Source organism: Crocodylus siamensis, chromosome 6 (genome assembly GCF_052110815.1).
Source record: "Crocodylus siamensis isolate JL-2025a chromosome 6, ASM5211081v1, whole genome shotgun sequence".
Lineage (NCBI taxonomy): Eukaryota > Metazoa > Chordata > Crocodylia > Crocodylidae > Crocodylus > Crocodylus siamensis.
Window position 1 is genome coordinate 73,879,989 of NC_143400.1, and position 252,600 is coordinate 74,132,588.

Below are 252,600 nucleotides of genomic sequence, written 5' to 3' on the forward strand. Positions count from 1 at the left end.
AATTCTTCATTTCACAAAATATTCACATCCATAATGTGGTATCTTCATTCTACAGTGGTTCGTCGTGGACATACTCCCTTCATATCCTTAAACAGTTGAAATAATTGAGAAAGAGATCAGTGTTCCAAGCCTCATTACCTCAAGTTAAACACCTGCTAGGAAAAAAAGACTTTCCACTTATGCGAGTTTGTATTTGATAGTGAATAACAATTGGTCTCTAAGCCAGTGGTTTTCAACTTTTTAAGATTTAAGGCATCCCTTGATAAATTGAGGCACATCTTGATAGAGACAAGACACACCTGAGAAAATGCCAGCTTAGGTTTTGCTTGCATTTTTTGATACAGAACAAAATAGAGCAATTCTTCCATTGCAAAGAATTCAGAAAGACTACAAAAAGCCAGTATGCTTTGAACACTCAGGATTCCTATTTGAAATCTATGGGTTTAATCTTGTGAATTGTGTTTGTACACCTAACGGTATTAGCGTAGTGTACACCCCACATACCCTTGAAAGGATCTAAGGCACCCCAGGGTTGAGAATTATTGCTTTAAACTAAACTGAGACTCCAAATAGGGCATGTGTACACATGCTGTTATGCCAGCTTAAGTTTACTGCACAGTAAGCTACTGCATAATAAGCGGGAATAGGCCGGTGTCTACATGTGCAGGCCTTAAAGTGCATTAATGCTGTGTGTGGACTGACTTGGGACTAAAGTTAGTCCCAAGTCAGTCCGCACATACAGTGCTACTGTGCAGCAATGTGTCTACATGTGCATTACTGCACAGTAACTAATTGGGCATGAATTTGATACCTGCATGATGCAGGAATCAAATTTACACTCAAGTTGCATAAGTTGCATACTTACTGTGCAGTACAGGTATGCATGTGTAGATGTTTACCTATACTGTGCAGTAATTTCAGTTATTGCACACTAAATGAACATGTGTAGATGTGCCCACAGGGTAGATACCATTACCTCTAAAGCAGACAACTCCAGATCCACAAAAGGACTTAGACATCTTGAATGAGATTTCAGAAAAATGTATGCCCCTCGGTCCAAGACTATGGTTAACAAACCTCTGCAAAACTCCTTAGGGTGCAGACAAGAGTAGCTTTTGAAAGTTTCCAAGTGGAAGGCTTAGAAATGTTTTAAAAATGCATCATCTCAGCTGTGGAATGTATGTCTAGTCCCTCTGGCAACCCTCGGCTAGAGTGCTTCAAAACTCAAGCTGCAGGTCTCCAACCAGGAAATATTATAGGAGGCTACAGCAAACTGCAGCTCTGGTCCTCAGTCTTTCCACAGAGGGAAGGGGTGAAGTGGAACAGAAAGCACCTCAGAGATATCAGCAGGTGTTAGCAGGTTGTCAGGGGGCCTGTGGCAGTGGATCCTTGGCTTCCACAGTCAGGTTTCCAGCTCCCCTATTCCCCTGAATCTGTTCTCTCCCTGGTTACTGGAGTGAAGAGATAGAAGGGATTAGGGCTGGAGACCGAGGTGCTGACAGTGGTCACAGAGGGAGGTCCCAGGGTTAGCTGGGATTTGGCAGGATAGGGGAGGGACAGAGGGGGGATGAAGCGGGCTGTGGTAGCCGTATGGATTCTTACTGGGGCAGTGCCCAAGTGCCTTAGCTGCTAGGACCCAGGAGCAGAACTCAGCATCTGGGCAGTGTGGCAGGCTATCCACCCTCCTCTCCCTCATCCCCAATTCTATTTTGGAACATTTCAAAGGGCATGCATATTTGTACACCCTGTCCTTTAGAGTGTTTCAGTGATCTTGGAAGTGTTTCACACGTTACTTCTGTCTGTAGTGTTAGGTAACTGAGTTGTCACCAGTTTAGTTCTTTAGGGCCTAAAGCTTTGCTTCTGACTGTGACCAGAACTGCTTATCTCATGCCTAAACCCTATCAAAAGAGAACGTGGGTAAATCCTCTGACATGCTGGGCTCCCCACTTAGGCAATGGGCAGGCAGGAGTGCCAGTGCCCCTTGCTGCAGCCACTTCCGGGAGCACTGTGGTCGCTTCTTGGTTAGTGAGATTGGCCACCCCCCCCAAGTTGTTGATTGGTTGCTTGGGGGGGGGCATGTGCCCCCCTAACTAAAATGTCACCAGTTGCCCATGGGTAGGCATGCTCAAAACATACCCAACACACACCAGCAGGATTATGCTCCATGTACAGCACACTGACTATAGATACTTTTATTCAAAAAAGGGTAGGAAGAGGTGGTGATAACTCGCCCTGCTTGATATAGTGTTCAGAGTATTCATCTAAGATGTGGGAGGTCTGAATTCCATGCCTTCCTCAGGCCAATTGGCTTCAAATCTTCATCTCTTATTTCTAGCTATCTGTCCTCTAGGACAGGGACAATTTCCACCCCTCCTGTTGGTGTTGTAATGCTATATAAAAGGAGGACACCATTGTTACCACTCCTCCAGTGGTTAATTTTAAATAAAAAGGAATGAATTCAGCTGAACTTTGGAAAGAAACAATTCAGGAGACACTTTTGACCTGTGAATCCTGCTCTGATAGAGGCACCTTCTTGAAGCCCAGAATTAAGCGCACAAGTCCTGGTATGCGATTCAAGATCCACTGACCTTCTTAGCATTTCCTTTCAGCTCACTGGGGAGGCTCACTGCTTTGTGTGCTGGCTGCTCTGAATCCTGTTCTGGAGTTCCTAATTCACCTGATGCATTGAACAGAGCGTAGGTACCAAATTTAAGGCTATAGGTTGTGCTCCATGATCCAAGCACCTGAAAATTAGGCATCGCAATGCTCAGTGTTGCAATACTGAAGTCCCTTTGTGGTGGTTACTGTGGTGACAAGAGCATGTAAGAAGATAAACAGACTAATATCTGATAATTTTTCTCTGATTCTTAAGTAGAATAAAAATGATTTCTACAGAATGTCACCTTTCACTTTATAATATGAATGTACAGTATTTAATACAGAACCACAAGGAGAAAGAAAAATCCATGTTTTCAATTGTCCAGCAAAAGTAGTTGCTTCTCTCAATAGCAACAAAACCAGTTTGACCAGAGAGCTCTGACTTTCCCCAAGCTCTGGCTGCTAGAAGCACTGTACAAAATGCCATTTCCAAAATACAGAGTTAAATGCTAGTTATTCCTGAAAGATTAATCTGACATGAAACATTTCATCACTTCAGATTATATCAGTCATGTCACATAACCTCACTGCTCCTGAAATGCAATGTGACAGGTCAAATGGAAAAAAAAATGCTTGCAAAGGTAATATTGTTCAACATTTTCATTCCTGTGTCCCGCACTTATCAGTCTTTAAAAGTTCAGGTCTTTTCCATTGTGTTGCCTGAAAAATAAAATATTTGGGCAAATCTTCCTCCAATATAAAAGTTCTGAGCAGGCTCAGTGGCAATCACTGACTTTTCCTGAAGACACTAGACACCACTATGACAAATTTAGAAATATTAGGCCAAATCCAAGGCCTAGTGCCTCACCTGAACCTGTCTAGAGGCAGGAAGGAGTCTTATTATTCAGGCTGCCAGAAAAACAAAAAAAAGTTAAAAACAAAAACAAAAACAAAAAACCCTTAACTTCCCCACCCCCAAAACTATATGTATTCCTATTGTGTGACAACAGACTAATTGAATAATTCCATGGGATTACTCATATAAATAAATATTTACCAGCATGAGTAAAGGGGGCATAAGTGTCCCCTACCTAAATTAAAGATTCTCTTTCATCACTCCTGTTTAATCTGCTTAGGTAAAATCTGCAACAGTAAAAAATAAAGCTGAAAATGTAGCCCCTCCCAAAGTCAGTAAACCCTGAAAACCCTGTAGCATGTTCACGTCTAACCAGAAAAGCAATTTTAAGCATGCATTTAAGTGCTTTGCTGAATCTAGGCTCTGTAAGTGTGTGGAATGTTGTCAAGAAGATAGGGAGGATGTATTCCAAGTCCCAAGCTGTAAACTGGACACTCCTGTGGCATGAATTTTAATTTTCTCTTTAAATAAACTGGCACCTCTGATAGAAACAGCTAAAGTTGTTTCTGTCTGAAGGCAATAAACAGTTTAGCAAACTTGGATAAAAAGGGACCCAATACAAAAAAAATGACGTGTTGAGATTCTTGAGTTTCAAACCTGAGATAAATTAGTATGAGTACTTCAGACTTTAGACCTCAAGACCTCACACACAGTTAGACCACTACACTAGCCATAGGCTATGAAAGGCTTGTAGACTAATACTTCTAAATGGCTATGTACCAGTAAGGCAGAATTCTTGCCTCTAGTCTAGGACACCATTACCAGCATTGTGATGTGATACAAGTACTACTGAGGAAGGAGACAGTGACTGAAAGGAAAAATGCATCAGAAGAACGTGTGCCCCAAAGCTGCAGTTGAGTGTACATACCAAACAACTGATTGTCTAACCACTTGATCTGTGTGCATAAGTCCCTTCTGTGCCTGTAGCATTTGACACGTGCAAACATGACATGCAACCAATTTAAAAACAGTCCAAACTATTTGCAGCATCTATGCTAAAGCTGATCTCTCTGACCTCAGACTACAGAACAAAACCTGAAAGAATGCCCCATCTCTCCAGATACAAGAAAAAAGAAACAGAAACCAGACGGGAGATAATTTAACAGCTGAAGGAAGAGGAGATGCAGTTTTATATCTGATCATTTTTAAACATTTTTTTTTAAACAGTATGCTACAGATTGTTTTTTCTCTCTCCTTCCTTCAAAAGTGGAATTGTTCTTTCAAATTACCCTGACCCGAGATGGAAATCTGGTCCATGGATCTGGTCCATTCAAATCTGGTCCATGGATAGTCTGAGGTAAGCAGATAAGACAAGAAGATAATGTGTGTTCTTCAGTGCAATACACAGCACTTGCTAATATCCCTAGAAATGTCAAGGATAGCAGAATGTAAAACTGAAATATTATTATGTACAGAAAGGTTATTTTTTACAGGTATTTGTAATCAATTTTTAATCCTTTCAAGGCCTATACTGTGAGATTAATGTTAATGATAATTATATTATCACTGTATTTAAGAGTGAAGGTATACAAAATAAAGTGTCATATTTTTAAAAGATTTACTGTCAGTCATTTAGGGTGGCCAGTATATTTCTTTCATATTTGCAAATTCATAATCCTAAAGTCACGCCAATAAATCCTTAATATCACACTATCACGCATTTTATATCTGTATCTGTAGGGATTAATGTATGTGAACCTGTATATGCAGGCTACTTTGTCTTCACAGCCAGAGTGTAGTTAAAATGCCCTATTTTGAACTGAATATTTAGTGGTACTCTCTGTTGTAGTTTTGAGACTTAACTAAAGCACAATAAAAATGAAGTATATTTCATAAATGAATGAGTGGATTTCTCCTTTCTGGGTCTGCATTTCTATCAGAATGTGTTTTCTATGTCCAAACTTGAAATACCATAAACTATACAACTAGAATATTTCATATTGTTCAAATCAGTAACAACAAAAATTCCTGTACGATAAATAAGGCTTTATAGATATTTGGGGATGCTTTTGCTTCTGAATAAAAGGAGACTACAATGTACTAAAAGAAACATTTCTCCAATAATTTTGTTGTTGTTACCTGTGCTATAAATGGATTGGTAATACTGTGGTCAAACTATGTACTGCTTCCTACAGGAAAAACAAATTAATTTAGGACTGCTAACATGGCATGTAGACTGCAAGTCTTGCAGTGAACTACAGTAATTGCCTATTTCATTCTCTGATTTTAGCCATCAGGCAACAAATGCATCTATTAAATGAGAAATGGAAAAAACACCCTTAGGCATTCCCAACACATTTTTTCTTTTAAATATATTCGGCAAGACATAATAGAATACCAGAAATCTTTAATAAAGAGAATACACTACATTTGGTTCTCATCTCTTTCTCTGTACATTAAGGAAGGAAAATAACCAAACAGGAAATCTGGAAAAGAAAGGAGCTACTTGTGGTGCAGGCAACAGAATGTCCATCTCCTGATCAGAAGGAGACAGGAATCTTTGGCGACAAGCTTATTTTATTTCAAGGCAGAAAGGCTACTGACAGACAAATATCAGGGTTTGTTGTTGTTTTTGTATGAACACTTCTGCTGAAAGCTAGACTGTGAAATTACTGAAAGATCCAGTATCACCCATATCATCTTCAGTGCCCTGCCTTCCCATTTTCATAAAGATTGTTTATTTTCTGTACTACTTGTAAATCTCACCTTTTCCAATAATACAGAAATGACTTAGTCAAGTTTCATACTGTACTTCATTATTCATGGATTGTATTTGTAGTTTTTCCCACTGTGCCTGGCAAGAGCCTTTGGGCCTAGTCCCACAATGGACTGTGCAGTAGTGTGCCTGTACAAAACCCCACACATGTCAGCAAGACCTCCCCTGTAGCTGATTTTTTTTGGTTTGAATATGGGGGAAAGCCAATGATAAATAAATACTTTTTGCTCCAGCAGTATCTCAGCAAGGCATTAAGAAAAGATACTAAAGTTTAAAATCAACAGGATAACCTGCATTCAGGAGTTTTAAAAGTGTTGGCTAAGAAGCTTTTACTGCTATTAATGTTGATTTTCATTATGTCTTGGAACCTGCTATAAGTCTGAATAAATTCCAGAGGACAGCATGGCAGCTAATCCTGCAACAGTAAAAAAAAAAAAAAAAGGTAAATGTGATGACATGTAATTTAATGCTTATCAGAGTCACATCAGCTTTGGGAAAAATAATGGAATAGCTGATACAGGATTCAGTTAAAAAATTAAAGCTGTTATGTAATTAATGCCAACCAATATGGGTTTTGGGGAAAATAGATCTTGATATCTTTTAAAGATAAATTTGATGTATAAAAGCAGTAGTATGAATGCAGGAGTCTTCACTAATGCATCTGATTTGGTGCCTTGTGATAGTTTGATTAAGAAACTAGAATGACATAAAATCAGGCTGGTATACATTAAGCAGATTAAAAATTTTCTAACAAAATGTAATTGTAAACCCGGAGTCAGCGCTGAATGGGAAACATGACCTACAGTGAGAAACCCTGGGAGGTCAATTAATTGAGAGTGTGCCTGTCTACAACTGCATTTTGGAACAATTTGAAGGCTGGACCTCAACTACCTCAAACCACATGGAGCTACTCCCTGTCCCCCTTCCCTTGCTAAGGATACATGTGGGAAGCACAGAAAAACAGACAGCTAGTAAGCAGACTGATTCCTTGCAGAAGAGGATCAGGAAAATCAAACAGCCATTCCAGGAATCAAACACACATGTACTTGGTTCTAATCAGGAGACTGTAAGCAGGGTGTAGAAAGGCCAGTGGTGATTTCCCTGTGCTCTGCCCTGCAGCATTCTACTCCTATTTGGGAACAGAAATTTTATAATAGAGAAGCCTTCAACCTAGCTGCCAGAGATAAACAGATCCTCTGGCTTGAAGATGAAGCTATGCAAATTCAGAGGAGAAAATAACAGGCAGATTTTTAAAAGGCAGGCTAATTCACAACTGGTATACAAATGTTTGCTTCTCCGTCACTGCTGGGGACCCAAGGTTGGATTTTTTTTTAAAGGATATCTACTTCAAACAAGAATTAATTCAAGGAATCCCATTGCCTGCATCATGCAAACAATGGCATTTTGAAGCTATCACTTGCAGGACTGTAGTCTGTGTTTGGTAAACCTTACCAAGCTTCATTCTGCAAATACCGCCTCACAAGTTGCACTGACTTCAGTGGGAATGGATGGGAAGAACTGGACCCATTATGTTGGAATGACGAGAACAGTGCCTAATTATACTGCTACTACCACAGCCACTATTGTTGTTGCTGTTGTTGCAGTTGCACTGAAAAGAGATCAAGATTGTCTTATACTGAGTACTGTGCACATGAATCATTAAAACATAGTCCTTGTCCCAAAGAGCTGATGCACATGCTTGAACTAAACACTTAAGTGCATGGAGAGCTGTAAAAATTTTGAAGTAATTCAGTTTAATTCTTACCAAAATAAACTGTTTAAAAACCTTCTTTTACATATACCACACTATGCTGAGCTTGTTAAAACACACTGGTGGTATGTAAAGAAAATCATTTTAAGTTTATGTAATTGAAATACTCAAATACAATTACCATAAATACTTCATGAAGTTATTATCTTGCAAATAAAGCTCTACCTTTCTGTCCAGCGTCCCACACAAATCTAAGGGGGAAAATGTGAAAATGTCTCAGTACACACTTGGATTTTTGACATCATGTCCCTTTTTTCAATTGTTATCTGTCAGGGATGTCCAATGAAGAAATTCTTCTCATCTCTTTACAATCATTTCATTCCTATTGCTTTTCAGTATCATTACAGAAAATGTATTACTTTCAGATCTGATTTACTCTGATGTTCCAGTAATTTCTGCAATATGAATTACAAATGAAATACAAGTGGCATTGACTAAATTTTTATTTGAAAGTCTGCTATTTTCTGGAACCTGTGTGGGATAGGTATGTTTACAAAAGCTAAGTATAGAGGGAACATGGCTGTTGTGATTCCTAGGGCTCCACGGTGTGCAAAACCCGAGCCCCTGGAGATTACAGCTGTTGCAATTCCTAAGGCTCAGGGATTTTCCCTGTGCATGGTGTACTGGTGGGGGAGCAGGTGCCCCCACCATACATGCCTGGCCCTGTACCACCCAGTCCCCAGAGCCAGCCAGTGCCACTGCCCAATCCCTGCTGATGACAGGTGCAAGCAGGAGCCTGTCAGCGGGAGGAGCAGATAACCCTACTGTGTGGGCGTGGGCCCTGCTGTGCATACCCCAGCTGAGTGGGGAGCTGAGCCAGGTCTTACTAGTCAAAATAAATGGGTGTAGGAATAAAGTCTGAGGATTTATCACATGTAAATGCCAGCAAATCAGATCAGTCACACCAGTTGTTCACTGAACACTCAATTCTGCATCTCCTCTTTATGCTGAGTTTTACCTTACACCATAGATTGTGTAACTGAAAGTGGATTATACCAGGGTTAAAATACAGTAATAGAAAGGCCTAGACTTCCCCAAAATCCAGTTGGAAAAGGGAAGAACATTTGTAAACATAGTCCTTTCTGACTGGGAATACAATACTGGCAATTACAGAAATACTTGGTAAATATAACTTCCTATCAGAATTGCTTCAAAACACTGGAGTTTTTAATACTTTTAGAAAAGAGTCAAGGCTGCAAATTGCTAGTTAGAACCTTGAGCATATCTACAATGAAAGAGTTTCTCCCCGTGTAAAGGTTTATTACAAATTCATGACATGGCAAACATCTGCAATCACTGACTACTAGTTCAAGAGTAACTGCATTTGTTATAGCTTCAATAAGTATGCACCCAGGTACTTAAAAATCTATTTTAATGATGTCTCCAGGAATAATAATGTCCCATATTACAAAAAAAGAGGCAAAAGGTACGTCTTTTACATATAATGAAAAATATGTTCACAGTGAAAGCAAAACATTTTAAAACCCAAAATAAAGCTAATCTTGCTCCCTACAAGGAAGATTTTGTATATTTTTGTAATCACCCACTCATTTTTCAGTGTTATATAGAAAAAGCCCTTTTCTCAAAATCATGTGATTATGGTAAGCCAACTACGTATTCTGCTGTGTGAGCTGTAAATACTGTACTGACTGTCAACAATTTAGAAGTATAATTACCAACATAAAGAAAACAGCTCTGCTACTGTATTCAAGTTACATAAACAGCCAATAGCAAAAATACATAACAAAATGTATGGAAAACAAGATTTTCCTGCTCTTTTACACAGAATCTTCTAACTTTCTTTTTCATTCAACTTTGAGACTGAAGCAAACATTCAACAAGTGGAAGAAAAAGACCACCACCATTCTAATGCCCTAAAGTGTGGAAAGACAATCTACATGTTATTTGAAAATTTTCTTCAATCCTAATTCTACAAATTTATAGTTGTCAATTTGTAGCTCATGCACTGAAGGATTTAAAACTGACATTAGCAAACAGGTAAGTACAATTTAGATAAGAAACAGTTTTACCAAGGAAGGGTCTGATCTAGGACAAAGAAATTTGTCCCATAAGTAGTCCTATTGACTTCAATGGAACACTGAGGACAGAAAGCCTCATGCTCAGAAGAGTATGATCCAAAAGGGTGGCCCTTCTAATATTTTCTTTGAAAGCAACTAAAAGGTTTAGGAAAAACAGCAAGCGATTTACTGCATGAATTGCAGTGTTCTGCTAATGTGCACCTATGTGCTAAGCTCTTGTTATTAAAATGTACATGCGTTACAAATACAGAACACTGTGAATGTTCAGATCTATTACATGCAAATAATTCCCTGACTAATTCACTTCATAATTTCTAAATCAAAATAAGACTTACATAAGAATGGATCATTTACATGCTCTTTGACAGGAAAGGACACATTAATCAAGACTAAATCACAAGTTCAGAACTGCATTACTAAATAATTTAAACACCAAAAGCTGCACTTCTTGCTAAAAATCCTTCCATCACTGAAAGAATTTGTAAACACTGAGGATGTACATTTATACAATTTACAGTCTCAGCAGGAAATAAATTTCTGGCTTCTCATCACCGCTTGCCTCCATCTGCAAAACAGAATCATCAGTATAAAACTGATCATTAAATCCGTACCGCAAAGAAGTGCATGCACCCTCTGGTATGCCCCGACCTTCCACATCCTCCTGATTGAAGTTATTCAGATATCTTGCAATGTAAGAGCCAGTGGAATGCCTGTTGATAACATGGGGTGAGGCTGATGGTTTGTTTCTGAGAACTACCCCCGCTATGCTGCTCGCATTAGAAAGTTTTTGTTTGTTGGCTTCTTGTCTTTCCTTGGCACGACTGGCGATATTACGTACTCTACTCTGACTTCTGGATGACAGTTTTCTGACCAGTGCCTTGGGGCAATCATCATCATCATTCTGCTTAGAATACAATGCTTGACAGCTCTCTTCCTGGTCAAAAGATACCAGTTTTCGCAGCTGTTCTGTAAGAGCATCTGTAGAATGTGGTCTCTGCGTATTCATAGCAGCCACTTTCTTGTCCCTCATGCCAGATGTAATAAAGCTTCTACTTATGTATTTGTACTTGCTTTCAAAGTTGCAGGAGATATCCTCTGATGTCAAGTCTCCAAGGCTTTTGGATTTGCAAGGACTAGGCTGTTTCACAGCTGCAGGAGGAAGGAAAGGCAAAGCATTCTGAGGGGTAGCAGAGTACATTTTATTAAAACAAGATTTTGGGGAGGTACACGCCACATCCTTTTGTATATCTGGAGTTTGACAATGATTATTAGGCAAAAAGTCCACACTATTATATTCTGGGTAAGGAAATGGTTGTTTTGAACTATTTGGGTCAATGCTGCAGAGGCCCTCCTTGATTGAGTTATTCCCAGAGATTCTCTCACTGTTGCACACTGGTTCATGATTGTGCTTGAGTTTCAAAGGAGAAGCAAGCTGGCTCATATCTTCTCTCTTGTACTCATAAGTAGTTATCAAGAGGTCTTGGGAATCCCCATCAACTTCTATTAGACTGCTGCCTGCCGAATTTATACACATGTGGGGGTTAGCTAATGTATCTTCCAAGGTAAAACTATTAGAAGTACAGGAACTGCAATCCTCAAGTGTTTCCCAGTTTGTACCACACATCCTTTTGGAATCTGCTTCAAGCAAATGGAGAGGAGATGTACAAGATGACACAGCAGGGCTTTTTTCTATGCAAACTAACTTCTTCTTGCAAACCAGTTCATCTACTGGTTTACATTCAGAAACTGGTGTAAGAGATGCCTCATGGATAATTGTGTACACTGAATACTCTGCTGTCTCAGGGCTTGAGAACACAGTGGTATCTGGAGTTGAGAATAATGGTGAATCAACAGGTTTTATCAGATTGTGCTTACAGGATGTGTTCAAATCAACAGCAAAGAGATGTGGATGTGATGACATTACGCTGAAGGTCTGATTGCTTGTGCCATGAAGACTTGAAACAATAGTCAGATTAGTTTGGTCATCTGTGATGTCAAACTGTCCAATCAGTGCTGAGACAGAACTGCCAACGTCACTCTCATTTGTTAGGGAAACCTCATCTATAAGACGAGAAATGTCACTATCTTGCATGGCAGCAGTGGAGTGCAAATCATGCATGTCAGAACAGATGGTGGAAGAGATATCTGTCAGTGAAAAAGTCATTAGAGATCTGCTCCTTAAAACATTGCATTTATTGTTTTCAATATCCTCTTTTTGAGAAAGAGAATGTCTTGGCAATGTTTCTTTCTCTTCTTTATATACTTCAGTGTTGTCATCTCTTTTTTGACCTGTACAGTGTGTGTCTTGTATTATTTCTGTTGCAAGTTCAAAAACAAAATCCTTCCTTGTATGAACAGGTTCATTGGAAAGATGATTTTCCTGATATATTGCAGGATGATTTGTTGCAGCTATCCCACTTGCAAAATCTAAACATCCTGGTTTTTCATGTATGGGTGATGATGTAGAACTGTCAGTTTTGGACTCTCTCTGGGGAATCTCATCTTTAAGCAGAGATACAGAATTTACAGTAGACTCAGCTTTCTCAGGTTCTTTTGAATTTTTTTTTTCACTTGTATCATCACTACTATCTGCTAAACGAAATAAAAAGCATATTAGTTACATACAATATGTTGTCTATTGTTAACAACTATTTTGTCTTTAGACAGACAAATGGAGAATGTAAAATTAGTTACAGTTGTGATAGGACTTAATTATGGGTTTGTGCAGGTTTAGTACAAATTATCTGTGAGATATGAATAAATGGGAAAATATAGTTGTAGGCACTTCATTGAAGCTTCCTTTGAATGTCTATTACATCAGGCATGTGATGTAATATTTATTGTAAATAATGTCAATGAGGTACCATATCTTGCATATGTGGCATTACCTTCGGTTGTGTTCCTATTCAGATTTGTACTATAAAGAAGCATGGCAACAAAGACAGAACAAAACAGCTCTGTTAAACAACATAATATCTGGAAACAAGAGGCATGTTCATAAAAATTCTGAGTAAAAAATTGCATCTAGCTGGCCCCCCATGCATAATGTTCTTAGCAACAGCTTAGAACAAAGACGTGCAATTTAAGATTTCATTTGTAAGTCTCTAATGACATTTACAGTTCTAAACTTCTGCAATTGTAAGAGGACAAGAATTCATATAAAGAATATATTTTAAATGTTTCTACATTTCTACAACTACTTAAGTCAAATCTTACCTCCATGCTTAGGTAAGATCCATGTTATCTAAGCAAGGGTTGAATGCGTATAGGAGAATTTGACCATTTATGAAATACACAATTTCTAACATTCACCAGAAATCAACTCACGGAGAAATAAACAAAAAAAGTCACACTGCCTCCAAAGGTCATGATTGTCCATTTACTGTGCATTTAAAATTCCTACTATAGTCAATTGGTGGTTTTTTTTATGTAGGGAATGCAAGACTGATCCCCTGATCATGAAAAATAAAATAGTTCAAATGTTCTCTAGATCCAAAACACTGTATTGAAATAACTGCCACATACTCATTGAGATGCTCTGTAAGTTCTTTGATTTCCTATAGAGACAGAGAGAAGTGTATGAAGGCAAATTTCATTTTGGTTTAATTCCAGTTGGATTCCTGGAGATTCACTTAGCCAGGCAGTTTAGCAGGGAAGGGCCTATATTGGGTTCAATTTAACATCCATCTGTTCTCTGCTTTCTTTAATGAAATGTAAAAAATTGTAACCTAATAATTGACCTTCAGTCTGAAATATCTGTGCTTCCTTATCCTTCTGCAAATACCAGCTGTAGTTCACACACATGCACGAGTCTTGGCTACACCTTTTCAACCTTCACTCACAAAAAAGACTTGCTCAGAGAAGGATACAGATTTGAAGTTCTCAGTAATCCACATCCTTTGAACTCATGGAGAAGGTCTCCTTGGTTACCTCCCATGAGGGAAATCCAGTCTGAATTTTATCTTCTTCACTATTCAGTCTCTTCACATCTGAGATGCCTAGGGACTTAACCATATCTTTCACTAACTGTACGATTTTGGGAGGGGAGCCCTGCTCACCTCTGTCCTTGTGGGACAGGTTCTATTCTTCCTACACGTAGGAGGTATTACATTTACTTCCTGTTATATCTTTTTAGGTCATAACACCAAGGCCTGTACCCTTAGCAGAGCATGCTCTTGTTAGTGACATCCTAGAGCCACTGAAGAAGTTTTTAATCACCTCTGTGTCTTCTAATGATAAGGACACACATATGTTTGGAGCTATTTCAGAAGGAGAACATTTCAAAAGAGACTGATTAGGTTCTACTTTCTACTTACGTTCAACTACACATTTCTACATTGCTTCCTCCAGGGTTAAAGCTGGATTGCTTGCTACAGTGCTGATACCATTCCAGGCATATCCACACATAGTAAGAATATTGAAACACTCCTCTTTAGAAATGGCTCCGAATACTTTTTCTTGCTGCTTACAAGTTCTTTAGGGTAAAATTCCCTTCTTTAGAAATTATCATATCCCTGGCCATGAATGCCCAAGCTGCATTAGTTTTGTGACAGATGAGGAGAGAATCTCTGAATACTAAGACACTGTGTAATTCCAAGACTTGATAAATAGGCCTTAGGAGGAATTTCCTTTTCATCCTAAATTACTTAGAGAGTAATGCAGTGTGTGCATAAATTCTGTTTTAATCTGCTCATTGCTCCCTGCAAATCAGCTTTAAGAAGGACTAGATTCTTTGTTCCTACCAAGCTATGAGTGATGCAAGAATGCAGAGAAGTAGAACAAAGTTAGCAGAGGTACATATTCTTGCCCTTGCCAGGGCTACATGAATCCCACATAAATTTAAGAATGGCTGCATTGATTTTATCAGCTGCTTTTCCATAGACTAAGTAACCAGAGTGTAACAGCACTTTGTGTTTTTGTCACAGATGCATGCCTAGCTCACTACCTATTTCAAAAGCTGCAGAAAAAGGAAGGTGAGAGTTTTTTGGCAGTATTGCCATATATAAAACCCCCTTATTCTCTGAAGAACCATGTCTGCCAGGTGTACAGGCCTTTTACAAAAACAGCATGAAGCAGCCACTAGCCACTAAGCTGACTTTCAGATTACACAGGGTAAAGCAGGAATGGCTGTTGTGTACTACTATGTCACAGAGGTCAGAATAAGAGTGCAGAGGATATGGCCAAGTCCTGGAGGCTAATCGAGGAGTCCAAACTGCCTCCAGTATTTGCAGGAAGAAATGTACAGTAGATGCTTCATATTGGGTAAGAAACCCTAACCAAGAAAGAAAATGTTTTATATGCCATTGGCACATAATCAAAGGCTTTCTGGAGGTATTTAGATGCTCCAGCAAATCAAGTATTAGTCACATAGGGCACCTATACATGTGTAGGGATGCTCCTCCGACACACTGTAATTACAGCACATTAGAGCAGACTTAATTAATCAAGTCTGCAGGAGCACGATAATTACCTCACTCCAACAGACTCCAGCATCAAGTGCCTCAGTGTCCCCATGCTAAAAAATGGCAGAAAGGGTCTTTAAATAAAGCTCATTTGACAAGGTTTAGTTAAAATGCCGCCATCATTTTTCAGTGTGAGGATGCTGATACACATGATGCTCCAGGAGTTTTAATTAGAGCGGCTGTCAGAGCCACTCTAAGTGCCTCTGCCCCCCAATCTGAAGCATGTGTATAAATGCCCACAGAGTCAGATCTCATGCCATTTGTTCAGGTTTTGTATCAATAACTCCACTGAATTCATATATTAAAAACCAGGCCAAATGCATTTAAAATATATTTTTCCAGAGCTACTTCAAGAATCAAAATATACTGCAAACTAACATTTATATTAGAACATTAAAAAGACCCAAATTTCTATCCTGATGTACCATTTCGCCATCTAGTAGAGGTTTTAAATATTATTAAATTAATTTAAAAGGAAAAGGTCAAGAACGTTAGACTTTTCTTCATCCTTTACATCTGTTTCCAAAGTCTATGTTATTCCTTATATGCACAATTCCAAAACACAAGCTTTATGCTATATTTCCCTTGAAAAAAGAAAAAGAAAAACCTACTGGGCCAACCAGCAAAGTCTTGTGAATAAACACACAGTGGCAAAGCTTTAAAGAGATTGAAGTAAAAAACATCTGGTAAGAATGTAGTTTTCAGCTTTGAGCTATTAGTGGGATAATTAAAAAATAACAGCAACAAGAGCACTTCTTTTACATATGAGAAGAAACTTAATAAGTGCCCTCTTAAGAAGAATTCTGAAAAATATTTAATTGATTTGCCTAATCTGTGGAGTGGAAAACTTTCTTGGGTTTCACTTGTCAAAACATTGAAAGAGATTTAAAAATGAATATGATTTTAAATTATATTATTACTGTTATTACATATTGGTTTGATATCGACTATAATCTTGACATCATATGGGGTTTGATCCTGTAGCCCTTATTTACATGTGTTCACTGAAAAAACTGTATGAGAGTTGTAGGACTTGGGTCTATCAATAGATTTTTAAACCTGTTGCACTAAAAGTCACTTTGGAAACATCTTACCAGAGGTACTTTCTTTTCTTTTGGCACCTTTAAGTTTTTCACTTTCTGGTGATGATGATCCCACAAGGAGATATTTGTCAACTGGCACAGATGAAGGACGTGCTTGCAAACTCCTAGCTGTACGTCTGAGAACTCCTTCCTTGTCTTTCAGTTCTGATGGCTCAGACACACTGTCCTTAAATTCGGTAGTTTCCTGAAAGCCCATTTTGCTTTTCTTTCTGCCTTTTGCCGGAGCGCTGGCTGTGCGTCGGAGAATTCGATCACCAATGGATCGCTTCCGTACACAATGCCCATTGTTTTCAGCAGAATGGTGCTTGGAATTCTTGTGAAACAGCCCTCTGAATCCTATCAGCTGCCTACTCTGAAAATAAAAGATCCACCACAAGCTTTAAGTAAGGTCATTACATTAAACTGATACAGCAGTGTGTTTCATAAATACTTATGACAGGTGAATACAAAATTAAAATAAAAACATAGCGAAGTAAAAATTCACACCAGACAATTCACATGTATTCCAACCAGGAAATTATCAGCATAGGTCTCCATGAATTCATGCATGTATGAAATTTCTCCTCATTAGGGTGGCAGCCTGCCATGATTACAGTAGAGGTTTACTAAAAGTTTCTTAAATCAGAAATGACAAGACTGTAAGAAATGTGCTGTAGTGACAGGCTACCCATTAACTCGGAGTTTTATGACATGGGCTCCTCAAAGCAATGCTCAAATGTTCAGAATATTAATGAAGAATGATGCGATATGGTAGTTACAGATCATGCGATTAGGAATTGTTCAATAACTCCATGTCTAGCAAGTGCAAAGTGCATGCCAATGAAGACTACCTTTGTGGCTCCTAGAAAGTGCAATATAGTATAACTGGGATTGAGGATTAAAGGACTCCACTGAAAGGGAAAGAAATGCAAATATATTTTTGCCTACTGCTTTCAAGACCATGACAAAAGCAAACAACAAGGTAGTTAAAGCCTATATCAAATCCTTTGAAAATGTTAATTCGTGTTATACCAATATCAGTCACACAGATATTGTGATTTCCCCGGGTGTGGAAGTGCACTCCTTTTAGATATACCTTGGAAACCCAATAATACAGTCATTATTAAACATCTGATGAATAGACTAAATTATACAAAAAAGTCAAGACTCCTAGGGCTTTTTTTTTAGATCTTCTGCTAATGTAAATTCATCCTATACAATTATATTAAGAACTCAAAAATTCACTTTATTTCTTAACTGCATTCCCTCTGAAAACTTTGAGAGTCAACAGCAGTAGTCTAATAGCAACCCCCCCTGAATTTCAGGAACAATGACAGGGGATATCACTTGCATTTAGGGGCAGAACGCTGTATACACCCAACTGCTATTTTTGACACTTAAGCAATTTGCAGTCTGACTCTATGCAAAGTAGGCTGAATTCTGACGGGGTAAGAATGTGGCTCTATATGTGTGCAACTGCCAAATTCTGGATTGGCAAAAACAGGAAGGAGAAGGAGAGTCCTTCTACATGTTAGTTCAATAGTCAAGTGTCTTGGACACTCATGCAGGAGACCCAGGTTTTAGGACCTGCCTCATCGAGATGGGATTTGACCTTACATAGCTCCACCATGCTATAACCACCAGGCCACAGGTCAGGCAATTTCTTCTCCAGCCCTCCTCTTGAAGCTGAGCCAATGCACTTTGCATTTAATATTCATTAGATAAAATGCATGGAAAACAGTAGCAAAGGCCCTGCCTCGTCAGAAGCCAGGCTCCAGGCTAACACCCAGGTTGTGTTTCCTTCTAGAAGAGCATCCACTTTACTGAGCGATGTCAGGGGTGAAAAAATAAACCCAAACAAACTGCGCTTTACAGGAAGCAGCAGCATATTAGTTCAACCCAGCTGTGCAGCATCTGTATAAATTGCACACTTCAGCAGGGCTTTTTGGCACTTTTATTTAATAGCTGATTCAAACAGCTATTAGATAAAAGCACCAAAAAAGCCCTGCTGAAGCCCCTAATATATACAAACACTGGGCAAGTCGGGGTCAAACTAACATGCTGCCTCTTCTGGGCATTCACTCGGCTTGGCATGGAGGTGCATCAAATTTAAAGTAAAGCTCTGCATTTTGTTGGATTTGTTTTTGGGGGGGGGGTGAGGGGGGGAGGGGGGCCTACATCTGTAAGCAGCTCAGCTCTTTATCTTACTCTCTTCCCCCTGCCCCCCCCATAGCTTCTTTTCTTGGGTGCCTAGGGAGGGTACTGGTGAATGATACCAGAATGATAGCTTTGGATACTAAACACCTCCCTGTCTACATCACAGATACAGCACAGGAAGTGTCAATGCAAATTTCTCAGGGGTGCCTCACCTTGAAACTTGGGTTTGGAATGGAACTGCTACGCATATTTGCACTATAACTTCAATCACTGGTCTCTCTGATGAAATAGGGGGCCAGTTGTGAGGCAAGCCATTGTATACTTAGACTAGGTTGGCACATCCGGGAGATTCTATTAGTCTGGGATGTTCATGAAATTCTTGCAATAGTTTATCATAACTGAATTGGACCAGAAGCTGCTGACCTGGATCATGTCCTTCCTTACTTTCAACTTACAATTTTCCATTGGTGCTAATGTTCATAGATCTTCTTGATCAGAGAATGAACTCTGGGGGCGACCAACTCTTCTTTTAACTGCCTTGAAAAAAATAAATCTACCCTACATCTTAAACACTACGTCTGTCTTTGGTAGTCTACTCTATTTTAGTTATCTTCTCCATGCTGTACATGCCTGTTTGTCGGTCTTAACTTCCTCATAAGCCTCTTAAAAAAACTGTAATAAAGGCAAATAAAACAGAACTCATAAGGGCATGCACTGTGCATCTGCTTTTTATTAAAAAACCTGAAGTTCCAAAACTCTTCTTCTTTTAAAATATAGCAGAAAAATAAAATAACTACACACACTAAAACACACAGGATTCAGAACTGAGCCTCAAGTTTCAAAAATAACTTTCCCCATCTCCAACAGTTTAGAAGGGTTTGTAATTCCTGACAATGACTGTTATAAAAATAAAGTTAAACTGAACCTATGGGTATATACTTAACTGCATCTACATGCGAAATGACTATTGGGGCTACATGAGAAATGACAGTTAGGTGACAACAGTAAAACCATTCACAGTTGTTCATTTTAAGATTATGGTAATGAAATCTTATGCTTTGGGGGGCAAACTGATAGGGTAAGAAGGAAAAGGAAAACTGCTAGTTAGAAGGAAAAATGTATATCAATAGGCCTTACATTTTATTTCCCTGCACAAGGGGAAAGGGTGTGAAATATGCCACTAAGGGTAGGACTACATTGCAAAGTTCAGATTATGTTCTTCCAATAGCACTATGTCATCCTCACTACAAGTCACTATACTCATTTCACAAGATTAAGTAGAGGCCAAGCCTGCAGGCTCTCGTAAGAGTCTGCCTCTGCTGCTACTCACTTCTCTGCTCAGCCAATTTGCAGTGTGGTTGCAGTACACTGCAATTCCCTGTTCTTATGTCATCCAGTCCTTCTGCACGCTTCCTCCTCCACCCTCTACTCCCTGGAGGCTGGATAGCACTTTAACACTTTAAACTTCTGCATTTAACCCTTTCATTTTCTCCATCAACTGCTCCTGACTACCAGCACAACATTTTTCAGTTCAGACTGCAAGCCAGCCCCTCAGGCGCAAAGCCACAGAAGTATTTCTGACATGCAGCTAGCTGCTCAGTGGAGCACACAAGCACCTTGGTTACTATCTGGATAGAATAATCCAAGCACCATGATTCTGGTGGCAGTAGTAAGACTATTCACTATTACAATGCTATACAAGTTCACTTTGTCATCTGGCCATTCCCAAATCTAGGTCACAACTCAAGCAGCTGTTCCAAGAGGTAAAGGAAACAAAGCAAAGCTCTGAGCTCTTGATGAGCTTGACAAAGCATCTGCCAGTGTTTCAGCACTGAGCCTATCACTTCATGATTCCATTCTTGTAGGGGGGATCCCAACATGGTTGCTGAGCTGGAAAAATATAGTGTATGCAAAAACCAAGTAGTAAACGTTTCATAGTGTTGCCTTATCAAATTTAAATATCTTTACATGCCTGTTCAGGAGTTAAGATCAAAAATGTATTTTGCTTAATGTATTGTCATGATTTGTATAAACACAGTGCACAGATCACTCATCTAAAATGGAGCAGTGACTTTGTTTGCAAAATATACGGCTCCTTATTTCTATCATTAAAAGGCCCTTTGCTGGGCAGCTGTCCCATGGTGGGTGGGCAGCTGCAGTTTTTGGCAAAAGTCCTATTGAACATTCAGTAGCAAAATTCAAACCATTCAGTTTAGTTTCCCATCTCATGTATTTAGAGAAAGCCAATGTGTAACTATCAGCTAAACAGCACTCACATCACCAGTTTATAAATATTCTTCTAGCTATGTGAACCTCAAAAGGTAGGTTCTGCAGTGTTTGGTGCATCACAGAGGCAAAACAGAAAGGAGGAGGCTTTTCAGACAAATTAGTGTGGATGAGCGAAGGACATTTTTCCTTCCTTAAGCTCAGAGCCTGCATGCCAGACCGCACAGGCAGCTATCACTGTTGACATGCTCTAAATCAGAACAGCAACTAGCTAAACTTTGCATTAGTGTAAATGATGACACAAGGTTTGCTCTGCTGGAAAACTGGGGGTTTTGTCTTCTTTAATTTGTGGAATGGAGTGAGGTTTGAAGTTATAAAAACTTTGCTTTTCTCAGAAGTGTTACATAATTAATCACTGATAGAGGCAGGGGATGCTGTTTAATAAACCATTGTTCTGACCCAGTATGAAAACAGCTACGTTCTTAAATTTAAGGAATCAGTTGGAGCCCACATTGCTTCTATGAGGCTGTATAGCTGCCTCTTTGTATTTCTGTTTACAAAACACTAACCAGCAACATCTGTAAACCTCAGTAAAGGATCTGTAAAGGTAGGTAAATATACCTACCTTTCCATAGATTTCATTGATTGTTATATGAACAAATATAGATGCTTCTGTCAGTCCTTCTAAATACACATGACGATAGCCTAGTAATATAAAAAAGAATGTGGCAAAGAATCAAAAACATGTCCTTTATGTACAATTATCAACAGTTGCCCCACAAAAAGTCTTTTGCCTTTAAACTTTATAAACACACTGACTGAACAATCCTGCACATTATTAACATTGTTCCCTCTGTCATCTTTGAGGTGAGTTTCTCAAAGACCTTCACAAGCATGAGTGTAGTCTCACAATCTCCTAGCATGGCATAGAGCAGGGCTGTCCAACATGAAAGTGTCCAGGGGACATGTGCCTCATGGGCCATATCAGCAGGGGCTGCACACCACAGAGGAAGCAGTAGCAGGGGCCACAGGTCCCCCTAGGCTGCCTGCCCCATGTGTAGGCATGTACAGGCAGGTAGCCCGCACCCCACTGTACCTCATGTACACATGGGCGGGTGCTCCCTGGTGTGACGCAGCATTCCACCTCACCTTCAGCTGCTCCCCTTTGGCACACAGGCACTTCAGGCTGCCAGATACCCCAGCACCATGGGCTACACTGGGCTGCACTGCACTGCACCACCCTCTGGGGCATGCAGCAGAAGCTGGGGGGAGGGAAGGAAAATGTCAAGACTCTGGCTGTTGCTGCAGCTGAAACAACTGGAACAGCAGCAGCCACACGTAGCCGGCAGGCCACCACTTGGATAGCTGTGGGATAAAGGTATTTACTGACTCTATATCACAGATGAGGAGCCAGAATGAGGGGAAGACTTTCTAATGCCAACATGAAGTAGGATCCAAATTGCTAAGGTAGCCTAGGAAATTCCACCCTAGGATAGTCGATAATTTGTCCTGGGTCACAAAGGAACTCTGTGGTAATTAGTCCCAGTCTTCAAAGAAGGAACTTACCAGGCACAAGACTGCTGAAAGCCACAGTTCTTTGTCCAACAAAGTCTCGACCAATAGGATCGTGGTCCCAAACAAGAAATCTAACCAAAGCTATTTCAGGCATGTGGATAGTAAAAGTAAGTGTTTCTTCCCAAACAGGGTTAAATCCTATGAAATGAACAAAGCAGAAAGTCAGCAAGGGGATGACAAAAATAGAGCAGCAGCAGGGGGGTGAAAAAGACATCTGTGGAACAGAACTAGATCAGATATTATTTCTCATCAACAATGGGCGCATCTACATGAGACACTTATTGCACAGTAGCTTAATAACACTGTGCAGTAGTGTATTAGCACATAGCAGTGTGACATGTACCCATGTAACTGTATGAAAAGATCCAGATGCAGAAATAAATGAGTGGTTCTCTCTCCCAGACATTTTTAAAAATTATTATTCTTTTATTTATTTTTAAAAACAACAAAATGGGAATTAGTTGGGCAGCAGGCTGAGGGTCTGCCTATGGCAGCACAGCAAGGCACGCAGATGTGCTACTAGACCTATGGGAAGTCAAGCACAAATGTACCAAAAAGCACAGAAGCTGTCCCTACTTTTCCCCATAGATCAGAGCCATCTGTGAGAACTGACAGATTGTTCTACCCCATTGCTAGCTTCATCTCCCAAAAGGGTTGAGGTGGCAGAAAGTCTAAGGCACAGTTTTCACTTTGTTTCCTATTATATTTATATACCATGCATACATGTATGATATGACCTAAGAACTTTTATATAAAGGAGACATAGGCAGAGCATTTTCTCACGTTGCACTCCCTTTTCCACCACCGAGTGATCTGCTTTGTTCTTCTCACTCTAACAACTTTTACCCGAAAGCAGGATTTTAAAGCCCCAGATACCAGGTTACATTATCCATCAAAAAAACAATCACATGGTTTCATGTTGTGACAGTGAGCCATCTCTAAGCTGAGTCCAATCATTGTCCCACCTACCCGTCTAGGGCAGTCTGCCCTGCCTTGCCTGCCTTGATGTATAAAAGATGGAAAGTTGCGGGAGGCTGCCCATTTAATGCCCTGATGCTAAGGGAGTAATATGCAGCTCTGAACCTTCCCTTATACCATATCCCATGCCTTGCAGATAGATTCCAAAATCCACTATCATTTCCCTGGCCCCTTAACTCAGCTGCCCTCGGCCTCTGGCCCAGCTTGACCTCAGGTATCCTTAGATGTGCCTGGGTTGCATGCCTCCTCACTGGGGCCTCCCCACATGCCCTCCCTCTGGGACCTCCACTCTAGCTACTCCAGTCAGCCCATGTGCAGTCCTTCAGACCCCCTTAAGGCCCTACTCTACATGGCTGCCAGCTCCCACTCTGCCTCCTCACTAGGGTCACTACTCCGCCCCCTCACTGGGGCTTCTGGGCCTTATGCCCCTTGGGCCTCAGATATCTATCAACATGCTTCAGGCCCAACTCAATGGGCCTTGGTCCTGCACTTTTCTGCTGGAGTGTGCTCCTGATGGCCATGTGACCACCCCCTCCCCCAGACTGAGACTATAGTCACCTACCTGCAGGCTGCTCTGCTCAAGCCCTTAAAGCAGCAGGCACCAAAGGTGCCCTGCCACACATGTGCTATCAAGCTTTGCAGTTGTATTTATCACTGATGTTTAAAAATCCAAGAGCCTCAAATTGATACAGTTGCCTGTGGACCCAAACTTTGTCTTCACTTTTTTGTATTTCTTGGTGCTGGTTTTGGGTATCCTGCCACCAACCAGCAACTTCGGTGATGTCAAAGTTTGCATTATTCTACCTTCAGGTCATTTATTTATTGTGTACTGCTACTCTATGCTAATATCTTCCCAAGACTCTTGTTAAGTGCTGATGCTTAATCCAAGTTTTTATTCCCTCTTCACTGTGGAGACCAGTCCATAGTTTAGGTTCCTTGTCCAAGGACTGTGGGTTAAATATTTGTACCATTCTCCTTCTGACCAGGTTAACTGCTTAATTAGGGCCCAGATCCTACCACCATGGCTCACATTACATGAAACTTACCTTGTTAACAGGCTCATTTTAATCGCTTTGAGGATTTTTTACCAATATATTTTAAAATCAGAGCTCTCTGAAAAGTAAGAGGCTACTCAGCAGGATGACAGAATCTGTCCTGAAGAGGAAAATTCCAATGAATATTGAAGAGGATTGCACATGTATCTATCAGAGGATGATACGCCCTAAATCACTATATAATCTGCATTTATAACCCAGGCCCTTTATGAAGCTTTGGAGGGAAAGGGCCAGGTACTACTAATTCTGGAAGCTGCCAGTTGAGCAGACAGCTAACAGAGTAGTTCTGTGCTACCCAGGATACATGCCAGGGAAGGAAATGAGGACACATACCTAGAAAGGAAAACAAGTGACTACTCTCCCACCAGGGCTATTCTGAGGGCCCAGTTTCCCTCTTCCTATCCTCTCTCCTCCCACCCTTGACCAGAAATTTCTTCCTGGACCTCCCTGTTAAAAAATGTTGAAACAGCTCCTTTTTTCATGCAACAGTTTGCTTTGATGAATCAGCAATTCCCTAAAAGTGTGTGTGTGGGGAGGGAAATCAATGGAAAATTCCTGAGCAGCTCTATCAGACTAGCCTGCATGGGACCCAAATCAGGAGCAGTTCAAAGCCAGCTTGGCTGTAGTCCATTCCTACTTTTGTGCATACACAAATTAACTGAAAATCAGGCCCTCTGTTCCTTTGCATCTATACAAGATGTCAGTAATTCATAGTCAATGGTATTAAAAGCTACAGTCACAGTAAAAAAAAACAAAAAACAAAACTAGCACAAGCATTTTACCCTATCACTATAAGGTGAGTCACTACGGACCTACTAGGGGACAAGTTTGTTGTAACTGGATCCCAGCACAGTTATTAGACTGTATAAAAGTTCTTAAATCAAACCAGCTCTTTACTGGTTTATGTGGGTGATAAATGTATTATGTGGTAGTCTAGGCTACAACGGAGTCAGGTCCCTTTTGCATTTGCTGACCAAGCTTGCCTAAGCATATATGATATTTTTTTCTCAAAGAACTTCATATTATTTTAAGAAATTTAGGTTAAACAGCTTCAGCACTAGAAGTTCCTCACACATCCTGTTCAAATCATATCAACAATAGCCAGGCCAATAATCAACAGAACACTGACGTTACTAGAATTATTAAACACAACTTCTTAAAAGTTATTTAATTGTATGAGGGGCTGCGATAGGTGCACCTCTTCGGGGTCTGTCCACTAGTGACCCCGCCCACCTGTTATGGGTCAACCGCCCACCTTCTCGCCTGCCATGCCTTGTTGTTAATTGCTTAATTAGAAGATGTTAATTAAGCGGGAGGCTGGCCATTTTCTGTCCCAATGCCAGCGGCTCCTTTCCTCCCATTATACTGCAGCCCAAGCCTTGCAGATGTACCAGACATTGTTCGGTCAGTCTCGCTCTCTGCACCCTCTCTGGCACTCGGGCTCTCCGTGGCCCTCGTCTCTCACTGCGCCCTCTGCCACTCGGTCTCTCCGTGGACCTCGTCTCTCACCGCACCTTCTGGCGCTCAGGTTCTTTGAGACCCTTGCCTCTCACTGCGCCCTCTGGCACTCGGGCTCTTCGCGGCTCTCATCTCTCACCGTGCCCTCTGGTGCTCGGGGTCTCCACGGCCCTCATCTCTCACCACTCCCTCTGCCTCTCCATGGCCCTCTGGTGCTCAGGCTTTCTGTAGCCTTGTCTCGCAACTGCGCCCCGCCTCTGGGGCTTGTCAATTGCCACCCCCTCTGCTCTGCGGCTTCTCTCAGCCTTGGGGCTCAGGTGGCTGTAGATGTGCCTGGCCCCACAACTCCCCTCCTCCGGGTCTTGAACCCCCACTGGGCTCTGGCAGTGTCGGCTTTACCTGGCCTTCAATTCTCCACCCCCCTTCTCAAGGCTGGGGTCAGTGCACCCTGAATGCAGCACCCACTCTGGCACCGGGGTCCCCACGCTACTGTGGAGCCCCTATGAGGCCTCCTCCAACCCCTGATAGCCTCACCCGGTCCTCCAGTCTAAACAGCAAACACAAAAACACAAGCCCCTGGGCTATAACATAAAATGTAAGCTGTCCGGCTAAACAACATTCAATCCCTACCAGGGAATTCTCCACCCCATAACAGCAATCAGGAGCTGCTCATGCAGTCAGGCTTCTCCCCTCTGTTTGCTCTGGCAGAGCTCCTTTTCCCTTAGCTGCTGGCAGGGAACTGCCTGCCTGGCCTCAGCCTGGGGTTATATGGGAGCCAGGCCCTGCCCCTTCTAGTCAGCTGACTCCCACCAGTTATCCCGGCAACCCACAGCTGGATTCCTTACTTATCGCTCCACAAGTAGCCAGCACCACAGTGCCCTGCTACAGGGGCCTACATCAAATAAGAAAAAAGTCCATGCAATTAAATGCAGTCTACAAGATCAGCTCTTCTCACCACAATATATTAAATCATTCTCTAATTTGGCCTGATGTTTCTTTAAGAATCTGCAAATATGACGACATTTTATATTAAGGATAAAGTCATAAATCATTCATACAGTTAAGAAGTAATTGATGAATATTATAAGCATACTAGAGACTTGAAGAATATGTGCTATAGAGGATTATAAGTGCCATAATGTAATATGATGTGACAGTTATTCAGTAATTTACTATAAGAGAAGAGGAAATAAATTGTATTATCTTACCATTATCATCCACCACCCTGGTCTGGTCTTTACAACAATCTACAGGTAATCCAATAATCTCCACCTCAACAAAAGGATCTATTATCTGTTTTAAAAAATGTTATAAATAATGGTTATTTTTCTGTAACACTCTATATGAGATGCAGGCAAAGTATGGCCCGCAGGCTGGATCTGGCCCACCAGGCCATTCTGTCCAGTCCATGGGGCCTCTCTAAAATTTGGAAAAGTATTACCTGCCAGTGGCTGCCTGTCAAAGCTGATGAGGTACCAGCAGCAGGAGAAGCTGGCAGCAGGACCCAGTGGCGGCAGAAGCAAAGCCCATCTAGCCCTGCCCCACCCCAGTCCCCAACCACAAGCTTCTGCCTAGCATAGGCTTCTGGCCTTGCAACCAGGGAGCTGTTCCCCTGCCCTCTCTCCATCTGAGAGAGTTTCAGAGAAGAATGGGTGGAGGAAGGGAGGGCAATCGCCCCACTCCGTGGGGCCCAGGCTGAGCCAAGCTGGCTTCAAGCCACACTACGCAGTCCTGGCCATGCAGCTCAGAACTGCATCCTCCCAGAGCCAGCCCACCCCAGCCAGCACCATGCAGTTACCTGCTGCATGGCCAGGACAACACAGCATGGCATGGAGCCAGCCTGACCTGGCCAGGAGGAAGGTAAGAAGCAGCAGAGGTGGGTGGGCATGTGGGAGAGAAAATAGGGAAGCAGCAGGGGAAGGGCAGCAGTAGTGGCAAGGGAAGAGCAGTGTGGGAGGGGTGGCAATGGCGGGCAAGAGCACAGGGCCTGTGTCAGTGCTGGTGGGGACCCAAGGTGGGGCAGCAGGAGCACAGACCCTGGGCACAGGGTCTGCCTGCATGCATCATGTGAGGCTTGCATGAAGTCCGCCCGAGTGGTGTGTGTCACAACATGGGGTCCCCAGGGATAGCATGGGGACCCTAGGGCTTTGTTACCATGCCTGCTCTGCCCTGCGAGCACCTTCTAATCTCTCCTGCCATGTCTTGTTGGTTGAAATAATAAGTTCGGAGAGTCTGCCCACAAGTTTGTGCGGTCATGGTCCTCATGAACCCCATTAGATCCTGCTGATCTTGGATGTTTTGTTGGGTCTCACTCAAAGTCAGTGCCTCTCAAGACACCCTAAGCCTTATGTGCTAGATGAATGGCTCGCAAAACTGCCTTTTTACCATGCCCCATGCCTCACAGATTGTATCTAAATATTGTCTCTTTTGATAAGGCTGCAGTCTAGTTCAGCATCCTGTTGTTACTGGCCCTTGGCCCCTGGCCCCAGTAGCACCACCCTCTGGTGCCAAGGTCCCTGAACCCCCTGTAGCAGTGCCTTCTGGCACTGGGGTCCCTGCACCCCCTGTAGCAGCACCCTTTCTAGCTCTGGGGTCCCAGCAGCCTTGTCCTTGTGCCCTCACTGGCATTGGGCTCACTTCAACCCTAATGCTGCACCCTCACTGGCACTGGGCTCGCTGTGGCCTTGTCATTGTGCCCTCACTGGCACTGGGCTTGTTTCATTCCTATTGAGGCCTCCTCCTCCCCAAATAGCCTAATCCCGGTCCACCAGATTCAAATAACAACATAAATACAAGCCCCTGGGCTATAACATAACAACAACAATAACATTAGAGCTCACACTCTGCCCCTTTAAGGAGGCAAGCTTCTACCTCAACAATGTGTGCATCGCTAGTGGGGCCAGAGGTGTAGCCCCAGATACTTTAGGAGCTCCTAGCACCCATTAGTCTTACCAGCAGCAGAATAGGCAACCAAGCATTTCTGAGTAGTGTTTCTGCAAGAGCTTCTTCTCCCTGGCTGCTGACAAAAAACTAAACCCCTACCAGCCCCAGCCCTGGGGCTTATATGTGCCCAGAATTTTTAAAGTACAGGTTTCATGGACAAAATTCAACGTATACGAGACAGTGCAAGAAAACATCTAAAAATTACTGGTATATTCAAATTTAGAAAATAAACTCTCTTTTGTCCAAATACTATCATGTCACTCCCAGTCATTTCTATAATATTCATCATGAAGAAAAAAATTGGTATCACTCAAACTACTGTACCTCTCCTCTGTCTCCTAACATTGAATCTGGAGGCTTAGGCAGCTGCTGACCACTGATGATTTTGAGAATAAGCTGCTTTTTAGGGTTGGCAGGAAGTGGGTCAGCAGAAAAGGGGTTGAATGTACCTAAAAGTTTGCAGAAAGTGAGAATAAGTGAAATCCTTTAATATATTATACTCTAATACAGAGCAAAAAACAGATATTCTACCCTCTATACAGCACAGAATAATAATTTTATATAGGCACAACACAGAACTCAGTAAAGTAAGCAGTGAAGTAGGCTGACATGCAAGGCTGACACCAAGTTTTTGTTCCATTTTCTACAACCCTTTCTCAGCAGAGCAGTCCTTATTTATAAGAGAAGTCCAATGATTTCAAGAGAGTGAGGAAACCTGGAGGCAAGGGTTTGTCAGACTGGGCTTCCCATCAAAAATATATATTTCTAAGAATGAAGTATCCTGGATACATGGACCTGGAAAAAAGTCATTTAAACTGCATAACCCTCCATCACTTCTCAAATATTGTCTACTATGGCCCAAAGAAATGCAAACAAAGCCATTTTAAAACAACAGTGGCAAAATCAAAACCAAAATAATCAAACAAATACAAAATGCCTTCACTATATGATGGAAGGGTCACAGACGCCTTTCTAAAAGAATCTTCTAAGGATGTAATTAAGTTTCCCATAAAAGGTATGGAAAGAATCTCACTGGCTTCTATGAGATATCAAAGAAAAATCCTACACAAGTTGGTGTTCTTCTTTGTCTCTTAGTCCAGTTACTTGCTTCTAGATATATGATATTAACAGTTTTACCAGAAAAAAATTTTTGAAAGAAGAAACATATAACCACCACCATATACTGGGACATTACCTTTGCATATCTGCTGAGGTTTTAGGACATACCCACAGTTGCCATTCATCCTGAATTTTGCTTGATTTAACTGCATCATACGTCCATCAGACTGGTAATTTAATGCCACTGTCAAATGAGAAGATTAAGAAATCATTGATCACTATAGAACAAAACACCTGGGAAAATATACTATTCATGAAACACGTACCCAATTGGCAACCAGTAGTCCAGTAGGGCAAAGGATTGAAATTGCTGGAGTCAATCCGGTATGCTGATGGATAGATTCTGGTGAGTTGTTTTTGGTTGTAAAGCATAAACTGTTCAGCCTTCTGCTGTACTACCTGATGGGCTCTTGTTTCACTAAATGATAAAACATTGCCTGTAGTCCCTATGTGTAGACAGTTAAAACAACAAACAAACAAATACAAAATTATGCTGTAAAACAAAGGGCTGAATTTAGGTCTCAGTTACACTGGTATAAACCTAGAGTAATTTAGATAGACTTCAGTAAAGTTATTCTAGATTTGGATCACGTTAAATGTAAATCATGCAATATTATCACATTAAATACAGGTCACACAAGTTTTATTTTGTCCAGCTGCCATTAGGTAATATTCCTAAACTGAAGCTTATATAAACTTATACAATAAGACTTATATAATGAATATAATTGCAGTTGACAATGATCACATACTTGTATAGTGTTTTTAGTTGTTTGGGGATTTAATACTATTAAATGTTAAGTAACTTCTGAACAATACTCAGTAACATTAACTCTTCAATGGGCACTGAAGCTGCTGAGGAGGTCCTCAGTACCTCACAAGTTCATAATGATCTTTTCCTCCATTTATTTTCTCACAAGTTCTATGCACCATAGAACAGGAACTTTCTGTGTCCTGAAAGTGTATGAGTAGCCCGCTCACATTGTCCTTAGCTGTAATAATAAGAACAACAATAATCCTCCTCACATGAAACCTTTAAGCTCTGTTGGTAACTACCCACTCGGTTTGTAAAGATTTCATTTATGTGCTCCTGGGTTCTATCCTGATTCTGTTAAAATCAATACCAAAATTCCCATTGACTTCAGTGGGAACAGACCATAAATTTGTAAGTCTGCTGGTGTTTCTGATTCAGTCAGTCTATAAGATGCATCTCTAGTCTGCCCTTCCTTCATAAATCTGCTCACAGCCATAGGCACCAACTTTTTATTTTTGCTATGGGGGCCTAAGATGATGGACATGTAGAAAGTTTTATGCATTTCAGGCTACAGTCTTCTTTGCAAGGGAGACGAGGTCCTTTGGCTCCCCACGTACTTGGTACCTCTGCCGTAGTCCATTCAATTCTGGTGAAGATCTGAGCTTGTTACCCTGTACACCCAAAAACATTCACTGCATCTCTCTTTGAACACATTTTATTCCTTGCCTGGTAGCTTAATGTCAATATTTGTGAAAATTCACATGTCTGTAGAGCTCTACGCTAACTTCCAACACTACCAAAGGAATTTTTGCACCCAAGTCTCGTAAATTCACCAGTTTACAGGTGATATATTCCTTGGATTAAAAACTCACTTTTGTGAATTGATTCAGATCTATCCAGTGGGACTTTCTCAGCTCATTTATTAGGCATCAACAGTCTACCATTATGCACTAAACTGCCTTCCATTCTTTGTTTGGGGAGGTTAGAAAGAATTTAAAATAAGTATTCATTGCATGTACTTCAGTGTTATACAACTTCTATTTGATAGGCTATATGAAAAAAATACATTCTGAAACCAAATTATAGGTGCCCTAAGAAGTTTTAGACAGTGGGGTCACTCAGTTGCATGAATCATCTAAAGACCATATAAGAAGAGAAAAGTCAGTCAGCTTGCTCAGGGACACAGCTAATGAACCATGCTAGTGCTGGGCTTGGGTAGCAGGGAATGTATAAATATCTCTATAAATGCTTCTGCCTCATTCAGTATGAATGCTTCTGCCTCAAACCTGAACCACTGAAAACTCAAAGAACACCCCTGACATAAACAAGTTTATTTCCCACTGACCATAATGGTAGTAGTGCTGGCTTGCACTAAGGTTGAATTTTATACAACAAATGCTCTATTTCACATTTCTGACTCACACCAAGCAAGCCTTTGCATCAAGTTTCAATTTATTTTTAATCAAACTGCCATTATGGCAGATCTATCCCGGGGGTTTGTTGAGCACAACCAAATACCAGGTGGCAGATCTCATCCAACTTTCTCCACATTTATACTGGTAACATCTTTCAGCTACCTCCTGACAGCCTGCAAACTTCCTCAGGAATCCTATTCCTCATACGAGGGCTGTGCAAAACAGCACCATTTCAAAGGGACAGTGTTTCATTTTGCCGTTTCAAAGCACTGTTCCGTTTCATTTAATCAAAACTGTGTCGCTGTTTTGATGCTGTTTTAACACGTTTCAACATCTCACCCACAAGCTATAATGGGGAAATCACAAAAATGCCTATACCTTTGTCATTTCAAGTCTGATTCAAATAAAAATTTCAGGGATGGTACCCCCTTCTGAGGGCATTATGTCTGCCAAGTTTCAAGGAGATAGGTGTAGGGTGTTTTGTGAAACTGCACCTCAAACGGTGTAAAGCAAAAGTAGTATCACTTGCCGGCAGTGGCAGCCTGTTGTCATCCAACATGCAGATCTGGGGGTCTGCTCCCTCCGGGAGGAGTCCGGCACAGTTCTGCAGCCCTCCTGGGGGGCACAGCCCCCAGATCTGTGTGCGGGATGACAGCAAGCTGCCACTGACAGCTGGGTTCTTCTGGGTGCTCAGTGAGGGCTGCGCCTGGCAGACTCAGGTGCTGGGCCCAGCCACTTGCTGTCATCTGCATGCTCTGCAGCCAGTGAGTGCAGAGCTCAAAAAAAAAGCCCCATGTTCACCGGCTCTGGCAGTGGCAACTGGGGCCTCCAGAGGCTCATGGTAAAGTAGTCCCGCACAGCACGGGGCAGCAGGGATCACCCTCCCACCTGGGACCTGCACAGCAGCTGCTCCATGGCACAGGTGCAGCGTGGATCAGCACGGCACCATGCACCGTCTGGGAGCTGGGGCAGTTCCACCTGTCAGCTGGAGCTCCTGCTTTGATCCCCAGCTCTCTGATCATTCCACTAGTTCTTCCCAGGGGGCATGGCCCCTGATCTGCATGCAGGATTTCAGCAGGCTGATGCTGCCGGCTGGGGAAATAGCCCAGAGCTGCTGGCATCCCCACCTGGTAGCAGCAGCCTGTTCTCATCCTGCATCATCCAGGGGCCCGTACCCCACAGGAAGAGCTGGGGGAGTGATCAGAGAAGGATCGGGAAGCTGGAGAATCAAACTGGGAACTGAGGGAATTTCGTTCAGGGACCTGAACATTCCCCCAGCCCCTGGCTTGATTCCCCAGCCTGCAGTTTGATTTCTCCCAGGTCTTCCTGTGGGGTGCAGGCCCCCAAATCTGCATGCTGGGTTTCAGCAGGCTGCCACTGCAGGCAGGGGCCAGCAGCAGCACTGAAGTCTTCCCAGCGCTCAGCGCAGGCTGTGCCAAGTAGCTGCTGCTGGCCCCAGCCTGTAGCAACCCCATGAGCAGATTGGGGGCCTGCGCTTCCTGGGAAGAGCTGGGGAAGTGATCAGAGAGCTGGGGCGTCAGACTGGGAGCTGGAGAATTTAATCAGGAGTTAGATGTCAATATCAGAGCAGTCCTTCCCCCTCTTCTCCCTCCCTCTCCTTAGTTTCTGCTTAGCTGCAAGCAAGCCTGACTTCAAAACACAAAACATTTTGAAATGTTTCAAGCTCGAAATGCATTGAAACAGCTTTGAAATGATACACCTGTCGAAATTTCATACAGCCCTACCTCATACCTCCTCATTCCATCTCTTGCAGAACTCCCTATTCTATGTGGAACAGCAAAATGAATGGAGCCCAATTTTTCAAAGCAGGAAAGCCCACCTTCCTGTCACGTCTTGCTGGTATGGAACTTGGAGCATTGATTTGGCATTGGGTATAGAGCTCTGGCTGGCAGGTGGAATTTATGAGGGAGTCTGCAGGGCTTTTGGAAGAATGGAAACCACAGGACCAAATGGGCTCCACAGACTTAGGATTAACAGTGCCTTGTTGTTCTGCTGCTCCTGCAGCTTTGCCCTACCTTGCTTTCAAGTGTGCAATGCTAGGTGTTTCCTCTGTGAAGATCTGTGGGAAGACTGAAAATAGGAGGGGATGATACTGGAGCACCAACTTCCCTTTTCAGGACTGCCCCCTGTTCAGCTTCCTGTAATCATGAAAAGATCCTTGCCCAGCACAAACCCATACAGAAGACAGCCTCTGCCCCAGTAGAGCAGGGGATGCCCTTTCCTATGGATCTTTGAGCTATACAATCTCCTACCCAACCCAGGACTCCTAAATTCATTCCATGAACAGAACAAATTCCCTGAAGGCTCAAGCTTTTCTGTGAATAGGCATTCAGGCCTACGGTATTCAGGCCAATAAGCCTTACCTTTCCCTGCATCAGTAGGGATTCTGCAACATTCTTTATTGATACTCACTTCTTGTGGCTGATGTGTTTTTGAATTCAGATTGGTAACTCCCTACAAAGCACTTTTTAAAGAAAAAACAGCCCTCACACTTTTTTTTTTATCTTTCATATAAAGAGATAGATAATCTAATTAAACAGTGCCCCTAAGCAATAACTGTCATTCTCAGATATTTAAAAGCTGCTTAATGGTACCATTTGCATTTGGTTTTACTGCTACTCAGGGAGAAAAATAGACAAAATCTAATAATACAAAATATGCATATTTGTTTAAAGGAACAAGTATTCACTTCACAGTATTTAGGAACACCAGACTCCTACCTCTGACACTAGCCAAAACCAGGTGCTTCAGAAGAAGATATCAAATTCAGACAATCAGTTCGTAGGGAAGGTTTCTTTCAGATCACATTAGTTAGTTAGTTGTTAGCTTGTGCCCTACAGCCCAGAGGTATGGTTCCCTTATAGAAAATATATCTATTCCCTGTGACATTATGGATCGTCTCATTAGCCACATGAATGTTTAATCCTTCTAAAAATGCTGCTAACATCTTGTTTGTAATGACATCTTGTGGCAATGATCCTACTGATTTATTAGGCAGTTTCTAAAGGTTTTTCTTGTATCCATATATTTCCCTAAACCTCACCAATTGCATTTTGTCCTTTGATTATGTTAAGGAGTAAATCAGAACCCAAACTACCTTTTCTGTATCATACACATTCTCACTTATTCATCTTCTCACTGAATAGTCTAATCCTAGTCTGGACCTTGCAGTACTTCATAGTACTATCGCACTATAAATATTAAATAGTTTAATATGATGATAAAACATCACCTCAATCTCCTAACATGGCAAAATCCTGGAAGGTCTTTATTTTCAGAATTCCATGGGAACTTTAATAAATCATGAAAGTCACAAGCAAACTGGAGAAACAGAAAGATGACCTTTTTCAGAGGCACAAAAGGAAGCTGTTTAACCCTCTTTCACTGTTGATAAAGTTTCTTAGTTTCATAGTTGGTAGGGTTGGAAGGGACCTGAGCAGATCATCAAGTCCGACCCCCTGCCATGGGCAGGAAAGGATGCTAGGGTCAAACAACCCCAGCTAGGTGGCTGTCTAGACTCCTTTTAAAGACCCCCAGGGTAAAAGCGAGCACCACTTCTGTTGGAAGTTGGTTCCAGCTCCTAGCCACCCTGACAGTGAAGTAGCGCCTCCTGATGTCCAGCCTGAATCTACTCTCAGGCAATTTATGGCCGTTATTCCTAGTTACTCCTGGTAGTGCTTGGAGAAACAGGGTCTCTCCCATTCCCCACTGGTCCCCCTTGGTAAGTTTATAGAAGGCCACCAGATCCCCTCTCTTATGAAGGCTGAACAGGTTCAAGTCCCATTGCCTCTCCTCATAGGGTCTGCCCTGCTGCCCCCTAATCATGTGAGTGGCCCTCCTTTGGACCATCTCTGATGAAGATGTTGAACAGTGCACCCAAGGACCAAGCCCTGGGGGACCCTACTGCCCACATCCCTCCAAGTCAAAAACAACCCGGCCACCACCACTTTCTGGGTGTGGCCCTCCAGCCAATTTGCAGCCCATCTGACTGTGTAGGTATCAATGCCACAGTCAACTAATTTTTGTATGAGAATGGGGTGAAAGACATTGTTGAAGGCCTTCCTAAAGTCCAGAAAAACTATGGCCACCACAACACTTGCGTCCAAGGATTTTGTGACCTGGTCATAGAATGCCACCAGGTTGGTCTGACAGGATCTGCCTTTAATGAACCCATGTTGGTTGTCCCTAAGCATAATCTCCCCTGTAAAAAAAGTGAGAAGCACTAGTAAGATAGCTGGTCAACTTTTAAAACTTCTCTGAAAGGCAGAAACATTAGATTTCAGGCATTTTTCTCATCAGAATATATAATCAACTGGAAAAGGAATGCTGATATAAATACATTATCTCCCCCACCCCATCTTACCATCATCTATTATGTCTTGAGCTGCCACAGAGTTTGTATACACCACTAAATCAGACAGAGCACGACATAGCTTCATGGTTTTTCTCCGACGGCCCAGTCTGTTGGGAAATATTTGTATCACTCATTTTTGTACACTTAATTTATATTTTTCAAATGTTTAATATTTAAAAAATATTTCTCTCTTTTTTGTCCTTTTCACAATTCAGCAAAAAGTCATATCTGGGCATATTATTGTTAAACAATTATAAATTAACAAACAGGGCAATTTTAAATTAACAAGAAATAAAAACAAAAAAGCAAGCATTGTAAACAGAATTTCCAGCAACCTCTAAAAGATTTTAGGTCACTCTGAAACCACATTTCTCTCTCTCTCATGCATACATTACATCTCCCCACAAACATTCCACCCTTCTAGACATAAAGGACATGGTTTATACTATGGTTCTAGTCATTATATCAAATAACAGTAAAGTGCAAAAGCAGCTTCAAAAAGATGCAGGCAAAAGAGACTTTAGCTGCAATAAATGCTTGTTACATTGTCAGCTGTAATAATGTTAGACAGGGTGTGATGTGCTATTATTCAAACTAAACAATGTTCTGAGTATCATTTAATGTAAAATTGAGCCTGCCTTTTTTCTACTAGGCATGTATTGCTATAGCTTTTCATATTTAGTTTATGAATAATTGCTATTTGCATTTCACTGTAATTGAGTATTGGGGTTTTGTAGTTACCACAAAAATATTTCAACAATGACTTGCTCTTGAGAACAAGCTCCAATAACTTAAGTGACAAAGCACACCATGTCCATTTAGTAGTCAAATGTCTCTAGTTTCCACTGAAATTAAATTATGATACTTTCTGACCTGTGGAGCTGCCCAGCTTCCTTTCCAGTAGAGCTTTGCTGGCTCTCTTCATCATCAGATGTGCTGTGAGACTTGGACCTTGACTTAACAGCTTTCTATTAGACAAATCAGAGAAAGTTTATTCAATGAACCCATGTACCATATAAATCCACATTTTATCATCATTAAACTACAACTTATGTTGCCCCTGGAATACATCATTGACCTGGCTGGTATTTTATAATTTCATTTCTATAATTAAAAATAAAGTTCCAATTTTGAATTAACTGTATTTAAAGTACATAATGGCCATTCACTGACTTCCTTAGTGTTAATCATTAGTGAATATGGGTGAATTCTGGATAGTGTTTCTGCAGATACAAGAATAAAAATGCCTGAGGGGAGAATTGTTGTGTGCTGCCCCTGTGCTCTGAACACTGCTGTGGCAGGCTACAGGTTCATATAAACACAATCTTTATTTCCTGGGACAAATATGGTCCACAGGACACAGTGTAAACTATCAATAAGCCACCAAACAAATACACAAATAGTAAAGCATTAACTCACACCCTGCAATCTTTCCCAGACCCTGAAAGAGTAGCCTAGGTCAATGCCGCAGCCCCTAGCCACACAACCTTCCCACTTTCTCCCCAAGCTTTCTTCCCTGAAAGCTTTTAACTTCCCCTGGGCTAGCCAAGTACTCTCATCAGCTGACCCAATCTTCCTTGGCAGGCCTGCAATCACTTTCTTACTGCTTGCAGCTGGGTTGCAGCCCTTGAGACATGCAGCCTACTTCAACTGCCATCATAAAGTCCATGGACTTCCCACCCTGCCAGTCCTGCAAAAGTTAAACTGTCAGGCTGCAGAGACAGGTCATAAGGGGATTATCTGAATGGACCTAACCTATCTGGGGCTATTTTGTATACTGCCTCACTTGTGTTATGACTTTTGCCATGAGTAACCTGCATGTTTGGCTGTGAAAAAGCTGATGAAAGGAGATCTTATAGGTAGGAGACAAAAGTGAGAAGAGCCACAGTAGAACCAAGAGCTTGAATGATATTTCCAGTAAAATAACAGAAATCTTATTGGGCTTCTAATGTACCATAAAACATTTAATAACAACAAATAATTTTAATAGATTTATGAAAACTGCATTGCTTCTATCTATGACTTCTGAGATACTTACAAGATAAGTTTAACAAATGCATTCATAAAGCAGAGAACAAAAAGTCTCCAGGAAAAAAAAAAATTAGATATCTTGAAGTCTGTTTCTGCTTTCTGAGTTATCCAGTATATGAAAGAATCAAAGTATTCTAGTATCTTACAATGCACATTAAAATTATTATTTCTAATAAAAAAAAACACTAGAATTTCAAGCTCTCTCTTTTACTAAACATCTCTCTTGAATAGCAGTAATGTCTGTCAACTGTTCCTTTTATGATGAAAACAAATAGCCTTACTGGGAATGTTTTCTACAGTGTAGCAATATTCATTGATAACATCTTCAACATTCAAACCTCATGGGAAGGAATCTCTGGAGAAATTCCACCAGGACTTTAACAACTTCCAGCCCTCCAGCAAACTGACTCTGAAATACTCCTCCCAGCAAATTCATTTCTTGGACACCAGTGTGAATATTTGCAGTGGCAATTTTCCACATTATATTGGAAACCAACCAACCACTACAGCTACCTTCATGCCAGTAAGCTCTCATCCTAACCACACCACTAGATCTATCATCTATGTCCAACCTCTACATTACAACTGTATCTGCTCTAATTTCACTGACCCAAACAAATCTATCCTGGCTTGCAGGAAGCTCCCCAACCTCAAACAGTGTCTCTCCAGCAATGCCTGTTCTCACTAAAGCATCAGACCTTGCTCTGGACCCACATACCACCCATATCCCCTCCTCAACACAAACCATATACTCAATGGCCCATGTAATACAGATTATAACACCTGAGGTTCATTTCCCTGCACCTTTACTATTATCATATATGCTATTGCCTGCTTACAGTGCCCCTGTGCTGTCTACATTGGACAAATGAGACAATCCCTACATGTAAGAAAGAATGGACACTGATTTGACATCAGTACCCAAAAAACAGACAAGCCTGTGGCACTTTAACTTCCCTGTACATTCCTTTGCTGACCTCAGAGTTGCTGTACTTAGACAAGAAAACTAAAAACTAACTTGAATGGGAAATTATAGAACAAGAAATCATCCACAAGACTGGACAGTGTTACCTGGATTAGCTTCCGGAGTGGAAGGTGGAGGGGCGGGTGCAGCTTAATTACAGTGGCTTTGAGAGACACTCTAATTAAAGTGCCCTCAGCATCATATGTATTTGCATTCCACGCTTCAAAATGGCAGCAGGGGAGCTTTAGTTAAAGCACCCCCAACCACCATTTTGAAACGCAGCTATTTCATATTTGATATTTAGCATCTCTGCTCCCTGGAGTGCCTTCACAGCATCTGATGAAGTAAACCCACTGCTTATGAAAGCTTATGCTATATATTTCTGATTTAGTCTACTAACGGGCAAATCTACCCTGCCTTCTGCCTGACTTCAAACTAACATAAACTAACAATATATTCAGTGACATTGTAACTGTAGTTCATATAGCTCTTTAATTTCCCCTCTCCATAATGAGATGGCTAACAACTAATTAAGAAACCCTTTCTTTTCATTCACACATTAAGAAAACTACATTCCAGCTCAGATTCACTGATTTTTTAATCTCCCAATACAGTATACTAATAATGCCCATACTGAGTTTATCCTGCTGTTATCAGTGTTGAGAGAAACTAACTATCCCTTTTGTTGCCTGGGTGTGTTCTGTAGTATTAAGCATACACACAGGAGAGTCTGGACTCCTGGATTCTACTCACAGCCTAGATTCAGAAAGGCTATACACGCAAAGCACACAGCTCCCATCATACAGTCCCCACCGAAAATCAGAATATAACTTCTTTGAAAATTCAGAACTATAGACATCAGACATAGAAAATTTTCTCAGGTCTACTCAGACAGTCATCCTTTCCTTGTTGTGTTCTTGTGACAAGATATTTAACAGAATTCACAGTTTTGTTGGAATCTGACGGGCCCTGCCATGAACGCTTCTGCTATGGCCTCAAGCTTGCAACCTCCGGGCTGTCAAATGTGCACCTTAGCACCCACACCACCTCAGCCCCCGGTCTAGAATTGTGATCCATGGGAACTGTGGGTTCTCAACTCCCTTGACAATTAAGCCATTCTTAGGTGCCTAAATATGGAGTTAGGTGTTAACTTTAGATGCTAACATTTAAATATAACATCCTGAATCTTTCTGTGTCTAAACTTACCCCCTAAAAAGCAGGCATACTTAGACTTACTAGCACACAATTCTTTTAGGTTGAGATTATCAGTTGGATGAATCTGCACATATAAAAATATCATTATAATACCTCCTCTTAAGTATCAGTTTAGCTGTCAGCACAAAAACTGACTAAACTGTAAGGGTTAAATTAAGTGTACGTCTCTCTGGCTCTAGTCTGCTATAATCATTAAAAAATAATAATGTTACATTTTCAGTGCATATATGAAGTAAATGGTTATCCAATTAGAATAATTAGTTGAAGTGATTAAATTATTGAAACTTTTGTAGTCCTCAGTGGAGCCAGAAATTTCAGATGATTTCATAATCCGGCATCCATGGAACAGAGTATTTATTTGCTCATCCGTGTGCACAGGTTTACAATGGATAATGTCCATTAGTATGTAGAAGGGTTACTTGCTGAAATCACCTGCATGTTGAATGGATACTAGAACTTATTAGTCACCTTTTGGTTTCTTGAAAACCAGAGGCTCTGAACACATGCACTTAGCCATAGCCACTGATACTGTGCCACATTTATAATTTAATTACAGAAGTAGGGCCTGAATTTCTGCTCCGTTACATAACTTTCTCACTGTCGTAACTTTACTGATTTTATTTCAGTTAAATCAACATGATTAAATAGATTTATGGTGACATAAAACTAGCAGAGTGGAAAATCAGATCATGCAGCTCTACAAAAATGTACGCATTGTATGAAAAGCAAAGCTAAGAAAAACTTACATAAATTCAGGGCCTAATTCTGACACACATATTGAGACTTCCCTTCCTAAAACAAGTAATCTCCAAAGGCCTATTGTGTAGTAAAGTCCTACACATTCATCTGAGCAGGATAGCAGAACTAAATCACAATCACCCTGTGTATAGTGTGCACAGATAGCAAGCCCTTGTTACCAAACCCAGTCCGTTAGTAGAACTCGGCTTAAGTGTTCTAACATGGAACCAGACACTATCTCCTGTGAGTGATTTAACCCTGGTTGCTCCCAGGTTATTTTTCTCCTGGAGTAGCCACTTTTTCCTCGAAGAAAATTTTTGAACATCTGTATACTCAGTTTTTTCCTAGGATAGCACTGACAAACTGAATATCTGTACATGGCCACAGAGCACTCTTGACAAAAACAATAAAAGACAACAAAAATGTGATTTATAGCCATGAAATCTACTTTGTTCTTCCTCTAATTCACATCACACTTTCCATTTTTTCACCAGGCATCTGTAGAAATTTCATGTCTTTAAAGGACTAGGCTTTGCTAAGCTCATTCCTTAATAAATTGAATTTGAAAAATGTTAGCGTTGAGAATTATTTGGCTAAGGCCTAAAGACCTCTTGAGATCTGTTGGCGTACTATGTAGACCCTGGCTGTGAATGTCAACAGGGGTTTTGTGTGTGTAAGAAGTGATGTTCCATGCAACCAGCCTTTTCATACCTTTTCTATAATTAGTCCTCCCATCAGAGAGCTCTGTGTTAGTCTTTTCATTTCAGAAAATTTCCTGTGCATATTGCACTGGGTGAAAATGAAATGCAGGCTTTTATTTGATATCTCCCTTCTAGCAGAGTTTCCCCCCAAGGATCAGTTAGGGTCACAGTGCCTTGAGATGAGAGATCCCATGCTTTTCTTCATCCCAGCTAACTCCAATGGAGGGAGTAGAAAAAGAGAAGTGATGGACTTATGCAAACTTCTCCATACTTTTTTGTTATGTTGCTAATGATGTGCTCTATGATCTTCGGCACTATAAGCTGAAGGAAGATTGATCTGCTTAAGAGAACTAATCTAACCAATAGAAAGCTAGAACATTCAGCACCTTGCCCATATTAAGATCACTTCCAAAATCAGGTTTCATAGTTTCATAGTTTCTAGGGTCTGAAGGGACCTGAGTAGATCATCTAGTCCAACCCCCTGCCATGGCAGGAAAGATTACTGGGGTCAAACAACCCCAGATTACTGGGGTCAAACAACTTACATAAATTCAGGTGAACAATGCAACTTATTGTCCTGACAAGTAATGAGGTACACAATGAATCCTTAACAGATATATGTCTAGATGCCACAGCAATCCTTCTAGGTGAAGCACAGACAGTCAAAAAACCTGAGGCAGAATTGATTCAATCTAAATGGCTTCCTCAAAGATACATAAATTGAACTGATAATCAACTGCACTGACATTCAGTTTTCACTTGGGAAAGCCGGGGGAAGCCTGCACTGACCCTGGCCAGTAGGCGGGTGGCACTAGAGTTTGTATCCCAGGTTGCTGGTCATTGCCAGCCCAGTCAAGTGGGACCTCAATTAGCTCCCCAGTACATGCCCCCAACCCCCCTACTGTCCCCCCCCACAGGGGTTGAGGAGCCCCCTGTCCAGGTGCTGGCCCACCTTGGGGGAGCATCCCTCTCAGGGGGGTTCCCCAGCTCAGGCAGCCCTGGGGAGCTGAGGGAATTCTTCCCCTCCCAAATCCCAAACCTGCTCGCTTCAACCCTGTGAGTCTCATGGATAGCCCAGGGCAGCCTCAGGGAGAGGAAGGAAATTCTTCTGCTTCCCTGTAATTGGTTTTGACTCAGACTCACAGCAGCTGAGGCAAAACTGACTGTGGAGGAGCAGGAGAATTGTCCTCCATCCCCTCAGGCTGCCCTGGGCTATCCATGAGACTCCTATCACAAGCAGCTCTGGGGTCTGGAAAGGGGACAATTCTCCTTAGCTCCCTGGGGCTGCCCTACTGCCTCCCCAAGGCTTCTATGCTAGGCTGCTTGGGCAGCACCTGGCCAAAAGGACTTCTCCCTCCCTCCTGTGGTAGCAGCTGAAGCAATCATCATCTAAGGGGGTGGGATTTCCCTCAGCTCCCCAGGGCTGTGCCCACTTGGCTACAGGTCCCTTGGCCAGGATGGAGGAAGTCCCCTGAGATGGGGACTCCTTGGTGCCCACAACTGCAGGACCTTGGGAACTCCTTCCCCCTCCCTCCTGTTGCAACAGCTAAGGCAAGGACCTGTGCAGGGGAGGAGGAGGTGGGGAACTCCCCCCAGGTCCCCAGGCTGCCCCTGGCAAGGGAGGGGGGCTGCCAAGGGTCAAAAAGCCCCCACCACGGGGCCTCTCTCTCCCCCTGACACTATATATACCCTGACTAGTGGGGTCTGGAAGACTGTTCCCTCCCCCCATGCCATGAGCTGATGGATGCAGGCAGGAGGCAGGCTAGGGAGCAGAGGGGCAGGGCAGTCCTTTCTCCACTGGAGCTGGGGGACTCTGAGTTAACCTGAACCAGGAAGAGATCTGGGACAGAAGTTCCATAAACCGTGTGACCTAAATCTGTTCAGTCTGATACTACATCCAATCAAGTTCATCTTAAATTGGTTTTGGCCATTTTGAAAGTAGTTTATGTACATTGAACTTCTGTTCTGTTACAGGTTTAAGTGAATTTCCAACCACATAAACTGGTTTATGTGTAACTTTTGTCCCTAGCCCAAGGGAGATGCTTTTGAAAATACTGGCCTGTGTGACTTGCCTAGCTTCTCTCTCCTGAGTCTGCTGCAGCATCTGTTCCCTACATGTGAAACACATGCCCTTTCTTGATGTGACACACAGGTGGCCTGTTCTCTGTAAAGTTCATCCTGTAGACACTTTTTTCAGTGAAGACTATTAGTGCAAATGTCATTATTTATACACAATAAAGTAATTCTACATCAGTGAAGGGCAATTCTGTTTCTAGGTCATCCAAGCTTTTCCTATCATCTCACACTAACTGCTGTCACCTTCTTCAGAACAGCAACAAGCTGCAATTAGCTGTAGCTAATCAGCAAATACTGTACAAGAGCAATATTTCCTTATCTGCATTCTGGTGCAGTAGTTAGAAGACAGTCTGAAGTCTTTTACCAAAAATTCAATCTCTGTGACTTCAGAGCCAATTTTTATTAACTCTCTTGACACATAATGGCTATTGGAGACTGTAGTCCTACTTACCTTGTGCTTACCAAAGTTGCCCATTAATGACCGACTATGGGATTTTTTTCCACTTTCTTTTATGTCTGAGTTCTGCAAAAAAGAAAAGTGCACAATGAACACATTGTTCCTCAAACCATCTCACAATTTTTTTTCTCTTTTTTCCAGTCTTCCAGGGCCTTTAAAAACATGTATTTTTCAACGTGCTACAGCTGTTTTTTTAGGGGACATTGGGCTGCAAGTATGAGAATACATTACACAAAGAAACAGAAATTAAACTGAAATTATTAAAGTCTAAACCCAATGTAATGAGCATACATTTAAATGTGCAAATACAATATACAATATTTTTATTCCTACATATTATTTGTGGCTTGGCAATTGGCTGATAGTAAAGGAAAATAGACAAGTAATGACATAACAGTAGTTTAAATCAAACTTAAGAAAAATAAGAACAGAGACATTTTTTCTCTCAACAAGCATTCTGATGGTGGAACTAGAGCAAGGCAGTATTTATTCATACTAGCAGATGAACCTATACAGACTGAATGTAAGAAGTCATATTCATCATTAAAATAGATTCCAAATTCCTTTCTTCTTTGCTTACAACATGCAAATATATAATACTTCCCTCCATCACTCACTTAATGCCAATACATAAGTATTGCTGCCACTTTATCTCCCACTTGTTAATTCTCTGTGGTGGATGGATGAAGAAACCCACATCATCCATTTGAGAACTGGTGGGGTCAAAAGAGCAGCCTACAGCCAGTATCAGAGGTGCTGTATGGTCTACAACAGTGGCACCATCTAAGGGAAGAATCAGATACTTTACCTTTTGATTTGTATTGTGTTGTTCTTTTAGACTAGGGACCCTGAGGTGCCATGAGATCCTTTGAAAGGTGCCATCAGATGGCATGCAATATGAGCACTGTTAGGTATGCAAACACTTACACATGATTCACAATATAAACCCAGAGACTTCAGACAGGAGGAATCCATAGTATCAAAAACATTCCAACCCATTGTAGTCTTCCTGAGTTATTCCTGATAAATCAGTTGCTGTATTGTTTTTCCATAGGCAAAAAACAAGTTAAAGTTAAGAGCTGGAATTTTCTAAGGGGTGCTTTGAATCTCCTGAAGGATTTCTAGAGTCTAAGGAGCAGTGGCTTGAGTCTAAAAAGGTTGAGAACCAATGTTTTAGATCAACTGATCTTCTGGCAACCATACTACAAAGGGCCAGTTTATGCTTCTTCTTACTTTCAGATTACACTGGTATAATTTAATTAGTACTGATTCCATTTTCACACCTAAGCAAATTATAACTAAGTCCAATTAAATTAATGGACTTTCATCTGTGCAACAGCAGTGGCCTTGATCTTTCTTTGGCCTTGGTCCCTTATGTCACTGCAGAAATGATCAGGATTTTTTTTTTATATATATCCATTTAAAAAAGCCAGGTGTCATTGGTGCAGCATACAATTACAGTCAAAACCAGAAAAGTAAGAGGTGCATCTACAATCTTCTATTCCACCTTTTTCAGGCCAGGAACTTGAACCTCAAAACTTCCACAGCCCATTCCTGTGCTTTGGCCCCTAGACTATGGAGCAGCCTTCTGTGCTTTCCTGTCTCCAGCTCTCCTATTGAAACTGTTCTGTAATCAGAAGCTAAAGAGAGGATAAAGGACTGAGGTTCCAAGGATGCTGTGTCATACTCTTTGCAGGCAAATAGTCTAACACAGGGGCAAGTGGCTCTTCTGGAATAAGACAACTCCCCTTGCTTTGATCCCAATGCAGAAAGGAATCTTGACAATCTTTATGGGATAGCATAACCATTTCCTACCGAGCTCTAGTCATCATTTCCAGTTGTGTGAAGTGAGTACAGAGTCAGCATAAAGTGAAGACACCCGTCTAAGTGAATGAAACATTCTGATACGATATCCTTTTACCTGTATATAATTTGGATATATGCAAGGGATATAGTAAGGGAATAGTATATCAGGCTAATCAAATATAATTATAATTGGTCCTAACAGAATTGCTCATGGTTTACACAAGTGTAGCTGAAACTTGATTTGGACGTTGAATTCCTCTCCAGCAAAGAATACTCCTGAATTACCACCAGCACTGCTACCGGCAAATTGTAATTATTCTGAATGGTTAGGCAGCTAACTAGTTCATTTTAATCCTATTAGCATTATGGTGGGTTATCTCTCTTCTTTCAAGCAGACTTTGACTCAATTATTACACAGGTGAGCAGGTACCACATGTTATATTATCTAGAGGCCAATGCCTTTTGTAGGTCCTAGTAATGAACCCATCTGCAAGCAATAGTTAGGTGCTTTAATGAGATAACGGCAGGGTTGTGGGAGGTCTCTTCAGCAAAAGAAACAGATGCACAAGATGACTCAGGAGCTGAACTGGAATTACAAGCAATGGAATCCAGGTGGACTAAAAAGTGATCAGCCATGTAAAAAAAGAAACAACAAAACAAGACAAAACAAACAACAACAACAACAATCAAAAGGCCTGCAGCATTTGAAAGTGCAGGTAACTGAGATGATAAAAGAAAAAATCTCTAAAACACAGGCAGATGCAGAGTGTGCTTGGTAGGCAGCCACAGAAATCCTTATTTCCACCAGTACAGAGCTATCCCCTGGGACATCAATCTGATGATCACTGGCAGTATGTAGCTTTGCTGTCAGAAGACACATCCCTTCATCTGCCTGAAGAGCAGCCAGAAAACCTAAATTTGTTGAAATGTATTTCCCAGCATTTACAGTATGAGTTCACATACTCCCAGTTATTCAATATACAGCTATGGGTTGGAATGCATTCTCTATTATTCATTATGGGCTGTTTAGGCTGTTCTTTCTCCTCCAACAACTAACTTGGTTTTTGTACCTCTACAAAAGGTTTACAGAAAGCTGCTCCAAATAAAATACAAAAGGGAAAATGACACGATGGTCAGGACATGATCATTAAGTGATTAAAATATTTTTGCTGTGGACAGGATCCTCACCCTTTCATGAGTTAGAAATATTTACACAGATTTGATACAAAATGTCAATTACAATTTTTGAAGCAAGTTATAGCTAGATAGATAGATAACAAAGCAGTTTGCAAACACTAATAAATCCTCAAAAACAGCCTCTTGTAAAATAGGAGGGTATCATTAACCTTAGTACTGATATATCTCAACAGCAATGAAACAAGCAGTTCTACTGAAGTGCCTCTGAATCTAACTTGAACCTCCCTGGCAGTGAACTTCTGAGGCAGCACAAAGGTGACATCCAGCTACCTTTCCAGCTCACTGCCATTTTTGTAGTTTTGCAGTATAACTTTGCAACTAGGATAACATTTGGTAAAATTAATGGCATTGAAGATACACAATTTGAGAGAATAAAATTTGACCAGTAAACAAAAGGAAATGGTAAAGCTTCACAATAGATCTCTTTCTGGCACAACAATCTAATGATAGTGATTAGAACAGAGGTTTACAGAGACAACATATACCCGAGCTGGTTAATGAGTTACTGAATTACCAAAACATAACAGAGTTCAAATTCCTCTTTTCAATTTTCTCTCTTCTATGTAGGTCAACAGATTACATCAATTAAACCTCTAGTTATTTCAACTTATTACTGTATTGTTGAGCTTGACACTGCTAAAAGGACCTATAAGCCACACAGTCAAATACAGTACAGTTTCACACAAGCACAGGAGCAAGGTAAAAGATTAATAGAGGCTATAAGAAGGCAATTACTCATATCAGATTAGTGAACCAGCAGAAGTGTTCTCTAAAATTTTGTATTATTGGTTGTCAGCAGTTCACCAAAAGGTCTGGTCCTCTTCCCCAACAGGGGAGAGCGCAAGGTGTTAATAACTTGGCCCATGGACAGGCTTCCCTAGGGGGAGAAAAAGGGGTAGACTGGAAGGCACAGGGAAGAGCAGTGTGGCAACCCTCATCACCCCTGGCTGGAGATAATGTTTCTGCAACAATTTTTCAGTGCTCTAGTGGGTGGTCTGTGAACTTTATGTATACCTCTCTTGATTATATTGTTGTAGTGCTGTAAAGTGCTATAAGCACACATCTGTACATGGCTTTAGGCTTAGTTTCAGGTTGGGGACAGCAGTAGCACTTCAACTGGTATTGTGAGATACTGGTATAAGCTATTATACTGTATTTGTTATGTCAGCATGTTCCTATAGGGGCATGAACCTAGCAAACCTTTGCAACTATAACCCTTTTTGGTTCATTGTTAAAGTGCCCAAACTTATATGTACAGCTACTAGAGCAGCCAGACAGAACAGTTACATTGTAACAGTTGATACTAAATCCTAAGTGGTACCTTCCCCTGCCCTTTTCAAACCAGCTGAAAGTTATATCTGTCCATAGCCTCAGACCTGGTTACTTCCCTTGCTCACAAAAAATCAGGTTACCAGAGAATCACCTTGCTCTAAAGAGGGCTTGAGTAGCTGAAATCTGATTACGTTTAAATCCTGTGTGTTCACCCTCTTCAATCCCACAGGAAAGATTGTGATATGTGGTGGCCTTTGGGGGAAGATAACTGTTGCAGTTGTGGGATGAGGCAGGGTGGAAGGGATATATGAGAAATTTAGCATCAGGCCACAGGACAAAGTGGGGCTTTGCTCTCCTCTTATAAATTCACCAAAGCCAATAGGCCTTAGTTTGGGTAGCTGTCCCCAAATTCTGTTAGTCCTTTTTCTCTCCACCAATCAAGGTTTCCCCACTTCTCATGAGCATTTATGTCTGAAGCATTAACCTACGCAGAATGAAGCCCAAGAGCTCCTTATCCTCAAGGCAGCAGAGAGTTCAAGGAAGACACTATACTGTAGGGGTAGGACTGTGCTAGACTCTTATTGCCAGCCTGCACTGAGTCCTGGTGGAGGAAAATCCCAATTCCAGAAGGGAAATGCTCCTCACAGAACAGTCTACTCCTAATTCAGTTCAATAGATCATTGTTTTCAGTTTCTGATGAATACAGTGATAAATTTTCAAGGACAACAGGGGACTAAAGAGCACAACGTAAAATACTCTTAGCACCAGCACATTTTGCTGTTTCTTAGAAATAATTTGGGGATAGGAAGAAAAACAAAAAAAGGACCAAATATAGTTTTGTAAAATGGTTATAAAAAGTTCTGGAAATAAAAAAGTGTATTACATTTAAGCCGCTACAGGCATAAGCTTGTAACAGTAAATTTTACAAGGTAGATGCATCTATTGATGTAAAGAGTGAGAGAGAGAGATAAATAGTATGCTGTCAATTACAGCAGATTGAGAAATCGTAAATTTCTTGCAGAAAATGTGCAGCATGCACAGGTAAAGTATAATTTTTCATGGAATATGCATGAACTATTACTGATCTTGGCAAACGGGTCCCAGTAGTTCCATGAATATTCTGTGTAAAATGTTACTTTACCTGCACACAAGCCACATGTGCGGCAGGCAGGCACACACCATAGGCAGCAAAAGGCCGGGGCTAATGGAGATTAGCCCCCCCAAATGTGGGGCAGTGGTGGAAGCACAGGAGGCCACAGGGTCACAAAAACACACGCTGCACACAGCCAGGGTCACAGCCCAGCAGCATGTGGAGCACTGCCCATCACAGCAGGCAAGTCTGTGAAGGGGAAGGAGCATGGGAGTTGCAGATCAAGGCCCCCACAGTAAGGGAGGGAGGGAGGCAGAGGCAGGGGCAGCGGCAGGGGCAGGTGCTGGGGTGAATGGAGCCCCAGGACAGGTCATCCAGGGACGCAGGGAGGCTCCCACCGCTGTGCTCACACCAGGGGAGGCACAGGGGGCACCTGCCACGTGGATTTGGCAGGGTGCTACTGTGGGCTGGGCTCTATGCCCTGCTGTTGTTGCCCTGAGAGCAGTGCGATGTTATGTGCCTGCTGCCACCAGGCTGTGCCATGTCTCCTTCCCTCCTGGCAATGGTGTTGCACGGCTCCTGGGGCCATGGCAGTGGGATGCACAGCCCAGCCTGCAGCAGCAGCCTGCCTCTGTCCCATGCACAAATCCAGGGGTTACATATGCCCTGCATCTCCCCTAGGGTGGACGCAGCGGTGGGAGCCCCCTGCATGTCTAAACAAGCTGCCCACAGGCTCCGTCCATCCCATGACCTGGTCTGGGGCCCCATTCACCCCAGCCCCTGCCCCTGTCCCACTCCCTCCTTCACTGTGGGAGCCTCAATTTGGCCTCGCTCACGTCCCTTCCCTCTCCCTCCGCCCCTTCCCCTCTACAGACATACCTACGGGGGGTGGGGGTTGTACACTCAGCTTCTCCCAAATAATATTTTCTCCCTCCACTTACAGCACACACACACACTGCCCCCCCACCCCAAAAGTCCCCAAGCCCTGCCCTCCTTCATTCAGCAGCCTGGCTGCACCCTGGCCACGTCCCTGGCAGCCACTTGCAGGCTGTGGAAGTGCAGGTTTCCCCTTGAAGGCTGGAATGCTGCCAGCCTGCAAAGGAAAACCTGCTTTCACCTTTTTCCTGGCACAGGCTCACAACCCTTAAAAATCACAGTTTGAGGCTAATTTCACAGTATCCACACAGTCCACAAAATCGCAATTTTCTCAGGTCCCTAACGATGGGGTGCAGTCTGGATAAGTTAAAAGAGGTATCAATAGTAAAAAGGAAATCTTTTGTTTTACCTTTGTCTCAATACAAAATGAGTTTCTTGGCAGTCACACGCAATATGTGTTCATGTTGAATTAATTGGTTTAATGGTTTACAAGGAAGTAAAAAGTGAATACCCTCATAATCTGTGGGAAAATATGATGAATAAAAGAAGCAGTTTTGACTTCTTTTTAGTGATGGACCTTTAATTAGCATAAATGTATCTTTAGATACTGTAATTTATGAAAAGGCTTTTCTAATTGTAATTACTGAGGCAGAGATTGCTCCACTGTTAAAAATCTACATATCTAATATTGTTGGGAGGAACCAAATGCTGGGCAGATATTAAAATGTAGCCAGGAATTGACCCTATTAGACATCAATGGTTGCTTACATTTGCAGAATATGGACCAGAAGACATTAAAATCACATAAAACAAATGTTGACACTTCTGAATGCTTATTTGCATTTGGCAAAGAGCAGTTACTTTAAGGATCTGACTTGAAGCCATTTAATGAAGCCATTGCAGAGTAAAGATACTCAATTCCACGTATTTAAAATTCCTTTAAATGTCACTGCTGTTTTAAATGCACATATTGCAGCTCATTTTGATAAATAAAACACAATCTGGATTTTCCTTTCATAAAATAAAGAAGTTCCTGCCATCTTTTAAGAAAAACTGGCTTTGTATCTTTTAAAGCATAATACATGCAAAAGCAATGAAAAAGCTTGCATTAATATTAAGGGTAACTTTTACCCATTCTAAAAGTAGGTCATCATCAGAAATGGCACTCATTTGATTTTTGTACCATTCTGAATTGTAGCTCATGCTGACATGCACTTGCATTTGCAAGCAGTAAATGGATTGTGATGGCATCAGGACATCAGTGAATAACAAATACTAATACCTATTTACAATAGTCTCAATATGAAAATTCAGGGTACTTTCACTGCAATTCACTTGGGCAAATAAATACCCTCATAAAGGGTTTGCCAAATTAGGTCCTAAGGTACTAAGGTCTACTAGCACTAATTTCTAGACCACTGTAATATTACTAGAACTGTCAGAAAATATTTAGCATTACATACAGACATACATAGAGCTCAACATTTGCAAAATAAAGTTTCCCTTCTTTTGTTAACTCAAAAAGAGGGGTGGATGCTACTCTTAGTTAAATCAGTGGTAAAATGGCCATTAATATCTATGATTAAATATTAGATCCTTAAAAGATGGAAATGTATTTTGTTTACAGTATAGAAGAGAATGTAACTAGATAGAAATGGAAGTTATGATGCCTGGAATGAATTCTTACCTCTGACTGTGTGTCAGTTTTGGCAAGCCCTTTGACTTCTCAATATTTCAGTTTACTTCTGGTAAATGGTTACCTACTTAATCCATCAAAATATCTGAGGTTTAATCAAAAAAGGCTGAAGGTTCGATATACATGCTAGTAATTGTGATTGTGTATTTTAACTTTTTGACTGATTTAAGTAAGTAGAATCTTAACTACAGTAATACCAATTTTATGGGGTTTGTTTTTATTTATTTCCTAAGGTTATGTCCTCTTATTTTTCCAAAGTTTAGAAGAAAAAAAATGTTAAGGACAGTTACACAAGTGGAAATATGTACTGGGTGCTGGTGGCAGTGAGACCCCCCACTCTCCCTGAGCTGTACCAGAAGAGGAATCAGTTTGACCTGGTGCTCCCAGAGTATGTATAGGGTGTGTGTTTCAGCGGGGCTTTGTGGCACTTTTATCTAGTAGCTGATTGAATCAGCTGATTCAATCAGCTACTAGATAAAAGCACCACAAAGTCCCGCTGAAACATGTGAGCTATACAGACGTTGGGCAAGCCAGGCCAGACTGACTCAATTTCTCTTCCGGGCATGCACTGTGCTTGGCATGGATGTACACCAAGCTGAAAGTAAAACGTTAGGTTTCTTTTTCCATGTCTGTAAGCACCCTATGATGTCAGTCACTGAAACAGTTCTCCATATATATGCCAATATAATGTGAATAGGAAACTATCAAACTGACAGTATATACTGATAAGACCATATACAAGTTCCTGATTATTTTATATTCTGTAAATGGGCTCGGTCTTGTCAAGGGCCCACTGCTGTGATTGGATCTAACAGCACTGGCTTTTATGACCATCTAGTCTCAGTAATTCCAGTGGACTTTGCCAGAGGAAGAGCTCATACCAGCCCACCGTAGTGCCTACAGTTATATATGGTCATTGCTAGTACAGATAGTTATACACTTTACATCTGACTGTCTCAGAATCCCCTATAAAGGTATTTTTTCTGGAGTTGTTTCCAGATCTTTATTCTAGATAAAGTAACTTTTCCAAGGTTTATTTACAAAACTGCACTGAATTTTATTCCAAAGCAAATCTGCAGCTGTCAAATCTGCCACAACAAATGGAGGAGAAAATAGTTTTTGTACCTGTTTCAGGTTTACATTTAAACCCTCGTGTGTTGCCTTTAACAGTGCTGTCACAGTGAAGCTGTCAGGATCCTCTTTATCCCTGATTTGAGATTCTTTTATTAGTGATTCAAGTTTCTTCCTTATAAAAGATTCTATCTGGTGCTCAGTTGTGCCATTACTCTGAAATGAAGTAACAGATCCTGTTAAAATCTATTCAATCATGCCAATCATTTTTGAAAAAGGCAAATAGACTGTGGTGGATACTTCCAGAAAGGAGCAACCTATTAAAGTTTCCAGTGTTTCCTCTCAACTTTTCTAGGAACAAGCAGAATCATACATTTTCCATTGAAAGATATAGCAACTCATCAGACCATCAGTAACCATTTACAACACCACAAAATGTGTTTCTCTCTGTGATTTTACCCATTTGGATATAACATTAATAACTACCTACTGTCTTAGAGAGGTGAGGAGAATTACCCACCTAATGTGTTTGAGTAGCCCTTTGAAAAGGCCTGTGTTCAGAATTATTAGAAATCTTTCTCTGTGGGATCAGATAGAAGTGATGTTTTATTACCAGGGACCTGGGTTTTCCATTTGCCACCAACCTCCCCCCCGCCAAAAAAAAAACAAAACAAAAAAACAAAAACAACCCCGCAACAAAAAGCAGATTTTCACCTTTAAAGGAGAAAAAAACGGAAAACTGAAGGTTTCCCCTTGTAGGCTGGTGACATTCCAGCCTGCAAGGTGCTGCTGGGGGCTGGGAGGAGAGGAATACAGGGGGCTCCAGGTTTACGTGTGTGTGTACACACATGTATGTGGCAGCCAGGCAGCGGGCTAGAGGGCAGCTCCCACAGCTCCCTCCAGGTAAGTTGTGAGTGTGTTGGGGGGGGGGAGGGGAATAGTATGATTGCCAACTCTGTTTGAATCTACTCCAGAAGATTTCCAGAATGCCAGCATGCCTGCAACACACAACACGAATGTGCCCACGTGCTTGTGTATATATCAGTTATGGATGACAGTGCACAGACTTTATGTCAGGAAGGAAAATGCACATTACTATTACATTTTAAAAACCCACTGGACTACTGTATAAATGAGATTTAACATTTAATATTTATTTTAACAAATGCACTATCACTTATCTCCCAGGTGACTCTCAGTAGTCTTCTGGGTATTTATATCTAATTCCTGGAGATTCCAGGGCAATCCCGGAGGGTTGGCAACCCTAGGGCACAGGTGATGCATAGCAGGGTGGAGGGACACAGGCGATGTGTGATGGGGGTGGGTGGCATGTGCCCCCTGCAGATTTCTGTGCCCATAGTAGGGCATGAGGTCCAGGACTGCAGCCTAGCCAGATCAGCTCCAGGAAGGATCTGCTTTGGTGGTCCAGCAGGTGGGACCTGGTACAGAAGGGACTGCCACACTGTCATGGTCACCAAGGTGAGGCACAGCAGTGTTGGTGCAGAAGCAGAATTGAGTTGTGACCCCTGCTGCTGCCAAGCAGGCAGGGGATGCCTCACCTGGGTGGCCCTGGTGGCAGGGTGCTCCCTCCCATGCTAGGTCCTGCCCACTGTGGAGGCAGCTCCTGCCCAGAGTTACATCAGCCAGGCTGCAGCCCCATGCCCTGCTGTCTGTACAGAAATCGAGGGGGGGACGTGAACCCACAATGCACTGTCTGGATACCCCCAACCCCCGTACACCATCTATGCTCATACCCCTCCATCCTCACACAACCATCCCCTTCCTCACACACTGTGGGGCTAGGGCCTGGGGGTAGGGGGCACCAGATTGGGAATGAAGGGCACCAGCAGGGCTGGGGGTGGGGGGCTGTGGGCTGGGAGTGAGGGACACCAGCAGGGTCACAGGGCTGCGGGTTGGGAGCGAGGGGCAACAGTACGGCAGAGGCAGGGAACCGCCATATCAAAGCTACTCAGCACCACAAAGTGTGTGGGGGGGGAAAACAACAGCTGCTGCTGAACCCAAGCCCTGGTAAGCAAAGGGGACAGGGGGAGCTCTGATTTAATAAGATAAAAAACCAAATTCAAACACCAAAATATATAGATATTTAGAATTATTTTATTATAATGACTGAGGCTCTGATAGGCTTTCAAACTGCTTTAAAATTGTAAATATATCAATAAAATATTGTATTCAACTCATACTTATTTATATAGTGGGATTTCATTCTAATCACAGAAAACAAGGATTTGGGGGTTTTTAATCAAAGAATTTTGGATTTTTTAATCAGAGAATTTTGGATTTTTAAACAGAGGAAATAGATCCCTGTTTATTACCATTATTAATAATGAATACTTATACTATGGTGGCAACTACCAGGTGCACTGGGCCAGGTGCTGTACTAACACAGAACAAAAAGATGCTCCCTGACCCCAAAGTGCTTCAAAGCCTTTTTGATGTAAACAGCAGTGGCCCCACACACAAACAGAAATCTCTCTAGAGTTCTATGATAAAGAGGAGTCAGAGCTGTTCCCCACACTGGAAGATGATGAGATGCACCAGATCTGCAGAAGATAAGAGACCACCAGCACCACCCACAAGATGTCCTCATTAACACTAAGGGCTCCCACTGCCTGGTAACACACCTGCTGTTCCACATAATAGGAGGATAATGAGGGAAAACACGGAGAATGCCTAGTTACTGGTCCCTGATCAATCATTTGTGATCATGAACTACTTGTTATAGTTGGGGGTATACTGTTAGTTGTGTTCAGTGGTAAATCTTCTCTTACACCCTAACCATAAGGGTTATCAGGACTGGGGCATTCAATTTAATGTACTAACTATACTGTAACATTTTTCCTTACTGAGTGTAACAGAGTTCAATGCTGCAGGAAATACAGATAAAATATAACTTCTTGTGTCACTTAATGAACTAGTTTTCCATTTTGCTTCATATACCCAAAGCAAAATTATATCTTTGTATGAAACAGTCTTGTAGAATATATAGCTTAAAATGCATCACATTACATTGTAATCTCAAAACCAATGTTTTTTAAAAATGAAATGAATCATGTTTTCTCCTTTAGCATTCAGTATCTCTATGCTTATATGCCTAAAAGATCAGTCTCTTTATGCAGTACATGAAGAATCACAGAAAACTTTGCTGACTACTTGACATCTTAGTGGTGCCTTGTGAATAGAATAGAAAAAAAGAACTGGCAGGAACATCTGGTCTCTCTAAACGATTTCAGTGGGGAATTTGAATTACCTGTGAAGTGATTCCCAAGTCAGCCTGATTTTTTTTATTCCCAACAGCAGATGCAAATGATGAAGAAGAAAAACAGAAATTTTGGTATAATAAGTTCTTGCAAAACAGTCAGTATAAAGCAGAACTATATGGAGAAAGTTGGAGTGGGAGTGTAGGTATGGGTGTGGGTGCCTGTGCACACTGTAAAGAGAAAGCAAAACCCTTGCATCAGATTCAGACCTGAGATCAATGGAGACCTGCTGATGTGAAATTTGAACTTGACACTTCCTATTTGTTTCTACTACAGACTATTTTCTTCGTTTAAAATTTTAAACCAGTGAACCATGACTGCTTCTGGGCTGGAACATCTAGCAGCTGCAAATAATGCTATGGAAAGGGCTAATTGAAGGAAGAGCAGGGAAAAAAATCAAAGAAGTCCAAAAATCAAAGATGGGGGGGAAAGTAGTCAGAGGAATCAAAAGAAAAAAAAAGAAAAGGAGATAGGGAACCTGATAAGGAATTAATCATTAAAGGTGCTTGTACATGCAACAAAATTGGCCTTTAAAGTGACTTAATTACCCTTTTGTACCACCCTAATGGTGTTGCTATTTACACATTCATGCCATATTATGCTTTAATGGCATTGCTATCTAGCCATTCAGCGGCGTATTTCAATCTAAATGACTGCAAGGTAAAACCCCTCTGAAGTATTTTAGTTTGCTATGTAACAAAGTCCCACAGCGCATGGGGCGCTGGAAGCCACCATGCTCAGAGAAGCTCAGGCTTGGTGGGCTTCCAGTGCTCCATGCACTGTCCCTGCTGCTTTATCCCAGTGCCAGCATACCCAGCCATCCTCCTGCCACCTTGCCACTCTGCCCCAGGGGCAAGCCAGCCATTCTCGGTCGGTCCCAGGCAGCAGGAAGGTGGCAGGGATGGTGCACGGGGTGCTGGAGCCTACCTGCTTCTCCTGTGGCAGGGGGGTGAGCTGCTGGTGAGCCAAGTATTCCCTGAGCTGTGGGGGACCTTGGTCCTTCCCTCCATGGTGGTGGTGCCCTGCAGGTGGCATCCACCCACAAGCACCCACCCTGGGCAGTCCAGAGGGGCGCTGCCACTGCAGAGGGGAGCACTGGGGCTGTGTGACCCAGTGACAGCTTGTGCAGGCAGGCTCGACTGAGGTGTGTGGGGGGGAGAAAAGCAGCGAGGAACCTTTTTTTATTTTCTCTCTCGAAGCCTGCCTGAGCTGTGCAGGGCCTTGTGTTTTCCTCCATGGCAATGGCACCCTCTGGGACCACCCGGGTGGGCTGCTAAGTGGCCAGGTGCTGCCCAGAGGGTGCTGCCACCATGGAGGGAATCACTGGGCCCCACATAGCTCAGGCAGGCAGGGAGGCTTCAAGAGAGAAAAAAACAAAAAAGATCAGGCTCCTCACTACTTTTTATTTTTTTCTCTTCAGTCAAGCTTGCCTGCATGAGCTACTGCCATGTTGCACAGCCCCTGAGCTGTCTGGGGCCCAGTGCTTCCCTCCATAGTGGCAGCACCCCTCAGGACCGCCCGGGCTGGGTGCTAGCAGGTAGATGCTACCTGGGGGACACAGCCACTGCGGAAGGAAGAACCAGGGTCCCCTGCAGCTCAGGTACTGCTCAGCCTGCTGCTGGCAGCTCACCTGCCTGCCATGGGAGGGCAAGAGAAAAAAAGAAAAAGGATTGGGCCCCCTCACACCTGTATATGCAACAGGAGTTTAGTTCTCCCCCAGTTGAAACAGTGGGGTTTTAAATTACACAATTAAAAACCCACCAATTAAAAACTCACCATTTCAATTTAGGGAAAACTAATCCCTCATCACATGTACAAGCACCCTAAAAGTACAGTTGAGGTGTGGAGTTCAGTACATCTTGTGTCTTGTCTCTCTTACCTTTGGCCTGTAAATTGTCTACCTCACCTGAAAGCTTTTCATGGTTTGAGCCAATCTTCCTTTACACTTGCCAGTCAGTCTAGCACACTTTCATTAATAACAACAACATTTTCCTTTCTATCTTGAGTGTCTAAAGCTAGGGTAGGCAATTGTTTGGGTTGACGGCCACATCCACAGCTGCTCAAAGACAGCTTCCTAGTTGAGATACAGGTGCAGACGGGGTGGGACAGGGAATTATCTTTGAAAACTCATAGTAATCATGAGAGGTCCCAGGTGATTGGAGAAGGGCAAACATAGTGCCCATATTTATGAAAGGGAAAAAGGAGGATCCAAGGAACTACAGACTAGTCAGCCTCACCTCAGTCCCTGGAAAAATCATGGAGCAGATCCTCAAGGAATCCATTTGTAAGCACTTGGAGGAGAAAAGGGTGATTAGTCAGCATGGATTCCCCAAGGGCAAGTCATGCTTATCCAACCTGACTGCTTTCTGTGATGAAATGACTGGATCTGTGGATGTGGGGAGACCAGATGATGTCATATGTCTTGATTTTAGCAAGGCTTTTGGTATGGTCTCCCACAACATGCTCACAGGCAAGTTAAGGAAGTACAGGCCGGATGAATGGACTGTAAGGTGGATAGAAAACAGGCTGGAGCATCAGGCTCAGAGGTTAATAATCAATGACTCAATGTCTAGTTGGCAGCCAATATCAACTGGAGTGCCCCAGGGGTTGGTCCTGGAGCTGGTTTTGTTCAATGTATTCGTCAACAACCTGGAAGGTGGCATGAAATGCACCCTCAGGAAGTTTTCAAATGACACCAAACAGGGTGGAGTAGTAGATATGCTGGAGGGGAGGACTAGGATTCAGAGTGACCTAGACAAATTGGAGGACGGAGCCAAAAAAAATCTTGTGAGGTTCAAAAAGGACAAGTGCAAAGTCCTGCACTTAGGATGGAAACACCCCATGCACCACTACAGGCTTGAGGCTATCTGGCTGGGCAGCAGATCTGCAGAAAAAGAACTGAGGGTTACAGTGGACAATAAATGAATATGAGCCAACAATGCGCCCTTGTTGCAAAAAAAACTAATGGCATACAGGGCTGCATTGGTAGGTGTGTTGCCAGCAGGTCAAAGGAAGTGATTATTCCCCCCTATTCAGCACTGGTGAGGCCACATCTGGAGTACTGTGTTTGGTTTTGGGCCCCACATTACAAAAAGGAGGTGGATATATTAGAGAGAGTCCAGAGGAGAGCAATAAAAATGGTTTGGGGGCTGGGGCACATGACTTGCGAGGACAGGCTGAGGGAGCTGGGCTTATTTAATCCAGAAAAGAGAAGACTGAGAGGGGATTTAATAGCAGCCTTCAACTACCTGAAGGGGAGTTCAAAAGAGGCTGGAGCTAAACCATTCTCAGCAATGACAGATGACAGAACAAAGAACAATGGTCTCAAGTTACAGCAAGGAACTTGAGAACAATAGGTTAGCTATTAGGAAGAATTGTCTCACTAGGAGGGTAGAAAAATCCTGGAACAGGTTACCCAGAGATGTTGTGCAATCTCTATCATTGGAAGTTTTTAAGACCTGGTTAGACAAAACTTTGGCTGGGACGATATAGTTGAGGATGGTCTGGTTTGAGCAGGGGGTTGGCCTAGATGACCTCCTGCGGTCCCTTCCAACCCCAATTTTCTATGATTCTCTAATTATACAGTGGCAAGCTACAACCAGCAAGGAAGCCTGAACCTGCCTGCAGCTTTAGCATGCCCCCACCCCTATTATGGCTGGAGTCTACCTACTCACAGGTTAGTGTGCTGTGTTCCTCCCCCTGCTAAACCAGATCTGGCAGCTGTTGGCCATGTCCACAATAACTGCCAAACACAGCCATCAGTTTGCAGGGCGGGGCTCCAGGTGCAAGGAAGGGGCAGGGCTAGCTACAGCTGCAAGCTGCAACCAGCATGGAAGCATGAACCTGCCCGCAGCACCCCCTCCTCTCTTCCCCCGCCCCCTCCCCAAGCACCCAGTGCCCTGACCCAAAAACTGCCAGACATGTTTGGGCAGCTGTGGAGGCAGTCAGCAGCTGCCAGATCCAGACTTCAGGGGCAAAGCATGCTACAACTGTGGAAGGGTTCATGCTTCTGCTTCCACACTGGTGGCAGCCCTGGTCCAGAGAGAGAGAGAGAGTACATGAGCACAAGTGTGCAAGTGAGTGAACACCTGGCATGTCAGGAGCAGCCCCAACCACCCAGCACGACGTGACTGCCTGAGCTGCTGCCACCAGCCCATGGACCAAATCCATTCACTTTGCAAGTACGCACCTGCAGGCCAAATCCACTTACTTGGTGGGCTGAATCCAGCCCATGGGCCATATTTTGCCCACCCCTGATTTAAAGTCAGGCAGCTAAATCCATATAATGTATGGATTTTCAAACTCATGTGTATACACTTAGGGCTTCTAAAATGCAGACCATTTAGTCAGATGCCTGTATATTGTTATTGATACCTGACTTTAGGCATAAATATTTAAGAACTTGATTGTATATATAAAATAATAATAGTGGAATTTGTATCATTGTTGGAATAAGTAGACTGGGCTATTTCATGGTTATACACTTACATAACAGAGTTTTAACTTGCAGTCATCTTCAATTTCATCAGCACTATCCTCATCAGAGACTTCCCCTTCTTCAGCATCTGCTCCAAGATGATACGGTAGCTTCTTACCCTAAAGAAATTAGCATACAAAGAGTTGTAATACATGTAAAAGTTGGTGGTTCTACTTCCTGGGACATTTGACTTGGTATAGACATTCAAAAAGTCTAAGGCAGAATCAATCTAAATTATGCAGTTTTCTATAAACGGCATAGTTTAGACTGGTAGTGAACAGAACAGACATTCACCCTTTGGTGGGCGGTGCAAATCTTAGATCAGGTTCCACCATTTTTAAACCAGTCTACATACGCTGAAATTTTGTTCTGTTATAGGTAGAGACCAGCTTCCAATCACTTATACAGGTAAAACTGTAACTTCTGTCCCTGGCCAATCAGGCCAAATTCATGCTCATTTGTCATAGTCCCATGTAAAGCATAAAGAGGGAATATATGACATTAAGCTGTAAATATTCCTCATGCTGAGTGGCTCATACAAACACTGCTCAGGAGAACAGTTTATCCTGAAGACAGCAGCTGGCACTAACCAATGGTAAATAAGAATAGTATTAGCAAAAATATCCATTTAATGGGAATATAATTTGGCAGTCCCAAGGAATTAACAGTCTGCAATATTAAACCACAGTATTTTTTTAAAGTTATTGCAGAATAAAAATGAAAAGAAATTTTAAAAAGTATGAAAAGAAGTAACCGTAGCTGCCGTTCCTGTATTTTTATTCAGTATACTAATTCAAGTCATTTTAGATTGCTTTTTTCTAAATTCTTCTTTAAGGTCTAATAGTATCACATATGTTTTTAGAGAATGCTTGTGGCCTGCTGTATGACAAATATGCTCTTCAAACTTACAGCCACAGTTACAAATATTTGTTCCCTGATGCACTTAAAGAATGAATCCATTTTACAGTGCTGGTAGAAGTTTTGTCCTGTCTCTGAACTCTGGCACAGACAGGAATTTAAAGAAGTAGTTATGGAGGTATCGACTCAGGTGTGGTTAACAGTTTAAGCTACACATATTTTTCATTAAATTCTCTCACTATCACACCACCAGCAGGTGCTCTATTGCTGATGGCAATTTAAACACTGCATCAACCTGTGTTGCTAACAAAAACTGTGTCCAAACACAGCTGTAGGCTGTGTGAATCTAGTTGGGACAGTTTCTTCATAATTGTCATCTGTTGCAAATCCTAAAGCCACTGAAGTCAATGGGACTTTTTCTATCGATTTCAATGGACTTGGATTAGGCTACTAGCCTAGATAATCTCTCTATGCACTAGTAGCAGGTACCAAAAGACAAGATTTCAAAAGTTCATCTATAGGTATGAACAAATGTACACTCGGAGCAGGGTCAAAAGATGAGAAGAAATTTGGTCAGGGCTGTACAGCAGCTGTTACACTGTAACTGTCACATCTGCATGCATCTAGTGATATAAATGTTGCAAAACCAATCACACTTTAACACTGCTTCATCCAGTTGACCCTTTGGCTCACTTGTATCACTAAGAATCATGCACACAAAACAGTTACAGCACAACAGCTGCAGTGTAGTCCCCAGCAGCACATCCCTCTCCCTTTTTTAAATCTGTTCCACGTGTCTGTTTTTCCATACCCTATTCGTGATTTTTGGAAAAGCCACCCATTACATGTAATGTTTCTTATGCCATCATCCAGTAACCAATAGTAATACTATCACTGGCAATGTGACTCCTAAACAATGCAAAGTGAAAGGCATGTGGGATAACATTTTACAATAGTTATGTACCCACTGTTCTGAATTACTGGGAAAGATTTCAGAAAGGCACTTTGCTTAACTACAGATTGTTTGTGACCACTAGCAGATTAGTAATCTCACCTCTTTTTCTTAAAGAGATTTAAGAAGCTAAAAAAATTAAATAAAATTATGTCATAATAATATAATAACAGGCTGCCTCTTTTTCATATTAAGTAATAAACGGTATGGCCATATGGAATATGTAAAATTTCTGAATTCCTATGGAAGTCTGTTGAGCAGCACTATAAACTAATCTACCTTTTGCCTGGTTTTGACAGATGTACACTAAATATTGCTGCCACTCTTTTAAATGAATAATATAAATCATTTAGACACTGATGGGTCATTATGTTGCCTGTAAGCATAAATATCATGCAACGAGAGCTAAAGATAGGCAGTGCAGGCTCCATGCACATTTTTAGTTTCTGCTTCTTGTTCTGTTATCATGTAAGAAAAAAATATATGCCTAAGGAGATAATCTGAATTTCTTATCTATTCTCTCTAGATTCCACTGACCAAGGGTGAAAATACTTGGCTCCATAGTTTACATACTGAAATTTTAGAATGCTGTGTTTTTCCAGACGGGCAGCCATAAGAATATCTAGGATGACATGATTGTATAAATATAGATAGATGTCTGAGGCATTCAAAGGGCACAGCTATAGAGAGTCACATCAGTTGTGTTCTTAAGCCCGGTGAGTTTTCTAGAACAGAACATCATAGCCAATTTCTGGCACTGAGGTTAACTGCCTCAGTGACTAAGTTAAGAAAGCCCCCAGGTAACTTAAGTTTTGACTAGCAAAATTCACTATCAACTGCAAGATTCAAAGAACTTCTTATACTAGAGTTTTTGAAATGTGTTAGACAAGCACAAGCCTCTAGGGCAGCCCTTTGGTCAAAATGTCATTGCACATGTAGCTCCCAGCTGCTTCATGCTCACCTCCAGCACAGCATTATTTAAGATGCAATCAGAAATTGAGCTGAGACTCTACTATAGCTCTGCAACAGAAGCCATGGAAGTGAACACATAAGGCAACTGGACAATATGGGGCAGTCAGCACAAAGGAAGCAGGACAGTCTACTGGAACAGTGCAGATACATATGACTGCAGTCACAAATCTGAAATGGGGGGCACAAGCCCCGGGTGCTGACTAAGGAGGGATGCCAAATTGGAGGCAGAGGGGTGCATGAATGGTGACAGGGACCTGGCGTCTGAAGGTGCACTGAGCTGTGGCTAGAGTTCTCATCAGTGTGTAGACGAAATGAGAGGCATGTGTGCACAACACTTTAAAGCGGGCAAAATGTTTTTGCACCGCTTTAATGGTGCTGGTGTTTGCATGCCTTGGTGGCATATTTCACATTAATTCCAGCTGCTGTAGGAAATTTGGCAGTGTAATGCGCCTTAAATGGCTTAGGGCACAGCAAACTAAAACTCCAAGGAATTTTAGTTTGCTGCCCCTACCGCTGTAGAGCAAAGCACCGGGCTCCATGCAGCTCAGGAGCTCTGCAGGAAGCCCTGCAGGCAGCCTGGCAGCAGCCTGGGAAGACAGGCTCTGCCCAAGAAAAGCAGCAAGCCTGATCTCCCCCACCCCGAGTCTGCCTGCCTGCCTGAGCTGTGTGGGGGCCTGGTGCTTCCCCCTGAGGCTGGGGTGCCTCCTGTGGCCACCAAAGCTGTGTGTCTGCGGGCGGGTGCTGCCGCCACAGAGTGAAGCACCAGCCCCACCCCTCCCCCCACAGCCAGGGACTGCTCCACCCACCGGCAGCTCGCCCTCCCCTCCCTGCAGAAGAGGCAGGTAAGTCAGCAGGGTGTGTGCACAACACAGGGGTTTGATCAGCCCCAAACTGAAGCAGTGTTTTTTAAAAACCCACTGCTTCAAGTTAGGGCCCCCATTTTGTCTACACATAGATTTCATAGACATCAGGGCTGGAAGGGACCTCAGGAGATCATCGAGTCCAGCCCCCTGCCCAAAGGGCAGGAAGTCAGCTGGAGTCATAGGAGCCCAGCAACATAAGCATCCAATTTACTCTTGAAGGTGTTCAATGTAGGTGCTTGAACCACCTCCGCTGGCAGACTGTTCCAGACCTTGGGGGCTCGGACAGTAAAGAAATTCTTCCTTATGTCCAGCCTGAAACGGTCTTGCAGGAGTTTGTGACCGTTCGACCTAGTCATCCCTTGGGGCGCTCTGGTGAACAAACGTTCCCCCAGATCCTGGTGGTCAGCCTTGATAAACTTATAGGTGGCCATCAGATCACCCCTGAGCCTATGCTTTTCCAGGCTAAAGAGTCCCATGTCTCTCAGCCTATCATCGTAATATCTGCTTTCCTGACCTCTGATCATGCGCGTGGCTCTCCTCTGGACTCTCTCAAGCTTCTCCACATCGTTTTTGAATTGTGGACCCCAAAACTGGATGCAGTACTCCAGCTGTGGCCTCACCAAGGCCGAGTACAAGGGGAGAATGACGTCCCGGGATTTGCTCAAGAAGCATCTATGGATGCAAGCCAGCGTTTTGGTCGCTTTATTAGCCACAGCATCGCATTGCAGGCTCATGTTCATCTTGTGGTCAATGGTGACCCCCAAGTCTCTTTCTTCTGTAGTGCTATCCAACGTAGCACTGCCAAGCCTATAAGGATGCTGCAGGTTTTTCCTCCCAAGGTGGAGAACCTCGCATTTTTCGGTGTTAAACACCATCAGGTTCTCGTCTGCCCGTTTGCTGAGCTTGTCCAGGTCAGCCTGGATCACTCACCTATCTTCTGGCGTGGATGCTTTGCCCCAAAGTTTGGTGTCATCGGCGAACTTGGCCAGTCTACTCCTGACTCCAATGTCCACATCATTAATGAAGATGTTGAACAGTATGGGTCCTAGTTGTTACTCCCCATCCCCCATAGGAGATGCTGCTGCTGCTGCAGCGGGGGGAACCTGGAGAGCTACTGGGTTAGCCTTGTCACAGCTGTCACCAAACTAAGGCTTCTACAATCTCATTTAACATTCAGTTCTGCAGCACTGTAAAGGGTTAGCTCTGTAGTTGCTGGCGTGTGAGGCTGACAGAGGAGTCTAAGTCTTACCCCTGCTTCATGTGACTGGAGCCTCCAGCCTCCTGCTAGATATATGTCTGGGTGAGCCCAGACTCTGCTTGTACCACGTCCTCTCCCTCCACCCGTTCTCCTAGACTCACTCTTCCACACACAGACACTCTTCCCAAGGTACCAAAACATCTCTTTTACCTTTGAACAGTTAGCTGGTGTGGTGGGGTAGGGATAGGCATTCTTCTAAAGTGGCATTTGTTGGCTATTTCTGATTGAAGGATAAAGGGCTTGACAGACAATTAGCATAACCTAAAATAGTAGGTGTTCTTGAATTTTTGTACATGATCACTCAAACCTTAACAATACCTAGAGTGCATAAATAAAATGTCTAATGAGGAATAAAAATCAAGATGCTATTTACAGCCAAGAAATTAAATTTTACTGATGTGATGATGTGTTCTTATCTTAACTACTGATTGCATTATCTTATCCAGGCTCACTCTATTTGTCAGTGCCACACAGAGACATAAACTGTACAGTTCACCAAGAGATGTAGCCAGAGAGATCAATAGGGTGTTGAACTGAGGCAGCATACTGGATACTACTCTGCCAGTCAGTGGTCTGATTTGCCTCTCGTGTACACCTTTGTAATGGCATAATTCAATTGATTTGAGTGGAATTACTCTTAAACTATACTGATATAAGTGAGAGGAGAATCTGACTCAGTGTTCAATATCACTTGGCCAATTCAGTCATATTTTAAATCCTTCAATGAAAATGATAAGCAGAGTAAAACTGATGGATGGGCACAGAGGTATAGAATTGGCTTATTACTTCCAAACAGGCTGTTGACTTAAATAATGGTTTGTATTTTCTCAAGTGATTAGCTGACTTGAATTGAATATTGTTATTGCTGTGATTTTTTTTTTAGTGATACAATATCAGAAAACAATCTGTAGTGATGATGATGAGTCATCAAGGTGATGAAACGATCAACAAGACTAACCGCACTTTATCATGCATTAGCAGATGCGTGATGAACAGGTCCAGGGAGGTGATATTTCCCCTCTATGCAGCACTGGTCAGGCCACAGTTGGAGTATTATGTCCAGTTCAAGACACAACACTTCAAGAGGGATGTGGACTACCTCAAGAGGGTTCAGAGGGGGGCCACTTGTATGGTCAGGTGTCTATGAGGGGAGACTGAGGGACCTGGATCTCCGCCTTCGCAAGAGAAGGCTGAGAGGTGATCTTGTGGCTGCCTATAAATTCATCAGGGGAAGGTATCAGGGAATAAGAGATGCTCTATTTAGTAGGGCACACCTTGGGGTAACTAGGAACAGTGGCCACACACTGATGGAGAGCAGATTTAGGTTGGGCATTACAAATAACTTATTCACAGTAAGGGTTGCCAGAATCTGGAATTGGCTTCCAAGGGAGATGGTGCTCTCCCCTATCCTGGGAGTCTTCAAGAAGAGAATGGAAAAGCACCTGGCTGGGGTTGTCGGACCTCAGGGCTCTTTCCTGCCCAGGGTAGGGGGTCAGAGTCAATTACCTACTGAGGTCCCTTCCAACCCTAACATCTGTGAATCTATGAATTTGTCGCTTTTGAATACTGTCTCAGCTTTTCAGCCTAAGCAGCTAATTCTGCAATCAGTAATTAGATTTTATCACTCATTGTTGGAAAAAGCCAGGCTAAAAAGAAAATGTACACATTTCCCATGACATATTGTAAGTAACATATGATTAAAAAGAATGCACTGCCAAAACTAGAATCTCTCTGCTTTTAAGTCATTGCTATGAAGTGGCAGCTTTTAGCAATTTTGTTGTTGTTTCTGTTTGTTTCAAGATAGATTTGTTGGGTTTTGTTTTACATTGAAACTCTATACCATTCCTTTTTGTGTTTTGAGAGGCTGAGCTTATTCTGTATGTTCAGAAGGATCATCAGCTAAGATGGTCTGATCTGCCCTTCGCTTACACCTTTGCAGTCATGTAATTCAACTGATTTGAGTAGAATTACTCTTAAACTGTACTAATGTAAGTGAGAAGAGAATTTGACTCAGTATTTGATATCACATTTGGCACACTGTGAAAGGAACACCTCACTGCTGCATGGGCAGCACCACACTACTTCTGCTTTTGGAGCAAGCACTGTGTCTTAGCAAAGCTCTACCTGGTGCCATATAAATATACTCCAAGACAATTCTGTGAAATTCAGATGCACTCTTTGGGCTAGGGACAGAAGTTACACATAAATCAATTTAAGTGATCAGAAACTGGTTTAAACCTGTAACAGAACAGACATTCAGTGCACATAAACTAGTTTCAAAATGGCCAAAATGAGTCTGAGATAAACCTGGTTGAATGTCGTATCAGACTTAACTGATTTGGCTCAAACCAGTTTATGCAATGTCTGTCCCAGAACCCTTCCTGGTTTAACTTAAACCAGAGTCCTCCAGCAAGCTGGCATATTCTCTGAGCTGGGTCTCTGCTTCAGCCCAGCCAGGCTGGCCCCACTCCTCTGCTCCCCAGCCAAAGCAGGGACAGGCAGGGGCCAGGGTTTGGCCAGAGAGAGGTTTAATTCCCCCCTCCCTGTCCCACCAGCAGAGACCTAAGCCAGGGCTGCTGGGCGCTCTGGCCTCACTGTTGCAGTGGCGGTCCGGTGTGGCCCCTGAGGGAGAGGAGAGAGGGAGAGGTTATTCTCACCTCTACCTACACTGCCCCTGGAGGACCACAGCTGGGTCTGTCCCCTGCCACCACCATGCTCACTTTCTGCTCAGGGCAGGCAGCAGAATATGTCCCCTGCTGCCGGACACTGGGGGGAGGGGAAATAAGTCCTGTCCTTGCCCCCCCACAGGGGGCCCTGCTGGCTGGTTCTGACCATACCCCTACCCCACTGCTGCAGTGGCAAGGGGCCAGAGCCCTTGATGGGGGCAGCAGACCCTGTCATAGTGTTAGGGAGCACGAGCATGAGCACCTTCCGGTGGGGAGCATGGCAGACTGTGCACAGCAGCATCCATGGCCCCAAGGGGGCTAGAGCCCTGCAAGCCTCTCCCCTCCACTATGGTCCATAGCAGCTTTCCCTGCCCTGCAGCAATGGCCCCCCACCAGGAAGGGGCTCATGCTCCAGTCACTCCTTCCTCACTGCTCCAGCAGCCAGGTGGGGATGGGGCCAGATGCTGCTGGCAGGGCCCCTTGGGGGAAGCAGGGAGCAGGGTTATTCCCCCCTCTGCCCCTGGGGCACCACAGTGGGGTCTACCCACCACAGCCACCACTCGCTCTGTGTCCAGGGCATGTGGTGGAATAAGCCCCCTCCACTGGACACCAGAGGGATGTACCCACATTGCCTCAGTCCAGAGGGAATGTCTGTACTATTACAAATTAGTTCAACCTAGGCAGGTTAGACTAACCTACAAAGATTAAATCAATTCAGGCTGAATGTCTGTCCCTTGCCCTTGAAGTCAAGCTTCTACAACATCTGGGGTGTTTGGACTGGGTTTTCTGTCCTGGATCCCTCTCAATCCTTTCTATTAAAATATATTCATAGTAAAATGAAACAGGGTTTGTCATCTCTTATTAGTGTACAAATAAATCACCCTACATGTTAACAGATAATTTAGCATCATCACCATGGTCCAGCAAAATACAAAGAGGCTGTCTGATAAGATAGTTATCCCTTTCAAAGAACTGCATAGCATTTCTTCCCTACTGTTTTGATCTTCTTTGAGGGAATCCCTTTCAGATATCTGTTCATAAAGAGGAGCTCATATTTTCCATCTAGCATACAACAGTAGCCAAGATGGTGTAGATATCACTTTTCCTTTGTTATTCTAGAGCTCTGTTCCTACATACCATGGAACCACACTTACTTAACCACAGCCTTTGAATTATGAAGAATTGACTATATTTGACGAACTGTTGATCATAGCAGCGCAAAAGTGGGAAGAGAAGAGGAAAGTGCTTTTCTATTCAGACATTTAAACTGATTTCTCAGTCTTTTTGTTTTACACCCAAAGGATATGCTGTAGGCAAAGAGACAACATGAGCTCGTGCTTCAGCACTTCAGTGACAGACAGCTTAAGAAAAATGTAACTAAATAAAATTAGATGATTTCTTGGAGAAAGGAATGGGAATGAGGAACTGTAAATTCTGTTCTTGACCTTGGTAATAATATACTGTGTAATCTTGGACACCTTGTTTCCCCCTACCCTTCCCAAACTATAACTATGGGTATAATAATATCAACATTACATCCCAGTGTAACTTTTAAGGTTTAAGTACTTAACATGTGTAACATGCTTTGAGACCCATAAATTAAATGGAATATAACTGGAAAGCATTTTTATATTATCATTATTGCTGTTACTTTCATTACAGCCTGAAATTTAAAAAGTAACCAGGATACTTGCTAAATCCAAAGTAAACTGTTAAAATGTCTATGTAAACACTCCCCCCCACACGAGCGCACGCACACGCGCGCACACACACACACACACACACACACACAAAATCATCGCCCATCTAATTCCATCTAAGTTGATTTTTGCTTTACCGGTAAACTGTTTTTAATGCCTAGAGGGAAAAGATCCATGATGATATGTTGGGTACACTGACTTTTATTTTATTCTGCACACAATACTGAGTGCAAATTACCTTTACTAGGATTTTGCCTTTCAAACTTTGAGGGCTGGGAAGCTGTCTGGAATCTCCGCTGTTTACAGATGACAAGTCCAGTTTGTCTCCAAATATTTCCTTGAGGTACTGAGCAATTTTATTTTGCTGTTGAATACTGCAGTGATTCTCAATTGACAATATCACGGGAAACCTAAATCAAAAACAAAAACAAAAACTTCAAGTAATTTCATAATAGTTTTTCCATAGCCAGCACAATTATCATGCAGTGTACCAAAGCAGACTGTTTTTCATTCAGTTTCCTCTTATATTCTCTGTACCAGCAACTACATTATTAATATAGTATTTTTATCCTATTATAATAATCATGTCTCCATGAAGACAATTCTGTTATTATGCATGAAAACTGACTAACACGGGCCCCAAAACCTTTTACAAATGGTAGGCTGATAATAACACTCCTAATAATAACACGCCTTGGCCCTAAGGCAACCCACTGCTTGTGACCTGACCACTGCCACTTCCCTTGTTACTGACTTCCCCCTGCTGCCATATGCTGTCAATTCTATAAATACTGCTGATGTAAACCAGACCTGAGACAGTAAACTGAATGCAAGGCTAGCAGCCTACATCCCTTTGTGGATCTGGACCTAAATGATTTGTCCAAGATCACATAGGAAATCTATGTGACCAGGAACCCAGGTCTTTCAACCCTAGCCTAGCTCCTTAGTCATCAGAATATCCTTCCTTCCCTTTGGAGGGAATATTTTTAAAAAAAAAATCTATAGGTTCATCCCATGGAGTTCTCATTCTTCTCTGTCCCCCTCTCCTTCCATAGATTTTATCATGGTGAAAGCATGATCCGGCTTGCTTTCTTAATTTATCCTGCAGTGCTTACCACAGGCATGAGAGCACAAGGCTTGATTTTAATAAACCTCTGTATGCTCTGCTACCAAGGCACAAAAGGAAAATGACGATTAAAATGTTACCTTTCTTACTTTTGGCACGTTGGATATTTTAGTAAGCAGAGCTAAGAAAACTTTGTTCCCTTTCAGACAGAACCTTCATTAGGGGTATGACTTCCCTGTGTTTCATGACTTAAAAATGGATTAAAATGACCCTAAGATTATTTAATGACAGTAATATATACTTAAATTATGTATGTTAAACAAAAATCTATTAACAATATAAAAATACATTTCTGGGTACCAACTGATAGGTTTATCATTATAATTTATTTATACTGTTCAGTGACAAATATGATACCACAAAAGCAACATTTTGGAAAATAATCAAATTTGATTATATTCTCTGCTTTTCGAGAAAGAAATTTACACTGTGATACAATATTCCCATACAAGATTTACCACACAAGACATGCACTCTGATCTATACTCAAAGCCCATGTTGTACTTACTCATTTTTGACAAAAGCATGTTTATTGATAGTTTCCACTACATCTTTGAAGAGAATTTTGGAAGTAAGCGTATAACCATGGTGTACTACTGGCTCTCCGTCTGCCCCATCCCAGCAGTCCACTGTCAAAACAAGACAAACATGTTAAAATGTATCCACATTTTTATACGTTTTTAAGTTATATATTCATTTTCCTGAAATGGGGAGGGAATGTTCTAAATAATCAAGTAAATCACTCATAATAATCCTCAACAATAGACTAACACTTTCATATGGTGTTTTTTAAATGTTAGATTTCTATAACCTACACAAAACATACTAACCAACAACAAAAGAATGATTTGTATAATACAAATCCTACTGTAACAAATTAACATTCTGATGAAGTACAATTATTAAGATCTGCAAGCAGAATCAGAAAAAAGACTGGTTCACTTCACAAAAACACTTAGGGGTAGCTCATACTCCATCTATTAGGTACCTACATACTTAGTGCAGTGATTCTCAACCAGGGTGCCATGGCACCATGGAGTGCTTTGAGATCCTTTCAAGGGTGATGCAGGGTGCCGCACAAATTTAGTTTTGTTAGGTGGGCAAACATGATTCACAAGATCAACCCAGACACTTCAAATAGGGATCCATAGCATCAAAAGCATTCAGACCTGCTGTGGTCTTCCTGAGTTCTTTGCAACAGAAGAATTGCTCTAGTATTTTCCTGTAGGCAAAAAATGAGTAAAAACTAAGAGCTGGCTTTTTCTGACAGATGCCCTGAGTCTAAAAAGGTTGTGAACCACTGACCTAGTGGTTCACTGCATGGGGCAGTGAAATCCTAGTCTATCCTGCTTGAAAATCTATTAATAAATAAAGTGGGTGGATTCTCCTTCTCTTTGTTGTTTTTTTATGACTCAGACCCCATTTATACATTACACTTAAGATGTGATTAACCAGTTAACCCAGCTACACATTCAAATCAATTAATGGTGAGCTAAAAGGAGGAATGAGCTATAAAGTTATTCCACATATTTACAAAAAATGTGCAATAATTTTATGACTCATTCCTATCACACCATTAATTGAACACGTGGCCAGGAGCCCCTGTGGCTGGAGCTCTGTCAGCTGACTGGGACTCCCAGTCAGGGGCCTGTGTGCATCCGATAGCTTGGGAGCTCACCGCTGACGGGAGCACCCCAAGCATCTCCATGGCTAGGAGACCACCGCTGCCTGGGGTGCCCCCACAGGCTGGGACCTTAGGTTAGCTGATGGGGCTCCCAACCACAGGAGCATACTACATTCTACTGGGATCATGATCCCAGGGTCCCCCTGCACCAGCAGTAGGAATGATGGGATCTGATTTGCAATCCCGCAATCATACCACCTACCACACATGTGTGGCATGGCAAGAAATGCAAGTGTGTAGATCGCGAATCGTATCCTAGCTTATCTAGAGAGGTCCTTAGTCTTAACGCTAAGATTACAAGTGGATTACAAAACTAAATGGATTTTCAGGAACTCAAATGAGATGCTATAGGATAACAAACAGGTGCCTGTGGCTGCAGCTACACAAGCAGCTGACTACACAGTTGTTACTACGCAGTCATACTGCACAGTCCCATCACTGCACGGTTATTTTGAGCTGCTACTGCACAGTAGCAGTAGCATCAGTGTCACGGTTTGTGCCCAGTGATGCTAAGTCACCATAGCAATGAGCTACAGCGTAGCAGCTCATTGCTGTGGCGATGCAGTGTCTAGTGTAGACGTGCCCTGTGTCTACTTTGATGACTAACAAGTCAAATAGGATCTAATCGTTAATTATAAGGGCCTGATCCTGTGACAATAATTCATGTTGGTAATCCTACTCTTAACAAATCATCCCATTGTATTCATACCAGTAAATATAATTCAGTTTAATGGGGCCATATATGTGAGTTAAGGTTAGGGTGAGGTGAAGGTCTTCTATTGACTTCTGTTTATCAAAGATTATTTTATCAATCTGCTTTCAGTTTATCATTATTTTATTATAGAGCTATATAAGCTTATTGCTGTTTCAAATCACCACATTGCATTTAATATAATATACTACCTGGCTATATACTATACTGGCTATTAACATATGTGGAATTTTTTTCTGAGTAATCACAATTTTTTATTTTGCTACAGAACACTGTAAATCCAAAATTTTGATGGTCATTTTACTAATTTAAAAACTCATGTAAATAGCATTTTTACATATTTTATTACATGAATGAAACAAGAAAATAAATACAATCATGGAATAGATCATGAGTAAATGATCTATAAGAAAATCAGAAGTACAGCAAAAGCTGTGTTATCTAGCACTTTACCATCTGGAATGCTCTATTAACCGGCATCCGTTATAGACAGCATCTGTTGTTTACAGCAGTCGACTGATGCAGCAAAAGCAAAACCGGAACTCCCACCATGGCACTTCCGGTTTTGCCACCATGAGCCGAGGCCCACTTCTTCCTCAAGGACCACAGCCCAGGGCAAAGCAGCCTGTACAGGGTCTCCCTCCTTGTCCCCTGGCCCACTGATGCCAGGGAGTGAAAGCTCTGGAGCACCAGACATGACAGAAGTGGCAGCAGCCTGAACAAGCAAAGATGCCTCCAACCTACCAGCTGGAGCTAAGCTCTCAGATAATTGGCATATTTGATGAACCAGCACCCCTCATTCCTCATGGATGCTGGATAACAGAGCTTTTAATGTAACTGATTAAGAACATTTCAAAAAGTTAACACAGTTATCATACACACATAAATGGCCAGGAAAACCAATTTCACAAGAAATTTCATTTGAAATCGATTTGCATAAAGTATCACGTTTATAGTACTATTCTGTGTCTTGACAAATACAGTTTTCTGTAACTTACCAGATCTGTTCATAGTTTTTGTTAAGCTAATCCTAGCTGTAATACATTCCTCACAAATAACATATTTAAAAAATATCCTCGGAGTCAACTTCATTATCCAACAGGAAGATACGCATATTACCATAAAAATCTCTCTGCCTTTTTAAAAGTATGTGACGTTAAATGTTATTCCTCATGGTGCACTTACTCATTGACATAAGTAGTCTTTCTACGTTTTTTGACAATACTGAATGTTTTATGGAAAGTAAAGAAATGCTCTGTCAAGAGTTTCATTATAAAATGAAGAGACTGATCTGAAATATCTCATTCTAGCAAAGCTCTGATTTTAAGAAATAAAAAGGAAAAAGGTACCATATTTTCTTGCATACATTTTCCCCAAAAAAACAGCTGTTGAAAATTACACTTTGCATTAAATGCAAGAAATGTGGCGAGAGCAGTTTGTGTGGTTGCAGAGCAAAAGTGAAAGTAAAACCTGCATTCATCTCACAGGGAGGAGAGCAAGGAGCAAGCTCAGCCTCCTAGCTGTTGTTACTCAGTTAGTTACGACAAGGAGGGCGTGGCTACAGGAGATATTTACTGTGCAGTAAACATCTCAGCATCTACACATGGACCTTATTAGGCTGGAGTCAGCTAATTTACTTGTAAATATAAGTACTATCCTGCTGGCTGGGGCACAATGGTAGTTCAGCACAGGGGCTGCCTGCCTGCTAGCCCCACTCTGAAGCTCCTTTGTGCCCCAGCCCAAGATCCTGTCAGCTGGGGATGCTCCACCCCAGCTCCTTGTGCTGTGCATGAATAAACTTATAGTTCCAAAGTAAATGGCTCCTTGGTGCACATCCAAACAGCGCACCTGGGAGCAATTAACTCCAGAGCAATGAACTCTGCAGTTTATTCACATGCTATAATTGCACGTGTCGACTTGTTTACAAAGAACTTTTTTTCTTCATTCTGCCTTTCAAAAATGGTACATATTTTAGTTTGTGGCACATTATATTCCAAGAAAATATGGTTTATTAGTGTGAGTGAATGGTCAAGGCTCCAAGAAAGATAAATTATTCAGTGAACCAAATTTTCCTCTTAATTCAGTGCTCCTTGGAACATAGGCAAAGGCATTCAGGAAAGAAAAAAACTATACATCTGCAACATAGTCATACAAATAGAAACCATAATTACTTGATGACACAAAGCACCAGCTATCATTGCTGGCAGAGATACATGCTTAAGTAGTGGCTGCCTGGGAAGGCAGAAGGAAAGGCCACCCTCCTTACCCATCTTCACATCACCTGTAATAAGGGGTATTCACATTATGATTATGTACAAATATTATAAGAACTGCATCTGAGCATGCTTTCCACCAAAACTATTAAACTCATTGGGCTAGATCCTATGCCACCTGTTAGATACATAAGTGTGATCCTATTCTACCCTGCTTAAGTCCATAAAAAAAATTACGTATCTACTTTTGAATCATATCATCATCTCAGCCATAAAACTAAATCACAAAAAGCAGAAGGTTTTGTGTTAACTTTTTGTGTTAACTGTTTTTCAGGACCTCTAACAGAGAGGAATAGGATCACACTGATGTGCGTATGTCCACTTCAGGATCTAATAGTAAGAACAGGTTTCTACATAATGCTTCTATATAAATATAAGTTTCTGCTTTAATGCCTTCTTCCCCACCACCCAGGTCTGTACACCTTCAGTAGAAAAATATTACGACAAACAGAAAAAAAGGGGCATCCTTCAGAGATAGCATTCTTCCTGGGAGGGTTTAACATTTCTCCTGCTTCTATAGGAGTTCTTCCTCTTAAATTGAGTATAAAGATTTGCTATAGCCTCAGTGACTATTCCCAGTGTGGAGTTATCCACTGCAGCGGTCAAGATTGATTTATTTTTGTGCGTTGTTGTACATTTGCTTGAGGATTTCCTTGCTGCTCAAGATACTTAACCATGTGGGCCTATGGTCTAACCCATTACAGTGAATCTCATGTTTTCCCAGTGTTTTTTCTTAACACATTCTAGTCTACCTGAATTAGCATTCACGGGGTGCATCTACACATGTGTTTTACTGCAGAGTTAACTACTTAGCTCTATAGTAAAGTGTCACCGTCTACATGTGTGCTGGTATTAGGGAGCAGTAAATTAATTAATTCTGCCGTAAGTAATTCACAGCAGAGTAATTTACTGCACAGAAATGCATGTGTGGACAATGACCACGACTGCAGCATTTTGAGCTTGGGCAAAGCAGGCCCAGGGGTTCAACCACATGGCTCCACCATTTCAGCACTCTCATGCCCCAGCCAGCCGCAAGGCCAGCACCAGAGCCTGGGGCTGACTCCCTGAGCCTGTTGCCAAGATGGGACTGCTCTGTCCTGGCTCAAACTGTGGTGGTCCTGGGTACACACGAAGACACTGCACCTGGGAGCAGCTAACTCTGGCATGACCTGCACCACAGTTTACTCAGCCACAGTAAGAGTCTGTATAGATGCACTCACTGGGTGCGTCTACACGAGCATTAATATGTTTTTTGTAATGTGCATTAAATTTAGTACTTTCCATGTGCAGTACCAAATAACTGTGCATTAGGGTGCCCTAATGCTCCATACCAAAACTGCACGTTTTTAAAGTGACACCTAATGTGCCTATTTTACTGCTCATTAGCATAACTGCAGTTTTTTACATGATGCTTTAATGTGCAGTAAAATAGAGGCCTATTTTAAAATAGTAGTACTATTTTACTGTGCATTAGGAAAAGCACATTAATACACATGTAGACAAACCCAGTGGGGAGTAAATCTTAACGCTGAGTTGCTAGAATGAGATTATGACAGACATATAGGAAGTAATCCTGGTATAACTACACTAGCTTCAATGTCACTAACTTCAAGTTTGACTTCAAACTCTGCAGATTTAGCACTAGAGATGTTTCCTGTACATAAGATGATAGTCTAACATGAATATGAAATTGATTGGAACACTCAATAGTATCCTATAACAAGCTAAAAGGAATGAACTGAAAAATAAGCCCATGGAGACATCCATGTTTACTAAATAGTGATAACCTTTCCAACTGGAAAGCCAGGTATAACAAAGTATTAATGCAGTTATTGGCAAATGGATTTAAGAGTTAAAAAAGGAGGTTACAAGTTCATTTTGTGTTTTCCCACAGTAGGTTCTGTTCATGTTAACAAAGGGAATAGTTATTAATGAAACAGAAAACAATGTTTTGTTACAGTGAAGTAACAATTACTAAACATGAGCAAGTATAATCAGTGTGTTCCCGATAAAAAATACCCAGCAGAAAAAGCTCAAACAACCTTTACGTCTAAAGCTATGCTCTGCTTTTTTAGCAGGCTGCATCAGTGCAGGTCTTTAATGACACCCTCTTTGACATAAAGCATCCCATAAATCTGTGATAACTGATGTCTGGCTCCATAGGCAAGTCCATGGTTTTGTAAAGGAAGCTGTGGGAGTAGTGACCAGAAGTGCAGAGATGGATTCACCCCCCAGTCCCAGCTTCCCCCCAGCCTGCCCATGTGGAAACAGCAATTAGGCACTTTTTTTTTTGAAGTCCTCAAATCACGTAAGAATCTTCCCTTCCCCTCTTCTCTGCCCTGCCTCCTTTCCCCACTTCTCCCCTTCCATTCCTTTTTGCCCTGCCTGCCACTTCCAATGTTGGTGCTATTTCTGGCTGCCCCCAGGGTAAGCTCCAGAGCTGCTCCTGACCCATTCCAGCTGGGCTGTATGAGGAGCCAGGCTCAGCTGAGGAAAACAGCAGTGGCAAGCAGGTTGTCCATCCCTCAGTCTGCCCCTGGACTATTGAGGAGCACCCAGAGGATCAGGCAGGGAGGAGGAACCCACATGCTGCTGCCACAGCAAGAGCACCTCTGAGCTCTCCCACCCTTGGGACAACTGGAGACATTGGGGACAGTGGCAACAGTGGGTTGGGGTGAGGGAAGGATGAGAGGAGGGGACATGCCATCTCCCCTGACTTGCGCACTTAAAATACCCACTTATTGTTCCCCTGGCCTTGACCAAAATGCAGGATACAACTGCGCCACTAGACCCGCTCTAGATTTCCCCTTGCCTGGTTCCACTGAACTAGCTTCAAGAACCCGTATTTTTGTCACTCCTTGTTCCTCTATATTTATTCTTGTTTTTACTGTTCTTTGCAGCTCTCAGCAAAATAAAGAAAATGTTCTTCTTTTAAGAAAATGAGTATATTTAGTCAGTAGATTTCTAAAGCTCTCAACACTTCTAGGTTCAAAATTCTCCTATGTCAAGTTTATATGATAACAATTGGAAGATGTTACCCATCAGATACAAATGCAGTTTCAAAGTTAGGTAGAAGTAGCTTCCAATTCTTGCCACTACATTCCACAGAAAGACTATCCTGCCTTTGTTATCAAAGAACAAGAAACCTGTAACACGATAACTTCTCCATTCCTTAATACATAAATGTGGCTTAATAAATACCTTACCAGAGAAAGGATTTGTTGTTCTTAGTGCTACAGGACTCTGAAAAATTAGTGGTGCGTTGACTCACTACTGCCTCTGGTCCTGTCAATCTCTTACGTGTATATGCTCCAACTCTCACCACTTCATCTGAATCAAAGGACTGCTTCTACAATCAGCTCAGTGCCTTAATCAGTAATATTTCACCTAACGAAAAAATCCTCCTGCTTGGACACTTCAAAGCAACAGTTGGCACTGAACATGCTGCCTGGCCTCACTATTTGGGTGCCAATGGTGTTAGCAAAATGAGTGAAAGTGGACCTTAGCTTATTGCATGAACATAGCTTGAGCAATGTATAACAAATCCCCTTTTTCACATGAATCCTCCACACAAAGCATCTCGTAGCATCAACTTAGTCTGATTATCACTCCCTTACAAGACTTGTGCTATAATCATCATGTGATCCAGAGTTCTGACTGTGATACTGATCATTCATGGGTACGCACTAACCTTAGGTTGCATCCCAAGAAATTGTACAAGACCAAGAAACTCTCCTTACTATGAATAAATGCCACGTGGCTGAAAGCTGAAGGCACATTGTCTCAATTCATCAAGACTCTCTCTGGAACTGTATTATCTCTGAAGCCATGTAATACACTACTGAGGGGAAATGGATTCTTCTCAAAGGAGCCATCTATCAAACTGCCTTGGATTCTTGTGCTGGCTTCCATCACAGCTCAAACTATTGATTCGATGAGAACTCATCTGAAATAATCCCACTCATAGAAGAGAAACAGTCAGCTCTCCTTAAATATAAGTGCAACCCTAGCCACTCTAACTTGCAGGTGCTTTGAGAGATCTGGTAAAAGGTAAAACGTACAGTGAGATGGCATGCAAATAATTATTGGCTACACCTGTGTGAAAGTATCCAAAAACCTGCTAACCAAGGTGACATGCAAGCAGTGTATGGGGGAATCAGAAAAGCTCCTGGTCCTGTTCTGAGGGAGAACGCTCCTGTAAAATCTTCCACAGGCAAAGTCATCAATTACCGTAATAAGCAGATGGATCAATGAGTTGAACATTACTCAGAGCTATACTCTCATGAAAATGTGGTCCATGACTCTATTCTTGAGGCATTTGAAGTCCTTTCAACCCTGACTATACTTGATCATGAACCTACTGTAGACAAAGCAGAAAAAACCACTGATCAGCTTCCTTGTGGCAAAGCCCCAGGTGCCGATTACATATCAGCTGAAGTTACTAAGTGTGGGAAATCCATCCTCCTCTCCCATCTGTACAAATGAATATGTATGTGTTGGAGCAAATGTGTAGTTCCTCAAGACACAAAAGATGCAAGCACAGTCACTCTGTACAAAAACAAAGATGATATGAGTGACTGCAATAACTATTGTGGTATATCCTTACTTCAGGTCATTGGGAAGCTGTTCACCAAAGCCATCCAGATAAGGCTACAGACTCTTCTGGACAGAGTATACCCTGAGTCTCAATGTGGTTTCATATCTGGTTGGTCCACAACCGATATGATATTTTCCTTGAGACAGCTACAAGAAAAGTGCCATACGCAAAGGAAATCTCTGTACGTAGCATTTGTTGATCTCACCAACGCTTTGGATCTTGTCAACAGAAATGGTTTGTTCTGAATCCTGAAGAAGATTGGCTTGCCTCCTAAGCTTCTATGTTGGTATGCAAGGAATGGTGCAGGTTGATGGAATCGAAATCAAGAGTGGTGTAGACCAAGGCTGGGTCTTAGTTCCAACACTTTTCTTTGCTTTTCTACTTAAATATGCATTCAGTAACTCTTCAGAAGGAGTATACCTTTGGACCAGATCCGATGGGAAACTCTTTAACCTTTTTCATCTCAAAGCAAAAATGAAAACCCAAGAAGTTCTTGTCTGTGAAATGCTCTTTGCAGATGACACAATAATTGTTAGTCATTCAGAAGCAGAACTACAAAGTCTCATGGATTGCTTTTCTCAAGCTTATGACATTTTTGGTCTGACCATAAGCCTAAAGAAGAAAGTAGTTATGGGTCAACAAGTTGACTGCCCTCCTGAAGTTAAAATAAATTATAAAAGCCTGGAAGCAATTGAAACATTCACTTACTTGGGGTCCATCATCTTGCAAAACCTTGGCTTGGAAGCTGAAATTAACACTTACATCAGAAAGGCAAGCAACTCAATAGCTAAACTTCAAAAGAGAGTTTGAAAAAACAGAGTGCTCACTCTGTCAATTAAGATGTCCATCTGTAGTGCTTGAATACTTAGCTCTATATTGTATGGCAGTGAAACGTGGACTCCTTATGCCAAGGAAGAAAGAAAACTAACCAGTTTCCATCTTCAATGTCTCTGCCATATCCTGGGCATATGACATGACAAAATTTCCAACTTGACTGATCTGGAACAGGCCAAGATACCCATTATGTTCATGCTCCTGAGACAGCGATGCCTCTGTTAGTTAGGTCATATGAATCATATGAGCAATGGATGAATGAATCCCCAATAACATACTCTACAGTAAACCATCAACTTGGATGGCCCAAACTCCATTTCCTTGATGTCTGCAAGAAAAACCTTCACAAGCTGCACATCAGTGGCCAACACTGGGAATGAATCGCCTTGGACTGTTGTGAGTGGAAAGCTGCTGTGAAGCAGGGCCTAAGTCGCTTCAAGATGGAGAGGGTCAATGATGAGATAAAGAAGAGGCATCAGAGGCAGGCAAGACAAGATGGTACTTGGCATGCCACTGCAAGCTCAACTAAGTTTGTATGTGCATACACACATACTAGATGAACAAATATGTGAAAGAAACGCAGTCTTTGATGCTCACAATGACAACGTATTTTCACAAATACACAGATTGATTTCTTCTGAGCCCACTAAAGTGAGTAGCAGTTTTGCCTTTGATTTCGGAAAAGCATAATCAGATCCATAGCGTGTAAAATGGAATCAGAAAAGAAAAATGTTTTTGCTAAGCCATCGTGACATTGTTGATCTCCAACAATTCACTATTACAGCTTCTTCTCTAGAATGCTGATAGCATCTTAAAAATGCTACAGACCTCTTCAATGCTTTTTTGGGGCTGGGAGCAAAAACACAGGATGCATTCCAGAAAACCTTAGCACACACAGAGGCACAATGAGCAGATACAGATGAACTTATGATTCCTATGATATAGTGATTGGTTATTAATTAGTAAACTCCTGAGGACAAATCCTGGTGGCAATAAAATCAAAGGGAATTCTGCCATTGGCTTCAGTGCCAATGGAGGTGTATGTTATATAGCCTATATAACAGACCTAGCAGGAGAAGCCACCAGCGCCTACGCTGTGTGAGTCTGTCTGAGAGGCACACCTCAGTGAACAGATTATCAGCTAATCTTGCTAGCACATAAAGTTTATCCATGATATCAAGAGAATGAAGAACAAAGGGACTCAGTCTGCACATACAGTGTCAAACACAGAAGAAATGTCTGTTGGACGTAGACAGATGTAACAAACAACACTGACAGTACCTTCAATGCATCGACAGCCATCCTGCAGCACCCGGGCATACATCTCCACTTTGGACTGGGACAAAAGTTGGTCTCCTGTTAGGTATGTGTTGTGAGATGAAGCAATGTAGTAATTACAAAGTGGTTGATCCATATCCTGGTGAACTTCACAATGTAGTGGGTTAAATATGTCACAAGCAGGACTGCGCATGAAATTGGTGAAACCTTTGAACAAAAAATAAACAGTTCTTCAGACTGCAGTGCACTTTAACAGGAAACCCTACTAGAAGGACTAACCCCTAACAGTTAATTCTCCCCCTTCAGTATATCAGCATTAAGCCACACTAAACCTGTTGGATCATGCAAGATGAATCCACTGTCCTGGCTAACACTCCTTTGAGTGTATATATGACTTTCTAAAGCAGTGGTATTCAATTTATCCAGCCTTGTGGGCCCAATCCCTGGTGCAGGGCTAGTCCAAAGACCTGTTCCCATGCATGGGGTCAGTCAGCAGGCCTGAGGTGATATGGAGTCAACACACGGGATTGGTTTGTGGGTGGAACCCTGTGTGCCAGCCTGGCTTCACATGCTGGATCCAGCTGCAGAGCATCCCCACGCGCTGGCCTGGCCCTGCATGCTGGCACATGGAGCCATGTTATCTGGCCATGTCATGGATACAGAAATGATGTGGTGGGGGAGCAGTGGCTGTGTTAACTACTGCAGCTCTGGGCTCTGCTGTGGTAATTAATGCTACCACTGCTCATCTGCTGTCAAATTCCTGGACATGTGGGGAGTCCTGCAAATCAAAAGAAATAGCTGACTGCATGTAAGTTGTTACCTACAAAACCTCATGCCTCTCTGAACTAGTTAGCCTCTAAGGTAGGGTCATTCTGCTCTATTTTCTGCCTATCATCAGACTAACATGCCTAACCTCCTCTGTCATAACTCTTTATAGCAGGCTGAAGGCTTGCAGCCTAGAGCAATTAGCTAGCTGGTAACAGGCCACCCACCTAAGAGACCACAGCTGGCTCAGTCAATCAGTAAATGAGGTGAATTTGACTGGCTGCTCTGGAAAAAAAGGGGGACAGGAACAAAAGTGAAAGAGAGGATCTGGAGGGGGAATTGTTTTGGTAGAGAAGCAGGTCTCTCCAAGGAAGAATGGAGAATACAGGGTGAGAACTAACCCATGTTTGTGGATGTTCACTGTGGACCGTGTACATTTTCTGTTGTGCTCCGGAGTGCACATTAACCCAGGGCTGAAGCTTATATTTGACTGTTTATATTTTCTACTGAACTCTGTGGCACAGAAGAACCCAGGGCATTATCACTAGTGGTGTGAAGCCCAGAGAAAGATTATAGCTGGGACCATATTACAGGAGTTAGTTCAAGGACTGATTTGAGTCTGGTGGAGTCTGAGGCTAGCCAGGTGGACCGCTACACTCCTGTTGAAGGCCATGGTAGTTTGAACCACTAATAGCAGAGAAGAATAGGCTTCCACTGCCTTCTGTATGCAATACACAGTTACTTCAGAACAATACGGCAAAAACTAAAAATAAAACACATCATAACACATTGACAAATCCATGCCTTCTAAAACCAGGAAGTTTTACACATCATTGGCTTAGAGATGCTTAAGGGGCATATTAACAAAGAACAGCAAAGACTAAAGATTGGATTCAAGTATAAAATATATAAGCTTAAATAATGAATAACAGGAATATGGAAAGGCTAATAAAAAAACACAAATCTGCAATCCCATTTCCCAGCCTATTTTCAGATTGTACATTTCCTTCAGGCCCTTAAGGGGTATACAATAGAAATTTGTGTGTAAAAACTCTAAAACCCTGGAGAGTTTCTTTCTGTCAGATCTGATGCACAGACTTAGGCAAGTATACCCATGCTGTCTCTTGCAGTTCAGTCAGCAAAATCATTCCACTAACAAACAGCAGAATAGGTCACCATCTCCTTTAGAATGTACCAAGCTTCCTTTTTCAAATTATCGGATGACATTACGAAGGACACCTCTGCAAACAATTTGGATGAGACACTGCCCTTAAAATTGGGTCCCTGCCTCCAAATCCTAGCATAGAGGTGGCAGTATCTCTATGTTTGCATGTGGTAGGAGAAATATTAGTTGCCGCTACGGCGTTATCCCTCTTTCACTCAGATGCTGCTGAATGTTCTGGCAGGTGTAAGACCCATTTGGAGGAGTGGGGGATGGCTTAGGTGAATTAAAGGGAGGGATCTTTTAGATGCACAATTCCTGACAGCCTCATTTCAGGGGTATACAAAATCTCACTGCTGACCCAGTGTACATTACAGAAAAAAATTATGTAGTTTGGGGCAATATTAACTGTTTACATCATCACTGAAATCCGTCTTAAAGTGAGATTTAGGAACAGCAGACAGAGAAATCCCCTGTAGTTGCAAGAACTTGAGGAAGGGATACAAAGGCATAGAACCGGCAAAAGGCTAGTCCTGGCACCCCACAGATCCCCAGGACTTTGTACTGGTAAGACTTCCCCTGTGGGAACCCTCACCCATGGTAGAGCCTTAGAATTGTTCCAGTAGCTAGCAACAACAAGGAAGCTACCCAAATCCAACCCTGGCATAAGTGGAGACAAATACTACTAAAATTAATGAGAGGTCTGACCGTTTATGCCAAGCACAAATTTGGCTCCTGGGTCTCCACCTTGCCATTGACTCTGACTTCATGACACCTGATGAGGAATGTCTTTCACTCAAAAGCTCGTCTAATTTTATCCAAATGACATAATTGGTCTAATAAAACATTGCCCTAAGAAATCCTTGCTTCTCACATAACTTCTGGACCATCAGGGCTACAACATTGCTTGTATACTCATTTACGTTATTCATTTTAAAATTCTCTGATTTGCTATTTGATACTGAAGCAATCAAAAATAACTGAAGTTAGACTGGGAATAAGTCTCCAGGGGAGTCACCAAACAAAAGCCCTACTTAGGCAATTTTTTCAGTTTGGGAAGCAGTGTGCATACTGTAAGCACAGTATGTCCTGATACAAAGCTCCCTGGTGCCATATTTTGATTCAGTCATACCCTGGAATGACTGCAGTGTAGATTTAGTGCCCACCTCTCCCCCTTGGTATTGATCTACACCAGTAAAAATGAAATAAGAATCAGGGACAGCGCATTTAATAAATACCTGCCTCCAGAACATGGAATTTAAAATGTTTTGAAGTGTCTCAGTAAGCTATTCAGACCCTCAACATAATTAAAATGACAGGAGAGAGTAATGAAACCTAATGGGAATAGAAATGTTTTCAGGCATGTTTAAAATGTAACGGCATATTTTTTTTCCTAATTCTGGCCGAAGTAAATTAACTCCAGGCCACACAAATGTTGTGGCAGAAACATAAACCCAGGTCTCTGGCTTGCTATTGTTGTGCTGTTACAGGAAAATGATTCTTTTCTCTACAGCATCCAACAAGGAAGTTAATCTGATTCATTAAAATTATCTTCTAGGCATGTTAACAAACCACAGAACTTCATTTATTTCAGTCTAATTTATGAAAGCATCCAAATTTGAATTTGGTATTAAGCTGGTTTCAGAATTAATACACCGTCTTCAGCCTCATGTTTGTGAATGAAAGAAATCAGTACTAAAGTTCATAAGAAACCCAGAGACCTAATTCTGTTCTATGTCTAATGTAAATAAATATAAATCAAGGAACTGTCAGGTAGTATATATGGATTTATACAAATGTAATTGATAGCAGAATTTCCAATTTTTTCAGCAAAAACAGGATACAGTATATAAAGCACAGTTAATATTTGTGCTTTAAAACTAAGTGATTAGTAAGAAGCATTTATACAAGTTTTATGGAATTTTAGGACAGAGGGGTTGTGAATACGACTTGTTATTATAGAATAGTATCTGGTGATACAGTATTAGTCTAGTACTTCAGCCTGTCTGTAGTCTCTTTTCCCCCTAACTTATTAAAATACATCACACATTACTGGTAGGTATCTTTTATGTCAGTCCTCTATTGTAGTCATAAATCATCAGAAGCTACATCAAATAAAATGCTATAGAACTTTTCTAGTGTCCTACAACAGGGAAAGCAACACAAATATATGAAGAATCACAAAGACTTTACCTTCTATCCCCAAAACATTTTGCTCCTTGTTTTCTTCTGAAACTTCAAACTTCCTTATGATGTCAAGGCAATAATCTGTTGTCACATTATTCATCTGCACAAAAATGACAGCATTGGTGTACATATTTTTTCTAGTATGTGACCAACATGTCAAAATATACTTCAGGCCCCTGTATCTGGTTGAAAGTCTTGTGATCAAATACTGAGTTCAGTCAGCCATGAATAAGACTGTCAGCAACACTATTCTAAAATGACCTTTCAAAATTTGGATCTTTTTTAACTCTCCACAAGTTGCATGCTTTGTATCTTTTAACTTTAAGAATGAACACAGTAAGAATAAGAACTCGAAAATTATATTGGTTGGTCTGAAGAGCTGAAAATTACCTGAAAGACAGTCATCAATAACAGTTCAAGTTTTAAAAGCATATTACTAAGCACAAATAATGGATTGAATCTGGTATTCTTTCAAATAATTTACAAAAGAAAGGGATCCATAGAACCTGATTTTCTTCTCACATTTGTGTTCCATGGCTGTGACTCCATTGCTGTCATCAGTTACTCATGATATATAAGAGATAAGACAGAAGAACCAAATGCAGAGGTGAAATATTGACTCCACTAAAGTCAACAGGAGTCATGACACTGATTTTATTTTAGCTAGGATTGAAATCAATGACACAACTCCCACTGATTTGAATAGGGCCAGGATTTCAACTCAAATATCTATGTATTCAGCAAAGTTAATAAGAATAAATAGTTTTTATACTCCTACTGCAAATTGAACAGAACTAAAGCAAAAAAAAGTTCTAGTTAGGCACATTTTTCACCAAAAATGTCAAAGGCTTTATGGCAATAAAGATGGCATTAATAATATTTACATCTCATTTTTACTATAAAGTTCCTCGTTCTTCACCGAAGTCAGTTTAAACACAGGATTTATACATAGCTGCAAATTAAGAAATAAATCAAACTTGAAGCAAAGGAATCCGGAAGATTTATGTTCTAATTCTCAAATTATACATAGTTCATATTAAATATGATTGCTCCAGGCAGCGGCAGCAGTACAGATTATTCAGCATCGTGCATTCTGCTATGCTTACTGTTCAGACTCTAAGAAATACTCCCTAGGTGACTTATAGTTTTCCTTTTCACTGACTTGAGGCTTTTATTTTTTTTTTAGCTGACATGCCCATTTCCATAAACTTCACTCTTTGTATGGCCTGATCATCTCCACTTTTTCTAGAGTTTATCAAGGCTACACTTTAATTGTCATCTCTGTGGAGACCCTTTGAAGAAGCTTGATCCCCTATAGCTGAGTGTTTTGGTAAGAACTTGATAGTGTTGTGTGATGATGAGAAACTTCCTGGAAGACAGTGAATGCACTCACTCCAACTGAACATATCTCAAGTAGCATTAGCAACTCAAGGCTAGGGCCAGACATTAAAAATCCTTAGCCTGAATTGATTCAATCTTTGTCTGTTAGTCTAACCTGGCAGGCTAAATCACTTTATACTTGTACAGACATCTCAGACATGCAGGCACATGCCTGCAGTGGCTCAGGCTAGAAGCCGGGGGTTGCTAGAGCAGGCCTCCCTTCCCTTGCACAGAACTGAGCTGGGGGCAGGGATCTATTCCCAGGCAGGCAACGCGGTGGCAAGGGCAGGCAGACCCAGCAGCCAGTGAGGGTAGTGGGGAAACTAATTCTCCTCCACGGGGCGCCCCCTGCTGCAGCAGTGATGAGGGAGTGCCTGGCAGACCCCGCTCAGGTCCCTGATGGTAGGATAGAGAGGGGGGAATTAAACCTCTCTCTGGCCAGTTCAGCCCAGACTGACCAGCCCCCCAGCACAGTGTCCCTGCAGCTAAGGGTGCACTATAGCACCCCTTGGCCCCTTGCCTGAGCAACTGTAGGCATGTGCTCACTGTTCTAGTTTCAGAGTTGGTCAGAAGGGACCTGAGCAGATCATTAAATTCGACCCCCTGCCATGGGCAAGAAAGAGTACTGGGGTCAAACGACCCCAGCTAGGTGATATCTAGCCTCCTTTTGAAGACCCCCAGGGTAGGAGCGAGCACACTTCCCTTGGAAGTTGGTTCCAGATCCTAGCCACCCTGACCGTGATGTAGCCCTTCCTGATGTCTAGTCTGAACCTACTCTCAGTCAACTTATGGCCATTATTCCTCATTATTCCTGGTGGTGCTCAGGGGAACAGAGACTCTCCTGTTCCTCACTGGTCCCCCTTGTTAACTTTAGAGATGGCCACCAGGTCCCCTCTCAGCCTTCTTTTGTGGAGGCTGAACAGGTTCAGGTCCTGTAGCCTCCACTCATAGGGCCTGCCCTGCTGCCCCCCGATCATGCAAGTGGCCCTTCTCTGGACCCTCTCAATGCTGTCCACATCCTTCCTGAAGTGCAGCACCCAGAACTGGACACAGTACTCCAACTGCAGCCTGAGCAGTGTCACACAGAGAGGGAGTATAACCTCCTTGGACCTGCTCGTGATGCATCTGTGGATGGATGACAAGGTGCAGCTAGCCTTACTGACCATGTCCTCACATTGGCGCCCCATGTTCATCTTTGAATCAATAACGACTTCAAGTTCCTTTTCTGTCTGTGCTGAAGAGAAGGAAGTTCCCCAGCCTGTAGGTATGCTGCTGGTTCTTCCTCCCCAGGTGCAGTACCTTGCACTTCTGTTCCCATCCTGTTCTCATCCAGCCACCCCTGTAACCTGTCCAGATCTAGTTGTACTCTGTTGCTCCCTTCTATTGTGTCCACTTCTCCCCACACCTTAGTGTCATCCGCAAATTTGAACAAGGTGCTTTTCACCCCCTCTTCCAAGTCACTGATGAAGATGTTGAACAGTGCAGGCCTGAGAACTGAGCCCTGGGGGACCCCACTGCCGACATCCCTCCAGGTCGAAAAAGACCCATCCACCACGACTCTCTGGGTGCAGCCCTCCAGCCAATTTGTGACCCATCTGACTGTGTAGGTATCAATGCCACAGTTGCATAATTTTTTAATGAGAATGGGGTAAGAGACAGTGTTGAAGGCCTTCCTAAAGTACAGAAAGACTATGTCCACTGCAACAACTGCATTCAAGTATTTTGTGACCTGGTAGTAGAAGGCTACCAGGTTGGCTTGACAGGACCTTCCTTAGTCCAGAGAGATTGTTTGTTCTGTTACAAACCAGTTCAGCCTATGCAGGTTAGTCTACCTGCAAAGGTTGAATCAATTCAGGTTCTGGCTTTTTGAATGTCTGTCCCTAGCCCCTATGTCCTTAGACTAAGGTGGCTACAACCAACAACCCTCTATCAGGTTGTTCCCTTCTTTGTTCCCTGGACTTCCCTGTAAAAGCACTCCACTGTGACTGAAAACTGCGTGATGATTCTAAGAGCAGCATGTGTTCTGCTTAGCATTAGGAAACTTCATGCCAGTATTCTTCTGTGACTGGGAAGAGATACCTTCATCACTACCACAATCACTACATCAGGACTTTTGTTCACTGAAAACAATATTGGACTTTTTTACTTCTGACCTCAACACATTGCAGAGAAATTCATATACCATTCACATTTCTATGTCTCAAGAGATATACCACAAGGCTCAGGAGTCTTCACTGCTGTGCAGCTTTCCTAGTTTCTACCCAAGCAAAAGATACATACCAGTTATTTTGCATCGTCTATTGCTTCATGTGGGAAAATAAAGTTAAAGATCTGCAATAAAGACGGGCAGTAAAGTGTTCACATCATGATGTGTCAAAGTAAAGAAAAAAGACATCAAAGCCTAATCTAGGTACTAACCCTAAATGTGCATTGGATGATTTAGGGTGCTGCATGTCATTAGCAATATCCCCATTTGTCATTTCTGTTAGTGCCAATTCAGAAAGCACTTATGCAACCACATTCAGGGAAGTTCTTAAGTACATACTCAAATTCAACTAATTCAATTTAAGTGCTATCCTGAAACTGGATCCTTTTATAAACAAGGAGGTATGTTTGATGATATCCAATCAGGATCAAATCTAACTGTGCTAGGTGCTGTAAAAACTCAGAATAAAAGGCAGTCCCTTGCACTGAACACAGTGCAGTCTTAATAGACAAAATAGACAGCCACAGACAGATGCAACCTAATAGCCAAACAAATTGTATGCAATACATATAGAACTCATTAGTTACATTCCTCTCACCTGCCACTCAGATTTTTTTTTTTTTTTTTTGCCATTTTCCCCAAGCCAACTGCCTACTTTATCATAGAATTCCATTGACAGATCAGGTTCTCATTGATATAAGGGAACTATTATCAGAGATGCTTCAGCCAACCCCAGCTAATCTCCAGAGCACTCTGAAAATGAATGCTGAGACCCAGCAGGTAAAATTATTAGAGACAGATACCAGCTGAAATTCTCACTTTCTCATCCATCAATATCAGTCCTTTGTGAGAGCAAGTAGTGACTGAGAACCTATTAGGTTGCAGCAGAAGATTAAGATTGTCTGACCACGTGATTACAGTTTATTCAGATTCTCTGCACTGAGATGCACTGTACATCATTAACCTGGCTTCAACATTCATATGCATGTTTTTTTCCTTTCTCTTTATTAGTTTTGGGTAAGCATTCAGTATTCTACAAGCAGCACGTACTAAATGTCCTCCCTTAAGTAATTTACTGAGGTGTGTATTACAAGTTATACAGCTAGTTATACAAAATGAACACAATTGGCAAATGTTGATCAAAAAAATTCAAATATTCTCAAAATACAAGCTTATTAGACAGCATTCATTTCAGCTCTATGACCATTATCCTTCTCCTTATTACATGGATTGGCTCATATTCTAAAACATTCTCCTCATCTATTATATATTCTCATCTTTTCTTAACAGATCCTTCTGGTACAGCCCTGTACTCTCCAGTTTGTTAGAGAGAATCCCATGGGAGACAGAGTCAAAGGCTTTACTAAAGTCTAAGTAGATGACATCAACCTCATGTCCCTTGTCCAGATGGTTAGTGACCTGGTCATAGAAGGACACAAGATTCATCAGGCATAACCTGCCCTCATTAAAGTCATGCTGGTTGCTGTTAAACATCCAATCTGTCACCAGCTTGTAACTGATGGCCTCCTTAACCAAATTTTCAAAGATTTTGCCCAGGACCAAGGACAAACTAACTGATCTGGAGTTTGTGAGGTCATCTCTCTTCCCCTTCTTAAAGATGGGCACCACATTGGCCCTCTTCCAGTCATCTGGGACCACTCCCGAGTTCAACAACTATTCAAATAGCTTGGTCAATGGTGCTGCTATGAGTTTACCAGTTCTTTCAGGATTCTTGGGTGCAGGTCATCTGGTCCAGTGGACTTGAAGATGTCCAAGCATTGTAAAAGATCCTTCACCTATTCTGGGCTGATTTCATGTAGGTTGTTACCCCCTGTTCCCTGGGCCTCTGGTCAGATGAACAGCCCCCACTGGGTTTCAGGAATACTGACACAAAGTACGTATTCAGGAGTCCTGCCTTTTCGCATGCATCCACTGTGGGCTGCCTCTGGTATTCAGAAGAGGTCCCACAGTGGAGCCTAATTTTTTATTGCTCTCTATGTTCCTGTTCAAGGACTTTTTGTTGCCCTTTATATCAGTTGCCAGTTTGATCTCCAGGCCTGCCTTAACTTTCTGTACCTTGTATCTGCAGGCCCTGGTGATACGGGTGTATTCCTCCTTTGTTGCTCAGTTGATCCTCCATTGCATATACACTCGTTTCTTTTTCAGTAGCTCCCTAATATCACTTGTGAACCAAGCATGTCTCCTGGCTCTCTTCCCACTTTTTGCCTGTATGGGGATGGCCTGTTTTTGAGCCGTGAGAATGGTCTCCTTAAGACATTGTTCCTACACAACCAAATTGTCCAATGCCAGGTGCAGAGGGCCTCTCCAATGAGCCTCTCGAGCTTGCCTACATTTGCCATCTTGAAATTCAGGACTTCTGTTCTAGTGACTAACTTCCCAGTCTTGTTCTTATCAGGTCATGGTCAGACATACATAAATCATCCAATGCACATTTAGGGTTAGTACCTAGATTAGGCTTTGATGTCTTTTTTCTTTACTTTGACACATCATTTGAGTGTATACTTAAGAACTTCCCTGAATGTGGTTGCATAAGTGCTTTCTGAATTGGCACTAACAGAAATAACAAATGGGGATATTGCTAATGACATGCAGCACCCTAAATCATCCAATGCACATTTAGGGTTAGTACCTAGATTAGGCTTTGATGTCTTTTTTCTTTACTTTGACTCATCATGATGCGAACACTTTACTGCCCATCTTTACTGCAGATCTTTAACTTTATTTTCCCACATGAAGCAATAGATGATGCAAAATAACTGGTATGTATCTTTTGCTTGGGTAGAAACTAGGAAAGACATACTTTGTCTCCCAGAGTACCACCAAACCTCAGGTCGCCTATGATGTCCTCCCCTTTGGTCAGCACTAAGTCCAGAGTAACTTTGCCCCTTGTAGGCCCTTCCACAACCTGTGTCTGTAACAGATCTTGCAGCCTTCTAGGTTATTGTCTTTCTTCTGACACACTGAAGTGCTCTGTATTTCTGCCTCTTCAAAGTCAGGATATCAGTTAAAAATGCTGGGTCTTGTTTTTTTACCTTCCCTTCTTCCATGTGTTCTCCTTTTCAGTTCACAGCATCAGGAACTGTGGTTCAATTAGATTTCACCTAATACACTGTATCTGAGACCAAGAGCTTACTGAGTTCAGTCACCAAATGGTACAAATCCAAAAAAAAAAAAAAAAAGACATATGTTTAACGTATACTGACTAATCCTAGTCCTTGCATTCCTGGAGCCTACAGCAGGTACAGATATTTTAAAACATTCATTCTGTAAAAAAAAAATATTTACTGCTAGTTTCCTATTGTTTCCTGCCACATTATCATTGTTTACTACAGCAATAATTATTGCTACAACATTGTATTGGGTAGAACAAGGCATAAGGGTAAATTCATTTTCTCAAGCAGACTGATGTAGATTACAACTAAAATATGTTGAATTTCACTAAATAATTAATGCAATGTTTTATATAATTATATATGCATGCTCCCAGAGTGTAACTGTTATAAAATTATGTCCTCTTCCTCACAGACCAATTAAAAGGTGCAGGTGCAATAATTCTGCTAACAAGACACCTTGGATCATATTTAGTAAGTTATTTCAAGGAATGTGTTAATGTCCTACTGAAGATCAAAGCCCTTGGGAGCATGCCCCCTAGGTAGCTGCACAACTGGTTCTCATTATTTAGTTTGCAAATTATTTTGTATACCATCCAACAGAGTGTCAAGATGTCAACTTGCTACCAGCATAATGTTAGAGTGTTATTATTTCCATGCATCTTCTGTCATTCGTGACTATAACGAGGCAAGATGTAAAAATTAGCAGCATTTTATGAGCAAATACAACATGCAGGTAATAGTCCTGAGGCTATAACCTAGATGGCATGATCCTATTGTCAGGACAAATGAGAAGTATATTCGATGGTAAAGCAGTGGGAGGCAGAAACACACACAAAATCCTGTTTTATATACTCTCACAAAACAAGCAAGCTCTACAGCTTTGTCATCCAGACAGGCATGCTATGCCTGCAAATGAAACCAAGTAAGGAAGAACAATGAAAGACAAAGTAAAATATTCTGAATATAACCAGGGGCAGACACAGTGAGGGTGCACTAGTGCAGTTCCACCCCCTTCCATGGGGGTGCCCAGTCAACAGCAGTGGCAAGTTCAAGTCCCTGCTCCCTCATGCTCTATTCTGTTCCCCCCATGGCTGGGGTGATTCCAGGTGAAGGAAGCACCTGTGTGGAGTGCTGCGCAGGGCTGGGGAGGGTGATCTCCCTTCCAGCACCTGCTATCAAACCATGGGGGACAATGGGGAGTCAGGCAGCGATCAAAAGCACCTAGAAGCCAGGGGATCACCATCTGCCCCAGCCTGTCCACTACTCTGCACAGCTGCTTCCCACAGCTGATGCCTTCAGGGCTCTGAAAGAAATGTGGTGGAGAGGAAGGAAGCAGGGACTTGACCCTGCCTCTACTGTAGAGCTGCTCCCGGTAGCTCCAAACTAGAGTGGGCAGGAGCCATCCTGGGGCTTTCCCTGCCCCCAGTTCAGCTGGAAACAGCAACAGCAGTGGGTTTCCAGGCCTACCTGCTCCCAGCCCACTGCCCAGGTAGCCCCCTCCCACCCCCGTCCTCTAGCAGGCACCATAAAGGGATCCACCCCCTCCTCCCTCTGCCCTGCTGCTGCTGGTCCCAGCCAGGCTGCCACTCCAGGATGACTCTAACAGACAGAAGCCTCAGGCTATAGCAGTCTATATAGCCTCAGGCTATAGCTGGAGCTCCCCTGCAACAAGGCCAGCTAGAGACAGTAATAGCAACAGGCAGGTTCCCCTTTGTTGCACCCAGTGGCAACCCGTCTGCTACCCCTGCTTCAGCAGGTGAGAACATAATGGAAGGATAGGTGCTGGCACCTGAGGGGAAGGGGTGCCCAGAGAGGTGGGGGATGTGTCTTACCTGCTTAAGGGGCACCAAAAAGTCCCTGGCAGCTGCTGCTCTGGCACTATCTGGCAAGGAAAGGGGAGGGGGAGACACAGCCTCCCCCAGAACATGTGTGGCATGTCTGACACCTGCCTTTTCAAATTCCTGGATCCGCCCATGACCAGAGGCAAACAAATAACCAAGTATCCTCAAAGACAATCCTAGTCAGCAGGTGCCAGCTTCACCATCAGCATGTCTGTCCACCTATAGCAGGTCATACAATCACTAATTAGCCTCTAGAGTCAAAGAGACAGCCAATATCAATCACCACTGCCAACTAATGTTACAAGTGTTGATGTTTTTTCTAGCAAAGCTTTATGTTTGTTTTAAAAAAACCCTGTGTTTTGTTTGTTTTGTCAACTGAAACGCTTTTTACTGTGGCCATAGGCAGAGCTAGGATTTTGAAGATGGCGGTACATAACATCACATATAGCACAACACATATTTTTCTTCAGTTAAAGAGAAACTAGAAGATTTACTAATATGTCAGAGCATAGCGCTGTATTATTCAGTTTAAAATCATAGCAAAAATCCCTCTGCAATGATTTTCATGTGGTGGTGGGAGATGGGCCAGGTACCAGAGAACTGGAAAGGGGCCAACGTTGTGCCCCACTTTAAACGAGGAAAGAAAAAATAAACTATAAACCTGTTAGCTTCACCTCATACCTGGGAAGTTACTAGAGCATATCCTAAAGAAGGCCATCTGCAAGCATCTGGAGGAGGAAGGGCTGACTGCAAGCAGCCAGCATGGATTTATGAAAAACAAATCATGTCAGACAAACCTGATCTCCTTCTCTGACAAAGTAACTACTTGGGTGGATGAAGGGGATGCTGCAGATACAGTGCATTTCAATTATAGCAAGGTTCCAAACGACCTTCTCATAAACAATTGGAGATATGTGCGCTAGATAAAACTATTACAAGGTGGATAGATAACGGACTCAACAGATGCAAACAAAGGGCAATTATTAATGGGGCCGTATCAGACTGACAGAAGGTTCTGAGTGGAGTTCCACAGGAGTCTGTCCTCGACTCAGTGCTGTTCATCGTATTTATTAATGATTTGGATGCTAGCATAGAAAGCTTCTTGAGCAAGTCTGTAGATGACACAAACCTGGGAAGGATTGTGAACGCATTGAAGGATGCAAGCATGATTCAGAAGGCTCTCAACAGATTGGAAAGTTGGTCTAAAACTAATAGGATGAAGCTCAGTGCAAACAAATGAAAGGCACCATACCTCAGGAGGACTAATCAAAAGCACAAATACAAAATAGGGGACACAAAAAGCAACTGCATCCCTGCACCCGCTGGATCCACCCCTTATTGTGGTGGAAGCCTTCCAGTTTTCAGTGAAGAAAACAGAAACTGAAAACTAAACAAAGTAATTCTATACCTTGTTTTCATTTTTTTTTAAAATAAAAATGTTGGGATGCTACTTTGCCAGGAAAAGTAAGAAGTGACAAATTTCAAACAAAAAAGGTTTAAACTTAAATTTTATAGAAAAATAAAAATGTGTATTTTTTACCAGCTTCATTACTACCATATGGTTATGTTGCCCTCTTGTGGTTCTTATCTACAGAAACATTAAGCAGTAGTTATAGCAGCCATAGCAAAAGTAGCTTGATATTGCCCACAAGTGCTAGGCGCTATCTATGTACAACAGAGCTATTTTCAAACATAGCCACCTTCATTTAGCCACCAAAATCCATATGTAAGCTTTTACTTAAAAGTGGCCTATTTACCGAGATGCTGGACACCTGCACATCATATAGGCTTTATCTGAACATCTCTGAACAATCAGGCATGTTAGACAGATGTCTATACATGATCTTAGGTGCCTACTTTAGATGGCTATGTTGAAACATTTACTTCATCATCCCAGTCTTGAAGAGCTCTCAGGTCAGAGAAGTGTAAGTTCATAGTTAAATTACACAAAAATGCAGCCTTCTCTTCAAAAATCTTTCATTAAAATGCTATATTTCAAAGAACATTTTTAAAAATTAAACTGTTGGTATGAAGATTTGTGATTTCTGTGCATAGAATTTAATTCCACTCCTACATACCCAAATCAGAATTCAAAATAGGAGACTGTTAAAAATTAAACTCTCTAACAATATCAAATATTAATGTGTTGCTCAGTGTTAGTGGTAACATCATGGATCAACAACAGATTAAACTGAGAATATAATTATGACAATGCTTATCATGTACAACTAGTGTTAGCTTAAAGAGGTCACTTTACTGACTTCTATAAAACCATTGCTTTTTTGATTTGTCAATGTTTAAAATCTGGTTTTTAAATGTATTGCAACTTTTATGTATTCCTTTACTTATTTTTAAATGATTCATAAGAAAACAAGAATAATATTATGAAAATTTGTGGGATTTAACTGAAATGAAAAGATGTTACACCATAAATTCATCTCAACATACAATTACTGAACTAAAAGTAGGCCAACAAAACTAATGTAGGAAGATGCAGACAAGTCTGTTGCTCATTTCTTCAAATAGTGGATTAAAAAAAAAAAAGAAACAAACTCTTGTGTCAACATTTAAAATGTAGATTTTACATTCCTAACCTCCATTCTAATATGCCTGCCAAACCTTCTATTTATGAGCTGTTAGATTCTACCACATACTCATTTTTTTCCTTTAATATAAATGTTTCCTTAACATTAGGCAAGTGATGTGAAAGAACATGATAATCCTAAAATGTAATGCTTGCTGGATTATTAACTGCACGTATAAACCTGTTACCTGGATGTCAACATAAACCAGTATGAATATTTACCTAATATGCCATTTCCACCCACAATGTTTTCAAGAGTTCAAAAGCATTTTCCAAAAGCATTTGGTTGTAATACAGCATCTAGTCAGATCCAATTTTTACCCTAACATTGTATCAGCATCTCCACAACAAATTCCTCATTTTCACCCGTCAGTAGTAAATACAGATGGAAGGTAAGAGTGAGCCCAATGTAAACATATAAGTTTGTGTGCGTTAAAAAAGACCATTAACTGTACTTGCTATTCCCATACCTACCTTTTGTTCTACCTTCAGAAACTGGGCAAATTCTTCAACAGTGAGATGATCCTTCTTGTCACTGTAGCTCAAAAGCAACAAGTAGAGATCACGCCGTAATGACATCATCTTGTAAAATACAGAAAACTCTTCAAATGTCAGGGTCCCCTGGTTCTCATCTGTGTCAGCTTCCTGAGAAACAAGAATACCCAGTTGAAGGAACAAAGCAGAATAGAGCATGTGTATAAGAAAAGATGCTTCATATGGTTCTGGCTGTAATACATGAGCAGTTCTAGCAAGCACCTCCTAAAGCAAAAAGAATTCTTATGGGGCTCCTAAATAGAAATTCAGTTGTTCCAAAAACAACAAGCTCTCCATGAAGGGACCAATTTTGTTTCTGGTTTCCACTTTATTTATCTTGTGAGTAGAGTTCATGTTGGGCCAGATTCTAATTTAGTGGCACCGGTGAAAAGCCAGAATTACTACTGATACAATGCAGTAAATTCCAATTACAACAGTACAAGCAATAGAAAAAAATCTCACTCAGTAACGTTATCCAGGGGCAGATTTTAGAATTTTTAAATAAACCAGTACAATATTACAATGCTAAATATATATCAACATGATAAAATGCCACAACCATTTAATCCCATTTCCAGCAGCCTGTAGATTCAGGGACAAGTCTGAAGTAACAGCATGATTCAATGCAGAAAAATAACTCCACCAACCCAGCCCTTTTTCTGTTTTAGTTTGCCCTCAGAACTACTGCTAGAGAAGAAAACAGTGCTTACTCGTCTGTTATAACTGTTTGTACTTGGTGCAGCTGCCTAAGAGGATTGCTTTGGATTTACAAAATATTTGACAGCAGTTCTCCAATATATATTCTCTTTTATGCCATTATCTGCAGTAACCCAGTCAAGAAAGACTTCTTTTCCTGTTGAGTTTTAGATTATAAGCAGCTCAGAAAAAAAAAGTGAAAGGAAGGTTTAATAGCATGGATAGTTTTGGTGGACTCTGTGCTTTCATGAATAGCATCATTCATTCCCAGAGACATAGGCGACTGGTAGAGGGGTACCGAGGGGGGCACATGCCCCCCCTGACAGAGCTGTCCCCACCACTGATGCCACCGCTGGCATCTGCAGATGCTTGCCAGCTCAGCCCCCACTGCCAACACCACCAGCAGCATCTGTGGACACTCAACAGCTCAACTCCTGCCACCGACTTCTGCAGGTGCCCCCCACCCAGAATCAGGAGCCACCAGTCACACATGCCCAGAGGTACATATTCTTTCCCTTTATAACCTTTCTTTACATTTTACTTCAAGATTTGCAAATGCAGGTGCTAATATTCACGTGGAGTCCCATGAAAGACTGTTCATCCTTAATTTCCCTGGGCAGAAACTCTTATCAACATTGATTTGACCAGAATCCCCTTGATTCTAGCCGTCTCTGTACAACAGTTCATTAGATAAAAAGGAAGTCATGCTGAAGGGCTCAGCCATATCTCCAAAGCCTCCCGAGCCCACTGTGTCATGGTCCACATTCTTTTAACTTGTACATGAACTTTTTCTGTCTGCACCTGATCTCATGCTTCCCAGAATGGAACAGCTTGTCTACAAGACACAAAAAGCCACTCAAGCAGTGGTCCAGTTTCACTTTACCTTTAACTAACACATTCAATTTAACATTGCTTTAAACATATTTTTGGATCATTGTTCTTTACATAAGTAAATACCAATATAAAAACAAACAGATTCATTTCATAGCCCTACATGCTGCACTTCTCCATCTTTATATCTCGATGCTCCTTTACTGCAGCATATACTCCTCATATTCAGGGGTGTCCCTTTTCACACACACATAGTATTTCTTGGATTCTGGGTAGCAGGCATCTGTCTGACACAGTTTTAGAGATTAGAGTCTGCGTAATCATAACAGGGGGGCAGATCCTCAGCTGAGTCAAGCATAAACAGCAAACAGATGGCACAAAGCTAGCTCTGCCAGGAGGAATCCTTTAAAACAATGCCCTGGCAGCTTTGCTAAGTAGCCAGATCCAGAACTAAGAATCTGGCCCACTACATCTCTGTCCTATCCTTTACCATGCCCAAAGAACTGGTGATTCTGGACGGTCACTGCACCACTTGTCTAAGAGAAAAATAAAGGCTTTGGGATTGGGTTTCAACAGCCACTAGCACTAAGATAATCTTTCAGCACTTCAATTTTCTTTCCAAGGTGTGTCTTTAAGCATCTCTTTAAGGCCTATAATATGAACTCAGATACAGGCTGGCAGCAACAACAGAATTAAAACACAGTTTGTTTTTGCCAAATTGAAATAATAACTGCTTCTGGTTATAAAAAAGCTTGTGCCTGTTAATAAGAGCATGTTCCATCCCTAGGTATTTCTTTTAATTTTAAAGGAAAACTAAAAAGATTTTTCCCTGCCAATGCATGACTTCATATTCCTCTATTTCTCCTGCAGCAGCTGGCAAGAACAGTAACACCTCAGCTCTGCAGAGAGCTTCATTTCATTGCATCATGTTAAAAGTTAGTGCTGCTGTCAGTGGAGTATGTAAATTCAGATTGTAGCAGTTAAGCAGAGAAGGAAACAATTTTCAACTACTTGGTATTAAAGAGAACTTGGTTTTTTTTTTAATTTAAAATTCTACCTCTACTTCAAAAGAGGCTTATGATTTGTGGATGCTGTTTAGCCTAAATTTATCGATGCATTGGCATCAGCTACCTCAGAAGCATCCCAGATTTCTCACACCCATAAACTGTACTCCTTTCTCTGACCTTCTTCCTCCTTATTTAGTTGGTCCAATAAAAGATATCAGATTCACCCAAAGAACTTGTTTGCCTATGTCCTTAGACAGACATGCTATAACCTATACCCCTGCTTCCTCTGAGGGATTTGCCACTATAATACTGATCTTACACAAGAAGGCCATGCACATTTTTGTCTATAGGTGGTTCTGAGATTTTAAACAAACCTCCCTTTTGTGCAGTTGTCTAGATTTTTGTGCAAAAAAAGTACTTTTAAATTTTTTTGTCTGATTCATGTTATACCTAATACAGTTAATTTCTCATTTACTTGCAAGAGTGTAAATAGTAACAGTGGCTAAAACTGGTACATATTCTCTGAAATTATACCAAAGAAATGAAAAAATAACCTTGATCATTTCTGTGAAACGCATGGATATTTCTGCAAAACTCTTTCCTTTCAAAACTAATTTTTGTTCAAATATTTTTCTAAAAATATATTCAAAATTTCAATCAGCTCTGCTAAATAAGTAGCTCCATTCTGCACATACACCAACATAAAAGCAGAATTAAGTCCAGTATAATGAGAACAATTGTGTGTCTGCAAATCTTCCTCCTTTATATGCTATGAGTGCTGTGACTCTCACCCTGATGCATGATCTGAAATTGAAAGTGGCACAGAGCAGGCAACCTACACCAAGAGAAATATTGTGGGTGAGTGGAGGTGACGGCGGCCTTGAAGGCCCAACTCCTGGCTTCTATATCTTGTTCTGCTATAGATAGGCCTCATCACCCTTTGTCCACTAGTGTCTGGTGAGTTCACTGTGCTGCCTTGGAACAAATTATTCATCTCTCTGTGCCTCATTTTCTCCATCTGCATTTACCAGCCTCAGAAGGACATGTATGAGACCACATCTAGATCTTGACCTTTATATAAAGTGGGCCTCTACAGAATGTATGTGGTAACATGAACATCTTGGACCTTGTTTCTCATGCAAGGAAAATCTACAGAGTGCCTCCTTAATTAGCACAGGTTGAGTGCAACCTGCTCCAACCATTAGACTGGAGCAAATTAACCCCTCTTTGCTACAGTTCCACCTCTTCTCCCCTTTTTCATCATACTAGGATTTAATCTTGCTCTAAATGAAATGCTGTTTTTTGTGTAAGTTATACAGGATGGGGTTGAGGTGGGGTGATAACAGAAAATCTAAATAAAGGTTTGTTTCTGTTCCGCTTACTCACATTGGGAAGTATTTTCCTTTAGAATTAGTACCATTAATCTCAAATTGAACTATTCATGGAATAAGGTATTGATAAATATGAATAAAGCTAAAAGAACTGAGCCTTAAGTGACCTGTGGTAATTTTGTAAAGTAGCCAAAATAACTGGACTTTTCTAGCCACACCTTTCTAGTCGCACATAATTAATCAGGCACTGAAATACCTTACTTTGGGCCTTTTGCCTAATGCCACCAAACTAGCTATCATCAATAGTTAAAATCACCAGGGATCATGTCCTCTCCTCTGCTTCACCTATATAAAATCAATTAAATGCAACTGTTTTCTTAGTAACCTTTAAAAATTACTGACCCTTGTCAGTAACCTGCACATCATCTCTGGGACCACAATATATATTTATAAACACAATACTGAAAATAAAAGCCTAACCTGAAACATTTGTCGTACTTTTCTGCGAGGCAGATTGACATTTAGTTTATGCATCAACTGGTGGATCTCTTCAATATTCAATAAGCCATCTCCATTCTTGTCAGCTTCCTCAAAGGTCTGCTTCACCCAAGTACAAATATGTTAAGGAAAGGTTGAACTACTTATACTGAACATCTTCATCCTAGTGAGGAAGGTAGTGTGTTCTAGCTGAATAAATACTGGAATGGGACTCAGGAAACCTATTCTCAGCTGTGCCAGTGGCCTGCTAGATGGCCTTGGAGAAAGTACTTCTGCCCTTTTTTCTCAGTCTCTGTGTCTGTGGAATGGAGATTCTGATACATATACTGTTTGATATTCACTGTTGAAAAGCACTATAGAAGAGTGACATTGCAATGGCAAACTTGGCATCCTTACCAAAGATAATTTGTGTCAGCCTATTCCACAATATGACTGACAGAATGTTTTCACCAAAATGGCCCATAATTTCTATCAAGTTTGTGACCACCTCCACACCGAGACAAATCGATCTCTCATATAGCTTCACTGAACCATTCCTCCAGATGGTGATCTCAGAGCAGTTTTATCTTAATGTAAACTGGGGTTCCTGATTTCAGTGGAGCTGAGGGACTTTTGGCTCAGGATGTGTACTTGAAGACTTCTTGCTCAACAGGCCTCTGCATCAAGTTCAAAATGTATCTAGTGCTACAGCATGCAATAAAATTGACATTATGACACTAGTCTAGCCGGATGACTAAAGTCAATGATTTCGGAAGATCTTTAATTAAAAATTAATTAGTTAGAATTAATGATTGTTTTTCTGTCTTTGGTCTCCAAATTTCACCTAATTTCATGCAGCTGTTATTTTATCATATATTTTTAATTTTTTCTTTTGCTGATAATTTCTTCCCTTCTCAATCCTTACTTTCTTAACATTATTGCATCATCTCACTAGATCATTCTCCATTCACATCCTCTTTTACCCCTAGACAGTTCTCTTCTGTCCCTATTCCCAACCTTGCCTCCCCAGCCCTTCCTATACTCACCGCACTTTGACCCTCTGTGTCAGTCACAGGAGGGGATTAGGCTGTGCTGTCATATATCTGCATACAACATATGTGAACTGCAGAGTTCAGGGACTAATAGTGATCCCTGACACAGTCCCTCTCTCACTTCTCTAGGTGAGATATCCCTACACAGCCTCAGGCCAATCTGGCACCACCTAACCATTAGGGAGGGGAAAACACTCTGGTTTAATAGATGTATTCAGAAAGTGCAATTCCAAACCTCCTAAGGTCTATAGAAAGTGCCCTTCTGAAAACCTAAGCAGTTTCCAGGATGAGGACACCCTTAATGGCAGTATCTTAAAAGAAGCAAAATCTGTTTGCAGTAGGGAAATCTACATTCTCTGCTTCTGGACGCAGGTTCTCTTGTAAGCTGTGGGGTTCCCAAACACAGCAGAACTCTCCCATACCCTCTCTTGAGTACTGATTTCAATAGGTGTCGGTCCACTTGAATCACTGTTATCCCAGTAGTGTAATATGACAGCTGTTCTGTAGCTCTAGGTAAGAATACTCCCAGAAAGAAAACTAAATAAACTATATTATTCTAGTAACTGAAAATGGCTCTTCATAATTAAGTCATGATCTTCAAAGAAAACATTAAATAATGCATAAATGATAATACAGGATAATTTAATAAAAGAAAGGGTTTCTATATTTAAATGCAAGAGATAAGCAAGGGCTTTGTAAAATGAGAGGCTCTGTTGTAATGCCTAGAAGCTTTAGGAGAGCATTAAAAAATCATGAATAGAGCTGAAGGAATGGGGAAAGATTCAGAGTTCAGCCTTATAAACCTTATTCCGGCAAGATTCCTACTGAAGACAAAGATAACAAGTCTTTACATTATTAAGGAACTTGTGACTGGCCATTTAGAGTAGGGGTGCCAAAATCATTTAGCCCCACAGGTGAGATGCATGGCATGGAACTGATCCACAAGCCAGATGAACCTCCAAATGGGGCCCACAGATCATCTCCCCCCCATGCTGGATTCAGTGCCTGTGGTGCTTGCTCCAGCTGGCCCAGGACTGGACCATACATGGCACCCACTCTAACTGGATTGGGATACAAGCCACACATGGTGCTCACTCTGGCTCATCTGCGGTTGATGTTGCATGAAGCATATGTCCCGGACTGGCTGCAGTGGGCACCTGATTTGGCACAGTCCCAGAAGAGTCAGAGCAGGCACTGGATCCAGTATGCAGAAGAACCATGGAGTCCCCTCCCTCTTTTCCCCAATATGCCAGATCCAGCACTTGCTCTGACGAGTCCAGGATTGCATTGCACATTGCAACCATTCAGGGAAGTGTACTGCATGTGGCACCTATCCCAGAACAGCAGAAGCAGGTGCCAAACATGGCTCAGTTTCCAGACCAGCAACAGCAGACACCACATACAGTGGAGTCCCAGACCAACCAGAACAGGCTCTGGATTGAGAATGTGGGAAGATCCTTAGACTGGTCCTGCACAGGTCCAGCACTGAGGGCCAGATGATGTGGCTCCATGGGTCAGATTCAGCCTATGGGCCATATCATTGATGCATCTGCTTTAGAGCAGAATACCCAACACTAGACTGAAGCCAAGAAAATCCATTTTACTCAAAGTCCTCTACTGGGGATGGCCCTCAGTCACCAATGAAACTGTTCTGTGGCCTTTCCTGTGGCCTTTTGTTCCACATCTCCCACAGATGTTAGCCAGGAAGCCTCTGTAACAGGTCCATGGTCCCAGGAGTGGTCATGCTGACCCCTGGTGGCCATGCAGCCCCTGCCTCGCTCAGGCTCAGCTGTAGCCCTTCCCTTGAAGCTCTCCTGCCATACCTTGCTCTTAATGAAGGTTATAAAAAGAGAGGCTGCCTGTGGGTTCTGAGTGAGCCTGAGCCTTTGGCAATCCCCACTGGGCCTCTCCTGTGCCCCAGGCCAGCAGGCCCTCTCAGCCTGTCTGTACCCCTGCTGAGCACCCGTCACCTTAAGGGCTCCATACATCACTCCATACCTCCTGGACACCATGCCCTAAGTCTTGCTGGCTTTCTCTCTCGGTGATGTTGACAAATTATGCACTCAGCCTGCTTGGGCCTTTAGACCCCTGTGGTCCCTTACACAATCCCTTCCTGGGCTCCCAGACCTCTGGTCCTGTACACCACCCCTTCTCTCAGCTTCTGGACCCTTGGTCCTGCATGATGCCCCATCTCTGGGTTCCCAGACCCTTGGTCTAACTCGCAGCCCTTCTCTAGGTTCAGGGACCCTCTGGTCCAGGCACAAGGACCCTCTGTGGACTCATAATATAGCCAAGGCCACTTGCCTATAAAACTCAGTCTTTCTCAGCCCAAGGGCCGTGCCTCTGCTCCCAGGCCTGCAGTATAAGCTCCAGTCCTTTCAGGAGCCCGCTGCCCAGTGCTCCTCACACTGTGGCTGCCAGGATGAGACTGCCTGACTGGCTCAGGCTCTGGGATTATATAGCTCCAGCCCCTTCCAGCCAGGTGGGTCTCTCCTTAGCCCTCCACACCACCTGCAAGCAGCTTTCCAGGCTGCTAACTCACTTAAAGGAACAGACACACTCCAGTGCCCTGTTACAGCCTTGTAACTGAAACCTCAATCTTAGCTTGTTTATACAAAATAAAAGCCAAAGATAGAAGAAATTATTTGCAATCAAAATTTAACTGGAAACTTCTCTAAAGGAAATCTTCAAAGAAGATCAAAGAAAACCTGCCCAACAACTTTACAAGATGGGCTTGGGAAGAGGAATTCATTAGCCAATTGGACACTAAGTATCAGGGACTGAACCTAGACAATGACTTCATGCCCCATTATAATCTACCTGATACTCATTAACCCTTCTAAACAAGCTCTTGTCCCACCTGATACTTAGCTCTGCTGTGTCTGAGGTCTTCCCTGAGGTCTAAAGAAGAGTACTTCTGGGCACATCTACATAAGATGCTTCAAGCACGGACTAATTCTACTGGGCATTAGCACAGTGGGCAAAACCTGTGCTAATGTGCAGTAGAACTAAAATGTGTGCACCAGCACTATTGCACAGTAGTGCTGGTTACTGAGCATTTAGTTTGGTACCTGTAATAACATTAATGCATATGTAGACATACCCCCTGATATCCAAAAGCTTGCCTAAATCTATCCCAACTATGGAACTGGTCCTATAAGAGCGATCACCCACAAGAATTCTTGCCTCAAGCTTTCTAAAACTGCAGGGTCAGTAATGTATGCATGGAAATGGCTGCTATTAATGATAGAGCTCAAAGTGGAGAAGGAACACTAGCATAAACAAACAGTCAAAGGAACAATTGTAAAGACTTAGCTCAGTGGTTGCAGCAGAGGAAAAAACCCCAAAACCTGGTACAGCCTTTTTTGGAGTATCCTTTGTGACAGGAGTTGAAGTAATCAGCAGTGACATTTTAGTTCATGAAAGCACCGGAGAGAACTATGACAAAATCCTACTGACAGTATTCACAAAATGACGAGAGTGCAACCTAGCATGCAAATCACAGTAGGGCGCCTGAGTTTCTTTGGTCAGTCATCTTTGAAAGGGGAAGCATCAGGCCTGATCCAGATGAAGCAAAATGGGCTAAAGCAGTCAAAAGTACCAACTTGATAGGAAGAAATGGAAAGCAGAATATAAATGGTGACATACTCATCAACCTTTGTACAAACAGCAGCAGAAATCACAGGACTGCCTAGGAAGTGAAGGGTGGGAAGCAAGGAGAAAAGAGACAGTGAGCAGGTAGGCAGATAGCACTCTGACAAGACTTTCCAGAGGATGAAGGATGTCAACAATCTCAAGCAAAAATAGAACACTACAATGAAAACAAGGAAGTAGCACTAGAAACAGATGTTTTGCAAGCAACAGATATAGAAGCACTGTTGCCGGATGTACAGCATTGGGCACATCTAAATCAAGGGTACTGGCCACAATGGAAAAAAATTATTCTCAAACAGATATTACTTGCCATTGTCTGTGGAGGTCAGATATGTATCAGTGCACGTGACCGCATAGTAACAAACGAAGCAGGTCACAAAACTCTGAAGAATGGTTCCAGTCCCATGGATACACAGGAGTTAAGACATCCAATGCACTCCACCAGCTGGCAGCCCCAATCATCCCAAGGCTGCCAGCTGCAGGAGCACAGGGGACCAGTGTTCCCACTAAGCTGTGTAGTGTGCATGGCCAAGCAGGCGTCCCTGGAAGTGCGGCATGAGTGCACCTGTGCAGCCACACACCCCACACAGCTTAGAGAGAATGTAGCATGGAAGACAAATTTTCTATTTGCCCATGCAAGGGAACCCAGTGATCATGAACCCAAGCTCCCCCTTCACCAGCAATATGGTGCAATTGGGATTGAGCCCCAATCCCACAATTCCGCCATGCATGTATGCCATTGCAGGAGGCACAATTGTTGGAGTTGTACGTCAGATCCCATCAACCTTTAATTTAACATCTGTCAGCAGCCCTAGGATACTGCGCCTTGATCTCTGAACATTTGTGTGTGGTATGCTGAAAGCAGTGTGTGCTTGAAAAGCCTATTAATCAAAGCCAGTTTATTTTACCCTATCCACTGTGGATCTCCACTGCTGGGTGCAGTCTTAACCAAGACAATACAGGATACATGCTGTAATCCTCTCAAAACAGCTCCTGTTTGCAGTAGGTCAGCCTGTGTGCAATGTTTAGAAGGGCCAGAGTAATCCACCCAGCTACCATTTAAAGAATGCTCATGTGCAAGGAGAGAGGCAGAATTTGGACCCGGGTGTGTTTCATACCTTCAGTGCTTCTTAAACTTATATGCTTCAACTCACTTGAAGTCCCTTTACTATTTGTAATTAACATCCTAAGTAAAAATGTATGGATACTTTGCTGCACTGGTCTTTTACTTTTAAGTAAAAGTACAACTTTTGTATTTGTCTCTATCAGAGGATTTATGTATTTTTTATAAAATCAACTGCAAACTCTCTGAATCAAGGATGTTATTCTACAGGTATGGATGAAAGTACCTTTGAATGACCTTAAAAATGGAATAAGAACAGACATCAGCTTGGGAGTACATACCAACTATTACTCTCTGTTACAAATGTATGATCCTTTTGGGATATAAATCAGTGAAATCATCTTTGACCCTAAATGAAACAGGGTTAAAGATGTAATGGTTTTACTACACTTGTATTGCTAATAAATGATGCACATTCTAACAACTTACATAAGCATAATATGAAATTGATAAATTGTTACAACTGTCTATACCCTATGAAGAGCCAAGGAGATCAGCAATACTATACTTGTGAATTACAACAAGTAGATGAACAGAAGTGGACCCTTTGGCTTTCCTCTGCTTCATCCAACTTACTTTTATTAAAAATTCAAAGGAAATATGCAAAACTGATCTTTTTTCAAAGATTTCTTTTAATATACTTTCAAAGCTTTCATAAACATTAGGGCTGGAAGGGACCTCGGAAGATCATCGAGTCCAGCCCCCGCCCCAGGGGCAGAAAGTCAGCAGGGGTCATAAGATCCCAGCAAGAAAAACATCCAGATTTCTCTTGAAGGCATTCAAAGTAGGTGCTTGAACCACCTCCAACGGCAGGCTGTTCCGGACCTTGGGGGCTCAGACAGTAAAGAAATTCTTCCTTATGTCCAGTCTGAAACGGTCTTGCAGTAGTTTATAACTGTTCAACCTTGTCATCCCTTGGGGTGCTCTAGTGAACAACGTTCCCCCAGATCCTGGTGAACACCCCTTATAAACTTATAGGTGGCCATCAGATCACCCCTGAGCCTGCGCTTTTCCAGGCTTAAGAGTCCCATAGCTCTCAGCCTCTAAGGTCTGTTTTCCTGACCTCTGATCTTGCGCGTGGCTCTTCTCTGGACTCTCTCAAGCTTCTTCACATCCTTTTTGAATTGTGGAGCCCAAAACTTTGAGAGAAAGTTATAAGATGAGAAAGATGTCACTTTTAAAAGGGAGTGTGTTACTTTCTATCAGCTTTTATCTTTCAAATACTTTTCAACACTTAGTGTAATGTAAAAAGAAAGAAAAAAACCAAAAAAAATGGAGAGAAGGTAAATTTTCTGAAAGTTTCTGATTTTTTTTTTAAATTCCAAATTATTTCATTTGATTGCAGGACTATAATCAGCTATATTTTATGAAACAGCTTATTTTCAATAGGAAAAAACCCCATTTCAGCAAAATAATTAACTATATCTCCAAATAAGCTCCATGAACTTCCAAATAGAAAGTAATAAGTCCAATGGGTAAATTATACCCTTAAATAAGTAATTATTCACCTTTTATAGTTATTATTTCAGTGTAGCTGCTTAATTATCATCAATCCACCTTTTTATTCTCAACCTATATCCTCCATCCAATTCTACTTGCTAACCTGTCTCTACAGAATCTCATCCTGAAGGCCTTGGTTCTTAACTTGAGTCAAAACTGAACTTCTGATTTGTTCTCCAAAATTAAGCTCTCTTTACTCCTGTTAAATGCTAAGCATCCAGTGAGAGGTGCCAAATCTCCTTAATGAAGGCCGAGCATCCCTCAAGAGAGAGAACCAATCCCTAATTTTGTAAATAAGAATGTTTTTGCAGCTGTAATTTCAAACAATTGATTTCAAAAGACGATCTCCAACCCAGAGTGCTTAGGGAATTGGCAGAGGTAATTGCAGGACCCCTGGCACAGCTTTACAAGCACTCATGGTGCTCTGGTGAGGTGCCTGACAACTGGGAAAGGGCCAACATGGTCCCCATTTTAAAAAAAAGGGAGGAAGGAGGACCCAGGAAACTATAGGCCCGTTAGTCTTACCTTGGTCCTGGGGAAGCTCTTTGAGAAAATAATCCAGGAGAACATCTGCTAGGGGCCAGCAGGGAAATTTATGCTTAGAGGCAACCAACATGGGTTCATTACAGGGAGGTCCTGTTAGACCAACCTGGTGGCCTTCCATGACCAGGTCACAAAAGCCTTGGACGCAGGTGTCGCGGTGGACATAGTCTTCCTGGACTTTAGGAAGGCCTTTGACACTGTCTCTCACCCGATCCTGATTAAAAAATTAGGTGTCTTTGGTGGTGTCGATGCCTACACAGTCAGATGGGTCGCAAATTGGCTGGAGGGCTGCACCCAGAGAGTGGTGGTAGATGGGTCTTTTTTGACCTGGAGGGATGTAGGCAGTGGGGTTCCCCAGGGCTCAGTCCTTGGGCCTGCACTGTTCAACATCTTCACCAGCAACTTGGACAAGGGGGTGAAAAGCACCTTGTTCAAGTTTGCAGATGACACTAAGATGTGGGGAGAAGTGGACACGTTAGAAGAGAGGGACAAGCTACAACTAGATCTTGACAGGTTACAGAGATGGGCCATGAGAATTGGATGGTTTTCAATATGGACAAATGCAAGGTGTTGCACCTGGGAAGGAAGAACCAGCAGCATACCTACAGGCTGGGGAACTCCCTTCTTGTCACCACAGAGGCAGAAAAGGATCTTGGAGTCACTATTGATTCCAAGATGAACATGGGTCGCCAATGTGGGGACACAGTCAGGAAGGCTAACTGCACTTTGTCATGCATCTATAGATGCATCACAAGCAGGTCCAAAGAGGTGATCCTCCCCCTCTATGCGACACTGGTCAGGCTGCAGATGGAGTACTGTGTCCAGTTCTGGGCGCCGCACTTCAGGGGGGATGTGGACAGCATCAAGAGGGTCCAGAGGAGGGCCACTCACATGATTAGGAGGCAGCAGGGCAGGCCGTACGAGGAGAGGCTACAGGACTTGAACCTGTTCGGCCTCCACAAGAGACGGCTGAGAGGGGATCTGGTGGCTGCCTATAAGCTTGCCAAGGGGGACCAGCAAGCAATGGGAGCAAGTTCCCCCTGTTCCCCTGAGCACTACTGAGGGGTAACAAGGAACAATGACCATACATTGACTGAGAGTAGATTCAGGCTAGATATCAGGAGGCACTACTTCACTGTCAGGGCGGCTAGGAGCTGGAACCAACTTCTAAGGGAAGTGGTGCTTGCCCCTACCCTGGGGTCTTCAAAAGGAGGCTAGACAGCCACCTAACTGGGGTCATTTGATCCAAGCATCCTTTCCTGCCCATGGTAAGGGGTCGGACTAGATGATCTACTTAGGTCCCTTCCAACCCTACCAACTATGAAACTATTTTAGAAAATGAAATAAGAGGATTGGAAAACTTTCACTCATTGGGAAGATCAGAAATTATTTTGAATTTGTAAAGACAATTCTTTGAACCCATTAACCAATTCCTCTCCTATCACAATCAAAAGCAAACATTTCAATTGTTTCCTGTGGGAGGCGGAATGGACTACTAATACCAACACGAGAAAAAACAAAGTAGAAATACCAAACTGGAAACTGGAGATAAAGTTCTAGAAAGGATATTGATCGTGAGTTCTTTGTCTTTTAGCAAGAGAGTCCTCATCACTTATTCCAGCCATCAAATATTTTAGTCCTGTGATCCAGGTGCGAGCCTCCTCTGGATTAGAAGTGATCAGATCTAGTGACTCCATGTGGTTTCCATGGTAAATGGTAAAGCAGCAACTTGGGTCAAAGTTCCCTTCTGCATGGCGATGGAATATTTCTGACTGTCGGCCTTCTGTGACTTTATAAATTGAGTCAATTATAACTGCAAAGGAAAGGGGAATGGAAAAATTAGATGGGCTGGATGTTCATTCAGTTTGTTTTGTATTTCAGATTATTCTCTGCTACTCACAGTTTTTTGGTTTGTTTTTTTTTTAAATAAAGGCAAATTTACAGGCTATCACACTGGACCTGCACTGGAAAGGCAGATCAAATATTAGCCTTGGCCTTGCACAGGTTCAGAATGTGTGCATACAATGCACACCCAGTGGGCCACTTCCGGGTTCACTGCCGAGCATGTGGAGGGACCTCACCGCACTCCTGTGGGACGCTCCATCCACCCCAGCATCACAGCATTTGTGAGTCATGCCTCGTACCTCAAAGTATGTAGAAAAAACATTTAAAGCTGTGTCTTCAGATTTGGATTCAGCCAAATGGAATCAGGGACAGAGATCTGACTCAACTAATTGAATCACTGTCCCTGATTTGGGCCAAATACGAATCTAAATTGAATAAGGCCTGCTTTGCACACCCCTATCAGAAATTAAGTTTGTACTTCATATGGATTACTGGTCTTTTTAGAGTATATATTCATATACTACTACCCATATTTATAATATACCCATTCCAGCAGTGTCCATGCAGAATGTTTTTCAACAGTCAAAACCTGCCAATACAGTATAATACAAATCAAATAAACACTCTTGAAAAGACTAAGGAGTGTAGAACATCAGCCAGGAAATTCGTCTATACCCACAATGCATACGCATAATGATTTATTGTATGTTCCACTGTATTCTGGTTCACATCACTGGTGAGATCATAATCCATAGCTGAAGATCCACCACTGACCTCAGTGTATGTAAGGTTACTCTGGGGTCAGGAGCCACCTTCTAAAAGTAAGTGCCAGGATTCTTTCGTTTGCTAAAAACCTCTTCTCATTAGATGTTTGCCAAAAACATCTTCTGCTTAGATGTTTCATAAAAACATCTTCTGGAATAAGCCTGAGCCAAATTACTTTTATTCAGTTAGGCACTTCTGTAATACTGCTTTATTAAAAGCCTGTCACAATTCAATATTGGGATAGAGGGAAGAATAGAAAGGGGAGGTACTTAAAATTTATGTGCATTTTTGTGTTTATTAAATACAATTAAAACATCTTTCACATATTTCTGAAAATTATCATAAATGTATGAAATTGCTTGCTTTGCCTCTGGAGCTGGATCCTGATATAAATTTATTCTGAAGAATTATGCTTGTTGCTGAATTACTGAATCTTGCAAGATAATATATATCTTGGGAGCTCTAATCTTGTCACATGAACAGAGGGTCTGCAAAAGACAGCATTCTCCTCCTCCTGGCCCGTCTTACAGAGAAACTTGCCAGAATACATCACTAGAGTATCAGAAAAATATCTATACAGTAAAAAACAAATCTGTCTCAGTTTTCTCTGTAATTCTTATACCGGTTATGACATGTACCCATAATTAAAAGAATTATTAAGAGAATTTACTTTTAGCCTTTTCACTTTTTCTGGATGGTCTCCATCTGATGCAGGTCCTGTGCTCATCCAGGTAAAAAAGGCGTACCAGTCCTTTTGTTCCACTCTTCAGTTTAATCATCTGAGTCCCAGACTGCATTACACTCATACATCTTTCAACTGGAAAGGAAATTAGAATAAATGTTAAAAGCTATTTTGTTCCACTAATAAAAATGACTTATCAGCTTTTAAACCTCTCACCACCATAAAAAAACAACTTTGATTTGTGTCTTATTTAGCAGGATTAAAACATGACTCTAAGGAGAAAAATTAAAAATAGAGCAATTTTCAGAAGACTTTGTAAAACCAGATCAAATACAACATTAGAATTGATTGAAAATAGAATCTAAAAACTATCATTGCTATATATAGATGACACCTGGGTCCAAAGATAGCCGAGTATTCCTGTTCAGTGAAATAATGTATTTTTAGTTTCATTAAACACTTGGAAGCTTACTTCCATCCGTATAACTGCAAGTGTTAAAACACTACTTTCCAAGTCCAGAAACAATGACCTCCAAAGACATCCTATTGTTTTAATATCTGCCACCTCCAGCAAGGTAAAATCCTACTATACAAAAATAATCATTTACGACAGAAGCACAAAAAATATTATATGGTTTTTCTTGCATCAGTGATAATTTTAACTGACATAAAACTAAGGTTGAATTCTTATCTATAAATGCCAACACTTAAGATATTCATAGCACATCTCCAAAGACCAGTTATGATATTTCACCGGGGATGGGAGGGGTCATAAGGCACCTACCTGGCTGGGGTCTTACGACCCCTCCCGCCCCCAGGGCTCCTTCCTGCCCATGGCAGGGGGTCAGACTAGATGATCTGTCTAGGTCCCTTCCCACTCATTGATTCTATGATTCATATTATAGAAGGATTCTTCCTGTTATGTCATAATTATACACATGTGTCTATTTTGTTTTGATGGGAGAGGGAGAGAGGTTGTATTTTACAGAAGAAAATAATGCCTACTATATTGAAATTACTGCCAACTTCTTCGAACTGATTATGCTGCTCTATCAAATTATGAGGATATATGCCTCATTAAATACAAACGTTAAAAAATGCACTACCTGCTATTTGATCTATAAAACAGAACCATTCATATTTTGCTAAAACAGATTCTTTGTTTTATACTGTGACTTTACTGGAGTTTCTACCAATTCACATCTTTCCAGTGAGAAGAGAACTAGATCCCAATTCTCTTTTGCACTCCCCTCTTTATCCTGCTATTTTTGCTATGAAAATAGGGACACTGAAGCTATCAGTCAGTTATTTCATCATGCCAAAGAGTAAAACCAGAGTAAGCTAAATATATGATTACATCATACACATTACAACAAGCACTGTATAGATTATCCTTGTCTGCTTCTCAAACTGACTCAGCTGCAGAAATTTATCCACCAAACCAATGCTCATGGGTCATGTTATAAGTGCTGCAAAATACTTGACAACTGGAATTGACAAATATGGCCCATAAAAACAAATTACACAGAAAAAGTCATAACTGAAGTAGGAAACAATGCCACATTGAAATGTTGTATGAAGCTACTATAAAAGCTCATCTTGAAGTGTCTCGTGCAAAACATTAGTATTTTTTGTTTCATTGTAAGACACTAAATTTCAAATGCACCTCTTTTTATCCCTACATTTACAAATGAACATTAATGGGAACAAACTATATTCTGAAATGCTGCTTCTGTTGTACCAGCAGAAAGCCTTACTCGAAATGGAAGAACAGCACAAAATACAACATTCAGTTAGTTTCCACATCACAATAACTCAGGATTTACACATATCAGTCAAAAAGAGGACAAAACAATAGCACAGGGCCCATATAGGGCCAGGGGGGAAGATGACTGGACAACACTTTGTGCTTCTCCAATTATTCCAGGGAACCATTTCATTTTGGTGTATATTAAAGTAGGCTCATGGACATTCAATCCTGAAGAAATTCTGCCAAAAATATGGAGTTCAATTCTCCAACTACCACTCCTGGGATGCAGCGGGGGACAACGAAAGGAATCACTTTTTTTTCCCCAGTACTAAATACTACCAACCAAATATGGCCTCATATTGATCAGCATGCCAACTAGGGCTAGTCAAAGAACAATAATGGTCTTGCCTTTCTTTTTTTTGCCCAGCCAAACCCTCAACTTACCACCTTTAATAGCAGTGGTGGTATAGAGGTAGCAATGTCACCTCTAAATCTGCACCGTTAAAGCACATGTTGAGTATGAACTCTAGTGTGTTGAGGATGCTCAGTTGTATGTTTCTCTTGCTCTACCTGACTCAGATGAGGCAGTGTCTGGTTGAAACAAGGACCAGTAGGGGGGCTGCCTTGCTGATGTTCAGTTCAGTAAAGACTGAGGCAATAACAAAGGTGGAAAACAGGGAAACTGTTTCATTCTACCCCCCCCCCCCACTTCTTTCTGGATGCCCCTATTGTCCTTTGTTTTATTTTTAGATTGTAAATTCTTTAGGGCAGGGTCTATATTTCTGTTCCATGTTTGTACAATGTCTAGCATAATAGGATGCTTGACTTGTGGTAATAAGAATCACCAACAACCACTAACACCACTGTGACACACAGCTGCACAGCTGATATCAAGATTGCACACAAGAATGCCAGGACCCCTCATCTCTGTTTTTGTCTCTCTAAATGAAAAGGCATAGTATCCAACAAGGAGCACCAGGAGCTGGCCACATAAGTCAAATCTCTCTCACACCTCAAGAGGGTGCTTGTGATACTAGTGGTGTTACTATTTCTGACAATGAATAGGGTTATATCAAAATTGACTGTGAAGGCCTCAAGAATGCTGTAAACGGAGCAAACATTCACCAAAAGTTTTGCTCAGATAGATAGCAAGGATTGTCCAAAAGGTTCTCTCTTTGTGAACAAGCAGGCATGGCTTGTGTCAGCTCCACTGGTTCAGGATGAGGTATGTTCTTTTTCACTCATCTTTGCAACTTACGAATAACATGGAGACCCATTTATAAGGAGGTCTAATTTGTACCCCCTATACTTTGCATCTGGCTCATTAATTTTAAAATACACAATAAGAAAATATGCTTATTAAGTATATCTGGTAGCCTTTTGTTTTTTTTTAATATATAATCTTCATCAGAATAGTAGTCTGCATCCTTGTGACAGATATTATGAAATCTACAGATACTCTCATGCTATGGCAATAAGGGCAGTATAAATGTCTTAGTACACTACCAAGGTAAATATTGTATCCAGCATATATCCTCAATATATAGTTGAAAAACTTACTTGGGAATTCCCTAGTAAACAGCAGATAACTTAATCAACCACCACCTGACCTTTTTGTGTGGTATACACTAAAATATATTCTACTTAGACATCTCTTAAGCCTTTTAATTGCTGCCATTGAAAAAGAACTATTATCAACATTGTAGGGATTATTCTGAAAGGATATCCACTTTCCTCTCCTAGAAGCAAACCAAACTTTGCATTACAAAGTACATAGCTTTACAGTGCTTTATGTACAAAGTATAAGTCAGCAATGGGAAATCTCAAAATGCACTGGGTTTCCACTAAGTTTTATAAGTGACACTGCACTTGTCATCAGTCTGAATAATACTGGTTAAAAAGAAAAAGAACGATTCCATTCAAAGATAGTAAAGATGGATCTGAATGTCCTTTTTATTTCTCGGGTACTTTGTCCCCACTAGAAAATAAAATTCAGCTGTCAAAATGTAAAGTTCTTGTGACTTTACAACAAGAAAGAAGAAAAAGTCAATAAATCAGCAAAAATATAGTGAAAGAAAATACATTTTAATTTACCTTTCTTTCATACTTATTTCTTAAAAATTGGATTCTATTTTCAAATCTATATAATTATTACAGTAGTAGCAACATATAAAATAGTCTCAAAACTCCACGCCCAGCAGATTTCATAGATTTCATAGACATTAGGGCTGGAAGGGACCTCGGGAGATCATCGAGTCCAGCCCCCTGCCCAAAGGGCAGGAAGTCAGCTGGGGTCATAGGATCCCAGCAAGATAAGCATCTAATTTACTCTTGAAGGTGTTCAATGTAGGTGCTTGAACCACCTCCGCTGGCAGACTGTTCCAGACCTTGGGGGCTCGGACAGTAAAGAAATTCTTCCTTATGTCCAGTCTGAAACTGTCTTGCAGGAGTTTGTGACTGTTCGCCCTCGTCATCCCTTGGGGCGCTCTGGTGAACAAACGTTCCCGCAGATCCTGGTGGTCACCCCTGATAAACTTATAGGTGGCCATCAGGTCACCCCTGAGCCTGCGCTTTTCCAGGCTAAAGAGTCCCATGGCTCTCAGCCTGTCATCGTAAGATCTGTTTTCCTGACCTCTGATCATGCGCGTGGCTCTCCTCTGGACTCTCTCAAGCTTCTCCACATCCTTTTTGAATTGTGGAGCCCAAAACTGGACGCAGTACTCCAGCTGTGGCCTCACCAAGGCCGAGTACAAGGGGAGAATGACGTCCCGGGATTTGCTCGAGAAGCATCTATGGATGCACACCAGTGTTTTGGTCGCTTTACTGGCCGCAGCATCGCATTGGAGGCTCATGTTCATCTTGTGGTCAATGATGACCCCCAAGTCTTTTTCTTCTGTAGTGCTAACCAACGTAGCACTGCCGAGCCTATAAGGGTGCTGCAGGTTTTTCCTCCCAAGGTGGAGAACCTTGCATTTTTCCGTGTTAAACACCATCAGGTTCTCGTCTGCCCATTTGCTGAGCTTGTCCAGGTCAGTCTGGATCACCCGCCTATCTTCTGGTGTGGATGCTTTGCCCCAAAGTTTGGTGTCATCGGCGAACTTGGCCAGTCCACTCCTAACTCCAATGTCCACATCGTTAATGAAGATGTTGAACAGTATGGGTCCCAGGACAGAGCCTTGAGGGACCCCACTGGTTACAGGGCACCATGATGAGTGGCTGCCATCAATCACAACCCTCTGGGTCCGACCACGAAGCCAATTTCCCAGCCAGCGGATAGTGGTGGAGCCAAGGCCACAACCGGCCAGTTTGCCCAAGAGGTGATCATGGGATACCAGATCAAAAGCTTTTTTGAAGTCAAGATATATGACATCAATCTCTTCTCCCTTGTCCAGGTGATAGGTCACCTGGTCATAGAAGGAAATGAAATTGGTCAAACAAGACCTACCCGCAACAAACCTGTGCTGGCTGTCCCTTAGAATGTTAGCCTGGGCCAGTCCCTCAAGGATGGCCTCCTTAATAAACTTTTCTAAGATCTTCCCCAGGATAGAAGTCAGGCTAATGAATGCCAAAGCTCCTTCTAACTCTCACAAATACCTCTAGTTTATCTCTAGGGTTTTTGATGACACAAGACCCTTCAAAGAAATAATAACCATGCAATATTTTCTTCTCCTCTCACTTTATAAAAGATTCTGCCGCTTCATATTTCTCATTACTGCTACTTAGAAATCCTAGTAGCTGCTCCGGCAACTTCCTTCCTTCCTATGTACCATCTTAGATATTTCAACAGCACTGTTCTTACCATGACAACAGTAGCCTAAGCAGGAATTAGTACATGGGATAAGATCCCCAGGCGTCAACTTAGAAGTGATGCTGGAATGGTGGTCCCTCAAGGAGTCTTTGCTATGACAACAGCAGCCCAATGCCAAAGCATTAGCCAGGTACAGGGACATCATGCCACTGAAGCCAGCTTCTGCACCAGCAGCTAAGAGCAAGCAAGCAGCAGCAGCAGCTGCGAGCTTTCAATCCTAGGTGAGGTAAGACTGACCCTCCAGACTCCTCCTCTCTGGCACTGAGCATCTCCCCACTCTTCACAGGGAACAAACCTTGTTAGTTATGCTTCTGCTTGACAAGTATTGCTTTAACTTCTCCATTGACTCCCTTACTTCTCTCTCCCTCTCATACTTATGCAAACGTGGTCATCAAGATAACATTCCTCTTTTTGCTCTTGTAGGTTCAATCCAAGCCTCCCCTCACTGTTAAAGCAAATTCATCTCCTGGCCACCTTTATCAAATTGTTCCATTTTCTTCCATGTTTGGTTCCAGAAGTCTGCCTATACACCTCTCCTTAGTTTTTGCTTTATCTTCACCCTCTTCCAGTGTCTTGCTGCTCCAATATTGCCCTTAATACAGATTCAGAGATAAGGCACCATTCTGCTCCCCTCTCTGACATGTGGGATTTCTTTTCTTTACAGAACAAAAACTGAAATATCCTAAGCACCTAAGCAATGACCAAAAACAGCTTAGTAAGCTGTGGTTCTCTGGCATCCAAAGCAGTACCATGGAGGACAATAACCCTCTTCCATGCTAGAGTGCTCCATGGAAGAAATGCAACTAGCTCCGCATGAGTAAAGGGATCAAGTTTGCTATGCTGAGTACAGACAGTCAAAAAGCCTGAGACTGAATCAGTTCAAATTAGGCAGCTTCCTCTAAGCAGAGTGACAACTCAGTTTTTAATTGGGAAAGGCAGGAGGGCCTGCACTGACCCAGGCAAGTAGGTGGGAAGCAGGAGGGCACTAGAGCATGTCCCCAAGACTGGTGGCCATTCCCAGCCCAACCAAGTGTCCTCAGCCCCCTGCTGTCTGCCCACAGGGGGTTCAGAAGCCCCCTCTCCAGGTGTTGGCCCATCTTGCGGGAATCTCCCCCTCACAAGGTTTCCCTCAGCCTGGGCTCCCCAGCCCAGCCCAGGCAGCCCGGGGGAGCTGAAGGGAATTCCCCAACCTTTTCCCAGCTGCTGATTGCTTCAGCAGCTACCACAGAAGTGAAGAAGTCCTCCAGGCTGGGTACCTGCCCTTGCCGCCTAGCATGGGGGCACTGAGGAGCCCCTGCCTTAGGGGGCTTCCCCCCTACCCAAGCTCAGGGTCTCCCAGCCCCCAGGAGCTCCAGGGAGCTGAGCGAAATTCTTCCCAACCCCTTACCTTAGCTGCTGCAGTCTCAGGGATAGCCAGAGAGTGGAGGGAAATGTCTCTGCCCCCATGCATTAGTTTTGCCTCAGACCCGCAGCAGCTAAGGTGAAACCAGCTGCAGAGAAGCAGGAGAATTTCTCTTCACTCCCCAAAGCTGCTTAAGGCTCACAGGGGCTACAGCAAGATTCAGGAGGGAAAGAACTCCCTTGGCTCCCTGGGGCTGCCCAGGTTGGGGGGCCCTGGGCTGGGGTAGGAGGAAGCCCCCCAAGGCAGGCACTCCCTGGTGCCTCCATACTGGGCTGCTCCATTCTTCTCCCTCCCTTCTGTGGCAGCCGCTGAAGCAATTAGCAGCTGGGAAGGGGAAGTGGGGAGGGCCGCCAGGGTCTGAAAATCCCCCACCACAGGGGCTTTCCATCCCCCCACTTGCTGTGTAGACCCTGGCTAGGGAGGGCTGGAGGTCTGCCCCCCTGTTCCTGTGGGCTAATGGACACAGGCAGAAAGCAGGCTAAGGAGCAGAGGGGTGAGGCCAGTGGCAACATGTAGGGAGTGCATGGGGTGCACGTGTACCCCCTGAAAGCGCTGGTGCACCCCCTGACAGGGCGCTCTCCCCACTTAGGCAATGGGCAGGGGGCGCTGGTGGGAGTGCCGTGCCCCCGCTGCAAGTGCTGGCTGGGGAGTGGGAGTGCCAGAGGAAGCGAGGCGACTACTTCCCGGAGCACCGCTGCCACTTCCAGGAGTGCCGCACCCGCTTCCTGTTCAGTGCAATTGGCCACGGTGGACCCCCTACCCCAGTTGGTGAGTTTGGCTCTGAGGGGACGGCCTTCAGTCACTGACTGGTTGCTGGGGGGACACGTGCCCCTGCTGACAAAGGTTGCACCAGTCACCCCCGGGCGAGGCAATCCCTGCTCCACTGGGGCAGACAGCATAGCCCAGGGCTGCAAAGCATCCTGGGATGCTGGGGGACTCTGAGTTAACTTGAACCAGGGAGGGGTCTTGGACAGAAGTTCCATAAACCAGTTTGACCTAAATCAGTTAAGTCTGATACTACATTCAACCAGGTTTATCTTAAATCAGTTCTGGTCATTTTAAAAGCAGTTTATGAGCACTGAACTTCTGTTCTGTTACAGGTTTAAACCAGTTTCTAATCACTTAAACCCATTTATGTGTAACTCCTGTCTTTAAACCTAATGCACCCCAAAGTAGATACTAGCTCAACGTGGTTAGGATGGTACCTCAGGCTCTTCCTCTAGCACAGAAGTGAAGAATTGATCCTCTTCATATGCAGGTCCTCCATAGCTCTCTCATACAAAGCCTTTGTGAGTTCAGTCCAGGTCCTGTATCAATTTTCATGTTTAAAGCTGAACCTGAAGGGGGGCATGTGTTTGCTAATTCTACTGTCTGCTTGGAAGAAGAGACCCAGGTTGAGTTGGTCAAGGAGGATGCTTCTCTGAAAGTCTCCCAGGCACTATGGTAGTGGGCTCTGCTTTTAACAATAGTCTTTTTGTGCCTTGTCTCTTCAGAGAGGGACACTTTCTTGAATGAGAATCAGAATGCATTGCTTGATAGTTAGATATTAAAACTAAAATACATATTAATAAATTCAAACTTACCATATTTACTCAATTCAAAGCCTAGGTTCTTCTCCTCATTCATCATAGGGAAAGCAAATCAAGCATCAGACTGCTCTAGTTGGGAGCATCATGCACATTCCCACTTCTAGTCCCTGCCTGGCTCCCCTTCTCTCATCTCCCTCACTAGTAGGGAGCCGGACAAGGAGGAATCTGCACACTGCCACTGCTGTCTCCAGCCCAGCTGAGCTCCCTGCACAGCGGCTCCCCACAGCTCCCAGCTGAAACAGTGCGAGTCTCAGCTGTCACAGGCAAGGGATTGCTCCAGAGCCACTCCTGCCCTACACTGCAAGGAGCAGCTGTGGCAGGGTGCAGATTCTTCCTTCCTGCCTGCTCCCGACCATGTGGGAGATGAGAGGAGGGGAGCCAGGCAGGGAGCAGACACTAGAAGTAGGCATCTGCATGCTGTAGGGTGGGAGGAAGTTGAGCAGAAAGGGAGGAACCTCAGCATTGCTGAGCAGGGCTCTCTTCACAGAGGCTCCTTGAAGCATGGGGCAGAAGCAGCTCTGTGCTTGAATCAGCAAGGAAAGCAGCAAAAGGGGGTGAAGACAGCAGGGTGGCAAGTGGAGGGGCAGGTAGCAAGGGGAAGGTAAGTGTAGGGGTACACACCAAGGGGAAGAGGGCGGAGGTCAGGCTTCCCATAACTCTTGCCTCTCTGCCATATGCCCACACTACACTGCTTTCTGCTATCCCAACTGCCTACCCCTCTCTTAGTTTTCCCCACCACCTGCCCCTTCACCCCTGTTTCCCCCACCCTTCCCCACCCCAGCCCCTGCTTCCCCACTGCCTGCCCTGACCTGGCTCTGCTTGCCCCCCGCCGCTGCTACTTTCCTACCACAGCAAGAAGGAGGATATATTTAAGACAACTAGATTCCAATAGTTAGATTCGAGAGCTGGAAAATTGTAATACATTTATAATTTTTCACATCAATAATGTAATTATTGGGGGGTCATCTTAAATTCAAAGTCATCTTGGATTTGGATAAATACAGTATTATTGCAAGGAAAAAATCCTCATGGCTTATTTACATGGGAAACTCTTCTGGCTCAGATGTAGAATTATAAATTATACTGGTATAGTTAAACCAATACAATTATACCTGCATAGCTCCCCTGGGTGGAATACTTATACCAAAATACAAATGGCTTTTTCAGTTTCTTAAAACAGTTCCAGAAACATGTGTGCTAAACTTGAAAAAGACTCTCTTATATGTAAATGAGAGCATCCATGTTGTACAACTATAGCAGTTTAAATTCATATTCTGTGTTACTAGGAGGACTGTCCTTGTAGACAATCCTTTCAAAGGAAGAAGAGAGACAGCTTTAAAACAGAGAAGTGATCTGGAGCAAGAATAGATCACTAAATATTAAATAATGATATGACCATTTTACAAATTATTAGTCAGGTATTAAACAATGGAATCATCTTTCAGGTTTGATTCTCTAAATGTTTGTGAAGAGCCTGAGTTTGTTTTTTCTTGCACTGAACTCAGATGCCAATCTTCCCCGAATCTACATGGGAGTTTGAATTCAGTTTCATTTGCTACTAAACTTGTTACACAGAATTCAAAGGGAGGTGATTCTCACTAGCATAAGTTCTGATGCAAAGTAAAAATTATATCATTAAACTGGTGCACAAGGCAGTGCAGACATAGTGTTAGAGTGGTTTATGGAAAGTTAGCTTTAACCTAGCAGTTCAACTAGTTCAATAAGTCAATCATGCTGAAATAAAAGTGCCCATATTGCCTTCTGCACCAGGTTAACTATCTATACCATTTTAAATGTGATTCACAATATACTTTTTCACATAGAAAACGCCTTAGATCACTGTTCTCCAGCCTTTGCTGGGGACCACTATTGTTAATTGATTACAATATTGAGCAAATAACATGCTGTGAGTGCATCATCCTTCACCTTCCTGCTTATCCTCATCCTTAACCCATGGCCATGCCAGAGGATTTCATGGGCAATATGTAAGCCCATACAGTAGTCCCCAGAGGTCACAGCAGTCAATAGCTCAGGAAGGGAGGAGAATTGCGTCCCCCTTAAAGATTCTTTAGATCTTACTGAGGCTGTTTAGCACAGTGAAAAAGGACCCAGTCTCTCTAAATAATTAATAATTAATTAATTTTTTTTTAAAAAAAGTATGAGGTCAATACAAACAATATATGCCAAAGGCAGAAAAGGAGTTAAAAATAAAACTTGATTATATTTTTGCTTTGCAGTTCATCTTCAGGGTTACCGCAGCCTTCATAACTCTACAATATCACACTTCCAATTAACAACCACAGTGAAAGTTTATGTTTCCAGAGAGTTTTCAAAACTGAACTGATGGTGTGAAAGTATTAGCCCTTTTCTCTGCATATAAATGGAACTCTTTTTACTCACACAAGTACTTCTAAAACACACTAAATTTACCAGGGTAAATCCAAGCTCAAAAATCTCACCTATACTTCATATTATAGTTGTCATAATAAGATTTCAAAAATCTTATCAAAGTTCATCAATAATCCTACAGCTTTTAAAATGCTTAAGCATATAACAAATCTGCATAATGAAGTTAACTACAAGAATGAATAATAACTTCAAAATACTATATAAAATATTATACTTTGTAGTACTCTAAAGTTGTAGTTTTATATATACGGGGGTATATGTTTATGCACATGCAGGTGTGATTATAATGTATATATAAAAATAGTTTTTTTACCTGACTAGTTTATAACTTGATATAACTGCTTCTCAGTTCAACAAAAGAAACCTTACAATTACGTGCAAAACTGTCTTTTTTTGGTTTGGTGAACATGAAAAAAAACACATAGCTTCAGGGTTTATGATACAAAAATAAGAACCTTAGCATTACCATTCAGCCACTATTAGGATTCATGAAGATACCTTAGTATATTAAACCGTGCCCCAGATGCACCATTCAAATAGTCCCCATTTACAAATCAGTTGTTTTTTAACTTTTGAAAAATCAGCTCAGGGTTATTTAAATCTGCAGTCCCCTTCTAGACCTGAACAATTAAAAAAAAAAAAATCAAGCGACATAAAATCTTGTTCCAATTCATTTGAAACTACCTCATGCATATAAAATTTCACCACTTCCACCAATCCTGTAACAAACATCTTCTATAGTAATTAAAGAATATATCAAAGCCCACATCTTTCAAGCAGAATAACAATATTTATATAGTAATTGAAAATGTTATTCTGAATAACAGAAAACTTCTGACGAGGAAAATTTGAATTTTAAACAATGAATAATGTAAAAGTATCTCTTAAGGTTTGCAAGACAAATAAATAGGAGGTTATCTGTCATTTGAATTACATCCATTTCATGTTTGTACCCAAAGAAATCATACAATATTGTTCTTTTTTCAAATCATCTCTTAGAGCAAGAAAGATAAGAGCACACCAAACAACATTTGCTACAGTAACTAAAACAGCTACAACTAACAACATCCACACCCCAACACCCTTCAAAAGTAAGTCCTTCAGGTATCACATTTGAAATCAGGTACAAACCCATTTGTGCCAGCCGGTATCTTTGTGAAGTGGCTACGCTCCCTACCACATGGTACATCTCAGATGCCAGGAGGGAAGCCATTTGAGCACAAGAGGAGTCCAGATGATGCTTGAAAGCTTGTATGTTAGGCAGATGGTATTTATTCCACCTGACAAGCACTACTTCCCCCTGCTGAATAAAACAAAGCTGCTGAACTGGGAACACTAAGCTGAAACTCTGAGCACTTGCTGTACGTGGCCTTACATTCAGAAAGCATTCTAATCCACCCAACATCAGCTGACACCACCTTCCACGTAACCCAATTCTAATTTATCCTCATATGAAATCAGGTCTTTAATAAACTATGAATGGCTTTGCAGCAAGTCCCACATTCCCGAGTCACTCCGATAAAGTTACTGTTATAGGTACTGATCAGCAGGCATTTTCACTATAAATCCTTTTTTCCCCCCATAGTTTATAATTCGTCTGTCTTAATTCTCAGCTGGCTGACACACACTGTATACGCAGTTGCCTGCTGTTATGTGTTTTTCTACAAAAGCCTTTAAATCGCAAGGGACCTTTACACTTGATGCAACTAAAAAATATCTGGAAAATGGAAATGCTTTTCCTACCAACACAAATTTTAAATAAAGTGCTATTAATTCATTAAAAAAGTACTGACAGCTGAACATTACCCGTGGCAGTTCCTTCCTGGGAAGAGGAAGTGGCTACTTTTTATAGCATCCTTATCTGTTGCATGTATCACCTACTTGAAATCACATTATTGGGGTTTCCCTCAAACTCTTAAAGGCTGGAAGCCCCACTGTGCCTTCATTTTCTACCTCCATGAAGCCCTTTCAGTGAAAGTCTCCCTTATCGTTTCAGTTAATCTCAAGTAATCCTAAAGTACACAATTTAAGCTGTATTTCTTTTTTTTCCTCCCAATTACTGACATGCCCTCCCCCCAACCCCTGGTAGGGTGAAGCCATCTGTTGCCAACAGCTTTAGTAAAATCTTGGGGAAAATTCTGACTGCAATAAAATTTTACCGGTTCCACTGGCATCTTGGCCTGATTTCTTTTTCAAACCTCACTTTAAAATATGTTGGCTCCTGGCCTATTCTCACACAGTAGTACAGGGAGAAGGAGATTATTTATTACTCCCCTCTGCCTCTCCATTATTAATGACCCAGATCCTGCTTCTATTTAAAAGCCTAGTCCTCCTCTCCTTGCAGTAAATAGCAGTTCTGCCATTGGCTTAGGTAGGAACAGGATCAAGTCCTAAGGGTACCATTTTCAAAAGCACTTAAGTAACTTAGGATTTTTAGTCTGTTCTCAAAAGAATTTCAGACATTTAGAAACCTTGTGCCCATTTTCAGATAGACATGGACTCTTTTGGAGCCTAAATCCATTCTAAAATTAAAATTTTAGGGTCTAAGACATTTAGCTGCTTTTGATAATTTAACTCCCTTGGAGTTTTGCCGATGACTTCAACAGACTTAGGATCAAGCCCTAAATGTCTCTGGCCTTGTCCCATGAGCTTCCACTCTACACTGACAATAGTGAATAGCCTGAGGCAGGAGGAGTAGAGGTAGCAGCTGCCTCTTACCATTTGCACAGAGTGATTTCTTGTTGCCAGAAGCATGGCAAGAGACAGAAGAGGGGAGGCCGTATTACACAACGCACCCCAAAGCCCTTCTTCTGCTCCAGGAGGCAAGAATTGTAATGATGTTCAGCCTCTCTGCTGGCCATGATCCTCCAAACTCTGCACCCACAGAAGGGGCAGTCACACTGTGGCTCTCAATTAACATGCTTTCAACATGTGGCATTACCTCAAGAGAACCACCACCACTTACCTGGCCAGGAATACCATGACCAAGCCCTCCCAGAGGTCGAGAGGCCCGGGCCACTTCCATTTTTTGAGGCTCCCGGTATATTAAAAAATGTTAATTCATAGTGCACTACAGCCAGTGTGGCCCAGTAATGGGACACAAGTTCAAAGTTGTATGATGAACATCTTCTTCTTTCAATCCTGTCAGTGTACCTCTGTGTCTGTATGTATAACCTCATTTTGGATATAACATCAAAAATCTAACTTTGAGGCCCTCCATGAATGAGAGGCCCGGGCCTCAAATGGCCCTCCTGGCCCCCCCGTGATAGGCCCTAGCCATGACCACTGAGGTGGTTTTCCTAGTTGCTGGGGATAACCACTTTTCTGGCACAGAGCAGTACCCACAGAGGTAATGTATAGTTAACCTCACACTTCCTCTTCCAGCGGGAAGATCTTGGCCTTACACCCACTTCATGGAAATTGGAGACTCTTCCATAGCTTGCTCCTGCAGCCATACGGCTGAGGGTAAGCGAAGCCTCCAGGCTGATGCCTGCCATGTAGTATGCCTGCCAAAGGTTTTGGAAGCATCTAAAGCCCTAGGCAGGGGGAGAGGGTATTTGCCCGTAGTAAGGCCACATATGGTTCTTGAATGACTCAGAGATTTGGAATAGATTTGGCTCATTTGACTTGGAACAGGAAAATTTTTCTTTAAAAATAACAACAAAAAACCCACCATCACTATAAAATCAAGTCCACAGGAGCCACCTTTGCTATATTATATAAGTTAACCTTATCTAATTAGCTGTTTCTTAAGACAATTTCTCAGTTGTAAGTAAACAAGGATTACCATAACAAGTTTTGCTCCACTACTAATGAAATAGGCTGTAAAGATTTAAAATTGAAATGTGATTGAAATAAGCACTTCTCCTATGAACCTCCTCTTGATTCATCACCTAATGCAGTGTTGCAGGCTATATGTCACAAGTATTCCTGTAACACAGGAGAATTTAAGAATGAAGGGATCCTCTGCTTCAGGCTTTCTCTCTCCATAATAGCTTATTTGTACTTATTTCAACTAATTTTCTTATTACCATCATCTGACAGAGATTCAGGATGGGATTTTAAGTAACAAAGTACTGTTTATATCACTTGGCCACCTCTGACTACCTTTTGCCACAGGATAACCAGCAGGGCTAGGGCCAGACATTACACATAAACCAGTTTAAGTAATCAAAAGCTGGTTTAAACCTGTAACAAAAGTGGTGTTCAGTGCACATAAAACAGTTTGAAAATGGCTGAAACTGGTTGGAGATAAACTTGGTTAAATGTAGTATCAGACTTAACTGATTTGGGTCAAACCAGTTTATGCAACGTCTGACACAGACCCATTGCTGGTTTAACACCCCCAGCATCCCGGCATGCTCTCTGGGCTGGGCGGGACTCTCTGCTCCACAGCAGGGCTGGCCCCTTCCCTCCACTCCCTGACTGGCGCTCCAGCAGGGAGTTGCAGGCACAACAGGGTCTGCTGGCTTCCCTATGTCCCCCCACTCCCCACTCTCTGCTTAAGCAGAGATCCCTTCCTCCTCTCTCCCACAACACAGACTGTAGCCAGCATATGGTATGCTAGCTAATGCTGTGTAAGGCAGACAGTGTCCGCTTAGAGCTTTTGGAGGTAATCAGTAGCTCAGATGGTAATGTCCCTGAATTCCTTCCTTTGTAAAAAGCAGACAAAGTTCTTTGGGTAAATCTGATATCTTTTATTTGACCAACTAAATAGTTGGAAACTATTTCTTAGTAAGCTTTTGGGTTTAAAAACCCTTTGTCAGGCTGAGGAAGCCTCTGCAGCTGGTGTGTGCTGTTCCTGGATGGAATGAACAGTAAAGAAGCCAGAGGCTGGTATGCATTTCCCTTTGGAAAAAGCTGTTTAAGAAGAGCTTGTAATGAGCAAGGCTTTGTTTTCTGATTGGGTGATAAATGCTCTGTTATCAAGGGGAAGTCTCCTCCCTAAGTGTCTTGCTGGGGCCTGGCCATGCCCCCCCTCAGCTCAGCCCTGTGCAAGGGAAGGGAGGGCTGCTCTAGCACCCCCCAACTTCTAGCCTGAGCCACTGCAGGCATGTGTCTGCATTTCTGCAATGTCTGTCTACTTACAAAACTGAATTAACCTGGCCAGGTTAAACTAACCTGCAAAGACTGAATCAATTCAGGCTCAGGCTTTTTGAATGTCTGTCCCTAGCCCAGAGGTTCAAAAGGTGGTTGGGTAACTGATAATCCTTTACATAGCGACTGAAAGCAACAATGAACAAGAGCAAGATCCACAGCAGGAGTGTCAAAGATACAGCCCACAGGCCAGATCTAGCTTACACAGTCACTTCATCCAGCCTTTGGTGCTGGCCCTGGGTCTCAAGCCGACTCACATGCCATATGCAGTGCCCTGAACCAACTTCATGCTCAGGGCCTGGGACAGGCTGCATGCAGCATTCACTCCAGGGTCCAAAATGCACACAGCAGCCTCATGAGGCCAGTCCAGGATCCTTCCCACACATTGGATCCAGCACATGCTCCAGCTGGTCTGGAACACACAGACCACATGGCACTCACTCCGGCTGGTTCAGGACATATGATTCATGCAGCACCATCTCTACTTGGTCAAGGACAGGCACCACATGCAGTGGAGGTTCCAGCCCAGCTGGAATGAGCTTTGAATCCAGAATGTGGAAGCAGGGTGGAAAGAAGAAGGTCCAGAAGCCCAATCTGGTTGTTTGTATGCTGTTCATCTGGCCTATGAACCAATCTTACATTATTCTTCTGGCCCACAGGGCCAGATGAGTTTGAAACTCCTGGTAGGATCAGGATCAATCCCCCAGTTCTAGGAAATGTCAAGGCAATCTTTAGGCAATGATTTTGCTTGTCACTACCACTGGCCACTAATTTAAGACCACAACAGAATTATGAAATTGAAAACAAAATCCAAAATGATGGTATTAAACCTTAGGCAAGGACTGCAAAGGACATTAGGGGCCTAATTCCCATGTTCCCTAATAACACTTATGGCAATTCCAAATATTAAAAAACGTTAATTACAGCCCCAAATTCCTAAGATTGGCTTAACCACAAAGTTAAAACCTTTTAATATTTGAACATTATTTTTTATTTTTGAGCCTGTTTGACTATCTGTTCAAGCTTTCCTATACAAGCACTGTGACTAGAAATTTATTATAAAGGAAAACCAGAAGTTGAGATTTTTACATAATCATATGACTCTAGGAGCAGGGGCTTTAAGAAAAATACTAAATATTACAATAAATGAGATGGGTTACTATTGCACTAGCAGTTCCAGTAACATGAGTGAATGCATCTGCACATGCCGTTAAGGCGACATGATAAATCCCAATGCAGTTTGCACCAAAGTCAACTGCTTCCAGGCATAGCATCTGCACATCCACCCAGAACCACAGTAATTTGAGGTAGGGCAGAACAGCCCCAGGCTGGCAAGGGACCCTGGGGGTCAGCTCTGAGCTCCTGGTGGTGGCATCAGGTGGCAGAGCAACTGGCTGGCGCACAAGGATGCTAAACTGTGGGGCTAGGCGGCAGGGAACCCCTATCCTTTTGCACCCTCATCCCCCAGCCAAGCCCCTGTCAACATCTACACATGTATTTTGGCAGGTTAAATACTTTGCTGTAAGATAGTACTGTTTCTAACAGTACTATCTGGCAGAAGAGTTAATTTACTGCATCCTAATACCAACTCATGTGTTGCCGGTGATGCTTTACTGCAGAGCCAATTAGTCAACTCCGCAGTATAGTGCACATGTAGATGCACCCAGTGGGACTATTATTTGGACTTAGGATGATAGACTGTAGCCCTTACATAAGGTGCTATTACACTCAATTTAAATTCTGCAGCTAAGACCAATTTGTTTCCAAAGGATCCTTTTGTACAAATGTTGCTCACGAATGTGTCAGGTTTGGACAATTAACCTCTAATAAAATGAAATACAACAAGACATTTTTACATTTATCAGCTTTGTGAAAGCATGCAGCTCTTCTGCAAGTGAATACTTAATTAGAGCTATTGGTAAGATTTTGAGTACAAGTTAAATTTAATCTTTGTTATGATGATGCTCACAAAAAGAAAACTTTTGCTATCTTTTTACTATCATATGCATTTAAGTTTTTAAAATAAATGTTTAAAAGCATACCACAAACATGAAAAATTAGATTTACTTTCAGGCCTAATTTTTTTTTTAGAATTTTTAATGCTACAACCACCTGGCTGAACAAGTTTAGATAAGCTGTAAAGAACACTACCAAATAACAGAAAGCATAATTATGAAAAGAACATAAACTGTAATTCTAAACTGTAAGCAGAACATTGCATTACCACACTATTAATGTCACAAAAAGTCACAAAATGCAAAAGTTCATTCTACTGGTATCAACAGCAGTTCTGCTCTACTGCATGTAGTAGCTTATTTTGCTATAAGGTAGTTCACGACCTTTTTACACTCAACGCACAACTCAAAATATGCCAGCTCTTAGTATTTACTTATTTTTGGACTATGGAGAAATAATAGAGTAATTCTTCTGTTGCAAAGATCTGAGAAAGACCACAACAGGGCAGAATGGTTTTAACATTACAGATTCCTATTTGAAATGTCTAGGATTATGTTAATAGTGCTAACATTGTGCAAAACCCCACAACCCCCTTGAAAGGATCTCAAGGTACTCCCGGATGCCATGGCACACTGGTTGAGAATCACTACATGCACAACAGAAGTATTTTGCTGCTTTAACAATATCATCAGAGTTAAGGCAAAAAAGTTCTAAGTGTAAACAAAATCCCAGAGACCTGCAGCACCATAACCACATGGATTGCCCTACACAAGTGCAAACTCCTAGGGCAGATGTATTGCAAAGATGGAAGCACATCTATGATGAAAGGATTCTGTCACTGTAACTAAATTTTACACTGATGCAACTTTCTGTAATGTGCATAGGGCTCTGGGCCTTTACGTTTATTCCTACTTGTAGAAAATGGAATGGGGAAAAGCAGAGCCATCCCTAGGGGTGTGCAGGGCCTGGGGCATATCAGCCTGTGCGAGGCCAGGGGATGGGGGTGGTGACCACCCACAGAAGCCAGCAGCAGTGTCAGCAGTGGGAGGGAGGTGGCAACCACCCACAGAAGTCACAGGCAGTAGCAGTGGCAGGGCCTGTACGACACTGTCCACAGGGCCCCCCAAAGCACAGCTCCAGGGGCGAAGCCCCAATTCACCCCCCTAGGGATAGGATACATTTCTTCCCATGCTGGATCCCTGCTAAGGCTACAGGGAAAAAAGTGTAGTGATGGCATTAACCTCTTGAAAAATAAAGTCAAGCAAAACACTTTTCTATCTTCCATGGTTGTAAATTGTGTTTAACTCACATTAAGCAAAAGGACCAATTTGCCCATTTTCAAACTTCTAGTTATTGTAATAAAGGCCCCAGTTGCAACCAGAATACTACTGTACTAGGCAATTCCAAAGAACCTGCTGTCTAAATAAGCAAGGTACACACAAGTAATGTTGTTTTTATCCCTGATTTAGTTTTAAAGACGGACTCCCTGAAAGGTTAAGAAGCTTGCCAACAGTCACAAAAAGTCTGTGGCAGATCTCCCAAGTCCCAAAATAGTGCCCTGTACTTATATGAACATTTTTCCAGGGATCTTGCTTTTAAGCATTGGACCAATGTGATTTGTATTACTTTTTCAACCCCAAAATACCTGGATGGCATTTTTGTCAAAATTTCAGACTAAAGAAAAAGAATCCATAAAACCACCAAAAGTCTCCTCATAAAAGTAACAGTGGTCACATCTACACATGTGCATTTACTGTGCAGTAACTGAAACTACTGCACGATACAGGTGCACATGTACACATGCATGCCCATACTGTGCAGTAAATATGGTGACTTATGCCAGCTTGAGCGTAAATTTAATACTTACATCATGCAGGTATCAAATTTACACCCAATTTACACCCTGTGCAGTAACATATGTGTAGACACTTTACTGCACAGTAGCACTGTGTGTGTGGACTGACTTGAGACTAACTTTAGACTACAGTTACTCCCAAGTCAGTCCACACATAATGTTAATGCGCTTTAACACCTGCATGTGTAGACACCAGCCTATTCCCACTTACTGAGCAGTAGCTTAATGCACAGTAAATTTAAGCCAGTGTAAATGCACATGTAGACATGCCCAGTGGTAACACAAATTATTTCCTGTATTAATATATGGTGCATCTTATGGAAAGTTTTATCTTGATGCTCATTTCTGCTATTATAATTTTGGCATCTACAATGACAAAGACTGAAAAATTTTGTAAATAAATGAGCAAAGCAAAGCTTCCTTTTCTTTGACTGGAGGATACTAGGAGATAAAGTCCTATTCTAAGCAATCCAAGATATTTTGGTTGCTGCTGCAATAAACATATTCACTTTATAAAGAACCTTTTTTCAATTCTTCTTAAATGTGACCTATCACATGGTTTTGCAGCTATTTCTTTAGTCCTAGTGTACTACAACTTTGCCCTTACAGCATTCCCATTAAATGCTATTTACTGCTTTGCCTCCAAAGAGCACATTTTATCTAAATCCTGTAGAATGGCACTACTATCTACAGCATAATGCAGCTTACCAGTGTCATCAAATTGTTGATTGCTATCCCTGTCCTTTTACTATTATGTAACAAAACAACAAAGACCTAACAGTCCTGAGGGAATCTGTGAACCTCATCTGGGTAGGACCTTTTTCAATAACTACAGTTCATATTTTATATTTATTTTTATTTCTTTATTTGGCAACCATTCTTCCAATCCTTTGTGCACTCTTGCCATAAACCTCTTAAATTAGATTTACTCAACCATATTTACAAGTCCACAAACACAAGCCAATAATTTACACTTTTTCAAATTTCATGAAATCTTTATTAAAGATGGACTAATATCTCAAGCAGGTGTTCTGACATTTTCACAATGGAAGTTGTTATAAAGCCCATCTGAAAGTAACTGGTGGGACCTTGGTTCATCAATTGAGGGGGACAGAAAAGTACAAAATTACTTAAGTGATTAACAAATTAGTAATAGTGAACGTGCAATCCAACTGGCATTGTGAACAGCCCACACACAAAGGCTGAAATATGTTCTTAGAAATCATTCACTGAGTAAGTATGAATAACAAGGCAATTCACATAAATGAAAGATAATAAGTAAACAAAAATACTGCAGCTAAACCAATTAAAATAACTGTCATTATAAAATTATAACCTAAATCTAATTATTATAAAACTAATAACTTCTGTCCAATACATCCTTAGTAGCTTCTCGGGCCAGATTGCTCCCCTATGAAGTTAACAAATAATAAGTTTCTTTAAATCTCTATTAATTTTCATGATAGCAACCAGTAGTCTGTAGTTTTCAGCTATGGTGCAAGTCAATTTAAGACAATCCTTTTGAAATTAGCAATGGACATTTTTTTTGTTCTATCTGCTTGAACATAACATTAATTATTCCATGTTATGTATATATTGCATGGTTACTGTGATACCCCGGAAGCCTCCACCAGGCTGGGGCCCTACTGCACTGGACACTGTACTAAGTGCTCACTGGAAGTATTGAAAGAGACAACCATCAGCTACCAAAGTGAAACCTGTATTATTTACAAATCTTACCCTTGGAGTGAGATCCCCCATTACATTGCAGTTATAACATGAGAGAGCTCTTTGCTCATACCTTGCATCTACCCCTTTCTTTTGAATCTGCACTGTCACAGGGCAGCTGCTATCAGACAGCCAGATTCAACGTTTTTGAGGTGAGATTTGAATGGTTGAATTGGTTACAGGCTGAAGACATCCCAGTCAACATGGGATGCTGCAAATATAAATTCAGTAAGCATAAAACAACCTGTACATGCTTGTGGTTTTGATAAACAAATACTGCAATATTCAGCAAATAATTCTTCATCTTTTCACAATCAGGCTCTGCTTTTTTATGGTCTTACCTCTCTGTGAAAAGACTGAAAACTAGATATGCTTCATAAAAACAAATAGTGCACACTTATTTCTAGAAAATTGTGTGCCCCGCTACATAACCAAATAGTCACAAGAGACAAAGGAACCCTTAAATATTTGACAAAATACATTACTTGCCATTTTAAAACAACTGTAAAGTTTTCATTCAGACGGATACCAATAGCCAAGTTTTCAAAAGGCCATTTTCAATTTCCTTCACATACCTAAATCTCTATTCACCCTGAACTCTGTATCCACAACAAACTGCTTAAAAAACTGAATGCCCAGCAATCATTTACAAAGAAAATAATGTACTGAAAATTTGAACACCAGCACCAACAGGTATTATGGACTTTCCTACTTTGGGATCAGAATGTAAATGAAAGTCTTATTATTTGTCTGTCCAAACTGTTTTGGTCCTTTGCTGATGAATTCCTATGAAAATCAAGGGAACATGAATAATTGATCTTTTTCTACTATACTTGCTGTAAAGAGCTAGTTTGGTGGTTCTCAACCATTTGAGACCTGCACCAACCCTAATTAGACTTTAGGCACCCCAGAGAAAATGCCAGCTCTTGGTTTTCACTAGTTTTTGACTATGGAAAAATAAAGGAGCAATCTTTGTGTTGCAAAGAGAGCTCATAGCAGGACAGAATGTCTTCAACATTATGCATTCCTATTTGAAATTTCAGAGTTTATCTTGCAAATCATGTTTGCACAACTAGCAGTGCTAACATTTCACAGTGCCGAGCAGCAGCCCTGAAAAGATATCAAGATATCCCAGGGTGCCACAACCCATTCTGGTTGAGGATCACTGGACTAACCTGATACATTACAACAGGGTATTGGATTCTGAGCTTCAGGTTTACACTCTTATATCTCTATTTCAATCGCATTACCCCTAATCTAAACCAGAAAAAGAGATTAGAGTCAGGCTCAGAATCTGGAACGCAATCCTGGGCTAGCCCAGGCTGATAGCACTCTGGGCCCAGTCTCACAGGAAGGGAAGGTTGACTTGCTACCATACCAGAAGCCCTCTGGCTTTACAGTACGCAGCCAGAGAGTAGAAGGAGAATAGAGAAAGGGTATTTACTGGGCTTTGTGAAAGCAGAAGCCTGAATCTTCTCTCACCAACACCAATGGTCATTATTTACACCTGTGAAAGAAAAAGACTCAGACTGATGCTTTTTGCCCTGAAGACCACAGAGCCTCATTTATGTGACTCATCAGCCCAGTAGTGAATATTTAGAAAAGACTGGTGATTCCCCTCCTCCTCAGATTTCCTTCACTATTAAATCTCTGATTGGTTTGCCATTGGGGTATATGGATCACTGCTCCACTCTGAGCACTGATAATATAAAATCAAAGCAGAACAAACATAACTTTATTCCATATCACAGGTGTTCAACTATCTGAAGTTCCTGAAGATGCAGGCTCTGTAGTAAGGCAGCTTTCCTAGTTTGCCAGACAGTGTAATGCAGGGGTAGGCAATTATTTCAGCTGGAGGGCTGCTTAATGAGTTTTGGTGAGATGTTGAGGGCTGCAAGGGTAGCTCCACCCCTTGATGCTATTTTGGGACTGGAAGTCCCATCCCTAACTCCTGACCTTTGCTACCAGAAGTCCCTCCCTTGGCCCCGGAAGTACTCCTTTTGGGAGGAAGAGTGCTGCCACCTTGAAACCAGAAAAAAAATAAATCATATACTAAACAAATCCAACATCTACTACAACTTATTTTAATTTAACTGAAAAAAATTAATTTCCCCTGAGTTACATGTGTTTGCATAGTGTATCTAGAGGCAATTGCATAATAGCTCAAAATGCAGTCTTACTCTTGTATACTGTGTGAGGGGGTAAAGAGATGTATGCACGGGCTGTGTGGTTGGGGAGCGAGTGTGTGTGTATGCTGAGATGTGGGGGGTGTGGGTCTGATGAATGGGGCATGTGGGGGAACTTTTGGGGGTATGGGAGTATATGGTTGGAGTGGGGACTGTGGGAGGGTATGGGGGTGTTTGGGGGGGGGGTGTTTGTGGAGGAGGGTTCCTTGGTGTCCCTGGAGCATGCCAGTCCCTGGATCTGCATGTGGTTACAGCAACCAGGGCTTGCCCCACCCTGCCCCATAGCACACAGCTCCCCATGCTCCCAACCCAGTCCACAGCCACAGGTGGCAGCAACATGCGGGGCCAGCCCCACCTGACCCAATAGCTCTCCTGCCTGAGTCCCCAGCTATACGTGATAGAGTGCAGGACCAGCCCCACCTACCCCATAACACACAACTCCTGAGCTCCCACCCCAGCTCCCAGCTGCACATGGTGGCAGGTTGTGGGGCCATCCCCACCCTGTCCCATAATATGCAGTTCCCACCTGAGTCCCTGGCTGCAAGTGGAAGCAGCATGCCAAGCCAGCCCAGTCTGGCCCATAGCGCACAGTTTCCTGTCCTCCCACCTCTTTCCCTTAATAGGAGGCCCTGACCCTGGCCCAGTGGGGCCTTTACCTGCATTTCCAAGCTCACAGACAGGGAGGCTGGAAACAGCAGCGGGATCACCAAAAAAAGCCTCTTCTAGGCAGAGGCTTCCCATCTCTGGCACCCCCTAGCTTGGGGCTGGGGTGGGGGGTGGTTGCAACTAGAGACAGACTTCCTGCAGGAATTCACTAGCTTGTAAAGGGACAGCAAGTGCCAGGGCTTACAGAGGAGCCCCATGGTTTGGATGGAATTCCCTGGCAGGCTGAATGTGGCCCACAATCCATATTTTGCTTGCCCTGGTATAATACATACTCCAGCAGGAAGCTACACAGCTGGTCAGAGAAAGGCAGCCCTGCAATGTGCCTCTGTCACATCCAGGGGAGCTCCAGACTCCCCCTGGGTGCTAACTCAGGGACTGGCAGGGAGCACCAGGCCAAAAGACAACTGTCTCCTAGCCTGGTGGGGGGCTGCCTTCTGCTGTGGTGGGAAACAAAGTCTCCCTGCTCCAGCAGCAGGAAGCTCCTGGCCCTGGCTCCCCAATCAGGGCCACAGGGCTTGGAAAGAGCTACAGGGGAGAGGTAGATCCCAGCCTCCTGTCCTGATCTTGCTGCTAGCTGCCCCACTGGCAGATCAGGGTAGGAGGCTGGGACCTACACCACCCCTGCAGCTCTTTCCAAACCTCATGTCTCAATCACTTGATTGGAGCTGGGACCAGCCCCTGACCAGCATAGTTCCTGGCCAGCCCCAGGCTGCATGGGGAAGTATGCATGTGCAGCCCACAGCTGGCTGGGGACTGCTGAAAATGGGACAGTCCCCAGCCACCTCCAGGCTGCATGTGCTTCCCCACGCAGTCTGAGGCTGACTGGGAACTATCTCAGTCAGGGGCAGGTCCCAGCTAACTTCAAGGTGGGCAAGCAACTTCATAATATGATTGTGGAGTTGGGGCTGCGGAGCTTGTTCCCACCCCCAGCTCCACAATTTCAGAGCACAGACCGGGAACAAGCCCTGCTTCATGATTGCAACTGGGGACTAAAGGCTAGAAGCTCCCTGCTGCCAGGGCAAGGGGACATTATCCCCACCTGGGCACACAGGACAGGGGCTGGGAAGCTTGTTCCCTGCCTAGCTTCAAGAGTGCAAAACTGGAGGAAACTGGGGAGCTTGTTCCCCTCTCCTGCTCCATGCTTGCAGAGCTGGGTGGAGAACAATCTCCCCGGCCCCCGCCAGCAGGGAGCTCCCAGCACCAGCTCTACAAACTCAAGGACACTGCTGGGAGATGCTTGCCTCCCAGCCCAAGCTCCGTGGTCATGGGTCCCAGGTTGGGAGATCCTTATCTCCCAGCCTGAGCCCCACAGTTATAGGACTCTGGGAGATAAGTATCTCTCAGCAGTGGCCTGGAGACCACGGAATCGACACCGGAGGTGCAGAGCTGGGAGGGAACAAGCTCCCCAACCTGTTCTCCCTAAGCTCTGTGCTCACGGAGCAGGGTGGGGAACAGAGGCCCCCCTGCCCCAACCAGCACGGAGTTCCCAGCTCCAGTTCCACAAGACCCACAAGACCCTTGTCTCCCAGTGCTGGCTCTGTGTTGTGGAGCCAGCTTTGGGAGATAAGGGTCTGCCAGCACCTGTGGTTGCAGAGCCACTGCTGAGAGATATGCGTCTACCAGCTCCTTTCCCACAACTGTGGGGCTCAGGTTGGGAGATAAGGGTCTCCCAGACCCCCACTCCCTCATCATGATGGCAGAGTGGAGGCTGGGAGATAAGGATCTTCCAGCTCTTGCTCCCCAAAAGAGATCTCGGAATGGGGAGCTTGAAACTCCCTGCTGCCAGAGCAGGGGGACATAGTCGGGGGAGCCCGTCCTGGCAGAAGGCAGATCCTAGGGGTAGGGAGCAATCTCCCATCCCCTGGTGGAAGGCTGACCAGGAACAGATTTTTCTCCCAGTCAGGCATCTTCACAAGCACTACAGTGCCGTTACTAATGCCAGGCAAATTTGCTACTTGCATTTGTAGGTAACAAATTTACTTGGTATTAGGGAGGTTTAATGTGAAGTAAGGATGTGCATGTTTATACACACATGCTTACTTCGCCATAAACTATGCTAATGAGAAATTAAGTATCTTGTACAGATGTGCTCACTCTGATGTAACTTAAATCCAGTCTGGTCCTTAATCTTTATTTGAGACCAGTTTAATGAAGAGAGCTATTGCTCAAGGACATTCTAGTTATTTGGCTTTTAAAAATTCACAGGAGAAGCACCCTCAAATCTCCCAGTGATGTGAGGTTACAGTGGCATACCTAGAACTGACCAACTCAAATAGTTGGAAAAATTCTTCACTATTTAGCAGCTACATTCATTCCCCTTCTTCCTCCCACCCCTCCCCCAAACCTGTCTCCTACCCAGTGACTCCTCAATTTACATCTTCACTGACTGGCTTTCTTACATGCAGACCAGCCTTTGCCTTCTTTACTATTCAATCCATCCACACACCAACTGCAGATGCTCCCCAGTGCCCCCATGCTGGGCTGCAGGGGCGGGCACCTGACCCTGAGGACTCCTTCTCCTTCCCTCCTGTGACAGTGGCTCCAGCAACCAGCAGCTGGAAAGGGGGAAGAAGGGAGTTGCCCTCAGCTCCCCAGGGCTGCCTGGGTGGGGGAAACCTCCTGAGGGGGAGGATCCCCCAATGTGGGCCAGCACCCAAACGAGAGGCTCCTTAACCCCCTGTGGGGGGACAACAAGGGGTTGGGGGCATGTACTGGGGAGGCAATCAGGGACACTTGGCTGAGCTGGCAATGGCCAGCAGGCTGGGAGACATGCTTTAGTGTCCTCTGCCTACTGGCCCAGGTCAGTACAGGCTTCCCTCTGGCTTTCCCAATTGAAAACTGAATGTCAGTTCAATTGGTTATCAGTTCAACCTATGCAGCTTAGAGGAAGCAGCCTAGATTGAATCGGTTCTGCCTCAGGCTTGTTGACGGTCTGTACTTAGCCTAATGGGTTGAATAGTTTCTCCAATTCACATAAAGCAAGGCAACAGATGGGAACAGATCTCCCACATTTCATTGCCTTGTTCTACTTTATCTAACTGACTGTGTTCTAACCTGACTTCCAGAATTGCTGACCTCAAATGCATTTATAGGTCGCCAGCCCTTTTGAAAACTCAGACCCAAACAGCTGCTTAGCTGCCCTATAGTTTGAAAGTGAAATCACAAAACTTCATGTGTGAGAAGTAGGCAGGGTAGTTAGATACATACAATAATTTCCTGTTCTCTACATACAAATACAGACTATAAACAGACATGATTATAAATTCTAGCAAGTTAGTTAGAACTGACAAATATATGGCCCAAGAGGTTCTAAGAAAAAACAACCAGCGTACACCACTATACAAAATGAATACATTCAGCTAAGAAGTTACATTAGTAACTATAGTAAATTACATATGTAATTAGAATTATATAGAGATAATATTTAGATTATATTTAGATTGTATAGAGATTATATACACACACACACAATATTTATATTCCACAAAAAGTATTTGATTCTGTACTCAAGACATCTGTACTATTTTCTCTAAGGTCAATAGCAAATAGTGGCATTTAACCTTCTTGCTGTGTGGTCTGTAAAATCTGTCAGATATGCTTGTATCTATACCTAGAGCCCAGTCAGACTGAGATAAAATAGATTTAGCCCTGTTTTAACAGACAGATTGGAATTGCCAATATTGGCATTTGGTCAAGCTAGTCTCAAACAAACACAACTACTTTTGCTGAGGTTGGGGGGGAGGTGTCTTTTAATGCCCTCATACGATCAAGACCTCAGTTTTAATCTCTCACCCAAAAAGAAGCACCTTCAGCAGTCAACTGCTACCTGATAGCTTGCTAAGAAACTAGTTCCACACTAGTCAGCAGGGAAAAAATATTTCACATTAAAAAAGTTCCTGAAGTACACTGAGCATTTCTATCCTTCAGAAATTTTCCAGGTCACAACTACTTAATTTATGAGATCTGAGGAGATCACATCCCAGGGTAGCATGTATGGCTGCAAACCAGCCTTCAGAAAGCAGAGTAGATTTGCACCTTATAGAGTAACTCAGAGGTATCAAACTCATCCATCCTCAATGGCCCCAAGACCAGCCTCTGAGTCAGAACCAGCATACACAGCTGGCCCAGAGAAGGTGCTGTATACAGCGCATGCCCTGGATCAGCTCTGTGGGCTGCTTGTAGTACGCATGCTGGCTTCATTCCCACCACTGCACGCAGGAGGTGCTGGCCCTGGTCCCATGTAGGGGGGCCTAGGGCAGACCTGGAGCACACACTACACATGACATGGCATGTGGAACCAGTTCAGGGTGTGCGCTGCACTGGACTGGCCTGACTGGCCTGACCCTGGATCCAGCGTATAGGGAGTGGTGGCAGCACCGCATACAGCACAGGCCCTGAACCAGCCCAGAACACCGCATGCAAAGCAGTAGTGCCAGCTCCAGCTCCAGGCCCAGCCCCACATATACCAGACTGGCTTTTCATGCTGGATCTGGCATACACAGCTAGTCTGGGAGCTCAATCCTAACCAGCTCAAAATCTAGTGTGCAGGTTGAGTCCAATGCAAGTGCTGCATGCAGCACACGTGCCCCATATCTGATCCATGTTCCATACACAGCCCATTCCAGATGGGCTTATCACATCACATGTAGTGCACATGGCTGGGGCCACAGCATGCTTCTTGCAGCATACAGGACCAGTCTGAGACCCACAGGCAGCACTGGGGCTGGATGATAGGGCTCCACAGGCCAGATTCAGCCCAAACACTGTGTCTTTGACACCCCTGGACTAACAAAATCATAGGTGTGTAAGCTTTCATATGCAGGACTTACTTTATCAGATACTAAGAAGTAAGCTGCTGCCTCTGAAATTTTATGCATTGCTGATTTAGCTTATAGGTGCAAAACTACCTTGCCTTCTGCCCAATTTCAAACTAACATGGGTAATGACCTCTCTGCAGACTAACAGACCTTTTCCCCAGGCAGCACAGTTAGCAAATCTTTTATCATGTGTAGAAAGACGCAATCATTCACATACATGGCCAACTGCCAAAACTCACCGTCATATCATTATAGTCAGCAAAGATGGTATATTTATTAAACAAACACATTTAATAAGTTTAGGCAACTTAATACTCATTATTCCAAGGGGCATCCTTAGCAAAGAGGATAGAACAGTTAATCTCAGCACTGCAGAACAGATGTAAGCAGCCCCAAATGACAGACAGGAACGGAAGAGAAAAGTTTCTACACTGTGCATCAATATTGGTGCATGAAAGAATGAAAGGGAAAACAAGCAAACAGTCTGAAACCAGACTGACAAATTATTTTTATGAAGAAATTTGAACATAGCAGCAAACACAATGTGGGCAATAACATATTATTCAAGTCAAAGATTCAAAATGCTCTAGGCTACAGGTAAGCCTGTGAACTGTGAACCTCAAGAGAGGGGACAAGTACATTTCTGGAGGTCCAAGCTCAACTGGGAAAGTTCAGACCAGCCTAACTTGGGCAAATCTTTTGTCTGAGTACTGGCTAACTGGCCACCTTGTCCCTGGCGCTCTCCTGAAGTTGATTAGTTTGCAGACAGTCTGCAGTGCCAAGAGCACCCACCTTTGTTGTGCTAGTAAAGCTGAGAGAGATTCTGAAGGATCTGGTCACTACATGTAGATAGATATCAGTGTGAAAAATTTCAGAACTTCTGCCCTAAGCCAAAAGCAGTCTGCTTTTCCCCACAAGCTCTGTCCAAAACACTATTCTGCTCCACCGCTGAGAAGGCATGATATAGACTATGGGCACTTGTACACATGACAGGGGTTTAATCTTCTATACCCCCTAAACTGAAATGGTGGGTTTTCAATTGAAAGCCACCATTTCAATTTAGGGGGTTTATTTTTCTGTTACGTTATGGTGAGGGGTCTAATCCTTATTATTTTTTTTTAGGTGGAGCATTCCCACAGGCTGAATGGCCCCTGATCTGCAGGTGGGGTGGGGAATGGGGGAGGGATGGTTCTTCCCCCTGCAGTGGTAGAGCTCCCTACCCCCTCAGGGAAGAGTTGAATTGGGCCGGGGTCTGCCTCCAAGCTGGGGCAGCACCTGGCCCACTAGCACTCTGCCTGGGCAGCCTTGAGAGGCACCACCACTGCAGAGAGAAGAACCAGGTCCTCCACAGCTCAGGGGCTGCTCAGCCCACCGGCAGCTTGCCCCCTGGCTCCAGGAGAGGCAGGCAGGCTCTGCCAGACGAAAAAAAAAAAATTATCAGGCCCCTCACTACTTCTGCCTTCAGTAGACTCCTGCTGAAGAAATAGCAAGGACCCTGATCCTTTTTTTCTGTGGAGCCTGCCTGCCTCCCCCATGGCTGGGGAGTGAGATGACAAATAGCTGCAATGTATTGTTGCAAACTAACCTACATTGGTATGTAGTTTAGTTTGCAATGATGCAAACTCATTTAAAACCCTCAAAACTCACATATGTGTAATATGTGACGCCATTAAGTGTCACAAAGGAAATGTTCTTCATGTGTACATTGTAACATTGTCACATGTAAAGCACCCTATAAGCCAAGTTTCCTCAAGCAGGAAGGAATCCTTTGAACATATTTAATACATTCAACTGTGGCCTGATGCATCTTCACCCTTAGCCATGACCCCAACTTGACAAGATAGAGGAAGTGACAGCATCTCCTCACTTCTAATTCTACTTCTATGTAATAAGTAGTAAATGTCTTGCTTGTTCAATAGATGTAAATACATCAAAGCATCCACAGTAACTACAAAACACAAACTGAAACTTAAAAAAAAGCTACATTACATAACTCCTTTCCATTGTTCAAATGGGACGCTTCTATAAATGTCTCATTTTTATTATTTTACAACTGCAGGGAATGATGCAAAAACACTTCTTTAATCCATAAAGGAAAAAAGCAATAATTAGAATGGATCTCTTTTTTTTTAACTTTTCTAAACAGAAAATGTTAAGCTTAAAAAGGACAGGACCTGGGACTTACACAATGTCTATCTAGCCCTACTTTGCTATGATCCTGTGGTCCATGAAATTACTGGAATCAATGACACAAGTAAGGACAATAGGTTCATTCCCATGATACACTTGTACATCAAAAATTTCAGAAATGCACCAAGATTTTATTCAACGATAAAAATCTTGACTCTGAACTCTTAAGTGTATGGCAAAACTCTCCTGGATTTTATCTTAACTAGTATCAGGCCAAATAAGTGTCCACGTGATAAGAAGCTTGGGCAATGGATGGCTGAATGTTACATTGATGCATACCATGTTTGGATTCACTAGTAGTTACTGAGCTCCAGGTATGAATAAATGCTGTATGCAATTCTTTCAGTGAGTTGCAGTAAGTCACCACAGACTTGTAATAGGTATGAGGGATTTAGATGCTGGCCTGGGTAAAAGAAATGAGTCACAGGGCTAGATTTGGAAAGAGAGAGAAGGAAAGATAGCAGGCAGAAAGTGGGGATTCTTAAATAAATTAATGGTTAGGCCTATATTTGAGTTAATTAGTTTATAAGAATCAGTTCATTCATCCCCTGCAGAAACACTTAGTCACTCAGAGAAAAATGCTTATTTATTTTGTTTATATATTATCTCAGCATAAATTAGCCATCTGTTGACCAAAATAAATATAAGAAGTCACAGTCCCAAAGTAGTCTTATTAATGCAAATAAAACTCACTGTTATGCACCTGAGTATTAGTTCAGAGCAAGCTTCTACTAAAGACGTCAGACAATGTATGCACTTCAAAGCACAGCAAGCTTACTAACCAGCCTGATATAAAAAGATGCCTTGGGTACCTACAAGCATTACATTGAGATCAACCATCTGAAGGGTTAGGTTGATCTAAATGCCCAATTGTGTAGGCATGTGGAAGTTTTAATTTGGCGAAAAACTGGCAAGCCCAATCTAAGCTAGTGCTGGATCTGGATCTCAGTGTCCTAGCCCAAGATGGATCTGAATCTCAGTGCCCTAGCAAGGGAAATTCTGGGGAATTAGGGAAAATCATCTGAGTTTGTGCTCCACACCGCTCAGGTTTCCCCTAGAGCCAGGTCTCTTTCCCTGGAAGGCACTTCAGAGGAGGCTGAGGTAGAGGTTGTAGAGGCAAGTGGATCAGCTGGGTCCACTCCTCCTGTTGCTGTGCCTCTGCCTGCTGAGAAGGGGGAAAAGGCAGCTTTCGCACATGCACCCTCACCCCAGAAGTGAGTGGGTAGCATGGTCTGGGATCATTCTGAGCTGGCAGATGATCTCACAGACACTATCTGCCTGCTATGCCAAGCCAAAACCAGCCAGGGCAAGGGAACAAAACACATGAGCACCATGGGGATTCTGATGCATCTCCGCAGGCACCACAACCTTGCCCTTGCTCCTCCTCAGCCTGGCACCAGCAGGAGCATGCCCAAAGGGAAGTGCCCCTCTCACTCCAAATCCCCCATCCCCCAAAGAGATGCAGGCCACTCTGGAACAGTGGGGGAAAGGCAGACAGAAAGGAGGGTGCGTTGCAGGGGCAAGCAAGATCATTGGGGAGATCCTTGCTGTCGATGGCCAGCCCTTCTCATTAGTTGATCGGCCAGGGTTCAAGCGACTGGCCAGGGTTCTTGGCACTTGTGGTCCCATCCTACCAAGTGCCCGAATGCACCACCTTCAGCAGGATGGTGGTACTCTCCCTGTATGAGGCATGCAGGGAGTACTTGAGGGAGGAGCTTCACAAGAGAGGTCCACAGGTGGCCTTACGCTTCACCTCGGACATCAGGAACAGCCAGGGTGGAGATCATGCCTACCTCTCCCTCACAGGACACTGGTGCAACCGGTCAGGCTGCTGATGGGCTCTCCTTCAAGCCAAGGTGATGGATGAGTCCCACTGGCAACAGAGATCATGGGGGCCACTTGGTGCAGGGATGGTTTGTTGGACAGGGTTCATGTCACCCACGGGTTCATGGTCACCGACAACGGAGCCAATATGGTCAAGGTGGTCTGAATGCCTATTTCTGAGGATCAGGCCTTCAATACTGGAATTGTCATTTTTTGTCAGTCACAGCTCTATTTGCCAATAAGGTACTTACAACACTTTGGACCTTCCTAGATACACAGCATATTACAAAATAACCCTGCAATACCAGCTTCATCTAATATATGCTTACACTGACTTAGACACCTAAATATAATCCTATTCCACCATGGCTGAATTCCTGAAAAATTAATACTAAAGGTAGGTGGGTTCTCTGAATTCTTGTCACCTTTTTATTACTTAATATTAATACTAAGATGACAGCATGTTAATAAGAACTGACACATTCTGGGTTTTCAGGACTCGAATGGAATGGAATAGGATCACACTCAGGCACTAAGTTCTGGTCTCAAGTTCCTAAGCAGGAAAAACGTTGATTTCATATTAAAGCTGTGAACACATAAAAATAATTGAAAACTCACGGCCTATGTATGAGCACCTATGTATAAAGAAAATCCATCTTTTTTAACATATTTACCTCCCCCCAACCCAAACCAGCTAGCTAACAGGGTGCAGTCAGAGACAAAGGCCTGGAAAACTCCCCAATCACATACTGGTCCTTTACACTCTAGTCTCATGTGTTCTGCTTTTAAATGCTTCTCATTTCAGGATGCAGAAATCATCACATATACCACCATAATATGAGCAAAGCATTAATGCTTTTTGCTAAATTGTGCATATTAAATTCCTTTTACCTTGCTTCATAGTTCATCTATCAAAATCCTTTATGGTCCTGAATCTCATAAAAACACAGAAGTTTATCACTGACATTTGAGACAGAACACAGAAATCTGAAGCAACAGGCTGTCAGAAGAAATGCTCCACTTACAGGCTTTACTAGTGTGCAGGTTTTAAATTGACAATACTCCAGCAACACACAGCAGCCTCTTTTTCTTGGCCTAACGTCATTTTTATCTAAAACAAGAGAAAGGAACCTGAAGTTTAGGAGCTGTGTGCCTCAGATGCTAAAGCGTTGTGGGTCTCCACCACCATGTTGATGCATGCCTCTAGCTTTGGAGGTTTATCTAGAGGCAGTGGCTCTCTGCTCAGGGCAGCTGCCCGCTACAGAATGCAACTATTCCCCACACTGCAGTTGAATCTGTTCTTTTCAGAGCAATAATGTATATGAATTTATTGCATGTCACAGGTCCTTCTGGGTGCCCTTTAGCAGTATTTCTGCTGAATATGAGCCAGCAGTGTGCCCTTGTTGCCAAAAAGGCTAACAGCATACTGGGCTGCATTGGTAGGAGTGTTGCCAGTAGGTCAAGGGAAGTGACCATTCCCCTCTATTCAGCAGTGGTGAGACCACATCTGGAGTACTGTGTTCAGTTTTGGGCCCCCTACTACAGAAAGGATGTGGACAAATTAGAAATTCCAGCAAAGGGCGACAAAAATGGTGAGGGGGTTGGGGGACATGACTTATGAGGAAAGCCTTAGGGAACTGGGCTTATTTAGTCTAAAGAAAAGGAGACTGGGAGGGGACTTAACAGCAGCCTTCAACTACCTAAAGGGGGGTTAGAAAGAAGATGGAGCTAGACTGTTCTCAGTGGTGGCAGATGACAGAACAAGGAGCAATAGTCTCAATTTGCAGCAAGGAAAGTTTAGGTTAGATATTGGGAAGAATTTTCTCCCTAGGAGGGTAGTATAACACTGGAACAGGTTACCCAGAGAGGTGGTGCAAGTTCCATCCTTGAAGGTTTTCAAAACCCGGCTCAACAAAGCCTTGGCTGGGATGATCTAGTTGGGGATGGTCCTGCTTTGAGTAGGGGGTTGGACTAGATGACTCCTAAGGTCTCTTCCAACCCTAACTTCCTATGATTCTATGATTCTTTTCCTAGACAAAGGCATTTTAACAAAATATAACTTTGTGGCAATTTATTCTAACAGAAAATCTCAGATGTGGGGTGTGCTTATTTTATACTGAAAAAGCCTTATTTTTTTATTGGAAAAGTTAGCAATATAGAGTTAATAACTAAAATATTGCTATAATTACCATGAACCCAGCCATAAAACATCATCAAAACTAATTTGCTCCATGTTAGTCTCAATGTAGTAGTTTGCTGTGAAAGACAGGCTATCATTTTAGAGCTTATGTTCCTTCATATGCTGGCTAGATGCTAAGAATATGTTGAAACAGAATATATTTAAGTTGTAAATACAAAACATGAATGATAAGTATCATAGGTTCAGTCCTTGCTAAGGATTACTTTATTTCCCCATTAGTTTACTGAGTCCTTTCAATTTCAAAGATAGATTAGATATCTCATAAGTAGAAATATTTTTAAGGGCCCAATCCAGAGGAGTGCTGAATTCCCTTAATTTCCATTCTGGGGAAGGATCAGCTCTTCACTTACCCTACACATTTTAGATCAACAGCACCCACCTTCCAATGTACAGACCAAATGTAGCCCATGGCACCATGACATCCCACCTGTGGGCTCCCCACAGGTCTACATATTTGGTGGTAGGGAAGTAGTGTCAAAGTTAACTTACAGCTCTGGAAGCTGCAACAATTAATAATACCACTGCTCCTTTGAAGTTACATTTCCTGACCCATGAGGAACCTCACAGGCTGGATGACATGCTCCTGTACACCAGGTCATACTGGGGCACAGGACCAGATCTAGCTTGCATGGAGCCTTGCACGGCACATAAGAGCCCACTCTGCAGCAAGATCCAGCTAACAAACCAGCATTACACATCTCATTTGGCCAGCTGGCCTAGAAAGTTAAAGAACACTGCTTTATATCTTTAATTTAAAGTCTGGAGTTTAGACACTTGGTAGTTTTGGAGTTTTTTTGGGGGGGGAATCAGCTCTTTAGACTGTACAAGTTTTAAAAGTCCTTTTTTAAATACATAGGGGGTAAAAAGAAGGTACCGGGGCCTCTGCAGGACACGCTAGGTAAACTGGTGGTCACACCAGATGACAAAACTAACCTCTTTAACAATTTCTTTGTCTCCATTTTTCTGAGCAGGGACCAGGTCATCCCCACCACTGGAATCCTCGACGGACCCAGGGGAGGCACAGCCAGGCCCAGGGTCAGAGAGGACCTAGTCAGGGAACTTCTGGTGGGACTAGATATGTTCAAGTCAGCAGGTCCTGAAGATCTCCGCCCCAGAGTGCTGAGGGAATTAGTAGAGGTCATTTCGGGACCCCTGGCACAGCTTTACAAGCACTCATGGTGCTCTGGTGAGGTGCCAGAGGACTGGAAAAAGGCCAATGTGGTCCCCCTTGTCAAAAAAAGTAGGAAGGAGGACCCAGGAAACTGCAGGCCTATTAGTCTTACCTCAGTCCTGGGGAAGCTCTTTGAGAAAATTATCCAGGAGCACATCTGTGAGGGACCAGCAGGAGGTTATGTTTAGGGGAATCCAACATGGGTTCATCAGAGGCAGATGCTTGTCAGAACAACCTGGTGGCCTTCTATGACCAGGTCACAAAAGCTTTGGATGCAGGTGTCGTGGTTGACATAGTCTTTCTGTACTTTAGGAAGGCCTTCGACACTGTCTCTCACCCCATTCTTATTTAAAAAATTAGGTGACTGTGCTGTCAATGCCCACACAGTCAGATGGGTTGCAAATTGGCTGGAGGGCAATACCCAGAGAGTGGTGGTGGATGGGTCATTTTGAGCCTGGAGAGATGTGGGCAGTGGAGTCTTCCAGGGCTCAGTCCTTGGGCCTGCACTGTTCAACATCTTCATTAGTGATTTGGATGAAAAGCACCTTGTTCAAATTTGCAGATGACACACTAAGATGTTAGGAGAAGTGGGCATGCTAGAAGGGAGGGACAGGCTACACCTAGATGTGGACAGGTTACAGGGGTGGGCAGATGACAACAGGATGGGTTTCAATACTGACAAGTGCAAGGTATTGCACCTGGGGAGGAAGAACCAGCAACATACCTACAGGCTGGGGAACTCCCTTCTCATCAGCACAGAGGCAGAAAAGGATCTTGGAGTTATTGATTCCAAGATGAACATGGGCCACCATGTAAGGACAGGGTCAGGAAGGCCAACCGCACCTTGTCATGCATCCACAGATGCATCACAAGCAGGTCCAAGGAGGTGATCCTCCCCCTCTATGCAACATTGGTCAGGCTGCAGTTGGAGTAGTGTGTCCAGTTCTGGGCGCTGCACTTCAGGAGGGATGTGGACAGCATCAAGAGGATCCAGAGGAGGGCCACTCGCATGATCAGGGGGCAGCAGGACAGGCCCTACAAGGGGAGGCTATGGGACCTGAACCTGTTCAGCCTCCACAAGAGAAGGCTGAGAGGGTATCTGGTGGCCATCTACAAAACTGGCCAAAGGGTGACCAGCATGCAGTGGGAGAGTCCCTGTTCCCCCAAGCACTACGGGAAGTAACAAGGAATAACGGTCACAAGTTGACTGAGAGTAGATTCAGGTTAGATCTCAGGAGGCACTGCTTCACTGTCAGGGCAGCTAGGAGCTGGAACCAACTTCCAAGGGAAGTGGTGCTCAATCCTATGAGGGGAGGCTACAGGACCTGAACCTGTTCAGCCTCCACAAAAGAAGGCTGAGAAGGGATTTGGTGCACATCTCTAAACTTACCAAGGGGGACCAGCGAGGAACAGGACAGTCTCTGTTCCCCTGAGCACCGCCAGGAGTAACGAGGAATAATGGCCATAAGTTGACTGAGAGTAGGTTCAGGCTAGACATCAGGAAGGGCTACTTCATTGTCAGGGCAGCTAGGATCTGGAACCAACTTCCAAGGGAAGTGGCGCTCGCTCTTACCCTGGGGGTCTTCAAAAGGAGGCTAGATAATCACCTAGCTGGGGTCATTTGACCCCAGCATTCTTTACTGCCCATGGCAGGGGTCAGACTTGATCTGCTCAGGTCCCTTCCGACCCTACCAACTATGAACTATGAAACTTAAACCAAAGCACTTTAGAATTCTAAAGAGGCATTAAACTAGTATATACTAGCAATTTAATATATTTAGCTAGTATCTGATACTAATCCTTTCAAGTCTTTCCTGGGAACAAGTGAATGGTCTCAAATCCCAGTTTGCACTTGGTACAAATGGGTCTTTCACTTTTCATAGATTTCATAGACATTAGGGCTGGAAGGGACCTCGGAAAATCATTGAGTCCAGCCCCCTGCCTGAAGGGCAGGAAGTCAGCTGGGGTCATAGAATCTCAGCAAGATAAGCATCCAATTTGCTCTTGAAGGTGTTCACTTCTGATGGCAGGCTGTTGCAGACCTTGGGGGCTCAGACAATAAAGAAATTTGTCCTTATGTCCAGCCTGAAATGGTCTTGCAGCAGTTTACAACTGTTCGACCTTGTCATCCCTTGGGGTGCTCTGGTGCACCATTGTTCCCCAGAAACTGGTGGTCACCCCTGATAAACTTATAGGTGGCCATCAGGTCACCCCTGAGCCTGCGCTTTTCCAGGCTAAAGAGTCCCATGGCTCTCAGTCTGTCATCGTAAGGTCTGTTTTCCTGACCTCTGATCATGCACGTGGCTCTCCTCTGGACTCTCTCAAGATTCTCCACATCCTTTTTGAATTGTGGAGCCCAAAACTGGACGCAATACTCCAGCTGCGGCCTCACCAAGGCCGAGTACAAGGGGAGAATGACATCCTGGGATTTGCTTGAGAAGCATCTAAGGATGCAAGCCGCATTTTGGTTGCTTTACTAGCCGCAGCATCGCATTGCAGGCTCATGCTCATCTTGTGGTAAATGATGACCCCCAAGTCTTTTTCTTCTGTAGTGCTAACCAACGTAGCACTGCCAAGCCTATAAGGATGTTGCAGGTTTTTCCTCCCAAGGTGGAGAACCTTGCATTTTTCGGTGTTAAACACCATCATGTTCTCGTCTGCCCATTTGCTGAGCCTATCCGGGTCAGCCTGGATCGCCTCCTGTCTTCTGGTGTGGATGCTTTACCCCAGAGTTTGGTGTCATTGGCGAACGTGGCCAGTCCACTCCTGACTCGAATGTCCACATCATTAATGAAGATGTTGAACAATATGGGTCCAAGGACAGAGCCTTGGGGGACCCCACTGGTCACAGGGCACCATGACGACTGACTTCCATCAATTATTACCCTCTGGGTCCAACCATGGAGCCAATTTTCCAGCCAGTGGATTGTGGTGGACCCAAGGCCACAATTGGACAGTTTTGCCAAAAGGTGATCATGGGATACCAGACCAAAGGCTTTTTTGAAGTCAAGATATATGACATCAGTCTCTTCTCCCTTGTCCAGGTGACAGGTCACCTGGTCATAGAAGGAAATGCGATTGGTCAAGCAAGATGACACTACATTGTCCCAGCTGCCTGTGGAGGATTTGGGATTGAGAGTATGGTCAGGGGTAGAAAGGTAAGAAAGGTTTATTGACTTAACAAAAACACAACTACACATAGTAACGAGACAAACAATGACAGACAAGAATAATTCACATCTGCAACTTATTGGCAGTCCCCCCTGATGCCTGATGTACAACAAGTTTCTCTTTCCACAAAGCTCAGCAAAGTCAGCGATCGGCGCTGTCCGAAAGGTACTGGGAAGGACCATGGTATTCAGTCCTTGGGCTCCTCGAGATCCACGGGCCCACTGATCCAGGTCAACAGCTAACTAATCTTTTTCAGAGCTGTATCTTCCTTCAGAATGATTTCCAAATGTATAGCCCATGTATAGCTTCTGAACGGTACTGATAACTTACAGCCACTAAGGTTCTTTTTATTTTAGCTGCCCGTAGAGTGACCAATAGCAGTACAAGTCTTGCATTCCTTTTGATAAGGTTAATTTTAACTATGCCACAGGGCCTTACTACTTCAAGGCTTTGCTAAATTTACTAGGCCTTACTTTATCTTAAACCTTAATTAGGCTTTTAGCAATAACATATAGCTTAATATCTAAACAAATACAGAAAAACACTTGATCTAATCTTCATAGGGCCTTCAGCAAGCATTTTTATTACACAGACATAATTTTCAGCTCTCACACTACATACTACATACTATTGCTAGTAAATGCTGGAATAAACTGATCTATTTTTTCTGATTTCTTGAAAAACTTTTTTTAAAAAGGTGTCACTAAGGCAAGTCACGCAGAGAAGTAAGAAGCAATATATGATGCTACAGAGATTGGATAAGTAATGTCCATTAGAAATACTGCTCTGAGTGGTAGTATAGGGTGCTAAACTCTTTTCCACCCTTAAAGTGTTTGAATACACATACACACAAAAGTCAAATACCTGCTAAAAAAATCTCTGAACATCCAATGAATCAAAAGTATCTCTAAGGCACCCTCCTATGTTGGGAGAACTGCATAAGTATAATGCCCAGGAAAAGCCCTAACTGGCAGAATGCTCTGCAGAGGCATCACAGCATGCTCCCTATTATATCCCTGCATTGGATGCAGCTCCCACTCCACCCACTCTGAAATGAGGAGTGATGGTGATCCTCTCTTCCTCCATTTCTGATGCCATGTGCACCTGGGAAAGACAGTAGAAAACAGGCACTGCAGCTGAGCTTGGTTCTTATAGGCTAAATACAGACATTCAAAAAGCCTGAGCCTGAATGGATTCAAACTTTGCAGGTTAGTCTAACCTGCATAGATGGAACTGATTTGCAAGTGAACAAACATTACCTTTGATTCCAGAAATGCAGGCACACACCTGGAGTGGCTCAGGGCAGAAGCCAGGGGCACTAGAGCAAGCCCTCCCTTCCCTTCTGAAGTAGCCAAGGGAAGCTGAGCTTAGTGGGGGAATGTGGCCAGGCCCCAGCAGGCCTGAGTATGATTGGGAAGGGGTTTAAATCCCCACACTGGCCTGCAGGGACCCCAGCCAGGGTGTGTCTGGAGAGAGAGGAGGGAAGCATCCCTTGCCAGGTTTTTCAGATGGGGGAAGGGAACATGGCCAGACCCTGGCCCCCAAGCACCAAGCAGCAAGAGTGGGGGCATGGCCAGATCCATGCCCTCCCCACATCCCCACCCACCACAGTGGCTCTCTGACAGCCTGGTGTGGCCTGGGTGCAGGGAACCAGGAGTACAGTTTTCCCCCCCACCCCACAGAAGAGCCTAGTGCTGTGCTCCTCCAGCCCTGACCCCAGAGGCAGCACCACACAGAGTACCTCCCACCCTGTCCCCACAGCGAGGGAAAAGCTGAAGGGGGAGAGCTCTCTGTGACAGCCTGACCCAGCTGCTGAGGCAGCACCACAGAGAGTCCCCACCCCACCCGGCAGGGGAGAAGGAGAAGGGGGAAAGCCCTGCCTGCTGCAGCAACTCCCTGACAGCCCGGCCCAGCTGCAGCTCAGGCTGGGGCCACTGGAGCTGTGTGCCTGGATAGTTCCTGGCTCCCTGCACGCAGGCCAGGATGCGCCAGGATGGGCTGTCATGGAGCCACAGCTGGCTGGGAAGGGCACTCTGCATCCTCACTCAGCAGTGCTCACAGCCAGCCCCTCTCAGCCCCAGGTGAGGTGGGTGGATAGCAGAGCCCAGGCCATGGAGCAGGGCAGGGCCCTTCCCAACTGGCTGCAGCTCTGTGACAGCCTGGCCCAGCGTGGACGGGCAGCAGCATAGAGGTAATGCTGCTGCAGCTGCGGAAAGGTGCCTTGGCAGCAGGACTGGCCTTGTGGGACTTCCCCATGGCTGCCCAGCCAGGCTCAGAGGCACCAGTGGGCTCAGAGCCTGGCAGCTTCCCACTGTGGAAGCTTGTGTGCCTGTACCACCACCACTACCACAACGAAGTCCCCTACACAATACTTGCTCATCACAGGTACCGTGCAGGGTTGCAGTGACAGTGGTGGTGACAGCAGCTGTAGGCACGCAAGCCACCATGGCAGGTGGCTGCTGGGCTCTGGGCCTGCCGTCACCTCCATGCCAACCCAGGCAGCTGCAGGCACATCCCACATGGCCAGTCTGGCTGGCTAGGTGCCTGCCCGCAGCTGCAGTGGCATTGCCTCCATGCTACTGCTTGGCCAGCCACCACCCATGCGTGCCAGGCCAGGATGTCACAGAGCTGCAGCTGGCTGGGAAGGGCCCTGCCCCCATGGCCCAGCCTGGGCTGGGTCCGCTATCCACGCACCTCAGTGGGGACTGAGTGGGGCCGGCCACAGGTACTACTGAGGACAGGTGTGGAGGGGCCAAGGTAGGCTGCGTGGAGCAGAGCCCTTCCCAGCTGGCTGCAGCTCCAGGCCAGCCCAGCCCAGCCTGGGCACAGGGAGCCGGGAGCAATCCAGTGCACAGCTCCCACAGTCCCAGCCCAAACTGCAGCTAGCTTGGAAGGGGCCTGCCCCTGCAGCCCATCCTGGGCCAGCCCCTCAGCAAAGCCCGTTAGCTGGTCTGGCTCAGCCCCCTAGCCCAGCCTCAGCCCCAGGTGAGGCATGCAAATGGCAGGGCCATGCTGGCTGGCATTTGGCCATGCCCCAACCCCTGCCACTGTAGCAGTGAGGGGAGATGGCCCTGACAAGCAGACCCCAGCTGCAGTTCCCTGGGGGGAAAGGGGTGGTTGGGGGAATAAAACCCCTCCCTGCCCTTTCACCTTACGGGGACATGCCAGGTGACAGAGCAGAGGGGCAGGATCATCCCTGCTCTCTGGAGCAGACAGCACAGCACAGTCCAAGGCTGAAAAGCTTGCTGGTATGCTGAGGGATTCTGATTTAATTTAAACCAGGAAGGCATCTGCAACAGAAGTTCCATAAACTGGTTTGACCCAAATCAATTAAGTCTGATGCCACATTCAGCCAGGTTTATCTTAAACCAGTTTTGGACATTTTGAAACTGGCTTATGTGCACAGACCTTTTGTTCTGTTACAGGTTTAAACCAGTTTCTGATCACTTAAACTGTTTTATGTGTAACTTCTGTCCCTAGCCATATGAACTGCACAAATGAGGCAAGGTACCTTCCACCCTGTGGCCTGTGTAAGAGTTAAGCCCCACTGGGTCCCAAACTGGGACCAATTTGAATTTAAAGGAAAATTGGCAAAAAATGAGATGAATAAAAAGCAATATTTTGCAAGTTTAAATATTTTTCTTGTATGTTTTACCCCAAGGCTGTCTGTAAATTGTGAGTCAAGCAAGATTATCACCATTAAGCTAGCAATCAAGCTATGAACCCTATGGGCCCAGTTTTGTTCTCAACTATACTTATGTAACCTCACTGTACTCAGTAGATTTGCCCAGATGTAACCAAGTGGAGAATATACCTCCCACTCCTCCCCACCCTTCTGTACAAAAGGAGTGTAAGTACCGAGTACCATACTTGAACTGATTAAATCAAAGGGGCAGATGGGAACTGGGCTATATATTTTATTATTATTATTTGTCCTTTAGCAGCCCTCTCCTAGACAGAGTAATAACAGTGCTACTAATAGAAGCAGATTAATATGAATGTACATTAGACAGCTGGTGTTGTACTTGGCAGGGGAAATGTGGCTACAAAATGACTTTACTAGAACTACAACATAAATATTTTAGTCTGAACAATACCAATTCATAGTTACACACCTTGATCTAGGTTCCACTACAACAAGGAATTTTAAGATCTGAAAAGATTAAACGATTGCCTAATTTTTCTCTTCTATGTTAAACTCCCCTTTAAAAAGCTCATTTCTGTAAATTAGTAGATGTTTATTCACACATTCATTACCTTCTCTGTTTCAAAAAACAGGTGGAGGGGCATTTGGTCTCCTTAACTTCACCATATGCACAAATTTAATTTAGAGTTTTGCACAAAAACAAAAAGCTCCAAAATACAAACACAGTTCTTGGAACTGTAATATGCTAAATCCTCATTACATATGGCCCTTCCCCAGAGAACAAATGAATCTCATTCCTGCACCTTTCTAATGGATTAAAGAACTCCACTGCCCATACAGATGGTATTCAATGTTGGGAATAGCATTTACTACAATAAATTAACACAGGATTAATATGAAAAACAAAGAAAAAAGTTCTCTCATTAAAATCAGTATCATTAGTTCAGTTAAAGTGGCAAAAAGATATTTTGGAGAAATGTCACTGAAGATTTATTATTATTACTATTTTGGCACAAAATATATTTGGAGAAAGAATTTTTAAAACTATCTTTGTTTAGCAAAACCAGCCCCATTCCAAATTTTTGTATTTATCCTGCTACCTCTAATAAATCAAGCACTCTTTATTTTGTGTTGATCTATTATTTTACCTTGAACTTTAAAAAAAGATAGCCTATCATTACTAAAAACAACTGTCAGAGTAACATAAAATATATCCATTGGATAGAATTTCTTCCTCCAGTTTATTATACAAATTACTCTCATCCTATTCACAGGATTAAACTAATTACTATTTTCCATTCACCCTTGACTTGAATAGAACAAAATAGGGCATCATAAATTACAATTAATTGAACAAAGTTATTCCCACATGTTTGTTTCTTATACCATTCTCATTTTGTTCTTGGTATTGCATATCCAAATCAACACATTTTGTTTGACCATAACTTTACACAAAATTTGCATAGAAGTATATTTTTATAAGTGCTATTAGAAAACCTATTTTTTCACATCCGTAAAACTATGTCATGGCAAAATGATTTATAGATTAAATGGTCAGGAGTCTTTTTAATAGCAGGTAATTTTTATTCGTTTTTTTTCATTTAGCATGCTATATGAGTTAAGTCTGCACACATGATGAAAGTAATAGCTCATTAAAGCTCATATGTTTTATGACAGATTATTCTGAGTGCATAGCAATATCAGCTTTTACTCTTAAAATATACAGTAACATTTACAACAATTATTTTATATTTATAGCATCCAAATAAATGTAAAATGTAACTTACCAGTGATTAAATGTGCCTGATCTTTCAATAATCACTTCCAAAACCAAAAAATGCTTACCTTTTTCTGGACTTAAATTTTTATATACTTCGAGGTCTGCCATTAAATTTGTAATTATTATGCATTATTGGCAGACACAATAAAATCCTCCCTGAAGGAAAGCATCAGTTTAATCTTCATATCTCCAGAGGTAAAACATTTGGAAAGCAGTCCTTAGAACTACACAATAACTTTGCCAATGCTGTCTTCTATAAGGCAAGATGGGGGCTTTGCAATCCATAACATGAGGACAGGAAAATACAAATCCGTAAGATAAGATTATACAACTTTCTTCAAAACTGAAAAGCACAGCCTGAAAGGAAAACTGGAAGCATCTGCTTTGTACTGCTGCTATTGTGGGAATGCAGGAGCAGCGACTACTTTTGGTATGAGACATGCATACATAGTATGATTAAGACCCTCTAGGCACTAAATGTGCATAATGCCTGTGAAGAACAGCTCTTTAAATGTCAAGAAAACCCTTCTCGCGCCTACAGAAGGCAGAGGGAAAATGATTACCATATCTGAGCTTAAGAATGGTCAAGTAACACAGACTGAATGCTGAAGATAAAACCGAAACAGAATCTCACTTAAAAGTAAGTCTCGTCATCTGCAGCTGAGGGAATTTGGAAACTGGAAGAAAAAAACACCATTTGATCACACTTGTCCTTTCCCAGTTTTCATTTTTATTAACGAAAAAGATGTAAGGGTTTTTCATAGACATTAACATTTAAAATACCACAAAAAAAGGCTGAAAAGCTTAATGTAAGGTAGGGCCTGATCCTGCAAGATGCTGAGCACAGGATTGTCTCATCATCTTCTATAGGAATGACTGGTGCACAACACCTCCCATAATCAGGGCTTTTTAGAGGAGAAAGTGTGCAAAGCAGTTCACAGGTAACAGGGTATTCAACCATGCAATGAGTGACTGTCTCCTGTGGCATGCTGAGTACCCTGAATTCCTACCACAGTCAACAGTGAGTATGTCTACACATGTTGTACCACACATTAACCTATTTTAATGTGCATTAAAGTGTCACAAAAAGCATGTTCTTTGCTAATGCACATTAAAATAGGCTAATGCGCCTTTTTCTAGTACCTCACAATGGAGGTACTAAGTTTAATGTGCATTACCAAAAGCGCATTTATGAATGTGTAGATGCACCCAATAGTTAGCAGAATATGAGCCAAATTGCACTCCCAATTAAATGTGAGTAGTGTGACTGAAGTCAATAGGGTTATAGTCCAAAGTTATAGTGTGATGGAGGGAAGCATTTGGAATTGCATTAGTATGCTAGCTTGTGATGGACCCACAGGAACATACATCACAAGAGGGAAGTATGTCCCATCCCCAATGCTTCATGCCCTCCACATACCCTACTTTATTCTACAGCAATACTTGGTAGCTTTTCTGCCTTCATGGCTTAGGAATCCCCAGCTGGCTAGCTAAGTCAACATTACAATCCCTCCACACCACAGCAGCAGCACAAAGCAGCCATGCCAAACAACTAGACCTTGTCTACTATGGACCAAAGGAAAAAGCATGCAATGAGGTAGTAGATGTTGATATATGGTAAGTAAGCCACAGTGTACTAAGTCAGTTTGTATGAAAGTACATAGTCCAGCATGGCGTTTTAGCAGGAAAGACATCAAGCAAAAGATCCTTAATAGCATTTTCACCACATATTTCAGTGGGACCAAAGGACAAATTTAGAAGAAAAGACTTTTGAATATATGTGTTTTGCATAATTCTGCATTTTCATGGAAGTGCTTTCCTGCATTCTATTTACCTACTTCCAGAATTCTTAAAAAACAAGTTTCTTAACCATCAACTTAAAATCTAAAAGAGTTTTAAAATATATAATCTACTACCTATTACAATCAACTTCCTATATTACTATATACAGATGAAAGTGCTTAATTAAATATTTTTCTTTGTTTCCTCAATTTATCTTTCACCAGACAGCACAGTGAGTGTTGCCAGTTTGAATGCTTTTCCTGCACTGCAAATCCAAAAAACAAAAAATCAATGCAAAGGTGCCTTTATTGTGGGAACAGACTTATCAAATGAGCAAAGTCACTCTAGTGAAGGAATTTTCATAGAAGCAAGATTTTAGACAGCCTCTTCCTCTATCTTCACTATGGCTTCTGAGAGTATTTTTCACTGAGACAAGGGAAAATAATTTAAAACAATAATAAAATAGTGATTGTAAATCCACAACACAAGGTGGGATGTGGGGCAAACACAGTACGTAAAACTACTTTTAGATCATTTGGATAAACTGATTAGCTCCAAGTCTCTTTAAGTGGCTTGATGAAGGTGGCAATGGAAATCCCTCATTTGAGAACAGCACTCAGGAATTCTGAACTTTAGTCCCCTTATATAACCACCAAACCACACTCATGAATTCCCGACTCTTGAATTCGTTACTTGCACCCAAACAGGTGCTTAAAAGAAAGATCAAACCTATTTACCAGAAATAAGATTGTCTCCACATTCTGACTAACTTCCACCTAGAAACACATCTGTCAGAAAGGTGTAGAGTCTCTCATTCTGATGGGTGGAACTGATGTCATTGGTTAGCACAGGAGGTATGACAGATGTGACTGAGTTTGTGAATGAAATGTGAATGAGATGCAAATCAGTACACAAGCTAGAGATTAATCTCCATACCTGTTGACCCAGCATGAGCAACTATTCTGGAACACAGGTCTTCACTCTCATTCATTTAAACACTGCTTAGCCCTGCCCAAAATCAGCTCCTTAAATTATCATCACAATGTTCTCTACAGACCTTAAAGTATCTTCAAGCCATTCAATCTGCATGATTAAAAAGGCAAACAAATTAAATATTATGTGGTCATATTCAATTTGAAATCACACTATATAGATAGTGAAAAAATAAAGAGGCAAAAGGGCTGTACCAGCACAGAAGACATTCTGGTTGACTGAGACCTCTTCCACCTTTGGAGAGATGCAGCTCACCTGCCACCCCTACATCAGGCAGTATGGGCAAGCATGGTACGTTCCTCATTCTGTCTTCTCATCCTGCTTTCCCCAAAGTAATTCTGGATAAGCCCTTCAGAGGGCACAATAGGAGAGAAGCTTTTCCTTCCCAGGACCAGGCAGCATTTGGCCTATGTATTTATGCCATGGTCCACCTTCAGGGCTCTACTGAAAACAGAGTCAGGCATAAGACAGGAGGGAAGTGGATTTCATGTGTTTCACATGTAGAGTTCATTGCTTCTTAGATGCTGAGGACATGAAAGGAATGCCTCCTACATTACATGTATTCATAATGGACTGCAGCCTGCTGGGAAACAGGCATTCAGAATATCCAGCAAGAGTAAAAACTGCCTGTATAATAAAACTACTCCTAACATTTACTCTTCCTGCTTGTAGTAAGGCTTTCAGCTGTGATGTCAACATACTTTACAAAACTTACGTTTACAAAATTAAACTTGACATTCATTCCACCTTCTATTACAACTGGGCACAAGCAGATCTAGGATTCAGCACACCGCCCCTCAGAACATGGAGGGGGGGAAGGTACCGCTGGAGCACCTGGGCCAGCAGGAATACTGGAGGGCAAGAAGGGCATGGCAGGGAGCAGGTGCAAGAAGGAGGGATCTGCCCCTTGCTGCTACTGTCCCCAACTAATCCAAACTTCAGGGGAAGCCATAGAGCCACCCCTCTCACCTCATGGGACCTAATGGGCATCATCAGGGAGTGCCTGCATGGTGCACAGGAATGACTCTGGGGCTTCATCTGTGCCTGCCTCAGCTGGGAACAGCAGCAGCAATGCTGCAGGGCAGGTTCCTCCTTTCAGCACCTGCTCCTGTTCAGTGAAGGAGATCAGGGAGAAGTGGCAGGAAGCAGGTGCAAGAAATGAAAGCCCACCTGCTGCCACCACTGTTTCCAGCTGAGCCCAGCATACTGCTCCAGAGGCTGGAGAGGGGGCAGCAGCATTTCTGGGGCTCCCTCCTATGCCTCTATCAGCTAGGGATATTGGCAGCAGTGGGCATTCCTGTCCCTTGGTCCCTTCCCACACCTGCATATTCCCTGACAGGCTTCAGCTCCAGGGAAAGGATGTAGAGTGCCAGTTTCAGCCACAGACAGCAGTGGCAGAAACAGCGGTACGACTGCACCCCCTGCTGCAGGGTGGGCAACCAGAATAGCAATCCAAGCCAGAAGACAAAAGTCTTGACTCACTGTCCAATGCTAAAATCACTAGAGCAGCACATTATGCCCATTTCAAATAATGGGCTCAATCCTGCAAGCCTACTAGCGGTGTTATTGCCACTGAAAGTCAATGGCAGCTTCACACACGTGGAAAGCTTGTGGGATTGGGCTTTATAACAATGCATTGCTTTTATATTGCTCAATTGTTCCCAGACATTTTAGGGGAGAACTGAGGGTTTTCAATGGATGACTAAGAGAATATGGGAAAAGGTCTAGCTCACAAAAAGAAACAGCAAACAAAAATAGGTCAGAAGTCTTTTATACTGCCCCTCAAAAACAACAATGGAAACCTCAATCCAAAATGCTGCCTCCTCAGGGGGTTTCAGGTGAACTGTGGAGCTCACTCTATAGGCTTGTTCTAAAGTCTGTCTGCAAGATGACTTCTATCAGCTATAAAGCCATTAGCTCCAATTTCCACTACATATATCTACATTCAAATACACTTATCTATTATACATACAAGTCAAAATATTAAAATGAACTGGCTCATTGAATTCCAGTGTTAAATTCTTGATGTAATCAGACTGCACTCAATTACACACTATTAGGTACTAATTACTGCACATTTTTCAATGTTTTAGCCCCCACAAGCAATGTCAGCCATATTATAACTATAATTATACTATATTCCATGCTATCATCATTATAAAGTATATTTTAACTTGACAGATCCTATGGAAGAAAGTCTGTTCAGTGATTTATTGATCAAACCCTTAATTTTCAGGGCTTTTAAACTTGTTTAAAAACATAATTGTTTTACAAGTATGTTACTAAAATTTAAGTCAGAATATTAATTAGCAGAAACATCATAGTAAATCTAATGGAAACATAAACATAGTTCAAACTACATACTCTGACTTTATGAGAAATGCTTGTAGCTTTATTCAGCTTGAAAAAATAAACACAACTCAGCCGTGACAAGCAAGATTTATATCAGATCCCTAGCACTGTCAGTCAGGGTGGAATCTGAAGGTGGTGTGTCCAAGAGGAAAGCCTCTAGATTACAGCTAAGCTGTCTGGAAAGAGGAAAAGTCAAAGGCAACTTTGCTCATTTTATACAACCTGACATAATAGCCAGGTCTTACTTGCATACTACCTGAGACAATATTATAGCCTTACTGTTCCTTGCTTTCAGCTCAAACAACAATAAATAACTGTCTGAAGATGAAACTACTTAATGTTGGGAATAGCCATGCACACAGGATCCACTAATGACTTTGAAACTAAAGTATTCAAAATTCTGTTCTGAAAAGTCTGTTTTATACCAACTCAGGTGGTGGTAAGTATATATTCAGAATCCAAATGTGTCAATATAATTTAGGCTTCCTTTCAGGTGAGTACATACAGGCCAATTACTGTAGTTGTAGTTATTGTAGAATCAACACATTTATTAAACAAAATATGCATTAATTTAAATAAGTACCTAAAAATATTTTTCTGTCTTCCTTTCTCCCTGTGCTACTACATACTGTTTTGCTCTCAAATTATTTTATTTAATTCTAAAATATTTTGCAATCCCATTTATAAAAATATCAAAATAAAAAACAGCTATGGCTGAAGAATTCTGCCTGGCAGTGTTCCAACATCTACTAGATAAGGCTATATAAAACTGTACTGTGCCATCTCTAAACTGTGGCTGTGTCCAGATGAGCGCAGATGTAGTATGTGGCGCTGCAGACACGTCTGTGGCACCACATACCAAACAGTTAGTTGTTCTCCGTGCTGCAAGGGAGCAGCGTTTGGGGGGGGGGAAGGGAGGCATGTTCTGGTCCCTGGATAGCCAGGGTAAAAAAAAATACCCGCCCCCAAAAAAAACAAAACAAAACACAGCAGTGCACACAGAAGCCGCGCATGCCACACGAAACTGATGCCTAGCTGGCCGAAGCTATACTCCAGCTGTCGGCCAGGCTCCAAACGGCAGGATCACCGCTGCTGCAGCCCCAGGAGGCCCCCAGGGCCCCAGATTACCCCTGTTGCACCCGGGGTAACCTGCCACACACCAGAGGGCACATGGCACAGGCATTTCCTGGGGACAACCAGCGGCAGTGTAAGGTGTGCTGCTACTAGTTGTCCCGGGGAAACCAAACATCACAGGCTGTTTCCACATGAGCATGTATTATATACATATAATGATAAGTGAAATGTGACCATGTGAAATGATTATCATGTTAGAAATATTGTTAGAACTGCACAGTTTGCATCTCGTACCTGATAAGCAGAAACACTGCCAAGGACATTTCTCCCCCCTTGGCCAATTTGCTAGCTTTTCTTATACTAAATCCCCCTACACACTCCCCCTAGCCTTTCTCATGCAGATTACAGAAGCTGGAATTCAACTGACTGTGTCCTTGAAAGGGGGGGGGATTTCAGCTCTTGGTGACCTAGAGAGCTTTCTGAGCGTGCGTAATTAGCTGATGCATATATGCCTATCCGCCCCGCATACTTAAGTAGTTAATTATAATATACATGCGACGAATGAAGTGATGTAGTCACATATATGTTTGTATGAACCGGAAATGAGCTGTAAGAGTTCCTGTTTCTGCACACGTGCCCAGGAGGGAAAGCATATAGTACCTGCTGCAGATTTCCTCGGTGGGTGGAGCAATTTGAGATTTTCTGTCTCTGCTCTGACCCTATTTGCAAGTACACCTTTTGTGCTGCTAATAGTGTGTGCCTGAGAATTATTATTTGCGAGCCTCCAAAAGAAACGAACCGCAATATTTTGCATCAATCATGCGAAGAAACAAGTGACTAGTAGGCCTGTGTGAAGCAGCTAGTATTTGCTTGGGATTCAGATTTGGCCAATTCAGGGGACGGTGATTCAATTCAGTGATTCAAATCACTGTCCCGATTCTATTCAGCCAAATCTCCAAATCAGCAATTCCAGACCCATCCCCTACCCCTCTCCCAGCCTGGCAATGGCTGCCCTGCCTACCCCAGCTCCCAGCACTTGTTTAAAAAAAAGCCCCACTCAAAGGGTGCTGCCAGGCAGGGGGCCATCCCCGCAGCCCCCCACTGCATAGGTGTCTCTGCACGAGCCTCCCAACCTCCCCCCTTGCTCCCCCAGCCCCCCCACAGTTGCCCTGTCCAGGCCAGCTCCAGCCCTTTAAGAAAAAAAAAGAAAAGAAAAGAAAAAAACCCAGACTCACCATTCCTGTCAGCAAGGGGGGAGGCCATCCCCGCTGCCCCATGCCATGTGGGGGCCCTTCACGAGCCCCTCAAAGCCTTGAGGCCGCTGCAGGACCAGTGAGTCCTGGGGCTTTTCTTGGATTTTTTTTTTTAAAGGGCCAGAGCTGGCCCGGGCAGGACACCTCAGGGAGCAGGGAGGGGTTGGGGAGATCATGCCAGAGCCCCCCATGTAGCATGGGGCAGTGGGGGGCAGCGGGGATTGCCTGCCTGCCCAGCAGCACCTGGTGAGCACCGGGGCTTTTTTTTTAAAGTACCAAGGTGGGGTGGGTGGGAGCAGCCTTGGGGGGGGGCTAGGGGGGCTGACAGGGGTCCCCCCATGGTCCCCTCCCCCTTCCCCCAGCCCCTGCCCCCCTGCCCCTAGTACTTACCAGCTCAGAGTCAGCTGCAACTCCCTGCTGCAGCTACCAGGGACTGCCCAAATCATCAAAGCTGTCCGAATCTTTTCTGAAGATTTGGAGAGCTTTGAATCCTCTTGGACCTTTAAATTGGTCCACTGATTCAATTTGGATTCGGAGATTCAGCCACTGAATTGGGCCAAATCTCCTCCAAATCAAATCACCACCCAAAGCTTTGCATAGCCCTAGTGACCAACATTTAAAACTTTTGTGGTATAAAGCAATTTGACACTGCAGGGTCCTTCTGTCTGGCAGACAAAGGTATGAAAAGATTCAATGGCTTGCTTATAAGGCTAGAAAAGTTTGAATTGGTAAAGGCAAAAAGTGAGAATAATTAACCATTGGATCAGATGATTAGGAGAGAGGACAGATTTTCAATCATGTGTTCCTGGAACAAGATGAGATATCTTTCAAAAAGATACGCTGTGCTGTGTAGCTTCTTGCAGCAGTGACACCCTGGTCTAGAGCAAAGGCAGAGCCATGATCCCCTGCCTGTGCACCCCCACCCAGAGTGTGCAGGCTACAGACCGTGGCTGTGCCCTGGGAGCAAGCTGCCCCCATCGCAAGATCCCAGCAGCTCCCAAAAAGCTTTCTGCCCTGCTCTGCTGCATGCCCTGCCAACGCATCTGGGGCAGGTCTCTATTGCAATACCAGCCATGAGCTTTCAGTGCAGCTGCAGCTGGGGTCTCCATGGAGACCAGTTCCAGCCATGTGGCCAGGGGCTGCTGGGAAATGGAGTCCGGCTGCCAACCAGTTTGGCCATTTTGCCCACTCCTGTGTTAGAGACAGCCTTGAAAACTACTCCAGAATCTGGAAGTAGAGTAGTAGACTGCTGCAACACTGCACTGCTATTCCACAGGCTGTGGAGGAGAAAGGCTAAATACAGTTAAAATGCCCAAGGCTGAATCAATTTGATCTTCACAGTCTAATCTAAGCTGTATAGAATGAACAAATGAGCAAGTGAATAGACATTCAGTTTTGATTCCAGAAATGCAGCTACATGTGTGCACTGGCCCAGGCAAGAAACCTGGAGGCACTACAGCACACCTCCCTGCTCAGCTGGAGCAGACAGCTTGGGCCAATGCTAGCCTGCCCTCCCTGCAGGGGAGGCTTGCGAGGGAGGTGCAAAGCATCCCAGGATGCTGGGGGACTGTAAGTTAACTTGAATATGGAGGGGATGTGGGAAGGTCAAGAAACCAATTTCACCTAAATCAGTTAAGTCTAGTACTACATCTATCCAGATTTATCTTAAATTGGTTTCAGTCATTTTGAAAGTGGTTTGTGTGTACTGAATTTCTGTTGGGTTACAGATTTGAACCATTTTTCATTCACTTATACTGGCTTATGTGTAATTTCTGTCCCTAGCCAAAAAAGGTTAGCCATGTTAATCTGAAGTGAAATATGAGGCAGGGTAAAAATGCACATTATAGGCTAACTGAATGAAAACTGCAAAAGCTTTCATGAGCAAAAGCTCATTGAAATCTTTCTTTCCCTAAACCCTGTGGATTTTCTCTTTCAAGACTGAACAATATGTTCTTATTTATAATTAGTATAAGAATAGAACTTTTCAGTGTTGTTTCTTGACAGGTGACCCCAAATGAAAGGCAATGCTTTTAAATGCTAAAAGACTTCCTAACTAGTGCATGCAAAAGGGTTCATGCAGTCTCTCCAGTAAAGTATTCATTTACCAATACATGAGAATGTAACTTAATTATTAGATCTTGAAATTAGAACATTATGAAAATTTTAATTTTGTGCTCCATTAGTTTTTCCCTTTCACTGTCAAATGGTTAGAAACTTACAAAGGCTAATTTTGCTTAAAAGCATGGAGAGCAAATGACAGAACTTACCCTCCCACAGTAAATAGATAATGAAATAAGCAGACAGTAATACTGTAATATTTTAGCATTTATCTAAATTTAATCTAATTTAGAACTAAACTGTAATATAACCACCTCATTAACAGTGATCTAGCAATGAATAAAACTTCATATCATTTGCCCTTTTTATTACGTTAGATCTTTCTCTTGACTTTTCTACTGAACACGTTACCAGTGAAGAGGTTGCTCTTTGCAAGGTTGTTAAATATATGGCAAAGGGAAAGAAGAAATACACAAAGAACAGGCCTGAAGTCTGGTATATTTTAGGCAGCTATTTATGCAAAAGAGATCACAGAAGAAGTGAAATATCCTTCTTTTACCAGAAGATGTAGCTAGTTGTATACACAGACTTCCGAAATGTCTGTGAGCATGATAGAAGATGGGAAGACAGTTAGTTAATACCTGTCATGTAAATTCTTTCTTTAGAATTTTAAAAATTGCACATTTAAGCCTTTTCCCCCATAAATCGTTTGCCTAATTAAAATTGGCTCTCTAAGAGGAAATGTGTGACTGAGTTCTGCACATTTTTCCACATACTCAGATGGTAAATTCAAACCCATATTACTGTGTTACTTTGTTATTTTTCCCTCCCTCTTAGACATCTTACAATTTAAATTAAAGCTGACTATCAAGACATAGAAATGTAAATTGTACAATCTTCAGTGAGCATCTGTGGCATAATAGCCTCAAGTCTAGAACTTAAACTAGCCTTCAACAGAACTAATTATAAAGCACTCCCATTAGCAAAATCAAGCCTAACAAACGTGTGCTATTTTGAAAATACAGTGTTCTTGCAACATTCTTGTGCTCTAGTACCCAGGCAACATAGTTTTACTAGGTAGGGGGAAAAAAAAAAATCAGTATTTTCAAAAAGTATCCTGAAATCCATGTTATGATACCAATTCATCACACACAAAAATCCAAGCTCACGAAAGCAAAAAATCCTAAAACCTTGCATGCAGCTAAGCTTCACCACCTAGAAGGAATGGAAAAATACTACAATAAACTTGTCATAAGCAATTTCTCAAGAAACTGTCCAAAATTGGTTGTTTAACAAAGGTAGGTGTTCATCTAATAAAGGTGAAGCAGAACTATATTCACTGCACTTGGGAAATCTTTGAAGTTGTCTCCTAAGACAGGTGGCTGTCTTTTAAAAATTTCCCTAAAGTGTATGTAAGTTAGGGATCTGAAGTAAACTTGGGTAGTGAACTGAGTGCTCCTGAAATAAGAATGAATTAGCTCATACTGGAACACGTGAGCCAGCACTGGGGGAGCTCTCTCACAGCTTTGCCACTTGATGGATACATTGGAGCTTCAAGTGCTGGCCAGAAGCACCACTGCACAGTAGCAGTGGTAACATTTTTAAAACTGAGTATTATTATTTGTTTAGCATTAACAGTGTTCTGGATGTTTTAACAGACATACATAAGGCCACTGTCACTGCCTGTGACAGCATTAGACTTTAAGGTGCTCATTTAAGAAAATATCCCTATTTTGGACAGCATGATGATTTTTTTCATTTTCCTGAACGCATGTCTACATGTTCAAGAGTATATCACAGTGCTCAGCCTTCCCCCCTTCACTTTCCCCCAACCAGCAAAGGAGGAAGCATGTTCACTGTGGTCTCAACCTCTGCTAGCTCAGTAAGGGACCAAGGGCCAAGATATTTAAAGATATTTAGGCTACTAACTCCCACTCTTACTGAAATGTAAGCACTTACATAGCTTTAAAAACTGGCCCTAAGACTCCTCCCTGATTTCCTCCAGGATATAATGAAGCAGCCATCAAATAAACTATTTTCAGTGACTAAGGCTAAACTATGGCAAGTTCATGATAAATTATAATCAGTTGCTGATCAAGTCCTATATGCTAACATGAGTTAAATAACCACTACTCAGGGCTCTGCTTTTTTTTAACAGGACTTATCTGATGGACATCTCTGTTCCAAAAGATGGGGTCCACTGCCCCACAAAAGTAATTACCATCTTCACTGCTCCCCTCCCTACTCTTACTTGCCCAGCAGCTCTGCTCATGGCCAACGGCTGTCACAGGCTGAATGCTATTTCTTCCCTCAGCAGCTGCTTCACACGGCAGGGAGTTGTATTCCTCCGTGTACCCACCACCAGACCCCTACAAACAGAAACCTCACCACCTCTGTAGCAGCTTGCCTCCAACTCTGCCAAATTCCAGTTAGACAACACACAGACATACACACACACTCTTTCCTTTAACAACCTTGGGAGTGCCCAAAATTCTTCACACACAAACTGATCTGAGGAGACCTCCTCGTTCTCTCTCATACCTACCTCAAGAAAGAACCCAAAACGCTATCCATACGCAGTCTACAGAGACCCCACTCTCCCCATCTACAAGGCTTGGAAGTGTCTCACTTCTTTTACTGCTTTATAGACACACATGTGAGACCACTCACATACACATATGTGTGCACACACAAAAGTTAATGAAGTTTACATGTGGCCAGTAAATTCAACATGAAATTGTGAGCAGAGTTTTAGCCTCCTAAAGGGATAAAGAGGCAGAGTTTACCAAAGGAAGAACTGCCATCGGTAGGGTAATTCTTGCAATGACAGTGGAAAGAAAATAACCAAAGGGGTGATGAAAAATAAGGCCTGTGGACAGGATACCGGGAGACCTTTGAAGAGGTCAAACTGCATGGCATGAGTTTTGGCAGAAGGCTGTAAACACGGAACGGCAAGAAAAGAGAAGCATGTCCAATTCCAGAAAAAAGATTGTCTAGTTTTACACTGTAAAAAAAAAATCTTCTTGTGTTGCCTGGAATGAGATTCCAAGTCTGCAGCAGCATGTATTTTCTGTCTATTGTTTCATATTGTTTAAAACAGGAAACAGTAGGTTCATCGCATCCTGAAAAAGGCTCTTACTAAATGATAGCTTGTTTATTTTATGTTAGAGCCATGTTTTGAAAAGGGAAACTACTAAAATCTCTCTAACTACCTTGAGCCCAGACAATCCTTAATTTTTATTCTTTCCACATACAACCTACTCTATCTCCCTTTTATTGAAGAAAACTGACATTTTTGCTCCTGGGCATGCAGAGACTCCCTGAAGAACAAGATACATCAGCAACCGCCTCTACTTCAGTAAGCAGAAATTTCAGACATAAGCAACTAGGCTTAACAGTATTAAAACGCAACTATTAACAGCTTGTCCTAATTAAATTAGGAAATAGGTAAGAAATCCTTAAGCAATAACAGTGCGTAAAATGCATGTGTATAACATGCATGGAATGTTCAGTCGTTACTTCAATACCCACTAAAAGGTGTACAATCTTCAGCATCCCACTCCCCCAAAACAGTTATGTTGAAACACAGGATATGCAGATAAATACAGGCATCATTATAATATCGCAGCGAGCCATCTGATAGAAGATGAATATAACATTGTCCTCTGCTAAATGAAAAGAGAATGCTCATCTGTTTCTCAGAGATCCTATTTCATTAAGGATGAAATCAGAGCTGTCTAACTCCTAAGCAGCCAGGGGCCTCCCCAGCCCATATGCCACATGGGCCTCCTGCTGAACTGCATGCCCCTCACCACAGGTGCCCTCTCTGACACTATGACAACAACCCTGCACATTTCACTGTGCCTCCCAGACCGTTCCCCCTCAACATATCATGCAGCAGACACAACCTCACTGTGCTGCGCCAGTGCCCCACACATCTTCGCACGTGGATGGGAGCAGGAAGCAGAAGCTAGAGGATAGCGGGGCAGGGGGGCAATTGAAGTAGGAATCTGCAGACCACAGGTTAACCTTTCAAGGGGCTAGTAGCAGTCCATAGACTACCAGCTGGACAGCCCTGATGTAGGTATTTTTTTCATTTAAGTGTTAGGGACTTGAGCTTTTAGGAACAGCTACAGCAGAGTTCTATCCCCACTGTCCCCATGAAGTTGTGGTTGAAGCCAATGGTGAACAGCCGTCACAACCGTGCATAAAGGACTGGGAGGTTCTCCTGGGTCATCTTGGCCAGTTCCCTGCCATCAAGGGTAACCATGTCATACAAACCCTTCATCAGCTTACAGCCACCTTAAAAGGTAACCATTTTTTCCCTTTTCATACGAGGCATTCCATTCCCCAAATCTTCCTAGAAAATATTATTTCTTGAACACAAGTGATGAGAGCTGTCCCCAAAATTCAGCATAAAACTTGTTCCAGGATCTCGTGAAATGGAACTAATATTTGCAAATCTCTACTGGAAACACCTTCCCTGGTGCAGTATAGGGTGGCACTGACCTTTTTATACCTGCATCACATTGGTGCCTCATAGTCACCTTGCGACTAACACATGTACCCATGTCCACCTCATCCTTAGCTCTTTCTAACTAATAAGCTCACAGCTTACAAAAGGAGTGCTTGGTATGAGTTCTCCAAGTTCTCCTCCTTTGAAGTTAATACAGCTGGAAATAGTCCAACTACAACAGAACAATATTTATATTTATAGAATAAAAACGTTATGTCAGAGCTACGAAAGCAAAATAGATAAATTACTCCAGCTAAATACAGTGTTGCAGAGTCCTTGTTCATAAAAATTTACATACAAGCCCATGTTTAAAATAGCTCAGTTGTAATCACATTTTCAGGTCTTTCAGGAAATCTTTTTCAATTTCACAGAAGGGGGAAAAGAAATATTGGAAAAAAGAAGGCAATTCTAAACGAAGCATCTCCTGAGACAGTTCCAAACCTGGTGTCTCCAGAGAGAAAGGTAACCTATATTTAAAAGAAGTAAAAAACAAATCACACATGTTGTGGGTTCTCTCATGGTGAGCTCAGTGCATGCGAGCTGTAACTTTCTTCAGAAAACAGGTTCAATTATTAATAACAACAATGGTACTGTAACAGGAAATTAGACAGTCGTAGAACTGAACTGCAGTGAGTGAGAGAGCACTATTTAGGATAATCTGACCAACAGGTTTTTAACGTGCCATCCTCTCACCAACGGTCAAGTCACTACTGCTACTAAAGTCTGAAAAAATATGGAGAAGCCAAAATTTAACATTAGAGACTAAAAGGAGAATTAATTACAATTATGGAAATGCAATTTCAAACAGAAGGCTTAAATTGCTAACAAAAGTCAGAGGACAAAAGTACTATCATAAGTAACCAGATCTAATATGATAAAAATGAAAGGTTGTTTTTAGAGCTGTTGAGATAAAATTAGCTGTTTGTTAAACATGTCATGTCCTCTTTGTATTTAGGCGATTACAGAATATTAGTATTCCTAAATGCAGAGCAACAGGTTAATCAGCTGATTCCACATGCCTGCCCTTTAAACAGCCAGGATTCTCAATGCCAGATTATGAAATTGTAATAAAAAATGTACCATGAAAGAGATGCTTAAATGAGAAATATAGGCATTAGTCTGAAATGCTAAAAAACCTCTTGAGCCAATAAGGAGTGTTTGGCTGCAACAGGAATCTCTGCATTAGATTGTTCTCTTAACTGGTGCTGTTACCACACCACAAGCAATGGTCAGAGGTTTGGTGAAGGTTACCAGGTTTTCTTATAGCCTATTGTCTTGTAAATCTGCTAATAATGCAGTCTCAGTCAAGAGAGCAGAGAAATAGTTGACACGAATCTACAGCATCCACATGGGATGAGGAGTGTTTAAAGTATAGAGCAGTGGGAGCGTAAGGGTTCTGGCCAGGAGAGAATGGTGATTAATCCAGGCAGGTCAGAAATGAAGCCAAATAAGTTAAACTATGGAATATTTCTGGTTTAGAATTCCTGCCAATTATGTCTTGTGCATTAGCCAATTAGCACCTTTATAGAGTGATGGTTTCAATAGCTGTGCATGGATTACTGGGCTTTGTGATAATGAATCATTACTAAGTACTCTCACTATCAGCAATGCTAAAATGTTTGGCTGTTGTACTGTAAAATAACAGTTTAAATTACAGGCAGGGGGTCAGATTCTGCCCTTGACTGCTACATGGAAATAGTAACATGATCAACTGACTTCAGTGGAGCTACTCCTGGTGGCAGAGATTCTTTTCTAGGAGAAAAGCACATAATCTACAAAAGCAACAACAGTCAGACTTGGTATCCAAGGAATTAAACAGAAGACACGTTGGGTCCTACCTGGATTCCCTTACTCACAGCAAGCTACAACTACCTACACAAGCAACCGCATTGGAATCAATACGTGTGCTCAGGTAATAGCTTGATTAGTGGTCATAGAACTGGCTTTTCATAAGGAAATGAACAATACTTTATTCTGATTATTTATTTAGCATCTTCCTGGCTGAGAAAACAAATAAGAAACCAAATTAATAAATGTAGAGAAAATAAAGTACAAAGAAATAACAGATACAATGAAATGTTACAGGATACAATAAACCACTGCTTAATTACTCAAAATAAAAATATTAACTAAACAATTTACCTAAACATTGCCTAAATGTCCACAGAGAGTTATAAATCAAAACAAGCAATAGCTTTACAAAGTCATACTCTCCCGATAACCTCTAGAACAGTGGTTCTCAATTTTGTTAGACTCAAGGCACCCTTTGTAAGACTCAAAGTGCTCCTTCATAGCTTTTGCAAATTGAGAGGCACCCCATTATAAAAAATGATGCATTTATTACAGGGCTTACCTTCTTGCAGAAGGGGCCAGCAGTGGGGATGGGGGAGCAGTCAGGCATGGAAAACCTGAGCTATCTGCTTACTTGCTCACACCTGAAGCCTGAGACTGCCTTTATTGGTTTATCTCCTTACACTTCTTGTAGCACCCTTCAAGGGGCCTTGTTCCCTGCCAGGGTGCCCTGGCATCCTGGTTGAGAATCACTGCCCTATAAGAATTCCCAAGGAAAGCACAGATCTGTCATTTTAACATCTACAGAAACAGCTTTGTTTCAGCTCTGCTTCCAAGATTCTGGACCTGAATCAGCTGTTATTCCAGCTCCCAATCTGAAGCCAGGGTCAGTAATATGTTATACTACAGCCCATGGTCTTGCCATGGATCTGCTGTATGCATGTCATCCCCCAGTTCCCACTTTCTGCCCAAAAGCTATTAATTCCCTGTTTTGTGCAAGGAGGGCTAAATGTTGACCTCTGAGTAATTTTGTCTGTTTAAATCAGGGGTGTTCAAACCCTAGCCTGCAGCCCAGACCCAGACCCCAGTGCCATCATCCAGCCCACAGGGCTCCACACACAGGTCTGAAAATGCGGTGGCAGGGAAGCAGTGGCACCATTTCTCCACTGCCAAAGACCCACAGGGAGCCTTGTAGGTTGGAAAGCATGGCTATAGCACTAGATCAGGTACTCAGAGCAGTGTAGGGCCTGATCCTGGCACATGGGGCTGGCTTGAGGCCCCAGGAACTGATCCTAGTGCACAGAACCCAATCCCAGCACAAGGAGCTGGACAGAGGTGGTGCAGGGCCAGCCAGGGGTGGCACAGAATGCATGATGTGTGATCTTATCACATGGGGCTGGGTGAGAGGGAGGGGGCAGTATGGAAAATCTTGATCCCAGGAACCAATTTTAATCCCAAGACCTAGGGCCTGATTCAGGCACTTGGGGCCCCCAGACCCAATCCCAGCACAAAGGGAAAGTGCAGGGCCCCAGGCCCCAATCCCACAGCATGGGGCACATTCCCAGTGCATGCAGCCACATGGGTCCCTAGGACTTGATCAGTGTATTCAGGGCTGGGCAGGAGTGGCACATCTGATCCTGGCACATGGGGCTCAATCCTAATGCGCAGGAGTTGGCAGAGGTGGCATGGAGGCCCAGGGCCTGATCTCAGCGTGCAGGGCTTGGGGGAGGGGTGGGGGCAAATTAAGCACCATGCTACTCATTGTAGGTTTTACTTTTCTGTGATTCGATCTTTTTGTTCATCATTGTACCATAATGATGATTTCTTCATTTGCATGAATCTGAGTTCATTCATCAAAACTTCTTTCTTCCAAAGATGTGATTATTCCAGGAAATGTCTTCATAAAGTCTGAACAAGTCTTCCCTACAATGTTGGTATCAATTGTAATACACACATGAATAAATATTACAAATGGGGGTTGTTGAGAATCCAGGTGACAAGAAAGTTAATATATTCCTAATGTCACAACTGGAACTAGTAGCGCCTGAAGACAAGAAAAACAGCACAGAAAAAAAGAGCAATGCTAACTTTAAGTAAGTCTTTGTTAGAAGTGAACAAGTTAAGAAATGATTTATCCTCATGTTAAAACTAAACATTAACTTCAGTTAACAACGGCACTGCTGAAGTGATGAAAATGCATTTAAACATCGTTATGCAAAGAACTATAAAATTGTTCCGTGAATTGTAAACACTTCTAGCTTTGCACACAAACCAAGATGTCATGATTAATAATGATCTCTAACAAGGTTGATTCCTCCAGACTATAAAAATGCTTGGTTTCTAAATTGATAAAGATTTCAAGGAATTAACCTGGAGTATAACTTTAGAAAAATAGTGGATAATTTCTCTCAATCCCTTCATAAAAGTTTGTAAAGTGAAGTATATGAAAATGTCTCCTGAAAGGAAAAGTGGAAACGTGTATAAACACATTAGGATTCAAGCTTCTGTCAGTTCAAGGGCAAAACATAAACTAATGGGCAATCAGAGGGTTAAACTATGTTTTTACAGGTTGGCCTTATGCTGGGAATGGTACAGAGTCTTAGGACATTGGGCAGGGACAGGCAATTATTTCGGGTGGAGGGCTGCTTAATGAGTTTTGGTGAGCTGTCAAGGGTAGCGCTGCCCCTTGCCAGGTGCCCCGCCCCCTGGTTGTTATCTTGGGGCTGGAATTCCCATCCGCCTAACCCCTGATTTTGCCACTGGAAGTCCCTCCCCTTGCCCCCAGAAGGCAAGGAGAAGGATTTGCCATCTTCCCCTTTTGGGAAGGGGATTTGCCATCTTAGAACGCAAACCAAAACAAATTGTATACTACAAATCAAACACTGACAATAACATATTTTAATTTTCTTTTTAACAATATTTTGTCCTGATCTGTGTGTGCTTGTGTGGTATATATAGAAGTGACTGGACCATAGCTCAAAATGAAGTCTTACTTTTGTATTTTATATTGTAGGAGAGTGTGGAGAGGTGGGGGCATGGAGGGGTCGGTATGCGGTTTGAGGGGGACTGTAGGTGTGTGGGGATGCGTGTGTATGTGGGGTGTGGGGAGGCTGTGTATATGGGTGGGTATGAGGCTTATAGGGTATGTGGAGGGGGAGGGTGGCTGGGAGTATGTGGCAGAGGTCGGGGGGGTGGTAGGGTGTGTGCACATAGCAGTGAGCGGGGCTCCCTCCACAGACATGCAGGTGTGTGTAGGGGGAGCGGGTGTGAGGGAGGGTGGGAGTGGATGTGGTGCTATGGGGTGTGATTGTGTATGGAGGAGTGCATGTGGTTGTGGGGTTTTTGGGGGAGGGTTTGTAGGTATGGTAGTGTTTGCATGGGAGACCCCTGCCCATTCCCCTCTGAGCCAGTCAGCACCCAATCCCACCCTGCAATAGCTTGGAGACTGTGCCTTGTGGCACCTTCCTGCCACCACCAGCAGTGGGCCCCAGCCCCACATTGTGCCTGCTCTAGACTCACCCCTGCCGGAACAGATCACCACGCTGCCCACCTGTGGTGCAGCCTGCCACCCACTTGGGTGCACAGCAGGGCTGGGGGGCTCCACTGCTGGACTACCTTTCTAGGCAGCCCAGGTAGCAGGCAGTAACTTTTGGCTGCCACAACCACCAGCAATAGCCCGTGGTACTGACAGAGACACACTCACACAGCTCTAACCCCTACACCCCATGCCTGCCTGTCTGGGTACTGGGCAGGGTGGGGCAGACCCAGGTGGGCCTTGCTGCTCAGCTGCTGGGTCCTGCCACCACTGGCGCCTTGTCATCTTTGACAGGCAGCCACATGCAGGTAATAATTAATTTTCTAAATTTTTTAGGGGCCCCACAGGCCAGACAGAATAGTCTGGTGAGCCAGATCTGGCCCATGGGCTGCATTTTGCCTGCCCCTGACATAGAGGAAATTTTCTAATTTCTCTTGGAGCAGTGTGCAGGGACTGTTCAATGCTATTACTCCTTTGGAGCTAAAGTATTTTCCCCCTGTTCTTCTAGCTCTTAAGAAAGATTTCTCCTTAGAAGGTGGCCTAAAGATGATATAATTTGAAAGCTTGTGCACATTGCCTTTTCATTGCCAGGGAGCATGTCCTTTGACAGGGCTTTGCTTGCTTGCTACCTGCACTTTCATATTTCACCAATTCTTGACAGAGGCCATCTGAGACAGGGAAGTCAGGAAGAGTGAGAGATATTGGGCATTTCTCAGCTGCCTCAGTGAAAGCAGTCACAATTTTTTCCATTTCTACCATTACTCAGAACGCTTATTCACAACTAGTGACTAGAAGCATCGTGTTTAAAAATAGTTTTAAAAGTTTTGAAGACCTGCTACAGGGCCAGCTTCGCAAGTGAGATCCAGATCTTGCTCTCATTTACTTTACCACAAATCCAGAGTAGCTATACTAGTACGAGTGAAACTAAACTAGATTTATAACATTGCTACACTCAACTCAGTATACCATACAGCTAAATAGCTACTTTTTGCTATCGACTCAAAGGGAATAAAGTTTATAGAGCATGCTTCTTTGAGAAGTAATGCCTTAGCAAATGAGACGGACAGCCTCACTGCCCCATGCAGCAGTCTTTCAAGAACACAAAGGAAGCTCACCAATCACATATGTGGCCTACATCTAGCAGGGCCACTAGTGTTTTTACTCACTATTGTTCATCTTAAATTTGGGACGTGTTTGCACATCACTTTTTAATGCCCAAGGAAATTATGGGAACCCTGCGAGCACCCCACAAAGGGAAGGTAACATGTATCTGGCACTGCCTCTCAGGTTCTATAAGATCTATATGGAGGGCCTGAAAAAGATTTTTTAATAATTTTATGCGACAGCTTTGAAACTTTGACTTCCATGGTTTTCTTGAATGACCGGAGGGCTGTATAACAGCTGGTATCACACGAAACTTGAACAACTGGTTGGAGAATTTTTTTTTTTTTTATAGCCCTGTTTCTCATAATCTTTTAACAAACTCCTAATGAACAACTGAGGGGGAAAAAAGATCTTTTTGTGAATGATTCAGTTTACACAATAAGTTCCCACAGCAAACTCTGTTCTCAAGCCCCCAAATATCCCTGGCCCAGATTTCCACTGTGACTTAAATGAAACTTATAGGCTGGATCCACACGTGCAGGTATGTGAGGTTTGTGGCACTGCAAATCTCTTTGCACAAGAAAAAAGCAGCACAAAGCACGCTGAAGTGGTATGCACCAGGACAAACAAAGATGGGGGAGCAGGCAGCCCTGCGACTTGGGCTGCAGACACCCCACATTGAGGCACCCTGGGCCCCAGCCAGCTGCTCCTTGGCTGGCTGGGGTGCAAGGTGCCTCATGATGGGAGAGCAGGCAACCCTGGGCTCCACATGCCTCAGTGCAGGGGTCCCGCTGAAGAACCCCTGCACTGAGGCATGTGGAGATGGAGAAAGAGGCAGCCCTGGGCTGGCTGCTTCCCCATCTTAAGGCATGCTGAGCCCCTGCCAGCTGCTCCATGGCTGGCTGGGGCACAGGGTACATGAGTTCAAGTACTCATAGAATCATAGACTATTAGGGTTGGAAGAGAGGTCTGTCAACTGCCACCACTGAGAACAGCCTAGCTCCACCCTCTTTCAACCCCCACCCCCCCCTTAAGGTAGTTGGAGGCTGCTATTAAATCACCTCTCAATCATCTCTTTTTCAAACTAAATAAGCCCAATTCCTTCAGCCCTTTCCCATGAGTCATGTCCCTCAGCCCCCTTCACCATTTTTGTTGCCCTCTGCTGGACTCTCTCCAATGTGTCCACATCCTTTCTGTAGTGGGGGCCAAAACTGGATATGGTGCTCCAGATGTGGCCTCACCAGTGCTGAATAGAGGGAATTATCACTTTCCTTCCCCTGCTGGCAACACACCTACCAGTGCAGCCCAGTATGCCTTTAGCCTTCTTTGCAACAAGGGCTCATATTCAGCTTATTGTCCACTGTAACCCCAAGGCCCTTTTCTGCAGAGCCGCTGCCCAGTGAGCCAGCCCCCAGCTTGTACTTGTGTATGGGATTGTTCCATCCTAAGTGCAAGACTTTGCACTTGTCCTTGTTAAACCTCATGAGATTTCTTTTGGCCCAATCCTCCAATTTGTCTAGGTCACTCTGAATCCTAGCCCTCCCCTCCAGCACATCTACTACTCCCCCCAGGTTGGTGTCATCTGCAAACTTGCTGAAGGTGCACACTGTGCCATATTCCAGATAGCTGATGATGACATTGAACAAAATCAGCCCCAGGATTGACCCCTGGGGCACTCCACTTGATACCGGCTGCCAACTAGATATCGAACCATTGATTACTACCCTCTGAGCCTCATGCTACAGCTAGTTGTCCATCCACCTTACAGTCCATTCATCCAGCCTGTACTTCCTTAGCCAACCTGTGAGAATGTTGTGGGAGACAGTATCAAACGCCTTGTTAAAATCAAAGTATACCACATCCATTAGTCTCTTTGCATCCACAAAGCCAGTCATCTCATCATAGAAGGCAATCAGGTTACTCAGGCATGACTTGCCCTTGGTGAATCAATGCTGACTGTTCCTAATCACCTTCTTCTCCTCCAAGAGTTTAGAAATGGATTCCTTGAGGATCTGCCCAGCAATTTTTCCAGGGTCTGAGGTGAGGCTGACTGGTCTGCAGTTCCCTGGATCCTCCTTTTCCTTTTCTTAAATATGGGCACTATGTTTGCCCTTTTCCAATCATCTGGGACCTCTCCTGATTGCCATGAGTTTTCAAAGTTGATGGTCAATGGCTCTGCAATCACATTGGCCAACTCCCTCAGCACTGCTGGGTGCATCCCATCTGGCCCCATGGACTTGTATATGTCCAGCTTTTCTAAATAGTCCCTAACTTATTCTTTAGCCCCTGTTGGCTGCTTACCTCCTCCCCAAACTGTGTTGCCCGGTGCAGTAGTCTAGAAGCTGACCTCGCCTGTAAAGTCTGAGGTGAAAAAGGCACTGAGCACTTCAGCCTTTTTTGCACCCTCTGTCACAAGGTTGCATCTTCCATTCAGTAAGGAACCTACACTTTCCCTGATCCTCCTCTTACTACCAACATACTTATAAAAACCCTTCTTGTTACCCTTCACACCCCTTGCTAGCTGCAACTCCAATTGCACTTTGGCCTTCCTGCCTTCAGGCCTGAGCAATGCTCCCCAGACACCAAGGCACGTGGAGACAGGGGAGCAGGCAGCCTTGGCCTGGCTGCTACCCTGTCTCAAGGTACACTACACCTGAGCCAGCTAGGAAGCAGGTGACTGGTGCACAGGGTGCTTCAACACATGGGCTCTGCAGTGAAGCTCCCTGTGCCATCACTGGGAAAAATAAAAATAAAAAAAAGCATATTCTTAATTCAGTTAGGCAAAAGTGAAAAAGAAGCTATATCCATTATAGGTCCCTCTCTGCAGAAGCACTGTACTATTATTTAGATTTCTGGGAGAATCTCTGGCAAGTGTCCATTTTTAAAAGGGAATCTTCTATGCAGCTTTCACTATACCCTACAAAGGAGCTTACTTAGGTTTGTAAGGAGTAGTTACAATTCTGTTGTACCTCTAACAGGACATTTACTTTGTATTTTACACTCAAAAATATTTTATATAACTTGTAATTCTTTAAGCAAAGAAAATCCTTACAGTTTTTAAATTTTCTAAGGAATGGAGCTATATTAAGTCCTATAGTGCCCCCTTGTGAGCTATCTAACATATAAATAGATATAGCTTTAAATAAACATATACACCAAAGAGGGCAAGAAATTGTGGACCATTACAAATCAAATCAAATCAAATCATGTTTATGTTAGGCAAAACCACACAGTGCAGCATAGAACTTTAAGTTTACATTTATTTCAGCACAGTCATGATCTGTACTTCCATGCAGTCTTATGAAGCAGCTACATTGCACAGACATCCTAGGTATAATTGTGGCCTCATCAGGGCCGAGAGGAGTTTTGCAGTTGGCTTCAAACGGGATGGGATCTTATCCTTTCACCTGCCCTACAGAAAGTGGCATCCTTAATTCTTGATTTTCTTTTCCTGGTTTAAGTTTCATAGTTTGTAGGGTCGGAAGGGACCTGAGCAGATCATCTAGTCCGACCCCCTGCCATGGCAGGAAAGAATACTGGGGTCAAACGACCCCACCAAGATGTTCATCTAAACTCCTCTTAAACACTCCCAGAGTAGGAGCCTGCACCACTTCTCTTTGAAGCTGGTTCCAGACCCTAGCCGCCCTGACCGTGAAGTAGCGCCTCCTGATATCTAACTTAAACCTACCCTCTGCCAGCTTCTGACCGTTATTCCTGGTCACTCCTGGTGATGCTCGGGGAAACAGTGACTTCCCCAATGCCTGCTGATCCCCCCTGACTAGTTTATAACAGGCCACTAGATCCCCCCTCAGCCTTCTCTTTTGGAGGCTGAACAGGTTCAGGTCCCGCAGCCTCTCCTCATAGGGCCTGCCCTGCTGTCCCCTGATCATGCGAGTGGCCCTCCTCTGGACCCTCTCCATGCTGTCAACATCCCTCTTGAAGTGCGGCACCCAGAATTGGACGCAGTACTCCAGCTGCGGCCTGACCAGTGCCGCATAGAGGGGGAGGAGCACCTCCTTGGACCTGCTCGAGATGCATCTGTGGATGCATGACAAGGTGCAGCTGGCCTTCCTGACTGCCTCCCCACACTGCCAGCCCATGTTCATCTTGGAGTCAATGATGACCCCCAGATCCCTTTCCGCCTCCGTGCTGATAAGAGGGGAGTTCCCTAACCTGTAGGTATGGTGCCAGTTGTTCCTCCCGAGGTGCATCACCTTGCACTTGTCTGTGTTGAAACCCATCCTATTCTCATCCGCCCACCCTTGTAACCTGTCGAGGTCTGATTGTAGCCTGTTGCATCCTTCCAGTGTACACACGTCCCCCCACATCTTAGTGTCATCAGCAAATTTGAACAGGGCGCTTTTAACCCCCTCATCCAAATCGCTGATGAAGATGTTGAACAGTGCGGGCCCGAGGACCGAGCCCTGGGGGACCCCACTGCCCACATCCTTCCAGGTTGAGAAGGACCCATCCACCACCACCCTCTGGGTGCGGCCCTCCAGCCAGTTGGCAACCCATTTGACTGTGTGAGTGTCTACAACACAGCCCCCCAGTTTCTTAATGAGAACAGGGTGAGAGACAGTGTTGAAAGCCTTCCAGAAGTCCAGGAAGATTATATCCACTGCTACCCCTGCGTCTAATGATCTGGTGATCTGATCGTAAAAGGCCAGCAGGTTGGTCTGACAGGACCTGCCACTGATGAACCCATGTTGGTTGCCCCTAAGCATGCAGTCTCCTGCTGGCCCCTCCTGGATGTGTGCCAGCATAATTTTCTCGAACAGCTTGCCTAGGATCGAGGTGAGACTAACCGGCCTATAGTTTCCCGGGTTCTCCTTCCTGCCTTTTTTGAAGATGGGGACCACGTTGGCCCTCTTCCAGTCCTCCGGTACCTCACCAGAGCACCACGAGTGCTCGTAAAGTTGTGCCAGGGGACCTGCAATGACCTCGGCCAGTTCCTTTAGAACTCTAGGGTGGAGATCATCCGGGCCGGCTGACTTGAATACGTCCAACCCCTCCAGAAGCTCCCTAACTAAATCCTCGCTAACCCATGGTCCAGGTGTTAGACTTTTATATTTTAAAAAAAGGTGAAAATTGATAGTTTTTTTATGATAATATGTGAGATAGAGTTTATGACCGATTCCCACCAGCAACCCCAAGTGTTGGAGGGGAGGAGATCAAGGTGTACTCAGAACAGCTATGTCATGAACTACAAAGCTTACAAGGAAATCACAAGAATAGGGCTCCATTCAGCCAGATCTTCACTTGTACTAAAGTCAAATTTGAAAATAACACAAGGTATATAAACAAACTGTATTGAAGTAGGAGAAGGCAAGGATCCCTCTAGCTCTAGCAAAGTTCATCTCCATCAAAAAAATAAACTATTATTCCAGTGATAACATTTATTCCTTGTCCAGAAACAAACCTGAGCTTGCAGGGGTTTGTTTTTCTACCGTTGCTTTAGAATTTATCAAATTCCATAAAACTGTGCATTTTCAAATATTTTCCCTAAAAAAACTAACCTTGAATCCTCCATACAATCCTCTGTGCCCCTTTTACAAAATGATGAAGGAAAACATTTTCTCACTTTACTTTACCAGGCAGTATTCAGCCCTTCAACTAAAATTATTTTATTTTAAATACATATTTGTACACTCTATCTCTTTCTCTCTCTCTCTCTCTCTATTTGGAAGCAACAAAACTTTTAAAAGTAATTGCTTAAACTAGACCAACAGTAACCTAGTACCACTATCCATGTAAATCCATTGGTTCCGATTTTCCTTGTGGTCCCAGCGTACACTGCTTTGGTGGTGAAGGGGATTGGAAAGTTAGCAGATACTGCCATGGGAGAACACTAAAACACAGAAGGCACCCCAGCTAGTGTTGAAAGAGTGCAAGGACTCTACATTGTTCTTCATGCAAGCCTCTGCCATAGGAGGAAATCTTAAGCAAGGAGGCAATAAGAAGGAGTGTTCCAGAGAAAAAGAAAAGTAGGCATAGCCAGAGCATGATCCATGATCCAGACCAGAGGTGGGCAATAATTTCAGCTGGAGAGCTGCTTACAAGTTTTGGCAAGCTGAGGTTGGAGGGCCAAAAGGGTAGCCCTTCTCCTTGACAGGTGCCCTACCCCCTGGATACCATATTGCGATTGGAAGTCCTACACCCAACCCCTGACCTTTGCCACCAGAAGTCCCTCCCCTTGCCCCCAAAATACTTCTTTTGGGAAGGGAGTTTGCCATCTTGGAACAAGGAAAAAGTATAGATACTAAAAATCAAACATCCACAATAACATATTTTAAGTTTATTTTAAAAGGATATTTTTGTCCTGATATGTGTGCGTTTTCATCATGTATATAGAGGTGATTGCATAATAGCTCAAAATGAAGTCTTACTCTTGTATATTGTGAGGGGTGTAGGGGAGGATGTGGATATGGGGATATGTGGGTGTGTGTGTGTGGATACGGTTTGTGGAGTGTGTGGAGAGGGAGGGCAGCTGGGAGTGTGTAGAGGTCTGTGGGTGTGTAGGGGGAGGTGCATGTGGGGAGGGGTGTGGAGGGGGGCTGCGGTTTTTGTGGGATGTGTGATGGTTTGAGGGGAAAAGCGTGGTTATGGTGGGGTGTGCCTCAGAGCCCCCATGCATGCTGTCCTGAGCCAGTCAGCACCCACCCCCACTCCTGCCCCACAACAGCCCAGAGTCTGGATGTCCTGCAGCACCTCCCCACCAGCACCAGCAGCGCACAGACCCAGCGCACTCCATGCCCACTCCAAACTTAGCCCAGCAGGAGTGGATCAGCCAGATGCATGCACAGCCCTGACCCAGCCCACCCCATGCCTGCTCTGCACCACTATGGCAGCATGTCCTGTCTGCTGCCCCTAGGCACACAGCAGGGCTGGGGTGGCTCCACACTGCATTGCCTTTCTAGGCAGCCCAGGAAACTACAGCCGCTGGCCCCAGCCCTGCATTACTGGTGGGGACCGCATGCAGACCTGTCCCACCCCACCCCTGCTACAGACTCACCTACTCACACTGAACAGCTGCAACAACAGCAGTGCTGGTAGGGCAGAAGTGTGTTTCACATAGAGGAAAAGCGGCCCCTCCCTCTTGCTGCTGGCCAGCACTTCTCATGGAGCCTGCACTGGGCTATCCTATGGCTCCATCACTGCCACCGCCACCTCCAGGCTGCCAAGTGGGGCAGCAGGGGCAGTGCACAGGAGCCACAGGGAAGCCCAACACAGGCTCTGCGTGGCTGCTGCAGGAGGCATCAGGCAGCAGTGAGGTGGAGGGGCTGCTCTTACCCCATGCCAAGCACACTTCTGTCCCACCAGTGAAGCTGCTACTGCAGCTTTTTAGTGTGAGAAGGCGAGTCCACAGTAGGCACAGGGCAGGCCGGGGGGGTGTGCAGGTCCCTACCAGTACTGTGGGGCTGGGTCAATGGTGGTGGAAGCCATAAGGATCTGCCACTGCCCAGGCTGCCTAGAAAGCAGTCCAGCTGGAGAGCCACCACAGCCCCTCTGCATATCCAGGGTGCGGCAGGACATGCCACGGCAGGATGGGCTAGGTGGGACCAAGGGACCCGCCACAGCCTGGGCAAAGCCATATTTTGCCCACCCCTGATCCTAACTGTTTCCCACAGTCCAGAGGCTCCTCCAACTCCTGTCAAGCAGAGTCCAGAATAGGGGGAATACAAAAGTGGCTGAGCCCAAAAACAAAGCAACACAGAATCAGAGCCATAGAATTCCATGAAATTATTCCTTATTTTCTTTAGTATAAGTGAGAGAATGCTCAAGCCTTACATCTTATCATAAGTGTTACAGTATTTTAGACCAACAGTTTGGAATACTATAACTTTTATTTTATAAGCAGGAGAAGCTCTTACTCAACAGACAATCAACTTAGTCAACCCAGTCAACTTTTAAGACATACTGGGGGCATCTACATACCGGTCGCATATTATTGACTAAATAACTATACAGTTAACTTCTTGGTGTCTACATACTCACTCCTACTGAGGTGTACAGAACTAACCAACTCTGCAGCAGGGTAGTACTTGTAAATACAGGGTTTTACATGTTCCCAGGTGCACATTCAAACAGCATACCCAGGAGCAAAAACCTCTGGAGCAATTAACCCCAGAGTTTATTCATGCACATTAATCATACATGTAGACATGCCCACTGAGGTCATATTCAGCCTTAAGTTACACCTCTTAAACCCTAGAGATTTCAAAGAGGTCATACATGGCAAACAGTGAAAAGAATATGGGCCATTTTAAACATCATAGAAAAAATATTAACAGTGAAGGTCAAAGTACTTTGAGCAGTACTATACCCCTATTCATACAAGCATAGAAGTGCTTTTGTTGCTTGTTCCTGCCATTAATCTAATGCAAAAACTGCCCTACCTTTCATAATGCATCCATACTGCACATTCACACCTACCATCATATTTAACTCTATTTGTACATGCAAGTCCTGGGAAAATCTAAACGGCTATCTCTGTTGCCTCATGAAGCTGTACCAGCAGTACTTGGGTACACTCTAGGATGTCCTTCTCCACAGAGATCCAAGGAGGACTGGCACAGTGGAGGAAGGGAAGCTCAAGTACATATTGCAAAAAAGCCACATGCCAAAGCAACTCCAAGGAGGCATTTGCATGTCAGCCAAGGTGATGAAAAAGGGCAAAACAACTACCATAGTCACTGATGATTATCTAGGTTGTGAAAGTCCAAGTCATGCTATTTGGATATACCTGGGCCCCAAACAAATGTTATGCACGATGAGCTCCAAACATACAGTGAACATACAGATATTTATTAGACCTGTGCGAACAGGAAAGTATTCAATTTGGATTTGGTGGACAGTGATTCGATTTGGAGATTTGGATCGCTGTCCTGAATCAATTCAGCCGAATCAGCTTTGAAAGAGTCAATGCTGATTCAGAGAGATTTGGTGATTCAGATTGGCTGGGGAGAGGCAGGCACAACCAGGCAGCTCCTCCACCTGTGCCTGCCTCTCTCTAGGCAAGTGAAGCAGTGGGAGAAGCTCCCATGACTGCCCTGCCCAGTCCCACCCCCGCCCAACCCCAGCCTAAATTCCATCACTTTAAAAAAAAAAAAAAAAAAAAGCCCCACACTCACCGGCTGCAGGAGCAGTGATTGGGGCCTCTAGGCAGTCATGGCAGAATCCCACCCCATACAGCACGGGGTCATGAGGCGCAGCAGGGATCACTGCATGTCCCCCCTGCTGAGCCAAGCTGCCCCATGCTGTCTGGGAGCTGGTGCTGGGTTCTGGCTGACTACTGGAGTCACCCCAGCTCCCAGACAGCATGCGGCACACTGCCAAGCTGTGCTGCACCCGCATGATGTGACACTTGCTGCACGGGTGCCAGGCGGGGAGGAGAGGCAACCCTGCTGCCCCGTATTGCATGGGGGGGCTCTGCCACAAGCGCCCAAAGGCCGCAGTCACTGCTCCTGCAGCTGGTGAATGTGGGGCTTTTTTCCTTTTCTCTTCTTTTTTTTAAAGCCCCACACTCACTGACTCTGACAGTGGAGATAGGGGGCCTCCGAGAGCTCATGGCAGAGCCCCCCCATGCAGAACAGGGCTGTGGGGGGCAGTGGAGATTGCCCTCCCCTGCTTGGTACCTGCATGGCAGCTGCCCCATGGCATGGGTGCAACGCAGTTTGGCAAGGCGCCTCATACTGTCTGGGAGCTAGGGCCACTGGGGCTGAGTGCTGCTGGCCTCCGGCTGATGAGTGGAGCTGCCCCAGCTCCCAGAAAGCACCCTCCCTGAGTAATGCATGCCCCCCCTACCCCAGCTGGGCAGCTTGTCCAAGCCTCAGTCCCAATCCCTTCCTCTCCCATGCCCCTCCCCTCCCCCATCCTCGAACCCCAACAGACTTACCAGCTGGAGGCAGCTGTCAACTGCCTGTTTAATCTATGGCCGAATCTCCGAATCAGCCAAATCTTTTCTGAATCGATCCAAATGGTTCGAATCAATTCAGAGCTTTTACTTGGTCTCCCAATTCAATTCAGATTTAGCGATTCAGTCCCCAAATCAAGCCAAATCTCCTCCGAATTGAATCAGCTACCGAGGCTTTGCACAGCCTTAACATTTGTGGCTGAATAAGCATGTTAAATTATTCTGAAAAAATTAAAAGCCTTTTTGAAGTGCTTGATTTCGAAGTACTTCTTGAAACATCTGTATGCTCTACAGAGTGTGACAGAGGGCTTGCTCAGTTCTTCTTCATCTCACAGTATTTTACTCCCTGGGAAACTGGAGCAAACAGCTGGTACTGGGACTAGGGCAAACAGCCAATGAGTGTTCTCCTGTGTGCTCAGCTGTCCTTGGCAACTTCCAGAGCCTGATGGGCATGCAGGAAATCCTTCTCTCCAGCCCCCTGCCTGGATAGCAGAAATCCCTTCATGCCCCTTGGCCTCTGACCAGATTTCTGGTCCCTTTGGGACACTGGAAACCAAGAGACCTGAATGGATTTCTGCTATCCAGGCAGAGAGCTGGAAAAAAAGAATTCCTTACAAGTCTCTGGCTCTATAGGCTACCAAGAGGAGAGTTTGGGTGGTGCGGTGATGCCAGAGAACTGCACTCCACATCACTACTACCAACTGGAGGGCACTGCCACTACATGCCATTGTAGCAATTCTAAAGAGCTCTGGCAAGCGGGGCACAGTTGGGGGCCATACTTCTGTTGCTGAAGAGTATCAAATTCAAAGCACTCCAAACTGGAGCTGAATGGTGACTTCCTCAAATGCATATCTGTTCACAGCCTTGATTTAGAGTTGGAATATTTAGGTAGGACATTGAGGTTCACTGTCCCTCCTGCAACTGAGTCCTGTATGTTAAGCATCTGGCTTAATTCATCTATTAGGCAGATACTGTTCACAATGAGAGATAAATGGAAGCATGTAAGATAACTAAAGAAAATACTGATATTTAAAATAAAAACTAAATCATAATTGTCATCTTAAAACTGCAAGAACTGATCGAGCTACTTCTTTCAAAACTTCCCACCACATAATAAAAATATTCAATTGTATGAATTTAAAATAACTTAAACATAAATTCTTCTAAAACAGACATAAGCTTCACATTTTTTAACAGAGGGCAGAAATCGAGGCTGCCTATGTAAGGAAGAGAGTTTTAATCTGGACAGTTATTTATGCCAATCAAACATTCTCCTCCCTCTTTCTTCATGGTCCTGTTGACACAAATGGAAACTACATTAACACCAGTGATTAATGGAAGATCTTCCTAAACAGTACCTGTATATGCAGGATCATGCAACTGAATGTGCTTCAGTGATTTCAAATAATTTTCTCCAAATTCAAATGTGGTGTAAGTGTTTCCAGTAAACAAAGAAATAACATCAACCCTGAATTTAAGGCTCTATCTTTAACATCAATGGAGACTTGAAGGAAATAGTAAATTACAATGTGTTCTCCATTTTTTAGCTCAGAATCAGAACTTTCTTCCATATGTTAACATGACGTCAATTACATTATCAGTAAATAATTTTTTTTTAGGGTATTTTGTAATTATGGGTAGGCATGACCAAGTGAAGGCTTTCATAGCAAACTAGTATGCACTGTTATCTTGGCAAATACAAACTGAACTGCAGCACATTAAAAAAATATTATTAAAGCTAGTTTTTAGAGCTGTCTGCTAATTCTCTTTGAAGAGATCATTACCAACAGTTAGGTACAACTATAAAATTTCCATTGTGTTTGAATCAAATAAGAAATGTGAGCAGAAAAAGAAAAAATAGTATGAAGCTTACCATGAAATACACCATTGTCCACCAAAAAATGTCTGCAGTACTGAAGACAACTTCTCTTATCCAGGCTCCAATAACTCATTTTAAGATTTTCTGCTCAGCATCAAAAATTATTACGCTGCGAAATAAAATGGAGTGCATATTTAGACAAGAAAAAAATAACTCAAACTGAGAAAAAACACATTATGGTAAATATAATAAAGAATGTTTATTGGTATCCCTTACGCAAAAGAGTCCATTAGCTTTATTCAATATATTACAATGACTATTGCCTATCACTCTTAGGATGTCAGATGTGCCCACCACCAAATATACCAGTGTACCACAAATATATCCAAGTTAGCTCGGGTACTAGGAGCAGTTTAGCCATGGCAGCAATGGAACTTGGTGCAGGCTGCAAACCATACCCAAGACATTTTGTAAATATTTGGGTGGTTAGCGCACACAGAGCTTCTACCTGCTATAGCTGGTCTGTCACTGGTACCAGAGCTAACTAGTTTAACTGTATCTCTGGCAGATCTACATGATATTGCATGGTAAAGCAGCAGTGGTAGTTGGGTCCTAGCACCTGCCTTCCCACGTGCCAGCCTGCTTTAAAAGATTGCCACCCGCTGCCCTAAAAGCCTGTTATGCTAAGCAACATCCACAGGCCTCCAAGCTGTAAATCACACCATGATCACCTGTCTGCTGTACAGACAGGAGATGGGGAAACTGCCTTCCTCAACCACCTTCCTTAGGGTAGGCAAGAAGGTTAATTTTCAAGCCACTGATCCCTTTTTCTCTTTAACTGACCTCTGGGAGGGTGGGAGGAGGGGAAAAACAAACAAACAAACAAAAAAAACCTCTGCCAAAGTGAGTCCAATGCCTCAGGCCACAACCCCTCAAGAACAAATTCTAAGTTGATTTTTTTATTCTGGCAGGTGGAAAAATGACTACTCACCTTCTGGGAAAATCAGATCCTGAGCCAACTACAGTAAAATTAGACTTTGCCATTAATTTCCACAGCAGCATAAGCAAACATCACAAGACTTTCCTGCTACACAGCTAGCAGCAACAGCACTTAGAATGGAAAGCAGCCTTTTGGCAACAAGCCCCAGAAATCTATCAGATATTTGGGGGGCCAACAGCTCCAGGAGCCAAACTTGCTTGAATCAGGCCAATACAGTAATATTTATAAATCAAATCAAAAGAAAGTGAATTCTAATGACATTTAAAATGAGGACAAGCCAAATGAACAAGCAAAAGTAGCTGGAGCAAATCACGTAAGAGCTTGTGAGAATTTCAGCCTCAGTTAACAGTGGAACAATAGGTTACAACAGAAGACAATACAATCGTTGGAACCATTATTTCCAGGGACCTGACAAGTATACTTTAACTAATTAGAAAACTGGTGGATGCATCTTAGAACAAGGCTTTATTTGTTCAAAAAATTTACGGATTCCAGATATGAAGAACTTCAACCTTTTGTTGAACAGAATTGGGCCTTGCCAAATCCATCCCATCACAGCAGGGCCTGTCTAGTGCAGACTTGGTTAAGACTAAATCTGTCAACATTTCATTTAAGGGAGTTACTGATCTGCCATGAATACTCCTTCAAGTAACAAACCCTGTTGTGAAGACACTAAAAGCCACTACAGGGTGTGAGGCAATGCTGTACAAGAAGTAGTATGGCTGTATTAGGCCAAAGCTCCCCCCAACCTAATTAGCCATGCTACTCTAATTAGCTCAGGCAAAATATAATACTAATGCCATTATACCATTTCTAATAGTAGCTCAAGTATCCCTGGGAATCACTGCATTATACTGTGTAGACATACCCTAAAGATCAGATTTTCAAAAGAGTGGACGAGAACCTGATGGTGTTTAACACCGAAAAATGCAAGGTTCTCCACCTTGGGAGGAAAAACCTGCAGCATCCTTATAGGCTCGGCAGTGCTACGTTGGATAGCACTATAGAAGAAAGAGACTTGGGGGTCATCACTGACCACAAGATGAACATGAGCCTGCAATGCGATGCAGTGGCTAATAAAGCGACCAAAACGCTGGCTTGCATCCATAGATGCTTCTTGAGCAAATCCCAGGACATCATTCTCCCCTTGTACTCGGCCTTGGTGAGGCCGCAGCTGGAGTACTGCGTCCAGTTTTGGGCTCCACAATTCAAAAAGGATGTGGAGAAGCTTGAGAGAGTCCAGAGGAGAGCCACGCGCATGATCAGAGGTCAGGAAAACAGATCTTACGATGACAGGCTGAGAGCCATGGGACTCTTTAGCCTGGAAAAGCGCAGGCTCAGGGGTGATCTGATGGCCACCTATAAGTTTATCAGGGGTGACCACCAGGATCTGGGGGAACGTTTGTTCACCAGAGAGCCCCAAGGGATGACGAGGTCGAACGGTCACAAACTCCTGCAAGACCGTTTCAGGTTGGACATAAGGAAGAATTTCTTTACTGTCCGAGCCCCCAAGGTCTGGAACAGTCTGCCAACGGAGGTGGTTCAAGCACCTACATTGAACACCTTCAAGAGTAAATTGGATGCCAATCTTGCTGGGATCCTATGACCCCAGCTGACTTCCTGCCCTTTGGGCAGGGGGCTGGACTCGATGATCTCCCAAGGTCCCTTCCAGCCCTAATGTCTATGAAATCTATGAAATCAACCATCATTAGTATTTTCAAAAGTTCTGGCCCATTTAAGACATCAAAATAAAAAAACTGGTGGGATTTTCTTAAGAGTTCAATACACTGTGTGCTGGGTACTTTTGAAGATTTGGCCCATAATTTGGGAAGTGAAACATTTTTGAAAAACCGGACCCTGGTACGTATGCTAGGGATGGGCAAAATGGTAGATCCAGCTGGTGGCTAGATTCCATTTCCCAGCAGCACCTGCCCAGATGGCTGGGGCCTGTTTCTATGGAGACCCCAGGAGCAGCCACACTGTGTTAGCCCAGGGCCAGAGTCCTGTGGAGACCAACTCCAGCAGTGCTGGCAGGGAGCATGGCAGGGCAGGGAGCTGCTCCTGGGCTGTGCTGGGATCTTGAAGCAGTGACAGCATGGCCTGGAGCTGGAGCAGAGCTGCAATTTGTAGCCTGTATGCTCCAGGCAAGGGCATGCAGGCAGCAAGTTGCAGCTTGCTAACCCTAACCCTTGCAGCTTGCTAACCCTAACCCTACCTTACCACCCCCAGCAACTGCTGCCGCCCCCAAGGAAAAGATGGGATCCACCTGATGAAGAAGGGGAAGAACATCTTCATAGACAGGCTTGCTAACCTAGTGAGGAGGGCTTTAAACTAGATTCTTTGGGGGATAAAGATCAAAGTCCTGTGATGTGTGGGGAAGTGGGTGACCTGGAGGAAATGAAAGCAGGAGATGGCAACAGGGAAGGTGTTCTTATTCGTCCCAAGAGATCAGGACAATTGGCTAGTTACCTCAGGTGCTTGTACATGAATGCACGGAGCCTGGGAAACAAGCAGGAAGAGCTGGAAGTCCTCACAATCCAAAAAGTGTGATATGATTGGAATAACAGATACTCAGTGGGATAGCTCACATGACCGGAGCTCTGTCATGGATGGATTTAAACTGTCCAGGAAGCACAAGCAAGGCAGAAGAGGAAGAGGAGTTGCTCTTTATGTAAAAGAGCTGTATGACTGCTCAGTCCCCCAGTATGAAACTGGGAGATAGGCCTGTTGAAAGTCAGGAAGTGTTTGGAGAGTGTTGGGAATAACTTCTTGGTGCAAATGCTGCAACAGCCAACTAGGGGCAATGCTCTTCTTGACCTGCTACTCGCAAACAGGGAAGAATTGGTGGGGCAGTAGTGAATAGCAACTTGGGCAGCTGTGACCATGAGATGACTGAGCTCAGGATCTGGAGGAAGGAGGGAAAGAAGAAGAGCACAGAGTAAGGACCTTGGACATCAAAAAAGCAGACTTAGATTCACTCAAGGAACTCATGGGCAGGATCCCTTGGGAGGCCAATCTGAGGAGGAGAAGAGTGCAGAATTGGCTGTAATTTAGAGAAACCTTACTGAGGGTGCAGGAACAAACCACCCCAATGTGCAGAAAGACTAGCAAGTGTGGCAGAAGACCAGAGTAGCTTGTCAGAGAACTCTTATGTAAACTAAATAACTAAATAAAAAAAAGAAGCATATAAGTGGAAAACTTTGAGAATCAACTAGGGATGAGTATAAGAATATTGCTTAGGCATGCAGGGATGAAATCAGGAAGGCCAAAGTGCAGTTGGAGTTGCAGCTAGCAAGAGATGTGAAGGGTAACAAGAAGGGTTTCTATAAGTATGTCAGCAACAAGAGGAAAATCAGGGTAAGTGTGGGTTATTTAATAAATGGAGGAGACAGCCTAGCAACAGAAGACCAGAAAAGGCTGAATCACTCAATGCCTTTTTCACCTCAGGCTTCACAGGCAAGGTCAGCTCTCAGGCTACTGCACCTAGCAGCACAGTTTGGGGAGGAGGTGAGCAGCCAACAGGGGCAAAAGAATAGGTTAGGTACTTAGAAAAGCTGGACATATACAAGTCCATGGGGCCAGATGGGATGCACCCAGCAGTGCTGAGGGAACTGGCCAATGTGACTGCAGAGCCATTGGCCATCATCTTTGAAAACTCATGGCAATCAGGAGAGGTCCCAGACAATTGGAAAAGGGCAAACATAGTGCACATATTTAAGAAAGGAAAAAAGGAGGATCCAGGGAACTGCAGACTAGTCAGCCTTACCTCAGTGCCTGGAAAAATTATGGAGCAGGTCCTCAAGGAATCTGTTTCTAAGCACTTGAAGGAGGTTGTGATCAGAAACAGTCAGCACGGATTTACCAAGGCTAAGTCATGCCTGAGCAACCTGACTGCCTTCTATGACAAGATGACTGACTGTGGATGCAGGGAAACCAGTGGATGTGATATACCTTGACTTCAGGAAGGCTTTTGGCATAGTCTCCCACAAGATTCTCAGAAGCATGCTAAGGAAGTACAGGTTGGATGAATGGGCTGGAAGGTGAGCAGAAAACTGACTGGACCATCAGGATCAGAAGATAGTGGTCAATAGCTCGATGTCTAGTTAGCAACCAGTATCAAGTGGAATGCCCTAGGCATCAGTCATGGAGCTAGTTTTGTTCAATATTTTTATCATCAACCTGGAAGATAGGATAGAGAGTATCTCCAGGAAGTTTGCAGATGACAACAAGCTGTGGGGACTAGTAGATATGCTGGAGAGTAGAGCTAGGATTCAGAAAGACCTAGACAAAAAGGAGGATTAGACCAAAAGAAATCTCATGAAGTTCAATAAGGACAAGTGCAAAGCCCTGCACTTAGGACAGAACAATTCCATGCACTGGTACAGGCTGAAATCCAACTGGCTAAGCAGCAGCTCTGCATAAATCAACCTGGGGGTTATAGTGGACAATAAGCTGAATATGAGCCAGCAGTCTGCCCTTGTTGCAAAGAAGGCTAACAGCATACTGGGCTGCATTGGTAGGTGTGTTGCCAGAAGATCAAGGGAAGCGATTATTCCCCTCTATTCAGCACTGGTGAGGCTGCATCTGGAGTAAAGTGTCCAGTTTTGGGCCCCCGCTACAAGATATGGACAAATTGGAGTGCCCACCAGAGGTCAATTAAAATGTTTAGGGGCCTGGGGCACGTGACTTCTGAGAAGAGTCTGAGGGAGCTGGGCTTATTTAGTCTGGAGAAGAGAAAACAGAGAGGATTTAATAGCAGCCTTCAACTACCTGAAGTGGGGTTTCAAAGAGGCTGGAGCTAGACTGTTCTCAGTGGTGGCAGATGACAGAGCAAGGAGTAATGGCCTCAAGTTGCAGCAAGGGAAATTGAGGTTCAATATTAGGAAAACAAACTCTCTCACTAGAAAGACAGTAAAACAGTGGAGCACATTACCCAGAGAGGCTGTAGGATCTCCAGGCTTGGAGGTTTTTAAGACCTGGCTAGAAAAAGTCTTGGCTGGAGTGATCTAGGTGGGGATAGTCCTGCTTTGAGCAAGGGGTTGGACTAGATGGCCTCCTGAAGTCCCTGCCAATCCTAAATGTATATGACAATATCTAAAACCTTTAAATCCAGTGAATTTGAGCAGCTCTCCAATTATAATCTCTAGGATCATCATAAACCCTACGAAACCCAGAGAATCACCTGCACTGCCATTAATCTTACCTGCTGTTATGAACTCAGCAAAATGTTGTTAGGGTACAGAGCTGTTGTCCAGACTCTCATCTAACTTTGAGAAACTTTTCTCGATAATATTGCAGATGAAAAAAAATTAAAAAATTCCAGAGCCTTGCTATGATTTGGGAAGATGTATTTACTACTAAATGGTCCCTTTTTTTAGCTTTTCCTTCTCTCCTCCCTGCTCTTCTCTCATCTTTAGTTCTCCCCATCCCAGTTTCCTTTTCCTCATTATTCTCTTCTGATTTTCCTCTCATGTTTCCTACCTAATATCCTTCCACTTGCCTTTCTTCCCATTTCCTTCCCTGCCCTTCTCTCTCACCTGATTATCTGCCCTGATTCTACCCCCTCAGTTCTCTGCCCTTTTCACCTTCCCACGCCCTTCATCTTACATTTCCTTGCCTTTTCCCCTCATTATCCCTGTATATAGGCTAGTCTCAAGCCTCTCATCCCTTCCGAGTCCGCTGTACCACACAACACAGCATCCTTTAGCACTGCTTGAGGGTTAATCAGGAAGACAGAATAGGGAACCATGAGAAGGTTCACTCCACAGTCTCTGGAGGGAAAACTTTCATCTGGTAAGACCCAAGAGCTAGCATGTACCCCTTTCCACAGTAAAAGTGATACTTAAATACCTGTGGGCTTCTCCTTGTTAAGAAACTGTTGAGTTGCTGTTCCAAGAAGGGGCCGTGGGGTCAGAGAAGTGTTGAAAGGAAAGTTAGCAATCAGTAACTGTCAGTCCCTGTCAAGGAGAAAAGGAAATCTGCTCCTTCCCATTTAGTGTACAGGTATTTTGCGTCATGCCCAGCTGAATTTCCATCCTGGATCAGGAGCACAAATGTGCCCCTTTCTCTGATCCATATATAGTGCTGCTTATTGCTCAGTACCCAGATACTTCTACTGGATCCCTTCTCCTCTGTTTTCAAGCCTTTGCTCACTGTAGGATTGCAGACAGAGGTTGAGAGTGGTGGTAAGGGCACCTGCAGGACAGCCTCGTTCCCAGGGCTGGCGGGTGAAACAGAAGCAGATTACTGACAAGGCACACTGAAGCACCTTGGAAGAAGGTTAGACACACTCTAATTCTTCAAGGCCTGTTCCAGTTGTCCCCTTCCCCATCTATCTATTCTGGTTTCCAATTGTATTGCCCTCTCACTTGAACCCTTCCATCTATTTATCTGCTCATCCTGCAAAGATCTTTCCCCTTTCATCCCCCTCCTGTTTTGCTCATACACACTGCACTCTACTTACATGCATATCTGATAAGTGCATTATTTGATAACTGCATAACAATGCTAGTTCCAATATTTTGCCTACTGCAGGTAACGTTCGTCATCTGCATATTGCTTAAATGCATAAATCCCTTTCTGCTAAGATTTCTTCATTCCCATACATATTTATAATGTAACTGTACTCCACTTAACTGTATAATTGGTGAAACTGAGTTGGAACCCCCAGTTTCAGAGTTTTGAAAGACTAGGCCCTGTCCATTTCACAGCTGCTATCAGAGGCCTAAGGCAATAAGCCTTAATGATGGGTGAAACACTTAATGCAGTCTGTTTCTGTAGTTAAATGAGCATTTACTTATAGAATCATACATATTAAGTGCTGGAAGGGACCACAGAAGGTTGAGTCCAACCGCCTTGCTCTGGGCAAGAATACTGCTGAGATCAAATGATCCCAGCAAAGTGTCTATCAGTCTGCTCTTGAAGACTTCCAAGGCTGGGGACTGCACCACTTCTTTGGGAAGTCTATTCTATATGGTCCAGATTCAGGTCACCCTTACCATAAAGAAGTTCTTCCTTACATCCAACCTGAAACAATCCTCTAACAGTTTTTCTCCCAGCTCCCGATATCCACTCCTTACATACTCAAGATGGCCACCAAGTCCCCCCTCAGTCTTCTTTTCCCCAGGCTGAACGGTCCCAGATCCTTTAGTCTCTCCTCCTAAGGTTTGTCCTCCAGGACCTTAATCATTCCTGCAGCCCTTCTCTACACCCTTTCAATGTTCTCCACATCTTTTTTGAAGTGAGGCACCCAGAACTGGACACAGTACTCCAGCTGGGGTCTCACCAATGCTGAGTAGAGAGGAAGTACCACTTCCAAAGCCCTGCTCATAATGCATTAGCTGACTCCAGGTAAAAAATACAGCTTTTTTGTAGCCCCTGTAGCTCTGTAGCTAAATTGTAAATGACAAAAATTGAGAGAAACCCCCCCCTCGCCAAATGAACATAAAAAATGTCTGCCTGAGTGATTACCAAACTTTCACATGTTGCTTATCCCCCCAGACTATAAACTTTTGAAGGCAGGGACCCCGACCCAATACCTACCACTATATCTGTAAAGTACACAGCAAAGAGTACTCTGAAAGCCACCGCGAGTTATAGCAATGGTAACAAAAAATGTTCTATGAAAATTTCAGAAATTAGAAGTCAGATTCCCCCTCTGCCCCAAATTTAAGATATTTCATTTATGCATTTGTCACTACAATGCAATCACATTCAGATTAGTCTCATGTTTTGAAGTGATAGAACTGACAATATATAAAATAAAGCAGAATGACATGGCCCCAGATTAGACTGACTGATTGATTTTCACTGAAGCATAACCCACAAAACCACAGCTGAGACATCCACTTCTCTGAAACAACTATAGGCAAAGGAAGATTGTGTGGAAGAGCCAAAAACCACATCTCATTCAAGTTTTCCATGGTATCTTGGTAGAACTGTCAACTGGTTTAGATTGTCCCATATATCAGTGTGGGCAGAATGATTAGGTGCAAAAAGCGAACTGATTAGGAAAAAACCCAGGATTTTTGCAAACATAGCAGACCTCACAACAAGCTTTTATACTTTAATTGCACACTGACAAGTGTTAATGTTTTAATAGGTTTTTAATAGAAGAGACAAGTACGGGAAGGTGTTCATATTGTAGTGAAGTGCAAGAAAGAAAACCATGTACAAAAGTCAAGAACAGTATTATGTTCATGCCACTATGGTCATTTCTTTATTTCTGTGCTGCAGTCTTTGACTACAACTTTTTAAAAGAGTGTTTTGCTCTTTCATTTCAGACATGCAAGCTTTTAAAAGTATGCATACTTTTAACTTCTGGATCTTTTATCTCATGTCTTTTGTAAATGAACTGTTGAATTTTCATCTTCATGTTGAAGGATTCACAACCATAGACCCAATCCTGCTGCTATTAAAGTTAATAGGATTTTTTTTATTGTTTTGGCTGGGATTCAGATTGGGCCTACCTGCCACACATTAATTCCAAGGGGATGATGCACTTCAGTGCATGTGGGTGAGTTTCTTTTTATGGCGCATAGGATGTTGATCTGAAGCCTGTGTGCAGGCAGACGTGAGCGGGGTGGTGTTTGTAGATTGTTCATTAAAACATCCAAGAACTAGCTGTGAATAGGTAGCAACTTTTTCAAGCTGCTTCTCTTGGAGTTTTGGTTAGCAAGGTATTCCATTGCAGATGCCTATTTTGCTTTCTCCTCTATAGCTACGTTAGGAGACTTTACCTATCCTTCAAAATTTCCTCTTTACTCTGAAAGAGAGCTGTGTTGCCTGTAGGCAATAATTTGATCAACAGTGACAGTTTAAATCTCTTTTGACCGATGTCAGTTACTGGTACATGAATATCATTTTTCCATGTTATCCCAATGGAAGGGAGAAAAACTGAATGCATTAAATGGAGACCAGTAGCTTCTTAGCGGTATGTTCAAATGTAATCATTGTAATCATAGCACCTGTAGGACTGTTGTTTGAACTATCAGTGAAATTTATTAAGATTATTTGTGATACTTAGCCACAAAATGCATTACCTGTGTGAAGACTGGCTTCTGTGATTTTTGAGCTCTTTGCCCATTTTACCCAATGTTCATTGTTATCACTATAGCAAAAATCACCCCGCCAGTTACAATTAATGAAGTGCACATCCAGATTTTGCCAAAGTTTCCAGGTGATCTTCATATTTGGGTCCAGCCTACCTCTAGCCATATTTCCTCAGATTATACTGTAGTTTATAAGAAACATAATGAGAAAAAGTAGAAAACCGTCATTTTTTAAAACTGATTACTTAAACTCATTTCATAAATAATTCCTCCAGCACTAAAGATGCATGTTGAAGAAAGCATCGTTCCTTACCCCCTACCCAGCACCCACATAGAGTTCATGTTGTGTAGGCATTTGATTAAAATATCGTTTCCTATGTATGTTTAGTCCCTTTCAAAAAAATCCTTCAGCCCAGCTTCTGTTTTGTATCCCACGCTGATACAATATCCTCTTTTGTTCTTAGCACAAAGGATTCTCCCACACCACAGCAGCACTCTTAAAAAAAATGCTTTTTGTAACATGTTAGAGATGAAGACGGAATTATTATAAGGCAAATGTAATTATTTTATGTGGCACTCATTTAAGTTGAATAAACTTCTTTCAGAAATGTAAGCATTTATCTGCATTACGGTTATTTATTATTTGCATGAGCGGATTTTCCATGCCTCAGTCAGGATCAGGGCCCCATTGTACGATGTAACGTACAAATAGAGTAAAAGACAGGCCTTGCCCCAAAGACTAAAAGTGAGAAGGCAAATGGTAACAGCTTGTCTAAACACGAAAGTTGTACTGCTTTGACAATGGGGATATATGAAAGGAAGTACAACCCCCTCTACTGTTGACACAGTAATACCAGTTTAAAAGGAATATATATAGTGATGTAAAATATTGTTGTACTCATCTAACTTACCCACACTTGAAAATGTACAATATTACAGCTATTTGTTAAAAAAAAAAATCCTTGTACCCTTACCCAATATAAGAAATGCAATTATATCAGTACAAGTCCTAATTTTGATTAAAAAGGCTTTATCCAATTAGTAGAGTTGAAAACTACCATTTTTTTTCTGCGCTACTGAAGTTAGGTACAATTATGTTGCTGTTTTGTAAAAGGCAAAATTACTGTGGGGTTGGCCCCTAAACTAGCAAGAGAAAGATCTCTGATGCTGTGCTACTTCAGCAAAATTTACAATAACTTGGCAAGAACTCATCTATATTACATTAAGACAGAATGTACTTAACACCCAAGCTCAGCTGAGTAATGGATTCCATTAAGCAGCCTTTCAGAAATACCAGAGATTAAAATAATGGTTCTTTTTAGTAAAAATCAATCAACTAAAGTTCTGCAGCTTCCAGTTTGGTCTACTCTGGTACCTTCAGTATTGTAGTTTACAAAGTCCTTCCCAGGAAGGCATGTTTCACAGGCTTCAGCTTAGAATGGCTGTTCTAAACTAGACTTCATAGAAAGTTATTAGGGAGCAAAACCAATTTATTTCAAATATTCAGTTTGACCTGTTTACTTTAAGCAACATATTCAAGGTTACTTGTAATGATGGATCCCTGCCAGCAATTTCAGGCTCACCAGTAAATTATGGCTTTTCACCACTGCCCTTAGTAAGGACTCAGAAGTGCACTGACCCAACTGCTACCAGGAGCACAAGGAAAGAATAAGTCAGGATCCCCTGCCCCCTTTGACAAGGTGCAATAGCTATTCAGCATGTGATGACTTTGCTCTGCCGTTTCAGTGAGAAGGCAAAAAAACAACACTGTCCATAAACTTCACTTTATTATTCCTTCCTAAAGGGGCTGTCTTAGTTTGGTGCAACGACTTATCCTGCGCACAGAAAGGGAAAGGAGAAGTCACAGTCTTTCTAAATTTAATATTTTATCCATGTTGTAATAAATATATAAGCACTGGTTTCAGGTGACTGAGTGAGTGTATTTAATACATTGGTGTTACTAAAAATTTAAACCAGTTTCTTTCAACCGAAGATAACCTGGTAGTACTGCTTTAAGAAAAACTGACATGACAACATCACAAATAATGATCATGTGATAAACAAGAAAAAGTGGACAGACGGCAACAATTGATTCTAATCGGACACAACCCTTTCAAAGGGCACAGGAATTTAAAACTACTCAGTTATCGGCTTCTTTATGAGGTTTACCGCTCTTCAGGTACAACTTACATACCATGATAAAAAGACTTAAAGAGTTATTATGGATCTTCATTTATCCAAAGAACATGAGGAAATTTATTCAGGGAAGTGAAAATTTTAATATAAATAATTATTTAAAGGGATCAACAGTGATTTTATAACAGGGCTGTAATAAAACACACCAAATGTACTAGTTTTTAAATAAACTTCAGGCCATTTTCTCTTCCTTATAGACGCATACATTTTTTAAAAGATTTAGTGGAATTTCAAGTAAAATATGCTTCTCAAATATTTCTCCTAATGTTTAAAGGCTTGAATTTTTTTTTAGCTTAGCGCACACAGTTATCCTGATTGTCAATGCACATGTACATACCGAATCCTGATAACTACACATATAAAGCAGGCATATAATTACGCAGCTAACTTTAAAATATCATACTCTTTATATTGAATGTCACTGAGTACTTCCTTACAAAAAAAACAAAAAACAAAAAACTTTAGTTTGTCTAATAAAAGCTATCACAATTACCTAAAAAACCTTGTGTGCCTATAAAAAAGCAAGGGCTTTTTAATCAAGATACTTTAGTATGATTACTGGATATCCATATCTGATGGTAACTTAAGATACCTCTCATCTTGTATGCCAACACTAATGTTTTTTTCTAGTTTGTAGGTCAGGATGAAATACAGCCAGATTCATAGCAAACAAAACATATTTGCTTAATAAAAGTCTAAAGTTACGCATCTGAGGAAAAAATCCTAATTAGCAATACACCATCCAATGGATGCAAGAAGTAATAGTTTGTACCATATGCTACTGAATTTGATCTGATAAAAAGCTACATGGAAAGAAGCAATATCTTCTCAGTAACAATGTTAGGTGGATGGAGTAAAGTTCACACTGGGTGTGTCTACACATGGGCATTTAATGCACATTAGCTTGCTGCGGGCCACGGACTCACTGCAGGCTGTGAACACCAAGTGCAACCAGATGCCATCCCCGACAGGGAAGCTCCCAGTGTCACCACCCCTGGACACATGATAAATAAACTTCAGGCCATTTTCTCTTCCTTATAGACGCATACATTTTTTAAAAGATTTAGTGGAATTTCAAGTAAAATATGCTTCTCAAATATTTCTCCTAATGTTTAAAGGCTTGAATTTTTTTTTAGCTTAGCACACACAGTTATCCTGATTGTGAAGAAGAGTGGTTGCTTCTCAAGGAAGCAATCCTCAATGCACAAGCTAAATCTATTCCAACACGGAGGAAAGGCAGCAAGAAGGCACAGCAGCCCTCCTGGCTCTCCAGGGACCTAGCGGACCTCCTGCGGCTAAAAAGGAAAGTCTACAAAGGATGGAGGACAGGATTCACCTCCAAGGAGGATTATTCTGCGCTGGTCCGGTCCTGCAGGGAGCAAACCAGGAAAGCCAAGGCTGCAACTGAACTCCAACTAGCTTCAAGCATCAAGGACAATAAAAAGTCCTTTTTCAGATATGTGGGGAGCCGGAGGAAAAGCAAGGGCAGCGTTGGACCCCTGCTAAACCAGATGGGGCAACTGACGACTGATGCCCAGGAAATAGCCAACCTATTAAATAGGTACTTTGCGTCAGTCTTTCATCAGTCCCATGGGACGCCCATGCCTGCTGTGGGACAGGGAGATCCAGGTGATGGGGATCCCCTACCCTCCATAAATGCTGACCTCGTGCAGGAACATCTTGAGAAGCTGGATACCTTCAAGTCAGCCGGCCCTGACAATCTGCACCCCAGGGTACTCAAGGAGCTGGCGAGCGTCATAGCCCAGCCCCTGGCACGGGTCTTTGAAAACTCCTGGCGCTCTGGTGTAGTGCCCGAAGACTGGAAGAAGGCCAATGTGGTGCCGATCTTCAAGAAAGGGAGGAGAGTGGATCCGGCTAACTACAGGCCCATTAGCCTGACTTCTATCCTGGGGAAGATCTTAGAAAAGTTTATTAAGGAGGCCATTCTAAGGGATAGCCAGCACGGGTTTGTTGCGGCTAGGTCTTGTTTGACCAATCTCATTTCCTTCTATGACCAGGTGACCTATCACCTGGATGAGGGAGAAGAGATTGATGTCATATATCTTGACTTCAAAAAAGCTTTTGATCTGGTATCCCATGATCACCTCTTGGCCAAACTGGCCAGTTGTGGCCTTGGCTCCACCACGATCCGCTGCCTGGGAAATTGGCTTCGTGGTCAGACCCAGAGGGTTGTAACTGATGGCAGTCACTCATCGTGGTGCCCTGTGACCAGTGGGGTCCCTCAAGGCTCTGTCCTTGGACCCATCCTGTTCAACATCTTCATTAATGATGTGGACATTGGAGTCAGGAGTGGACTGGCCAAGTTCGCCGATGACACCAAACTTTGGGGCAAAGCATCCATGCCAGAAGGTAGGCGGGTGATCCAGGCTGACCTGGACATGCTCAGCAAATGGGCAGACGAGAACCTGATGGTGTTTAACACCGAAAAATGCAAGGTTCTCCACCTTGGGAGGAAAAACCTGCAGCATCCTTATAGGCTCGGCAGTGCTACGTTGGATAGCACTACAGAAGAAAGAGACTTGGGGGTCATCATTGACCACAAGATGAACATGAGCCTGCAATGCGATGCTGTGGCTAATAAAGCAACCAAAACGCTGGCTTGCATCCATAGATGCTTCTCGAGCAAATCCCGGGACATCATTCTCCCCTTGTACTCGGCCTTGGTGAGGCCACAGCTGGAGCACTGCATCCAGTTTTGGGCTCCACAATTCAAAAAGGATGTGGAGAAGCTTGAGAGAGTCCAGAGGAGAGCCACGCGCATGATCAGAGGTCAGGAAAACAGATCTTTCAGTGACAGGCTGAGAGACATGAGACTCTTTAGCCTGGAAAAGCGTAGGCTCAGGGGTGATCTGATGGCCACCTATAAGTTTATCAGGGGTGACAACCAGGATCTGGGGGAACGTTTGTTCACCAGAGCGCCCCAAGGAATGATGAGGTCGAACGGTCACAAACTCCCGCAAGACTGTTTCAGGCTGGACATAAGGAAGAATTTCTTTACTGTCCGAGCCCCCAAGGTCTGGAACAGTCTGCCACCGGAGGTGGTTCAAGCACCTACATTGAACACCTTCAAGAATAAATTGGATGCTTATCTTGCTGGGATCCTATGACCCCAGCTGACTTCATACCCTTTGGGCAGGGGACTGGACTCGATGATCTCCCGAGGTCCCTTCCAGCCCTGATGTCTATGAAATCTATGAAGTCCTGCAGTGGGGGAGAGCCCTCCCAGTCCTGGGCCTTTCCTCTGCCCCTAGCTCCTGTCCCCACTCCCTGCCTGGCCCACCCACACTCCCCTGGCCCCAGGTCCTACACTCCACAGCATGCAGAGAGGCAGGACACAGTTCAAAACTTTACTGAGAAGACCTTGTCACCATAGCTGGGCAGGCACAGGCCTCTCACATGCTAAGGAAGCTGTTGATGCCAGCAGTGATGTCCTCCTCAGCAGCAAGGGGCAGGGACATGTAGCACTGCAACAGGTAGCCCCCCAAGCAGTGACAGAGGTTGTAAGGTAACCCAGGCTTGACCCCTGTTCTCCCGTAGCTCAGGATCCTAAAGCAGGAGCACAGGTATGTCTGGAGAACCACCAGGATCATTATCAGTAGGGCATAGTGTCTCAGGCAGCCCTCCACCTGCACAAACAGCTCATGTACTACCCAGGGATGTGCCAGCAGCACACCAGGAACTGGACCCTCCTGCTTTCGCAACTCCTGGTGGCAGCTGAGAATTGGGTGGCATGGGAGTAGGAATAGCACCAGGCACAGGAGGCATTAGAGCTGGCCTGGTGAGATGAGGACATTGCCCAGGAGACTTCCCGGGAGGAGGCACAGGACTGGACACAGCAGGCACACTGGGCTGGCTGAAGGCCCTGGAACAGTGCCATATGGAGCTGCTCCAGCAGAAACTGGCCAGCCAAGGCCCCTGGGCCCACCTGCTTCCCCAGGAACCCCCAGCATTCACCGTGACCCCTGGACCCATGGGGAAACTGTACACAGCAAGGGTGCTGGCCTCTTACCGCTGGTCTCTGCGCCCTGGATGCCCCAACCCAACAGCCCTCTACTGTGGGACAAGGACAAAGACTGAGAGACTGATGTATATAGTTTAGTTTGGGAGGAGGGTTTTGGTTTTTTTATTGTTGGCAGCTGGGGAAGGTGGTGGATAAAGGTGGGGCTTATGAGGGGAATAAAGGTTTTCATTACAAACATGTGCATGTCCTGGAGTGGAGCTGGAGGGTGGGTACAGTATAGGAGATGGGTGTGTGGTGGGGCAGGTGAGTGTTGGTGGGGACTGCTGGGGGCTTCTCCATGTCTTGGCACTCCAGGTTGGGCTGGAGCTGATGCAGGTCTTCAAAGGTGGCCTGGGTTGTCCAGAATGTGTCGAGCCACTGGTCGTCATCCCATTCCTGCAGCATGATGTGTTGCCACCAGTACTGACTGGTGCAGTGGGCCCAGAGGCAGTGGGGCTGGTGGGGCAGGAGGGCAATGGCATCCTGGAGCTCATGGTCATTGTGACTAGCAGCAGCAGCTGCATGGCAGCAAGGGCCCCAGAAGGCCATGCACCAGTCATCCAGCAGGCAGCGAGAGTGGGCTGGGGAGTTGGGTGGCACAAGGTGGCCAAAGAGCAGGCGCACAGAATGGCAGCAGGTAAGCAGGGCAGCTGCGGCAGCCCTGAGAAGCAGGAGACCCTGTCCCTGGGCACCAGGGCCAGCAGCTGGGGCAGGCATGGCTGGGAAGCACAGGCGCAGCAGGAGCAGAGCAGGCATGTACTGCCTATGCATCTGTCACACTGCTCCTCTGACACAGGAAGTGTCATCCCAGAGGTCACAATGCAAAGGGTGTGCTTTCAAGTGCTGGCAGCCATGTGTCCAGAGGCTAGAGCACATGGCAGGGCTGCACTGACTTGGGACTAAAGTTAGTCACAAGTCCCACCACATGTAGACATCTGCTAAAAAGCATTTAATGCACATCACATTACATTTAAACCCACTTAAATTCATGTGTAGACATACCCACTGAGCAGTTCTTTTTTATTATATAAAATAGTTTATGGGGAATACGTTTAAATAGACAGTGGCATACAAATCCTTTATCTAAGGCCTAATAAAAGACTAAGCTTAAGTTTGGCCAATAAAAATTGATTATTGCAACAGACCTATAAACACATCACAACACCCTTCTTATCCCACAAACACTTGTTCTCTCACACAAAACTGAGCTTTGGAGAGCTCTTCAGAGAAGCTGGCACTAATTCTTGAGCTCCAGAATGCCTTAGTTTTTATACCAAGTTATGCTGTTGGAGAAAATGCTATGAATGCTCACAGCCATTCAGATCACACAAAAGGAGGCTTGTTAGTACATGCACGGAACTGGTTTAATAAAAAAAAAAAACATTACTTGAAATGTTCAGTGCCATATTTAACTTTGAAGCTGCATAGCCTCCTTGTGCAAATAGCAAATAAAACTGTCCACTTCACACAGGGATTTCCTCATGGCACTTCCTTGCTAATGTCAAACAGTTAAGCTGCTTGAAAATGAGCAATGGATAGGATGGGAAGACTACTAATCTCATCTGCTTTTAACAGCTCTCTGCCCCCCCAGTTTTTTAAACACTTTAATAGGCGTCAGTCACACAGACTGCCCAAGCCAGCAGGGATTCTTCTTGATTGAGGCAGATGGTGGTTCACTGACCCTCCCTCCCAGCATTGCCAAAGCTCACATTCCCACCACCCTTCCAGTTAATATCTTTTGCAAACACTGGGCAGTACTCCCCTCCCCCTCACCCCAACACACACTTTAAAAAAATAGAGGCAGAGAAGGTAGAAAACCTTTCTATGAAGAGAAATCCAATAATCCTATGTGTCTGGTACTGGTAATTTTTGCTCTACTCAAAAACAAGACAACAATGCAAGAAGAATGCAGTGAAGCACCAAAGCATTATGCAACGGGCACCAACCTTTTGGGTCTTATGGCTGGGCTTCTGAATTCCTGCTACTGAGACAGTAACTTTAGGGCTGGCACAATCAAGAACGCTACTGGATGCCGCAGGCAGCTTAAAGAAAATGAAAGGGCACAATTAAAGGGAGTGAAGGGGAGAGAAGAGAAATGAAAACACATTAGCCTAAAGCTGAGATAGCATGTGAAAAACAAGGCCCAGGAAATGTGTGATGAGAAGTAACATACTACCTTTACAACTGCTGGAAAACCGCTCTTATGCCATGACAGACACCTGGATCAGAACTTTCTGAATTAGCACAGAGCTCTAGACTCTCTTTGGCACTAAAGGGAACAGATGGCAGGTGCTTGTAGTAGCATGCAGATATGCGAGTAGCGGATCAGCACATCCACTGCCCTTTTACTTACCCATCACTAAATAAGGGTGAGCCTTATATGATGGCAGACAAAACTGCACTGACTGCCACGACCATTATCCACCTAATGTGTAATCCACCCCCAACAAATACAGAGATAGTAAAAGTACTTAGCACTAGCATGGCACCTTGCTTTGTAGATTCTCAAAACACTATGCAAACATTAAGGAATTGTTCTCAACCTTTTTAGACTTGAAGCATGCTTTGGAAAATGCCAGCTCTTAGCTTTTACTTGTTTCATTCTTTTTTGACTACAGAAAACAGAGCAATTCTTCTGTTTCACGGAACTCAGAAAAACCACAATAAGAAAGAATGTTTTTAACATCATGGATTTGAAATCTTGGGTTTATCACATGAATCATGTTTGCACACTTAACATTGCGTGACAACCTTGAAAGGACCTCAAGGCACTGCAGAATGCTGTAGCACCCTGATTGAGAATCACTTGTGCTAAGTAATGCAGCCTCCCAGTATGATTGCACGATTCCTTGTATAGAGGGGAACATTTAGGCCCAGACAGATTGAGTGATCCAGAATAGGAGAGGAAACCTGGGGCAGAGCCAGGCATAAGAATCAAGACAGACCATACTTGTATGTAGAGACCTCCTATGGACAATAGGAAGGATTATCAAGGTGGATAAAAGTTAATGATTTTTTTTTAAATAAAATTTTTTTAAAAATCAGAAATTGTTTTTATTTAAATCAAATTTTTAATGATATTTTTATTTTTTAAGACATTTTTATTTAAAAAATAAGCCTATATATAGTTTTATTTTAAAATATATTCGAGCTCAAAGATTTCATCATGGAATAGGGATTAGAACATAATTCATGTAAACTTTTTAGAAAAGTTTAATCAATAGGTCACAACAGGTCATGAAGTATATTAGGGGCCCAGTATTATGGGGTTCCTAGAGGCTCCTCTATAGACTAGTAAAGATTGAAGAAAACCCCTCTACCCAATGGGACTCAGTGCTCAGTCTAGAAGATCCCATTAAGCATCTTTGTGATAGTTAGTTTTAGTTCTCATACTGTGAATTTATGTCTCCAGAGGTAACATCCTTGCTAACAGTAGTATATGAAGATGAGAAATAACAGACCTGACTACCTACCCATCAGCCCTATTGTCTATCTGCAAGTTTGTATACACAAAATCAAGCCCTTACCTCTTTCTAAAAGTGCAGAGTTTCAAGAAGTTAAATGAATAAAGGATTGTTGGGGTGGAGTACATGTGGACAAGAAGGAACAGTCTAGAGATAAATGCAAGGAGGGGAGGCAGTAGAAACAAAAAAGAGGACCATTTTGAACAGAACGTTCCAAAAGTCTTGAGGAATAAGTTTCTGAGTATAGCATCTCCATTGATTTAGGATCTAGTGAGGGGATGGCATGGTAGAAAGGAAAATCTATCATGGCAGCAGGTTTGCTAGGCAGTAAAAGAGACTGTTTGGGAATATTTTAATGAAAGGTGTATCAAACAAGAAGAATGCACTTTTTGTAGAAAACAGTAATTAAATTCAGGCTTCCTGACCAGTGATTTAAATTGATTTGATTTAAATCAAACCCACCCTGAGAATTATATTAGCCAGAACCATTCTGAGGAACTGTAGGCACCTATACACGAGCGCTGAGGCTGCTCCGATGCGCTGGAATTCCAGCGCATCAGAGCAGATTCGATTAACAGCCTGCTGGAGCGTGGCAATTGCTGTGTTCCAGCAGCCTCCTGCATCTCGTGCATCAGCATCCCCACGCTTAAAAATGGCAGTGGGGGAGCTTGAACTAAAGCTCGTCGAACAAGCTTTAGTTTAAGTGCTCCCACTGCCATCTTTAAGTGCAGGGATGCTGATACAGGATATGTGGCGGCACTTTAAATAGAGCAGCTCTTGGAGCTGCTCTAAGTAAAGCGCTGTCCCCCACCCCCAGAGCACATGTAAAAGTGCCCTGTCTATATAGTTTGCTTAGCTCAGTAAATCAGATTCAAGTTCCTTACTGATAGAGAGGCCTAGGGGCCTGTCTTCATGCAAGGGTCAAGTCTTATACATTTTCTAAGGGCCAGGTACTGTCATCTCTTCTCACATCAAATAAGTTATCTAAGATGGTAATAGCATGTGGCCCACAGTGGGGAAGGGGAGGGGGAGGAGAAATGTTGGCAAAGCTAAACCAGGGGAAACCAGAAAGGACATCACAACCCTTTTAATACCATATCATAGACTATGTTACCACAGGCTAAGAAGTGGAGCTAATCATATTTCTCTTACATGTTATAATCCATGTATATGCTGAAATACTAATAAGGAAGAGGGAAGTAGTTATTTTTTATATTTTTACAGTGCACACCTGGAAGGAACAATATACTACTGTGCTTTCCCCCCGAATGGCACAGTACAGTTTATTACATGTTGCCTATTCCATCCAAGTTTATTACCAGCTGTGGGGCTGACTCCACTCTACCTTGTTGTAAAATGAAAAAAAAGACGTCATTTCCAGCCATGTTTTTACTAACCATAATATTTATTAAACAACAGGTGAAGCGACCTTCAAACCTTTGTAGAGAGATTAGCAGCTGCACTTTGTAGATTATAAAAGCTATCTTTTTCTTCATCTACAAGTTAAAGTAACCACCACATCAACAAGGAAAGTTTAGTTTCGTTAAACTAGAAAGAAGCCACCTGAATACAAAGTGGCAAAAAAGATTCGGACATAAAATTAGAACAGTACTTACAAATCCATGGAAATGAAATACAAAAGAGCTTTCACTGTCCCCAAAAGTATTTTCAATGAAAAAAATTGTCCGGAGCAACTGATAAGTTAATGTTGAATACACAAGGTGCTAAATTAACTATGGTAGCACTTTTATGATGTGTACATTAGCCCAATTGAACTATGGATTGGAACTACGTATTCATTTCAGTTATACCACTAAACACTCATCAGATGGTGATAAATTTTGGTCAGTATTTACCTGGGCTGAATCCAAGCCAACAACTAAGAATCTGAAAAGTTCAATACATTTTCTATGCAAAATTCCCCTCTGATGTGCACTATGGACTTCTCATAGATAGTCTATATTCATGTTGCATTCCAAACAACTCACACAGACAGTGAAAGTCATGCATGTAGACCAAATAGAGAATATGCAAGGCTTCTGTTCTGTGCAACAGATAAGCAGCCAGCAATGCAAATAGAAGAGGAAAAAAATGCACTATGAATTTGCTAGCTAATCTGCTTTGTACTTGTAATAATTTAAGCAGAAAAAAAGTTTTTGAATGCTTATACATTAAAAATATTTTTACAATAAAGAAATTAAGTTAATTTCAGAAATTAAACCCTTCCTTGTGTATAAATAAAATTGAAAATGAATACACCCTGTATAGTAATATGTATTTTCATTACAGTCAAAGGAAATAATTCCCTGCAGAAAAAATTATAATGTTTTATTGCTACCATTCAACGGTGGAATGCTAGTCCCATTGGAATCAATTGCAGTGAAAGCAGTCAAAAGAAGTCCTTAGTAGACAGAACTTCTGTCCAATAAGTAATGGTCCCCAAAGGGTGCATACAGATGTTTGAGGAGGTTAGATCATGTTAAAAATGGCCACCCAATCTAACTTAATTTACCCAGGTGCATGCCTTCCACTTAAATCCCTAGTTAGGTCCATCTAAGTGCAAACCATACAGAACTTCCAGGAAGGTTAGATGGGTCTAAAAGCCACCAACCCCATCTAAGGTACCCCTACCTCTGAGGTAATCTAACTTAAATCAGGTTGGCTATTTTTAGACCAATCTAACTGTGCCAAACTTCTGTATAGTTCCCAGCACCGCCCCGAAGCCGAGAAAGCCCAGCCACCAGCCCCAGTCCCACAGCTCTGCTTTTCCTCCCCCCTTCCTGGCACTGGGCTATTTTTAGCCCCTTGCCCAACCTCCAGATGGACAACCTCCCACCCACCAAGCCAGCCACTGCCCCTTCCTGCTCCCTCCCCTACCCCACTCCTGGTGTTGGTTTTATCAGTGTTCACCAATGCCAGGAACCATAGCAGTAAGTCCCAGTGTGGGGAGGGATGGGGGCTATAACTAGAGAACACCCATCCCCACATGTCCCTCACAAACCCTGTGAGCCCGCTCCAATCCTACCAAACCCTCCCAGAGCCCACAAATCCCCTCCTCCCCCATGGACTCCACCTGCCCCCCACCAATAGCCCCCACAGACACCACCTGCCCTCTGAATCATGTAATGCTATAAGGTGTAGGATGAGAAAAGATCTTGGAAAGCCACAATCACAATATATAGAGTAGAACTACAAAAATATTCACACTGCACAAACATCAAATGGAGAAACATCACTTTTTCCCCCCACAATTTTTTCCCACTTGATTAAAAAACATTTTCTTCACTCATTCCCTATCCAAAAAGGGACTGGAGATTTTTTTGTTAAAAAAATTCTAATGGAGCTTGGTGGATCCCCGGCTACCTAACTCTCTGTATAAAGGGTTTCTAACATGCTGCCTCCAGGCTCAGTATTGATCCAGTGGCAGTAACTTCTCAAATGATGGATAGGCAGCACAGTCAGCAATCAGTTTTGCCAGTGACTATTGTAAGGTCTCTGCATGGGGTTGTGAGACTATACTAACCAAAGTCACAGGAGGTCTTTCCATTAAGAGTATTATTTTAATTGGTTTTAGTGATATTTTAAGTTTCCCCACTAGGAACATTTTCCAAAGCTTTCTAATATCAAAATAAAACCTGACAAACTATAGGAGAATCAGCAGAGATTTTTTTTCTTTTCTCCATTCAACAAGCAGCTGAACATTGCATTCCAAAAAAATCTGGAAACATACTTTGTTTTCTTTTCCTCCTCCACACCTAGTGCAAGAACTTCCATTATTTGTTGTATTACTTGGATTGAAGTAGCACTAAGGTGTCCCCATCATGGAGCAAGTACACTTCCCTGCTCCAAGCTAGGTACTGTAAAAAAAAAAAAAAAACAACAACAACAACAACAAAAAGAGCACAAAGACTGCCTTTGTAGTCAGGAGTTTACAACTGAAATAATCCAAAGATAAGAAAACAGGCAGATAGTGTCAGATGGGGGATCATGTGGCACCCCATAAAGTGAGAGTCTGAAACACAGCTTGGGAAAAGTTATAAATATATTTCAGGACTTCAGAATATACCATGAAGAGAACATTTAGCAAAACAGACCATCTTCTTATTGCTTAAGGTTAACACATTTCCTTGTTGAACATACAACGTAAGAAGCTGGGACATGAAAAAAGAAAATTACGGTATGTTAATCATTAACATGGCAGCAACAACATTATATCATTAACAGCTGTATTTTCTTTTATTCTGCAGTATGTTGCATTACAGAACAAAGCATGATATAATGTTATTAATTCTAAGACTTGTTGCCCATCTAATGGCAAAAGTAGATCAGAAGTCTGCCAAAATATTCTGAAAGAACCCAGTCAGCACTAGTATGTCAACATCATATTAAAATGGAGAGACTGGTGACCCACACTCTTCCTGTCATCAGGAAAATTAAATTCTATAAAAAGGTGCCAACTGATGAGTTCCTGATGATGCATAACCAGCTCCCTAGAACTGAAGCAAAAGGTAACAAATCCAAATTTACTCTTTATGCTTGGAGAGACCAGCTTCCAAGCTTTTTGATAAATAGTTCTACCATGCCTGGACACAAAGTTCCTATTCCACACCAGAGAAAGTAAATTCTACTTAATTCAGTATGTTACAATATCAGCGAAGTAAACCAAGCAAGCCACTGTGGCTGAATTATTAAAAGTGTCAGCAAAGGAGGTTGATGATCATTCCAGAAAACATACAGTTTCTCTCTTAGTTGAAGCACAGAGCTGGCATTTTATTTTGTGAAAGACTTTCACAAAGTCTTTTGCAAATGAACCAATTTCTTCACAGAAAGGTCAAAAGAAAAATAACAAGACTTCACTGAACAGTTGTTAACAAGCACTCGCGTCTTTAGCAGTTCCAAGAATACCTGGCAGATTTTCAGGCCTTTCCTTATCAACGAGAGGAGTGTATCAGACAGTGAAGGTGTGGGACAGCACATGTGATGTTTCAGATCCATGTAACAAGGCAATATTGTTCTGACCTATCATTATTGAAGGATCTTGGCCTGTTCGTAGAAATGTCCTTGCACAGCTTTATGGAAGAACCTAACTATGTTCTTCCGCTGAACCATCATAGCCATAGTGTGAGGAAAGCCACACATTGTACAGCGCCTGAGACATTTGCCATGGACAAATGTTACGTTTGTGTCAAGAGAAAAGCCTTTTTCCCCAACACAAAAAGAGATTGCATAGCCATTCAAGGGGTTTCTTGCAGCAGAAAACTGGCTCTTCTACAAGAAAAAGTTTCCTCTTCCAACAAGATCTCTCCCCTCCCACACTACCTTGAATGGCTGTATTTTTCTCTTGGGTGTTGAGGGCACACAGTATCTCACTGTCCTCTGCTCTGCCTCCCTCCAAAAAGAGGAGGAGGGAGGAAGAGCACTGGCTCCCTGATAGCCCACCTATGGGTTCGCTTTCAGGAAGCCCCATAAAGACTCTACCGTGGTCTGCCAATATTCCCCAGCCACAACTGACCTGGGTCACCCCAAGTCTGTGCAAGGATGAGGAGGGGCAAGTGGAGGGGGAAGGGAACCTTCCCCCAGGCTGAAACACAGAGTCCAAGTCCCAGACATCTACCTCCTGCCCCTGACCAGCCAGAGGAACTAGTCTGTGCATGGATGAGGGGTATTTCCTCCTAGGATGGGTCTTCCTGGACCTATTGTAGAGCAAGATAATTTCTCCACACACACACCCATGGGAGCTTGTTCCAGGGCTGAAACCCTCCTGGGGTGCAACTGCCTTCTGCTCTGTGCCTTCCTGTAGTGTGACCCAGAGAGCTGCACAGGGCAGGAGTTAGACGCACCCAGATTTGGAGCCCTTCCAGAACACAGAGAGTCCAGACCTGGGAGAATGCCCTGCCCATCTCCCTAATCAGCTGCCTATTGACAGCCCTCTTCCCTGGAAGGGGAGAGGGCAGGTTGTCAATCAAGAGGCTTTCCTAAGGGCAGGGAAGTGGTCATCCCTCTCGTGGCCCCTGGCTGGAAAGCTCATTCCAGCCAGAGGGCCAGAATACATGTACACTCCAATTTCCAAACTATTTTTCTAGATCTAATAATTTCACAGAAAATTCCATTAAATTCTTCACATTAGAAACAAATAATTGTCCATGTCCATTGACTGACTCTTCCAAATAGTTAAGTAGTCACTTTTCCAGAGTTTTAAGACAGTTGGGTCTTAAGCATTCTTAGCAGTATCATGATCATGGCAGGAAACCCTAATGGGAGAAGGGTGTTTCGACTTAATGGCTGTTTTGGGCCCTATAAACCAGGTCTACTGCTCAGGGAAGGAGAAAATTTTCGGCACTAGTTCACATCTCAAACTGTGTGGGCATAAAATATAGAAATAATCAATACAATTACTCAATGGGTTTGTGCTTGCAGTGCCAGTTTAGGTAATCAAGCCTTGATGATTTCTGAAAAGCCTCAAATTTTATTTCTAAAATGTGTCAACTTAAGCTTCCTATTCTGAGCACCAAGTACTTCACAACACACCATTTAACTGGATTTTGGCATCAATCACTTATTTTTCATCACATTTCTCTATTATCCCCATTTCTTTCAAGCCATCACTAAAACAGCTTGGTACTGATCAATCTCTCTGAATCACCCTGAGCCAGAAATGAGCCCTAATAAAGAGTGAATGATAAATGCACCAAGGTCATGTGAGGCTCAGCAGTACCTCTTTTGGGCCTCAGCACTATGGTCACACATCTGGTATTCCAATTTAGTGACACGTTTGGTCATGGTCTGCATGCACGGGTGCTCGCTCTTTGTCATGCCTAACAATGTTTGTAATGGGGTCTCTCTCAACTTGAAATTTGTTAAATTTACCAGATGATTCTTGCAATAAGTGTGTTTTTTAATGAGTTTTAAACCCACGTCAGAAGCAAATTTACAGAAATAAAGGATGCTTGCCCTCAAAGGTGTGGACACCAAGACAATAATAGTTATCTGCCAAGTCCTTTGTTGCTCTTTATTTGTGTGCCCTCTACTATACCAAGGTCCTACCAAGACTGGAAAGAAACCACTGATCTGCACAGATAAGCAGACAGTAAAAATGTATTTTTGCACAACAAAGGCCTCCAAGGATTCCTCTGGGGTCCTGATCCACAATCTGGGAAACCTAGAATAATTTTATTTTCAAAGGGAAAGAACAAACTAAACTAACACAAGGAACACTACATCAGCCTAAAGTAATCATTTAAGATAGTATGTGACACATTAGCATGTCATCATCGCTAGACCACCATGTGGATCCATTCTGAACTCCATATGTAATCTGGGCTTAAATGAAAATCTACGAAAATCTATAGATCCAGCAGGGATGCTTTCATATGCCCATATGCAACATGCAGTGCAGATGGTATGATCCATTTTATTAGTACATATGCACTGACAGGCAAAGGGCATTAATCTTCATTATCACTTAAATGAGTTGCCCAGAAAAAAATCTTTCTTCTTCCCAAAAGCAAAAAAGTTATTTTTAAATGAGGTCTCACCAAGCAGCAAGAAAAAACACTTGTGACTAACTGAAATAGTTATATAAACTGTAAAACAGTAGTGATTCATATGCTAAAGTGCCAGCAATATGTTCAGCACTGTGTAATACAGAAAGAAAGACACAGAAACAGTATTCTGCATTTAAATTACCTTTACACCAAACACCTTCAGGTGCTTCACAAGCTCTAATGAATTAAGCCTCAACATGAAACATCAAAGAAGCTAAATATCATTACCTTAGTTTTTTTTTCAATCAGTGAAACAGAGTTAAGGCACTCAAAGATTGATTTTGCCCAAAATAACACAAGAAAATTCCAACAGCACTGTAAACAGAGACCTGCTCTCTAAACTCTCAGTCATTTTTGTTAAGCGCAAGACCTCAATAGTCTAAGACACAATTTATGATTCAGTCTGAATGGCAGAATATCAAATGACATCAAGTAAATCAGGTTCTTAAAAGAATACACCCCACTCAGAGTTCAAAGGGTGAGCATCTTTCAGAAGTGGAAAGATGCTCCTTTAACATGTATATAGTATATTCGTCTTCTGTACTGCACACTCCCTGACATCAACAGAGGATCCACACAGGTAGAAGCAGCAACTAATGAAGAAGAATGCATATATGGACCACAGATGAGAATTTTGCTCTGTATTTTGGGGAGACACACGAATCAAATTATTCTGATGCCATAAATATTTCTTGATGGCACACCAGTGCAAAATTCACTCAGGCTTATTGCCAGGCATGAAATGTACTAAGAGCAAATCAACAGTAGCTAACCTCCCTTTTTAATTCATATGGAATGGGAATTTCTTTGCCCTTAAAGATGTTGGTGATTGTGATCAAAGTCATCTTGGGACACAGGCCTTAAAGGGTAAAAGGACAAAAGCATTAACTCAATTCCCTAGGCAACCTACCAAGCTGAGTCAGTGCTGTTAAAATAATGAGTTCTGCACCACTTGATCCAGAACCACCAGCTGATCCCCATTGCTAAAAACAATAGGTAGCATAGAAACATTCTTCAATTAGTGCCATAAAATTCTTTTAAACATTTATATGCAATTGGAAAAACACATAATAATCTAGTATTAAGCCTACCCCTTTCTCTGGAAACTGCTTCAGAGCTGTATAGACTATAAAAATATGTGCATGCTTGAATTAGCTTATTCCAGGAGGCATTTCTCAAGTACATATCCTATGGTACAGCAGTCTCTCAGAAATTCTGCATATTCTTCAGACCAGGCAACTTGTACTCTATTGAGCATTCCTTACTCACTTAACAGTCCTGCTGAGTAAATCTTGCGGGACAGTCCTCCTACGTCTTTTAAGTACTGTTATGTCAGATGCTGTGTATAGATAAACATTTATAATTCAGGATATAGGCACTTGAATATTAATCATACTTACTCTTTAATTTTCTCTAAAGCTTTGGTCATGAACCTAAAGGACAAGTGCGTCAACAAAGCACAGGAAGGAAAGCAGACACTGTACTTTATAACACTGAAGAAGGGGACACTGAATAAAGAACCTGTAGAGTTTCCCTCATGCAAGTCTTATATCTGTCTCAGTAACTAACTCTGTTAGAACTTGGGCAGATTGTAGGCATTGAAGTCCACACAGAAATCCAAAAAACATCCTTACCCTGGAAGCACCTAAAACTCCCTAGGTGCCTCCATGAAAGTTCTCTAGGGCTAATAGTTCTGTCTTCTGTTCCCACCTAAACCCCACTGGTACTCAGAAGCTAAGCAGAGCATCACCCACACTGTACCTCTTGCTTACCATGCCAGGCAGTGCAGTGCTAAAAATGCACGTTGCTCAGCATAAAGTATCTCCTGAACCAGAAGGAGCAGAACCACATGAATGAGGTGCTTAACTCGGGCTAAGCATCTCTGCTGAGAAGCAGAGCCAGTTAACCTGCCTTCAGTGCTAATCAGGAAACCCTACTTCCAGCTCCAGAAACCAGTACAAAGTACCATGGACTAGCGGTTAGCAGCCTATGCTCATCCACTAGATCCAACCCACCAAGCATCCTGTGCCTGGCCTGTGGAGCCAGGACTTCAGTGGTAATCCTGCACTGGGTAAGGACCATCTCAGTAGCGTTCCTGTGCCCCAAACAGTTTTTCTGTAGTGCCATCTGCTGCCAAATCAGCCCTCCCTACTCTGTCTGCCTGTCTCTCTCTCACCCCCTTACTACAGTCATTACTTCTCACTGCTAAATTCATCAGTGGTGGGAGTCAGGAGTGATAGGAATTGGTGGGGAGGGTTAAGGAGTGGTAGCAGCTGAAGCAGAGAGCTGCAGGAGTGAGAGAGCAGCCCTTGGCACAGCACTGGTCACAAGATAGCATCTGGGTCACAAGTGACAGCTCTCCCTCAGACCCACTGTCTTATTTCAGCCTAAAACTTCTCAGAAGATGCTGACCCCTGGCATGCCATATTACAATATAGTGCTGTCTGGCATGATCAGTGAGCACTACAGATGTGGTCTACATCAGGGGTTGGAAAAGTACAGCCCATGGCCATATCTGGCCCACCAATTTATACTATCCAGCCTCCCAACTCTTACCAGGAGCCTAAGGAAGGGCTGCACCCCATGCCACTGCACTCTGCTGCAGCCAGGTCTCCGCGAGGCCACGCAGTGCATAGACTCCTCCACCCCCCACAGCTGTCCCCCACACCTGGCTTGCTGTTGTCATTGCAGCTGTGCACTCCTGGCACCACAGCCGCCAGAAGCTGGGCCCGCACAGGACAGGGTGCAATGCAGTGTGCTGAGTAGCCAGACCACCTACCCACCCGCCTTGATGAGCTGCTGCCATTGCAGTGCCACTAGGAGATGAATCCATGCCAGTTAAGGTGGGGCTCAGACCAGGGCAGACACCCCTGACTTTTCTGATGCAGCATGGTGGCGGCAGCTCATCGCAGTGGGTGGGCTAGTGGGACAGCTACTCGGTGCACTGCGCTGTGCCCTGTCTCATGTTGGCCCAGCTGCCAGCAGCCACAGTGCCATGACCACACAGCATTAACTGGAAGTCAGGCAGGGGGGAAGAGGGAGAACAAGAACAGCACTGTGGGACACATCTGGGTAAACAGGGAAAGCAAGGCAGGTGCTCCCAAGACTTGAGAGGCTCAGTCCTGCCCAGGAATTGTCAGGGTGTGCAGGACCAGACCCCTCAAGCCTGCAGAGCCCCTGTCCTGGGGCAGCTGAAAAGCACAGGCTGCAATAAGGGGACCCAATGTATTACTAGCTTCTGTCATGGCCACAGATTTGAGCATTGGGGATGTGATGGAAGGTATGAAAGCAAACATCCATTTTGTGCTGCCATAAAAAAAATTGATGGTAGCATGAAGGTGATGTCTGCTTCCATCCCAAGTGGACAGAGGTGCAGCCCTGTCTCTAAAGACTGCAAGTTCAGCAAGCCCTTTATGCTTCCTATGGGCTAGCTCCCAGTGGTTTCTCACTCAGCATGCAGCATTTTTGGATCGCTCTGAGGGTCCCATCACTCCCTATGTAGTGCAGAGGGGAGGTTAGATATATGTTGTAGTCCCCACTCTGGGGGCCAGACATCTAAAAATATGGTGGTGTGGTGTGTAATTTTGAGTCCTTCTTTGGAGCTGGCCCTCTTCTTCACCTCTTCTGGAATTATATATCTTCCAGCAACTTGAGTAAACCTAATTATAGCTACTCAAAGCTGTTAACTGTATTGCAAAGGATGAAAATACAGATTGTTTCACTAATTGCATCTTCTGTTTGTTTTTTAAATAAGTTTCAAAATTAAGGGCTAAAACGTATCAAGGAGCTTTCAAAAAGAAAGGACCCAGGTCAGCAAGGGCTGAGCCTTCTTCTCACAGGGGGTTGAGAATACTTAGGATCTTAAAGGATCGGGCCAAAAGTGATAAACATTATCATAGTCTAAGGATGAAATCCCACCGCTCTGAGGTCAATAAAAATTTTTATGAATGACTTCAACAGGGAATGGATTTTACCTAAATATCATTTAACCAGACAATTTGTTTAATTCTGAGAAAATGCTAATACTGTGGAAGTGTCATGTTTTACAGCACTTGAAAATTGCTGAATTGTTCTCTGGTATGTCCTCCTGATCTCATACCCTGCCTAAGCACTAAGTTTCCACAAAAGTCTAAAAGAGCAATATAAATTTTACACTACATAATGAATGCAGTTAAATTTAATCCCTAAAGTAGCCCTTTATAATTTAATCAGCTATATCTTAGTTATCAAATAATAATCTTCATTACAAAATGAATATTGTAATTACTAGTATTTTCTTTTGCAACCCCCCATATTTAACCTTCCAGGGTTATTCTTATGAATTATGGCATGTGCTTACTATTGCAATACATATGCACTAAAATATGGGACTTTTAGATTTTCAATGGTACTTAGAGAAAAAATGTTTTCTTTACACACTCTGTATACCAAAGCATTGTAAAAATGTCAAGGCTCTCATCAACAAAAGCATTTCACCTGCCCAAATGTAACCCTCTTACAGACATTCATTTTTAAAACATTAGCTAGAATCATTTTTTTAAAAAGAAACTTGAGTGTGAACTGAAATGTGTTTAGTTGCACAAACTAAAAAACAAGCCTGGACTAAAGACCTCAACCTATTGTTCTTTCAATACCAGTTCTGTCTGGCTATAAATCTAGACCACACCAAACCCTTCTGTCTTTGTTTCAGCCACATTTTCACACCCTTGTCAACCCCTCACCCTTTTCCCTTTTTCCTAATTATGATCTGACTCCCTGCGAATATTGCGCTTTACAATTTACCTCCATGAGTCAAAAGAAACTGTGTCACTGGAAATTTAGAAACGGTTGCAGGACATGAACCACTACACAGGGTCACAAACAGAAAGCGACGCTAAAAAATGCCAGAAGTTTTTCAACCCTCTGATAGAGGCAGAGGAATACCACCCCATATTTTATTCTGCTTATCAACATGAACTTAAAAAAAAAAAACCCAAACCCCTCATCTTTACAAAGCAAAGCCTCTGGTTTCATTAGGATGCCTTTGTTGTGCCTGAGATGAAGTGTTTAATAAGGCATTAGGTAACACAGTAACAGGCTTCACTTTATTCCACCCGAAGAGTGTAAATACCCGGTGGCTGGAGGCAGTTTACCGACCCTCCGTAATCCAGCTCAACTTCAGCAAAAGCCTTGGCTAACCGACTGAGGCAGTTTTCTGACGGGTGACAAGGCCTGCCAGAAACACTTCACCACCCCACCGCCAAAAAGCCTGTCCCATGGGATGCTCGCTGGACAGCAGCGACAGGCGCAGCCTGGCCGCGCGGGACAAAAGCGCGGCCCCGCCACCTGCGAGCCCTGAGGCGTCGGCCCGGCCGCAAGGTGCTCGCTTCGCTTCTCCTTAGAAAGCGGCGGCTCAGCCGCTTCCCCAGCCAGGCGCCAGGCAGGCGTGGCAGCCGCTTCCCTCCTCAGCGCTCCCTGGAGCCCGGTCGCAGCCACGAGGCTCGGGGCAGCGAGGCAGCCGGGCCGGCCGCAGGGAAAGGGCAACACGCCTGCCCGGCGCTCACCTGCGCGCCGCCGCCGGCTCGCCCCGGCCGCGCAGCAGGTGGGCTCGGCAGTGCCGGGGGGCAGCGTGCGCGCCCGGGGCACGGAAGGACCCGGCCTGGCTCCTCCTGCCCGTGCCCCCCGGAGCCCAACAAAGGGGCCCCCGCCCCCCAGCAGCTCCGCCCGGGGCAGACGCGAGACCCCGCGGGAGGCACTCACCGCTCTGGCTCCGCGCCGCTGCCGCCACAACCTGCGCTCCCCATTCAAACCCGCGCAGCCCCCGCCCCCGCGCCCGCCTCCCGGCGTCGCGCCCGCCGGCAAACGCGGCTCGGAGCCGGAGCGGACTGGCGCCCCCGCGGGTACCCGCTCGCCCTGCTGCCTCCCTTCGTCCTGGCCCGGGGGCCCCGGCCTCCCCCCGGGGAGCAGGGCCCGCTGCCCCCGCGAGCGGCGCCTCGAGGGCCTTTCAGGGGAGCGGCCACGTGCGCTCGGGGCCGCGCAGCAGGAGCCGCGGGGTAAGACATCCTGCCCTGGGCCTGCTGCCTTCCTGCAGTCAGTGAAAACCGAGTAAAAAGTAAGAGCTGGCATTTTCCGAGGGGTGCCTCAGCCCATCAAGGGAGCCCCTTAGTCTTGCAAGGGGCGCCTAGACTCTAGAAACGTTGAGGATGGTTAGGGGACGTGCAGGCGCTGGGGATCTGAAGCCTGAGCTCCGCAACCCCCCAGAGACGGGCAATGGGAGGCTTATTTCACCAACAGGGAGAGAAGCATTGGGTCCAGGAGGCAGCCATCCCATCCCATCCCACCCCAGCCGCCCTCCACTCAGGCACGGAGAACAAGGGAAATCAGAGCTGAGTGGGATAAGTGAATCCTGCACCAGCCTGTCCCCTGGACACCAGGCAGCTCCTGGGCCGAAGACATTGCCAGAGCACCTACCATCAAATGGGCTGAGCCCAGACTGCGAGCTTTGCATACTACTATGCGAGAGGGGCAAAAGGACAGAGCCCTGCTGCTCTCCCTGCCTGTGAGGGCTATGTGGTATGTGTTGGGAACGTGGGCTCCAAGTAAAGCTACAAGCCCCCCTTAATCTGGGGGCCCACTCAAGTGACTAAAGAAGCAAACAGGGACAGGAGTGAAGGCTCAGAATGAGGGAGGACCGATGGAGGGCTCCAAGCAGAGTACACTGGACAGTGTCCGTTGGCCCTTGTATGATCCCTGTCTGCCAGGAGACTTCCTCTCTGTGGTGTCTAATGGAGGGCACTTAGTTCCCCTTGCTGTTCTGCTCCCTGTCACCTTGGGGCACATTTATACAGCCGCATTTCTGGGATCTGGCTGCACTGGGACCCTTGCATGCCTGTCCGAATTGCCTTCTCTGCAAAAAAAATGAAGCAAGCTATGTGGAAACCTTTTGGAGGGTCCACTTTGAATGTTTACAGTGCACGAAGCTGGTTCCTCTTTTCTGACAGGAGCTGGTTTCCTGCTTTATCCAAGGCCTCTGGAACAGGCTGCTGATCCAGCACCAGGTATTCCAGCGTTTTCTTGCCTCTGCTTCTATTCAACCTGCCCCTATTGTTTGCTAGTTCAAAGTCTATGGGAGTAGAAGCAGCTTTTCATTCAATTTCTTTTTCAAATTTTCCTCCAATAAGAGAAATCTCCAAAAGTTGGAGTCACATTGCCGCAATGTGCAACAGTAATCTTGCAATTCCCATTACACAGAGAAGCAGTTTCAGTTTCACCACCCATTAAAAAAGGAAGAATTTTTTTCGTTCCTTTAAAATTTTTAACCATTTTTTTTCCCTCTAGGATCACATAAAATAGAGATGGTCAGCCCTCTGCTGAACACTCAGCACATTCCCCTACAACTATATGGGATAATTATATCATTCTTCTAACAGAGGATTCATCAAATGGTAGATTTCTACCATGCTAAAATCCCAAGACGAAGTTATTTAGTTTTAATTTCTTTCCTGCTCTTGAACTGAAAGACATGCTAACACTTCTCTGGACTTTATGGGCTGTGAGAGCATTATTGTCAGTTCAATTTGTCAGGCTGGGAGACAGATCTGAGGAGGGGAGCTGAGGGGGGAGTAATGTGACCTCTTGCAGCAGCATCTTAAGTTTCACCTTTTCATCTCTGTCCAGCAGCTGATTGGCTGATACCATAGAAACAGCCCATTGGTGTCAGTCAATTCAGCAGAGGCTATTGCAATTTCACAGCAAAGCATCATGGGCCAACTGAAGGAAACTTTATCCTAACCTTAGTAGTGTGTTAAACACTAGGGAAGTTTGGGGCACCTAAAAACCCAAAGAACATGAATAGAAACATATCAATATATAATTTATTGTTTGCTGCTAGCACAATAACAGATGGCAAATGCATGGAAAATAAAGGTTGGTACTTCTGGATGGACGGCTCTTCAGTCCATCAGCAGGCAGTGCCAGTAATTACTTTCCTATCAGCTACACCTGCTGCTTGAACTTTGTCAACTGAGCTGGCTTTCAGTGTATTGATGTAATTTAATAAAATATGGTGTCTCCCTTCTGAGTCACAAAGGGGAAGCAGAGACATCAACAGGATCAAATGTAATTTTGAAAAAAATCTAAATCTATCAGTCATGTCATTTTTAGAGCTGTCTCTAAAATACAGTGTAATATGAGAAATATATGAAAAAGCAATTGCTACTGTGATGAAGCTATGCCTTTTTGACCTTTTTTCTTTTATGCTATCTTTCTCTCTCTCAGTTGAATTATTTTTTCCTTTCCCCTAATTTCTCTTGTGTTCTTTTATTATGTTATACAGCTACTCCTCACTTAACATCATCCCGGTCAATGCTGTTTCATTATAACGTCGCTGATCTATTAGGGAACATAGTCGTTTAAAGTCACACAATGTTCGGTTATAATGTTGTTTGGCCTCCACCTGCTAGTAGGTAACTACTGTGACAGGACTGGATTCGCTTAACATTGTTTCACTTAAAGTTACATTTTTCAATAATGTAACTATGATGTTAGGTGAGGAGTAGCTGTATTCTTCTCTTTCAGATTTCTTCTTCTGGATTTGCACATCCCAGGATCAATTTTCCACTAAAGTCAATGAAGGAATATCAGCCTAAAACTGGTGTCATCATGCTGTTTTCTTTGTCTTTTCAGCCTCTTCCTAAGTTAGGGGTGGACAACATAGGGAGTTTTCATAAGTTATCACAAGCTGGGTCAGCAACCTCCCCCACAACTCACCAAAACTCCTGCCCCAGCATGCACAGCTCCAGCTCTAGCTCCTGGCTGGCTGCCACCCACTCTGCCTGCCCTGAAGCTGCAGCTGGAACCCCACACATGGGCAGGAGCCACTCAGCAGAAGCTTCCTTTCGGCCTAGAGTGGCACAGCAGGAGCAGGAGAAGGAGCTGTCACTGCAGGCAAGGGGGGCTGAACAGCAGTTGAATCGGGAGCAGCCCAGCTGGAAGCTGGGAGTGCTGGCTGGGGCTAGGTTGGTGGGCATGGGATGGAGTGCCATGCAAGCTGTCCCAGGCAGGGCTTGGCCCCGTGCGGGCACGACATGGGCAGCCACAGGCCATATCCAATCAATTGGTGAGGACCCCCTGCAGACCAGATCCAGTCACCTGGAGGGCCAGATCCAGGCTGTATTTTGCCCACCCCTATCCTAAGTCCTGGGCATGATTCTGCTTTCACTTACATTTATGTAAACCTGGAGTGAAATCACAGAAGTCATTGCGAACCTCACATGAGAGCAAAATCAAACCCTAGCACCCTCCAGCTATTTCTCCTGTGTCTCACTGTTAAGTTTCATTCTCCCAGCACTTTTCCCACCTTCACTCCTTCCAAGTCAAACTCACTATACATGTAGTCACACCACCCTCACCCATTCTGCTCTGATGCACCCACCACACAACTAAGATGGCAATCACTCTGCTGACATTACTATACACACATCTGGTATTTCATTCCTAAGTACTAGCAACAATACAAGCAGCACAATAGTCACGTTCTGTGTGTATTGGCCAGAGGGGTAAAGAGATTCCAGGTACACTTTCACTCCAAACACACCCATGGGCAGCCATAATTTGGCCCATATTTTGCAACCAGTTAAACAAACCAGAGGATAGATGACACACAAGTGTTGATGGTGGGAGGGCACAACTCTGTGCCACTGCCAGGCACTGGATCAAGTTGGGCTGCAGCCCCACACCCCACTGTCAGCACAGAAATTGTGGGGGGGGCACATGCCCCTGTACTCCCCACCCACCCACATGTTGCCTATGATCCTAGAACAGAACCAAAGTTGGTTTTTTTGTGGCAGTCACATTGGCTGCCTATACTATGTGCTGCAGGGTCAGTGATGGGGTGGGGAGGGGGCAGCTTTTAATTAGAGCCACTCCTGGAGAGACACTCTAATTAAAACTCCTTGCTATCAAATGTATTAAGCCCCCACAGTTTTCAAAATGGCCACAGGATGCTTTTTCTAAGCTTCATTTGTTGAGATTTAGATCAAGCACTCCAGTGGCCATTTTTAAACCCACAGGGTTTAAAACAATGATGAGACAATGCTGGTGTGTTTCACTTACACTGGCATGTTCACTGATTAGAACGTGAACCAGCACGTGTATATACAACCATTGCGCAGAATCTCTGTTTTAATGTAAGTTTTCAATGCAGGGAGAGAAATTTAAAGTGGAGAAGGCATCGAGGCACATGGCCAGGCTCTACTAGCCCACAAATGGTAACAGAAAATAGAATTCGGCCATCTCACCAACATGAATATGATGCCCTGTGACATGGAATATCTATGATCTTTCACCAACCTTTTGAGTTTTCCTCTAACTTCAAGAACCCCACAATGAAGAGAGTCAAAATTCAGCAAATCCCTATTTTTAGTGTAGTAATTTATTTTTATATCTAGAGATCCCTCCAGTGGGTATGAAGAGTCTGTCTAAAGGAATCTGTGTGGGTTTTACTAGCCAGAGAGAAAATAAGAAAATCAGGCTCCATTTTCAGCTTTTTTCATTTCACTCTTGTGTAAGGTTAACATTTTCTTGCTGTCTCTTTCTTCTGCTGTTTGAGAATACAGCATCGGGTGTGCATAGAAAATGGCATAACATTCACAAGGGTTAAATCTTTGGCCAAAGATACTCATTGCCACATGTGCAGTGAGGGCCCCTAGTAATTCAGCTTTATTATTAGCCCCTTTAAAGTCCTTTCTGTCTATGGTCCAAAGTTGCTAGAAAAGTCCTGAAAGAGCTGGGAATGGTTGCCAGGGAGAGTTGTTTATGACAGCCATTTGCTCGTTAATACCCTCTATGGCAGTAAAGGGGCCATGTAGCCCTGAAGATTTTTTTTAAACAGTCATTTGGAGGCATCCCTCCAATTTCCATTCCCTGTTAAGAGCTTGGTTTGTTTATAATGTATACAGACTTTCAGAGACCCTCCAACCTAATAGCCCTGCTGGGCCCACATGGTTTTGTCTTATGCTTTACTGCATCCCTGTTCATGCAGGTACTTCATCTGGAAATAGCCTCACCATGTGCAACACTACTGTGGCAGTGGGAAAAGGAAGAGATCTTCTTATAGCTACAATACAACATACTGGCATATGCAAAAAGTGTTGTCTTCCCCACTACCTCCCAGTCAGCTCCACAACTTACTTCCGCAGAGCTGTTTGTTTCTCCTCTATTATCAGCTTCTGAATAGATAGGCCTCCCACAGAGACGAGATCTGCAACCTTTCAAGATTGCACAGCATGAAAGGGCATGGCTATTTTTTTCCTGAATGGAGATTTTTTTTTATGGATAATTCCTGAATGATTAGAAAAATATCATTAACATAAACAATTACAGGATTTGTCTTTTGTGGACTCTGCTGCTACCAGAATCCCCCAAATGAAAATACAGCCTTGGATATCCTTTGGGCTACATTACTCTTTATAAGCCAGGCAGTTAAGCACAAATAAAAACAGCTATTTGTTACAGTGCTTATCTCTTACATTGAATTCATTTTGCAGATCTGAATTAGGGTCTGCTGCTGCATATCTAGCACACCTCTATCTTTGATTTCAGTCAACAGACAAAAGAAGAGGTATAGAGAAGAGACTAAACCAGGAGCGGGCAAAATGTGGCCCGGGGGCCAGATGCAGCCTACCAGGCCATTCTATCTGGCCCGTGGGGCCCCTAAAAAATGTAGAAACTTAATAATAATCTGCCCTGGGGTGTCTGTAATGCGGCTGTCAATGGCTTTCCAAAACTCAGTAAGTGGCCCTCTGCCCAAAATAATTGCCTGCCCTTGGACTAAACTCAAAAGACAAGACAAGATGTAAGTGAAATTTAAACCCCACAATTCTGGCTAGGAGAAGGATTCCTCCACCAAGATGCTGCAGTAGAGGCGGCCCCAAGGCTCCCACCAAAGAACCATCTCATCGGTCGTGGTGTAGGTAGCATGTTAGTGTAGTAGGGCTTACCTTTTCAGGTCTTGGGTTGAGTCCCAGGATTGAGTGTCTGCTGTTTGATTGGTGGAGCCCACCCACCAATTTGGAGGCAGCACAAGGGAAGCAATGCCCCGCCCTTTTCCGAAGGGAGGGGGCAAAGAGCAGCTGGCCCTGAATCAGAGCTGCGCCAGCCAGGTCCAGAGAACTTTGGGGGCGGAGCCCCTGAAGAGTATAAAAGGGGAGCGTGCTCAGCATGCTAGGGAGAGATGACTAGGGACAGTGAGGAGCTCTGGAGACAGCTGTCCTAGGGACCCTGCTTGAGTTCCAGCGGTGAGTGAATTGGTGCACAGGGATCAGGCTCTAGGAGCCGCTCAAGATGGCTTGAGCCTGTGAACCTGGCAAGCGGCTGGGCAGCTGGTGTGCAGATCGGCACACAGAGAGCTGGCCCTGGGAACAGCTCAAGGCTGCTTGGGCCCTGCACGGTGTGCAGATTGGCACATGGAGAGCTGGCCCTGGGAGCAGCTCATGGCTGCTCAGGCCTCACCCAGTGCACAGGTCAGCTCATGGAGAACTGCCTTGGAAGCAGCTTGAGGCTGCTCACATTAGCCCTGGCCTTAGGCTGAGTGACTGGAGCCCTGCAGCGCAGCTCCACCTTTAACTAAAAGAGCCCCAGTTCCCAGAGCAGGGCCGGGGAAAGGGGAGAACCCCTGGTGTGAGACCAGGGAGTCGGAGCCTGTAAGGGTTCAGCTTCCATGAGAGCGAGCCCTGTCTGCCCAGTGCAGGGCACCAGGCCACTGGGGAGATTAGCCACCATGGGATGAACCTTGACTTCTCCAGAGAGGAAGCATGAGTTGCTGGGGAAGCAGGCCCCACAGGGGAGGCTGACAGGTGAAAAGGGTCTGCCGCCTCCACCCTCTATTGTGGGAGGGACATGTCCACGTCCCAGGACCCTAAAGGAGAGGGGCTTCAGGGAAGCCCTTCGGGGAAGTGCTAAGCACACTCCCTATTTTGAGGTTGTTGTTGTGTTAAAGGCTACATAGCTGGGGGTATTCTTTAAGGGGGTTTATATGTTTTGTGTGTTTTAATGTCTCAGTGTATATATTGGTATTGTTATTTGTGAAGTTTTTAAAGAAATATTATTGTTAATTTAATTGGGTTATATAAGTTAATATCCCTATGTGTTAATTTTGTTGTATAGGTTGTAAGTTATTTGGTTCATATTTGGTATTGTATGTGAATTGTGGAATATTGTATATAGTATTGTATGTTAAGCTTTGTAAATATTCTATATTTGGTATTTCTTCTTGTAATAAGTTGTACGTCGTTAAGTATAGTTTCAGCCTAGCTCTACAGAGAGGTGGGGGAAGCCACTCTAGTAGCTGACTCCTTCCTCAGCACCCTGCCTGACCACCACTGCTGTCACTGGAGGACGGCACACCCCCGGGGTGTACCTGGGCTACACTAGGAACAGTGCTGTGGTTCATAGGACAGCACATGCTGTAATTTAAGCAGCTCTGGGGAACTTTCTAACTTGTGCTGTGGTAGTGCTGCATCCTTTAGAGCAATCGAGAATAGGAAAGGGTCAAAGGTGGCTTAGTTTCTTTGGTCTATACCTGTGAAATGCAACAAAATCTCACCGTTAGAGTCCCTTCTCAGTAGGGACACAAACTTTCTATTGGCCATTGCCTAAGCCACTCGCTCTTGCCCTGCATTTCACTTGTAAAATACGGGTAATACTGATTGGATGCATATTAACATAATACAATAAACACATTCTTATTAACACAATATAATAAACTCCAGCACATATTGCATAGGAGTCTATTGTTCCCAGGCACCACATTTCCATGTGCACCCAGGACTGTAGCACATTGAGCTGAGTCAGAGCAGCCCCAGCTGGCAGGGGGCCCAAGGGGGCTACTTAGCCTGCCAGCCTGAGGCTGCTCAGATCTGGCTCAATGTATTGCAGAGGGGCTGGCTGGGGCATAAGGGTGCTCAAGTGCAGGGCTGCCCAGCAGGCAGCCCCTGCACTGAAGCACCCTCATGCTCCAGCCAGCTGAATCAGCACTTACATAGGTGGTGCTGCAGACTAAACAAAATCACAGCAAGATGGTACTTATATTTACAAGTACTACCTCGCTGCAAAGTTTATTAGTTTACTCCTGGCTAATAGCCCTGCACCTGTAGACACCAAGACATTTATTGTGGAACTAATTAGGCAATTCCACAATAAGTCTCTTGCAGATGAGCCCACTGAAACACACAGATGGCATTTGTAAGGCACTCAAAACACAGCAGTGAGGAGTCCCATTAAAAACCTATATATAGGTATGCATAATTAGGCTTTAGTCTAGGAAAGCTGGTTCAAAATGGCAAGTGAAGGAAGAGAGAAAAAAAATCCATAAGTGACAGAGTAAAAAAGAATTATTCCTGAGACCATGAGTTTACCTGAAGCTCAGCAGTGAAGTGTGGTATGTTCCTGCTAGATAGGTATAAGTAACCTAATACTAGCATTGTTCTTATTATTGCATTATACATACAATCTGATGACTGGGGGGGAAATTTTCCTGGGCAAAAGGGCTATTAAAAAATGAAAAATCACCAATGAGGGAAAAATAAAATCACTTGCTGCCCCCATCTTCCTACTCCTTTTTCTGACCTCTTGCTATGATGAAAAGTCTAAAATTGAGGCCACAAAGCTTCTTGTCACCTTATTACAGGAACCAGTGACTTGGGAATAAGGAACAGTTCATATAAAAATGTTAAAGTACTTAAAACAGCAGTACAAGCCAGAATTTCAGTGGTTTTGGTTCAGACAACTAAAATCTGTGCAATTAAGATATTGTTAGTAGGAATTCTACATGGGTATGAGGCAGGTAGTACCATGACACAAGTACTGTTTTGGACAGAATAAGCTGGCGGGGGGTTCTTTTAAAAAGTATTTCATGACATCATTGGAAACCTGAAGTAACCATAAAAGATAAAACTTCCTACACTCCCATTTATCATAGACTTTTAATCTTGTTAGTCAGAAAATTGGGCATAGAAAGCAGGTTTCATAGTATCTATGGCTATATTCCTACCTGTTTGAATGTTCAACCAATCCAAATTCCTTTACAATTTATTTTAACACAAGCAAGATCTGCAAAAATAGGAAAGCTGAAGTAATATGTCTTAGTGAAAGTCACAAATATTAAAGCTCAAGCACAGCAATTTATATTGGGCTTTTTAAGAACACAATTTTGCCAAATATACATACAATATACTATTTAAAGTCCCATCTAACCTATCAGGTATGCTGCAATCTTTTCTTTATGTGAACATGCCACATTTCAAGTAACAGCTAAAATGACAAGATTTAAAGAAAAAGTTGGGTTTTTGTTTTTTGTGTTTGTTTTTTTTTTTCTCTCCACGTATCCTGGAATTACCAGCCTATCCTGCTTTGAACAGAATGTATCCTATCCTAACACCAGTTTGCTGGTTCTAGACAAAGGAAAGCTAGTAAACAGGATCATAAAAACCTACCATATGCTAAATATTGAAAGAAAAATGGTGGGGATTTTTTTTGGCTATACTTTACTTTCCCCCCCATATTTAATCCTTCTGTAGAAATTGCTAGCTAATTATTGAAGCTACCACTGGGTGCTTCTTCAGCAGCTGTAAAGCTGTAACTGTTTTCTAGCCAGGGGAAAAGGATGGCATGATAGCAGCCAACTTTAAGAGGAATAAAGCTTAGCTAGCTAACTAGCATTTATACTACCCATTCCCAATATTTGAATAGCAAGAAACCACATGGAAAGGTAAGGAAGGAAAGAGTTTAAAAGATTTGCTTTGTATGTTTTAATTTAAATATTTATTATTTGGAATAGCAACATGTTAAGAAAACAATCTCAAGTTTAAAGAAATTATAGTTAAACATAAGAATGGAGGAAAATATGAAGCTTATTGTATGTTGTTTAATTTCATGGATGAACACAGACCAATGAACTTGAGTGTAAAATAATAATCGTAACAATATACCCAAAACTTCATTCCGACATTTTCAAATACAGCTATGATACCTTCAAGTTATATACTTAACATACACTTTCAATACATTGTATTTTTTTAAAGTCTACAGATATAGATCAGGAATTCTCAATTTAAGGCATTTTTATACTTTGACCTTTTAAACTTCAGTTTCAAAATCTTATTCAAGTGATGAGATAGTTGAGGAGCTAAATTAAAATTGTGTGTGCTTTCATAAGTGAAACAGAAAGAACTAGCTATCTTTTCTCTTTCCTTATTTACAAGTTTAACCTGCTGTGCTACAAGTAAAGAAACAGTTTAATAAGTAGTCCACTGATATACTAACTTCTCATATATTCTGCTTCCAAGTTAAGTTTTTAAAAGTCTTGAGGTAGAAGCTTTTTTACTTCTTTTTAAGAAAAGCTGTTGTCACATTTTCTATTAACAATATAGTATAACTAGTTATTCAACATGTACATATTTTAAAAATACACAAATAATACAAAGTGGGCATATGTTCTGTTGTGCAGGCCCCAAACAAATGGTCATGTGCAACACAAATGCAAAAAACCAGAAAGTAGTATTGTCAAGAGTTACTTAAAACTAAATTTCACTTTTCAGGCAGACTGTTCTTCCAAATCTATTTCATGTTGTATAATTAAGGAGTATACTATGCACTAATATTTCTGTAATATCCTGTATTTGTAATCTTCTGCAAATTCCACTAAAACTATTGCACCTGTGCAGAAGTCTAGTACCTTTGAAAATCTGACCTAACAGTCTAAAGGAAGTTTTGTTTGTTTATTTTTAATCTTGACCTAAAAACACCTTAACAAATATCTTTACTTTGAACTTTAATCTTACACAACACTTTATAGGTGAGGTGTGGTTACTAAGAATTTTCTGGGTTTTTTTTATTTGAGGAAGAAGCCTCAAAAATTAGAGAATAAGTTTTTTCTCATAAGCTTTTGTGTTGCATTTATACCTACAAAGTGGACTTTGATCAGTATCAAAAGCATTTTCGCAACTGGTTCTTCCCATGTAATTTTTTAAATATGGCTTCTTAACCAGTTTGCGAATTGTTTTAACATTTGTACAAATTTATTACTACTTATTTGATCTCTGATTTTTTCAAGGTTACTTTTTTCTTTCCATATTCCTTTATTTTTCTTCACCGCCATTAATTCTGCTCGAATAAATCTTTTGTGAAGCTTCCAATAGAGTTGAGAGCCATGATGCAGTCCTTCAATACGTGTTGTTTTGCCAAGCCCTTGCTTCAAAATCTCTTCATTTAAGCATATGCTGAAAAATCTACTCTACAAAAACAAAGTAAAAGGTGTCATTTCATTTTTGTATTCACTTGGATTTATACAAAGGACAATGCCAATACATTTTTAAATAATTCTTTGTATGAATTGCCCAGACATTGCAAGTTAGGAAAAAACTCTCCTTTACAAGTTCTAAACTTTTCAGAAAAAAAACATTAAAAGTTAGAAGGAATTCAATTAATTTTTAAATGAATTAATTCTACAAGAAACCTATCCTAGGCATCAATGGGACAATTTCATAAATCAGTACTTTTGACTAATTAAAACTCTTTTATGACACTGCAGGGCACTAAACTGCAGATCTGGCTTCTGCAAACCTTAGCAGCAAAGAGAATTATTAAAGGTGACGAAAAACTACACTAATATTGTCAACTCAGTTCAGAAATACATATTTTCAATTCTAGTTACGTACATATATCTGGAAAGATACTTACTAGCATAAATTCCAGCATGTATATTTTTTTAATGCAATAACCTTATGACAAGGACATGTAATTTCACACCATAATCAGAGAAAAATCTTAGAAGTATAAATACACTATTTAAAAACCTCCTCTATTCCTCCTTGCTACTTCATTTACCTTATTAATTGAAACAAGGCAATCAAGCACCAAATTATTCCGTCCAAGAAGCTGAAACCACATCACTTGTGATGGTTTTAACTCTTCTTGCAACCAGACCATACCTCTTGGTGTCAGTTCCACTCCTGCAAGTCTGATCAGCAAAAGGCCATTTGATTGCCCTGAATAAATATAACATGAATTCTTCCTTAGCATTATTCTTATACAATTATATACAAAAGACAATTCCTCATACTTCATTGGCTTCTCAGCTGTTGTAAATCAACTTAGTCCACCTCCCCCGATTAAAACTGAGTTTCCACATTAGTCAGAAAAGCTATGGAATTTTAAGAACATATCCTAGCACACAGATGTACTCCATGCCAAGAAAAGAAAGGTTCCCAGATATTATATTGTAACACTTTAATCTCAAAATTTTCTTTAGAAAATATTACTTCCTAAAAAATCTGATTTTTGCCCCCTCTCACCTCTATCTCACTCTGTTATAATATATTGCTTCACACAAGTAGAAGACTGACACAAGATCAAAATCCAAAGGATTTTTCTTGACATTTATCCCAACATAACAATGATATCAAAACACTCCAAATCCAGGCCTCTGATAACATCTTTTAAACTAACTGCAGAACTGGTTACAGCAAGATTTATGCAAAGATAATACCATTTAAATTTATATGTAAAAATAAATCCCCCAGCATAGAGAAGATACAGTGAAAGTTACCAGTGCAGCTTGATCTTTCTGATTTTCTTATTCATCAATTAATATATTAAAGAGGCCTTTTCATTAAGTTGTAATCTTCAAAACAAAATCCATTGATCTGCGATCCACTGGCATTATGCAACATCCCAGGAATCAGAGGAGTTATGCATATAGGATTTCTCACATGGGATAAGATCAGTGGCCTATCTAGGCCACTATCCTTTCTCCAGTAGTAAATTCTAGCAAGTGCTTCAGCTGGATACAAGAACAATCCATACAGTAAGTTGTTTCTGAACCCCTTCAGTTAGAAATTAGCTAACATACATGCTTATAGGTTCAGGATCTCTCATATAAGCTATTTTTAATCCTATCTGTTGAAACGGTGGAAATTCTCATTTTCTTTATTTAATATCAATAGATTTTCTGTGTTAACTCACTTAGGCTTTTAAGACTACTTTGTAAATCCTAGTCCTAATGCCCATGTCTGCTTTGAAACTTGCAATACCTCCAGATTTGCAGTAGCAACCATTCTCGCACCAATTGTATTGTTTAAATGTTTCATGTTAAACCAGAGGGTATACTATCTTTATAACACCTGCATACCACCAAAGTTAACCCTAAAGGACTTTCAGCAGAGGCAAGAATCAGAGCCAAACTTCATAATATAGTCATGAATTTCTCGATGCATTTTTCAATCCTTATTCAATTTCCATTGTTCTTTTAAAAATGATGACTGTTTCTAAGATATGCATTTTAAAAATTCAGGCCATTACCCAACAAACACCCATGCATGTCCATTATTATACAGATATATATTTGCCTACTACTTAATATATTGCTGAGAAGGAGGAAGATCCACTGCTTAGGGTGGTAGCTTGTACAGGTCCACATAAATGCCTCAAATGTCCACAGAGATTTACAAATCCACCTCATTAACCTGGCAGGGAGGCCAAAGCAAAGAGGAGAAGTAAGGTAGCCACTGCAACACACCAAATGAGGGACAAAGAGCATTCAGATGCTCAGTTCCTAAGTTCAGCCTGGTAACTGTGCAGACAAAACTTTTCCAGGTAGTATATACCCAGCTGTTTCCAAGGACATGTCATTTACAAAAATTTTTAAAAGATCAAACAGCTCAAGTTTTACAGATTTTTGACAGCTTAGTGAAGAAAATTCTATTAAATAGGCAGACATGTAATTTTGTCACTATTAATCCTGCTCTTTTACTTACATTTTCTCTGTAATGAGGACACGAGAGGAAGGCTGATTGGAATATGTTCAACTTCTAATCCCTTCTCTGTTATGTGACGTAATCTTCCCCGTAGTTTCACATTCTTTTCTATAAATTCTACTGGTATATCCAAAGCACTTGTAAATTTAGTTGTCTATTGAAATAGAAGAACAAGATAAAGTAATCAAAAATACATGTTACCTTAAAAAAACCCAACCTATTAAATCCAATATTTGCCAAGATGAATACTGCAAACTCCATTTACTACATCCTATTTTAAAACTTTTCATTATACTTTATTGTTTATTTCTGCTACCCTTTCCAAAAGCTTAAGAACAGTTTTTGTTCCAAGGACAGATGGACACACAGAAATAAGGGGAAGGGCAACAACAGACCTTATCTACAATTTATATACAAGCATCCACTCTAGGCAGAAAGGCAAAAACTGTTTTAAAAAGGGGCTAAATGTTGACAAAGTAAGAGACTCAGAGATGAGCAGAAGGAGTCCAGGAAAAAGCCACAGAGGTGGCAGTTTAAGTGTATGACCAGTGTGGACAAGTTTAGAAACAGTGACAGGGTGGAGGGGATGGAGGGAAAACAAGGAAAGCGGGAAAGAAGGAAAAGCAGAGTTCCGCAGAGTTTGAAGTGGTCACAAGAAACTTGTATTTGGTGTTTTCTTGAATAAAAGTGAATGGAGAGATTCAGAAAGTGGGGAATTATGGGATTAAACTGACAGACTTATTTAGTAGCAGCATTCTGTGGATAGAAAAAAGCCAGTTGGGAAGATACTGCAGTAATCAGAGGAGTATAATGCTGAAACAGGAAAGACTAGATACAAGATATAGGCCACATACAAGGGGAAAAATCACCATTCTCCTATTGCAAGTCACAAGTGTACAAATGTTCATGCTGTTTTTCCCAAATCAAAAATGACAGTTCTGGGAGAAAAAAATAACTCGGCTCCAACCCAGTAGAAGTCCTGGGGACCAAAAGGAATTGTGCTACAGGGAAATGCTCCCATGCCTTCCAGAGACTGGAGTCATTTGGAGTCACTCTGGTCTGGAGAAGGCACGGGGAGAAGAGGGGAGACGCAGCATCTAATACTGGATATCTTCCACTGCTAGAAACAAAGTCTTGTATACGACCATAATGGCACAACTGAAATGTTAAAAATTTAATCTTTAGAGATTCATCATAAAAAGGCCTTTATAGGACAAATTTGGATGAATCTATTCACATAGTTGTTAAAGGACAAATCCTTATCTCATTTAAGTCAGTGACATACCAGGCCTTAAAAATGAAATTGAACACCCCTTCCTCTGATTTTTATTCTATGTGTTGACTAAATCTTCAGTCCTGCATGCTGCAAGGTTCTCTGCTAGGGAATGAAAAATATGGGACCTTGCAAGCAGTAAATTTGAAGGTTTTGTAAATAATCCTTTGTAAACTGGGGTTGAAAATGGCTCAGAATCCAATCTAATTTGTGTTCCAAGGTCCAAAAGTCAGCCAAACATTTTCAAAACCTTGAAAATCTTGTTAACACCATACACACGCAAATATCTAGGTTAAGAAGGATTTAATGGCTGCAGTTACAGACTCACATCAATAACTACAAATAAGTCTATTATTAGGTAAGGTAAAGTTAGGAACAAAACTTAAATCACAAGAACTTAAATAATATTAGGCAGCTTTAGGCTCAAATACGGAAGGCAAAATTAGCTATGTTAAGCACTACAGTTGCTAAATAAAACAGCAGTAATTTTCTGTAAACTATAAAACACCTGTGAATTACACAGATACTGTAACCTGTACAAAAAACAATGCTTGGAATTGTAATGCATGAACTATGCAACCTCTATAGTAGGCAGGGACATCCTTAAGATAGGACTGTCTTGCTGTCTACCCACAACAATGGGAACATGCACAGACTTAATGCAGGACAAGACAGCTATGAAAGACCAGGAGCCTGTACTGTTGTCTCTCTAGAAGGCTACAGTAGGGGCAGGCCCTTATTTTGGCTGGAGGGCTGCTTAACATGTTTTAGTGAACTATCAAGGGCCACATGGGCCGCCCCACTCCTTGACAATTGCCCCGCCCTCTGGTCACCGAAGTCCCACCCCCTGACCTTTGCCACCAGACATCCCTCCCCTCACCCCCACAGAAATACTCCTTTAGGGAGGGTGGGGTTGCCATCTTAGGACCAGAAAACAAACAAACCGTACACTAGAAGTCAAACACCTACTACAACATATTTTAATTACAAAAAAATATTGGTCATGATTTGTGTTTGTGTACTGTATGTAGAAGGAATTGCATAATAACTCAAAAATGAACTCTTACTCTTTTATACTGTGTTTGTGTATGGTGGGGTGTGGGGGACATAAGGTATGTTGTGGTGTGTACATATGTGGGGGGTTGTGGGGACCAAGTGTGGGTGTGTGAGGTTAGTGGGGTGTGAGGAGCCTGCCACCCCCTCTCCCCCATGGTGCACAGCCCCTACTGCCAGCAGCAGCAGGAGGGGCTCAAAGAGCTCATGACAGGTGCAGGCACTGGCACGCAGCAGCTCTGGCCAGTGCTGTGTGCAGGGGCCGACAGGCCCAGCCTTCCTGGCTGCTTTATCACAGGGACTCCACACCACATGCCTGCAGCTCCCACACTGGGGAAGCCCTGTGCTCGACTCTGCAGGGAAGTGGTGGGCAGGGCCCTCTCCACTCCTGGCCTGGCAGAGTCCGAGGACCTGTGTGGCAGGGGGCAGGGAAGGCAGCTGGCTCTAAGGCGAGAGCTGCAGGCACATGGACCTTGTAATAGAAGAGGTGATCCTCCCCCCACCCCCACCCCCACCCATTCTTACCTGATTCTCTGCTTTTGGACAGAGAGGCAGGGAACAGCCCCAGGGTCCCAGGCCAGAACCCTCTGCTGGGCAGAAGCTTCCAGCTGAGGATGGGAGCTAACAGTGGGGTGGGGCTGGGTGGGCCTTGCTGCTGCTGCACCTGGGTCCTGCTGTTCTAGCGCCCTGTCATCTTTGACAGGTAGCCAGGGGCAGATTAATATTAATTTTCTAAATTTTTTAGGGGCCCCATGAGCCAGACAGAATGGCCTGGCAGGCCTGATGCGGCCACAGGGAGGAGGGCTTTGGCTTCCTCAGCCACGACCGGCACATCATGACGAGAGACATGCTGGGATGGGATGGGCTCCACCTTTCCCCTAAAGGTATGCATGTGTTCTCTTCTAGGTTGGCAAACCTCCTCCAGCAGGCTTTAAACTAGGCTCGTCGGGGGAAGGGGAAGATGAGGGCGGACTGCCAGACCAATAGCACCCACAACTACAGCCCAACGAGCGAAGCGAAGCGAATAAACAGGTAAGAGATAGGGCCAGGGTAACGCTGTGACTAGGGAGTCAGTACACACATCCACAGGAGGCCTCAAATGCCTCTACACAAACGCTCGTAGTATGGGTAACAAGCAGAAGAAACTCACCCTCCTGCTGGCTGACACCAGCCTGGACATAGTGGGGATTACGGAAATGTGGTGGGATGCAACGCATGATTGGGCAGTGAATGTCAAGGGCTATAGGCTGTACAGGAGGGACAGGATAGGAAAGAGAGGTGGGGGCATGGCACTCTATATTAAGGAGGAATACACATCCTCGTTAATTAGCAAGGAGTCAGGGGAGGGGCACTCTGAAGTGCTTTGGGTTAGAGTACAAGACAGTCGAGGGGAAAGGGACTTAACGGTGGGAGTCTACTACAGACCTCCCAACCAGGGAGAAGAGCTTGACCAGGAATTCTTGGGTCAGCTCACAGAGGTAGTGAAGGCTAAGGATGTGGTAACCATGGGGGACCTGAACTTCCCAGCCATCTGCTGGGAAGAACAGTCAGCCAGGTTTGAATGCTCACGTAAGTTCTTAGACAGAGTGCAGGACCTCCATCTAACCCAGGAGGTGCACAGCCCCACCAGGGGAGATGCCTTGTTGGACCTAGTGCTGGCCACAGGTGATGACCTGGTGAGGGGGCTGCGGGCGCTCGACCACCTGGGTGACAGCGATCATCGCCTGCTGGAATTCACCATCCAGTGCAAGGTGGCAAAGGCATGCAGTAAGGCAGCGGCCCTAGATTTTAAGAGGGCAGACTTCAATGAGCTAAGGAGGATAGTTGGAGAAGCGCTGAGGTCCCGGAGGGGAGGGGAGCCAGGTGTCCAAGGAGAGTGGTCGCTCCTCCGAGCCCAAAGGAAGGTAATCCCAATGAGGATCAAAGGGAGCAGGAAAGCACACAAGCCTCCATGGCTCACCAAAAGCATCCGGGAATATCTCCTTGCTAAAAAGGAGGCTTACACCCAATGGAAAGAAGGGGTCATCACCAGGGAGGACTATTCTGCAGTTGCTCGGGGATGTAGGGGGGTAGTTAGGAAGGCCAAGGCAGAGATGAAACTGGGACTAGCTTCCCAGATTAAGGACAATAAGAAGTCCTTTTTTAAATATGTAGGGGGTAAAAAGAAGGTCCCGGGTAATGTGGAGCCATTGCAGGACACGATGGGAAACTTGGTCGTCACACCAGATGGCAAAGCTAACATGTTTAATGATTTATTTGCCTCCGTCTTCCTAAGTAGGGACCAGAACAACCACCTCCCTGCTGGGCTCCCCTTGGGCCCCGGGGGAGGCACACCTGGGCCACGGGTTAGCGAGGATTTAGTTAGGGAGCTTCTGGAGGGGTTGGACGTAGTCAAGTCAGCCAGCCTGGATGATCTCCACCCTAGAGTTCTAAAGGAATTGGCCGAGGTCATTGCAGGTCCCCTGGCACAACTTTACGAGCACTTGTGGTGCTCTGGTGAGGTACCGGAGGACTGGAAGAGGGCCAACGTGGTCCCCATCTTCAAAAAAGGCAGGAAGGAGGACCCGGGAAACTATAGGCCGGTTAGTCTTACCTCGATCCTAGGCAAGCTGTTTGAGAAAATTATGCTGGCACACATCCAGGAGGGGCCAGCAGGAGACTGCATGCTTAGGGGCAACCAACATGGGTTCATCAGTGGCAGGTCCTGTCAGACCAACCTGGTGGCCTTTTACGATCAGATCACCAGATCGTTAGATGCAGGGGTAGCAGTGGACATAATCTTCCTGGACTTCCGGAAGGCTTTCAACACTGTCTCTCACCCTGTTCTCATTAAGAAACTGGGGGGGCTGTGGTGTAGACACTCACACAGTCAAATGGGTTGCCAACTGGCTGGAGGGCCGCACCCAGAGGGTGGTGGTGGATGGGTCCTTCTCAACCTGGAAGGGCGTGGGCAGTGGGCTTGGTCCTTGGGTCCGCACTGTTCAACATCTTCATCAGTGATTTGGACGAGGGGGTAAAAAGCACCCTGATCAAATTTGCTGATGACACTAAGATGTGGGGGGACATGGGCACACTAGAAGGAAGCAACAAGCTACAATCAGACCTAGACAGGTTACAAGGGTGGGTGGACGAGAATAGGATGGGTTTCAACATAGACAAGTGCAAGGTGATGCACCTCAGGAAGAACAACCAGCACCATACCTAGAGGCTGGGGAACTCCCCTCTTGTCAGCACGGAGGCAGAAAAGGATCTGGGGGTCATCACTGACTTCAAGATGAACATGGGCTGGCAGTTAGGAAGGCCAACCGCACCTTGTCATGCATCCACAGATGCATCTCCAGCAGGTCCAAAGAGATGATCCCCCTCTATGCGGCACTGGTCAGGCCGCAGCTGGAGTATTGCATCCAGTTCTGGGCGCCACACTTCAAGAGGGATGTGGACAACATGGAGAGGGTCCAGAGGAGGGCCACTCGTATGATCAGGGGCCAACAGGGCAGGCCCTATGAGGAGAGGCTACGGGACCTGAACCTGTTCAGCCTCCAAAAGAAGGCTGGGGGGGGATCTTGTGGCCTGTTATAAACTAGTCAGAGGGGATCAACAGGCATTGTGGGAGTCACTGTTCCCCCGAGCACCACCAGGAGTGACCAGGAATAACGGTCACAAGCTGGCAAAGGGTAGGTTTAGGTTAGATATCAGGAGGCGCTACTTCACGGTCAGGGCGGCTAGCGTCTGGAACCAACTCCAAGAGAAGTGGTGCAGGCTCCTACCCTGGGGGTTTTTAAGAGGAGGTTAGATGCACATCTTGCTGGGGTCGTTTGACCCCGTAATCTTTCCTGCTATGGCAGGGGGTCGGACTATATGATCTGCTCAGGTCCCTTCCGACCCTAGAAAATATGAAACTATAATTTTGTCCGCCCCTAGGCTTTAGGAAGATATAACAGGAGACATAAGAAATCTACAGAGAAATCTGAAGGAACAAGAGGCTCAATCAAATATCTGAATGAAGCTGCCAGGCATAATATGGTCAGGCTTCCAGATGTAAACCTACCTGAGCATAGCATTTAGACTATCAGGTATTCAGAAAATGAAGATATCTCACGAAAGACAAAAATGCAACAAGTGAGGTGGGAAGAGTTTATACCAGGGGCGTCAAATATACAGTCTGTAGGCTGGATCCAGCTTGTGGAACTGGTCTACCCAGCCCGCCATTAGTTCGGTGGGCTACTAGAAGTCCATGCCTTGGTTCCTAATGCCAGGCAGTAGCATGGACCTAGGGGTGTGCATCTGCACAGAGCCATAACTAGCAGGGATCCTGGATTTCTCTGTTTAAAAATCCCGAATTCATGATTTAAAAGAAAATCCAAAATCCTTGTTCTTCCATAATTAAAATTAAATGCCACTATATATACAAGTATCAGTTTAACACAATGTTTTATTGATATACTTATCACTTTAAAGCAATTTGGAAGCTTACCTGTGCCTCAATCATTCTAATAAAATCAATTCTAAATACCAATATATTTTAGCATTTGATCTTGATTTTTTTTTTTTACCCTGGGGGCGGGGGGGAAATCAGTGCTCCCTGTTCCTTCCCTCAGCAGGACGCAGGTCCAGCTGCAGCTGTGTGTGCGCCACCCCCTTCCTCTACCCTGCTGCTTTGTGGCACTGAGCAGCCCTGATATGTCAGTGCCTCGCCCATGCTGTTGCATCTTGCTCCTGAACCACAACCCCCTGGCCCTGCCAGTGCCACTCAATCTTGACCCACACTCCCCACCTCCCCAAGCCATGCTGGTGTCCCTCACTCCCGACCTGCAGCCCCTTGCTCCCGCACCAGCCTCCCAGAAGGGGCCGCCAGCTGCCCCTTCCCCACCCCGCGCAGACTATAGGATGGTGGTCTGTGGGAACATGGCAGGGACAGTTTCCAGCATGAAGTATATGCAGCACACTGTGGTGAGGAAGCACAGGCAGCGGCTAGGGCACCATATGCTATCCCATGCCACTAGCTGGGGCTGGGGCTGGAAGGACCAGCACCACGCTCCACTGCAGACACATGAAGCTGAGAGCAGCTCTGGTCCTGGCCATGCTGCAGGCAGTAAGGGGAGGACAAGGGGATCCTGGCCCCATCTTGCCCGGGCCAGAGTGCAGTGGCTATGACTGCTCCAGTTCGTATGGGTGCGATGGCCCTGGCACAGGCTAGAGGGAGAAGGAGGGGACAACACCTATAGCACTTCCTGCCCTGGGCTAGGGTTCCTATGCTATGCCAGATGGTCTGACCACCTCCGCTGCCTTCCCCCCGGCCCCAAGGTAGCATCTCCTGGCTAGCCCATCCCTGAAAGCATGGGCACAAGCCACACAGCTCCCCACTGACCCCTAAAGCCCACCCCCACACGCGCACACATGTGAAGCCCCCTGCCTCCCTTACAGCCCCAAGCAGCAACTTGCAGGCTGGAAGGCTGCCAGCCTACTAGGAGAAACCTGCAGCTTCCCATGGTTTTGTCCTTTAAAGGAAAAAAATCCATGCTTTTCTCCTTTAAGGCAGAAAATCAGCACTTTTCTGCATGAAACCAAAAACTCAGTTCCCCGGTAATCAGGAGGTGGCATGGAGTCAGTGGGCTCCTGCCCACAGTCATAGCCATGTCCATGCCATCGCATACCCCTGGCTCCAGCTCCATGCCACTACCTGAATGCAGTTTCATGCAGCCACATGCTCCCAGCTCTGTGCCTCCGTCCAGTCACATGTCCCTGGCTCCTCACCAATGCATGCCAATGGCTCTGTGCTACCCAAATGGGGCTCCATAAAGACATATGCCCCTGGCTCCTTACCAATGCATGCCCTCAGCTCCACACAGCTGCATTCCCCCAGCCCCACACTGATGCATATGGATCTGGCCCAGAAGGAGCCCCTGCAGCCTGGATCTGGCCCAGGACAAATTTGACACTCCTGGATTATAGCATGGACAAGGATTTCAGCAGAAAGGGTCAAGTTAGGGAGTAATTCTAACAATGTTCTAGTGGGAGAGACAGCAGATTTACAGACAAGGGAGTTGGAGGAGACCAGAGAGAATTTGAAATTAAAGATGACTCAAGATTTTTGGCCTTGGAAGTTTAGCTCTCAAGAAAAAAATCCAAGATGCATTTGAAATTATCTTATCAAACACATTACCTAGCTGAACTAAAGTATTTTACTGTATCTATCTTAAAAAAAAAATTGGAAAGCCTAGAATTGCTCTTCTGTTACAAATGGCTCTTTTGTGCCATTCTAAAGTAGAAATGTAGTTGTACTGGGTGAAAACCAATGGAAGAGAGGATTTAGAGACAGCCTGCAGGCCTTCAGTGGCAAGTCTGCTAACTCATCTGACCAATCACTTCAAGATTTCTTAAAAACTAAATGAATAATTCAGCTTTTTACAACCTTTGAATGGCCATCATGCCCTTTTGTAATATATTGTCTCATTTAAAGGAACATTTGAAATATATTATGTCAGGTACTAAGGAATAACCCTTCTTTGACCAGTGCAGTTTTCTTTTGAGGTCAAAAAAGACAGTTGTAGGTAACAACTGTAGCTTACAAATTCCCAAATCACTGGACTAGTTTAAAGGAGCAATTCAGAATAGGTATCTTATCTCAGTTGTGCCAACTGCAATGACCCTAAAGTTTATGTGGGGAGAGTCAAACATCTAGCCCATCTGGCCTGCTGATCCACATCACCTGGACTGCTAAGCTCCTGGAGAAGCTGGAAATTCAAGAGTGAGGCATCACTGTGAAAATTCAAGGCATTGGGTCCCACTGGGGACACATTTCATGGCAGGAGGTGAACAACAGTTCTCCCCATCATCATATGCCCTGCTGTTTGAGGTGGGTCCAGATCTGGCTCATGAGGAGCCCTGCAGTTCGAATCCCAGCTCTAAAGGAACCGCTTTGGGGAAAATCAAAAGAACAAATCAATGTTCTGGACAAGTCACCTATGGTGGTGACCTATGGTCACCTGAATTATCGCATACCAAAACGCCATGTGACCGCTAACCCAACTGTCAGCCTCATGGGCAAATCTAGAATTTTGAAAAGAGGTGTATGCAGAACAACACATTTTTCTCCACTTAAAAATAAACCGGAAACTGTAGTAATATACAAAGACCTAGAACTGTATTATTCAGTTTAAGATGGAAGCAAAAGCAAATATAACTTCATTGGAATGAGTTAAAAACAAGTCTGCGGGGCTGTGAAATAAGAGCTTCATTTTTAGGAGCAGCTAACAAACAGCAGAATTGCAGAACAAACGTTAACTTGCCTGGTGGAACATCAAGATCATTAAAAAGAAGAGAGCATGGTTAACCCCTGTGGAATGAAGCGTTTAAAAGGGATGAGGCAGACAATAATGAGCCATGAAGTCAACTGACTCCCTCAGCACTGCCTAGCTAATGATGCTGCTGCCGCTGCCAGGCAGTTGGTTTTAAATTTCGGTGGGCCAGGAATCAGAGAGGGGTACGAGTGCACCACTGCACTCCCCCCCTTCCCCCAACTGGGTCTTATCAGCCTCCTTTGTGCCACCACAAGAGGCACAAGGAAGATATAGCAGGAAAGACAATCCAGCCCAAAATGTTAAACTAAAAAATGATAAACGGATACCAAAATATTGACTCACCAATTTAATACTCCGTGCAAATAAAATGATTCCAGCTACGGCCATTCCAGTACTGATGTTCTGCAGAAAACATTGTTTAAATACTTAACTTTTAAATCTCACACTTAAATGTGATTAACATTAAAATCACCTCCCCTGACACTGGACAAGTCCTCTGATTTGTGTTTGGGTTAACCCAGGTGGTTAAAATAACAGTAAAGGATTGTACTCAAACCCAAACACATCCAACTGAACTTTTCACAATGCTGGAAGTAACTAAGATGTTAATAGGCAAGTTACTTACAGCAGGATTACTTAGGAAAACAGCACAGCTGTTTCGTAGGGGGAAAAAACGATTAAAAACTTTCAAATCTATCAAGAGTCGAGCAAGGTAGCTTTACCAAGCTCAAGTGACTCAATGAGATTATTTTTTTTAAATGACTGCCTGAATAGATAATTTTGCCTCTTTTCTAGGATGAGTTAGCTCTCTCAACTTCTCCTAGAAAAGACAGGCAAAATGATCTATTCGTATTATTATCATCACTTGACATCACGCTCTCAAAATAGTCTTAAGGACACAGATAGTAACGGGTACCTAAGAGAGGCCTTTTTTTTTTTTTAACCGATTGCCTGATACCTAATACTTCTCATGGGTCAGACATGACTTGTTTTGTTTTACAGCTTTACTAGGCCACATCCTGACCTAGCTTCACACCAAAAAAGTGGTGCTTTTGCACGAAAGCTTTTCTCCAAACATCTCTTGGGGGGGAGGAGGAATTAAACTAAGCCTTCAGAAATGACACCTCTCTCCCACCCCGAACACAATTCCCTCCCAAAGTTTGACAGTTGGAGGCGTTTGCTTAAGTGCAGATCCCAGAGCAAAGCTCATCCCAGTCACCCTGCTGATTTCATGCACAGCCGAGAGAGGCGGGGTCGGCGGGGACAGCCGGAGGCAGGATTATCCCTAGCCAAACCATCCTGCACCGCTCTGGTATCTACGCTCCTGGCAACACTGCCGCCAACCCTGACGGCAGGCAGCCGGTGTCCTGCTCGTAGAAAAGACGGCCGCGCTGTCCCTGCAGGCCCCGGCGGCCGAGCGTGCTGCCCGCCGGGCCGGGGCCGGGGCCGGGGCCGCGCCTCCCTCACCCGCACGAAGCTCAGGTGCGCGTCCGCCCACTCCGAGACGCGCGCCAGGTAGCCGGCCTCCCGCCGCGGCTCCGCCATGGCCCGCCCCGCCCCCTGCCCCGGAAGCTGCAGCGCCGCCCCGGCCCCTGGAGGCGGCTGCGCGGGGAGGCGGGGACTGAGCGGTGGCGCGCGCTGCATCCGTCTGTGCAATGCGGGGGGGTTGGTTGCAGCCGTGTTGTCGAAAGCCGTGGGTGGGCAGGCGAAGTGCGTTGGGGAAGCTGCGATATCTTGTATTAGATCAATTCATGAGTCGGTGTAATGCAAGAGATCCTACCTGCAGCTCAGCAGCACCAGCGGGGGACTGGGGAGCCCCTGGCCAAAGCTGAGGACAGCAAGGCGGGGGTAGGGAAGTGGAGGAGGAAACCGAAAACGGTGGTGCTGGGCTCCTGCTCTCCCCTGTAAAACGGAAAGCACAGAAACATCCAGTTGGGGCAGCTCTCTGTTTTCTTAAAGAAGGGTTTAGGAGACAGTCAAGTGTAAAAATGAGGGCTGTCAAACTATTAAAAAATGTGATTGCTATTGGTTGCACAATTTTTAAAAATTAATCACAATTTTAATCACACAGCTAAATACTCAAAATGATGCAGGTGCTTTGCATAGTTGGGGCATGGGGATTTGTAAAGGTGGGGCAAGCCAGGGGAGGGGAGGTTGGAGGCTGGGGATGAGGGGGGATATGGGGGACTGTGGGTCAGGGGTGAGGGACAGGCACACAGCACAGCACCAGTAAGTTGGGGGGCGGGATGGAGATGGAGGCCCCATGCTGAAGGAGGGAGTGGGGCAGGGGCAGGTGTGAGGGTGACTGGGGCCAGGGCAGGTCAGGTGGCTCATCCAGGAGTATGGGGGGGAAAGCAGTTCCCTGCCCCTGTGACCCCAGACTTGTGCATGGGGCAGAGGCAGGCTGTCCATGGTGGGCTGGAGCTCTGTACCCTGCTGTCTTTGCACTGGAAGCCATACGATGCCATGCTGTGCCTTCCACCGCTGAATGGGGAAGGGACATGCAGTGTGGCCAGCACACGGCTCCCCGGGCAAAGGCAGCAGGGCACAAAGACCCTGTTGGCAGTGGGCAGCCCGCCTCCACCTTGCACACAAATCCAGGGGTCATGTGCCCCCCCCATGCCTCATCCAGAGGTGCTTGCAGCAGTACTGAGACCCAACCCCCACCACCTCTCCGTGAGCCTTCTGCGCCTGTCCCATGACTTGCCCCAGCCCCAGGGTCCCCTTCACCTGTACCTGCCCCCCTCCCTCCCTCCCTCCCTCCCTCCCTCCCTCCCTCACACTCTGCCCCCCAAACCCTTCCTTGTCCCCCCACAAATGTACTGACTCAGCACTGCTCTAGACACAGCATGCAGGCTATTCATGTGTCTGCCTGTGCACCCCTCCTCCCCACTTTCCCCGGCTGCAGCCACCCAGAGCCTGCACACCAGCTGCCCTGCAGTCCTGTGCTGCCATTGCTTCCCTGCTGGGCAGCCTAGAGGCAGTGGAGCAGGGCATAGGCTCCAAAACTAAACGTTCAGTTAACACATTTTAAAAACTAACTCAAGAACTGATTGCGCACGATTCGTGCATTACTAACTGCAATTGACAGGCCTAGTAAAGATTGATATATCAAAACAAACTAAACAGTTTATGGTAGAGACCTAACTATGAAAAAAAGTGAGAATTGCTGAAATAAGATTTTTAACCAATTTACTTAAAACCTGGTTAACTCAAATACCTGACCGACTGACCAACCATTCTCAGGCTATCTTCCATAGTTTCATAGTTGGTAGGATTGGAAGGGACCAGAGCAGATCATCAAGTCTGACCCCCTGCCATGGCAGGGAAGAGTACTAGGGTCAAACGACCCTGGCAAGATGTTCATCCAGCCTGCTCTTAAAGACCCACAGGGTAGAAGCCAACACCACTTCTCTTGGAAGTGAATCTGTCTGCCTACATATCTTTCGATAAAGTACACAGGGAAGTCCCAGTCTATGTTCTCTAGTTCAAGGACACCTTTAACAAAAGCAAAGAACTTTGTTTTCATTTGTGAGAGGCAAGGATTTCTTAGGGTGATCTCTTTTATTGGACCAACTATGTAGTTATGATAGTTATACAAGCTTTCAAATGCAAGACATTCTTCATCATTTCTGACCAGAACAAGTATGTTATGAAGGCAGGGAAGGGGGGGGGGCAGGGGAAGGGCTTGCAAATATATATAGGATTAGTAGGAAGAAGAAAAGAGGAGTCTCTTTTGCAAGTCACTTAAGGCCCATAGCTTTGCTTCCTGAAGAATTGCATAGTTTAGATTCATAAATTTACCCACTACTGA

General features: G+C 43.4%; 2 protein-coding genes and 1 long non-coding RNA gene across 6 annotated transcripts; 1 reads left to right on the forward strand and 2 right to left on the reverse strand.

The window, feature by feature from the left end:
* Positions 1-9,186: 9,186 nt before the first annotated feature.
* Positions 9,187-225,150, reverse strand: PLCH1 (phospholipase C eta 1). Of its 4 annotated transcripts, XM_090053310.1 has the most exons (25): positions 225,109-225,150; positions 210,308-210,403; positions 192,149-192,263; positions 114,645-114,791; positions 112,934-113,177; positions 103,496-103,625; positions 99,091-99,261; positions 87,478-87,571; positions 83,361-83,564; positions 72,488-72,608; positions 71,092-71,263; positions 61,596-61,703; positions 53,884-54,045; positions 44,816-44,887; positions 37,513-37,607; positions 36,649-36,746; positions 30,362-30,541; positions 30,172-30,279; positions 29,301-29,425; positions 27,242-27,326; positions 22,534-22,680; positions 21,593-21,672; positions 17,436-17,495; positions 16,597-16,957; positions 9,187-12,632 (listed from the first exon to the last, which is right to left on the reverse strand). In XM_090053310.1, exons 3-25 carry the CDS (start codon positions 192,225-192,227, stop codon positions 10,552-10,554), a joined length of 5,124 nt encoding a protein of 1,707 aa, XP_089909436.1. In that variant the 5' UTR covers positions 192,228-192,263; positions 210,308-210,403; positions 225,109-225,150; the 3' UTR covers positions 9,187-10,551. The 4 variants fall into 4 exon arrangements, with proteins under 4 accessions (XP_089909436.1, XP_089909435.1, XP_089909432.1 ...); XM_090053309.1 differs by lacking the exon at positions 17,436-17,495 and having other exon boundaries at positions 9,188-12,629; XM_090053306.1 differs by lacking the exon at positions 17,436-17,495 and having other exon boundaries at positions 9,188-12,632.
* A 137-nt stretch (positions 225,151-225,287) lies between these two features.
* On the forward strand, positions 225,288-231,805 carry LOC149863005 (uncharacterized). The gene is made up of 3 exons (XR_016443148.1): positions 225,288-225,401; positions 226,350-226,406; positions 230,390-231,805. It is a non-coding gene; the product is annotated as an uncharacterized LOC149863005 (long non-coding RNA).
* A 3,450-nt stretch (positions 231,806-235,255) lies between these two features.
* Positions 235,256-250,352, reverse strand: MISO1 (mitochondrial inner membrane subdomain organizer 1). Its single transcript, XM_090054437.1, has 5 exons — positions 250,254-250,352; positions 249,129-249,188; positions 239,160-239,313; positions 237,232-237,392; positions 235,256-236,638 (listed from the first exon to the last, which is right to left on the reverse strand). The coding sequence occupies exons 1-5, from the start codon at positions 250,329-250,331 to the stop codon at positions 236,372-236,374; spliced, it is 720 nt and encodes a 239-aa protein (XP_089910563.1). The 5' UTR covers positions 250,332-250,352; the 3' UTR covers positions 235,256-236,371.
* Between the last annotated feature and the right edge of the window lie 2,248 nt (positions 250,353-252,600).

Bases quoted from the DNA above. Each gene is read 5' to 3' on its own strand.
- PLCH1 (XM_090053310.1), bottom strand. From the start codon at position 192,227: ATGAGTTATTGGAGCCTGGATAAGAGAAGTTGTCTTCAGTACTGCAGA. The intron at 103,626-112,933 runs ATATCCTTTCTA...ACATATTTGTAC, and splicing joins AGACAAAGAACTCACGATCA to TTGGGTGAAGCAGACCTTTG. The intron at 16,958-17,435 runs GTAGTCTTCATT...TTTTATTTTCAG, and splicing joins ACTTTCTAGGAGCCACAAAG to AGTAGGCAGCTGATAGGATT.
- MISO1 (XM_090054437.1), bottom strand. From the start codon at position 250,331: ATGGCGGAGCCGCGGCGGGAGGCCGGCTACCTGGCGCGCGTCTCGGAG. The intron at 249,189-250,253 runs GTGAGGGAGGCG...TGTTTTCTGCAG, and splicing joins CGCACCTGAGCTTCGTGCGG to AACATCAGTACTGGAATGGC. The intron at 236,639-237,231 runs GTAAATGAAGTA...TTGTTTTTGTAG, and splicing joins GCCTTGTTTCAATTAATAAG to AGTAGATTTTTCAGCATATG.